At 40.9% G+C, this 288,358-nt stretch overlaps 7 protein-coding genes across 11 annotated transcripts; 4 read left to right on the top strand and 3 right to left on the bottom strand.

The window, feature by feature from the left end:
- Nucleotides 1-2,975: 2,975 nt before the first annotated feature.
- Nucleotides 2,976-48,509, bottom strand: mllt3 (MLLT3 super elongation complex subunit). 2 transcript variants are annotated; one of them, XM_072376589.1, is made up of 14 exons: nucleotides 48,396-48,509; nucleotides 47,430-47,610; nucleotides 29,591-29,673; nucleotides 27,605-27,748; nucleotides 24,322-24,360; nucleotides 23,304-23,432; nucleotides 19,463-20,041; nucleotides 12,025-12,094; nucleotides 11,251-11,304; nucleotides 9,727-9,865; nucleotides 9,203-9,299; nucleotides 9,000-9,068; nucleotides 7,315-7,386; nucleotides 2,976-5,185 (listed from the first exon to the last, which is right to left on the bottom strand). In XM_072376589.1, the coding sequence occupies exons 1-14, from the start codon at nucleotides 48,405-48,407 to the stop codon at nucleotides 5,054-5,056; spliced, it is 1,800 nt and encodes a 599-aa protein (XP_072232690.1). In that variant the 5' UTR covers nucleotides 48,408-48,509; the 3' UTR covers nucleotides 2,976-5,053. The 2 variants fall into 2 exon arrangements, with proteins under 2 accessions (XP_072232690.1, XP_072232691.1); XM_072376590.1 differs by lacking the exon at nucleotides 11,251-11,304.
- A 2,153-nt stretch (nucleotides 48,510-50,662) lies between these two features.
- On the top strand, nucleotides 50,663-121,241 carry focad (focadhesin). 2 transcript variants are annotated; one of them, XM_072375910.1, is made up of 44 exons: nucleotides 50,663-50,749; nucleotides 54,308-54,379; nucleotides 54,700-54,774; nucleotides 54,942-55,096; nucleotides 65,410-65,508; nucleotides 82,138-82,239; nucleotides 82,473-82,698; nucleotides 84,801-85,010; nucleotides 85,136-85,223; nucleotides 87,525-87,718; nucleotides 88,710-88,970; nucleotides 94,014-94,118; nucleotides 94,263-94,364; nucleotides 94,461-94,588; nucleotides 96,577-96,703; nucleotides 96,912-97,046; nucleotides 100,172-100,222; nucleotides 100,552-100,635; nucleotides 102,625-102,766; nucleotides 103,025-103,213; nucleotides 105,536-105,657; nucleotides 105,755-105,847; nucleotides 106,262-106,350; nucleotides 107,457-107,498; nucleotides 107,619-107,727; nucleotides 107,922-108,038; nucleotides 108,287-108,525; nucleotides 108,708-108,797; nucleotides 108,961-109,108; nucleotides 112,287-112,406; nucleotides 112,703-112,825; nucleotides 112,981-113,058; nucleotides 113,604-113,675; nucleotides 113,818-113,920; nucleotides 114,158-114,238; nucleotides 114,338-114,466; nucleotides 114,562-114,677; nucleotides 116,245-116,532; nucleotides 116,616-116,705; nucleotides 116,913-117,090; nucleotides 117,379-117,476; nucleotides 119,729-119,980; nucleotides 120,204-120,279; nucleotides 120,938-121,241. In XM_072375910.1, the coding sequence occupies exons 2-44, from the start codon at nucleotides 54,323-54,325 to the stop codon at nucleotides 121,009-121,011; spliced, it is 5,457 nt and encodes a 1,818-aa protein (XP_072232011.1). In that variant the 5' UTR covers nucleotides 50,663-50,749; nucleotides 54,308-54,322; the 3' UTR covers nucleotides 121,012-121,241. The 2 variants fall into 2 exon arrangements, with proteins under 2 accessions (XP_072232011.1, XP_072232012.1); XM_072375911.1 differs by having other exon boundaries at nucleotides 116,245-116,505.
- Nucleotides 120,779-141,567, bottom strand: hacd4 (3-hydroxyacyl-CoA dehydratase 4). Its single transcript, XM_072375913.1, has 7 exons — nucleotides 141,198-141,567; nucleotides 139,721-139,827; nucleotides 139,474-139,601; nucleotides 139,248-139,357; nucleotides 136,002-136,108; nucleotides 135,502-135,609; nucleotides 120,779-121,455 (listed from the first exon to the last, which is right to left on the bottom strand). The coding sequence occupies exons 1-7, from the start codon at nucleotides 141,254-141,256 to the stop codon at nucleotides 121,373-121,375; spliced, it is 702 nt and encodes a 233-aa protein (XP_072232014.1). The 5' UTR covers nucleotides 141,257-141,567; the 3' UTR covers nucleotides 120,779-121,372.
- A 42,205-nt stretch (nucleotides 141,568-183,772) lies between these two features.
- Nucleotides 183,773-200,616, top strand: cunh4orf54 (chromosome unknown C4orf54 homolog). The gene is made up of 2 exons (XM_072376763.1): nucleotides 183,773-188,577; nucleotides 200,354-200,616. The coding sequence occupies exon 1, from the start codon at nucleotides 183,987-183,989 to the stop codon at nucleotides 188,571-188,573; it is 4,587 nt and encodes a 1,528-aa protein (XP_072232864.1). The 5' UTR covers nucleotides 183,773-183,986; the 3' UTR covers nucleotides 188,574-188,577; nucleotides 200,354-200,616.
- Nucleotides 200,617-206,978: 6,362 nt separating this feature from the next.
- trmt10a (tRNA methyltransferase 10A) lies at nucleotides 206,979-211,999 on the top strand. 2 transcript variants are annotated; one of them, XM_072376100.1, is made up of 7 exons: nucleotides 206,979-207,395; nucleotides 209,048-209,216; nucleotides 209,341-209,412; nucleotides 209,498-209,572; nucleotides 210,697-210,846; nucleotides 210,939-211,044; nucleotides 211,442-211,999. In XM_072376100.1, exons 1-7 carry the CDS (start codon nucleotides 207,208-207,210, stop codon nucleotides 211,657-211,659), a joined length of 978 nt encoding a protein of 325 aa, XP_072232201.1. In that variant the 5' UTR covers nucleotides 206,979-207,207; the 3' UTR covers nucleotides 211,660-211,999. The 2 variants fall into 2 exon arrangements, with proteins under 2 accessions (XP_072232201.1, XP_072232202.1); XM_072376101.1 differs by lacking the exon at nucleotides 209,498-209,572.
- An 832-nt stretch (nucleotides 212,000-212,831) lies between these two features.
- spata6l (spermatogenesis associated 6-like) lies at nucleotides 212,832-263,491 on the top strand. Its single transcript, XM_072375912.1, has 12 exons — nucleotides 212,832-213,039; nucleotides 215,566-215,703; nucleotides 216,012-216,060; nucleotides 219,222-219,263; nucleotides 238,837-238,961; nucleotides 239,276-239,368; nucleotides 239,825-240,082; nucleotides 249,673-249,772; nucleotides 250,004-250,050; nucleotides 260,527-260,648; nucleotides 260,720-260,813; nucleotides 262,922-263,491. Exons 1-12 carry the CDS (start codon nucleotides 212,992-212,994, stop codon nucleotides 262,985-262,987), a joined length of 1,182 nt encoding a protein of 393 aa, XP_072232013.1. The 5' UTR covers nucleotides 212,832-212,991; the 3' UTR covers nucleotides 262,988-263,491.
- A 1,895-nt stretch (nucleotides 263,492-265,386) lies between these two features.
- On the bottom strand, nucleotides 265,387-288,217 carry slc1a1 (solute carrier family 1 member 1). 2 transcript variants are annotated; one of them, XM_072376721.1, is made up of 12 exons: nucleotides 287,969-288,217; nucleotides 281,137-281,277; nucleotides 279,185-279,277; nucleotides 278,595-278,709; nucleotides 277,733-277,775; nucleotides 277,498-277,599; nucleotides 277,150-277,334; nucleotides 275,939-276,046; nucleotides 274,946-275,068; nucleotides 274,655-274,849; nucleotides 272,458-272,592; nucleotides 265,387-270,645 (listed from the first exon to the last, which is right to left on the bottom strand). In XM_072376721.1, the coding sequence occupies exons 1-12, from the start codon at nucleotides 288,066-288,068 to the stop codon at nucleotides 270,405-270,407; spliced, it is 1,581 nt and encodes a 526-aa protein (XP_072232822.1). In that variant the 5' UTR covers nucleotides 288,069-288,217; the 3' UTR covers nucleotides 265,387-270,404. The 2 variants fall into 2 exon arrangements, with proteins under 2 accessions (XP_072232822.1, XP_072232821.1); XM_072376720.1 differs by having other exon boundaries at nucleotides 274,655-275,068.
- Nucleotides 288,218-288,358: the final 141 nt, after the last annotated feature.

A 288,358-nucleotide genomic window follows, 5' to 3' on the forward strand; every position in this document is an offset into this window, starting at 1 on the left:
TGCATGACTGTACTCTAGGAACTTTAATGGCAAACTGTGCTTCAAATTTGCAAACTTATTTTACTCAAGTGGACCTTTTTGTATTGCCATACAGACCTGACTCTAGGAGATAATAAAATATTCAATTAAGATTGAATCAGAACAGCACTGAACTGCACAGATTGGCAAAGACCAAAGAAAGCCTTCTGACACCTCCACACGTACACTTTTGTTGTTTGTCCTCCAGTCAGCAAGCAGGAACTGGTCGTTCAACAGCAATCCTGGTGAGATGCATGATATGGAGGCTGATGAAAGCTGATGAGATTCTTCCTCTGCTTAAAAAAAGAGAAAGAAAAAACACCCACTATACATGGGGAAACTGGATGAATTCCAACTGTCCTTCAATCAGACCACCCACTTAGAGGGGCATAAAAGAGAACATACATGCCAGTTTGGCATCCATGAGAAGAGGGAGAGAGATTGTGATCCTAAAATCCAGTTAAAAACAGTGTTGCTGGCTTTTTAAAGCTTTTACTCGGATTTATTTTCAGAGCGTTTAGATAAGTTATATATATATATATATATATTTTTTTTTTCTTTATTCAAATAGCTCAGTTTATTTGTATGAAGTCAATTTCCAACAAAAGTCATGTCAGGGCACTTTGAAAAGGGAGTAAACAAATTAAATTCAAGTCCAATTAGATACATTATTTTTCAATCAAATGATCACTCCATTAAATCCAGTTCATTCTCATTGTATTCATATCATGCCAATATACATTTTAAGGTGTGTAGTTGAGCAGTAAAGGCAACTCCACTGGTCTTACATCTACGTGTCTTCCAAGACCCTCTGCCATCATATCCTGATGATGCAATTTGCAAGCAGTCTGAGTACGACTGGCAGTGCTTTAATACATACTTTCCCATTTCCAGGAAAGTTGGGAAGAAATATGTTCATTTATTCCACCCTTTATTTCACAGACAGTGTTTAATGTCTTCAGTGGCCAGCTTCATTATAAAGAAAATAAAACAAATCTAGAATTTGATGCCAACAGCACACACAAAAAGTAGGGACTGAGGTATGTTGACCAGTTTGTTCCATAAGCTTCCTTTTAATTGACACTTGTCAATCATTTGAAAACTGACTGCACTAATTGTTGCAATTTTTCAGAGGAAAATATGTGCATTCACGGTGAATATAGGATTTCAGCTGCTCTGTGGTTGTTGTAGTCTGCTTCTACTTTTCATGACGCTCCATACATTTACATTTCTCCATACAGTAGGAGACAGATGTGGACTGCAGGCAGGCCAGTCAAACACACAGTCTGTGTCAATGAAGCCACGAGCGTCGGTGTTTCGGCTTTTCCCTCCAAAAGCAGCTGAAAAGTGGATGCATCTGACCACAGAACCTGTCAGAACCAACGGTCTTTCGGGCCATCTCATGCCGTTGCGTTTCTGCAGAGTTGATATATGGCTTTCTCCAGTTTCAGGCTACATTTCTGGATGTAGCAGGTGGACTGTGCTGAGGGAAAATGTTTCTCCAACATACTCTTGAGCAAATGTGGTTATACTGATAATAGTGGTTCGAAGGTCATCCAACAGTGTTTCCGTCCTTAGCTTTTACACATTGGTAAATGGACTTGTACTTGTACAGCGCTTTTCTAGTCTAACTGACCACTCAAAGCGCTTCACTACATGCCGCATTCACCCCACTCACACACATTCATACAGCATGTCTTAAGATACACATAACTACGTGCTTTTTCTAATCATTCACACACATTCATACCCCAGTGATACACTGGGGGGGGCAACGTGGGGTTCAGTGTCTTGCCCAAGGACTCTTTGACATGTATCCTGGGGAAGCCAGAGTCCAACCACCGACCTTCTGATTGGTGGGCGACTGCTCTTCCTCCTGAGCTACAGCCGCCCAAATCAGAGAGATTGGTTTAAACGAATTTAAGTAAATTAAATGCAGATGTGTGTTCATCCAGTCACAGCTGAGTGCGCTGCAGCGGCTTCCATCAATATTAGGAAGTTTTTCTTTTGGATCATACATTCATTTTGAATTTAAAACAAACAGAAAAAACAACATGTCTTCTGGGAAAAATGGAAGAAAAATAACACATAAAAGCAAATTCAAATGACATCTCATGAAATCTCCATCAATCTTTATGCAAGTTTAAAAAGTTTCCGATTGGTGGGCGACTGCTCTTCCTCCTGAGCTACAGCCGCACCTGTAAATTGAGACTCCCTGAAACCTTTCATAATATTCTGCTCTGTAGATGTTGAAATACCAAGAATCTTTGCAGTAAGAAATATTCTTTTAACTTATAGATGATTCTGAGTTTGGCATAAAGTAGCGCAAAGACCTTTTTTGAGTGTGCTGCTAGCATCAAAGTCCAGATTTGCCTATTAATTCCAAATACAATGAAGTTGGTCAGCGATTACACTAAAAACTTTCTCTTTGCACATGTTAAATGAAAGATTTGAAAAATGACAGTTTTAGGTTTCTGACGCAGTTTAAGGAAACTTGTTCTGTAAATGGCAGGGACTGTGTCCCATCTGCAAACACATAAGGGGGTGAACACTGATCCACTACAAGGGATCGAGCGATTCTGGCTTCCCAACGGGACAGCGGCCATGCTATCCGTCTTTATGTTTAGTCTTTAGTTTGTGAATCTTCCCTTGCATCTGCATGTCATTGTGGGGTTAAAAAAAAGCAGCTTTGTAATAACATGGACAGAGAAGGAATTTCAGAAATGCTTGTTCTAAAAGAAGTTGAAACTTATCATACACCAGAGACACAGGACTGAAATAAAAGAAGTTTTAAAACAGCTCACCTATCTCGCAAAGCTGAAAACGCTGCCACTAGAGGGTGCTTTAATCTGATATTTTCAACACATACACGTTGGTGCTTATAGATATAGATATCTATATTTGAGCAGTAAAAGAAAAAAATCCATTTGTCTGAAAAAAAAAAACATGACAGCACATTCACAAGTAGCTCATCTGTACATCTTACAGAATATTTATTGAATTTTCTCAAAATACACAGGAGACCCTAAGACAGAGCACAGGGAAAGAAAACCATTGAAAATGATTTGTAAAGGACCATCATCCTTGACTTGGGTTTAGCAAACTGTGAGAAACCCAACAAAGGCCTCCCCCTTGGAAAATGAATGCTAAGCTTTGATTTAACAACTCAAACCCTCACAAAATAAATAAAAGATGTGTTTTTTTCCGTCGTACACCCAGAACAGCACCGTTCATCAAAATTCCTACTGCCTTTCTACACCCATTCCTCCCCGACCCAAACAGAATGTTTCCTCATGATCTTCAGAAATGCACCAAACAGAAGCAGTTTACCGACTCCTCACTTCATAAAGGGAGTTCCCTCTCCCTTACTTCCTACAGGGCTTGGATCTGCTCTTCAAACGCACTTCCTCTGATGGAATTGAGATAATTTCCATTAAATCAAATTCTGTAGACAAACAACTGTATCCTTCTAAACTATGTAAGTGTATCATTTATGCTTTTGGCATGATCTATTGGCCCTGCAGCAGAAAACAGAATTTCCGTAAGTTGCAGACAGTGAACAGGAGGGCAGGACTTGTTGCAATGCATCATTTCCTGTAAAAGATTTCATTGTTTACCTGCGATTTGCACGATATTGTGCCGATTAAAAAAAGGGAAAAACTTGGCAAAAAAAGCTGCCAAATGTGGTCACTCTGGTCTCAAAATGTGTGAGCCATGGGGTGAAGGGAGTTAAGCTGATGAACAAATGTGAACTACCACAGGAAAGTTTCACAGTACCGGCATTCAACATTTTATAGGCAGTGGCTTTGACTCGTTTAACCAATTCAATTAAAGACCTGCAAAACTGGAGAGAAAGTGAAAAGTGTGTTTTAAACAGGTGCAGCCATCCTCAGGCCAGGTCAGCTCAACGTTTCAGAGCCCGATGAGTAATGTTAGTCACACAAACTCCATGTACCTGAGCCACTTTAAGTCCCACTGAATGGAAACATGCAAGAGTAAGCCGACCGCCAGCTGTCAACACGTCTGGGTGTCTTAGCCCAGCTTTAAGAAAATGTTTTGGTACCATGTTTACATTCATTTTTAAAAGTCTGGTTTTGGTTGGACTACAAATGATTGGAAAACACCACAGAAGCAAACTGTTGGCAGGCTTTTCAAAAGCCTCCAGACAACATTTCTCTTCTGTGTCTCGTAAAGGAAACGTGCAGAAGCAGCTTTGATCTTTGTGGCTATCCGACTGCAAACTGCTGCGTAAAAGCACAATTTGGGCTTTCAAGAGATGGACATTCAAACCCCAGTTTTCCTTAGAAACAGAGCCCTCTTTGTCATCATCTAACTCACTTTCACTGATTGGCAAGGCCTTCAACTGGCTTCCTATGAACGATTACCAAACATAACTTTTTTTCCCCGTTATTTGTAGTTTCACATTCACTAACAGCATTAAAACCCACTGGAACAGTCACCCTCACAGCTGCAGCTCTTTGTCCAAGTGAAATAATTAATATTATATCGTCTGATATTTGATTTCAGCTCAAATCTACAACAGAGCAGCGGTATCCTACACAATGTTAAGTTGTGTAGTGCTTCCACAAACTCTGATTCTGCCGTTTTTGCCATTTCAAACACACACACAGCTGCAAATTAACTTCAATAAATAAGACTTGTAAGGCAATGCTGACCATGCGTCTGTCACAACGAACAACAAATCCCAGAAACAAATATGGTAACAATATGCACATTCATTTAGAGCAACACAGCCACCAGTCCTCACTATTCCTCTGGTTTTTTTAAATTAAGTGAAGTTTCAAGGCTTCCCGGGTGTTCTCCTGATAGTCAAGGCTCATCCCCACGACACCTGGCTCTGGTTTCTTTAGCAGAACAACCTCTTCATTCAGAGAGCCCGGTCCAACCGACAGGCTGGACACACGGCGACTGGAACCAGCTGCAGTGAGGCTTTTGCATGACATCCAAAAAGGTGGAATTCTCTCAGGAAAAGTCAAAGCTGAGACAAAGATTCAGCAGCCAGCTGCTCAGAGCCTCAGGACAGTCCAGACGTTTCAAGGTAACTCTGGAGCTTCCTAACTGTACTTCTGTCCAGGGAGCAAAGGTCAAAGTCAAAAGTAGTGTTTGTGATGTGGAAATGTCCCGTCTCTTCAATGAGGTTTACAATCTGGAAAACAGCAGAAACAATGAGTCAAGCAAATCTGTCGAAAAAAAAGGGTTTATTAGGATTTAATTGCATTGCTACATTCATTTTTTATCTTCATGATCTGACATTGAGTTATTTCTACAGTATTTTCCGGACTATAAGTCGCATCAGTCAAAAAAATGCGCCACGAAGAGGAAAAAAAACAAGTCGCATTTATTTAGAAATAAATTAATTTCACAAAATTTCTCTGCAACACTTCGGCCCATGGGGGTGTCAGACGTGAGGGGGGCCTCGTCCATGTTGATAATATGATCCGGTGACACGTTGTGTTCAGTTACCCGCTTTTCAATCAGCTCAGGGAAACTGTCAGACTCGGCTTGGAAGTCTGCCGGCAGTTTCTGACACTGCTCTGATAGAGAGGGGGTGCGTCGCATGAAGCGCTAACACCAAGGAGGCCCGCCTGCAAAGCCTGTCCGCTGTTCAGGCACCCACCTGTGGACTGCTTCCTCCAGCTCTGACCGGCTCGCTTTCAGCTTCATTGCAGTCAGATTAAACTCTGCTTTTCACCAGTCCCTCACGCTTCTCACTCACTCCAATCTTTCTTTCTGCTGTTTGATTTCGGCTGCATATTGTACCACCTGCACCTCTTTTTGGCGGTTGTTTGTGTTCAGTCTTTCTTAGTTGTCTTTAAGTTAATTTTTTCAGTGGTTCAGGAGCAGCATGTAGTTGTCACAAGCCCAGAGTGTCCTCTCGCTGCTGTAGATAGCAATGTTTACTCCTTGGTTCATGTCAGTTAGTATGAATTCAAAGTGAAAAATATGTTAAAATTATACAGATTTTGATATACAAGTCACACCTGACTATAAGTCGCAGGACCAGCCAAGCTAGGAAAAAAAGTGCAACTTATAGTCCAGAAAATACGGTTTGTGTTTGCACAGCAGGTTCTTCTACGAGGGAGAATGGCCCTGTTACTGCAATAAAAGACAAGTAGGGGAGCACCGTTTAAATGGGGAATCGGTGACTGTTTCTGTGTACACATTTGAGAGATGGAGATCATACTTAGTAACGGTGCTAGAACACAAGGGATGTGCAAAGGCAGAAAACAAGAAAAACATTGGGGTGCTTTTCCCAGATAGCGAAAGCTGATAAAGAACGTAAGCACAGTATTTTGAGTCATGCTGAAGTTGCTTTTCTTTCATCTTCAACAGGTCAGTTTTGTTAGATGGTGGGTGGACAGCTTTTGAGATTGTTGCCATCTCCAACTTGCCCACTAGATGCCGGTAAATGTTGCACAGTGTTACTTTAGATTGCTCACGTCTCACAGTTTTATGACAGCTACTGGAAAACTAAAATATTTTCCTGTTCAAATTAGCTTTTTATCATGAACACTGACTGAAAAAATGATACTGTTCTCACTCCAAAGCCTCTGTGAAAAGCATCACACCCCACATTAATGGGGTGTGATGGTGGGCGGATCCAAATCAGACAGTCAGACATCACCCTCTTAACCCTTCAAAGGGACTTACCGAAATATTTGGAAATTTGAAGTTTCAACGCACTTTAGAGCTATCACATTTAGGATTAATGTAAACTGGAAACATCTTCCAAACCCACGCTGTGTTCCAGGATCTTAACACGGACCGTCAGCATTAGAACACTGTGGGACCTGATATGTGGAACACATCAGCGTGCGCAGACTTAATCATTTCCATCTTTTGTAACAGGAAGTGGAGCCACTGGGTGAACTTGGCTAGATTAGCTTGACTCTTGTGCAAGTTAAAGCTCTGCAATGGTGATGCTGTTTTGGACAGAATGTTTGTCTCCCCTCTGAGCCAGACACTGTTAGGAGAGCGAGGCAGGACTTGGCAGCTGCTGCTGTCATATAATAGGCCTCGAGAATATAAGCAAGAAACATGGAATCTCCTCAGTGGAGAGAGCTTAACCTAATAATTAGCTGCTTTCAGACGGAGCAGCAGATTACAGAGAAGCTATGATGGAACCCGGCTCCTATTTCAAACAAACGTCAAAATATCCGATCATGAGCTCTGGCATGTGGTGCTATCATGCTGAAATCAGTTAACAATGCAAGTAGTCATGCAGCATTCAGAAAGCCGTTACATACAGTGTAACCTGCAGAGGTAAGAGCTCACCTGCTGCAATATATGGCCTTCTCTCAGTGTCATCAGCCTTTTGTGCAGCTCCACCAGCTCGTCCAGATAAGCCTGCAAAACACACAACCACCATGTAGTTTATCACACAAAACCAAAACCTCAACCTAACCTTATTACATATTATATATGTTATATTAGATTATAAATATTACTTTTTTCCTTAACAATTGGTAGATTTTTTTAACACTTCGCTACCATTTATTCCAGATAAGAACACTTATGAGACTTGTACACTTATAGAACATTCAGATATTACTTGGATATCACTTTCCCATGTTTCATAAGGTTTTATCATTTCAAAGTTACTATCTAAGAACTAGCAGATTATATTGATCATTAACTGACATACAGTCCTCCACAGAGTAGACAAAAAGACTTCTGAAAAACTGTTAGTTAGCCTGGTTATGCTTTTGAACACTTAGCTACCATCTCTTATTAAACGCATACACGTTGAGAACATTTTGACCGTACTTGAACATTACTTTGCCATTTTCAGAATTTTTCCTATTTTTTTCCATTTTCAGAATTAAAAACAGCAGAGGGTTCCTAGTTCACCTCCCAGCTGGGGCCTTTCTCCCGTGTATGCGTGGGTTCTCTCCAGGTACTCCGGCTTCCTCCCACCGTGCAAAAACATGCATGTCAGGTTAGAACTGGTGACTCTAAAACTGTCCTTAGGAATGAGTGGTAGTGTGGTTGTGTGTCTCTGTGTGGCCCTGTGATGGACTGGCGGACCTGTCCAGGTGTACCCCGCCTCTCGCCCGATGACCGCTGGGATAGACTCCAGCCCCCCCGTGACCTGACCGACGGATCGAGCGGGTATAGAAAGTGGATGGATAGATGGATTGTACCAAGCTCACACAACAATCTTTGTACCTTTTCAGGATTTCGGATGCACTCCTTGTTTACCGTCCAGTCCAATTATAAAATATTGGAAATATTTCTTACCCGATATAAAACTACTCACTCTCTTCTTCTATATACTTTCCCCTAAACCTAAGGTCACTGGACCAGAGCCCTAATCCTAAATCCACCTTCCTCATGCCACTTCTTCAAAAATTAAAAATGAATTTTAATAACTTTATACGGGCCTCTTTTAACCTCTCTCTCCCTCCCTTCCTTCCACCATACACACAATACTCCAAACCTAACCCAAAACATTTCACCACACTGAGCTGCAGCTGGTCCCAATAAATGTTACCACATTCAGGGACATGCATTCACTGAGTGACAACAAAGTTGTGGAGTCTTATCCAAACTATTTCATGGCTTTCTGAAATAATTGGAACTCTGGATGTGGGCCCCCACACGGCAGCACAGAGTAAGCTGCCAGCTTGTTCTGCAGACAGGTTAAATTGATTCATTTCTTCTCTTTTTGTCAGTGATTGTAATTGCACAGAGCCACCACATGAGATATTAAGGTCTGTAGTAGTATGTTTCTGTAAAGAAAAACAGTGGTGCCCACTCTTGCAGCCAGAGCACAGTATTCTTTCTGAGAATCAGCGAGTGCACTCCAATGTTGCGTTTCCGTCAATGCTGATCAGAGTCAGAGCCGATAAATACCCATGACTACTAGACTCAATGCAGATTAAACTATTTCCTACTGCACTCAAAAGCCAGATGTTCTATGTTTTTTTCCGTGTAAAAAGAGCTCAAGCACTGCGTACCTTGTCACAATCCACATGTTTGTTCTTGTCCTGCTTGCTCTGTTTGATAGGACTCTTCACCTCCAGAATCTGACAAAGGACAGAGTGAGCAAAAAGCAAGGTCAGTCTGAATGATTTAGAGCACATATGAAAGACACCTGGGCTCTTCTTCTGCCACGTTCAATCACGCTAACAAAATATACATGCATGTAGCATTGCATCACCTGGTTATTAGTAGTCTTTAATAAGGTTGGAGCGTCTTTGCGGGATGGGGGTGAGGGGGAGGAGCTGTCACTCTCACTGCCATCACTTAAACTAACCCTAGGAGGGGTGAGAGAAGAAAATGCTTCAACACATAAAAAAAAGCTTCCACACAATGAGTCTCACTGATGAAACAAGCTGATGCAGAGTTCTGAGACTAAGCCCAAACGGATCAGGTCAAAACATTTTGAAATGACGGGACTACTGGATTGGACCTACTTACAGAGGTGGAACAAAGCATAGATACAGTGAACATCATAATTTAAAGCGGACACTAACTTTTGAAACCATTTGGGGTCATGCTCATCTCCATTTGATGAACAATTCCAAAATGAGCTCATTTGGAGCTGTGCTTTTGTCTCCTGTCCGCAGGGACATATACAGGCTTTTAATAGTTTATGTGCTTCACTTTTTCCCTTCGCTGCCAGTGACAATGTTTACAGTTCCCTGAATTTAATTTGCTTTGCAGAGGTCCGCTGTGACTAACCTGCGCTGGTGGTGTGTGAGATGTGTGTGTGCTGGTCGTTCTGCATCAGAGTCTCCGTCATTGTCGTCATCGTCCTCCGAATCATCGTCATTGTCTTCTGAGTGGAGGTCCTGCATCACCGACTGCAGTGGGCCCAGCACTGGATGTCACATACAATAACACCAAATGAAACGTTCCAGTTTTTTATTGAATCATTTCAAATGAAGTGGAGATAAACAAACGATAAGCAGCGGACCGCACAGAAAAGTGGAGTGACGGGGAGATGTGAAGCGTGTGGATGCAGTAACATAGTGAGGAAATGGTCTTGATTCCTGATTTACTTTAAGCAGACATGTGTACACCAATCAATCAGCCATAACATTATGACCACCTGCCTAATATAGAGCTCACCAAGAGCTCTGACGGCTCATGGCATGGTCAAAGAACATCTGAAGGTGTCCTGGAGTGTCTTGTATCTTTTCTACCCTGTGAGCTGTGGGGAGGGTCTTCGTGTATTGAGCTTGCTTCCCATGGATGCTATCAGATCCCATCAGATTTGTACCTGGAGAGTTTAGAGGGCAGGGGAACACCTCGTGCTCTTTGACAGGCTTTTTAGCCCTTCCTAAGCTGTTTTTGGCAGGCTCAATGCTTTGTGGAAAGCGGCTCATTAGAGCAGTGGTGTTGCCACACTGTATGGCTGGGGGGGGGGGGGGGGGGCGACTGGTCTGCAGAAATGTTTAGGTAGGTGTCAAAGTCAATTCCACGAGAGTCCAAGTTTGCAGTTTTTTTTCATTGCACTGGATCAAGACGGGAAGAGTTGTTCACTTTAACCGTCAGTGGTTTTAATGTTATGGCTGACCGGTGCATTTCCAGCCCTGTTTGGGTAATCTGGGGTCCTACTGGCATCTCCTTGGATTATTCATATTAAGCCTTGGTGTCATGTGAGCTCTGGTCTCTTTATAAGATGCATAATAATTCCACTTATCAATTTCTTACAGTCGACAAAACTTGTGAAAAGCCCCAACCATCAATGGAATATTCCATTTTTCAGTATTTCTTGACCTTTCTTTGCCTCCTGTGGCTTTAAGACCCAAGTCCATTGGATTCAACTGAAAATGTGAAGTTCATGAATATTTGACATTTTTAAAACTAGTTGAACAACCTCCTGAAGCCGCTGCAGTTTTTTTTCCTTCAAATTCATGTTATTCATGTAAGAGGATATAGCTTTTTGCAAAGGACCATTTCAGTTTGTTCATTTATTTCTGTTTTAAGTTTGATACTGTAGTGTTTATCCTGGGCATCGAGTAGGTTAAATAAGGTAGGTAGAAAATAAGCCCCAGTGTGCAGGCTCATGGCAATGATGAAACCTGCTACCCAGTGCAACAGTGTGGCTGACTGACAGTCTTTGAACCATTAAAAAGGAACTGGCTGACTCGAATTCAAGGAGATCCGTGGATGTTCATGCAAACAGATGAGGAGGCAACTGCTGTCCATGCAGGGTTGAGTGGACAGTGGGAGTCTCACAGGTCACAGTTTAACTGTTACCTGTGTGGGTGGTGGCAGGAATCGCCACACTTTTTCTGATGATGAAGTCCACCACTGCATCCAGAGAAAATTACAAACACACAAGTACAAGTCATTCTCACAACAGCCCACATTTTGGACTGAACAGTACATTGTAGACTCATCTGGTCCAAACAGCCATGTGTAACGACAGTCACTTTAATCAGTCCAAAGGGGGACTGATATGAGCACATTTAAACATACGGCTGGCGCGCAACTATTTAAAGTAGTGATGTGGAAGAAAAAAAACCTTTATGGAGACGGTATTGAACAATAGCCTGTGAAACTATTTTTAGGGGTGTTGGGTAGCGCCTCATTACAGAGGCTACAGTTGCAGCTGAGCTGGGTCAGAATCCTGGCTTGAGCTCCTAACTGCATACCACCCCCCCTGCTTCTCCATTACCTGTCCAGAACCTTTGAACAAGCCATTTTGAACACTGGCTGCTTTTTCACTCATTTTCAGTCCAGTTCTTGTACCCAACCATGTTCAGAGGAATGTGTGTTTTTTTGTTATTAAACCACTTAACACTAAACTATGAATCATCCAAGCATTAAAAAAAAGACATCAAAATAAGTACACAGAGGCTCCTAAACAGCAAAGTAATTATATCGACCTCAGAAGAAAAAGTTTTGACAGGAAAGATTGTTCATGTTTGGATGAAGAAAATAAGTCATTTCAGGTGGAAAACTCCAAGAAACACAAGATCAGTTGTGACGCGCGTGTGTGTGTGTGTGTGTGTGTTCCAGGTATATTACCTTGTCGTTTGTGGTGTGTGGGAGCAAAGCCTGAACTTGAGCTGGAACTGGCAGGACTGGCCTGCTCAGACTGAGAGGAGGAAGAGAGAGAAAAAATGAGAAAGATTCCCGTGGTGAAAGCGATGGTTGCTGCTTTCCAACACCTGAAACACACTCGAATCTTACAGCAGTTACCTTTAACTACTACTCAACTGTATTAATAATACTATCAAGCAAATCTGGTCCATCACCAAATGGTTAGCTTGAAATGATCCTCACAATTTTGAGGATGTCCAGTACAAGTTTCAGCCCAATCCTGTGGTAAAAAAAAAAGAGCTGTTGGTGAACCGATTCACTCCAAACTTTCCAAATAAAGCTGAATTTGATTTTGAAGTAGAACTTTTTATCAATTAGAAATGATTCTCACGTGCTGATTGGTCAAACTGAATGTGCTCACAGTTGCAGGAGGCAGAAAAAAACCTGGCTTGTGCTCCATTCAAAGCTTTTTTTGGTTAGATTTGGTAATCCGTTTTCTCAAATGTCATCAGTGTCTGATCATTTCTGTCACTTTTGGAATGGTCATCATCAAACTTATGAACTGAAGGTGTGAAATTACACATTATGAGGGGCTATCTTACTAACTAGTAAATTAATTGGCCCTTAAGCCTGCTTAAGAGTAGCTTTTAAGAAGTTGTGAGGCGACACATCAGTCTTTCTTTGTTAGCATTTGCTTTTTTGATGTCACCTCTACATGGCAGCACCCAAAGCCACCATCCATCCACAGAACATCCCTGCTCCTGGCTTCATCTTAAAGGCAGATTCAGGTACAGAGGTAGCTTATTGAATCACTGAGCCAAAGGACGTACAACACACAAACTAAACATCACACAGTGCTGCTCATTTTATTTCTTCTTAACACTAAAATGTAGCCTTATATCTCTGTGTTTTTCTCTCTGTGTGTGTTGTAAACTGTCATGGAGCTCTTTAGGTTAGAAGTGAAATTCCAAATATTTGTTGGTGTAGATGTGAAGCAGTGGGGTGCACCACAACATGGAGTCACACAAACAAAAGCAGGGTTTTTCCTACCTTTGTTCCTGAAACAAATCACGCCTAAATGTTTAAAAGAAAACATTTTATCCATGAAGAAAAGTTTTGCAGGGTACGAGTGGTAATACTACGCTTATTATTGTCCAAACCACTTTTAATGACCCTTTAAAAGGTGTTCGCCGTCACATTATTTCCCCTCGCCTGTGAAGTAGTTCAGTGTGTAACTTTTCAAATGGTTGTTTTACCCTAAATGTGAAGGCAAAGCAGCTCAAAACAACCAGAGTTCTGCTCGAGTCTCATCAAAAACCAGGCGCGCTGTGTTGGATTAGTAGGAGTGACCTCCGGAGCGCTGCATTCTTTAACAGAGTCACAAAGTAACTGTATATTCATATACCAACATGTCAACAGGCTGACTTCATCTAGTCTCCAGTTGCCATATTCTAACATCTGACCAAGGGGGCCCAACCTGACATCCCAAGCCAAAAGCCCTGGTTTTTTTTTCTTTTACAGTCCACACACAAACATTACAGTCGGAGTCAGTGAAAATCTTCACCCCATTTTCCTGTAGACGACAGGTGCAAACGCACAGGAATTCAGCAGTTAGCAAAATACCTGCGCTCGTATGCTATTTTTGGCAAGGTTGAGCATTTGACCACAACAATCACTTTCTGGACCCGTCTCTTAGGACTTTTTTCCCCACTAACTGCCTACTTCAATTACCACATATACTAAGTACAACTACTGTAAGACTGTCGGCTTCTGAGCAGACACACTGCCTTTATAGTCCCTGCCTGAGGCAGAAGCACATCCTTTTATTCACAACCTCAGCCCATCTCTCAAGACAATTACTCTGAGAACACTTCTGCACCCTTTGTAAGTGATCGTTTATTACAGGGAATATCTGAGAGAGAAAAAAAACTTCTGCATTAGCCAATAAAGATATACATACTGCTGCGGTTCAAGCTGCTGACAGAAGCCAGCTCACTTTTATCCACTTGCATTTTAGACATTTTAGCTTAATCCATACCAATATAAAGCCAGATGTGATCATTTTTCTAAAGTCTTTCTTTCTTTGAAATATTCAACAACATCTGGACAGAACCAGTGGTTTACAATAAAATCAAAAGCTTCAACATCCCAAATGGCTTTCATTTCATATTCATAGTTTTGTGAGAGGCTAAGAATAAAACTTTTAATCAATAGTCTTTAATGGACTATTGATTAGAAGTTATCCCCCAGGTATAAGGAACCAGTTTTCAACCAATACGTAGTTGTATTTCTAAAGCTTAAGAGGTATGAGGAACTCAAACAGATGTGAAACATCCCCTACAGAGGGCTGTGTCATGGATGCATATTGCTTTAATTCCATAAGGTTACACAGCCTTTATTTTCTGTTCTGGATCTGGATCAGTCTGAACTTAAAGTGTTTGGTTTGACCAAATTACAAGTGGAAGTTTCTGTCATGTTTTAGGCTGCTATGACCAAGTGAACTCCTGAGTGATTTCCTCTTTGTTAACAGTGGCTACAGCTGCAGACGTGAGAGTCCCAGAAAGTTCTGATGTGGGCACAGTGCCCTGTTAAAAGAGCATCTTATACAACAGGCTGTACAGGGTTTCCTTTCAGCTGGGCATGCATACAAAAAAAGTACATAAGATGCTCCTGTTTGTCTTGAATAAAGCAAAGTCCCAGGTTTATGTTCTTGTAATGGACATATCAGACATCACACTCAGTGGGTCTACATGCTGAGATGAACTGGATTACAGCTACAGTTGGGTTCTGCTCCTTATCTGAGGGTAATTATCCTTGGATATATGGCGGTGAATGAATGGAATCACTGGCACAAAGCATGTCATACCCCGGTACCATAGGTGGCGCTGTCCCCATTTCAGCTATCGCTAATAGAGCCACTTCCTGTTGACGTCTTCACCGCCAACAACAACAAACTCAGGCATTCAGAAAGATGGCGAACGCAGAGCGAGATGAAGCTGCGTCCCTCTCCATCTGTGATGAGCTGGTTATGGCACAGACGATGCACAACGGAGCATTCTCCATCGCCTTGTTTCTTTCTTTCTGACGGCGGCGACAACAACAGTAATATCGTCTCCTTCCACTTCCGGGTGATGATCCTGGGAAAAAAATCTGGAGCATGCGCAGAACGCTCGATCCGATCCACAACGTGCTTCTGCCGTCAACGTGCATGTTCAGTGTACGTTTGGATCGAGTTATCTCTGGGTCTCAATCCGATCCAGAGTAAACTGATCCGATTTTTGTCAGATTAAGGTGTCTACATGAACTGAATAACTCAGTCCGGTCCGACGGCCCTCATGTAGCCCTCACTGACAAATAGTCCCCATACGATGCATTTGTGTGAAGAAACAAAATGCAAGTATTAGTTCAATTTCATGTCCCCAGTTTTACCATGCACAGGTTTAAAAATCCACAACATTTACAACATTTACAAACTCCCAAGGAACATGTATCCACTGCTTGTGCAGCCTGGCTGGATGATGTGTGCGACACATGGAGACATGGGCTTAAAATACGTCACTGTGTCAGTCTATAGGGGATTTAAAAAGGACTTGGATCTCAGTGTGCAAACACACATTCATATGGGAGTCTGCCACCACAAACCACAGCTGCCAACGAAGACAAAGTGGCGAGGAGCAACCTCCAGAAGAAACATGAGAGAAAAAGAGAGGAGCAAGGACAAAAGGCCTCAATGGTTGTCACCTCCTGCCAACAAACAACACACAGCTGGTCTGTTGGTTTATGGGACAGCTTCTTCAGAGTGCCATAAATCTTACCACCACTCCTTTTTTAGGGCTTTTGTCCTGCTTTACTGCAAACCACCAAAGCAGCTCTCTTTTTAAGACCAAAAATAGTCTAATCTTAGTTTGCAGAGATCAAACTCGATTCTTGGCTCAACTCCAGCCATAATTTGGATAGCCAAAAAGAAATGCTAGCAATTTCTTTGGTTTGCTTTTCTAATGCAGAAGGGGGTGTCAGACCAAAACAGAACAATATTCACGTTAATAAACTATTTCAGTTTGACAGAATAATGTAAAAAAACTTTACTAAACTAACTGACATACTGGGATTTGCAGGATGTGCTAGAAATCTGTAAACTCCAAAAGGTGATCTTTGTATCAAAAAACTAAAAAAAAAAAAAAAATTCAACAGTGGATCAAACAGAATTGAGAAAAGCATCATCTATGACGAAACCCTTCTGGACCATGCAGCTGAGATAAACAACTGAGATAAGTTGGGGTCTGCATTTAATCATAATACCACTTTGTACCACTGGGGTCACCGTACTGGCTCGTCTGACCTGGAGCCAACAGAAGACGACGACGATGCAACAGTAATATACAGGCAAACAGAGCATAGAGATCACAGCAATAACAGTGGCAGAGGCTCCCGGTAAGCACACTACCTCCAACACTACACCCTCCCAACAAACAACCCACGTTCAGCAGAACAGATACAAAATGACAAAAAAAACGAGTAAAAATGGGTGCTGCTTTTCGGCATTAATGGACAGAAATCTGAGCCAGAAGTCGAGCTGGACTGGTAAGTAAAGAGCATGCGTTGATAACATTGTGGATGTAACTTATGTTGTAGTTAGAACTTTTCTCAGCTCATTCCGTGATGCTGTCTTGTTGCTGCAGCTGCTGGTGTGTGCGAAAGAGGAAGAAGGAAATCTTTTTTGCACCCATCTGTAAATAGGGCGACAGCAGTTATATGATCAGCTCAGTTTTTACCAAAAAATACCAGCAATCACGTCATGTGAATTGCACAAATGTAAAGGTAGCTGTGTTGCTGCTACCGGCCTGCACAGCATCAGCAGCAGCTGAAAATGGAGCAGACACTCGCCTTATATACTTTTTTTTTTTTTAAAAGGAGCCATTATTGAAGTGAAACTGAAAATGACTGGCTGTAAAAATGAGAAATATTCTAGAAAGAAATCTCTTGGTTGTAAACTGAAAAGAAATCGGACATTTCGTCATATATGGTGAATCCACAGAAATCCAGCAGTGGCGGTGCATGAAGCCACTATATTGGTCACTGCATGTGCGAATTGTGATGTCAGCACAGCAGCAAAACCCATTAAAATCTCTGCAGTCTTCAACTTAAACAGTGGGCATTGCTACTGAGAAAATAAGCCTGCAGCAAATGCTCTCGAAGTCATACAGGAAGTACATTATACACATACATAACTACATAGTTTGAACTCATCTGCTTTACTTTTACGTGTTATTTAATGCTTTCATAAGATTTAAAATGACTGTGCGTTCGTGAGTTTTGATGGGTCGTTCAGAGGCTTGTAAAGAGGAACCTGCAGCTCCTGAACCACTCATACGGTGCACGACAGGTTCCAAAAAAAAATCCGTATAACTAGCCAAAAAAGACCAAAGCCCTGGGGTGTTCTGGGTGTTGTGATGCCATTTTTGGTGCATGTCCCTGTTCCGTGCTTGAAGGAAAATAATACCAAGCAATATACAGTATACAGATGTTTTGAAGCAACAAATGCTGCCTTTTAGAGTCTCTCTCTCTTTTTTTTTGTTTAATTGTATTTCAGCAAGAAACCATATTCCTCACATATTACAACAGCATTTACTCTGTAGCAGAAGAGTGCAGCTGCTGAACTGGTCTGCATGCAGTCCAGATGGGTCACCTCCTGAAAACACTGGGTGCCCCATAACACCATAAATAACATTGTTTTATCGTAACCAGTTGATCCATAAACAGATGTTCAGATATTTTCCCATCGTTACTTCAGGAGACAAATGTCTGCTGATTGTTCACAGTACATTTTAAACTGCTTAAGAGGTAACTAACAATTTGTGCTTACACAGCAATGCAGTTTCATTGTTAATGTAAAAAGGATATAAGAAAAAAAAATTCAGAAATTAACTGAATTCAGACTGAAACAATTGTTAAATATAATGTTGAGAGCAAAAAAAAAAAAATTTCCTTGTAATTCAAAAGACACTGACATAAACCCAGCTATGACGTACATACCCGTCATTGCTCCACTACAACAAACTGCTGCAGGTGACAAACCACTCACTCTGTGCCCACATCCAGAACTAAAAAAGCTTCTCATGCTTACACGACCGTCTGCTTTCTCTTTGTGCCATCACCAACTCCACAATTCTTCCTCTGTGCAGTTTCTGGCCCAGTGTTCAGTGGAAAACACTGAGATCAAACAAGTGGTCACATGACAAATGAGAGCGGCTCTCTGTTGGCCCAGTGCTCGGCCACCAGGGTTGCTAGCCTGGGGAGAATCAAACACCTGGCATTTGTCACCCCACATCCCTTTTACAACCCTACCCAGTCCCTGCGTGGTAAAACTTAAAAGGCTTTTCCATACAACACTGACAAAAACACAGGTTCTGTTCATGCCCGGTAATAACTCCCCTGCCTAAATAAGCTGCTCCTCCAGAGAAAGATACATAAAAGACCCACACTTTACACAAGCATTTGAGAATAGAAAAGAAAACACCATTATAGAAAAGAGAACTGCTCAAAGCACAGGGATTTAGACCTTTCATCACAAATGCTCAGCCTTTTTCCTCTTTCAAAAGCTAAAAGGATTAAAGAGGAACTCTGCTATTCACAGGCTGAATCTCCCCTTTCTCCTCAGGTGTTGTAAAACCATAAATCTTTCTTGTCTACTATTTGGCTTTAAAACAGCCCTTCTTTATGGGGAGGTTCTCCACCAAATGTGCGTGGACCAGGCAACCCAGTCAAATGTCAGCCTATTCATGAAAAGAGTCACTGTAGAGGAGTCTTTCTCGCCCTGCTCCAGAACTGGAAGCACAGAGGGACACTATAGAAGTGGGCTCGTTCTACAAACAGCTTTTCTATCCAAGCACATTTGGACTGAATAAAATCGGTCATTTGCTTGAGTAAAGCCAGTAAAGTCATCTTTCACAAGCTTTATCTATATCATGTTTGACCCCACAGACACAAGCAGCCGACTCCCACCAGGTTTATTGGTGTCCACCCCTTCATCCAATTCCCCCACCCAGCCCCCCCAAGAGCCTACCAGACCACCATTAAAGAAAATTCCCTTCCTGCCCGTTCTTTCATTTTATAGTGCTTCCACACCAAGAAAGGACTGACCACCAACAAATCCTTACACTTTCAAGTCTTAGAAGAAGTGGATAGTTTTCCGCGAACTGTGCTATTTTCTCACAGGAAGGTGGCCTCGACACTCATTTCAGTTAGTACAACAAGCAAGATTAGTGCAAAAGACAAACAAATGCTTCTAAAGCTTTGTGATGATAAATGGAACATGACTCGTCTTCTTGTTACTGCATGATTAAAATAGTGGCTTTACTCAAAAGGCTGCCAAAAGTACTCTTGGTTTCAATAAGAAAATGGTAAAGCAGTGTGCTCCACTTACATCTGATCTGGTGGAGTGGTCCTCCATATCAGAGTCAATGGGATCCACCAGCTCCTGGAATGGGGGAAGCGCCGACACCTTCCTGTGCTTTGCCTCGTCAACATCTGGTCGTAATTTACTTGTCCCCATCTGCAATCTATCCTTTAAGAGTTTCCTATCCAAATGCTGAGCATCTGAGCCTGACATCTGCTGTCCTGATGAATCCAAAAATCCCTTTTTACGTTTTTTGGTCATAAGATCATCGCTGTCTGAGGTGGACAGACGCTTATTCAGCCCAGATCCATGGGTCAGTCCCTCATTCCGATGCTCCTTGGAGAAAGACTTGGGTTCCTTGAATCCGATCTTAGGATTGTTCTCTCTAAGTGGCTGGTTCTCTTTGGGTTTCCTCGAAGATTCTTTGGAGGCTTTGCTGGGTTCCCAGCCAGAGTCTCTGAAGGCACTTTTGGGCTCTTTCAAGTCTTTTGGAGGCTTGTCTTTGTGGTCCTTGGAGGGTTTGTGGAGTTTGGAGAAGCTGCTGCTGTTGGTGCTGGTGGTTGTGGCAGTGGTGAGGAGGGTAGTTCCACCTCCTTTGGAACCATCCTGTTGATTAAAAACCCCAAATGAATAACATCCTTCATAATGAACACACAAAGAAGAAAAGACAGAATAATAAGCATTGGCTAGGATTTTTTTTGTGTACCTATAGTGTAAATTATGTTGTCTGAATTTCACATATGTATGACTGCATGATAAAATAGCACCAAACCCCAGAAACTAGAGCAAAATTACCCTGAATCACTGAAGCTTCAAAAGAAAAACCTTCAGCTCAAAAGGATTAGGACACAAAGAAGAGGGAAATCCCTCTTTAGGTCAGTGGGCAAACATAATGAAGGACAGGCAAAATAATCTACAGTGAAATACTGCTGGCTGATAGCTGGATGGGCTTCCATAGCAGTGGTAATAACTGACACAACTGAAAGGCCATATCAATATCAAAACTCAATGTTGTGAAAACATTTTTTGTTTAGAAGTCAGAATTTTGTGTTAAAACATGACTGCAGAGACAGGAAAAATGTCCACTGTGATTACATTTTATTGATCGCACTTAAGGTTACATGTAGATGTTCTAAAATACACAGTCCCCAACAACAAAGTGAGCAAAAACCAGCCAGCCAAGTCAACAGAAGATTAATCCTCCGTCTTTGACACAAGGGAAAACATACGTGCCACCCTGCAGTTTGGTATTACCATCTGTGAAAAGAAGCTCTATTCTTGAAAGAAAATCAAAAGGGTCATCTTAGCACCCATCTATGGGCTTAAAGAGCAAACTCAGGACTTCTATTGAGCAGTGCCGTTTAGTGTGGTGAGGGAGCCATTTCAAAAGCTACACATGCACAACGTTAAAAGTGGAGCAAGGGGCAACAAGGAGAAAGGAGGAAATGCATTCATTCTAACGACAGGGGCCATTTGTCCCTGGGTCTCACCTCCAGCCCCGTTGTCAATATTTCACCAATGCAGTAAACCCATTAAGGCAGTCTAGACGACGGCTTGTGTTACAACTCTGCCCAACCACCACTAAAACCTTTCATTCTGTCTATTGGCTGGTGACCCCAGAGGCCCCAGGATGTAAAGTTGCTAGCTCAATCTTAACTTTAGCATACTCCTCCACTGCAGTAAACCCATTTCCCTCCCAGGGCAGCCCTACATGAAAAACAGTTTTAGTGCTCTGGAACAAACACACAGTGCCTCTTGGCCATCAATATTAAATAGATGACTAAAGTGGCACTTTTAACAAACCTTTCAACACCACGACACTGGCAACTTAGCAGGTGACTCAAGTTTATGTAAACCTTTGTAGGGCCAATACAATAAACACAGTCTTGTGAAAACGAGAGTTCACCTTCGTATCAGGACAAAATAAAAATCACCTGGTCCTTGGCAGATCTTGAAGTGTGATAGATTCATCCTGACATGAAAAACAACACATGGCATTCGACCATGTCATTACTGTGAAGACCAACCATGTCAAGACCAACAACAAAAGCAGTGTGTGTATACCCATAATGCTTCCATGGGAATTAAGAGGGTAAGTAGCAGTCAGGTAATGCTAATTAAATGCACTTAAATACCTGATTATCAGTGTGAGCATAAAAGCAGAAGTTTAGTCAGTTTGTTGCTCTGCAGCATTCAGGTGTGTTATAACTCAATGACAAGCAGGAAAGACATCGGGCAATGACCTTAGAGAAGCAACTGTTGCTGCCCATCAATCTGGGAAGGGTTATAAGGCCATTTCCAAACTATCTGGAGTCCATCATTCTACCGTCCATTCAAGATTCTGCAGCCACAGGACCTGGGCACCTTGCAGTCAACTCAGTGAATGAAATATTCTTTTTTTTTTTTTCCTTTTGTCATCAGTTGGTGGCTGTACAAAGTTCAAGGCGCTTTGGTAAAAATGACTGTATGAGCTGTAGTCCTAACAATCTTAGGCTTATCCTCTTTTAAACAATTTTTCTTTTCCACTCTGACATTGTATAAAACAAAAATTAAAAGCTATGCTGAATGGTCCATCTTGAAGTTTATGCCTTTAAGCTATCAGCTTATACTAACTTTGACCTTCACAGACACAAATTTCAACCAGTCCTGAGCAAATCTTGCCAATGTACATTGGTCTTTAACAGTCAAAGACACCGTTATGTACAAAATGTAATGCAATTAGACATTAGTTAATCATTTTTTTCTTTTTGTATTTTGTTTGTATTTGTCTTTTCATCTATCTTTTTTACTCTGACTCAGTCTGGCACGTGTGCTGTTGTAGCATAAAAACCTTAAGTAGACCAGATATCATTACACATGTTTCAGGTGTGGATAAGTAATAATAATGCCTTCAACTTTAAGGAATTAAAAACAAAGGACACCGTCGTATTTAGTTCCTCTTGTCAAAATGTCCAGTGTTCTGATACTTGAGCAGTAAAAATGGACTTGAATGTGAGTGAGACCTCCTGCTCCGTAAGTAATTCATCACATCCACTGTTTAGACTGGAAACCGTTTCCATGTGAAATGGGCCTCTGCTAACCTGGCTCTTAAATGACACCATTTAAAAAGGGACTAAAAATAACGCATAATGGAAACAACATGACACTTTATTCTCATACACTTCACATTCTGTGCTTACCAAGATAATGTTTTAAATCCTACACAAAGTCTTTTTTCCCCTTGTCCTGTCCAGCATTATGGCAGCAGAACTGTAATCTGAATACTGTTTATGCCAGAAACATTTGCTTTGCCAAGGGAAGCTTTATGAATGTAAAGCTCCCCTTGATGCTCAATAACTGCTTATTTATTTATTTTTGTTACAATATTTAACATGTAATGCCGAACCTGACCGGGGGACAGGGAAAGAGGAAGAGAAAAGAAGAAGAAACAGAACAAAAATAGAAACAAAAACCAGACAACCAGCTGCTACACCTGTAAAAAAACAAAACAGACAACAACACTACACAAAGTCTTTAAGAGTGATCAAGATCTTTCCCTTCCACCCATCTCTTAATGTCTCCACTCATCTTGTACTGTAAAATAACTTTCACATATCAAATCTCTAGAAGGACATTAGATCTAAACACACCGTGTCTCAGAGTCAGGGGAGTAAGAGTTTATGGCTGGGTGACAGACAGCTGAAGACATACTGCACGTAAGCCAAAATGGATGTCTTTGGAATATCTCGAACATCTTTGAACCTGCCACATACGTGGGGGATTAAGGCCTGGAGACTTTGAAGGAGTAAAACATTTCAGAGCTGGAGTGGCCAGGAAAATAATGCAGTGGGTCATTTAGCTGTGGGTTGTACCTGGAACTAACACTGACCTTTGATCCGTGGAAACTTTTGCTCTTCTTTGGGTCAGAAAAGGAGGATGTCAGTGAGCTGTTGGGAAGCGAAGGCAGCTTGAGGTGCTGGCTGAACAGGGAGGTCGAACCCTCCTGCATTACCATCACCTACCAGAGGAAAAGCAACAAGCCAACAGGATCATTGTGCAAATTGTGGATATCTCTAGGGAAAGTGCAGCATTAACAGTTATTCGCAGTCCTGCTCGAACTTCATCACCTGTTGTTACATGTGTTACACCTGGAGACTTCACATAGAGTTTGGTGAATTTAGTGCATTAGGAACATTAGCCAAATGCTGTCCTGGCTTGTCAGCTTCCCTCTAATGTCAGTGATCAACGCAGTTGTTGAAGACATAATCGGCATCTTTTATTTTTTATGTAAAAACACCATAAAGGAAACATTGTTCAATTCATTTCTCACTCAAAAGAAAAGATTGAGAGAGGTAGACTCATTTCCAGCAGGAAAAAAATAACAGTAGTGACTCTTTTCTTTCCAAAGGTATAACAAAGAGAACCAAGAAGAATACCAGCCAAGTAGCGGTACCACTGAAATCTCAATGGTTTGTTCTTTTTCTTATTCTTCATGCAGTCAGAAGAAATTTAAGTTTCAAAATCTCTTGTGAGTGTCCAGGTCAACACAGGCAGCTGTTCTACAGGCACTTATTTAAAAGAATAACAGCTGTTTGCTCAGAGCAGTTAAGCATTAAGAGAAGGGTTTTATAAGGAATAAGATACACTAAGGAGAAATAAATTAGTTCGCTGCCATCTTCAGAGCCAAAACCATCAAAAGCCCACATTTTAAAACAACTTATTTCTGTAATATCTTTCAGTACAGGGCTACAACAACGAGCAACTATTCAGCAAAGACAACATAGCTGTTTCTACTGAGGTGATGGGCTACATGATTAATAAGCCAGAAAAAAAACTGACAGCTGTTTTAATGCACGATTCCAAGGTGTCCAGAACTAATCACAAGAAAAGCTTGTACGCAATCTTACTTTTGAGTCTTCTGAACCCCGTTTCTGAGGATCACGTTGCTGTGAACAAACAAAAAAGGAGAACATAATTACAGTCCAACTTCAACCACTTGTTTAAAAGTAATGGGACAGAGATGTTGTTGTTGACGCTTTTATCCAAAGCGACTTACAGGTAGGCAGATAGGGTAAGGGGGTCTTGCCCAAGGACCCTTACTGGAGGTAGTACCTTTCATGCAGGGGATTTGAACCCAGGTCTCCCACATGGAAGGTAGAAATCATACCACTACACTATCCAGCTATCCAGAGATAACATCGAACAGTTCAGCTGAAATATTTAACAATTCAATATCAACATCACAAAGTAAGTAGGCTAAGAATCTGCCTGCTACAGTATTACAGGGTATTGGTGAAAAATGGGTTCTTCTTAAAGGGGAACTCTGGTATTTTTAAACCTGGACCTTATTTCTGGCATGAAATACGTTCATCTATTCACCGTGAACAGTTTGGCGAAAGTCTGCGTCATTCGGAAGATATTTAGATAACTGGAGATCCATATAACGGAGTGAACGGGGCTTAGAGGATGCAGCCTCTAAATAAGGCATTATCTGTCTTTATTTCACCAATACTTTAAGACGAATGAATGAATGAACGTGTGCTATAGCTCTGTTAGCTCATAGCTCTGTTAGCTCATAGCTGCTGTTAGCTCATAGCTGCTGTTAGCTCATAGCTGCTGTTATGTGGCTACTTGCGGCTATAGGAGAGCTAACGGAGGGATTTCTACACAGGCACTCTACTCTACCGTTTGCCATCTATCCCGAGCCAGCGTATGTAAGCGTTTGGTCAAACATCTCTTGCATTGATGGAAAGCCCACTGTGAGCAGAAATGTCGTGAAGCGGGCAGCATGTCACGACCATTCGACAGATCACTTTCTCGGCAGTATGGAGGCAAACATATGACTGTGCAGGACACAAAAACAGCTTCAAGCTGGATTGTGCTGCTCCACAAATGACATGTACCACCAGGCTTTGTACAACCTAAAAAGAGTTTTAAGTAATTGTTGTATTCAGTTTTCATTTATATTTTACACACACAATGACATTCAGCTTAAGCAAACCCAAATGTATTACTTTCTGTGTCTGTGGAATACACTGAAATAACTTATCTGTAGCTATTAGAATGATTACACTCTTGACCTGAACTACGTCTCATGCTATGTCAGACACCTCTTCAGACAAAGACAGGGGTGAGGGGCAAAGTAAATGGAGAGCACTTTGGTCTGGCCATAAAACTCCAGACTACAGAAATCCAGTGGAAGGGGGGCAACTGACCAATTGTACTCCCAACAGAGGAATGGTAAAATAATGCAATTCTGTAACAAAAAAAATAAATACTATTTCAATCAAGATCAGATGATTTTAGTGCTTTGAAACATTCTGAAAGCATCAAAACGTATTTTTGTTAAGACGCATATTATCAAATTAAGTTCACAAACTACAGACAAGACCGATAAAACAAAGAAATAGCCTGTTGGAAACACTGATAACAGGAGGTTGGCACAGTCGTGGTGAACTCCTCACAGAAAAAAAAAATGGAATCATGCCTTTAACATACTGACACTACAGATGCCCCATTAGTAGACACTGTACAACACAAATGGAAATGACCATCATGATGTCACTGTACTCCATTTTGCATTTTGGGGCTGCACATTTGACATTTTGGCCATCGACCCTTGGCTTTGATACTTTCTGCCTGTGAAGGGACTTCTTTTAAATCATTGTCAAAGTACTTAGTAACATCTGGTGTTGTACAAAAAGTTATAACATAAACTGTCATCATCTTCAAAGATGCTTTATCATCACATAATCAGCAGCAGAGATGCTGATTACATTCATGTCTCTTACATAGTTTAGAGTTTTTAAACCATCGGAATATCTGGAACATCCAAATAGGAATCTGAATATTGGCTAAAATGTGGCAGACAAGCAGTATTCCTCAGCACAGGCCACACTTCAGCTCAATCCCTCAATTGAGAGGATTCCTCATGTCCAGAGCCGTCTATATTTCCTCTGCAGTCTTGAGTCCTGCACAGATGACATTCATACGTGGTTGGGGCTGAACTACAATGCATGGAGCAGTGAAGCCACAATATGAATGAGTGAGGAAGTGATCTTCAGCTGTAACTATCCAAAATCTGGCACTGTGGCGCTTTCTTACAGGGCTGTGCTGAAGTGACTCTCTTATGTAATCGCTTCAGAACAGGCCTTTTGGGTATCAAAATATGTCTGCACTATTTTGTTTAGTCTTCGCGGTGGATGCCCTTATGACCCTTTCCAGACGAGGGGCCGTGGCTCAGCGGTTAGAGTGGGTCGTTAGGCAGTTCGATTCCCACTCTCGCCACTCAAAGATTGGTGAAAGATTGCTGGAGGGGTGTCAGTCCTTGCAACGACTGAGGTGCACTTGAGTAAGGGACCACACCCCCATGCTCCCCAGGCGCTCCAGTGTATGAGTGTGAGTCTATGAGTGTGTGACGCTGTGCATGTGCATGTTCAACAGGTGCCAACCTGGATGGGTTAAAAGCGGAGGAGAAACTTTGTGTATTTCATACAGTGTGACATGACAATAAATCTTATCTTAATCTTGTCAGAAAAAAGGGATTTCATTTATATATTTTCTATACCTGTTCAATCCTGTTCAGGGTTGGGGAGGACTTGAGCCATTGGGCGAGATGCAGGGTACACCCTGGACTTTTTGCTAATCTATCACACGCTCACACTCGCTCCTATGGTCACTTAGAAACACAGATTAAGCTGACATGCATGTTTTTGGACTGTGGAGGTAGCCAGATCTCCGAGAGAACCCACACAGGCATAATGAGAACATGCAAACTCCACACAGAAGGCTGCGATTCAATCCAGGAACCTCTGAACTGAGAGGTGAAAGTGCCAGCCTTTAGTAAAATCTTAAACTTATAACAGTGACAACAAATTACTTAGTATTTGTTAAAAACTGTAATGACCAGCTGTTAAAAAAGGAGGTTTAGTCAGTGTGTTTTGTGAGGAGTTGCTAAAGATTGTGTCTTAAATAGGAAACACTGTGCTCAAGCCTAAGGACCACTGCCTAAACTAAGACTTGAAAAAAATATTGTTGGCTTTTGCTGACAGAAATAAAATTCAATATGAATACCTACCAGGTGCTACCAATCTTTTACAATGCTAAGATAATCAATAATGGAGCAGTGACCTCCGTTCCCTGGATTAGTCACAAAAATTCTTCCCGTTTAAGCCCCAGTCTCAATCATACCCCTCCAGCTTTCAGCAGCTTCCTCCGAAACTCCTCCGTTGGATTGTTGAAGGTGAGCTTCTCACAGCGAAGATGATTGACAGGTGGGTGACCCTCCAGGTGGAGGAAGAGGTCGTAATCAAAGCGAACTTTCTTCGGTTCTTCCTGAGGAAAAGTGGTGAGCCAACAAGACAGGAAAGGAGGGAGAACAATGAAATTCAGACAGGCGAGACTTTACCAACTTGAAGTTATTTTAGCGACACGTCATCGCTCAGTGTTGTTTCTTAGACAGTCTTACAGCTATTTAATGAAGACCTAAGCAGAACAAAGCACAGGGCAGGAACAGGCTCTTAAGTTACGGCTGCTTAACGCACCCTTAAAGGCCAGCATTTGTGTCACTAATAACATTATTTGACATGGCATATGTTTATTACCTTCATTCATTTGTTAAAGTAACCGCATTAAGACACTGATCTCACACTATCAACCTCCTCACAGAGAGCGCTATGATATGCTCATGATATTAGCACAAGATATTTGCATATTTTACTGCCCAAGTTCAAAGTACAGATCACGTTACCATCACAGTTCATATTACATGACAAGTGTGTCATTGGTAGGGTTGGCATTATGTTCTCTTTTTAATATGAATCTATATATTTTCAAATGAGATATAAGATGAATACATACTGTTTATAGTCTGATGTTGCATTACATTATCAGTTTCAGAGTTTGCATCCCCTTTCGGTACCCAACCCTACATGTTGCATGCGGTTGAAAACATGGATTTCTGGTTGAAGACTGGAGGCTGCACAAAAGCAGCAGAGCAGAATCAACCTACAGCTGCTGTGAATGTCCATCTGTTAATATGACTGCAGCATCTCTCACTCGGGCTGTGTTCAAAGTGATATGTACAGAATATGTTGGTCACAGATTGCTGTTGCAAAATGTTGGAAAAGCATCGGGGGGGAGGGTACTTCACTTATGACACTGACGCGTTCAGTTGCCACCAGCGTCATGAAAAGAAAGGAAAATGAAAAAGCACCACCAGCGACAACATTTTTGGACACTCACTTGTTTTTGTTAAAAGAAAAGTCATTGCTTATTACGGCTATTTCAGGAGAAGACCTATGACCCAATCCCATAGGGTTCCTCTGAATAGCACATTTGCCTTTGACCATCCGTTTAAGTTCAGACTTTTGCTGTGCTCAAAGAGATATGCAAATCTTACTAGTCAGCTCTGGAGAGACTGTCACTGTACACTCATTCAGATATACGGTGAAGCAGACTTGCTTAGAGTAATGTCAAAGTACTGGAAGCTCTGAAAGGAAAATAAAAATGACTTGCTCCCAGTAAAATACTCTATATGGGTTAAGAGTCCAAAAACATGGAATTCTGAATGCAGCTCAACTTCATATTTCACATTTTTCAAATACTTCCAAAAATATCAAGTTCAGGGGTTTCATATTATTACCCACTGTAACAAAGAAAAGCAACGATTAAAAGCTATCATATGGCAGAAATGCTAAAAAAGACCATGCATGGACCAAAACTAAAGAGAGAACCAATGAGCAGTTACTCCTTTTTCAGCAAACTCCCTTCAGATAATCAAAACTACTGGAAAGGGAAGAATTAGAACATTTGGATACATTTCAAATCAAATTTTGAGCTATTTTTACACGCTCTGCAGTCCTGATATGCTCTAAAGATGTTTCTGGACACAAACGTTTCCTCAGTATTCACTGGTCTTCTGTAACTGTAGAAGCTCACCTTCTGGAGCATTTACTGCCAGTGAGCCGGGGTGTGTGCTTATAAGAGCTTCACACGCTTTTCTGAAAATCTGCATATTGCTTTTAAATCACTTGTTTATATTTTAGATTTGTTCAAATACATGTTGCATTATTATCAGCATTGATATCTTTGATATTTGTCCCTGTGAAACCACAAATCGAACAGAAAAACCTGCTGTAAAGCTCACAGGTCAACATCAACCATGAGTGGTAGTACCTTGTTTTTGAAGTAAACCTCAATAGGCAAGATGAAGCCTGCATATCCAGACTCCTCCACTTTGTATGGGGGATCCTTGCACACTGAAGTGAAAAAGAGAGACATGTTATTAAAAAGAGGTCAATAACCTTCAACACAAGGAGGCTGACAAATGGTAAATGGACTTGTCAGTTAGACTAGCGCTTTTCTAGTCTAACTGACCACTCAAAGCGCTTCACTACATGCCGCATTCACCCCACTCACACACACTCATACAGCACGTCTTACACATAACTACATGCTTTTTCTAATCATTCACACACATTCATACCCCAGTGATACACTGGGGGGGCAACGTGGGGTTCAGTGTCTTGCCCAAGGACTCTTTGACATGTATCCTGGGGAAGCCAGAGTCGAACCACCGACCTTCTGATTGGTGGGCGACTGCTCTTCCTCCTGAGCTACAGCCGCCCAAATCAGAGAGATTGGTTTAAACAGCTGAGTGCGCTGCAGCGGCTTCCATCAATATTAGGAAGTTTTTCTTTTGGATCATACATTCATTTTGAATTTAAAACAAACAGAAAAAACAACATGTCTTCTGGGAAAAATGGAAGAAAAATAACACAAAAGCAAATTCAAATGACATCTCATGAAATCTCCATCAATCTTTATGCAAGTTTAAAAAAGTTCCCAACAGGAACCTGCATTGACTAAAAAATTCCCTCTCAACCACTGCATTTAAGCAGCCTTTCGATCTGGCATTTGTTATCAGCTCGACCAGAAAAACGAAATATTTACCTTTTCAGATATTATTTTTTCGATGTGGTCATTGCTGTCGAGGAATCCCTGAATCATACCAGTGGCTCAGGAGCTTCACAACTTTAAATGGTTTTACTGACATACATCCCATAAACTACAAACTGACACAGTACAGCTCATCTTAGTTTCACTTGATGGAGTTTTGTTGGAGTGTGATAAAATCTGTGCAAACCTATATATATATATATATATATATACACATACATACATATACACATAAAATTATAAAATCATACTTATAAAATACTTAATTTTACAAGTGGAAATCTAGTTGAATTGAAGCTGCTTCGACAGGGAATAACAAGATTATTAGCTAAAAACTACTCTGTTTGCATCCTTGAATTTGCAGATATTTATTAAAAAAAAACTTCAGCTAAATGATTATCTAGTATCCATGTGTCCTGAGTGAGTAACTAAATCTTGATGGCATTAATCTGCCTTTGTAAAACAGATCCATTCATCATAGTCTCTCCATGTAAAATCAGGTGACTGCATATAAAAGCGTGAATTGCTTTTGCTGCATTTAATGTGTCACTGAACCTGGCACTCTTTTCTCCTGAGATCTCATTAACTCACATTTCCATTGCCTGCTCTGACGTATAAACACAAAAAGCTATTGCTTAGATTAGAACCAGAGCTTTTAAATCTGATGACAAGGTCAAGACTTCCCCATTTTACCCCCGATGGGACATAAAAGACAAACAAACTCTGCTAGATCTCAGGTGTTTCTCCCTGGAGGAGTGAGTGTTTGCCAGATACCATCCCTATGGACTCTGCAGAAAAAGCAATAATTAAGTTCATGCACGTGAAAACCCAAGTGTGTTTCCTGATGAACTCGAGTTTCAGCTTTCATTTGATCCTAGATAACATTGGCTCAAAGCGAACTTCCAAACTAAATCCCATTTGGCTCCCACATGAGGCGCTGAGCCTGTGCTGCTTCATTTTCATAATGGACTTGCATCTTACTAGAAGAGGACCAAATCCAAGCTCTCTTTTCAGACAGAAACAATGGCACCACATCAAGCAAACTCATTTTACATAGGTTTCTTTACTTGAGGAGCTCAGAATCTTCCGAATTTGTTGGCAGTCACAACTTAACAGTCTCCAGATCATTACTGCACTGCACCTGTTAAAGTTCCAGAAACAGGGAACATTAGAAAACTAATTCATCTGGTCTTGCATGCATTTCTCAAGTCACCGTTTAGGCAGAACCAAGAGGGGATGTGAAGCAAACTGGCTTTTGGTTTACCAGGAATACAACTTTCAACAACGCCTTGATTTACCCTCCGTACTTTGGCACCAGTCGATTCATTTCTGTGCTCTCGCATTTCATTTTGGAACCACGCACTCATAAGGAAGCAGCGGTGATTGATGGCTCAGCTGACTGCACCGAGGTTGCCCTCACCGCTGGAGCCAAGCCATCCAAGTCCCAACACGACTGAACAAATATTATGGGTTAGCGTTAATTGTGCATGTGGGTCAGGTTCAGTTACACCCTGCTAAAAGAGCCCATTCACCAGGCACCTTCACATAAACTGAGGTGGAGAAGGAGAGGAGATGAATCAGCTTGAGCTGCAAAGAGAAACTGCACTAAAGGACATACTGTCTACATGTTTTTTTGGTTATTTTCAGTGCTTAATTGGATTAATGTCATGTCATGCTGGCAATTTTCAGTTTAGCTACAGAGCAAACTGCACTGTGAATAAAGTCTAATGGACTGTTTTCAGAGTCAGTAAAACACAAGTGCAACATTTTACATTTCAGCAGAACCAGGAGCATGCAGCTCTGTAAGAAACTCCCTCAGTCATGCCAAAAAGCTTTTAGTGACGATTCTGCAATGCTTGGTTCTTTTCAGCAGCCCTCAACACGTGTCAAACTACTCTGCCATGACTTCTATTTTACATACAGAATAATCACGAGGCCCCATACGTTTCATCGGGTCTTACACAGTTTACAAGATCCCTCCCTCAAAATGTTTGGTTTTGGAACGAGCCTGTTCAGAAAGGCTGCTCGGTTCCTGAGCTGCGTTCAGCGAGGTGGTCTGAAAGATTTGCATGGGTGTGTGGACACAGGTGTGGAAATCCATCTCTGGATAGAATGAGCCTTACATGTTTGAAGTATCTGGTGCTTGCAGTGGAAGCATCAGAAAGGGAAGTGTAGCTTGCATGTGCTTTGTTAGCTGGCATCGATAAGCAGCTAGCAGTGGGGGCTCCTTAGAAAATCTTCACTGTGCAAATGCGAACACTCTCCGGACGAACAGGCCTGCTAAAGATTACTTTTGCCAGTGATTGAAAAGCAGGTACCAACAGGCTAAATTTCTGAATATCAACTAGAACAACAACACACCTACAAATAACATTTTCTTTTTACAATATTTAGAAATGATTCACAAAATTGATTTTTAAACCAGTCTTATACAAGACTAGTTGTTGACAAGACCGCAACCAGCCTGGATTCTATGATACAATGCTCCAGAGAAGAAGAAGGCAAAAGAAAAGTTAAGTACAGCAGGCTCACATCATCACCCTCTCCCAGAATTACAACAAGCACTGCAGCACTTTCTAACTTTAGAGGATATCATCTCATTTATTATTACAGAGAAAGCAACATTTCACATGCATTTAGCTCAAAAAGGTGAACCCATTTATTTCTAATCTACATCACATTATTTGTATTATAATCACTGGTTAAACCGTTTCAATATGTCAATTCCAAAGCCTCCATTATTCTTTTAAACTTACCTTCTAAATTTAGAACTCTTTAGTACTGAGTAAAGTATCAATTCTGAATCAAAATGTGACCCCGAGATTTAAAATTGAATAATGTGATATGTAAAAAAAATGGACATCTGCATGTTCTTTTTATTCTACCCCAGCCGTCTCAGGCTGAATATTTGTCTTTCCCATCCTTCTGCACAGTGAGGAAATGATTTAGCAAGTGGTTACATATGTGTGTGAGACTTAAGACTTTCGCACTCATGGATACTAGATAAGCAAATCCTCAGCTGCTCGTGCCACGTGAGTCACCACAAATGTCTCCATCAGAGTGGTGGATGACAAGCAGACTCACTGCCATCCACAGAGCTGAGAAGTCAAAGTGCACCACAAGTGCACGAGTTACATTTAAAACGTTTCAGCCTCGGAAACATGGACTCTGCCAGGGGTCAGAGTAAAAAAGCTTGATGATCGATTCATTTATCTTAATTACCTTTTAATTCATTTGCTTGTTAAAGCTTCTCATTCACAGGAATTCAGAACTCATCTTTTTCCATACGATGACAAACCAGCAATGAGTTTCTCTAGTTTTCTGTAGTGTTCTGAGCCCAAAACCGGAAAAAGAAAAAGAAAGAAACCAGGACAAATGGAGCCATTTCGCTGGATTCTGAGGAACTTTCACTGTTCTTTAAAGTTCAAATGAAGACATGTTGTTAGGAATGGGTACTGTTACAGTTTGATCGGTATAAATACGGATTCTCTTATCAGTAATATTATTCTGAATATGAACACAGATTAATTATTTCACACAATGAAGGATTCAACTCGAGAGCTGAGTGATAGAAACTGGTTGTGCTTTGAAAGATAACATGTGCCCGACGACTTGTGCAGGAGAGGTCTGTGCAGCCTCCTGGCCAGGGTTCAGTAGTTCAGGTTGAAAAGGTTACATCATCTGAAGGAGCGTCTCAGGGCAGACAGACACAATGAAGCCACTGACCTGCAACAAAAACACTGGCCTGTGGTCAAAGAAGCTCTCTGAGATGGACAGGGCCCTGGTGTTTATTAGCGTGGCCTTTGGTTTAAGCTGGCATGCCAATCACAGAACAATGCCAGTCACTATGTATTTGCCCTCTCTACACAGATTGCTTTGTAATGAGGCCAAGCCAAACGACGAAGTGACCATAAAACAAAGGAAAAGACTGGACAGAAGAAATTCTTTAGTGAGGCTTGAGTCACAGATATGAGTCTCCGCTGAACCTTTTTCTTCTTAATCCAACTATTCATTTCAACATCATTTGTCCAATAAATGGCAGCAATTTGACAGCAAACGTCCACATGCAGCAATGAAAAGCACTAACAAATCTCTCTACTAGAGTATTAATCCTCACACATCTTGGCTGTGATTCTTTAATTACGGATAATTATTGGAATTTGTCCCAGAACTTGGTCAAGCAGAGAGTGAGGAGTAAGTTTCAATGAACAAGCTCCAAAAGAAGTGTTGTGCTGTGTGTGAATATACAAGTGTTGTCAAACATTAGACACAAAGATAATATGCAACCGGCTACAATCTATCCATCTAACACAGTTAACTGCCTGGCACATTATTAACTTACTAAGTATATTTTTTCCCAGTAAAAAGTAAGAACACTGTTCTAAATCGTCTCCATCACCAAGGTGATAGGGAATAATTTCACTATGACATCCTAAGACAAGCTTCGACTTCCCATCAAGTCCAGTATCTTTTAGTTTGAGAACATTTGCCTCATCTTAAATAATTTAGATATGTTTTTCTAAAGAATATACATTTAGCAGATATACGCACACACACGACTCCAGATCTGGATCCCAGAGAGGGTAACTCTAAAAAACATCCTTTCTCAAGCTGAGGCAATGACATTCATTCAATATTATTCAGTATTCAAACTTGGAAAGGTAATCAAAATGTTGGTGGTCAAATGTGGAGAAACTAACAAAGCTCAGAGTTTCAGGCCCTGAAATTTTACAAGCTGGGCAGGAGGACTGAAGAAGGACAGGAGAAAAATGCACATGTGTATAGCTCTACAATAAATACTATAATAGATGATAGTATTTATACTTCCTATAATACTGACATCTAAATATTCACAGCCACATATCACCAAGAGCAACTGGCTTGGCTACTGACATGAATCATAGAACAGATAAAATGTTATACTAAAATCATGAATGTTATTCCTATAGCTCAGACAATAAAGCCACCTGAGATGGTCCTCACACCAATGCATCACCCTGACGACAGTCTCCACGCCTGCGGCACAGGCGTGCTCCTTGCAAAAAAAAGAAGAAAAAAAACCTGCGTTTTAACCCCATTTTAGAGAAAGAATGAATGGGAAAAATATGGAAACAATGGAATATCCTTATCAATCCGCCTTCTGTACCGGCACAATCTATGTTCAGTAAGAAAATACACTCATTTACGTCCAACTTTTGCTTTGTTTAAAATGTGTTTTTTTTTTTTTATTTGATACAGATACTCTGTAGACTGCTGAAGTGACTTTATCTTACACTTTAAAAAAGGTTAACCTGACACTGTGTGTTCAATGACGAGACAAATGGTAAAAAGATGGTAAACTGAAATAATCACTACTGTCTATGTAGCAAAAAAGCAACACATTCTCAAATGTGAGAAGGGAGAGCCATGTCAAATCTTTCTGTGTAAATATCTCATATTACAATGTGGACAGCTGCGGCTTATAATCCAGTGCGGCCTGTACAAGTACAAAATGGATTTTCTTTTTAAAATTAGAGGGTGCGGCTTATATTCAGGTGCGTTCTATAGTCCGGAATTTACGGTAAGCTGTCAATTCATTTTCTTTGAATTCACCAATTACTAAATTGTCTACACAGTGCAGCTTTATGACATATGATGTTATGGGCTGCAGACTTTAAAAGCACTGATGCCTTGGACTCAGACATAGTCCTGGAAAACCTGAAGCAAACCTCAAAGTAGGAGCACAGAAAGAAGGAACTGGAGCTGCCTCATGCTTGGTTAAAAGGTGCATCTGAACATTCACACAGCCAGAGGCCAGCATACTAGCATCAATGAAAACAACCGATACGTTTAAAGAACATTAAAAAGAGAAGAACAAAGAGAGTCTAACTTTTCAGTCAGTGCAGGGTGGATAAAAGAGTAAGAATCGCATTTTCTCGTATACAAAATATTGATTAGTCGCGACATGACCCACTGTAACAGAGGTGGGTGATGATTAGCATCCCAGCAGGGATAGAATCTGTCTGACTGAGCAACTCTTAAAACACATACTGTAGTGTCAATAGTTATACAGGAGCTCCCTTAAATGACCTCACACTAATGAGCTAACAGCGAGACCACTGAAACACCCCGAAACAGGGTCAAAATTAATCTGCCGAGATAAAAGACGAAACCACAAGAAACATCCGAGTTAGTGTTCATCCAACTGGATACAAAGGAGGCCCAGCAGGTGGCCAGTCTGGACCAGTAAAAAGGCTCGACACCCCACAGATCTAATCGTGTATTTTCATTCCATCAATGATGGTCGAAAACATGTTAACGTTACAAAGTATCCAGCCCAGCAGCATGACCAGAGAACATGGAAAAACAATGGCAGAAACGCAGAAAAACAGACTCCATGTCACACAAAAACACCATATGCACAGACGAGACTATAAAACACAAAGGTGTGAAGCCACACCTTCCTCAGGGGACACAACACAGATGGAGAAGAGGACTCCAGTGAGATGGGGCAAGGAGATCAAATTCATGGGGATCCTCCTGATCCCAGATCAGCAGCACACAGAGGCGTTGTCAACAAGTAACCTGTGAAGTGAGCTGGATGCTCTATTTTTTGATGGTGTGTCATCTCAAGGGGTTCTTTCTGTAAGTCAAGGTGCTCAGACCTTGTTTAAACTCCCAGAACACAATCTAAATCTGACAAAGGACTAATAGGTTGTGTAAAAAAATCCTGTCTCACAAACAAGTGTCTCCTATTTGCAATCAAACAGAAATACAGAAAGAAAAATACAAAAGCTGTGTGCAAATCCAAATATTCAGAGCAAAAAAAGAGCAGGGGAAAGATTTTAGAAAAGCAAGCACCAGTACAACACAGAAAGGGCTTTGATCGGTAGCTATCCTGAGCTCCAACGTGCTTCAAGCTTGCAGGCACAGGAGCAACTTCAGATCCGGTTTTATTGCTTCCAGTTTCCACCCTTTAGTCGGCCTTCCTGCTGCTCACTGCATGCCCCGTGTCCTGTGACAGGAAAGCTGCGTCCTCATTGGTGACAAACAGAAAGGCAGCAGTACTCAAACTGAAACTACACCGCTGACTTTGATGGCCAGGACGAAGAAGATCAACATTTGTACTGCATTCATATTACAGTTCATAGTGTTACCAAGGAGCACATGTTCTAAACCTCCACTGTTGGAAATAGTCTGAAAACAATGATGACCAATGAGAAACTAAAAAAGAAGATCATTACATAACCATAACTTCTGTATACACCCGGAATGCAGAGAAGGTATTTAGAAACAAACTGCATTTAGCAGAATACTCTAAATGTATTTATCTCACGTGACACTGACCTATGAATAATTCCAGCTTAAAAAAAAGCATCAAACTCACTTAAGACAAACAACTTGTTCCCATTTCTATAGTTCTATTCATGAAAAATGCCAAAGATTACAGTCTGACAGACAAAGAATAATAGTTTTGCAAGTATTTCCAAACAGATATAGCCGAAATGTTGGCAAATCTAGTCATAGTGTGAAGTGTGTCCTTGAAAAGAGTTTTGAGGAAACTGGACCATCGGAATCAGATTTGAAAATCAAAGATATAATCACATCAGCCCCCTTGATAAAATAAAATGTGTCATGGCCTGAATCAACCATTTAAATCCGGTTAAAAGCAGCTTTGGTGCCGATCCCACAGAGCCAAACAAAGAATTCTGCTTTAACGTCAGAATAAAACGTAAGAATGGGACGACAGCATGACTAAGCTGTGAGGAGTCTGCACACCTTCAACCAGCACATCAGCTGGCTCACCACATGTACATTAACTACAGAGTAGTGTAGTGAAACCAGAATATGACCAAATCCATTCTGTATGTGATAGAAAGTACCAAAAATACAGACTCCCTGGTCTATACTCTATATTTGTAGTGAGTTAATCATTTGCCACAAACAGAAAATGACTGATTCTCATTAACAAAGAAAAATTAATATAAACTCTTCAGCTGATCCATCTACTGTTGGCCCAAGCCTCATCAGAAATGGTCTCCATGGAAGGGTGGCTGTCAAGAAGCCATTCTTAAGGAAGGGAAACAGGGAGAAAAGGCTGAGCTGTGCCAAATGACACAAGAAGTGGACTGAAAATCAGTGGCAACAGGTCTTATGGAGGGATGAATCCTCCCCAGAGCCCGGACCTCAACATTATTGAAGCAGTGTGGGATCATCTGACAGAGAACGGAACAAAAGGCAGCCCACATCCAAAGAAGAGCTTTGGGATGTCCTTCAAGAAGCCTGGAGAACTATTCCTGAAGACTCCTTAAAGAAATGACAGAAAGCTTGTCTCAGAGGGTTCAGGCTGTGTTGGGGAGTAAGCATTCACAAAGCAAGTTAGGTAAGCAGGTTACGTGAGACTAGCAAGGTACAGCTGAAGAAGAAGGGGTCAACTTATCAGGAAGCTATGCTATTTTTTAAGATACTCTGCCTGCATGTGTTCTAGAACCCAAAGAAAGTTAAAGGCTATTTCCATTAATCATCTAAGGATTATAATAAGTAACAGAGCGTTAGGTATTTTCTATTTTTATGAGTAAATACTGTATTTGTCTACAGTGTCATTGATTTACTGCCCAATTGTACAGAGACACTATTTTAAAAATATAGTCATTCATTAGTTTTCTTCAACTGAAGAATAAGTTGGTAACATATTAAATGGTTCTATGTAAACCCAATAAGAAACTGAACAATTACTTCTATGAGAGACAAATCAGCAACCTCTGTTCAGATGGAGACGCAGCAACAGCAATTTTTTGGCTCATTTAGACTTCTTTTTTTCTTTTCAGATGTCTAACCTGCTGATTCCAGTTGTCCTTTTAACTAGCAGCACACAAAATGGTTGTTCTGTCTTCTTTAAATCCAACTGTGTGATTAGAAAAGCTTGATGATGGCTATCTTCCCCAGATTACAGGACCTTCTCCCTCCATCACTGGAAACCTTAAAATAAAGTGTTCCAGTTTTCAGAGAATTGATTGGAGTTTTCTTAGTGATTTTTTTCTAATGATTTCCATAATTCCCTAAATCTGCCTTACTTTCAATCTGTGGACAAATTCCACCTTTGGCCTGTTATGATCACACTATTTTAAGTGTGTTCTGACTTGAAACTTGCAGCTTTGGTGTGTGGAGGTGCTGTAAATACGGGACAAATGTTCTATGGTATTGTTAAGCCAACAGCCAGCCTATACATACCGCGCTTCAGTGAACCACTTCCTTCTCCCTCCGTTCATTGACTAAAACAAGGCAAAGCCAGCATTTACAACTCAGTTCCTGTTGTTAGATGGTGGCTACCCCGTCCATCTGCATCTCCTCCCCTTCCCCATCCTTTCATGCCAGCAGCAGCACTTACAGCTCTTGCTAACCTTGGGTTACACCTACATAATTCTGTAGGTTTGATTTCTGTGGAACAGTAAAACAACTGGTACATTTCTGAAGCTCTTCTTTGTTTTCCACTCAACAGAGTGTGCGTGTCGGGGGAGGGGGGTGATTGGTTGGCTCTGCGTGGTACTCGTCCAATGGTATCTCAGCTGTAACGGGTTGAACACTGCTTCAGTTCTTCACCTGTGTTTCGTTTCTTTTTTCTCAGCAGAAAAGGACCCTGAATATTCCGAAGCAGAACAGACTTTGTTCAAGCGATACAGAAGTCAGAGCTCAAAATGACTTGGTTTATATCAAACCATGTAAAATAAGAGGAACCCATGTTTTTTTCCAATACCAAGCCCAATTAACTATCGTTAAGCTATCTGAGTAAAGTTATGAGGCACTGTCTTGTGAGAATGAAAGTACACCTTCTTGAAATTCGAAAGCTCAATGCATCTGGTATCATATACATTAATCTGTACCCTAAGAGTCTTAAAATTAGGTAAAACAATATAGTTTAAACAACAGTGGAGGATATGTTACACTTTGTCATTATTCATTTAACAAAAAAAAAAAGAAAAAAAAAGCCTTGATTTCAGAAGCAGTGAGTGAAAAACTAAGTATGCCCTTTGAGTCAACGGCTTGTAGATCCACCTTTAGCCGATAGAACTGGAAGTGGCTGATTTCTCTCTGACGTTATCAGTCTCTCTCTTTTAGGAAACGTGCTCCAAGCTTCTCTCCAGCGCTGCTTCAGCTCATTGAGGTTTGCAGCTTTGGTTTCTGCACAGCTCTCTTAAGGTCCCACCACAGCATTTCAGTCAGGCTGAGGTCTGGCCTCTGACTGGACCATTGCAACACCTTGATTCTGTTCTTTTTCCCCACATTCTGCTGTAGATCTGCTGCTGTGTTTGGGATCTTTGTCCTGTTGATGAGCCAGTTTCAGCCCAGCTTTAGCTGTGGGACAGATGGCCTCTAGAATACTTTGGTATCCAGAGGAGTTCATGGTGGACTCAATGACTGCAAGGTGTCCAGGTCCTGTGGCTGCAGAACAAGCCCAGATCATCAGCCCTCCACCACTGTGCTTGACAGCTGGTATGAGGTGTTTGTGCTGATATGCTGTGTTTGGTTTCCTCCAAACGTGCTGCTGTGCATTAGGACCAAACATCTCCACTTTGCTCTGGTCTGTCCAAAGGACATTGTTCCAGAAGTCTTGTGCTTTGTTTAGATGCAGCTTTGCAAACCTAAGCTGTGCTGCCATGTTCTTTTTAGAGAGAAGAGGCTTTCTCCTGCAGCCCTTCCAAACAAGCCATCCTTGTTCAGTCTTTTTCTAACTGTGCTGTCATGACCTTTAACCTTTAGCATGCTAACTGAGGCCTGTAGAGTCTGAGATGTAGCTCTTGGGTTTTTTGCAGTTTCTCTGAGCATCGCACCGTCTGACCTTGTGATGAACTTGCTCGAATGTCTACAAATGGGAATCATTCTGTCATGAATGTTTTCTACTTGTGAATAATCTCTCTTCCAGATGAAAGATGGACTCCAATGATGGTGTACTTATTTTTTCTGAGTGTGATTCTGTGAGTCACATTCGTGAAACACGATAGCTGTCCAGAGACAGCTGTACAATGCAGACTTACTCCCTTTCAAACAGGTAAAGCTGTTAGATTTGTCACTACAGGCCTGACCAAGTTTGACAGGAACCACATTGTCAGGGCCATTTAAACCAATGAAATTAAATAGAAGGACTAGTTATATCAAATCTGGTCTGCAGCATCTTCAATAGAGAACTCTCTGGAGTGAAATGATGTTCTGCGAACATGTTGGTGCTGGATATCACAAGGCACCTTCAGAGGTCTCGTCTCTGCAGATAAGGCTAAAAAGTCAGATTTAACGCATCTCCACACAAATATCATCGGTTTAGCTGCCATTTACATCTTTATGCTGCTTAAATTAAATACTACGATATGCACAGCTCTCTTGTCACTTGTGCTGTCCAGGAGTTTTTATATAATAATGTGTAGGGCGCTGTAAAAAGCAGTATTTTATGATAAAAATCAAGACTGAGGATCTTGCTATAGTTTGCCATTGCTCTCTTCATTCAGACAGGCTTCACACTGGAAAAAACACAACCTAATGTACAGGAAAGCATCTTTTATCTCCAGTGAGTTTATCAACCCCTTAGTTCTTAAACAGATCACATTATCAAAGCCACAGCAAAGAGAAAAGGAATGTGCTAAAGCTTCCAGGACATATTTTAGCCTGGGGATCTGTATCTTATGCGTCGGCCAATGCAGTGACTTGACTAATGTAGTATACGCACACAAGCCAGAACTTAAGCCTGTATGGAGTTAAAAGATTGTATGCAAGTGTTTTACAGAGCACAGGAGATGGCTGACATGTTGGCCCAATCATTAAAGAATCAATCTGTGGGTGTGTATATGCTGTCAGGGGCTTGCACTGTCACCAATCTGGCCGACAGAACAGAGGACGCTTTCTTCAAGGAAAGCAGATACTCACCTCAGCTACTGTTGTCTAGTTTGACTTCAGTTTGGGATTTTCAGGGTCTCTCAGGAGGCCCTTTTGAAAAGCCCAGATCGGTGGGGTAACAGGTATAGTTTCAAAAGTTCGATTCAAAAGCAGCAGCAAGGCCATGACTGGCAAGTATGACAAACCACTAGAAAACACAGCTGGACAAGCCTCAGAAGAGAAACCTTTTTCTTCTCGTCTTCAGGATGAAAATATTTCCTGTGAAGGAGGCGTACACATGGGTCACATCTGATGCACAGCTCATGTTGATGACAATGTTTAAACTATGTTAATGTTTCTCTGCTGCCAGGTTTATGAGGCTGCAGGCCAGGGGTCCCGTTCACTGATAATTCCATTGTGAAGCCCCCCTGGCCTTTTACAAAGATGAAAAAAATCTGAAAGTTGGCTTTCTTTTGACAAATTAGAAATGCAGGAAAAGCAACACAACGTTATGTGATTCACAGCAACATTGTTAACAGTGTCTGTTATATATAGCCCCCCACCTCTGTCCAGAAGGGGCAGAGGAAGCATTAGTAATTTGCTGCTGTTGAGGCGCACGTGGACCCTGCTCTCAGTGCATCTTGCTGTCTGGGTGCTGACAGGACTTTAAAGAGCTACGGTAGCGGCTTTGGAACACATCTGTGACCATCACAGGAGGCTGCGGCGCCTTCGGAGCCGTGGGACTGTGTGCTGTGGGATTTCCTCCCAGTGAAGTGAGAGCTTGCAGAAATCAGGAAATGTCATGTTGACTCCTGACAACTTGACAGAGAAATTTACAAACCTGCTGGGGACAATGGGAAGTGCTTCACAGAAACATGGGTGCAAGAACATTTTCCAGTCTGCAATGCTGTTTCAGAAAGCACTCAGACTACCCAGGCAGACAGAACAGCAAGAGAAAAGCAGGACGGCAGAGCTCGTTACCAGCAGAGGGTGTAATCCTGGACATGCTACTGAGAAAAGGAGGCAGGTCATCTGCGTTACCTGCAGCTGACCCTGCATGTGATGTCATCAGCTCAGCTGTTTGCAAACTATAGATCCAACACCTCAGTGTGTTCATGGTGACCACCATCATCAATAACATGGAAGTAAACCAAGTTTGGTGGGTTGAGAAGCTCAACAGAAGCGGTTCATAATTAAACAGTCCCTGATCACAGACAACATCACATCTGTTTTTTCTCTTTTTTTTTTTTCATGGCGACTGAAAGCATCTTAGTCTGTGACAACATAAAAAGAGCCTCAGCTCTTCAGTGTCCACAAATCTTTTCACAGAGCTGTGACATTTCTTTCCCATTACACCACCTTACATCTTCCCACAAGAGTGACAATCCTCTGAAAAAAAAATCACAAACACCTTTGAAGAGATGCCATCTCCAGTGTAGATTAAATGGCAGGCCAGGCTACAAATGAGGTGCTTAAGCAGCATGAGCCGCTGCTGCCTATTGCCAAAATAGCTCCCCCTTCACTGGTTCCAAAGAGCTTCTTTACCTCCATTTGTTCAAACGGCTATGCCATTTGGCTGTCTCCATGGCAACACCTCAACGCCGGCCCGTTAACCGCATGGCAATAATGAAGCGCGGTGGCAGTTTTACTGACTGATTTGTCATTAATCTTAATGTGTGTCTGGCAGCTTCTCCGTGCTGAACAAGAAAACACTCGGTGTGGGTGGAAGTTTCCTTTCACCGTCTCTTATCACTTTCTCAATCTGAATGCTTTCAGCTGCTGCACTTTGTGCTGTAGCTGCTGTGAAATAAATCTGAAAACTGATGATATGTTGAGAAGAAAGAAAAATCTCTGAAGCATGTCAGAAACACGTGACGTGGGAAAGCAGCTTGCTATATGAGCCAACCTGCCCTCAGTGTCTTTACAAGATCACATAAAGCTCAGCCGACAAATCTAAACACTTGCAGGCCTCTCAAATCTGAAAGTGAGAAAAGTGGCTATGTGAGGTTTTGCAGCATTTTTTCAATCTCCACCACAAGGTTTGAAATACGATTACAGCTACCTCTTTTCTTTGAAAATCCTGACAGGCCACTGGGGATCCCTGAGCCACATAAATGCTTTGCCGCTTTCCTCCTGGTTGTAGAATAATGATGCAGGGTTCACACAACTAACCTCCATTTGTCAAACACTGCTGGCAGTTATGCAAAGATAAGATCCAGGTGGACATTTCTGCGCACAAATCATTCAAAATGTGGCAATCTCTGTTTTTAACAGACCAAGGTGAAGTAGGAAGAAGTGAAAATAATGTTCTAGTCCATCTAGCACAAGATGGCCCCTTGCTCCCACAGTCCCCCTCCTCATGATAAATTTCCAGCTTCCAAGGCTACCCACTGTGCAACCAATCAAAAATACTCTAATGCTTCACAAACGTTGCCGCTGTCCATAAAAGCTAAAAACATTATCTGAACACTTCAAAGTGAGCACACACAGCAGATCTTAAAACTAAATGTGAGCAGTCAATTGCCTTCAACAGGTTTACTTTACGCTCACGGTCTGTTTAACTGCTTCCTATTTTATCTCAGAGCTGATGGCGAGTCAGCAGCAAGTGAGTAAAAAGCCTTTTAAAGTATGTGCGAGCTTCATCACCTGTAAAGTAAGCCAAAGCAAACACAGAAAAGTACAAAGACAGAAAGCAAAAACATGCACCTGCAGGAGCATCAGCAGCAGTTCTACCAGCCTTTACTGTCAGATTTGAGCTTTTAGTGTGAACATTTGAGTTGTCAGCTCCTGTAAGAGCTCTTCCACGGTTCACTGCTTCCTGTTTCATGTAGCGGTCATGTGAAAAGCTTTCACCTGAACAAAAACATTGTGAGCATTTTGATAAGTGATCAAAACAACAAAAAAAGAACCACAGCAGATACCAAAACAGCAACCAGGTGGCCCATGGGACGGCAGCTGGGCCCAAGCATCAGGAACTCTTTTCTGAGATGTAATAAGATATAGAACAGGTTAACAGCCTTCAGATGGACTGTCAGAGAACTCTGAGCCACACAGGATGTTTTACTGCGAAGGGTTGTGCTCGATCAGTGGTTCTCAATTCCGGTCCTCATGACCCACTGCCCTGCATGTTTTCCATGTTTCCCTCCTCCACCACACCTGATTCAAATGATCAGCTCGTCAAGCTCTGCAGTGGCCTGATGAGGAGCCATTCATTAGAATTCATGCCAGTAAAGTATAAAAGCAAAGTATGAATTACTGAAGAAAAATAACCACATAAACTAATAACAATGGAAAAAAATCATTCTAAAAGCTGACAAACTGTTGGAAAGGCTAAATGTAGCAGTAAGAAAGGCATGGTAGAAACCTCCAAATAATGCACTGGAGCGCTGTTTGTAGCTTAGCAACAACTGAGCTGATGATGTCACATGAAGCATCAGCAGGTAACACAGGCAAACTTTGTCAGCTGTTCAACATCCAGGCTGCAGAGACCTTCCTTCTCAGTAAAGTGTTCATGATAACACCATCTGTTCTTAACAAGGACTGCAATTCCTTCTCCTTTCATGGTACCACTCTTTCTGCAGTCTCCGTCTGCCTGTACAGTCTCAGAGCTGTGTACAGAGGCACTGGAGCCCATAATTATGTTTCTGTGAAACATTTAATACTGCATTGCCAATATTCTCGCTGTGTCCTTGTCAGTGCTCCGAGCTCGTCCATTTTATTTGATCCCACATTCCCAGTGATGATCATAGGCCTTATTCTTTGTCTCTGTTTTGCTTCTCCTTTACACATCTGCTCTTCAACTTATCTGGATCTAGTCAGTCTGACATCTAGGTAACTTTGTCATTGGCATGGTTACACATCCAAACAGATGTTAAAGAGTCAGACTTAGAAAGAGTCTGTTTGACAGCTAAAGCCTGGCTAAAATTAGGCCATGCAGCCTGACAATGATCCCAAACAATGCCCACAAACCTCAATGAACTGAAGCAACTCTGTAAAGAAGAGTGGGCCAAAATTCCTCCCCAGCCATCCGAGGGATTGATAACATCATATAGAATACAATCAGTTCCAGTTATTGCTGGCTCTACATGCTGTTGAATGTGGACTTAGTTTTTCACACGCTGAATTTTGACGTCCTTTTTCTTCAAGAAATAATGACATGGTGCAATATGTTGCATCTTGTTGTTATTCTGAGGCTAGATTAACAAAATTTTAAGACTGATTTTTATTATTTCCCGATATTTAGAATCTTAGAACTGAAAGAGGGTGTGCCTTCTGTTTCACATGACAAAGTATTCGATGTTAGTGGGTATGAATCATGCAAGTGCAGCTAGAAATATAATCAGTACATCAATACCATTATTCTACCCAACGTGGCTTTTACACAAGACTCCAAGCAGTGTTTGTGCAGCGTGTAAAGTGTAAAGTGACTGTCATAAAAAAGGAAAAACAAGTGAACGGGGCCTCACGTCATGTACACTATCTCTGTGTCTCAGTTGCTTGAAAGGTCGACAGCTGTGAATGATCAAAGCTCCACCGGTTTCACATTTTTTTCCTTTATTATGTGGTCCCCTTTTTTCAGACTGTAGGTAAAGTTTTGGATCATGTTGATCGAACAGGAGACAGCGAACCAAACATTATTTCCCACTTTTGAAACATTTTGTGGACAACTTTCAATCAGAAGACTTTGGCTTTCCCCATTCTGTGCTATTTGTATTTTAAACTCGTACAAAAGTCTAATATAAAGAGCCCAGAGCTGTTCATAACCAAATACAGTTGATGATACATCTGCTTTACACCAACTCATGCAGCTCTTTCACCCCACATCTGCAAATTCTCCAGATAAATTCTGTTCTACTTCTGCTCAGCAAACCAGCCCATATTTATAATGTCATGTATAACCAACAAACATCAATGCTGTAACTTAGGTTCTGCTTCATAATTTCACATAACTGCTTTTCTCTATAGGGGAGGAACGCTCGTGCAGCAGGACATTAAACGCAACAATAACTATGCTTTTCTTCGCAAATTGCGTTTGAGTAACCTGCTTAAAACAACAAAAGCGAAACTTTCTGCCATCCTCAAAAGATGTTTGACGACATGAGCAGCGTGCAGGACTCGCACCCCACCAACATGTCTGCAGGCCTGACCCTCCTCACCCATTCCCTGCCCGAACAAAACCGTGCCTGAGACAGCGGGAATTCCAATGGCTCTTTACCTCGTTTTGGTTTCGGGAAGCTTTCGTGCAGATGAAAGACAACTTTCTCCACAAAGTGCTGGATGTTGCTGTGCTCTGGTCCTCGGACAAAAACCATCCAGTCGTGCGTGAAGCCTTCCGCGGTGGGTTTCTTTCTAACCTGGGCACGATGTCCGAGTTCTAGTTTCACCTGAACAGCGCCCTGAGGGACAAGACCATCCCGAGTTACTTCTTACATTAAAACTAGTTAGTAATAATAACAATAATAGGAAAAAGTCTAAGACATATTTCTAATGAAAGACTTTCAACATCTTAACAGCACAGCGGCGACCCATCTCTGGCTTTGATGCGCTACGTTAACCTCTATAATATCCCATTATTTCCCGTCTTCTACAAGGAGAATTTTGTCCCGACATACATGCAAACATCGGAATGTTAAATGCAACATTTCAATTTCAAACACCTGGAAAAAAAAGCATGTTAGCGTTTCTAAATACTGGTGAAAGCCTTCAAGTACACGGTGAAGCGAGTCCATGCGTCGCGTGCGTCTGCGCACATTTTCTGACTTACGTTTTATCTGTAAGTTACAATGTTCTGCTTTCCCAACAAAAAAGAAATACCACGGTTAAATGACAATGATTACAAGATAAAGAAAGTTGACATTTTCCAAACGGTCGTCATGTCATATATTGCGGCCGAATCCAATGATGGTGTATTCCCATTATTACCGAAAATAGCCTTACAACACTCAGTGAACAAAGCGGTGTTTTGCTGTAACGTCTGAATCTCTAAAGTCCGAGGGTTTTTGGGTGGAATCTTGTCTTCGGATGCTAAGAGGCACTTACGGACTCTAGCTAACCGAGCAGCTTGAAAATCCTCGTAACGGAGTAAAACCACCAACCCTTCGGTGTGACTAAACAGCAAAATGAACGAAAGCAAAATCCGCTTAAACGGACTGATTAGCAAACCCTCCGACTGCTTACTCACCGAGTTGGCCATCCTTGAGGCCCCGCGGTACTGTTATTTCATGGAGAATTAGTTTTAAATGAGATTAAAGGTGAGTACAGTTTGCCTATGACGGCGGACATGGTCTCTCCTGGGCTGAAGTCACACTGAAGACTTTCAAAGGCTCGCCGGCTGTCAATTCCCCACAACATCCCGACCAACTTCCTACTGGTACTTTGAAAATAAAACCGATGTGGTACCATGACCCCTGGACTCTACCTGCAGTACCCAATCTAACATAATACTTACATATACATACATACATATACATATATATATATATATATATATATATATATATATATATATATATTTATATATATTTTATTTAATTTTCTATGTGCCCACTTACTTTTACAGAACGTTTCTTCAGAACTGTAGCCTATGTTTTTTCAGTGATCTATAAATATTTGTGTTGTACAGTTTGGTCTCAAACTTTGGAAAAGGAAAAGGAGCACAAGCTGCTTCTCCACTTTAACACTATCTCTGTGTGGAAGTCCATCAATCTGTCTTACTTGTATGAGAATATCAGGTTTTCCACATACCTGATCCAAAACAACAACAAAAAAAGAAAAAAATCATTTATGCATTCAACAACAATTTATTTTCAATAAACAGTTGAGCTGTGAAGAATTTCTCTCCCCACAAACATTAATAGCTCAATGCCACCTTGCCTACACCACCAGGCATACACATATGGCAATGAAATACTTGCTACAGGTTATTCATTTAAAAGCTCTCATTTTCCCACTTTTCTTGAACTATTGATCAGTAGAAGTGAAGAATGTGTGTTCCCTCACAGATATCTTTGTACCTGTGGTTCCTAACGCTGAATTATCAAGGGCACCAGGGTTTGTGAATACCTGAGAAGGTCTCTAACATTACAACAGCAAAATAACCCCACAACATTTAACTTGTGTAGGGTCTGTGTGAACATTGACTGACGTTGTAGCGGTCAGAAACAACTATGCTCGGACAGCTGATTTATGGATCAGTAAGCTACTCAAAGCTCTCAGGCTTAATTCCGGAATGAACAAAGTTGTTCAATTTGAGCCACTAATTTAAATGCACAGGTGATTTTTTTCTCAAAGTGCTGTCTGTTTTCCATTTCTGGCTGTGACAGTAATGGCTTACGTGTTTGATTAAGTTGTTGCTCCCTGAACTTAGTTCAACTACTCCCTATATACAGGAAAATTCATTTTAATGTCCAGTCTTTTATTTTGAGAGTGGAATCCTCTTATTTCCGTTACCTTTCTTGCTCGATTCAACAACCTTGATGCATGTGAGTGATAAGGCGCACGCGCAGCGTGGTGTACCCACAAGGGCTGCAGACAGAGCACGAGATGCAATCAGCCAATAAAAGAAGAGCAGATACGCTAGGCTCCTATCAGGTGGCCGCAACGTATCTGTAATTATGTTGCCTTCAAGCCCCCAAGGAAAACCCGCAATTAAGCGATATTTGAACAGTTTACACGTGACTCTGAGGGACGTTTAATAGTTTAAATCGCTATTTTGACATTAAAAGTATCCATCACAATTGACAATCAAATCTACAATCAACATTTACGCTCAAATTAATGAGTGTAAGTTTTAGATTACAGTCTAGACCATAATATTGGAGAAACAGTATCAATCAAATGAAAATTATCATTGATTTTTTTGAGAGGGAGCAAATCTCATGGTCTACGTATGTATGTCTTTGAATTTCATAATACCGAGTTACTGTTATGTGGTGATCTGTTAATAAATTATTTATTTTTTCTAATATTTTCAAAAGCACAATCAATGTTTTTCAAAATATAATTAAAATGTAATTCCACTATTCTCCAGTATCTATGTCTCTCTGTTGAAACGGAGACAGATTTAATTTAATTACAACAACAACGACAAAAACAACAACATAATAATGATGATAATAATAATAATAATGATAACTTTAATAACGATAATAATGATAATGATAATAATAATAATAATAATAATAATAATAATAATAATAATAATAAAGAAGAAGAAGAATGATTATGATTGTCATTATAATGATAATAATTCACTTTAAATTACTTTTCCATATCCCACTGTCCTCGTACCTCACCTAATCTAGTAGGAAAGTATTAACTCGGTCCAATTTAAAAGCTGGTGTAGACATCTGTCTATGACTGTTAATGTGTTATTGCACAATAATTGTGTTCTTTTTTACATTTAAATTGTTAAAATGATATTGTCGTCGCGAAGATGCTGGGTAATGTGTTCAGTTGATTTCTGACAATTTTGACCCTCGGTACTCTCCGTACTATCATGTGGGTTTACGGTATGCTGAAGGCTGAATGACGGAGGTAAAGTTTGCCAGCATCATCAATAAGTTGTGTTTTATTTAAACCGAGATGCTTATATGTTAGTCAGACAGCTTCAGCAGGATCTAGACTTCAATCTACCTTAATTATAAGGATTAGCACACGGTGATAACTCCGGTAAAGATACCTGGCCAGATCTGCTCACCGCTAACTTGACGGCGGCTAATTTAACAACTATCATTCATGTAATCAAAATAAGGGAATACGTTTGGATGAAGTTAACCAAATGTATTTGCTTGCGCTCTTTTTAGGTTCTTTAGTAAGTGGGAAACAAAGTCAGCACCAGGACCACGACTAGCTTGATAGAAGAGCCCACAAACAAATCTGTCAACTTTATCTTCAGTTATTTAGTATCAAAATGCAGGTTTGCACAAAACGCTGTAGAAAAGAGTTTTTAAGTAAGAAGAAAGCATTCTATAAATCGGCCCAGTCATAGTCTAGAAATATCCCTTGTTAAAGTTTTAATGATATATGACTATAGGCAGTAGCGCATCGGCAGCCTCCTGAAGGTCTGAGGTGGTTCTAATTCTGAGGAAGCTTTCAGGAGGGGTGCCATATAGATTAGATATAAAAGTTCTGACAGTGACTGTAGTAATACTTGGCTCAACCTAGCAGCATCAAATTGTTAATGTTTCTAACAATAATGCAACTGATTTTATTAGATAGACCTAAAATTAGCATGTCCTGCTAAATCTTCTGAAGGGTCCTGGAGCATAACTTTGTTATGGGGCCTCTGCAGCATCTTCCTTTGCTGTCTGGTGGAGGGTGGGCAGTGTTCCTCTGTGGTTTAGAACGTAACTACTGGGAAAGAATTTGCCAATTAGGTTTGCTTTGTTTAGATGCATTGCTTTGTTGTGTGACTGACCATAGTTACTTCTTTGCTTGTCCAGCCTGAGAGGAATTACCATGCTATATAGCGAAAATAGTGCCTTTGTCTGACCGTAGGTTGCATCAGCTTCATCGAGTGGTGATGAGCATGTTTGACTACTTCAACACAAATGATGAGGAGCCACCATTGGGGGATAATAAGAGATAATATTGTGGATAAAGACAGTTCCTATCATGATAATGATCCTTGCAGATGATGGAGGAAGGTTAGGTAAAAAAACAAGTGGGGCAAATTCCAAATTGTAAAAAAATAATGTACAAGTTTTTCAAATGATTTGTGGTGTTATCAGTTACTATATTGATACAAAATCAATAATACAGTGCAATGATTTTTTTCATTTGATAAACTGCGATCTCACGTGTGTGTTCACAGCTGAATGCATGGTTCCCATAGCAGTTCAACCAGTTTAATTCATAATGTATTCCCTCAGCTGAGAATCATTTCTGATTTTTAAGTTCAAGTAAAAATATAGTAGCCTTTTAGTTAATGTTAAGATAACCAACTATTTAATAGATGAAAGGAAGTAATTATTGACTGTCTGTCAGATATTTGACAGTCCAGATTTTATTCTACATCAATCAAGTGCTTTCAGTGTAGTTAAAATGTGATTTTATGTCGGGCATCAGCCTTGATTCTGTTGACAACGTTAAAGTGTTTTGGGCTAATTTTGCTCTCTGTGATGTTATCAGGAAACTAATCTGTCAAAGTGTGGAGCTTTTTACTGACAGTTTACAGTAATCTTACACCCTGAACTTAACACATCACCATGGTGATCTAACGTTTTTTTTGCATGACAGTCACAACTCAGAATTTGGGCTCAGTGTTATGTTTTTAAGCACACTTAAATCTTCCTGGGAAGGTGTTGCATTGCTGGATTTTATGTGAAAGTTTGCTGAGTCAGACTCATGAACTGAAGCTTTGACACGGAGCAGACAGAGCAGTTAGTTGAACAGTTATTTGCTAGTGGAAACACACCAACAGCTCAAAGGTTGCTGCTCCAAAAAGTCTTGCACAGAATAAAATTCGAGGAAAATGGAGGCACAGAGAGTCTCAGACTTCTTGGTTGTACGCCACTACTGAGGGGGCTTACTTTTCTATTAATCTGTACAATTTTCTTGTAAAATGAATCTGCTCACTTTGCCAATAGAGATCGCAGTCTTCTGGCTGCACTGCACTTCTGTGGGCACAGACTCTCTGCCACAGCTATGAAAGGGTGTTTGCATCTGAAAAAGCCATTAAAAAATCCAGTGTGTCTAGTGTTTGCAGTTTGCAAGCAGCGAGTGTCCCACTGTAAAGCCTCAGTGGTGGTATTTCTAAAGCACTTGTTGGCTCAACACTACTCATGCATTGTCCTCACTTGTATTGCTAATGCAGACCTTGCAGTACAAGCCAGCCTATATTGTTTGGTTGTAAAGTAAATATGCTGTAGAAGCTGCTGGAACTGTTTGGTGTATAAACTTGTGAAGGTTTAGCTGACCACTGACAGTATTTGATGTAGTAAAAAAACAGATACTTCTTACTTGTACTCGTTATCTAAATCATTAGTTATTTAGATGATTTATTTTGTACATTGTAAAATATTTTTATGAGAAGTTACCGCATTTTAATGCTTAAGAATGATAGATATACACAGAGAGGCATGTGTATACTCAACATATTTAATATAAGGCGTCTACAAGCTGCAGTAAATGAGCGCTGATGCAGTTTAGAGTCAGTCTGAAGTACACCTGTGTGTTAGGAGGTGATGATGACTTACCTGTTTATGTGGCCATGAAGCTGAGTGGCAGTGGAGCCAGTGAGAAAACTACAGGAGCAACGTGGTGGACAGCATAGCACAGCAGGCTGGCTAATCAGTTAGATAACAGCTGAGCGGTTGGGTTGGGTATCTGTGTTTGGGGAGGGGGTGGCAGGGGTGAGGCTTAGTCAAAGCTCATCTTCCTTGTGTCTGTAGAATTGTTGAATAGTATTGTTAAATAAACCAGTACATGGAACTAAAAGCGAATCACATTGGGGGAATAGTATATTCTGATATGTAATTATAAAGTGTAAAAAAAAAAAAAAAGCAAAATAAAAGCCAAAGTAAACAAAACTAATACATTTTTGTTTCTTTTTTTCTTAATTCTGCCCAGAACAGTTGAGAACAAATCATTTGAGCACTTCTAGCCCTTAAGGCTCCAGCCAGCCTGTGGTCACCACCATCATTATAGCATATACTCAGGACTACTGACACAGCCCACTCTTCTCCTTAGAAACCTGCAAGTGGGAGTGAGGAGCTGTTCTTTTAACTTCTAAATAATAAATGCAAAATTATGTCATTGCTGCAGGCCAATGATTTGATAACACAAGCTGGAATCAGCTTTCATGGGGCCAGTCCTTGAATGTCTCCAAGCAGTGCCACTCCCTGGAATGTTCAGTCCATTAGTGCCATTAAGCCACAGGTGGCTGCATCACTGAGCTTTTGTTTCAAGGGTTGTCTTCACAACCACTGATATGTGATATTTCTTAGTCAATCATCAAGCTTGGCCATTTTTCTTTCTTACATTGCAGGGAAATTGTAGAATTTTTTGAAGAGAACAAACAATCATTTTAACACTTCATTGTCATTTAGTGTTATTGTCTTTTTTTTTAATGGAGACTCAATCTGCTTTCAGGCATGAGCTGCAGACATGACAGAGAATTTGAAGACACGGTTTGATTTCTCTAGCCTTATCATACAAGCCCAGGTGAGCTGCTGACTCTAATCCGAGTGCTGTGTGTTTTTATTATCCTCAAATGGCACAACATATGTTTCTACAAACAAATGCTCAGATAGGACTGGGTTTCAGAAATCTTATTGGTGCAATATTAGTAATGAACTTATCAATGGACTTAATAGGACTATATTGCTGTGAATTATGGGCCACTGAACAACAACTCTAGAATCCTATGTATCTTAAATTTCATCCAACCACGGCCTATGTGTTCTTTAAACCAGCAAAATGCAAATTGTTTACAGCCCCTTTTGAGCATGTGTCTTCTCCCTAAAACCTGCTTATTTTTCAAGGCGGTGAGAAATCTTGTTGCTGCTGTGCTAAAGGAAAAAGGATCAAATGGGCAAATCCCTCAGTCCTCCAGCCAGGTGAGTTCATTCAAATTTTTTTAACGGCATGCTAATATTGGTGTCTTTACTCATTAAAGAAATCATTGTGCTGAGCAGGATTCCAACACAGCAACAGTTGGGCTTTGGGAATATCTTTGTTGTCTTGTTTGCTATCATGAGTCTTATCGGGGTTATGCTGTATTTAGGGCCCAGCTTTGGAGGCTCTGTGGCAGCAATGCTGCAGTGACTGTGCTATGGTGCGTTCAGCCTGCTGTGATGCTGTGGTGCTGTTGGTGGATCAGGGCCATGCAGACCTTCAGCACATCCTCAACAGTGTTCTCAATATTCTGCCTTCTGCCAGGTACACAACACCCTCTTCAGCTTTTTGCAGACACACAGCACTTTACACTACCTTGACAAAAACTGAACAACTTGGCTTAATATCTGATGGACCTGAAGAAAATTGTAAACTATAATTGATTCTTAGTGTCACTTTCAGCAGGACCCAAAAATTTCTGAGTTTGTCACATCCTAGAAAATAGCATTGTTAACCACCCAGCCAGACATGAATGATTCAACCAATCACCAAAAATTTAGTTCTAAAAATTCATTTAAAAATGAGCAATGTTGTTTGCTCTTAAGACCCTGGAAGCTTGTCCACTGAAGAAGCTGAGATGTGACTGATTTCAGACCAGGTCAAATGAAACGCACTATAGAAGAATAGAAGAAGATTAGGAAAATACTTTATTCATCCCCCAATAGGGTAAATTCAAAATTAGCCAAGTACCGTATTTTCCGCACCATAAGGCTCAACTGATTATAAAGCGCACCCTCAATTATGGGGTCCATTTCTGTACTTAACCCATACATAAGGCGCACCTGATTATAAGGCGCATGCAAAAACATGGTCCGACGGTAATGATGACACGGTTCAGTCGCTAAGTACGAGCTCGATACAATCTTCGCCCCATTCAGAGGGAATGGCTGGGATCCGCCTAATCCTGGATTCACACCGAACGCAAAGCGAGCGACGGAAGTGGCCAGTTGCCATTAATTTCCAATGTACGAGAGCGAAGAGGCGCGTCAAAAGTGAACGTGGCGGTGAGCAGCGCGAAGGGAGAGTGGTGAGTGATGCGGAGGAGGCTAAATGCCCCGATGAATGCTCGGCGCTCCCCGCGGTAAGCTCAAAATGGCGGTATCCATGACAGATTTTGGAATCTGGTGCACACATAAGGCGCACCGGATTATATGGTGCGAGGCCGATTTTTGTGAAAATTTAAGGCTTTTAGGTGTGCCTTATGGTGCGGAAAATACGGTAGCTCAAAATTTTTTCTTTTTAAAAAAATATTTACAATGATTGTGTATTAAAACAACAACAATAATAATAATAAATTAATACATTTGAGAAAAACATCAAAGTCAGCAGTCACTGTTAAAAAGCCTTATGGCTGTGGGGACAAAGGACCTCCTGAACCTCTCAGTCCTGCAGTGCAGTGAGATGAGCCTCTTACTGCAGCTGCTCCTCTGTCCTGCCAGGATGCTGTGGAGAGGATTTTTATTGTTCTCCAAAACAGAATATAATTTCCTCCTCATCCGTTGCTCCACCACAGCACTGAGAGGGTCTAACCTTCTTATTCACGAGTTTGTCCAGGCGCCTACAGTTTTTGTCTGTAGTGCAACTCCCCCCAGCAGACAACAGCATGGAACAATGCACTCTCAATGATAGTGTTATAAAACATGCACATCATGTCACTGCAGACATTGAAGGACCTGAGCCATCTCAGGAAGAAGAGACGGCTCTGGTCCCTCCTGTACACTGCTTCTATGTTGGCAGACCACTCCAGTTTATTATCCAGTATTTGCAGGTCTGAACAGTCTCTATCTCCCCTCCATCAATGCAGACTGACTGGTATGAAGTTTTACAGGGTATCCGTGGGGTATAAAAAGTCTTAAAACGTCTTAAATCCAATAATTTGAATTTAAGGCCTTAAAATGTCTAAAATGATCTTAAAATTTCAGAAAATGTCTTAAATATGATTTTGAAAGGTCTTAAAAATGTATTAACGTTACTTTTATTCAAAACAAATGCAAAAACTACAGTCTTGCTTTGAATATTTCGATTTTGAGGAAGCTATAACATAACAACAAAACGGAACTAAAATACCTTAAATTGTATTCATTATGGTCTTAAAAAGTCTTAAATTTGACTTGTTTAAACCTGCAGAGACTTCTCCTGAAGTCCACCACCAGCTCTTTGGTCTTGGTAGTGTTCAGGAGCAAACAGTTATTTCTGGTCCAGCCATTGAAAGACTACACAAGGTCCCTGTACTCCTTCTCCTGTCCACCGCGCAGAGATGCCACAACAGCCGTATCATCAGAATACTTCTGTATGTGGCAGGACTCCGAGTAGTACCTGAAGTCCGATGTGTACAGGGTGAAAAGAAGAGGAGCTAAAACAGTACCCTGTGGAGCCCCAGTACTGCATTCCAGTGTTCCAGAAACACAGCTCCCCATCATGGCATACTGTGGTCTGGCAGTCAGATAGTCAATAATTCATGATGTCAGGGAGGGGGCCACACCCATCCCAAGAAGCTGATCTTTCAGTATGGGAGGCCGTATGGTGTTGAAGGCACTGGAGAAGTCAAAGAACATGATTCTCACATATGAACCAGGCACATCCAGATAAGCATATGCCCGATGCAGCATGTACAGAATCGCATCTCCCGCTCCTATGTGTTTCTGGTAGGAAAACTGGAGGGGGTCAAGATCCTGAGTAACCTGGAATCTCATGTGACGAACAAGGATTCTCTCCAAGATCTTCATGATATGAGATGTCAAAGCCACCGGTCCATAGTCATTCAGCTCCACCGGTTGCCCTAATTTGGGCACCTGTATGAGACAAGACTTTTTCCATCTGAAGGCTCATATTGAAGAGCCTCTGAAAGGGGACTGCTTGTTGACCAGCACAGTGGAAGCAATTTAGAGGAAGCAGCTGAAGTGGTGGGGGTGGAGGGAGCAGCAGAAGAGGTGGAAAAAGCCATACTATCAAACCTGTTGTAATATTGGTTAAAAGTATTGGCTCTGTCCACATCACCTTCCACAGACTGAGAGTTCTTCAGTTTGTATCCAGTGATGGTCCTCATGCCTCTCCACACCTCCTTGATGTTATTGTTCTCCAGCTGTATCTTTTTCTTGTACTCCACCTTAGCTTGACGTAGTGTCTTTTTAAGCTCCTGTTGTACACTCCTCCACATTTCTCCATCCCGTTTCTGGAATGCCCACTTTTTGTTCTTTGATGTCACTGGTGATCCGTGGTTTATTATTTGGATAGCACCTTACAGTCCTCACTGTATTCACAGTGTCCCTACAGAAGTTAATGTAGTCATTGATGGTGCTGACCCTCCTGTCCATGTCAATGTCCATTTCTTCTTCCTCCAGCAGTACAGCCCAGTCTGTGACATCAAAGCAGTCTCTCAATGCATCACACACCTCAGGTGACCACTTCCTGAAAGATCTGGTAGTAACAGGAAGTCTTTGTACACAAGGTCTGTATGTGGGTTGTATATAGACCATGCTGTGATCAGATCTACCCAGTGGTGGAAGAGACACTGCCCTGTAAGCCTCCTTCAAGTTAGCATAGAACAGATCTAATGTCCTTTCTCCACATGTTGGACAGTCCACATACTGTACAAAGCCAGTCAGGCAGGAGGATAGTTACATCCCCTGTGATTGCAATGAATGCCTCAGGATGCTGGGTCTGTATCCTAGCAATGACTTCATGGATGGCGTCACACGTCGTTGTAGGTGCTGCCCTCGGTGGAATGTAAACAACTATGCGGACTGTACATGGGAACTCTCTGGGTGCATAGAACGCACGGAAATAAACTGACAGCAGTTCAGTGTCTGGACAGCATACCCTCTCCTTAACGGTCACATTGCAAGGGTTAACCCATTTCTGATTAAAAAAACAGGACAATACCCCCACCTTTCCGCTTACCGCTCATACTCAGGTCACGATCTGCTGAAGCCGTACGGAAGTGTATGTATGTATGTCCACACACGAGTCTGGTGTGTTGTCGTTCAGCCAGGACTCAGACAGACAGATCAAACTGCTCTCCTTATACAGCCGTTGGTTCCACACAAGCACCTCTCGCTCATCACACTTGTTTGGTAGCGAGTTAGCATTTACCATAATCACAGAGGGCAGAAAAGGCTTGTACCTCCACCTCTTGTTGTGCCTCTTTGCCTTTAGTTTTGCTCCAGCTCTCCATCCACGGTACAGGTTTCTTAGCTCAGTCGGAATTGGGTGTTTAATTCTGCGTCCAGTCCTTGACAGAGCCAACAGTTCTTCTCTTATGTACACTGCTCTACTGGCAGCAGTGCATATTGTCAAAAAATAAAAATAAAACGGAATGTAAATAAAAAGCAGATCACTAAAAATGTTTAGATTAAAACTAAAATTACATATAATTATATTAACGACAAACTAAATTCAGAGCTACACAGACTTGCTGCCGATAAGGCCAGCACATAGCAATATCCATAGAGTACACAGATCAGAGTTTGTTTTAACCAAACCAAACTGCTTTGATGTCAAATACAGACTCTAGGTAAAAATATTCCTTTAACCATCCAGCTGTGGATTTAAACAACATAGTTAAACTTACTTTGTTATTGCAGGTATGTCCTGCCAATGATTAAGCTGAGATGTTAGAACACCAACAAGCACATTTTGACTGTCACAGTTGTGTATTGTTGTAACTGATAGAATCTGTTTATTCCCAGCTGTGTCTTGTAGAAGTTTGTAAAGCTATCAGGTTAAAAAAAACACAGGCAGGTGTTGGTGATAATCCTCATCTCTGTGTCATTGTGACTCTTTGCGAAACCAATCAACCTTGTGTCTGCTGGCCATAGTTACTCCAGTGGCTTCAGTTCTCAGTTACACAGAGCACATATGGTCGTCTAACTACCTCAGTATGAGAACTTGACCCCTCAGTCCACAGAGCATAAATCAGATTCTCTGAGCAGATATGTTGCCAAAATGTGCCGTGGTACTGCATTTCAGCTTTACTCAAAACAAAATAATTAAGCTTATGTTCACCTGCAATTTCATTTGACTGACTCCAGGAAAGATGTCAGACTGAATAGTCCGAATAATCCTTCAATATGGGCAACTGTACTTTTCACTTCTCATCGAAAAGGCTTCTTAAGTTCTAAACTAGATGTTTGGGAGTGTCAGTTTATAAGCAGAAACGGTCGTTACAGTCACATGTGTAATTGAACCCTCTGACCAATGTGCATGCCGTTTAAGTCATTCTCGCCTATAAATTGTCTTCCTGCCTGAAAGGGTGAGTTTTGGTCACAGCATCCAAGGTGTGAATGGAGACAATGCTGCATTGTAGGTGCTGGGAAGGTGATACCTGAGACCACCTCCTCTACTCAAAGATGTCCTTTCCAGTTTAATATAGATGGCTTCCTTTACTTCTCTATCAAACCATATGTCTTCTTTGTCCAGAATGAAGAGCCGGCTCTTATATGTTGTGCCATGCACTTGTGGAGCTGTTTTTGGGTCTCTCCTATATGGAGGTCCGCACACTCTTCACTGCTCTGCATACACAACACCACTCCGTTTGTGTTTGGGTGTTTTGTCCTTTGGGTGAACCAGTCTCTGTCTCAGGGTGTTCTTGGGTTTGAAGTGCACTGAAATGTCATGTTCGGAGAAGATCCTTTTGAGACTCCTGCCACGTATGCAATTACAATATGTTTGTGCCTGTTCTTCTTAGCTTCCCTAACAGTGTTGTTATGTTCAGATGTCTTTGCTGATCAGTGTTAAGACTTCCATCCTCTTCAATGTGTACGGCACAGCCCAAAAAGGCAGTTTGTGGTCTTTTGCATCCTCCCTTGTGAACTTGATGTTGCTGTCCACCAAGTTGATGTACTTGAACTTGAACATGTACATGAAAGTCTCCATTTCTTGAGTTCTTGACCAATGTGTCATATATCTGAACCAGTGGCTTGGTGCTGTTCTTTTGTATGAGCTCAGTGCTTTGCTTTCCACTTTCTTCGTAAAATGTTAGCCACAATGGGGGACACTAGAGCTCCCATGGCACAGCCATGCTTCTGTCTGAAGAAACGGTCATTGTACTTGAAGTAGGTAGTGGAGAGGCGAAGGTTCATCAGGATACAGATCTTGTAAGGAGTGAAGTTGTATCATTCAGTGAGTCATCTTGCTACAGCCATTTCCTAATAGTCTCCACTGCTGCTGAAATCAGTATACTAGTAAAAAGTGAGGTCACGTCAAAGTACACAGTGATTTCACTTGGAGACAGTTTCAGATGTTGGATCTTCTTTCACAAAATCTGTGGCGTTCTGGATATGATGTAGAGTGTCACAGCCCAGCTCTAAGGCTGCAACAGTGATGGGAGACAGACAAGGGTTTTTCAGTTGTAAGAATAAATTTTATTCTCAAAGTTTAGTAAACTAAAGAAACGTAGAAATCAGTTGTCAATAGTGTATCCATGCATGAGTGTGTGGATGTGTAAGCGATCAAAAACAAGAACAAAACAGCAGCCGCACCCGTAACCTGGTCTAACTAAGTCAATTCAAGAGAGCGGGGCCTGTAACTGGCAGGAGAGGAGCTTTTAAAACACAAGCCCCAGGTGTGGTTCAGTCAGCCTAATGAGCCCTCCGCCTTACTCCCTGCAAAAGGGAAGAAACAACAAAAAAGACAGGGACTAGTGGAGCAGAGGGGTCGTCACACCTAGCAGGGGTACTAATATGGAGGCAAGTTTAGCAATGTCATAGGTGACCCAGTTGATACTGGTGATAATGGGTGTAACTAACTCTTTGTGTATCCTGGGAAGTCCATAGATACACAATGTGGCCTCCCCAGGGTAAAGTACTTTCTTGTGTTAGAAAAAGCAGTCAATAACTTTTTCTAGGTCTTGAAGGTAATCTGTGACTTTCTTTTTATAGTTGTTTGTGGGGTCCCTCTTCAGGGTCTCGTAGGTGGTGTTATCACTCAGCAATGATGTTATTTTTCTGTGGTAATTGGCTGTGTTGAGAACCACAGTGCATCTTCCCTCGTCTGCTGGAAAATGGTGATGTTTTGGTCTCTGCTGAGGGATGTCACTGCCTTCCTTTCCTGTAATGTGAGGTTAGAGGGAGGAGTTTTAGAGCTAGAGAGGGCTGCTGTTACCTTCATATGTAGTGGTTCCTTTTTGTGCCTCAGAGATTTTCATTCCTTTTTGAAGAGTCAGTAGCTGTAATGAGGTCCAACACTGGCAGTGGAATCCTTTGGCTAAAACATCCTTTTCTGATTGGGTGAGGTCCCTTTCTGATAAGCTCCTGGATGTCCATCTTTGTAGTGTCATTATGTCCTTGTCTGACAGATGCAGATGTATTCTGAGAAGCATTGGCTCTTAACTCTAGGGTTTAGGGATGCAGTGATTTTTGATCGGATCGTCTATTAGCAATCGAAGGGAGGATCGTGATCTTTTTTTCAAATGGCGATCTTTAAGGCGATCTTGAATTGATTTAATGCCATAATAAAAATCTCTAGAACCTGCTTTACTGTGTACTTAAAAATGTTTCTCATGGAGCAACATGTCTGTATACAGAACCCTTTGATCTGTGCAACTGAGGAGTGAATATTAAACTCTTAATTACATCCTGTTGCATCTTTTTTTCCTTTCTTTGTATTTGCTCTCTTTGTCTCCTCTGTTCTTCATCTTCTTGCTTGCTTACCAAACACTTTTCTCTATGCCACAAGTGGTGTGCTATATTATCTTTCTTCTTCGTCACAAAATAAATAATTCATGCATATATTTGAACAACAATAACTTTATTAAATCAAAAATAATAACCAAACCAAAATAAAATTTGAGCAACAGACATTTCTGTCTGTGCAAATATGGCACAAAACCTATATTTCTAAATAAGTAATAGGCTAGGATAGGGATGGAGTGATTTTCAATCGGATCATCTATCGGAGATCGATAGTGGCCACGATTGAGTGATCTGAAGACGGGGCTGATTTCACATCCTTAGTAGGGTTTGGAATTTCCACTTTTGAGGTGGTCTCAGGTATCACCTTCCCAGCACCTATAATGCAGCATTGTCTCTCCTCCCATGGCAGTTTCACAACCATTCACACCTTGGATCCTGTGACCAAAACTCACCCTTTTCAGGCTGGTAGACAATTTATAGTTGTGTGTCATTTGAAGGACACAGACATTGGTCAGAGGGTTCAGTGACACATGTGACCGTAACAACCCTCTCTGCTTATAAGCTGATACTCCCCACCATCTAGTTTAGAACTGAAGAAACCTTTCAAATGAGAGGTGAAAGATCTTCAAGATCCAAGAAGTCCACTTGCCCTTTTTCAAGCTCTTAGGATTACCATGACCTGGATGGCTTATAATTTACATCAACATATCAGACTGAACTGTAAATGCAACACTGAAGCTGTCTACAAGATGGGACGGAGCAGGCTGTACTCTTTGAGGAGGCTTAGGTTCTTCAATGTATGCAATAACATTTTGCATATCCTCTATAAGTCTGTGGTGGAGGGTACTATCTGCTCTGCAGCCATCTGCAGGGACAGCAGCATCAGAGCCAGTAACTTAAAGAAACTTAGACTGTTCAAGACAGTTGGCTCTGTGCTTGGGAGTGCTCTGGAGCTGTTTATACAAAGAAGAATGTTGTGAACACTGCTCAACATAATGAACAATGCTGCACAGCCTCAACATAACATGCTACTCAAAAAGCTCTGTCGGCTGCTGGAAAAAAACAACAGTACAGGATAGTGTATCAACATTTTGGTATCGATACCGGTACCAACATGTATTTAGAAACTTTTCAATACTTTTCCAAATAAAAAGAGAACACAAAAAATGTCATTATTGACTTTATCTTAATAGAAAATCTGAGAACTTTAAAAATGCATCAGTAAATAAAATACCACAAAGAAGTGTTTCCACCCTTGGCCAGACATGTTTTGTAACACCGTTTGCACAGTGGTGATTTGGTGTGAATGGCTTCACCGTGCTCATTTGTTTTAAAGCCAAAGTAATTCCATATAGCACTTGCTCGCCTCGGCTCAAATTACAATGCGGTGACGTCACACGGCGACATAATAAAAAAAGGAAAACTATCGGTCTCATCCAAGCACAGTATAGTACCATTTTAAATGCCTCAGTACCCCGGTACCAATTTGGTACCGGTATACCGAACAAGCCTAGTACAGATTTTCATTCATGCCAATTGCAATTATTCTGCACAGTGGGTTTTTTTTTAGTTTTTTTTTTTAAACAATATCAACACCGTATACGGTCTATCGAGACTTAGGTCAGGGTGTCCTGTCGTAGGGTAAACAGGAGAGGACCCAGACGCAGACATGAAGGAACTAACTCAAGGGTGTTTTTTGCCACATATGCGCAGATGGTAAGGGTCCAACAATACACTGTCTTTGGGAATCTTTGTACGCTGCTGTGTGACATGCATCTCTGCCGAATTTGTTAATAAAATTCCCATGAGAGGCTGCACAGATGAGTCTGACTTTTTTTTCTCCCTGACATTTTCACAAGCTGACACAATGAAATGTTTGTGACATGTTTTGATTTACACAAAGACAGAGCAGCAGCACCTTTTTCTTCCATTAATTTTAGGCCGTGGAGTGATCCCCTCGATTCCACTCTGCCCCTCTCTTCCGTCACATATTGGCTCCATAAACTCAGATCTTCCCTGTTGCTCTGTTCCTCTGTGTTTTGTTAGCACCTTAGAACTATTGCCTACATGGACAATATTTTACTGACGTTTATTTTTGCGATGTCTGTCAAAGGTGCTGTATTACTGGTTAATTTCATGACAAATGGGAAATCAGAATTTTCAACTACAGACTAGTAGAAATTCGAAGTCACATTTCCTTTTCAGGATATATTCATTAAACAAAGTACATTAGGGCATTATTTGCTAATTTATTTATTCGATTGAGTGACTTGTATAACTAATGATAAGATTTAATGTGAATAACAATGAAAAGTGAGAGCAAAAAAGTTTTTACCTGCCACTTCCAAGGAACAACAAATGCAGCATCATCTGAAGTTTAGAGATACGGAGATGAAAAGGGAGGAGGCTGGATAACCATGTACAGTCATATATGTTATTTTTTCACTGTATGTTCCCTGCAAAAGTAGAACAAGCTTTGGCCGTTGGTTTGTGTGCTGCAAAAATGACATTTACAAACCTGTTCTATCTCCAACAGGGCTGTAAGCCAGACCTGGGTGTTCATATAAAGGAAAAGAGACTACACTCAGTTTTAGGACAAAACGGAAAATCACAGAAACAATCTTCTAAAATTGCCACAGCAGTTAGCACAAATGAAGACATTTCTTTGATATGCTGCTCATCCAGTAACCTTATCTGGTGAATAGATTTTTATCCTCTGTTTAAATTGATAATGTAAGCCCTTGGATCCACAAATGTTAACTGGAAATGTGTTTCCATTGTATATGAAATTTTTCAAGAAAAAGTTTTTTCAAAGTTTTCCAGAATGCAACATTTTTGTTTGTTTAATCTTCAGCAGTACCATTTTTTAGAACTCTTAGCATGTGTTGAATATTTCTGGGAAGATGACCACCTCTGTGTTATGTTTTTAACTTGCTCTGTGAACAGAAACGTCCAGGGGCTCATAAAAGTCATTGGACGACTACTGCAGATGCAGGCTGATCAGAGACATGAGGAAACACACTTCATTTGTCCATATTCCATCAGGTCAGTCCATCTTCAATATCATTTCTATGTATGTGCATTTAATATCTATTGACTTGTGTCAATAGATAGTTGGAACGGTCGCTGCCATCTGGGGCGCCACCGGAGGCTCGTGGGGGTGATTTTTGTAACAAGATGACTTTTTTCTTTTTCTTATGATTTCCAAACGACCTGATGCATAACCTTGGTAGTCCAGCATGGTTAAATTTCACCAGGTCACACTCACTTTGTCGGTATAGACGCAGTAAAGGTTGTCGTCTGAGACTCTTCGTGAAGGCCATATTTGTTTCTTTTGTAAAGCAGTGCACCACCCCTGCAGTCTCTTAATTCTTCCCGTAGGTCTTTTTCAGTCAAACGGAGGTTTTATTTGTCTCTCCAGCAATCTTACAAGCACTACTCTCTAAAGTTTTTCAACCTGACCTCCACTCTTCTTGTTACCTAACATCTTTTTCAATAAATAAAAAAGTGAGAAAAGCTGGCAGAACTCATTGCAGTCATTCACTGCTTTGTCTGCATTGATCATTTTCATTTTCACGGTGATGGATAACTGCTGTTGATAGTAGTGACAAGGTTCTGAACAGTCTCTTACGTCAGTTGGCGTAAGAGACTGTTCCTGGTGGAGACCTTGGCTCTCGTCTTCTGGATATGTTCTCTGTAACTGAGGGTTCGGTCTAAAGTAACTCCCAGATAGACTGGATGCTGATGGTTCTCAAGTTTTTTTCCATCCCAGGTTACGTCAAGCTCCCGGGTGTGTGACAGGGTGTGGCTGCAGGTGGTTTTGTAGGTAGTAAGCTGACATGCACTATATTACCAAAAGTATTCACTCACCAATTCAAATAATGAAATTCAGGTGTTCCAATCACTTCCATGGCCACAGGTGTATAAATTCAAGTACCTAGACATGAAGACTGCTTCTACGAACATTTGTGAAAGAGTGGGTCGCTCTCAGGAGCTCAGTGAATTCCAGCGTAGTACTTTCAGTGGTATTATAACAAAGTGGAAGCGATTGGGAATGACAGCAACTCAACCACAAAGTGGTGTGGTAGGCCATGTAAAATAAATGGTGAGGCTCATAGTGCGCAGAAATCGCCAACTTTCTGCGGAGTCAATCGCTGCAAACCTCCAAACTTCATGTGGCCTTAACTCAAGAACAGTGCGTAGAGAGCTTCATGGAATGGTTTCCATGACCAAGCAGCTGCATCCAAGCCATACATCACCAAGTGCAATGCAAAGTGTCGGATGCAGTGGTGTACAGCACGCCGCCACTGGAGTCTAGAGCAGTGGAGACGCGTTCTCTGGAGTGATGAATCACGCTCCTTCATCTGAGAATCTGATGGAGGAGTCTGGGTTTGGCGGTTGCCAGGACAACGGTACTTGTCTGACTACATTGTGCCAAGTGTAAAGTTTGGTGGAGGGGGGATTATGGTGTGGGGTTGTTCTTCAGGAGCTGGGCTTGGCTCCTTAGTTCCAGTGAAAGGAACTCTGAATGCTTCAGCATACCAAGAGATTTTGGACAATTTAATGCTCTCAACTTTGTGGAAACTGTTTGGGGATGGCCCCTTCCTGTTCCAACAGCATAAAGACAAAGATGAGCCAGTTTGGTGTGGAAGAACTTGACTGGCCTGCACAGAGTCCTGACCTCAACCTGATAGAACACCTTTGGGATAAATTAGAGCGGAGACTGCGAACCAGGCCTTCTCGTTCAACATCAGTGTCTGATCTCACAAATACGCGTCTGAAAGAATGGTCAAAAATTCCGATAAACACAAAACACTAACCCTTAACCTTGTGGAAAGCTTGCCCAGAAGAGTTGAAGCTGTTATAGCTGCAAAGGGTGGGCTGACGTCATATTAAACCCTATGGATTAAGAATGGGATGTCACTTAAGTTCATATGCGTGTAAAGGCAGATGAGCGAATCATTTTGGCAATGTAGCGTATCTGCTAGAATTTGTTCCAGGGTGCCTCAACTTCCGCGGCTGTAGCTCAGGAGGAAGAGCAGTCGCCTACCAATCGGAAGGTCGGTGGTACTGGGCTGGACATGTCGAAGCGTACTTGGGGCAAGACACTGAACCCCACGTTGCCTCCTGATGTATCCATCAGGGTATGGATGATTAGAAAGCACGTAGTTATGTGTATCTTAAGACGTGCTGTATGTATGAGTGTGTGAGTGGCATGTAGTGTTAGAAGCGCTTTGAGTGGTCAGTTTGACTAGAAAAGCGCTATACAAGTCCATTTACGGGAAGGTGCACTGCTGTGTTGCCGGTAGGGGTTGCTCGTTGGTGTACACATTGAAGAGGAGAGGTGCCAGGACACTGCTCTGTGGTAGCCCATTGATCTGATGACCATCTACTTTTCCTGTTGTTGAGTGTGACGTGGAACATCCTGTTCGCTCAGCAGACTTCTAATGACATTGCATAGTTTGGCATCTCCTGTCACGTCAAAGAGGTTTTTCATCAGTAACGTGTTTGACACTGTCATAAGTTGGTGACAAATTGACGAAGGCAGCGCCTGTTATCAGCTTCTGCTGATACCCGTCTTCGATGTACTGGGTAAGGCTTAGCAGTTGATCTGTGCATTATTTCCCCGCTCAGAATCCAGCTTGATCCTTGATCAGCTCAGCGTCTAACTGAGGTGACATTCGGCTGAGGAGAAGTCTCTCGAACAGCTTGTAGGTGGTGCATAATAGGGAGATGGGCCGGTAGCTTTTGGGGAGGTTGCAATCTTTCCCAGGTTTTAGTAGTGCAATGATGATGGCTTTCCTCCAGATGGTTGGAATATGCTGGATCTGTATGCATACATTATACATGTTTAGGTGCCATTTGTTGGCGACTGGGCCTAGTTGAGTGATTAATTTAGTCAGTATGTCATCCGGCTCTGCTGCTTTCCCAACTTCATGCTGTTAAGTCCTGCTTCAAGCTCTTCTGTAGTGAAGGGCTTGGTTAGGATGGACATGTTCTGCTGATAGCCTGGGATGGTTGTGGCATGATGCTCTCCTTTAGCCCTGCGCCTCTCTACTCGTCTTCCATTGGCTACCAGCTTGCTTCCAACCTGGTTTGGTGTTATATCACATATAGTAGGTGGTGTGGTCTTGTCACCACTCAGTTTCCGAATGGTCGACCAGGCTTTCTTGCTGTTCTGGGACATGTTGATGTTTTCTATCAGATCTTGCCTGGCTTTCCGCCTCTCCTTCTTTAGGGATTGAGGGTATCTCCAAGCTCACAGGTGGTGTCCGAAAACGGGTCGAGTCCTCTGTTAGGCCAGCGATGCTCTTTCCGACATCAATTAGGGATGCAGGTGTGAGCGATCCTCTTAACAGCCTGAACAAACATGCTAAAGTTGTCATTAAGATTGAAGTGGCGTTGGAAGGAAACTTCCGACTTGGTTATGGGAGGCTTAATCGTGATGGAGATTGGCTGATGTTGTGATCGACGGAGTGGGTTCAGGACCACTTTCTCACTTAAGTGCGCTAGTCTCTGGCTGACGAAGCACAGATCAGGTTTGTAGCCTCTTTTCCAGCAGCAGCTGTTGAAGGACTTTGGGAGTTTGGCGTTGTGAATCAGCACCAGCTGCTACCATGTGTTTTCCATCCAGCTTTCGACTAGTTCTCCGTTACTGTTGGTTGATTCATAGCCCCACATTGTGTGATGGGAGTTAAAGTCCCCAATCTCCACGGCAAGCTTCTTATTGCACTTAGGTGGTAGGTCAGGCCATTCGAAGGGACTGACAGGTGGTTTAAACAATGAGGTGATGGAGATCTCTGGCAGGCAGATGATAACGGTCTCTATATTGGTGTCTGAGCTGTCTGTGTTGATTTCCCTGACATCCATTAGTGACTTCACGAACACAGCGGAACTGTACTTCAGATGGCGTATTTCAGCTAACAGTTTCATGCCTGGAAGTGCAGGCTGGTTGCTCGTCAGGCCCAGGTGGGTCTCCTGCATACAGATAATGTCACTTCTGCTGCAGTGGCTTGCTAGCACATCGGCTTTGGTTTTAGTGTAACCTACCACAATGATTGAGGTTACAACCAACACCGACATTGTGGCTCGCTGGGCCGGCGGGAGACACTTGACAATACAGTACAGTAAAAGCAGCTGCAGAACTCTATAAAATCTCCATGTCTTATCTAAGAGCCTTTTGTTGCTGCACATGCATCAGTGAAGTCCCATCTCTTCACCTGCACAAAGTGCATCAAAGTAGAACGTTTACAGTGTTGTAAAAACAGTGTTTGTAATCAGTTGCAATTATCAGTGAACATAACTAACACCAGGGAGCTCAGTTTCTCCCCTGGAGTCAGTCCTCCACTGGTTGTTCTCGCCTCTCACAGCTGTCGTGCTTGAAACTATAAAATGTGGCTCGTTACTTACATACGTGGGTATTTACATTTTTCATCTCTTCACATCGCTATATTAATCCACATTTCATTTTTAGCTTGTGTTAGATAAGCTCATTCCCTAACTGCAGAGCTGTCTCTTTCTTTTAAGTGTGCAAAAATCTATAGCTATACTATAAATTCTTCAAATGTTATTGTAGGGCATATTCAAAAGTATTTTTTAAAAACTAGTTCTTCCTACATGTTTTCATCATTGAAGTATGTCGACCCGCTGGTTGCAGTTTGGGTGCATAACATGACATTTCAGATGCAAAAAGACGATTGGATGACAGGAAGGTAGATGGCACAAGTCAGTGGAGTTTGTTGGATATGTCCAGGCAGACATAGGGGAGTGCTGTACTCCTGCTGGAGCCTTGACTGAACCATACCCTTCCTCCTCCTCCTCCTCCTCCTCCTCCTCCTCCTCCTCCTCCTCCTCCTCCTCCTCCTCCTCCTCCTCCTCCTCCTCCTCCTCCTCCTCCTCCTCCTCCTCCTCCTCCTCCTCCTCCTCCTCCTCCCTCCCCCTGCTCTCAGGTTTTCTCTCTGTAGCTCTAAAATCTTTTCCTCCTTTTTTAAATACCTCTCACTCTAAGCCTCTCCTTCTCCAAATCTCTATTCATGCTTTCTTTCAGTCTACCCATTATCTTTCTTTTTCCTTCCGTCTTCATCGCTGTCTCTTCTGTCTGTCTGTCTGTCTGTCTGGTAGCCTGAACACTCCCAGTGAGAAGATGAATGTGTTAAGGGCAGCAGGGTGGCGCCATTGGCCTGGCAGTCTGGCCTGTCATTGGTTGTCAGGACTGGCACTGCTGGGTAACTGGAAATACTGTGGGATTAATGGAGGAAGCACACTGGTGGCTATTGTTGACTGTCTGCTCACAGCAGCCCTGTGCAATCTGCCACAGAGACTCAGAGCACTTCAGGCCCCAGCAGGATCAGGGGAGGGTTATGGCTATGCCTAACACACCACCACATTTCTTATGGGATGTTAGTCTGGCTGCAGTGGTGTGGTCTGTACTGACTGTGCCCTGCAGGCTTTACTTATAACATATCTGGCCTGCCTACTCAGGTACATTCAAATGGTAATCTTTACATTTAGAGTGAAATAAGTATCTTGTCTTCAAATAGATGAAGCCTTAGTGATTAATCTTACTGCACCTTGTTGGAATAATATTGGTTCCTGTATTTTGTTTGTTTTAATAGATCTGAAGTTAGTGAAAGTAGCAGTGCTAGTTATAGCAAGATAGACAAAGAAGATCGCTCACAGAAAGTTTAATAGAAATTCCAAGATGGAGACATCAAAATAGACTAACTCTCACTGCTTGTGTAGTTATTTAAGAATTCCAGACACAATGCCCAGAACATTTAGTCCCTGGCTTGATTCCCCACTGGCATATCTGTAAATGTTTAAATGTACACTGTGATGTTTGCGTTTTGGTTACTTTCGATGTTTGTGTTGAGAAAAGTATTCTCTTATTTATTTGATTAAGTTTCCTTGATGTGAGCCATCTGGTGCTTTTGGCACCCTATGTATAAAAAGGTAGGCAGGTATAGTAAGTTAATATACATTGTATATATTACAGTGCCGTGTACTGCAGATTAGCAGATAAACTTTTGAGATGCTGTAATATATATCTTTGGTGTGAAAAAAGCCAAAACTGACCAAACATTTTTACCTAAGAATAACTTATTTCCACGTTTGTCTGAAACAAAACTGAAGTGCAACCCAAAGCTTCGTCTGTGAGACAGAGACGTTGATGATAAACTTATAACTTGCTTTTCAACCTCTGATAAATGATATGACACGGATGAACATGCTGCTATTGTAATGTTGTATATTTCCCGTTTGTAAAGTTTGTTAGTTAGTTAGTTTTAGTACAGGAATCAACCACAGCTTCAATCTCCTCTGATTCTCTAGAGGGAGAAATTATCATGATTTCATTCTTTTTATGATTACAGAGCTGCATGTTGGCAACTTCACTAATGGAGCCGAGCAAAACATACGCAAAAGAAAAGCTAATAAGTTATTAATTACAGATCACAACAATACAGTTAACTCTGCATCTGTCTCTTTTTCTCTCTCTTCAGCAGTAAAATCCAATCTGATGGTTTGGATGCGCATTACATAGGTTGGCGTACTTCAGAAGCACATAGTTTTAAGGTTCACATACTTATTTATTGTTGCTTTAAAACATTTCCAGACAGATACTCTGCTTAGATAAAGTCCTGGTTTTATAACTGCAGCATCATCAGTTAAAATCCTAATTTAAGTAACCTAAATACAACATCTGTGCACTAAATTTAGTCATCACCTACACAAAGAGATTCATGCTTCTGTCCATAACCTACAGAGGGAGGTACCATATCAACTCTTAGGTCAACATCAGCAATATCTTATACTGATATATTCTCACGTCTCTAATATTGATATTAATGCTAATCTTGAAAAAGCACTTTTAATAATCTGTAGTAGAAACAATTAGCAGGAAAATTCATTAGATCATAAGTTATCCTTTTCTGCTTTGATGGCTCATTTTGAGATTTTCATTTTTGGATTAAGTCTTATTTGTGTCTGTGTTTACTGTGATCGCCCCATACATATAATTATTTGTTTATTTGCAGTGTTATTTGAATGTTGAGACAATGAGCCAACCTCATGAATTTCGCCCTGAAATATGAAGGACAAAGTTTTTTCTGCATGCTGATTGTCTTTTATGAGGAGTTTGATTGGTTTGCCTTTATCAATACAGACTTTATGTTGGCGGTCTTACTGTATAACATACTTGCCCTTGAGGTAGGTTAGTTGGGAACAGCGTATATTGTGCCAGACCCTTAGTTAGGTTGTGTGCAAAAGGAGTAGGAGTGTGTAGGAGCTGAACTCGAATTTGTTCTATGAACACCTTCCAGGAGAGACTGTCATTATCCTGTTTAACGAGAGCATGTCTTCTATATTTGAGTGTTGGCTGGATTTCTATTCCACCTCTCAATGATGCAGGCCCTTTGTAGGTCAATAATTTCCTTTTTTTTTAACTTTACTTTTAAGATCAAAATAAAGGGTCATACTTACTTATGTTTAGGTGTTCTTATGCTTTCTTGCAGTAAAGAGGTTTGTGGTTGAAGTTACACTGCAACTCCAAAGCAAGGGAAACATGTAGACATCCAGAGGCAGCAACAGATAGATGTTACATGAGCCACTTGTCTGGCAACACTCTTTTCAGCTGTCACACAAAAGAAGGTGGTCTCTGTCTTGACTTCTTCCTTTGTGTGACAACTAAAAAGTAGAGAGCCCTACTATAGCCTGATGGATGGGAGCTATAATGAAGCTGAGGTTCTGGAGGCAGCTGCAGGGAACTTGTGGAAAGGGGACAGAGATGGTCAGACAGATTACACATTATGGGACTGGACAGAAAGAGCATGATTGGGAGCGCTGTGGGCCATTGCAGGCACAGACATGCTCAGTTGGATAGCTTCCTTCCTCTATTTGGATACTTAATGATTGATGTAACACACTGGGTAACCCGATGGTGACACTGGCCTACCACACACATCAACAGTGTTGATATAACCCCAGCCTTCTGTGGTCTGGAAGGTTAATAATACACAGAATCTTCAACTTGGATTTGACCCCAGTGTTCTTAATGCACTTAATGCATTTGTTAATTCCAAGAGTAATGGAAGCTGTCTGTTCTTCACAGGAAGTGAAGACCGATAACTGATATGAATCTGAACCTGAACCTGATTTTCATGTTCAAGATTTATAGTAATTATATTGGTATGCTGATCGCTGGATTGAATAAAATGCATAAAAAACTGGTCGGTTTTACAGTAGATCCCACACCGAGTCAATGCAAGATTCCACACCATTCTAGCAGTGTTTCAGCTGGCCCACAGTTGAAAACTCATTACATTTCTCACTACATTTCCCCCAACCAATGATAAACCAAGTTTAACATCAAATTTAATGTCTGAGAATCATTTGGATTTTATAAGAAGGAAGGAACATTGGTTAAAAGTCTGTAGAGCAGGGGTCGGCAACCTTTGTGACATTGAGTGCCAATTTGAAATTTTCTTGTCAATGAGTGTGCCAAATAGTATAATGTTAAAATATGACACAAAATACAAGAATATTTCCAACACAGCAGGAATTTTATTCTATCCATAGGCCTCATCAAATCACATTTCAAAGATATGTTCCCATTCTTCACAAGAGGGATCTCATTTCAAAACACTGCTTTCAGAACCTTGTTTAAAACATATTTCATTGGTTGGAAATGCAGACACTACGGTGCGTCAAAAAAACAACAACAACTCTATTAGATCAGAAGGAACCAGCCACAACATTTTAAATTCATGGGCAAACAGCAACATGTTTAACTAAAAATAAGTGTAAGCTGTATTATGCCTACCAGTCAGTGTGATCCCTGGCCCTGCTTTGCTTGGCTGAGCTCTGTTATCTGGGGCTCGTAGTTTGTCACTTTCTGTTGTAAACATGCCTCAGAGTGGTCCGTAGTCGTTAAACGACTGCGGGTGGGGCTGAGCACATTTTTCATGTGTGAGAATACCTGCTCACAAAAGTATGTTCACCCGAAAACTGACAAGAGAGCCAGTGCGATGTTCCTAGCTTTTTTAGCTGGCGGCGTTGCCATTTCTAGGCTACTACATCTTACACATGTGACGCGTGTCTCTGGGAATGTAGGCGGGAGGACCGGACAGCGCTACTACAGAAGCGCTGAGGGGAACGTGGGCGGGAGATCTTGCTGTCACTCAAACACAAGGAACCAGCCAAGGCTGGGACCGTCATCGAGAGGTGCCGGCGTGCCAATGGTTATGCGTTGGTGTGCCAGCAGTGGCACGCGTGCCAAAGGTTGCCGATCCCTGCTGTAGAGCATCAGTTTAGTTTAGCAGTAGCACAACAGATCTGAACACTCATTTGTATAGACATTATCCCTGCATGCTGACAGTTGGGATAACAAAAACTACTTCTGTGAGGTCCAAGGTAATTACTGCATCTTTTTCACAACTTATTGTTAAGATAAAAAGTGATAGCTTTGGGGATGATATGACACATAAATTAGAGAAGTGGTAAAAGATAGCAACTAGATACCAATACTTAACTGACAAAACTGCATACTATATCAAAGTAAAGAACAAAGTCAAATAAAGACCTATCAAATGTAATTTTTTTCTTTGCTATGAAATAATGAAAATATTTGTGATTCCCTGACCTTTAATGAAGTTTATCCATCTAAAGGTAGCTGGTAAATGCGAGATTTAAAGAAAAGACGAAGATGAATGAATGAACACGTAGATTTGTTTTGATGACAGTGGTGTTACATCCCACAACTGTAGGGGGAGCCAATAAGTAAAAATTTCCCAAATTCTCTGGTGTTACTTAAAGAGTTTCTTTTTCTTTTTTTGAAGTATTTTTTTGATAGGACAGTGGAGGGAGACAGGAAACAGGGCAGAGAGAATGGGAATGACATGCAGAAAATGGTCGTCCAGTTCAGGACTCGAACAGGGGCCAACTGCATCGAGGACTAGCCTCTGTATATGAGACATCTGCTTAACCCACTAAGCCACCGACCACACCCTTAAAGAGTTTTATGGTGGCACAGTTATCTTCAGAATGTACATTGTATCACTCACAATCACTAAAACGGATTAGGAGATTATTGAGTCATAACTTCAAAAATATGCCAATCTTACTGGACCTTTGAAAAAAAAAAAAAAGAAGTATTAACAATGTTCCTGGATTGGTCGCCTTTTTCTTTAGCACCATTATTCTTAACTTTCTTTTATACACAAAGCAACTGAATCATCTCGGCAACATTAAACACAAAAAAATTGACCTTAGACAGACAAGATTGCGCCAGGCTGCTCGGCTTTGCCGTCTGTCGCTCTGCTCTGTGTTTGCTATGTGTTTGGTGATTTGCCTGTTCTGTCGTGGGGTGTCATCTCACCTCGCCTATGACCGTCAGACTCTGCTTTAGATTGGAGGCTTCTCCGATCAGCTCAAATATGATCCATTGGTGAACTTTTATCCATGCTTCAAGGAAATCCTGGCATTCCTGAGGTGTCCTCCACTCAGTGGTGTATCCAGGACATTTTCACTGGGGTGGCCAAGATGGGACACAAAGCTAGTATGGGGTGACCATGGCATAGCGAAGTTTAATGCCATATACACAGCCGCGGTACATACATACATGTTTGTGTATTTATGTATTATGCACATTAATTAATGTTCTTCTGTTAACTGTGTTAACTAGGTGTGTAGTGATGTTTAAGACCGTTGTAATTGTATAACTGGAGTGACAAACAACTTGAATGTGAGCCAGTGTTGCCAAGTGTACGATGTACGATCAGTAATCCCAAAAAAGGCCACATATACGATAATTTGACCATTCCGTGAATGTGTGGTTGTAATCGGTTATAATCAGCCTGTCGCAATTGTCTGTCGGATTTTTTTGTGAACCCTGAGGGCATTTCCATTTCCATGTGACAAGTTTCAAGCCAATCGTGCTTTTCTATGTGAGCTATAAGTGACGTGCATGTATTTGCCTCAGAACAACAGCCATGATTGGCTGAATAGTCCGCTGCGTGAGGAAAATAAAAGAAGAAGCAGAGCCGGTCGTCATTGTTTATGGGGGACATTTAGCCTAAAGCAACTGTGGGGCTGCTGATGAATCCATTCCGTACTGACGCAAAGCCGTGAGTGCCTGTTAGACGCTATTCAACACTAGAGTGACTATAGCGCATCAATAGACTTGTTATTTTGGTTATGGCGTGTGTATAATGATTTCCCTCAAAATACAATCATTTTATGTCTCTGTTACGATAATACTACATTTTCCACCTGGCAACACTGATGTGATTTACATGGTAAATTCAAAGGGAGAGCTTACTGCTCTTCATCACTAATATTGCTGAAGCTAGACTACTGGCTTGTCTGGGCCTCACTGCTGCTGGTAGTAGCTGGGGCTGGCTCTAACTGTTGTCTTATTTTGAGAAAGAAGCTCTCAATATTTCTGCTTCTCTTCATATTCCCTTAATATCCCGGGGGAAATGTAATTCAATCACTCAATCGATCAATCTATCAATCAACCAGTAAATCAATTCACTTTGAAGTAATAGCCTAAATTAAATAAATCTATTTATAGTATCTACAAATCACTTTTAGTAACACAATTAAAAAAATATTGCATCTCAAACATTTGTGGCATTTGAATGCAATTTACTCTGCCTCTGCCTATTTAAGCGTCTAAAAATATGTGAACTGTGAAGATGAGCTCACTGATACAAACAAAATGTCCTGAAAAAAGTGCTGAAAAAATGCTGAAATGTGCCTTAATTGCATTTTCACAAATAGAATGAAGGTTTCACAAATCAGAGACTGTGTTTTCATGTATCTTCAGGGTCTGTAGATTATTCCAGTCCAGAATTGAGAGATGTAGGTAGACTTGTTTTTAATGTGTCTAATGTGTCCTATATGCTGAAAATAGTGTGAAATGTGTCTTTATTGCATTTTCACAAATAGAATAAAAGTTTCACAAATCTTAGACTGTGTTTTAAAGAATTTTTTGCGTCTGTGTGATAATCTAGTCCAGATTTGAGAAGTCTGGGTACAGATGTGGTCTTTGTATAAAATAAAAACGGTGAAATCTCCCCTTTAGCATTTTCACAAATTGAATAAAAGTTACACAGATACAATAGTAGATGTCAGGCAAAGCTGATGTCTTACCTAAAATGTCTAAAAAGTTTTCACATCAAGAAGTTACACAAAAAAATGTTAACTATGTTAACTGTCGCACTGCACGATAAGTGCAGATAAGACCATCTACCCGTCTCCCCGTTTTATTTTCCCTCTCACTACCTATGCCCCCCACCACAGACACTGCGACCGCTCGCTGTCTCCTTGCTCTTAACTCTTCGACTCCTCTGCAGTTTTCTGCTGCCTGGAAAGACTTGTATTCTCTGGACGACTTTGGCGACCTCAACGTGGATGTTTGTATGAAGTTGTTTGATTCTCTCTGCACTGAGATCCTAGACTCCTTTCCGCCTATGACTTTAATGCGCGTTAAGCCACAGATTTAGCCTTGACTGAATTAGTCCACTCATGCACTCAGATGCATGTAGTCAGGCGGAGAGGAAGTGGGAAAAAAGACAATCTCCAGATTTCTCGGGATCTTCTACGTGATCGCCTTCTTAATTATCAGCAGGCTGCTAAAGCTGAATATTTTTCCTCACTTGTCTCAAAAAACGCTCACAAACCTCAGGTTCTTTTTAATGTATTTGACTCACTAGTGAACCTTTTTGATGCTGTCTCTGTTGAACTGTCTGCTTCTCTGTGTGAGGATTTTTTTGCAATTCTTTGTCAATAAGATTTCTGCCCTGAGATCCTCAATTCCCCAGCATGCCAAGGACCCAACTCCTACAGCAAGCTCAGCTGTTTTTCACCAGTATGAGCCTGTCTCACTTTCTATACTCTCACTTTCTATAGTATATACTATACTGAAATAGTACAACACCCACGGCCTGCTAACTGTCCATCTGACAGCATTCCATCCCACTTGTTTAAGAAGGTTTTCAGCTCAGTTGGGCCTTTTATTTTGTTTCTTATAAACCTGTATCTTAGCTCTGGAGACGTTACAGCCTCCTTCAAACATGCCACAGTGCAGTCTCTTTTAAAAAGGAAACATTTGGATCGCTTGGTTCTTTCTAATTTCGGGCCAATTTCCAAACTCTTGTTTATCTCCAGGGTCTTAGAGAATTCCTAGATCGGCAAACATTAGTGAACGGTTTCAGTCTGGTTTTAAGCCTCTTCACAGCACTGAAACAGCTCTTTTAAAAGCTTTTAATGATCTTTTATTAAACCTCGATTCTGGTAACTGTGCCTTTTTAATGCTATTAGATCTCACAGCAGCATTCGACACAGTGGATCACACTATTCTCCTGTCACGCCTCGAGCACTGTGTGGGCATTAAAGGTTCTGCTCTAGAGTGGTTTAAATTCTACCTTGCAGATAGATCCTTCTGTGTGCAGTTGGGGCAGTTTTCCTCCTCAGTGGCCCCTCTGACCTGCGGGATCCCCCAGGGGTCAGTTGTAGGCCCTCTACTGTTCTCTCTATATATGCCACTCCTGGGATTGATATTTATGAAGTATGGTATTCCCTTTCATTGCTTTGCTGATGATGTGCAGGTGTACTTGCCATTAAACCCCCCCTCCAAGGAATCCCTTCATGCTGTGTTTCATTGCATGACGGTAGGGCTGGGCGATATGGCCTAAAATCAATATCCCGATATATTGATAAATGGACGATAACTACCACCACCCCTTGCGCAAAAAGAATTTGGCCAATAGATGGGGCTGGGGCAGCATAATTTCTCTATAGCCAGTTAAATTGATACTAGTATGATTCCCCTGGACCTATTTATTGCAACTATTTTGTCACTTTAAAAAGGACTGTAAAACCTACAGTATCTGAAAATAAATGAAGATACAAATGAAGTACTTTTAATTCAGATTTATTGAACAACTAAGTACAACTGAACACGTTTAAAAGTACAAAATAACCTGCATATTGAAATACAACCACACGATGAAGACTCGTTTTTCTTAGGAACAAGCTGCTGCTCTTCCTCCTCCTCCTCGACCAGGTCGACCTCTGCCACCGGAGCTGCAGCTGCTGCTTAGATATTTGAACTGTACTCCATTTCGTCACCGTCTCTTCCTCTTCTTGCTACAGACTGGATGGGGTGGAGTCACGTGATAGAGCCCTGCTTCTTCATTCCGCTCCCGCTGAATTTCTCACTATTACCGCCCACACCCGCAACTTCTGTTACACTCCTGCCCGCAAAATTTTGAGAATTTATGTCTGCACAATAATAGAAATGCATTGATTTTGTGTCTTCTCCGTCCAGAAAGGAGATACATTATACATAGGCTATTAATAAAGAGATTCATGGACAATTGAGAAACTTCTCCAAATGTTAGACTTGCCTTGCTTTGTCTTTGTGCTGTAAAAACCTTCTTTGAGCTTCCTTTCCACATCATTCATTGACATCCTGTCGCTTGGCTATATCCCGATCCCGCAGTGTTTTTTTTGTTTTGACCCGGCGGGACCCAATCCCTATGCAGCCCTCTATCACGTGACTACATACGCTGTACTACGTGTGCGCGTCTTAAAGGGCCATGAACACAACCTACCCACACACACAGCCAAAAGACGAACAACACTTTTCTTTTCTTTTTTTTTTTAAACACCGAATATACCGACATAGGCAAAATGAATTTGGTTATAGTCGTAACTTTCGGTATCGGTATATTTTCGGAATATAAATCGCCCAGCCCTACATGACAGACATTAAAACATGGATGGATCTAAACTTCTTAAGATTTAATTAAAACAAAACAGGGATTGTGCTATTTGGTCGCCCTGACCTGCTCCAGCTCCTTGCCAGCTCCCTTAGCCCACTTGCACCTTACATAGGTTCCAAGGCCAGAAATCTTGGTGTAATTATCGATGGGGTGTTTAAATTGGACAAGCAGGTCAACTCTGTGGTTAAGGCTAGTTTCTTTCAGCTTCGGCTTCTAGCCAAAGTCCAACACTATCTAAGAAGGACTGATCTTGGTAACGTATACTTTTATCTCTTCGCATTTAGATTATTGCAACTCCCTGCATGTCGGAATCGGCCAATCAGAACTAAACCGTCTACAGCTTGTGCAGAATGCAGCAGCCCGTCTCCTAACCGGGACAAAGAAACATGGGCACATAACGCCGGTGCCTTCCTCTCTTCACTGGCTTCCGGTTAGGTACAGAATTGATTTTAAGAATCTTTTATTTGTTTTTAAGTCTCTGTATGGACTGGCCCCAGAATAATTATTAATGTGCATCGGCCCTCCAGAGCCCTGAGGTCAGCTGACCAGTTGGTTCTGGATGTTCCTTGATCATTCCTTAAAACTAAAGGAGATCAAACCTTCGCAGTAGTGGCTCCCACACTGTGGAATGCTTTGCCATTTTCTGTGTGGTCTGCGACTAGCCTCTCTTCTTTTAAAACACGCCTTAAGACCCACTTGTTAACCCTGGCCTTTGGTAGAGTTAAGTCACCTGTATTGGATCTTTTATCTGTTTGCCTTTCACTGTTTTTGCGTATTTGTAATTCTACTTTTGCTTATATTGTTTATCGCTGCCTATTATTTTATTCTGTAAAGCACTTTGGCTGGCCATTGGAAGAGTTATATCTTTTCCTTTTCAGATCAGCAGAATAATGATTTGCTCTTGGGAGTTCCTGCTTAAAGACGTGTCATCTCCTGGATTGTTTAGTTAACTACATTCTATCATGTGAAATGACTTAACAAACACTGTGGATATATTTCTTTAACTATACATGTAAATCCATATTGCTGAAAGTCAGACTAATGTTTGTAGAACTTGTGAGCTTAATTTGTGGTGCTGCCTTCTTACAGGAGTCCCATCATGAGACAGGTCTTGTCCTCTTGAGCCTTCTTCTGAGAAGCCATCATTCTATAGTCAACCCGATTGATAGCTATCAAAACTGGATTTACCTGCTCATGAAGCATGATATTGTGGACCCAACCACCAAAATGAAACATTTCCTTTGTTTTGTTCCTGTATCCAATGTGATGACAATGTTTATGGAGGAGGATAATGAGATCTGAATAGAAGTAGTCATTTGGAATACATAGCAGCATCACGGGTGAACAGTGCATCAGTTTTTAAAAATTGGAAGGATATTCAGTTGTATTTGTGTGCAACATTTTTTGGTCAAATTCATGATTGCAAAGATATCTGTAATCGAAAATACTGGTTCATCTCACGGGAACAAAATTGTGTCAGTTAGCTCATATGGTGAACTGATTTTGTTTATCAAAAAGTAAAGATGTATATAATGAGTGTACAGATGATAACCTAGTGAACAATAGCAGGTTATATCACAGAAAGAAGCTGAGCTGCAAGCAGCATTAGTCTCAACACTTGATTTTAGAACACACTGGCGTATTGCTGCTCAGTTTTGAAATGTAAACCATGACTTTGCAAAAGTTTTAGAAATGAAAAATATGCTGAAGATTCTTAAAAATAATTTAGCAATTAAATATTTACACTTAGTTTTTTATATTTGGCGACAAGTTGTTTTTGACATCTTGACAAACTAACTTGACCGTTCTTTGGCTATAGACTGCCTAGATCAAGGATCTGTTAGGCCATCTATAATGAGTACTTGACCTTTGTCCCTATATTGTGCAGAAACGCCCCTCACCCATACATCACAGCCCTGGAGAATCGCGTGGACTGCTGGCCAGCTCTGCTGCTGGAGATTGAAGACTATATTCGTCAGGCTGGTGACAGGCAAGGATGACCCCCACAAAGCCCTAAAACCCACCGACCGAACAAACTCATCACATTACCATGAGCAGTATACATAAATGCACACAATCGTCTAAATGCTACATTTAGTTTTAAGAATGAAGTCTGACAAGGTTTCAGAGTGGAAAGTGCCTAAACTCTAAAAAAAAGATGTTTAATAGATTATTTGAACATGTCAGAGTTTCTCATTTACACACTGTGTTTATGCACTGCAGAAATAAAGCATCTTACATCACCATGCTGGTTCCCTTCCTTCGGTACCTGTACTGTGAACCTCAGAGGCAATCCCAGCACGCCCTTCTGCGACAGGGTCTCCTCAGAGTTTTGCTCTCTACGCAGCCAGGAGATGAAGCAGATCCCTTAAACAAGGACCAGAAGAAGACCTCAGCAGTGTCGAACAGCATGCTGCTCTGCCTCTGCCACCTGGTTCCATATATGCAGGTGAAACTCAGATGTTTGATTGTGCCTATGAGAAAATAATAAGTGAAAGCAGTGAGTGGCCCAAATTCATATTTTTTTCTTCCAAATTTAAAAGTAATTTATTAATTAGTATTTTAGATGTTTTCTGAGAAAATATCATTGTATATATATTAGTCAACCATCTACAATGTCTTTTCCAGTTAGCACGTTACATGATTTTGATTTCAGTGAATCATCTTCTAAATCACTTGCTATTCTTAGTGTAGAGGACATGTAGCTTCTAATGTTCATGCGTGGATGGACAGAGAGCAGTTTTGGTAAAACAGCCAGAGTTTGGAAATGCATTGTTTTGAAAACCACACTCTCACACAGTACACACTGAAATGTTTTGCTGCCCCGACCTTACAGACATTTTCACACATGCATTGTTGCATTACATGTACACTAGGAGCATGTGAGAAATCAAAACTCCCTGCCTATAACTAATAATGATAATACAGTTTGCTTTTGTGCCTGTCCACATTATTGATGTGTGACAGAAAAGCAGAAATCAAAGAGCAGATTTGGGCGGCTGTAGCTCAGGAGGAAGAGCAGTCGCCGACCAATCGGAAGCTGGGTGGTTGGACTCTGGCTTCCCCGGGCTACATGTCGAAGCGTCCTTGGGCAAGACACTGAACCCCACGTTGCTCCCCCAGTGTATCATTGGGGTATGAATGTATGAATGATTAGAAAAGCACGTAGTTAAGTATCTTAAGACGTGCTGTATGAGTGTGAGTCCCATGTAGTGAAGCGCTATACAAGTACAAGTCCATTTACCATTCACACACCCTATATGCTCCAGACATACAGACTGCCGACCGTCTCTTCACAAAATTGGGACAAAATTTTGTGGACATTTGCAATGGTCAAGTGTCAATGTCAATGAGCAAATAATCCTCAAGAGCATTTCTGATGAGCATGGACAGCTGCTGCTTCATACTTTCTGCTGGCCAGTTGTTTCGAAACTTTTTAGCTAGAAGTGGAGACTCAAGACCCTAAGCCTGTTCATCTGCTCAGCTCCACAGACATAGATAGGGTTGTGTATCTTATATGTGCCTAATTTCTGATTAAATCACAGGTCAGATAATTGGTTTTGTTAGTACTGACCAATTGGTTTATTTCTGTATAGCACAGTGTAATGTTATTGATGTCCTCTCAATTTAAAGTCTCATCATTGTGTGTCTTCCACCTGCTGATGGTAGCATCATTAACAAATTTCTCTAGAGTTTCCTTCATGGCTGGGAGTGAAATAGTCTGAGATCCAAGCTGTTTTGGATTAACTCTTATCCCAGCTCTGTTTCTGGGCTGATCACAATGTGTTGGTCCAGCTGCTGTTCCTTTGTGCTCAGAGGTTACCCGGGGCAGAAATGTTCTTAAGGTTGGCTCTACTTAAGATAATCCCTGTGTCTCCGTTTCCAACTCTGAAGAGTGTATGCCAATGTATCCTGTCATTGGCTAAGATACGTCATAGGTAACAAAAAAAGGCAATAAACAGTCAATTTAAGCGATCAGCATGGCACCAGCTGTGTATTCAAACACATCTTTACAATGACTTTAAAGGTCCTGCTTTTCAGACTAAGTAGCATCTAGTAAGATGAATAGCTTGTTGCATCCAGCTGAACACCTGCCTTCTTACCCTCAATTTCTAAGCACAACCTCTTGTTTGATTTATGAAAAGCATAAAATGGCCCGCTCAATAGACGTTTTATGGTTTCTCTGTTTTGGGCTATTGTTGAAAAGTTGTCAGAAGAGAGGGGTCTGGATATAAATTTCTTTCTGTAAGGTACTGAAAATATAAGCGTTCTAAACTCAGTCAATCAATCAATAAAAAAATAGCGTCAATAATTTACATTGTTGCCCTTTCACTGATTTCCTCCCATCCTCATACCAGCTCTCGCTGGTGAGACTAGAGAGTGGCAAACAGTAGTAATAGTAGCTGCTCTGCTTTGATTTACAGATGTCAGACAGTGAAGGTCACACATGAAAACACCTTGTCATTGACCTTATTCTCTGTACTTTATTGGGGGAAATGTGATCTGTTTTAGCTCAACAGACAGTGAGAGTTTGTGTCTCTGCTTCTGCAGCTGGACAACGTGGAGGCGGTGCTGGAGCTCTGTGGGTTTGTGGACGCTCTGCTTCAGACACTCATCAGGGCTTCCGGCGAATGCTGGATGACCGAGAGAGTCGGACTGCTTTTGCAGCTGCTGTGTGCATGTCAGCGATGCCTCAAGTTAAATGGAGACTGCCGACCACTCCTCAACTTAATGCAACAACTGCTGCCTGCCTGCCAACAGGTGACTTAGTAACATCTATGATCAGATGATAGTTGAAGTCACCATTCTCTAATTATACTCAATATTATCTCCTTAGACATAAGAACACTTTGAATGGCACTGTGAAAGCTGTATGTGTTTTGTAGGAAGTGCCACTGGACGAGCTGATGTTGGGTGTGGCCCTGCTCCTGCTGGAGGCCCCTGCAGCTCAACAGAGCAGCTTGCTCAGTCTTGGTAAAACAAGATGTGCAGCACACAACCTGTAAAATCACAAATGATTCTTTTTAGTGCTTTGTAGTCAAGAAGTCCCTGTAATTGAAAATAACCAGCAAGGTGGTGGCTGTAAAAGTGATGCGTTTAACAGCAGGGACTGTATCATTTTTGTAAGACAGATAGGTAAATAGATTATTTTACTGATCCTACATGGGGAATTGTGTTATCATAATAGCAAATAAGAATGAGATGAAGTGACAGTACAAAAATATTCACAATGTACAAACTCTGTTTCCAGAAAAGTTAGGAAGTTTTTTAAAGTACAATAAATTAAAAACGTTATAACATCAACACGGCCAAAAGAAGTTGGGATAGAGGCATTCTCGTTGTTGAGCACATTTACATGAAACCAGAAAAACTAAACAAATTGTTATGTTAGTAAGATAAATACTGGGTGTTTAAAATGCACATAAACACACCGCTCTGATCAAAATCATACAAACGTGTCCTGATAATGAGGTAGGGGATTGAATCATTCATTTAAATGCTCAACTATGCTGAAGTAGGTCTAAGTGCTCTGCATGTGTCATTCCAAAGTTTATTAATACAGTTGAATCCCCCATAAAGCTGCTTTCATTGATGTATTTTCCTGTTTCTTTTGTCAGATGGCTTCTGAAAAGGAGACTATTGCGACTATTTGTTAACTCATGGTCACTTAAAGCATTTTCCGGACTGTCGCTCTGCCCTATTAAAATCCTGATTTTCTAACCACTGACAGAATCACTATTCAAGTAACTTAAAGACAAAGTCTGTGTAGTGAATTCAGCTATTCTTAAATGTGCGATGACATCTGACAGAGAAAGTTAGAGAGACATAATGTCTTTTCTTTTTTTTTTACAGTCCATGTTGGTGCGTCAGACATATTTCAGTCACTAACTTTATTTCCCTCCTGCGCAAGTCGAACTTCAACAAAAGTTTGACTCAACCGTGCATCTAACTGAATCAAATGTTCCATTATCTTCCTTTTAATGACACTTTTTTTAATTGTTTGGGAACCGAGAATACTAATTGTTGCAGTTTTTCCGAGGAATCCGTGTCCATTTTTGCTGAATCCAAGATTTCAGTTGTTCAGTAGTCCGTGGTTGTTGTAAGTCTGATTCTCCTCTTCATGCTCCATACTGTTTCAATAAGAGATACATTGGGACTGCAGGCAGGCAAGTCAGGCAGTGGGGTTACATGAGTGCCATCGGATCGGATTAATGGCTAAATTACAATAAGACTGAGTTATTCAGTTCATGTAGACACCTTCATCTGACAGAAAAAAACCGGATCGGATCGGGTTACTCTGGATTGGATTGAGACCCAGAGATAACTCGATCCAAACGTACACTGAACATGCACGTTGACGGCAGAAGCACGTTGTGGATTGGATCGAACGTTCGTCACCCGGAAGTCGAAGGAGACGATATTACTGTTGTTGTCGCCGCCGTCAGAAAGAAACAAACAACGCGATGGAGAATGTGCCGTTGTGCATCTCTGTGCCATAACCAGCTCATCACAGATGGAGAGGGACGCAGCTTCATCTCGCTCTGCGTTCTCCATCTTTCTGAATGCCTGAGTTTGTTGCTGTTGGTGGTGAAGACGTCAACAGGAAGTGGCTCTATTAGCACTAGTTGAAATGGGTACAGCGCCACCTATCGTACCGGGGTATGACACGCTTTGTGCCAGTGATTCCATTCAGATAAGAAGCATAACCCAACTATAGCTATAATCGAGTTAATCTCATCATGTAACCCCACTGACTGTGTCTATAAAGGAGGTCGTTCAGAATGAGGTCTGGCATCATCCTGCTGATATAACCACTGACTTCCTGGGAAAAGAGGTCTCCTTTATGGTTGCATATGTGTCCAAAATTCCAATATCCACCTCTGCATCAATGGTACCCGCACACATATGACGTCCTCCATGATATGGACACTGATGCTCATTGTAGAGTCTTGTGGAGCTCTGTTACTTTGTATTCTGTTAAACTTGTTTTCCCTTTCGTTCCCTTTTCCCAGCTTTGTTGAAGTGTGTTGCAGGCATCAAATATTTAGATCTTTTCATATTTTCAAATACAAAGACATTGGTCAGTGAAGATACTAAAAGTCATTTCTTTGGACTTCTGATTTTTAAACAAAGGTTTAAAATGTTATGGGTATAAGTTTTTTTCCATTTGGGAAATTTTGCAACTTTTCTGGAAATGAGGTTTGTACTTCCTATGGATTCCTTCATTTCATTTGTTTTTGCCTTCTTTCCTTGCACTCTTTTTGTTTGATACAGCAATACGTTTAGCCCCTGAACGAGCTGAGCTGTCTCCCTGGCTGAGTCCTGTCCTGGTTCTGCCTGTGCTGCAGCTCCTCTCCTGCTCGGGCCTCACTGAGCCGCTCTCTGACCAAAGGACACACAGCCTGAACCACAGCCTGGCCCACAGCCTGCTACGCAGCATCAGCAAACCCACAGATAAGATCAGACAGGTAACGGTTAAGCAACCTACACTGTTCTTGGAGGAAATGAGCTGAATGCAAAAAAAATTAGTAACTTCAAATGAGAAGTAATTCTTGCAGTTTTAGGGATGAAAGTACCACCCTGATTTTTTGATTGTCTCAGGCAGAATCTTAAGTGTCTGAGAAATTAGTTTTCTATTTTTTCCATTACTGGGAACTACAACATACTTTGTTTTATAAGATGAAACCAAAGCAAAAACAGGCTTTACGTTAACATTGTCCAGAGGTGGCGTCGACTCCTGGGACGGACCATCACACAGTGGAAACATGTCGAGGTCGACCAATCAGTTTTCAAGATCGGAGGTCATCAAAGATGTGTGCTTCTGACCAAAATACTATCCAGACTGTTATTAGCAATGAGTCCAAAAGCCAGACTCTGTGGTGGTATGGGGTTATTTCAGTGTTCAAAGGTAATTTACACGTCTGTGCTGGCAGCATTAATACAGAAAAAATCTCTGAGACTTGAGAGCAACATATGCTGCCTTCAAGACCACATCTTCTCCAGGGACATCAATGCAAAACCACATTCTGCACACTGTACAAACACAGGGCTGAGGAAGCAAAGTGTTTTGGTTCTGGACTAAGCTGCTTGCAGTTCAGACCGGTACACAACAGAGAATATTGGAGAATTTGCAAATGCAGCATTGATGACCTTTATATTGTTACACTCCTTAAGACGTGTTTGTCGAAAGAATGGGACAAAATAACATCTGAAGCGCTTCATTGCTTTGAGTCCTCAATGCTGGAGCTTGCTAGAAAATGTTGACAGAAGGAATGGCGACATTCCAGATTAGTATAATCTTTACTGTTCCAATTGTATTTAGGATTTAACTTTTCTTTATTTTCTTATTTGGTATTTGTTCTGTTTCACTCATTATATGTATTCATCCATGTAATTGTTTTTTTAATGAAGTAAAATGATTGGACTTATTTCATTCTTGAACCTGTTTTATTTCCTCAGCCTGGCCCAGCACTGGCTCTTCCTCTCTGTTCCTGGTACAGTGAGCTCATTGTAGCTTTGTCTGTACTGCGCAAAGTGTCCCAGGATCCAGTGGTAGCAGCTGATTGGCTTCTGGCGGTTAATTCTGCCCTGTCATCCAGCCAGCACCTGCCCTCTTCCCTCACTCTCATTGTGACTCATCTTATTATCACAGGCGAGGAGGATGTTTGCCAGCTGGCTTTGAAAGCAGGTCAGGCCATTGCTGCTGCCGACCCTTGCCAGGTAGATATTCCCCACAACTGCTTCTCCCAAGATTTTTGTGTCTGAATCCATGCTCCATGCTGTCATTTAATAAAGTAAGTAGAAATACAATAGATCAGATCATTTGTACAGATGAGTAGAAACAAACATTTACTCTCCTGAATTAATGCGTATAGCTGTAACATGTAACATGTGAAGAAAGCCACAAGAAAAAAAATTCTGAAAAACTGATATTTACGTTTCATTCATTTAGGGAGTCAGTAGTTTTGACACACTCACCCAGCTTTTAGACTAGTACTGGATAGTACTGGATGGTTCTGCACCACTGGCCTCAGAAGATGGTGATACGTTTAGGCACTTATCTCTGATATTGACTTGCTGAAATTATTGACCACACTTCCATAAACAAGTTCTTTGCTTGTAAGATATCTGAGGGGTTGTGCTGCTTGAAATAAGTCCCCTCATGCCATGTCACTGTGGCTTTAGTAATATCCAGTGACCATAGTTAAGTTTTCATATGCTTGTTGCTGGTAATATGGTTGCTTATATGTTTATTTGTCTTTTTCTTCACTAATCTTTTTGAAGGTGCTCCCGATGCTCGTAGCTGTTGTGCGTTTACTTTTTGTTCACAGATCCAGCAGCTAGTTGTCTGATTTATGGTTCTATATTCTTTCTTTTCCCATCACTCTCCCTCTTTCTTTCATTCCTCTTTGTAATAAAAGACAAAATGAAAAAAAACAAAACGGGTATTGAACAACAAAAAAAAAGAAATGTCCATTTATGTCCCCCCCCAATATTGGAGACAGGCGCATTTGTCCCATGCAAAAATTATTTTATATCCGTCAGGTTTCCGATATGTGTCCCCCCCAATGTTAAAATCATTTCTACGCCATTGGACATGCATTGCTCATATCAACACAATAGGGAGCCCCAAGTGTTACGACCCGGCTCTTAAGCTGCAACCAGAAACAAGAGTCAAGAGGGGTAAATGCAAAAATACTACTTCATTTATTTCTAACAATCCAAAAAAATGGACAGAAAGCAAATATTTTGATGTGGTCTCTGTTAGCTCAGATTATTTTTTGAGATTCTGAATGCATGAACAGATCATTTCTTATCGAGCCTATGAGGTATTTGCAGCATAGTGTTTTAGACATAGCACAAACACACCTTTAAAACTCTTCATCTTCCTTAGCTGCTGAATAATCTGCAGTTGTATAAAAAAAGCTTTTAACTGACAGACTGCCCTTCTGGGACTGTAAATGGAGTCGCTAGTGCTAAGGGATGATGTGAAGTATCGCGTGGTGTTATAGACTCCTCATTACACAGGCCTGTAAGAAGCCTGTAAGTATTCCCCTGCTGCTCTAATTGCTCCCAGAGTGCCACTCGTGTCAGTGCTTTGAGGTGTTGTTAGTGTTATTGGCATATTTAAATCTGGATTTCCTTGCTCGCTGTTGCTCACCACCTCATATCTGCCTGCTTGCAGCAGAAAGCACTTTTCAGTAGCTTTTTTATTACAAGAGGTGAGGGTAATTACAAACTGACCACTCTCTGCACATATAGTGGTGGTGCAGAGGAAAGATGATGAATTTATGATTTGTTCTTATGACAATTCATGGTGCTATAATTATTGATTAAAAGGATGTTTTGGTTTTGAAACAGATATTTTAGTGATTCAGCTTGAAGGAAAACCTAAATTTTCTTTTCCTGTGCCCCCCTTTCTTGCTCTCAAACCATGCAGGTGAAGTAGTTGCTATGCAACGGCCAAGTTGCATGGTCGGAGTAAGTGATTTATGTTGATTAAAGGCTGTTGCACTGCAGAGTTATTGTGTGACCAAGGATCCTGACTCTTTCCGACTCCTACAATCACCACTGAAGGGAACAGTGAAGTGTTCACTCTACATTGTCTTTTCTTCCATTCCACTCTTTCTTCATTAATCTATTGAGCTTTTCATTTCCAGCGTACGGTCAGGTGTAAATGCTGTAAGCCTGTGTTAGACGAAGTCTGTCATCTTGGTCTAACACAGGATTTTCCACTGAAGCAGCTCCAGCAGCTTCAGCGCTATAGCCTAATGTAGAACCACCTTATTGTTTTGATTACCTATTCAGTGGCTCCAACCCTGATAAACTGGTACTACAGTTGCAGGGCCTGAGCTAATAACTGCTTATGTCAGGGGCTTGGGTTTAGGTTATGGAGACCAACTAGAACAACACCATGTTTAGAAATCCAGAGCCTCTGCAGAATTTAGTTTGTTTCAACATTTATAGAGCTTCAACATGGATATGGAGTTGAAGCAGTTCAATGGTCCTCCCATTTTCCTGCTGTTTGTGGTTTAATGGTGGCAGTTACATTTGTGATGGCTGTCCAATACACTGCATAGAGCGGCATTCACAACTGCCATTTAGACTGAATTATAAACAGAATTTGCAGCTAAATTAGCTCCAGCACCGCAGCTAAGCATTGTTGGGTGTTTTAGTATGGCAAGCTGCTATTTTCAGATCTTATTTGAAACAGCATTGCTATAAACCTTGCTTGCGGGGCTCTTTGGGTATGTAGGCTGCCCAGAGGGTCGCGCTCCCAGTTCTACAAGTTTGGCTGCCCCTCACTTTTAATCGCTCACTATTAGAAAATATTGAAGAGCCAGAAGGGTGAGGGGAGGGGTCTTCTTCCCACACCCCTGCTTCCTGGTTGCTGCTCGGGGCGGGAGGGGCCAAGAGGATTAATTAATTGTTCTGCTGGTTCGGGGTCTGTGGTGGCTGGGGGGCTGCTGGCCCCCTGGTGTGCCCGCTGCACTACACCCCAGCGGAGTCGAGGGAGGGAGGACGTGTGGATGTATGGGACGTGAAAGTGTGTGTGGTAATGATTGGGCCTGGATCTGGGACTTGCTGTCGCCTGGCCTGCTTGTGCTTCTCCCGATGGGGGGGGCGGCGTTGCCTCTCCCCGCTGCTCGCGACTTCACCCACCTGTGGGCACGTCTTGACTCCCAGGGCACTTGGCCAGGGGCGCTGGGGCAGGCGCTGACCCACTGTGTGGCTGTCTGGGGCGCTTGGCCCTCCTGGGTATTGGGTGGGGCCTCTGCGGGGGGGTTTGGGGGCGCTCGGGCTCCCGGGGCCCGGGTCCAGTGCACGGCCCATGTCTGGGCGGCTGGGGCCTGGCGGGGTCGGTGGGCTGTTGCCCCTGGCTCCCGGAGGGCCTCTGCCCTATGCTTATGGGGGCTCTGTCCGGGGGCTTCCTCTGCAGTCTTCTGGGTGGATGCCTGGTTGTCCCTGCGGTGGGCTTCCTGGGTTCTGTGCTCCGTGGGGGCTGCTGGTGGCCTGGGTCTTGTGGCCCTCTCTGCCTGCTTCTGATTGGGGGGGGGGGGGGGGGGGGGGGGGGGGGCTGTGGATTGTGGCTCTGTACACTTATACACTCATAACTAAGCACGGTTACCATGTAGGTCCTGTGCCATGGGTGTTGCATGTTCTCACACACACACACACACACACACACACACACATTTATTAGCCCAGTAGCATGGTAGCTAAGCAGTTGATGTATTATCATGTCGTCTCAGGTCATCTAATATCCACAGCTGTGTTGTATGCGATTGCCGCTTCTTGTGCTTGTTTTTGTTTGTTTGTGTGTTTGTTTTTTCTCTGCTTGTCTGCTTTCAGGTGCTCCTGGTGGCGCTAAGGCTGGATTCCCCTCAGAGGCCATGGATTGTTGTCTGTTTTGTTTTTTACAGGTGTAGCAGCTGGTTGTCTGGTTTTTGTTTCTGTTTTTGTTCTGTTTCCTCTTCTTTCCTCTTCTTCTTTCCTTGTCCCCCGGTCCGGTTCAGTTCTATTACATGTCATATATTGTCAACAGAAATAAATAAATGGGCATCAAGGGGAGCTTTACATTTATAAAACTTCCCTTGGCAAAGCAAATCTGTTTGGCATCAAAGGTATTCAGACTACAATTATGCTGCCATAATGCTGAACAGGACAAGGGGAAAAAAAAATAAATAAACCTTGCTTGCAGCGCCGTTCAGAAATACAGATCTGTGGTTGGAAACGACGGTCTGTTTCTAAAAGCATTCACAAACACTGACTGTTATTTAAAACAAGATCAACCATCTCCCTGCATTATGGTATTCTACAGGAATGAGGTTCAAACAAAGCAGTTCTTGGCTGTTTTTTTGTGGAACTAACTTTGAAACTGCTCTTGCACAAGCCTTCAACCAGCACTGAAACCACTTTGCCCAATAATCGGTAAATCAGAGAAGGAAAGACTTCCCAATGAAGTTTTGTTAAGTGGGTGAAAAATAATATAGGACAAGTCTTAAAAACAGCTGTGGGGTTTTTCTATTAGTAGTACAATACAGTCCAGTGCAGTTGGACTTTGCATTTGCTTTATTTTCCTCTACATACAGTATAACCTGTTTATCGTTGCAGCATGTGTTAAGCTGCAGTAACAAGAGAACTTTGCTGTGTGTGTATTCATTACATTGCAATGATTCAGCAGATTCTTTTATCCAAACTGACTTAAAGGTAAGGAGTGGTTATTAGACAGAATGAGTTTTAGACAGTCTTATTTCAGAGTGGTTTGAAATGTCTTTTTGGGCGCGATCGTACCTACTGAGCATTACCGAGCTCGACTCCATTCAGCAGAGAGGAAAAATTTGATCAGTAAATCTAAATAAGCAGTTCATAAGCACAACAGGGAGTTCTATGGTTTATTTTGTAAATCGTTTACTGAACTTACAAATGACTTCATAGAATAAGGAAGTGTGTTGATGTGTGCGCTGTGCTGCAGAGACGTTGTTGCGACCCTCAGGTGATAATTCTCCCTGACCGGTCAGCCTTGTTTCCACACCTTCTATTGATTTTGACTGGGCTTGTTTTGAAAATTGGTTGAGATGGTGCCAAAAAAACCCAACCTATTATTATCAGTTACAAGGTACTTTGTACAATCGAATACCAACCAAATAAGACTGTACCAAGTAAATGAAAAAACACTGTTTGACTCATAAGTTGGATTTCATGTATGCAGTAAATCAACCTCATGAGCTCTCATACCTAAACTCCAGTGTGTGTCCTCAGGTCCCCCCCCTCATCTCTGTGCTGTTGTTCAAACTGGCCAAGGAAAAGAATCCAAGGCTGGTTCACGCTGTGCTCAACTGCCTGCCCAACCTTGGGACTCATAAGGTACTGACCACCTCTGGTCTCCACTGTCCTAACTTGCAAGTATCATTTGGCATGTGTAATGTCTTAAAAACTACTGTCACACATTCATTTTTTGTGTATACCTTTGCTATTTCATCGGTTTGACCATGTGCTCAATTATTTCAGCTATGCGTCCCCATGGTGCTGCAGACTCTCCACATGCTGGCAAGTGCTCCCAAGCTGAGAGCTGTATCAGTGCGTCTAATGACTGTTCTATGGAAAAAACAGGTCTGTAGAAATAATGACCATCATTACTGTCACACTCATTAATTTAGACCTCTTCTCAAATTTTTCTTTTGTTGCTTTCTTTGTTCGACGCTGAAGGACCGAGTCTACCCAGAGCTGCAGCGTCTACTGGGCCAGCAGGACACCGGGGGGGTGGTGGGGAGGGAAACCCAGTGGGAGCAGATCCTGGCCAGGGCCGCCTGCCTCAGGGACATCTGCAGAGAGAGGTCATAACCACACACACTGACACACATACACTAGCTTTACTTTTAGGAAATTACATTGACTTCTATTAACTATGTAGAGCCTAACATAAGCCTTGACCTAACCTAAATTCACACCTCAGCCCTAATCCTTGGGCCTTATTAGGACTGTGCTTTGGTCCCAGTAGGAACTACTGGTCCCTTAAATGACCTAATGAGGAAACACAGACAAGAATAATTAGTGTTCCTTCCCCTGACAAAAACAGCTGCTTGATTGCTTGATTTAATAAGAAATAAGACTAAACAAAAAGTCATCTTACCATTGTATCATCTTCGTTTACCTCATATTGATTTGAGATATACTCAACATACATCATTGATAATATTGTGAGGCTTAAAATGAAGTAATTATCATGCTGCCACTATTAACAAATAGATTTTTGTACAGTTTGAAGATGTGAATGTTTTTAATATGAAAATGCAAATATTTAACAAGAAATATAAGATATTAACAAAATTTGGTGGATTATGATATAAAAGTGTTCCTATGATTGATAAATTGACATAATGTGATAGATGTATTTTTACATAACTTATTAATGTTTTCATCATATTGGAACTGGTTCCACACATTGTTTGTCATTTCCAAAAAGCACTGACCAAAGTGCTGCCCCACTGATCCATGTCGAGTTGATTCAAAGGGCTTCACGTGACCATTTGTCATGTTTCCGGACTAAAGGCTCTTTCTCAGTATGCTCTGTCAATGATACATTTTCCCTTCTGAAACTGTTCTGGAGAATCTTACCTCTGAAAATATCATTTCTTTTTGTATACTGACAAATGTTGTACAAACCAAATAACTGACTGAAAATCATTTTTTGCCCCAGCTATTACAGTAATAATTCCTTGTGTCAATATTAAACCACAAATAACAACCTGAACTGAGACAGAAAAGACAGTTTAAAAAATAAGTAGTTAACACCAGCTTTGACATTTCCATTGTACTGATTGCAAAATAAGGGGCTGTGTCCACATAGCCATTTTCTTTTCTGATCACTAACACTTCATTTCAGTTGTCAGTGAGTATAGGGCATTAGTGATTGCATACAGCTACCCGGAGGAAAAGCATTTTACCCAGTTTTTTCAGAGCGCTCTGCCATTTTTTGAGTGGCCGTTTTGAGCATTAAAGTTTAAAACCATCATATAGGCAGAAATAGTGACCCCAGTAACAAGGAAATGGAACGTAAAGCAGTTGGGTCTGTGTCTGATTATATCAATCTGTAAGTTTTAGGCTATGACCTGTTGGACAGAAATGATCGGAGCAAAGACAGGAAAACTCATCTGTGGGAGCAGATCATTGAATGTTAACGGAAACAATGATGAGAAAGCTGAAGCAGTCTGTTGAACGTAAATAGGTAGCAGTTTGTCCTGCAGGTGACAGCAAAGCACACGCAGATGCTTTGTGGAGCTGATTGTCTCCCTGAACACTGTTTTCTGGCACTACTAACCCCATGAAAGAAGTATGGCTTCAAATTGTCTTTTGCTCAAGCTAAAACAGGTGTAGAACCAGGCTCTTTCTAATGGTAGCTCTTGTCTATGATATTAATCGTAGCCTACGGCTGTTTCTGACAAATTGGGTCATACACTGACCTCGCCCTGCTCTACAGCTGTCAGACTGAGTTGTGATAATATCTGTTGACAGTTTGATGCTCATGGTGGAAGAACAATGTTAAACAAAAATATCTGACTGGCAAAAAGATGCCACAAAGCAAAGTGGTAAAGTTGGTTGAACATAAAGCAGCGGTTAAAGTGGAGATGTGTTGTCAAAATATCACTGTGTTAGTTTTGAGTGTTTCTTCGATGAAACACTGCTGGAAGCACACTTTTCTGGCAGAGAAAAGGGCAAAGTTGATGCCATTGTCAAAGAAATGTAGGACCTTTTAATACCTTTCTCATTAGTTATTTTTGAAAGACTTTTCAAGTTTGTCTTTGTGTGTGTGTGTGTGTGTTAGGCCTTACCAGCATGGGGGAGACATGTTGGCTGCCATTTCACTCACTCTGAAGCAGTGCAACAAACCAGACCTGGCAACCCCTGCTGCTCTTGCCCTACAAGGCTTACAGGAGCTTTGCCGAGCAGAGGTACTGCACATGCTCCTAATGTGTTTTTCCTTGTGTGTGTGTGTGTGTTTGCAAAATTCTTTAACAGTCTCAGAATAGAGCTTACTGGGTTATCTAGGTAGTTGTTCTGATTAAATCTGAGATTGTTTAGTCAGTTCTCCAGGTTTCAGGTTTGACTTGGTTCTAAGTTTTAGGTTTGCCAATAATTTTTACTTGGCCTGTTTCACAGGTTGTGGACATAATCTCAACATGGAAAAGTCTTGGTCCAGAGCTGAGCTGCGACTCCCGTCCACTAATGGTTAAAGCCATAGCTGAGCTTTTGTCACTGGTTCCCCAGCTCTCTGTCAAGTCAGAGGAGTATGAGGTACCGAATGTAACTCGTTGCCTTTTTAATTGACCTCTTCTTGCAGCCTCTCCTGTCCAAACCATTCTTTAAAATTCTTACATTTTATGATACAGAAAAATAATTTCTGGAAAAGAATTGTCTAATTTCTGAGGTCATAGCTTTTATAAAACTGTGAGTATAAAACAGAGTAAAAGCTACATTCTTATGTTTTTGTGTCTTTGTGTTGGTGCATTTCCTGGACTGACTAATCTGACTCAGTAGCATTACTTGCTTACCTGCTAATAAAAGACTGTTAACCACACCGTTGGCCAGCTGTAAATCAAAGCTAGCTTTCCAAGCTAGCAGCTGGCTAGCCATAGTCTTAGCCAAACCTAAGACTAAGTTTGGCTATATGTTTAATAGATTAAAGGAATATGAACATCGCTTAGAAACAAAAAAGCTTTTTGTAATTCCATCCATCCACTATCTACCGCTTCTCCGGGGGTCGGGTCGCGGGGGCAGCAGCTTGAGCAGAGAAACCCAGACGTCCCTGTCCCCGGCCACTTCCTCCAGCTCTTCCGTTGGGACCCCGAGGCGCTCCCAGGCCAGCCGAGAGACATAGTCTCTCCAACATGTCCTGGGTCTCCCCCAGGGTCTCCTCCCAGTGGGACGGGCCCAGAACACCTCACCAGGGAGGCGTCCAGGAGGCATCCTAACCAGATGCCACCTCATCTGGCTCCTCTCAATGCGGAGGAGCAGCGGTTCTACTCCGAGCCCCTCCCGGATGACTGAGCTTCTCACCCTATCTCTAAGGGAGGCCCAGAAACCCTGCGGAGGAAGCCCATTTCGGCCGCTTGTATTCGCGATCTTGTTCTTTCGGTCAACGTTTTTTGTAATTCCACATGCTATTAATTTAAAAACTCTATTTAAAAATAAAAATATAAAAAATGTTTGCAGTGACTGAGCACAGCCTCCGTATGCTACCTGAGGTTAGCTGACTTGGTAGAACTATGCACAGAAACCAGACCAGTATTTGTGTTAATCGACCATAAGTGGCAACTCTAGCTGGGAATATTGCACGTATGAATGTAGATAAAATTTGGACAGAAGCTTTCTATCTTCCCTCCTTTCAGTCTTGTATGTACAGAGCTATGCATAAGTCTTGAGGTACAAGTAATTTATTTAAATATTTGGAAAACAGGAATTGGGTGCAGCTCATCACTGAAATGTGCAAACATAAATGGCACATAAGGCAAGAACATCAGAGTTTGTTCTTATAAGCTTGAAGGTCAGTATTTGAGCACCTTTATTCTCCAACACAGCCTGAACCCTCTGAGACAAGCTTTCTGTCATTTCTTTAAGGAGTCTTCAGGAATAGTTCTCCAGGCTTCTTGAAGGACATCCCAAAGCTCTTCTTTGGATGTGGGCTGCCTTTTGTTCCGTTCTCTGTCAGATGATCCCACACTGCTTCAATAATGTTGAGGTCCGGGCTCTGGGGAGGATTCATCCCTCCATAAGACCTGTTGCCACTGATTTTCAGTCCACTTCTTGTGTCATTTGGCACAGCTCAGCCTTTTCTCCCTGTTTCCCTTCCTTAAGAATGGCTTCTTGACAGCCACCCTTCCATGGAGACCATTTCTGATGAGGCTTGGGCCAACAGTAGATGGATCAGCTGAAGGTCCAGATGCATCTCTCAGGTCCTGTGTCAGGTCTTTGCTGGATTTTTTTCCTATTTAGTAAGGACATCAATAGTAGTGGCTCCTGACAAATTTCTAAGGGGCGGCAACAGTAGCGATGATGACTAAAGTGACCTGTTCACATTAAATCACATTTTTCACTTTTAAAAAGAATGCAGGGAAAACAGAAAAGTGCATTCTCTATTCCACAGCCTTCAGCCACGACTTCGCATAAACCAACTCCTGCAAAATTTCCGGTTGTAGACTTTATTTTTCTCCTTGGTCTGCTGGTTGATCATAAAGTCGGGCTTGTCGGGCCCCAGCTCTTTAATCTGGATTTTCTCCTCCATTTCTTTCAAACGGGTAGATAGATAAGGATCTCACCGAATTCGGTGGAAGATGCACCTCGCTCGTGAAGTTCGCCATCATCCCGCTGATTTACCATGCTGCACAAGCCTTTTTTAACCTGAAATCTCCTGCTGGAGACCATAAAATTTGTGACACCGATTGGCCTAATATTTATCAATTTGCCCTGGCAACAGTACACGATTGGCTGTTTGGCTGCACTGCTGACAGAAACGAGACGAGTCTGTCTGTGGAAATTCACTGGTGAATGAATGTCAGCAGGTGGGAAATGTAGTGTATACAATTCATATTGCATGTAGGCACACACTAGTGTGTAAACCGACATTTTTAACTGAATGTGTAAGAATATATTTTACATTTCCCATCATCTTATCAGGGAGGGCGGCGCCCCCTATGGGTCGACCGTCACTGGACATCACTTTCAGATATTGTTCATCTGCTGTAGATAGTTTTTTGAGCCTGACACTTCTTCTTTTGTCCAGTTTTAAGGACACACTGCACACCATGCTGAGATATGCCAACGTTTTAGCTAATAGCTCTTGTTGGTAGAAAAATACAATTTTCTGTCTGTCAAACTGTGTTATCTTTGGCATTTTTCATAGATACAACTAAAGAAATGGGAACAAATGATGTGTCTTTGTAAAAGGCTGCTCGTAACAAAGTGCCTAATTGGTCCATTCCTAAGTTGTGTGTTATGTGTAGACACAACACTGGTCCATCCCTTGAGTTAGTTGTTTTTTTATGTTAGAATAAACATAACTTCTCAAGTACAAAGACTGGACTAAAATGAGGAAAAGTAGCCAATGATCAAAGAAAAACTTCAGAAATCCTTGAGAGCTATTGCTTTAGACTACGTTAAAATATTAAAAGAAAGTCTGGCTGCTTGGAAGCAAAATTTAAAGAGATGAAGGGTGGGTCAACACTTCTGCCTAGTTCTGCATGTGAAGCTTGCTTAACCGAGTTTAACCCAGTGCTGAAGTGGAATTGGCGTTCTTCTTCGTGTGTCGTTGGAGAAAAAATGTCCTCATAGTTACTAAGGCCCAGACTTACTGAATGGGGTTGTTCGCTCTTTCATTAAAACTCTACAATAAAAAAGAAAGTATCTCTTTTTTTTTCTCCTAGAAACTCAAAGATGAGGTGGTCAGCTTCCTCTGGAATTATGCTACAAGCAAGGTCTGTATACTGGTGTGTGTGTGTGTTTGTGTGCATTCTCTCTTACAAATTCTTGACTGAGCATTGTTTGGCTATTATTTTTTGTATTTCAAAGGGTTTGACAGATAATTCCTATGCCCCTCTCAGATTAGACAGAAAAAATCCAACACACAATTAAGCACAGCACATCCAGTGATGCAGCTTTGGGTGCAACACATTTCTGCTCAGAACTCAGTCACAGAGGAAACCATGTGAAGAAGTTTCTAAATCTACAGTGTGCTGGCACTTCATATTCATATCTTCTTGTGTATGAAAGAGTGAACAAGCTGACTTTGCATTTGCTGGAACAGGATCCAGAGGTGTCCAGCTGTGGCTACAAAGCTTTGGCAGGCTTTCCTGAAACAGTTCATACAATATTTCACCTTCCTGAGGCGGTAAGATTCCTGCTCCACTCCCAATAAGCGTACAACTTAACATTTTGTATTGAAATGTTTTCTGCTATATTAGCTGATTTTTTTTCTCTCGACCATCTTCACAGATGTGAACATTTTTCCATTTAGTAGTTGTGATTATGCAGTAAGTGACTTTGTGCACAAAGCTTCAAACTATCATCATAAATTTAGGAGAATTCTAGTGAATACTACTTGGCAGTAAGCCATCCAAAAACAAAACTGCATGATAATATTTCCAAATAGGATCAATGAAGGTCAGGCTTCGCTTTTGGTTTGTTCCTGTGTTTTCTTTAGGCTTTGAGATTCTGACATGAAAAACATTTGCTTGCATGGGCAACCAGTGATTGCAAGTTTGTTTTTGTAATAGTGGGTTCCAGCGTTGCCCTGGTGCTTCCCTATTGATGCTGCAGAGTAAGAAAAGAGAACAATTTCTGAATGGGAAAACTCAAAATAAAAATGCCAGCAAGAAGTCGCATAAGGTTTATCGAACACAATTTAAGTCTTGTAGAAAGATAGCTTACCAAGGAAGCATGAAACATTTAATTTGCTATTACCATTATTGGCAGTTTTTTTTTCTTTAGGGAACTGTATAACTGCTGATGGGAATTTTCTGTTGAAGGGGAACTCCGGTATTTTTAAACCTAGACCTTATTTCTGGCATGAAATACGTTTATCTACTCACCGAGAACAGTTTGGTGAAAGTCGGCGTCCTTCGGAAGCAATTTAGAAAACTTGCAATCGGCATATATCCATATAACGGAGTGAACGGGGCTTAGAGAATGCAGCCTCTAAATAAGGCATTATCTGTCTTTATTTCACCAATACTTTAAGAAGAATGAATGAATGAACGTGTGCTATAGCTCTGTTAGCTCATAGCTGCTGTTATGTGGCTACTTGCAGCTATAGGAGAGTTAACGGAGGTAATTCTACACAGGCACTCTACTGGGACCACTTCATCCACACGCCCCCCTGCAGCACAGTTTATTCACTCCGTGCTCTGTGACAGTCGGCTAACTTCACACAGAGTTTGCTACTGCTAGTTCTGTGCAACATGGCAGGATATTTATCAAATTTTGACGACGTCAGGGGTTAGTGTGTGTAGAATTCCCTCTGTTAGCTCTCCTATAGCTGCAAGTAGCCACATAACAGTAGCTATGCGCTAACAGAGCAATAGCACACTTTCGTTCATTCATTCTTCTTAAAGTATTGGTGAAATAAAGACAGATAATGCCTTATTTAGAGGCTGCATCGTCCCTACCCTGTTCACTCTGTTATATGGATATACGCCAATCACGAATTTTCTAAATGGCTTCCGAAGAACGCAGACTTTCACCAAACTGTTCTCGGTGAGTACATCATGCCAGAAATAAGGTCTAGGTTGAAAAAAAAAAGTTCCCCTTTAATGGTAAAGTAAAAGAGCAAAAACAACTGTTCTGACTTCCCTTCTAAGGTACAGTGAATCAAGTTGTGGGTGGAGATAATAATTCGAAAATTTGTATAATTCTTATAATTCTGATTCTAATCATTCAAAATAATTCCACTTTGAGCACCCTGCTGATAAATGGATTGTACTTGTATAGCACTTTTCTAATTTAGCTGATGTAGTGACACTGCCTGCCATATTCACTTATTCACTCACACAGATGGATGAGGGTGCATGGATGGATGCATTGGTGTATGAATGATTTAGATGGCTCCTTAGTGACACATTTTCAGTGACAGAGTTGCGTTTCAGTTACAGGTTTTGAGTTAGTAGTCATTTCAGAGGCTTAAAGGCTGGGTTTCAAACATCAAAAAAGTTTTTTTTTCATGATGTGTTCTTTTAAATTCTAATGTTTTTGTTTCTTCAGAATGACAACTGGCCTTTTCAGTTCCTTTTTTCATTGATTGCAGGGGGGGCTCTAATGTTTGTCTTAGCTTTAGCATTTAAACAGTCTTGATGATTCAGCTGTTTCTCTGTTCGCTATGTAGACCAGACCAGCCAAGAAGATCCATGAAAATGAGGAGGAGGATGAAAAGAATGAGGAGAAGGAGGACGAGGAGGAGAATCTCACCATTCCAGGCTCATCTTACGTGAAACTGATGGCTCTCACCTCAATATCTGTTCTACCAGGTGCATTAAACTTCATCAAATCTCATCTTATTCTCTGGCATTGGCACATGTGGGTAGCTTGTGGTACAGCAGGTAGCTTCAGTCTATTTCTCTGGGTTCGGTCTCCAGCTGTAATGATTCCAGCAAGACCAGGTAACCCGTTAAAGATTATTGGCAGTCTATATGGTAAGAATACTGAACTAATCCATTCCTCCTGAGGAATTGTAACTTGTAATGTTTTTCTGCATTTGCTCATTTTGAGCCTGTTTTTCTTCTCAGCCTTTGAGCTCTTCCTGACATCACTGGTGAAACAGGAGATGAGTCAGATGCCACGAGGAGTGTACTTCTCTGCCCTGAGAGGGGTCAGCCTGCGGTCAGATCAGGGTAAAACGGTGGCTGGAATCCCATCATTCATGCTCATGACCTATGAGAAAAACAAGCAGCCTGGGCTGAAGCCTGGACTTGCAGGTGATTAAATCTATGTACATTTAGATTGTTTTGGTGATGTTTACTTTCCTCTGTGGTAACATCTACAGTTGTTTTTGGAGATTTTAGCATATGACTTTATGTCCATTATTGTGTCCACCTTCTTGCATGGGAACTGATGTAAAGATGTTACACAATTACAATTGTCTGAATTTATAGCTGACCACCAAAAATTTGTGATGATCTTATTTGTTTAAATGTGTGGATTTACCGTTAGAAACTAGACAGTATCACTAGATACCTATAATCACGGGTGAGTTTTTTCATTTATTTTCTTTACTTTTCCTAATGGTAATGCCTAAGATTTTGTGCTCTGATAGAGCTTCATGCTGTAGCTGATGATGGAGACAGTTAGACACATATCATTTTGTGAGACAATGAACAGGCCAGGGAAATCACTGTGTGCTGACATAAAACTGTACCAAAGTCAAGTAGAGTGTCTTTGTATAGCAAATTTCATGTACAAAACATTTCTAAGTGCTTTACATACAATAAAAGCATTGCAGCGGGAGGTAGAAGAAGCATTAAAAATATATTAAAGAATATTAAGAGAAAGAAATTAAATAATTCAAATGAATTCTAGAGTCTAAATAAGTGAAAAGATATCGTGGCGATTTCATGCATAGACACATGAGAAAACGAATGATTTTAACCTGGATTTAAAAATGTCTACATTTGGTGACAGTTTAATCTCCTCTGGCAGTTTGTTCCACTTGTTTGCAGCATAACAGCTAAATGCTGCTTCTCCAGGTTTAGTCTGGACTCTGGACTGGACCAGCTGACCTGAGACCTTGGATCTAAGAGCTCTGCTGGGTTTATATTCTCTGAACATATCACAGATGTATTTTGGGCCTAAACCGTTCTGGGATTTGTAAACCATCAGCAGGCTTTTAAAATCTATTCTGTGACTGACTGGAAGCCAGTGTAAAGATTTTAAAACTGGTGTGATGTGTTCAGATCTCTTAGTCCTGGTTAAAACTCAAGCAGCAGTGTTCTGGATGAGCTGCAGATGTTTAAAGCTCTTTGTGGGAAGTCCAGTTAAAAGACCATTACAATAATCGAGTCTACTGGAGATGAATGCATGGATGAGTTTCTCCTGGTCTTTTTGGGAAAGAAAACCTTTAATTCTGATGTTTCTGAGTTGGTAAAAAGCTGCCTTGGTGACAGCTTTGATGTGGCTGCTGAAAGTCAGATCTGAGTCTATCAACACTCCAAGGTTACCAACTTGGTCAGTGATTGTAAGGGCCTGAGTCTCAAGATATTTACAAATGCTGACTCTCTTCTCTTTGCTACCAAACAGAATTATCTTAGTTTTGTCTTCATTTAATTGTAGAAAATTCTCTCTCATCCAGGAGTTTATTCCCTCCAGACACTGACACAATATGTCTGCTGGGCTGCAGTCGTCTGGTGACAGAGACACATAATGTTGTGTATCATCTGCATAACTGTGATAATTGATGTTAAAGTTCGGCAATATCTGACCCAACATATACAAGTTAAACAGAAGAGGTCCAAGAATTGACCCCTGGGGGACTCCACAAGTCATGGCCACTCGCTCGGATTCATAGCTGCCAATTGTCACAAAATAACTCCGGCCTTCTAAATAGGACCTGAACCAGTTATGGACCGCTCCAGAAACTCCAAACCAGTTTTCCAGCTGGTGCAACAGGAATCTGCAATCTACAGTATCAAATGCAGCACTGAGATCCAACAGAACCAGGACTGAAACATAACCACAATCAGTATTCAACCTAATGTTGTTTAACACTTTGACCAGAGCTGTTTCAGTGCTGTGATGACGTTGGAAGCCTGATTGAAAGTTATCAAGACTTCCATTTTCATTCAGAAAGTCGTTGAGCTGGTTAAATGCAACTTTCTCAATAATCTTGGATATAAAAGAGAGGTTAGAGACAGGTCTGTAGTTGTTCATCACAGAGGCGTCTAGAGTTCTCTTCTTTAGGAGTGGCTTAATGGCAGCTGTCTTTAGTGACTTGGGAAAATGCCTGATGCCAGTGAGCTGTTAACTATTTGTAGGAGATCACTTTCTACTGAAGTAAAAACAGTTTTTAAAAAGTCAGATGGTATTATGTCCAGAGTGCAGGTTGTTGATTTCAGATGCCTAACTGTTTCCTCCAGGACTTTTAAATAAACAATATTAAATTGTGACATAACGCATTAAAAGATTAACAAATAACAAATAGACGTTTTTGGACTTTGGAAATGAGCAGTGTAGTTTGGGTTTTAGTTGGTGTAGCAGGAGAGTTTAAGCTTTTATTTTTTTTTAAAGTTTTTGTTGTGTTTTAGCTGGACTCTTGCTGTGTTACGAGCTTCCTGTGCAAACAGACCGTGACGGCAAACCAATCGATCGCTTCCTAGTCAGCCGAAGCCGCAGCTACCAGCAGACCCTGAAAGCCCTCATCCATGAAGTACAACTTCCCCAATACTTCTCTTTAGTGTGGTTACCATATGAAAAATGAACTGTATCATAACTATAACTTTGATTCTGCTTCGTTTGGCGTGTAGGTGAACATTCAGCCCTCGGAGTGGCACCGTGCTCTTCTCCTGCCCCAGGCGTGGAGAGGTTATATGAGCCGAGCTTTCCACGCCGTCCTGCAGGTTTGTGCTCATGGAAGTATGAGATTATACTGATTAAAATAAAATGAAAAGAAAAAAAACAATTCAATGAGAAAGCTGTATTTCTCAACTACAATACCAACCAAACCTTTGGACCCGTCTCTAAATTCAAAATCAGTGTTTTGATCACATGGTAATATTTGCATGTATAACAGCACATGTTCTTTCAATTTAGTTAAGCCAAAATGCTTGTGCAGTTACAAGTTAAAGTCGAGACAAGACACATTATTTGCAAACTCAGCCATCAGTGCAGTCTGAGGACTTCTGCTTTCAAGCACAACTCTAACACACACAGTGTGGAGTGTTTCTTTGTGTTTGATGAAAGGAATTCAGTGTTTTATATGATGAACTACTGTTAACTCTTATTTGATCTGAGTTTAATTTGTTTTTGTTCAGGGTCGACGTGCTGATTTGGAAATGCAACAGAAACAGGGCAAAGAGAACCCACAGGAGCTGCAGTACAAGCAGCACTGTGCCTGGCTGTGGTGAGAATCTCTTATTTAGACATGTATAACATTTACTACTCAGTGGCCTTCAAACCTTGTAGGTTGTAGTCTATTTCTTTTCTATTTATTTAACTTCAACAAAAGAAATGAGAATAACAAAACAAAAAAAGGAAGCTTGTTATTATCCCTTTTTCTTCATTCTATTTCTTGATTATTTGTGTGTAAAGTTGACAACCATTTCTTAGCAGCCTATTTGCTAAAGTATTGCATCAGTTTCTGTCCTTTAATGTCAGAACAATAATGATATGTACTGAATGTAGGCAGATAATGCAAAATGATTACTCTACATGTCATTTTTTAAATATTTCAACCTCAGTTTAAGTACCTATTTTTTGAAAATGTGAAAAAGTTACATTTGGTTGCAAAAACTGCCCCAACAATGCTTCAAACAAGCAGCTGCAATGCTCTGATCTTGCTGTTCCAACAATGCTTCAAACAAGCAGCTGCAATGCTCTGATCTTGCTGTTCCAACAATGCTTCAAACAAGCAGCTGCAATGCTCTGATCTTGCTGTTCCAACAATGCTTCAAACAAGCAGCTGCAATGCTCTGATCTTGCTGTTCCAACAATGCTTCAAACAAGCAGCTGCAATGCTCTGATCATTCTGTTGTGAGTATCAATAAGAAAATAAAGAAAGTTGCCTTCCTTTATTACTTTCTTTTTTGCAGCAAACAAGTCAGCTCTGTGTAGGAAGAGGTGTCCAAAAGGTTGAGAAAAGAAAAGTTTCAAAATCCATAGTGAAATGTATGAAAATCCAACAATAAATAGATTAAAATAGAGTCGGGTAGAAAATACAGCGGATGATGCAACAGATGATGACTACCAAGGTTTCAGTATCTGCACAAAGGATGAACCATTAACAGGAAAATATGATACAAGTTCTTCTTAAAGCCTCACATTTATACAACACATGCAAAGCGAAAGGGAATGAAGCAGGTCACACAGCAAACATCTGCTATGTGAGCCAGGGGAGTGATGCTCTCATCTGACATGAAAGGGTTTGTTCATAGATCGCTGCCTCTTTCATTTCCTTTCATCTGCTCCCCCTCATCTTTTTTGTTGTCTTATTTTTGTCATCCATCTCAGGGCCAGAAATCAGCTGACAGACGTCATTAAAGCTGCTACAAAGTAAGTCCTTTGCTTATGTTAAAGGTGTTTTAGATCCACAGTAATCATTTAGGGACTGTGTAAAGTTGAACCTGAAGAACTGACACATGTCTTACTGCTGGATGGTTCTGTGGTCCTCAGGGACAGTCCTGTTGTTCAGGGAAACTCCATCCTGGCTCTGAGCGGCCTGGCCGTTGTCCTCGCTAAGTATGAGAGCAACCTGCCTACTGATAGCAGCGGCAGCCTTGGGGTAAGACTCTGTGTGACTTATCATGCAATATTTTTGTCAGTGCATAACATACATAACTCCAGTTCGGTTTTAGTTCCAGTTTGTTAAACCTAAGATCACAGCCATTATTAAAACCTTTGAGTTGAACTTGTACACTCTTTACGCTGGGATTAGAACACAGAAAAAGCTTTCAAAATGTGGTTTTGTCATCGTAGGCTGGACCAGAGTTTGTGCCCACTACCAGCTGGTTGGCCATGGTGTTCGACACCTTGCTGAGCATCATCAGCAGCAGCTACAAGGCCAAAGGACAAGTATTTCCATGGTTCCTGCATGTAAGTTTCATCGGAACATCTTACACTGAGGCTGTCACAGCCTCCAACCCCCTTATTTTGGCAGACCTGACCTAACAATATATACTAACTGAAGTCTACACAGTCAGTTCTTTGCTTCATGGGAACTGACGTTCAAAATTCATATTGGATGGGAGTCAGAATGAAAAAATAATCCGAGCTGAACAGAATTTGTCATTAGCTTGTATCTGAAGGTGGACAATTCCAGTTAAGACTTTCCTCCTTCTTAGCGCTCCTACTCAGGTGAGAACACAGCGAGTGCCATAGCTCGCTCCTGTGCCAGCCTGGCCTTGTCCCTGCTTGTTCCGGTGCTGGTGGTGTGGCAGAGGGATGGTCTGGTCCAGGTCCTGTCAGCGCTGCAAGCTGGTTTGCCGGGCTCTTCCACTGCTGATGACTCCCAGGCTGTCCAGTTCCACTCTGGCCTTGCGCTCGGCATGGTGCTGTCCAGTCTGCACCACCAACGCCTCAGGTACACAGTCTGCATGAGGAAAGTACTCCCTCAGAAATCAAAACAATTTTGTTCTCTGTTTAAAGTGCGTTGACATGACCTGTTGTGAGTGGGGAACTCTATACTGTAAATAAAGTGACTTAAACCGAATTGTTTAACTCGGTTAATTTGACACTAACTGTCAATCTGTTTGTGTCATTCAGTGACGTCTCTGCTCAGAAGGACACTGATCTTATCATCGGCTCACTAGAAGCTCTGGAAAGTTGCTCATTCAACCCCACCCTGGAATACAAGTCGGTTCTCTGTACTGTACAGTAGCTTAAAACCTGTTTTGAATTACATCCTACATTTGGGGGTGACAGTAAACTTGGAATTTGTGAATCTAATTAAGAATTGTTGGAATCAGTTTAGATTTTGTTTTTAAATGCTGAAGAGGTTCTTCTTCCCTTTCCCCAGCACTGGCTGCCTGTTGGGTCTGGGTCTGGTGCTCTCATCCCTCTGCAGTAGTGCACAGATGGACCAACACATTCACGTGAGCCAAACCCTTGACAAACTACTGGCCAACCTGCAGGACAGCAGTGGGCAAGGCCGCATGCTGCAGGAGGTACAGCAGTCCAACACCACACCCTAATGCTTCTTGACTGAAACCATATATAGCACGTACAGCTCATTTCTTTCTGTAGGTCTTTAAGACTCTAAAGTTTTAGTAACAAAGTCAGTCCACTCAAAGTCAACTTCCTTGCAACCATTAAAGTTACAGTTCTTAGTATTCATAATAATGGAACCCAACTCTGTTTTATTTCTGCCAGTGAAGCTGCTAAAGGCAAGTGTGCTGTTGTGCAATATTAGTTAACTTTTCTACCAGTTAATGCTGGATTAATTAGTAGGCAGGCATCATGGGTTAACCTTTCTCAATCCTGCTCCTGCTAACATGAGATTTGCTTTGGGTTACAAATCCCATTACAACCTTTGGTGTTATCCACCAATCATCCGAAGGTTCATCTTTGGTCCTGATGACACGTGTCTTACAGGTTTGACTGTTTTTGTGCCAATGCTAATCTAAAAATGACATCATCAGCCTCGTGAAGTTTGGCAGCATCTTTTAAAAGCATGTTGAACTGTTAGAAAAGTTTGAAGCAAACCATTTTAAATTTTCTGATCAATAGATATCAGGATGAATGTATCAAAGAAAAAGCAAACAAGCTTAGAAATCTTATGAAAAATCCGATACTAACTTTGTCTGATCTTACTAGAATAATCTACCAAACATGCTCTTATTTATAGCAACAAAATAACACAGCAATAAAGAAAGGCCCAGAGCTATCAGCATTACCATGACTAAGTGCTGACTCTGTACCGTAGTACCAGCATGAAGCCAATTCAATTCAATTCAGTTTCAACTCAGTTTATTTATATAGCACCAAATTACAACAATTGTCATCTCACGGCACTTATAATATAAAATAATAAAGTCCAATTCAAGCCAATTGGAATTCTATTCATTGTAATCATAATCCAATTCATTCATATAAAGCCAATTCAAAAAACAATATCCGAGCTAAGGAAACCAACAGATTGCACCGAAACTTGTCTTCAGTCCAATCTCCCGTCCTGAGCCTGAGGGACTGTGGAAAGGAACGACTCCCTTTAACAGGAAGAAACCTCTGGCAGAACCAGAACCAGGAAGAAACCTCTGGCAGAACCAGGAAGAAACCTCTGGCAGAACCAGGAAGAAACCTCTGGCAGAACCAGAACCAGGAAGAAACCTCTGGCAGAACCAGAACCAGGAAGAAACCTCTGGCAGAACCAGAACCAGGAAGAAACCTCTGGCAGAACCAGAACCAGGAGGAAACCTCTGGCAGAACCAGACCCAGGAAGAAACCTCTGGCAGAACCATAACCGGGAAGAAACCTCTGGCAGAACCAGAACCAGGAGGAAACCTCTGGCAGAACCAGACCCAGGAAGAAACCTCTGGCAGAACCATAACCGGGAAGAAACCTCTGGCAGAACCAGAACCAGGAAGAAACCTCTGGCAGAACCAGACTCAGGAAGAAACCTCTGGCAGAACCAGACTCAGGAAGAAACCTCTGGCAGAACCAGAACCGGGAAGAAACCTCTGGCAGAACCAGAACCAGGAAGAAACCTCTGGCAGAACCAGACTCAGGAAGAAACCTCTGGCAGAACCAGGAAGAAACCTCTGGCAGAACCAGAACCAGGAAGAAACCTCTGACAGAACCAGAACCAGGAAGAAACCTCTGGCAGAACCAGACTCAGGAAGAAACCTCTGACAGAACCAGACTCAGGAAGAAACCTCTGGCAGAACCAGAACCAGGAAGAAACCTCTGACAGAACCAGAACCAGGAAGAAACCTCTGGCAGAACCAGGAAGAAACCTCTGGCAGAACCAGAACCAGGAAGAAACCTCTGGCAGAACCAGACTCAGGAAGAAACCTCTGGCAGAACCAGAACCAGGAAGAAACCTCTGGCACAACCAGAACCAGGAAGAAACCTCTGGCACAACCAGAACCAGGAAGAAACCTCTGGCAGAACCAGAACCAGGAAGAAACCTCTGGCAGAACCAGACTCAGGAAGAAACCTCTGGCAGAACCAGACTCAGGAAGAAACCTCTGGCAGAACCAGAACCAGGAAGGGTGTCCATCCGCCTCGACCAGCTGGGGTTTGAGAAGACAGAAAAGAGGGAAAAGAGGGGGAAAAACACCATAACGCCATTCAAAGGATATCTGTTGGAACAGGGAAACACAAGTTAATAACCACAATAATGTCACATGTACATAATATCATTTGAGAAATTAAACAGGGGGAAAAAAGAGAGCAAAGTGAGGAAAGGTGTGACAGATGAGGTCCCCCAGCAGTCTAAGCCTATAGCAGCTTAACTATGGGATGTTTCAGGATCACCTGAGCCATCCCTAACTATAAGCTTTATCAAAAAGGAAAGTTTTAAGCCTAATCTTAAAAGTGGAAAGGGTGTCTGCTTCCCGGACATTTACTGGCAGCTTATTCCACAAGAGAGGGGCCTGATAACTGAAGGCTCTGCCTCCCATTCTACTTTTAGAAACTCTGGGACCAACAAGTAAACCTGCAGTTTGGGAGCGAAGTGCTCTGTTAGGAAAATATCTTTCAATGAGATCTTTAAGATATGATGGAGCTCGTCATTAAGAGCTTTATATGTGAGGAGAAGAATCTTAAATTCTATTCTGAATTTAACAGGGAGCCAATGAAGAGAAGCTAAAACTGGAGAAACATGATCTCTCCTGTTAGTTCTCATCAGAACTCAGCCACAGTTAGAAGACAAAATAAGTTCAGTTAGCTGACTACATGACATGTAAGTAACAGCCCGACAGGACTTGCAGGATCCAAAATTCAATGCAGCTCTCTGTGTTGAAGTTCCAGGTTTACTGCATGTCACTGGGCTTTGGAAATGTCGGGGTTTTGGATTTGGAGTTCTTTATATATTGTTATTGGCAGTGACTGTATTCTTTCCTGTATTCTTATAACTTGTTTAATTCCATTTACTCATCTGTTTTTACTGTTTCAGTTTTGACTTGGTCATGACAACATGATCAGCAGCTAATTAAATGATTTTATTCCAGTGTGTCTCTTTTTCTTGCTTCTTAATGAAAATGTTGTATTTTGTATGACTGTAAAAGTGACGCAGGAATGCTTACTGACTTACTGACAGGAAGAGCAATTGAGAACAGAATGTCTCCTGCACCCTGACATGTTGTGATGTGTCACTGGTTCTTTTTTTGTCTACCTGGTCAGGTCTTGTCTTACTCGGTGGCATGTGTGAGCGTCTCTGCCTTCAGTGGAGGTCTTATTGATTCTGCCAAGGCTGAGGAGGTCATGAACACTCTGCGCACCCTGACTGAGGAGAGCCAGCAGGTCAGGAGGAGGGGACAGTGTGCATGTGATTGTTTTGCAGGAATTGGTCGGGACTGGTTAGTCCAACCTTCTACATTGAACATACAAGCTGGTTGACCTGGCCTTTTGGGACTGTAGGTTGTGCAGAAATCCCCAGTCATGGTCTTAACTAATTTTTGCTCATGAAATGAAATAATTTTCACAAGGTTTAAAACATTATTTTTAGCAGAGGAGGACTTTAACTTGCCAATTACAGAAGTTCCATACTGATTTTTGAGTAATTTTGGGGCATTCTAAAGTTTACCCAATGTCTTCAGACCCCAGGCTTCTCACTGGCTCTTGGATTGGTTGTCCACGGCCTGTCAGTGTCTGGCCATGGTAAAGCAGAGGACATCCACCCTCGTCTACTGGCTGCTTGGATCAAGATCTTGCTGGCTGAGGTACAAAAACAAATCAATTATTATTTTTGCAGTCATTGCAGACATGCATCTTCTTAGCTTCATCAGAATGTGGGTTGCTGACAGCAATGAACGTAGTCCTATTTTCTGGACTTTTTACATACAGCAGTGTGCAGAGAAGCTGTCTTGTGTTTCAGGGTTGTCCCACTATGCAGCGACTGGCTGCTGCCAACGGCCTGGTAGCTTTAGTGGGATCAGAAAGTTACCTCATTCAGGTAAGAAATTTTCCTGAGTGTTTGAGACATGCGGATGACATTAGAGCAGTTTCTGGTCCTTTGGCTTCCTGCCCTGCACATTTTTTGTTTCCTGCTCCAACACAGTTGATTTAAATATGGGTCAGCTTGTAAGCTCTTCATTAAGCTCTGCAGAGAACTGATGATTTCTATTTATATTTAGTCATTTAGCAGTCTGATAAAAGCCTGTTCATTTGAATATGATGTGTTTAAATGGGAAGCATATAAATCATGAAGAGAGGGGGGCCTGAAATCAAGGACTGGAAGGTGCTGCATTAAAGGATCCCAGAGACCAGGACCTGCATTTATCAGGCTGCTAAAGTCTGCTGTTAATAAAAATGTCAGCTCACTGTATAAGAAATGGCAACATTCTTCCCCTCTAAATGACATTTTGAAATATGCAAAGTGAATGTCTCAGCTTTGGAGTTCGGGCACTGTTGGTGTTAGAGCACTGTCGGGTTTTTCTAGAACAGCCGTCAGTCTCAGACATCAGTTTCTGTTCATCTGTATGTTTTGTGTTGTTACAGCTGAAGAGTGAGTTGGAGCTTTCCTCCCAGCAGCAGAGCAGACTGAATGAGGTCATTCGTGCCATCACGCAGGTTAGTTGTTCTACTCATCATTGTCTTGCCTATAATTTGCAAAACCTGGGGACTATTTTTGGTTGCTGTTAATTGCTGCCTTTCTTTTTGCGCGTTCATGCAGCTAAAGCATGACAACAGTTTTTTTGGCTTTCTGTTGCAGATAATAACCTTTTCTGGAGCCATTGGTTTGCAGTCCAACAGCGCCTGTTTGGTGGGCCACTTGCATTTGGCGCATGTGTCCACAAGTCACAGTCACACAGCAGGTAACATGAATGCACATCTGGGCTCATTGTTCAGGAATGAATGTGGACCAGTCAAATTCTTCCACAGTTGTTAATGATGGATAAAACTGTCATGACATTGTGTGTAAGTGTAATGTTTCTTGTGGTCATTTGACATTGAGAAAGTCAATTCAGTCAATTTCTAGAATGTGTTTATATGTTCAAGTTTAGCTTGATATACCCCCCCCTCTCTTTTTTTTCTTGCTTCTATGCTCTCAGTTCCTCAGAATTTCAGTTATCTCTCAGAGAAAAGTGTCATCAGATCCATCACAGACTTTGTTACAGAAGCGGGAAAGAAAGGTTTGTGCACTTAAATGTACATTCGGGACAGAACAGTTTGCAGCTCCATCTTTTAAACACCGCACACTATTAGAACATCCTGTCTCCCTGTGGACCCAGGTCCAGAGTTTTCCCATCCAGTTCTGGTTAAGACTGCTCTGGCCCCCTTGGCATCAGTTGGAGCCAGCTTCCAGTATCCCCCCATAAACTGGAGTGCTGTCCTGTCTCCTCTGATGAGACTGAGTTTTGGTAGGAGCTTTCACACTTTGCAAGTAAAGATTAACAGATTAAAAATCCTGTTTTAATATGTTGGGTTTTTTTGTTGTTTTTTTAATATCTGACAGGAGAGGATGTCCAGCATCAGAGTGTGGTGCTGGCAGCATCTCAAGCTCAGTCTTCTCAAAATGCCTCTCTCTTCCTGGGCTCTTGGTTGTCTCCACCTCTTGTGCACAGTCTCAGTGTAAGTTCTTTGTCTAAAGGCTTATTAATTATTCAAATTCAGTTATAGATTATTAAACTGTGTCATTACAGTGCACTGCCATTAACCCAGAAGCAATAATGGCAATATTATAAAGAAATACATAGATATCTTTAAGAAACACACACTCAATACAAATATACAATATAAGAAATATTTAAACTCCTCATAGTAAAATATATCACAGTGTTGGACCTGAGATGAGTGGTTGTTGTACATGTGAGCTTCTCCAGGTTTCTGTCAATAGAATGTTTGACTGTCAGAGGGAGGAGTTGTACAGTCTGATAGCCACTGGCAGGAAGGATTTCCTGCGGCATTCAGTTGTGCATCTTGGGAGATGAGTCCTTGGCTGACCATCCCCCTGGGACTGACCAGCTCATCTTGTCTTTAACTTGGACAACATTGTTCTCTCTGTCTCATAGCTGATGGTTTTTAATGCACTGGAGAAATAAAAAAAGATTATCTGCACAGTGTTCGCAGACTGGTCAAGGTGTGTCTAGATGTGGTTGATCAAGAAGTTGTGTCCTCGACTCCTTTTGGGGGCTGGAAAGAGAACTAGAGGTTGTGCCTTGACTTGGAGCTGGTCCGAGATAAGTCTTTCCAAGTTCTTGTGAAGCCAGTGCTTTGGGCCTGTGATCCTTGGAGCCAGTGAGATTCGACGTGTTCGGGACAGGAACGAGGCACGTCTCCTACAGCACAGGGACCCTCTGCGAGTCAGCAGCAGTTTTATGTTACAGTGAACAGTCTTGCCTGTAACATTGGAGTCAGTAGAGAAGTTGATGCTTGTGATATTAGAAAAAAAACTGTCTTCTCTGGCAGATAACTAGTGTCACATTTTTCACAAGATTTCTAAGTTTGTTTACTTTTTCTTTGAATTTTCTGGTATTTATTCATTTTAATTCTCTAAAAATGCTGTCAAACTCGGTGAGTCATACATTATACGGCATTTTCAGACTTCTAAGCATTGGCACAAACCTGAACGACATACCATCAAGAGCAGTTTTTTTGTTTTTCTTTTTAAACTTTCTCTCGTGTTCCATAAGTTGTCTGCTGGGAGTGTTGTTTTCTTTCTTTTTTTTCAGATTCAGAATGATTCACTACATTGAAATTGGATTTCTAAGCCAAAGTTTGCTTGTTTGACTAAGCTGACCTCCCATGGGCCTCTTCTGGATTCCATAATAGATTAGATATTCATTGTCATGGCAGCAACACATCAGTTAGTCACTGTTTAAAGTAGTTCTCAGGGTCAATGGTTTAATTAACTCAGAGCATCTAAAATTCAGTAGATAACAGCAACAGTCTTGTCATCGTTAAAGGCGAGCATTTTGGTGTGTGATGCCCTGGAGTGGAAGAACTTTAATTTGACTCATTTAAAATCTGGGGTTTTGGTTTTGCTAAATGAAAGTTGAGTATCATCCACCATCACATTCACCTGCTTTCCAACACACAGAGCACTACTGCTGAACTCGCTGCAGATTGAGAAGTAGAAACAAAGAAAAAAATGGCTCTAAGAAAGTCCAGCATGCCTTTACCAGCATCTTCTCTCCAGCACCAGACTCGAGCCCACCTCTATGAGACCCTTGGCTTATGGATGAAGTATGTAGCTGAGGACAAGCTGCAGGTCTATGTGGAGAGTCTGGGCTTGCAGCATTTCCAGAGGGACCTCCGACCCCAGCGACTGTTCCTGTGCCACTCTCTACTGCAGGGCCTTGCTCAGGCCATGGTCCTCCCAAACCCCCCCAACAACTGCTGGACCATCCTCTGCTCCACTACTGAGAAGATCTTCACCCTCCTGCCCGACCGCATCCAGGTGCAGCATGCACACCTTCAGAAAAATGTACATTTCAACATGTTGTGGTCTGACATTTGAACCATTTTACAGCTATGGTCACAAGCTCATTTTAAATATATTTGTTTTAGAATGATGAAGTGGAGTTGTATGTGGGCGTCGCCAAGTGTCTGTCTGAGATGTCTGATACAGAGATCGACAGGATTGTTCAAGTTTCAGAGGTACAGCACTGTGCAACAGACACCACAAGAACAAAGAACTGTATCTGCTGCTAACATGTGCTAAAGTGTGTCGGATTACTGCATCGTCACGACTTAATGCAAATTACAAGAAATATCTTGTGTAGTTTTTTTCAGATTTGTTTTGTATTTGAAAGAATGAAGACGGTTTGGAAAAAACTAATCGAAGCTTTGCTCTGTACTATTTAGACTCAGATGGAAAAGACGTGCTTCATCCTGTCCTACCTGACATCTCAGGGCAGAGTTCCCCTTCTTGGTCTCAATGATGTTATCGGCGGGGTGCTTCATGGCTGGCCGAGCCGCAGAGTGGGCTGGCTCCTCCTGCATTCTTTTTACCAGTGTCGCCTGGCCGCCAGCTCCAATACAGGTCAAACCAGAAACCACTGAGCTTCTGAAGCCACAAAATTCTGTTGCTGCCTTTATAAAATGAAATAAGCGAACATACTTCTCTCCTAATCCTACAAGTGATGAATGAAATATCTGCAAGAGAGTCTTACAAGAGAGTCCCTAAGCCGTTCCCTTCTATCTCTCAATTTTAAAATGGTTCTTTCGTGGTTTTTTTTGGTTTTTTTAATGCAGTACCTAAAATTATTGTTGCTGATATCTTACTACTGAATCACAGCCTATATTTGTGCCTGTTTTCTTTCCTTTCCAGGTGTTTCCAAACGAATGGAGTGGCTCCTGGAGCTGATGGGACATATCCGAAATGTTGCTTATGGTGCCACCTCTGTCACCTGTGGAGACACCAGACTGGTATGTTTCTGAGCCATGCTGGTGATCTGTGCTGTGGTATTTTCCACCTGTCAATTGTTGTTGCCACAAGCCACTGTTGATGCAACATATGTCAGTGTTTCCCAGTCCTGGTCCTGCATGTTTTGCATTTTACCCTGCTCCAAGACACCTGATTTAAAAAAGCCCTGCAGAAGCCTGATAATGACCCATATATCTGAATCAAGCGTGTTGAAGCAGGGAATATCAATGTGAAACACGGAGACCAGGAGGGGTTGAGTAAACTAACATGTCAAGAACTGTGTGCGTTCCAGCAAATACATTAAAGTGCAACAGTCTTGATGAATGAAAAACTGCTCAACAGTCCAGCTCCACAATTCAATAAAACTGCTGTCAGCCTTTTAATATGTTTTATGCAACTGTGGCTAACACATGTAAGATGTTTTCATAGAAATCTTTAGTTGCTTTACTCTGATTTTAAGCATTTATACCCTGATGCCAGGATGACAATGCCTTCATTTATAAGGTAGGAGGTGTCTTTGAGAGTAAAAATAATGTGCATTATATCTCACAGTGACCAAATCTCAGCCCAGTTGAACACCTATGGCAGATAGTCGAACAGTGTTTAAGACCACGCTCTGTATGATTACAATATGAAGGCACAGTGAAACTGGCCCCACATGTTGAGTATTTTTGTTTTTCCTTCGGTTTGTTACAGCTCTTCACATTAATAGCAATGAGTAATTGGGGGAATGCAGTTTATGTATGTGTGCAACATGTAGTGCTGGCTTTTTGTGTGGTTCCAAAACTTTTGGCACCAAGAAGTTAGCAGTTGGTCCTGTAAGCCCTGGGAGCTTGTTGCAGCACATCACCATGTCCAGTGCTCACTTTGACCTAGCTAAATCAGTGCAGATTGGAAGGTTTTGGAGGTGCTCTGATTCAGTCATTAGGGTCATAAAGATTTGGGCCTTGTCTCTCATGTTTTTTGGTGAGAAAGTGTTTGCTCATAACTGTGTTCTAAAGAACAACAGAACAGATCATATTGATTTGATAATGGTTAATCAAAGTGTTTCTTTTGCTCATGCTTGTTCATGTCTTTTTGCTTTTCCTTCTACATTAAACTCACACAGTGTTGTAAACATTTATTAAACAGACACTATAAACATTTTGATAGAAACTGTAATACCCTCGTTCCCTCACAGGTTAAGAGTTGTATGTGTCAGTGACAGTGAAGATGACCCGCTGCGCACTTGCTCGCCTGATTGGGTCTTAGAAAGAACACGGTATGGCCAATAGCTTATGTGAAGTAATCTTGGGAAATTGCATTTATAATAACAATAATAATACCGTAATAATCGACAGTTTTCTGAATTACGAAATTATATGTAGCCTCATCCTATAATAATGGCATAAAAATGAATAGAAATACATGATTAATCCTCATTTTGTGTATGACAGTGGTCAACTGAAACATTATAATCATGAGTCTTTTGGAAAGATATTGCAATCTAACTGGAGATTCAAAGACAGTCTCATCAAGACACATGCGTTTTGCCTTTCTAGCCTCTTCTTACTCATTTACCTAATAGAGTCTTAAAAGCTGCACTTATTTTACCAGCATAAAGAACTGTATGGAATCAAGTTATCTGACTTTTAACTTCTTGTTTTGGTTTTAGAACCTGCAGATTAACATTATTTTTCACTCTGTGCTCTATTTAAATTGCTAACCCATTAGTAGTTTAATAGTTGATAGTTCAAAGTTAATTTAATCAGCCATAACAAAACATAAACTGACTGTTGACCACAATGGAGCTTAACAGACCTAGAAGGTGAAAGACTGCTGAACTGGACTTCAAGCGAATGCTGGATGTGTAACTGAAATGCTTCATGTACTGCTTGTTGTTGTGTTACCAAATGACCCAAATTGTGTTAAAGTAGCTTTAACATGCAGGTGCACCTTAATACTCAAGTCATTACACGAGTGACATACTATTTCATACCAAGAAGTGTCACTTACTTGTTGGATTGCATTACGGGTTATCATACAGCTATGGTTGTAGCCTAATTTTGTCACCTACGAGGACAACGGGACAAATCTGTTAGTTTATACAAAGTATTCTTGCAACTGTAAAAAAAACTTTTAAATTTGCATTTGTGCCCACTGTTTACACTGTTACTTCAGTAAATGTCTCACATGCAGTCCCCTGATGCCTGGATGATCAGTATTGTGTGGCTAAATTGGACTGATCAAATCAAATTTCCTGTTTTGACTGTAGGCCACAGACTTCCTGTTCCAGCTTTTTGCTGCTGCTGTAGTTTCCTGGGCCGACCTCTTCATGCCCCTCCTCTTTGGCATCAGGGCCCAATGGTTTCCATGGCAGCCTGACTCCAAGCCTCTGACATTAACACACAGTTTATACGCTGAGGAGTCGCTCCCTGACACTGCCCTGCCGCAATGCTTGCTGGGAATGTCCCACAGCCTGCCACTGTTGCTGGACAAAGAGCCTTGGAGCAGCCAGACCCACAAGGTTAGTGTTTGTACAACTCCAACATACACATAAGTATTTATCTATCATTCTATCTGTCTATCTATTTATAGATATACCCATATATACTATATATATATATATATATATATATATATATAGTATATATAATAAATATAAAATAAATATATGAATATATGAATGATTTCATTTAAGTCTATATTAGATTTTGGGTCTCACATGATGACTGTGTTGTATGTCTCAGGTTATAGACTGGCTCCTCAGCATAACAGAAGGTCCTGAACAGAATCTGTCAGCCACGACCATCAGCACAGCCAAAGGTGAACAACACAAATGCAACAGGTCACTCACATTTATAGTATCAGTGTGTAACAATTACTGACATCAAAAGGTCAAGTTGGTGATGGCAACTGGCTTAAACCAAGCAACAAAAATGTGATAGTAACCTGATGTATAAGAATATAAGCAAATTGATAAAGGTGGTTGATATTAAAGTAATGAAAGAATATAGAAATTGATTTAGCAAAGAATGTAGAAACTCAAAGTGTCTGATATAATTGTGTTATTGTTACACTGAAACTTTAAGTAATTTACATTTTTTTGTGTATTACAACCTAACATCAGACATTACGGAAATGTAGATGGAGTGCTAAATTGCACTGTTGTTATTTAGCATCTAACCTAATTACATCTACAGAATGCCACATCATGACTTTGGATTTGGATTTTTCTCGTATCACTATTCCATATATTTGTAATGAGTTTTGCTCAGGTAGACTGACAATAAAGTTAGATTAAAATCCCAACCCAAGAGAATAAAGTACAAATTGTGTCTGTATCTTGCAGACATTCATACAGGAAGAAGCTGACACACTCATGCATATCCTTACATTTAACTTTTACATCATTCATCCACTAGTTTCATTTCTTTTTGCTTAACGTTTCCATCATTAAAGTATCTGTGCATCATTGTTTCAGCTGCTCTCTTGGCTCTGAAGTCCTCTGCTGAGTTCAAGAAGAAAGCTGTGTGGACCAGAGCTTATGGCTGGTAGCTAAGAGAAACAACAACATGCTGTTACCATCGTAACGTGCACAGAGAGTCCTCACGCATTTTTCCCGCTTGGGCTTGTTGTACACAAGTGGTGGCTGTTGGGAAACTGCTTAAGAGAAACTGGACTGTCGTTTTAGCTCATATTCAGCCATTGAAAGTATTAAGGATGAATGTTTGTGATCTGTCCTAGCAGTGTTTTCATTAAAAGTGCAACTGATGAATACTTGATAAGACTTGATTTTGTCTCTTTCCTTAAAAAATCTGAATGCATCAAAACATACACACAAAGGAACATATTTTAGAGTCCTTGTTTGAAAGTTTGAAAGACTCAAACTGTCCAGTCAATTCTTTGACGATTTGAGTCATTTCCTCTTCTTCTTCTTGCTCCATTTCTCCAGATGGTGTTGCCTCTCCTTCAGCAGCTGCCAGACTGTTATAGATGCTCCTGAAAAGACAGTTATACTCTGAGAAAGTAGTAAAAGCAAATTAGTGCACTCTCTGTTCTCTCTACTAATTCAAATATTGTCACAAAAAGATGGCTGTCTTTGAACAGACAATGTTTTGCATATTTGATATTCATCCACTCACTGTCAACCAAAATTTTTGATACCTACGCATCCAAAGTTTTCTTTTTAGTTATTTTGTGCTATGTACTATGGAACATGGATTATATGAAAACAATGAAATAACGTGCAGTTGCAAGTAAAAAAGTGTACACATTGATAAAATCAATCTGACTTGTGTCGTCTGGGGCACTTTACTTTGTGAGGTCTGTACAATATTATGGAAAAATTCAACAAGCGCCCTTCGAGCAAGCACTTGGCTGCAGTGCATCACTCGTCCACCCTTTCTAATGAGAACACATACAAAAAGGCACAACAATGACTGTGTTTTGTTTAAAAGAAAACTCATGGAAAACATAAACTGGTCCATGGCTCTCAACTACTAAAGGGTCTCCCTTCTCAATTAATACATTTGAAGTCACTTAACATCTTCCTGACCCTGGGTCACCCCCTTGTGAATTTACTGGTGCATATGTGCGGTATATTTCTTTCTGTACATGCCAGTCTACTTGACACCACACACAAACAATTGGACTGTTAGCATTAATGAATGAACTCCCTCTGACTATTTAAATGTTCATGTTCCTCGAACCACAGGCAGAGGAGGAGGAGTGGCAGCTATCTTCAGATCAGGGTTACTAATCAGTCCTAGACCCAATATTAGTTTTAGCTCTTTTGAATATCACCCCAACCAAGGTGGAAATCACAAAAACCTCTTGTGTTTGTTGTTGTGTATCGTCCACCTGGCCCTTATTCTGAGTTTCTGTCTGAATTCTCAGAGTTTTTATCCCAGTTAGTGCTGAGTACAGATAAAGTCATTGTAGTGGGTGACTTTAATATTCATGTAGATGTTGAAAATGACAGCCTAAATATTAACTTTAATTCTATATTAGACTATTGGATTTTCTCAAAGTGTTCACAGACCTACTCACTGCCTTAATCATACCCTTGACCTTGTGCTGACTTATGGCATTGAGAGTGAACAGTTAACAGTGTTCCCTCATAACCCTGTCTTGTCTGACCATTTTTAATAACTTTTGAATTTACATTACTTGACTATACAGCTTCTGAGAAGAATTTTTCATATAGAAGGAGTCTATCAGAGAATGCTGTAACCAGATTTAAAGAGTTGATTTCATCATCCTTTTCTTCACTGCCATGTGCAGATATGACAGAGGACGGCTACCTACATTTTACTCCAGTAGAACTTGACTCTCTTGTTGACAGCACTATAGCTTCAATGCGTACAACACTGGACAATGTTGCCCCTCTGAAAAGGAAGGTAATCAGTCAGAAGAGGTTGGCTCCTTGGAATAATTCACAGCTGCTTTAAAGCAGACTGCAAGAAAGCTAGAGAGACAGTGGCGTTCCTCTAATTTAGAAGAGTCTCAATTAGTCTGGAAAGATAGTTTAATAACGTATAAGAAAGTCCTTAAAGTTAGAACTGATTATTATTCATCATTTACTGAAGAGAATAAGAGCAATCCCAGGTTACTTTTCAGCACTTTAGCCAGACTGATCTGGCTCTGTTGAGCCATGTATTCCTTTAACTCTCAGTTATGATGATTTCTTGAGCTTCTTCACCAGTAAAATTGTTTCTATCAGAGAGAAGAGCCCCACTCCTTCAAAGTAAACACAAGAAACTTGTGCTACAAAAATGGACCAGACTCGGTGAGTAACTCCCTAAATTCAACAATTAACCTTCTAATACTGTCTCGGTACCTAATGAAGAACCTCGTGATCCCTATAATCCCTATAAAGACCAGTGAGCAGTGCTGACCAACATGTCATTGGGGTCATCAGGTGGGAACCTCCTTTCATCAGTGTTTCCTCTAGTTGCGCCCACGACACCTCCAGGAGGGTAAACCGTGCACACCAGTCATAGCGGGGTGGGGATACAAACCCTGGTTTGGTTAGGGGGTAGAAATAGAAAAGGTCAATATAATTGGAATGGGATTCAAACCCTGGTTTGGGTAGGGGGTAATGAAAGTAAAGAGGGTAACAGAGGCAGGACAAGACACACTAGCAGGTTCAGCAGACAAACTCACCTGGTTTCAAAAGGCTCACATGGGCCGCAACCTCTGCTTAAATACATCCTGGATTTTTTCCTTGCTTCTCCAAAGAGTCTGTTTACCCCATGTACTTCCCCTGCTGGGCCCCCAGCTACTATTACTTCTTCTAATTCAAATCCATTGATTGGACCTTACTGCCTCATCTGACATTTCCTTCACTATTTTTTGCTCATACTCTGTCCAGTTACTCTCAACAGACTTTGCAACAAATCCTCTACATCCTACTTCCACTGGACAGATCCTAACTTTCCATCCTCGCTACTCTGGTCCTGCCCCTAATTCTACATACCTAAGCTTTCTCCTTTCGTATGCTTCTGCTGCTAAGTCCTCCCAAGGAACAGTCAGCTCCATGAAATAGACTCTCATTCTACTCCTAGACCAGGAGACTATATCAGGCCTTAGATTTGTAGAGGCTATTTCCTTGGGAACAACAAGCTTTCCTCCTAAATCTACCTGCATCTCCCAATCACAAGCATCCTCTAAGCTGCCTTGCCTTCTCATTGTCTCATTAACTTTCTCCCCCTCTTGAACATACTGAATTGCCACTCTCTTCGCTTTAGACCCTCCTAAATTTACCTGCCTTCGTTTATCTTCAATACCTGCAGCTATATACTGGCCTTGTGACAGACTAACCTTACAGCCTGACAAAATATGCCTAAGAGTTGCAGTACTTGAACATAATGAACATAGAGGGTATCCGTTTACCCAGATTTTTAGGTTCTGGGGAGTTGGCAATACATCATATGTTGCCCCTATCAAAAATCTAATACTCCTTTCCCCCATAGTCCACAGATATTTCCAACTAAGCTTTTTCTTCTCTACACCTTCCAATTCAACCACTGTCCCTGTTTAGCCTGAGCCACTGCCTTTGCACCCCTTAAATATTTCCTCCTGTCTACAAACCTCCTCAACAACTAGCTTTCACTTCTCCTTGGGACCTGCTCTACTCCACACCGGTTTGCCTGGGCCAAGCCCCAAGCCTCCCCGGCCTATTTGAACATTACCCACAGTCTCTGTTTGTCGAAGAGTTGCTTCTGCCTCCTGAGCTGCCATTCTTAGATTCCATTTCATCCCCTTGGTTGGGTTTGGACCCACCTTACTAACTACAACATCTTTACTCCCAGCTAACAGGAGCTCTGTCCTAACTTTAGTAAATTTAAACTCCTCTACTAGACTAGATACTGGGAGCTGAAGTATGCCTTTTTCATACAGTGCCACAGTACTTCAACATCTAGGAACACCTAGCCACTTCCTAATGTAAAAGCTAACTAATATTTCCATTTTTTCTGCAACAGATAATGGAATCTCATACACAGATAGTGGCCACATTAATCGAGGAAACAATCCAAACTGCAGACACCACAGCTTCAACTTTCCTAGAAGCCCTGATTTATCTATTCTATCCAATCCCTCAGCAATATCTTTCCGAAACTGCACTACCTGCTCTCCATCATTCAAGACTGCCTGGTACCACCTACCTAAACTCTTTACTGACTTTTACCTAATCACTGGAATTTTTTCTTAATCTATTACAAACTTTCTATCACTTACTTGTGTTTCTTATTACTTATTGAGATATTTCTACTTAGAGGTTTGATTTTCATACCAGTCCACTTTAGATTTTTATTAAGTCTCTTAAGTATTCTCTTCATACATGGTACTGTTGTAGTCACCACTGTCATATCATCCATGTAGGCCCTAATTGGTGTAAGGTGTATGCCATCCTGACATCTCTCTTTACCTACAACCCACTTGGAAGCTATAATAATTATCTCCATCGCCATTGTAAATGCTAATGGAGAAATCATACACCCTGCCATAATGCCTGTTTCTAGCCAACCTGTTGGGAAACCAGCTGTACTTAGGCAGTCTAATATCCTGGAAATATGCTCTTACTAAGTTAACAACTACTACAGGCACTCTAAAATAATCAAACACTTTACAAATAAGACTATGTGGCACTGAACCAAATGCATTTGCTAGATCCAGAAATATAACATGCAAGTCTTTTTTCTAAATCTTGGCTGTCTGAATCTGATGCCAAATCATGGCGTCATCATAACCCTAACACTCTGCAAACCTGGTGCCTTCTGCACAGTAGTGTCTATTAAGCTATTCCTTTCTAAATAACTAGCTAATCTCTGTGCAACTACACTAAAAATAATCTTCATGTCTACATTTAGGAGAGAGATAATCCGGAACTGACTCAGGTCCGAGGACTCTTTCTCCTTTGGAATAAGAACGCCTGTACCATGCTCTAGGAATAACCTGTTTCTCCCAAACTATTCTTAATTGTCTCCACAGAAAATTCAGGATATCAGGTGCACTTTTATAAACCCAGTAGGGGACTCCACTTGGCCCTTGGGCCAACGAAGCCTTTGCACGCCTGACTACCTCCCCAATCTCCTTCCACCTCGGTGATCTAACATCCATCTTATGAGCTATCTCTCCTAATGGTGGCATGTCAGTTGGAAGGCCTACTGGTCAAGATCCAAATATGTATTTCTTAGATATTCTTCCACCTCTGGCTTTGTTGCCCCCCCCCCCCATGTATTATTATGGTAGGATCTACCATCCCCCAGGACCTGAAGCCTGAAGTGGGCAACCAACATCGACTCTATAGTCAAAAAGGCCCAGCAGAGGATGTACTTGCTGCGTCAGCTCAAGAAGTTGAACCTGCCCCAGGAGCTGCTGATCCATTTCTACACTGCAATAGTCCAGTCTATGCTCTGCACCTGCATAATCGTTTGGTTTGGATCAGCCACCAAACAGGGCAGGAACAGACTGTAATGGACAATCAGGACTGCAGAGAGAATCATTGATGTTAACCTGCCCTCCATCCAGGACTTATACACAACCAGAGTCAGGAAAAGGGAACATCTCTGCAGACCCATCACACCCCGGACACAATCCGTTTGAACTTCTTCTCTCTGGCAGGCGTTACAGAACACCAAAACATACAGATACAAAAACAGTTTCTTCCCCTAGGCTGTCAACTGATGAACACTTGATCAGCCACCCATTGTCAGTAACCCCCTGACTCCAAAATCAATCATTCACTTTGCACTTTATATGTCTCATAATGTCATATGATGCTCAGTATGCTCAATATACTACCTGTACATAAATGAACAGCATAATCCTCACTGTAAATAATATAACATGTATATACTGGAATATATAGGCCAGACCTCTGAACACTTCTCTCATTTGTTTTTATTCCTTTCTTTAACTTATTGATTTTTCTTGTTGTCCTTTCTGGTTGAATGTTTGTTATGTTATGTTTACGTTTATGTGCATTGTCAGCTAAGAAAAAATCTCCTTGTCAAATTCCTTGTGAATTATCTTCCTCTGTAGCTCTTTTCCACTGCTTTCTTTAGTTTCTTCTTTCCTTAACCAATTTCTGTTTCTCTCTGTGTTGTCTGGATTTAACTAAATGTACTCTTTCAACCCTATGTCTATCTTGCACTCCAAATCTTTCTACACCATATGAGTCTATTATGCCTACCTAATATTATTGACAAATCTCTATTCACTGCCTCCCATTCTTTGTTGCTTTTTGCCCGAGACCACTTAACTCTAGCTTTCTGCTCCATATTTCTCTCTCTAACTGGCCCATTCACCTCAGTATCAGCTGCATCCCTTCTTAGAACCTACTCCTCCACCTCCGTAGCTGTGTTATTGATATCATTCGGACTGTGGTTTTTGTCGCTGGACTTCATCCGACTTACTCTATTAACTTCTTAAAAAGTACTGATCGATGCGGCCACACTGCCCTTATTTTACAACATATCTCCTTCTTCCCTGATGCATTTTAAGGCCTCTAACTGACATTACTTTCTGCCAGCCACAAGGACATACCCGGAGCTTATTTCCCTCTAGCCTACCACTTTTATTCTTTCTAGCTATGCTCACTTTGTCCTGAGAACTATTCTGCCCAGTTCTAGCCTTAGAGAATAGGCCCGTGCCCCTATCCTTCACTGAGTCACATCTCCAACTCATAGTCATGTTTGTTCCAGTGTCAGTTGCCATGTAGTCTGCCTGTGAGTCATCTTCAGCCCCTGCTCTCGCTGACCCTAAGGGTATTTTCCGTAGTTTAGTTATAGCTTATGCTGGTTGTAACAAAGCTGCCAGGCCTCGCTACTGCTACCATGGATTGCTAGCCCATGACAGCACCTTTATTATCACCAATGTATCATCAAGTACAGCAGCTTTAGAACTTTCTTTAGAACCTGATTTGTATTCGGGCGGCTGTAGCTCAGGAGGAAGAGCAGTCGCTCACCAATCGGAAGGTCGGTGGTTCGACTCTGGCTTCCCCAGGATACATGTTGAAGCGTCCTTGGGCAAGACACTGAACCCCATGTTGCCTCCCAGTGTATGAATGTGTGTGAATGATTAGAAAGCACGTAGTTAAGTAGTTAAGACGTGCTGTATGAATGTGTGTGAGTGGGGTGAATGTAGTGAAACGCTTTGAGTGGTCAGTTAGACTAGAAAAGCGCTATACAAGTCCATTTACCATTTATTTAGACGGCTTCTGTTCAGTTGATCTCTCTGAGCTAACAACAGCAAGTCCCTTCTAAACCCAATCCCAAGTAGGTTTTTCCCTTCATGAACACTTTCATATTGGATTTGATCAATCTGTCTTTGTTGACAGGATATATACCTCTGACTTTTAAGGTTGCTGTAATCAAGGGTGTAAGTTAGCCATGCTAGCCTTCTGGCCTAACGTAAACACTCATTAGCATTTTTTTATCAGGAGATATTTTTTTCTCTTTATGTGTGCAAACCCCCCCCCATAAAAATACCCTAAATTATTCAAAATTTAAGAAATATGTTTTCATACTTCACATTCTTCAGATTTTAGATTCACATCTAAAAAGAAATGATTGAATGGTGGAACAAATAATGTTTGAAAAATATATTTCTGACTCTACATTCCATCTCTTGTCTCCTTCACTACAATGCAGATGAATTTGTAGTTTGTTACACAGACGCCGATGATCAGCAGGCTACTACCTAATCAGAGTGTTTAATGCTTGTGAAGCAACTTCGCTACAAGCTAGTTTGGCAGTACTAGCTAACTAGATAAAGTTAGTTACATGTTAGCACTAGCCCTCATACTTCTATATGCACCAGCTAGATGGCTTGCCTGCTTGCTAGTGAACATTGATCAGGTGTTTATATTAGCTAGCTATATTTCTGTGAAGTCAAGACATATTTGAATCATTCCATAATTAACCATTGTCTGTCCTATTTGTACGTGTGGCCAAAGCATGGCAGAAAAAAGGAGAGATAAGATAAGATATTTCTTTCTTGGGCCAAGGAAAGTTAGGAAGACAGCTGAAGAGGTGGTGAGCAACTTAAATAACATTACCAGACAAGATAATGGGGAAAGGGAGTGTCAGGTAAGGTTTCATAGCATGATGATAATTTCTTTCGGATTGAGAGGCAGGGGTAGCAACACCCATTCCGAAATCCCGCCATTCCGACATCCCGCTATTCCGACATACCACCATTCCGACATCCCACCATTCCGACATCCCACTATTCCGACATTCAAACGTCCCACCATTCCGACAAGGCTTTCCGTATAAGGAAATGTGCGTTACTCAACAGGTGAGTCCCTTCTTTCTGTTCATGCAATTTATATGTTTAACACATGTTTACAGACAAGCGTTATTAAAAACACAAAGTATCGGCAACTGGAGGAGGAGAAGCAGACCGCGGTGGTTTTCAATCACACACTCCAATGCCACTTGTTTCAACTTCCGAAAATTTAATCCAGGAAAAAAAGGCTTACAAACATGGACCAAAACGGCTCCATAACACGCACAAGAATCCAAAAGAAACGAAAGTTAACTAAAAGAAAGCAAATAAACAGCATGAAGTGGTCAAAATTGGTTTTACTCATGCCTATGTGCGTCTGGCACATGCGTCTTCGGGCTCTCCCACGTTGGTTTGTGGATGAAAGCTATATGTTCAGCTGTAATGTCATGTAAAAACAATCTCTACATGACATTTACTCCCAGGTGTGACCAGTTAGGTCACACCTGGATATCAACAGGCTGTATAAAGCCTTGCGCAACGGCTGTGTGTTTGTGCCAAATGCGCAAAGCCCATCCGCGCTTCCTAAAATTGGAGCGAGAACTCATAAATCACATGAATAACATGAATAAACGTTTTTACTGCAATTTGTTGTGTTTTATACGTTCTATGCTGTCATTTCTCTCTTCTCCTATTGGCAAGGCAAGGCAGAGTGCTCGCAACTGTGTCCTGTGCAGTAGCCGTGATATCTGTAATTGCAATTATTACTTTTGCATATGATGACAGCGTGCAAAAGACGCATGGGCTCTGTGGAGAGCTCCGCTCCAGCTGGCTGCTGTGACAGCTCACTGACACTGTATTTCTGCTTAATCAGTTTCAGTCTCGCCAGAGTTACATTAATATCTGTATCTTTATATTTGAAATTCAGGGGATTTTGATAATAGATTATTAAAGTTTGTTTGCGAGGCCTCTGTGGCCTCTGCATGTGCAGAGTTTGTGCGCCAAACTTTAGGGCGTATTTGCGCCGGCATATCATTAGTGCAAAATGTTTTGGGTCAAAAATAGGCTATTAAAAGGAACTGTCGGAATGGCGGTATGTTAAAAAAAAAAAACATACCGCCATTCCGACCATAGGAGGAAAAAAGTGTCGGAATGGCGGGACGTTTAGTAAAAAATTAAGTGTCGCCATTCCGACAATTGGAGGCCAATGTCGGAATGGCGAGATGTCGGAATGGCAGCATGTAACCGAGAGGCAGAAGAGGACATCGGGGAGAACAGTGTGGTGGAGTGTCAGAGTTAAGGTTCAAGCTGCAGCAGTCGAGAGGATGTAGAGATGGAGACTCCGGTAAGCTTTCACAGTTATAGTGAGAGAAGCCCTGTCATTTTGAGTAAAAAAAAATGTGAAGAGGGAAAAGGAAAGTAGATGTCCTCTAGAAATGAAGTTGGTATTTATTTTATTTCTTTAGGCAGAATGTTCTCAGTCAGGGGGAGAGGCAGAAGAGAACATCAGGGAGAGCATCGTGGTGGAGTGTCAGGCTCAGAATTCAGGGTCAAGCTGCAGACCCAGAGAGAGACCAGTGCCAGGGAACAACCAGACCAGGCCAGAGCCCAGATGCAGTACAGGGGTAGAAAGTGGAACAAAACCTTATCAGCCACACCCAAAACACATAGAAACAAAAAAGTGGTCAAAGAGGGTTTTATCTTTTCAAGAAAAATGGTTTCAAGAGTACACCTGGCCCCATTACAATCCGCAGGTCAAAGGGATCTTGTGCTTTTATTGTAACAAAGTGTTTACTGACAACAGGTCCTCTTTTGGCAATAAAGTGGACGCTGCTTTTGTAACTGAAGGCTTCCGCAACTGGAAGAAGGCTTTAGAGAAATTTGCAGCTCACCAAAAAACCCACTCTCATTGTCATGCAGTAACAGTGACTGCACATGACTCTAACCCTGTCAGTGTCCAGCTATCCAGCTCATGGGCTAAACAACAGGACGACGCCATGCATAGTCACCTGAGAATCGTCAGCTCTGTTCAGTACCTGGCAAGACAGGGTCAAGCCTTGAGAGGTAAAGCTGGCAGTGGGAATCTCAACCAACTGTTGAAGTTGAGGTCAGAAGATGATCCTGTGCTGAAAAAGTGGCTGACCCCCACCTCTAATTTCACCAGCCACTAGCCCTGGCTGTCCACTGTGGGGCACACTGTTCCAATCTTATTGCACAGGCTGCCTGCTCAGCCTCCCCACTGATCCAGGACTTTTTTGGATCCACCAGCTAGGTGTGCTCTTTGGTCAGTCAGGGAAATTCAAGGCCATGTTTGCAGACATCGCAACAAGAGACAACCAACCTGAGTCAATGACAAACTTGAAACTGCTGTGCCCAAACAGGTGGACTGTCTGGCACACGTCCGTTAAGGCTGTGCTTACTCAGTATGACAGAGTTCTCTGCAGCTTGGATAAAATGGCTGGTAGTACATCCAAATCTGCAGCCATTACCTTAGCAGAACATTTTAGCAAGGGCAAAACAATCTTGGGTCTTACACTCACTTCTGCTGTGGTATGTCTCTGGTATGCTGGCAGCGGTTGACTGCGTCCGCTCCTTTTTCCAGGAGACACTAAATGACCAACACTATGTGATCCTTTATGAAAAGGCAAATGCTGCACTGGTTTAGTCTGCACAGATACAACCCACTGAGGTGCCAAATGCTAGATGCTTTCCTGATGAAGCAGTTGACTATTACCGTGTGGAGTTCTTCAAGGTCTTAGATACTGTGGATGCTCAATTTGCTGAACGCTTTGATCAGGAGAGTTTTAAGGATCTGCAGAAACTGGAGACTATTCTCCTCATTGGGCAGGTGGATGATGTGGTATGAGCTGAAAAGAGTTGCTCTTGCTGTTGAGTTGCCTTTATTTAAGAGTAAATATGAGTTCAGCTGCAGTAAGGAGGCAGCAGAGGTACTGAGGGAACTGCCTGTGGAGGTGCGGGGACTGTTCGAACAAGTGGAGGCTCTGGTTAGACTTTTATTGTTGTTTAGTTCCAGCAGCTTCCTTTTTTTTTTTTTCTTTTTTTTTCCTGTGAAGCACCTTAGCGCCTTGAGAAGGCTTAAAACCTGGCTTAGAGCCACCATGTCTCAGGAACGACTGATCAGTGTTGTTGTGTGTCATGTGCACAGAGACAAGGTTGATGGGCTGGACAGACCAAATCTCTGTCAGTAATTTATTGCTGGTAGTGAAACTCGCAAACACACCTTTGGCTCATTTGCCTAGTTATGATAGTTTGTGAGTATAGTGATCAGACTCACATACTCAGTGGTCAATACTCACAGGATTGTATAATGAATGGATATGAATTCATGATATCGTTTAGTCTACTTATTGATGATGTTGATGAAATTTGTGACGACTGGGGTTGGAAATAGATCAGCTCTGCTTCTTCCATCCCCATTTCAAACCAAGGTGGTTGTTCTGTTTGGTGTTTTTCATTGTTTTTGGTTGGTATTTGTTTAGTCTGATTGGTTTGAAATATTTGAATTGAATTGAATGATTTTCGTGATTTTGTTAAGTCTACTGGTCAGATTGATGATAAAAAAAGGGCAACATAGATACATTTTGTTAATGATTTTCATGATTTTGTTGAGTCTACTGGTGAGAGATATGATAAAAGATAGGTACATTTTGTTATAAAGACTTTTTTACTATATAAATGAATAGATATGAATTAATTGTCAAGTTGTTAAAATTATTTCTCCTTTATTGTATCCAGGAGTTGTCCAGATACAGTTATATAGACAAGAAGAGGTAAACATATGAGAAGAGTTCTACAGATACAGGATCTCTTCTTCCAGGGAGTCCTGGAAAATGACAGAATCAATCAGAATAAATGAGATTTTGTTGGGTCAACTTGTGTTTATTGTACTCTTAGAACTGTCTTAGTTTACACAACTTGGTTGGGGCTTCATATTTTGTTATCCATCCATATCAGTTAATAATGCATTAAGTAGTCCCATACACTGGGAGGAAAGGAAGCTGGTGAGAAGAATTGGGGAATTGGGAAGATAAGAACATGAGTAGAGATTACACACCCTTCAAATGATGATTTACTAATATAACAGTAAGCAGTGATATGTGCTGTTGGCTGTTTAGGACAAATAAACAAGAAAGGTAAGCACAATAAATGATTCACTGTGCAGTACTTTTTGAATGATATGGTGAGCCTCTACGTAGTTTTGATTTATGGTGGCATGGTATGAGTTGCATACGGGCAAAAAAAAACTTTTGTGTCCCCCCAATCCTGACATCGGATCTGCACTCCTGAAACAATATTATAAACAAATACTTGATAAAGTTAAATCTTGGCTATTCCTGTAATATTCTAAAGTTTTTCTCATAAGTTTGAAAAGTGTAATGCATATTGTCATCATATAAGGTCTAGATTTTATTCATTGATACATTATTTTGAAATACATTCAGGAATTTCAGAGATCCAGTACAGATGTGGTTTGCTGGCAAGTGCCCCTACCAAAACTGAGACCAAACTTATGCCCTTGGCTGTACTTAAACCTTAGCTAATTATCACCAATGATCTCCTCTTAGTCTCTGATAGCGGAATTGTTTCTGTGCTTGTCCTATTGGATCTCAGTGCTGCATTTGATACGATCGATCATAGCATTCTGTTACAGAGACTTGAACATGTTATTGAGATTAAAGGAACTGCATTAGGCTGGTTTAAGTCATATTTGTCTGTACAATTTCAGTTTGCTCTTGTAGGTGAGGAATCTTCCTAATGCACCAGAGTAAGTCATGGAGTTCCTCAGGGTTCTGTGCTTGGACCGATTCTTTTTACTTTATACATGCTTCCATTAGGTAACATTATTAGACAGCATGGCATAAATTTCTATTGCTATGCTGATGATACTCAGCTGTACTTATCTATAAAACCAGATTAACCCATTTGGTTGGTCAGACTACAAGCCTGTCTTAAAGACATAAAGACCTGGATGACTCAGAACTGTCTGCTTCTAAATTCAGACAAAACTGAAGTTGTTCTCTTTGGACCTGAGTGCTTCAGGGCGAAATTGTCTAGTTATATAGTTACTCTAGATGGTATTTCCTTGGCTCCTAGTTCTACAGTGAGGAACCTTGGCGTTATATAAATAAAACTGAATTTAATTGAATTGAATCGAAACAGCTACAGTCAACCTTGATTCACTGGTGTTACTGTTATTGTTAACTCCGGGTCTTTACAGAATATTGTCATATAAACTTGAGAGTCATTTAAACACAATCACTCTGGCAGTCTGACTGAAAGGATGTAAATCCATTCTCTCTAGTTATTTAATTTTTATATACTGATGTTTGTTATTTCTTTCATAGTTTTTTTTATTCCAAGAGCTCATCTCATTTGTCCAATTTTAGCCTTCTCGTCTCCTCTGTCCCCTGTCCTCCTGCCTGTGACCCAGTAATTATTCACAGCCACATATTTCGAAGGATTCAAATTCCTAGATTGCACCTGGTAGACAGAGAGGAGAATTACCAAGGAGCTTTAAGTGAGCATGCAGCAGTGTGCCCTAAAGGGGGTGTGAAATATTAGCTCTGCATTTTAAACTGAATTTAAAGTAAGTATATGTGTTGATTCGTGCAAGAGAAAAAATTAAATTCAGTGACAGGCTGGAGTGAGACAGTGACGTTGGTTTGAAATTACTCTGAAGCAAGGACTTCTTATTTTGTGAGAAGCCTCTGTCACCTCAGTTGTTGAAGGGAGGAAGTGAGTGTGTGCAATTGGAAAATGAGATAAAGGACAGGAATCCTCTCTCACAACCAGGCTCATGATGAGCATCAGGATGTGAGATTAAAAATGGGCCTTTGGGATGAGAGGTTAAGGTCAAGAAATTCAAGAAAGTCCATTTATCTTTTGGTTTACATTTATGCTTGGGCACAAACTCAAAAGCCAATTAGGTTTGCAGTGGCAGATTTAAAATAAAAAAATTTAAAAAAGAAGAAAGCTGTAAAGAACTACTGAGCTTGGTCTATTTTGATATTAAGAGATATTAAGAATAATTATGAGAATTATTACAGATAAGACTACACATAGTAGCACATTACTCTAAACTGTTGTTTACCAAGAAATGGTCCGAGTATCAAGAGGCGCTACTTCTACAGAAGTTGATTACTGAAGTTGCTTTGTGATGTTGTGACGCTTAACTGCATTCACGTTTTGCTTATATTGGACCTTCTAGATCACACTTTGGCATCGTGTCAGTAACTGAAGCAACAAACCCTACTATGTGTGTGCTGTTTATGTTGTGCTTATTCTTCTTACCAAGAGCAAGAACAGGCAGATAAAGCATCAGGGCGAAGGGGAGGTGGATATACGTAGAGTAGGAGGCTGTTGACTCAATGTAAGGCAGGGCCTGGTAAATAGTGACAACTAAAGAAGACAGAGAAACAGTAGAATTGACTGAAATGGAACACTTGGAATGGCAATATTTAAATCAGCAGTAGTGAGGTTTTGAATGGGCCCATATTTTTCCTTGTGGTAAGTAATTATATAACTGTGTGTCACTGATACACTGGAGTTTCATTAAAGGGTGTCGGCTTGCAGCGATCAGAAGTACTCACACACTCAAGTGGAAAGTGTTTTCTTAACTCATTTCCTGTATCGTTACCATATCATGTTCTTTGCCAATTCATTTCCTGTTCTAACTACCACTTCCCTTAGACAACACCAGCCTATGAGACATGATCACAAAGTCAATTTCTTATTGTTGTGACTATTGTTCATGACTCACAATCTGATGGCAGTTTATAATGTTGACTTACCCTCATTAGTGGCTGACAGGATGTATAAGGGTATCCAGAGAGAGTAGCGAATCCACAACATGGGTAAGGAGGGTGTATCCATAACACACAGGAGTTCATGAGGGTACCTGTCATCACACAAAACACATCAAAATGTTAGCCTAGGTTTTCAGGGCATGTTATTATAGTCTATGCTAAATGAGTTGGTGAGTTAAATCGCTGGAGCATGTAAAAGATGTGCTTGAGTTAAGGTTTTACAGCTGTTTTTACAGTTTGCAATTTACTCTTTAGGTGGGTTTCCACTTAAACTCACTTCACCTGAGGAACCAGGGTTTGAATTAGGCTGCAGGGAGATGGCTCCAGACCGATATAGAATATCATTATCAAAAATATCAAAATAGTTCTTCACAACCTTATGTTTTGTTTTTTTTAACTCTGCCACTGACCACACCAGTTTGTGGTCAAGATAAACAGAGTAGATCTGCACAAAAGATTCAATGATAAGGCGACTGGCACCACGTTCGTTGTAATTTTGTTTTTGCATCAGTAAATGCAATGTCATGCAATGCAAGACATTGTAAAAAAATGTGTCACAAAATTGTTATCTAAGATTTAAGTGTCAGCTTGTATCTTTGACCCGGTCTTTGGCCTGACTCCAGAAATCTGTATGGCAATGCACTAGCTGAACTGTCACCCAGCAAAAATGCCGGTTATAACATTGTAAAAATCAAATTGCAGACCTGGAGGTTTTTTAGTGGGCATTAAACTATTTGAAACTTAATTTAAAGTTCCTGAGAATGACGATAAAGTACCTGAGAATTGTCTTGGCCCTCGTGGTGGAGACATCAATGTTCTTACAAAGTTCATTGAATTTTCACCTCACCTCACTTTCTCCAGATCCCCACTGTAAAAAGTTGTAACATATTCAACTCAAATGTAATAAATTTTACTGCTGTAGCTCCATATACAGCCATGTTGGTTGACAGCATTATGTGTGGCCGGTTTAAATGGATATGTTTTGGGATTTTCTGCAATGGACTTTAAAAAAGTAGTCATCGCTGGTAAGTCTCAAAGGGTATTTCTGAGAATACTGTCCTCCTCAAAACGCAGCCATGTGCCATTTGTTTATGCAGTCATATACAGCCAATAAATAGCAACAGATAATATTTGACTGCTCGTGGTCATGACAGCAATTGCATGTGATGGGTAAGAATAGTATCCATGACAAAGGTTGCATGATAAAATCAATGTTTCTTGGTCCTAACCATGCCTGTTTTCTAACACGACCCCAGTAGATTTTGATTTCTGACTGTAGCCAGGTGATGTTATTTTTTCAAGCTGATAACCTTTTGCCTTACGCTGTTGTGTTTAGATGTTGCAAAATAGCATCCATGAGTGTGGCAGTCAGGTTGTAAAAATGGTGCTCTTTGGCAGTAACTGTGATATCTTTCTAATTCTAACCAAGTAATGTGACCCAATCAGGAAATTACTAAACATTTTCAGGAAAGTATTGACAGAAGTGTCGGTCTTGGACTTGAAAGCCATTATGAGTCATATTGAAAGGTAAAAATAAACAACCTGTATGACTACTTTAAGTTGAAGGACCGGCTCGTATAAATCTACGATTGGCACATCTAGCCATCGGGACTTTTGCTCATTACTTTGTGCTGAACTGCTTTAGCTCCTGTCACAGCTTTATATACAGTTTTGTTAACTCTTGTTTTCAGGTCATTTGATATGTTTTCAGGTTTTTGTCAGGTTCTTAGATTGAGTTCTTGTCATGTTTCTCCCCTGCCATCGTTTCATTGTCATCAGCTGCACGTCATTCACTCATCACTCCCTCCACAGCATTTAGTCTCCTGGTTTCCTTTCACTCATCGCAGATTCCTCACCAACTCTTCATGTCATGTTCACAGAAGCTAAGTCTGGTTTCCTGCCTCATAGTCATCGTCTTGTTTCTAAGTTATCTATTCATAGTCTTGTCTCGTTTTTCATAGTCTTGATAATTTCACAGTTTAAGCATTTTTTAATCCGGCTCTGCCGTGCCCTCTGTTTTTGTGTTTTTTGGAAATAAACCTTTTTTTTTTAAATTGGTAAATGGACTTGTATAGCGTTTTTCTAGTCTAACTGACCACTCAAAGCGCTTCACTACATGCCACATTCACCCCACTCACACACACTCATACAGCACGTCTTAACTACTTAACTACGTGCTTTTTTTTTTTCTAATCATTCACACACATACCCCAGTGATACACTGGGAGGCAACGTGGGGTTCAGTGTCTTGCCCAAGGACTCTTCGACATGTAGCCCGGGGAAGCCAGAGTCGAACCACCGACCTTCCGATTGGTGAGCGACTGCTCTTACTCCAGAGCTACAGAACGACATCTGCATCCTACCTAACCATCGTTCCTGACAGCTCCTTCAAGCGGAATGGGTTCTGCTGGTGTACAGAAATCAGAAGTCATACATGCCACAGATTAAGGTCTGGGCTTTGACAAGGTCATCTCAAGACAACTAATGTTCCCCCCTAAACTATGTTAGTCTTACTTTAGCAGTATGCTTAAGGTAACCGACATAATAAAAAGGTGGAACGATCCTCAATTTTCTGGAATTTCCTCAAGAATTTGCTGGTATTCAGCACCGTCCATCATTTATTCAGTTCTTACCATTTTCCTAGGCCCTGCTTATGATAAACATCCCCACAACAAAGATAATGGGTTTGAGTGACATGTGTTTGTTTAGTTTTGATTCTACTCTCATTAGTTTCATTTGCCCAGAGTACCTTATTCCACTCTTTGAGGAATTGTCTTTTGATGAACCAAACATGTTTTTCTGTTTTCTGAAGCAATAGCCACTATACCATGATGTTCGTCTTTGTGACTTAAAATGGTTCCCATGGACACTCATATCTCTGCTGGAGTGCTCTGCAGCTCCATCATGGTTACACTTGAACTCATTGTTCCCGTTCTGATGAATACCTTCCTTGCCTGGTCTGTGAGTTTGGTGGTCTACCCTCTCCTGGCTTCGTCTGTACTTCTCCAGAACTTTATCCCTGATGTGTTTGGAGAACTTCTTTTGCTTCACTGGGCTGCTTGTTTGGTGGTACCCCTCACTTAGTTGTGTGCAAAACCAGGGGCCTTTCACAGTTATAATTATTACAATATATTGTGTCTTGTAGTCATATATAGAAAGTGTATTGCAATAAAAAAAGTTTAATTGGTTTCCCTCCATTCTAATAAGACATGTCATGGACTTTTTGCATACCGTAACAGGTCCAGAATATTCCACAAGAAGAACTGCAAACACACTACTGGTTTACTTTGTATCTCCTCCAATGTGATGACTATGATGAGCAGAACATTCTTCTCCATGACCTGGAAAAAAAAGAAACAAATGTCATGCACTGTTTATTAACAAATGCGTGAAAAGGTTAGATAACATCTATGTAATGAATAAGGATTTTTTCTTTGACATGAGCTGAGGCACAAACTTGAACAAAGCGAGGAAGGAGTCTGGCTTTCTCAATCCCATCAGCGATGTGGAAAAGCTCCAGGATGGAGAGCAGCAGGCACAGACTCATCACAAAGCCAACAGAGTAAAATGTGTCTGCTAAAGCATCTGGAAAGACAAAGTCTTATTTTATCTTCACTAATAAATGCCACCTGATGGAGACATCTTTTTCTTTTAAAGCAAAAGTGATTGAAAGAGTTGATCTTATTAATCCTTATTCTTCAAACCTCGACCAAATGTGAAAAACCTGGCAATGGTGTTGGCCAGGATCCATGTGTGACCACAGAACTGGAACAGGTTATATGAGAAAATGTAGGCGAGCCTGAGGCTGAACCTGCAAAAGAAGAAAAGGACATATATCTCCTTATGCTAAAGAAGCAGTAATAAGCTGTTATACTGTCATCATTTTCCTAAATTTTCTTTTTGGGGTCTACTAAAATAAGGTTCCATTTTCTCACACTGTACTTTACAGCATCACTTGTCCCCCTCCATGGGAACCCTCCTCTTGAGAGCCTCCGTCTGTTCTCATTGGATCTTAATATGAATGTAACACTTAATTATCTAAATATAGTTTTTTAATCCCCAATAAGAAAAATCACCTGGAATTAAGGAAAGGCAGAGGAATCTGTAGTTTTTCTTTTCCGTTTTTCCTGTCCTTTGAGCTTCCAGTGTTTTTGTGGTTGAATAATTTAGTCTTTTGGTTCTATATCTTTAGTTTGCTTATTTTAATTTATTCTGCTTTCAGTACGGTGTTTAGATCTGGTTTTGCTCTTAGTATTCCTCAGTTTCCCCGTTTGGTTCTCAGCTCCATTCCACACCTCGTTGTCAGATCCTTGCCATTACTGCCGTCACCACTGTGTCTTCATCCATGTTCTCTGGTTTCGTTGTTGCTCAGGTTTTTCTCCTCTCATCCTGACTTAGTTTTTTGTACCTCAGGTTTAGTTCTTGGTGTTCTGTCCCAGCCACACTTTTTGTCAGTTCTTTAAATAAATACTTTAGGACCCAGCAGGACAGCTGGTCACACAAAAACTGATCAGGAAAGACTCAAAAACAACCCCAAACGTTGAAGATATCTATCTGATGTCATCTCTTGGAACCAAGCCTAAGCCACAAGGACCCCACCCCACTACCCAGAAGATCTATTGCCAACATCCTGATACCAGGCACTCTGGAATATCCTCAGATGTTCTTTGTCCACTCACTGACTGGTCAGAGTTCTTTTGGCAACATGAGGCGGATCAACTCCATATCGAGCAGATGGTCATAATGTTAACATAGAAATATTTACTTATGCAGATTTTAACTAAATATTTTGATGCTACAAGCTGGATTTTTTACATTGAACTGAATGCTTACTTTTACTTTTACAGTAGATCTAAATATTTTCTCCATCACTTCAGGAAATGTAAATGGCTTCAGAGTGGATGAGGGGCCTCTTCACAAGACCCTCATCAGGACAATAAACCCTGTCATATATCTTGGAACAAGTAGTTCAGAAAATTCTTTGCTCCCCTTACTGAGGTACGGCAGCACAACAATACATTAAATCTCCTCACTAATTTTAGAATGAATTCTATCTTCCCGATGAAGACTGAATTAAGCACAGGGTTTGAAACAAAAATATCTGTGAGCCTGGATATGTTTGAGCTCAACATTCCTTTCATGACGAGAACTTCGTCTTCTGTAACACTGCAGTACACTTACATTCTCCTCCTGAGGTTTTTCTGAGGTCCTTTTGTTTCCGGTAAGAGAAGTTTACTCATAATCCAAGTCTGACTTTGAGGACACTCATGTTTCCAGGTGCAGTTTGATTCTTTGGAGCTTCCGATTTGTCCCTTTAAAAAGACACACACCTCTTACTTCATCATCCTTTACAAGTAGCAGACAAAAATGCTGCAATGAGTAGTGTGCTTCCTCGAGCTGATTGCAGCAGTTGTGTCCTCACTGCGAGTAGGAAGTGAAAAATTCCATGTGTGAGCCAGACGGTGAATAGTCCCAACCCCCATGAAGAAAAATAAGAAATGACTGTCTGCCAACAACCGAGCAGTGGGAGGAAAGAAGGAGCAGCAGGAGGACAATGAGACACACACCACACATAAAAAATGTCAGCATTTTCTCTCGGGATGAGTCAGACACCTCTGGGGCCCTGAGCAAAATTCCTCGACCAACAATGAACAGGTCTTAACTCATAAACTCTAAACTGTGTTCTTGTAAGTTCAAAACAGTGAGAAGAAAGTACACAAATTTTTGAAGTGCTACAGTTGCATTTGAGTAGTTGACACACAGAAATAAGACCAGTGGCCTACTTAATAGACAAATCACACACAGTCAACACTTCAAAGTGTCACACTTAAACTGCTGTTTAGCTGTGGCAGGCATGTAGTATCCTCCAGGTCTGCACCAACCACATAATCGCTCCTTTGTGGCACCAGCTGTCTAAAAGTTGCTTCTTCACCTGTTTAAGTGGATCCAGATAGGAAAACCAAAACTAAATATAAAATGTTTTTTATTGTGCCATAGAGATTGTGCTTAATGTATGAACATAATCTGTCATACATTATACACTTTATCATAAATTCTGCTTCATACACACATAGCACCTCTGACCACGCAGAGGAGGAGGTGTTTGACTCGTGTTTCTGATCGTTGAACTGGCACAAGTCTGTACACGGACTGGGAGCGGTACAGATTGCACAACTTTTGTTTTACAGAAGCACTATGTCTCATGTCATGTACCTACATAAATATTCCTAATTGATTAAATTAAATGGGGGGGCGCATTTAAAAAAATTCTGAAGAAAAGTGGTGTATGTTTTACTTTGCAAACCGCTGTACATAGAAGATTTATGTTATGCAAAGTGGCTCAGAAATTAGTATCATATTTTGAGAAGCTCAAAATAAGCTAACAACAGATTTTCAATTTGTGTAATCCCTCAAAGAAGAACTTGGTGTTTAAGAAGGACTCTTGGACAAAATTTGCACAAATAAAATCTGTTAGTATCTTCTCCTCCCTCTCTCCTGTGCTTTAGCTTTGCTCCCTCTGTCCAGAGGAGGCTATCATGCACATTGGCACTGTGGCTAGTTACCACGGTAACTGCAAAAATGGATTCAATTGAATGTATTTTGCTCTAAAACCAGTACATATCTTTCAGCAACAATGTTTTATCAAATATGCTAGTTGCACCCATATACCATCGGCAATGCAAGCTTTTAAACTGAACACTGACAAAAAGCTGCCTGTCTTTTTTAGTCTAGAAGTTGCAGTATTTATTATTTCAGAGAATAATTTCAAATTTCCATTTGTCTGCACACTGATATGTTGCAATTAAACCTAAGTAGCAACATGTTCCTCTGACGATTTTGTTTTAGTGCCACTTACTTTTACAGCCTTTTGTTTCTCCCTTTCCTAAATTTTTCGAGACATGTTGCTGCCATCAAATTCAAGATGAGCAAAGAGATTTTGTGAAATAGTAAAATCCATCCATCCATTTTCTATACCGTCAATCGGGTAGCGGGTGGGCTGGAGCCTATCCCAGCAGTCATCGGGCGAAAGGCGGGGTGCACCATGGACAGGTCGCCAGTCCATCACAGGGTCACACATAGAGACAAACAACCATGCACACTCACACTCACTCCTAAGGACAATTTAGAGTCACCAATTAACCTAACATTCATGTTTATTTTTTTGGACAGTGGGAGGAAGCCAGAGAACCCAGAGAGAACCCATGCATACACAGGGAGAACATGCAAACTCCACACAGAAAGGCCCCAGGCGGGGACCAAACCTGGAACCCTCTTGCTGTGAGGCGACAGTGCTAACCACCACACCACCGTGCAGGCGAAATAGTAAAATATCTTTGAAATATGACATATTTTCCATTTTTCATTATGAATAACTAAATATTTGTTTTGTGGAGATTTACAAGTCAAAACTTTTGGAATTGGGATTGAAGATAAGATTACCAATGATGACATAGTGAAAATAGAATTTTATTGGCAATTTAACAGGAATTTAAATTAGACTAAAATCTCTCATTTACTGCCAATATTCCTAATTCTCTGCTGAAAATTATGTTAGGAATAATAGAAAATTACATGATTTCTTCATTTAAAGAACAAAGAAGAAGCAACTCAGTCTGCATGAAATAGCAACAGCATGGAAATATTAAATGAAAAAAAAATGAAGGATTTGTTGACCAAAGCAACACAATTTAGAAATTTGCTCATTCACATGTCAAAACACATGTCACATTTATTCTGTCAAAAGTCTATTTGGTTCAGCACAGTCATTCATATCTTTCACATAAAATGTACTAGTTTTTTTCCCCTTTCATTTATACAACAGCACCTGTAAAACACTGGTTGTAGCATTTTCCCTAACTACTAAAGCTTTTTCTAAACTTTTTAAAACATATTCTGACCAAAATGAAGGAAGATTTTGTCTTCCATTATAGCAAGTTGTGGTTATTCTGTTTTTAGTGTCATTCGCAGACAGAAAGTAGGTAAGAATATCACAGACTTGAACTATTTACAATTTTTTTTCATTTCTACTCATTTCAGATACGGATGTACAACAAGCAGAGTGTAGCAGTTATCAGTCTAATGTGTGTCACTTCTGTTCAGTTTGAGTGAGTACAGGATGTCAGATGATTGAAAAGGGCCACATTGACCTCTGCAGTGCTGAGTTGTGGAAATGTACAATAATAAAAGCATGTTGGTGACACAAGTGAACACTCATAATCACTCATTCTTAGTTAGTTCTGATTTTTTAAAAAAAGAATATTATCCTGTAATGGAAGTCTAAACCTTAATAGGTGGAGCTGGCCACACTTAACAGTTTTACTAACACCAGCATTAATAGCCATCTTTTTTCAGTTGTCACGATACTGTACTTATGATGAGTGCATTGTTTATAAGAAGATTATAAGGGCGGCTGTAGCTCAGGAGGAAGAGCAGTCGCCCACCAATCGGAAGGTCGGTGGTTCGACTCTGGCTTCCCCAGGATACATGTCGAAGCGTCCTTGGGCAAGACACTGAACCCCACGTTGCTCCCCCAGTGTATCATTGGGGGTATGAATGTGTGTGAATGCTTAGAAAGCACGTAGTTATGTCCTAAGACGTGCTGTATGAATGTGTGTGAGTGGGGTGAATGCAGCATGTAGTGAAGCGCTTTGAGTGGTCAGCTAGACTAGAAAAGCGCTGTACAAGTACAAGTCCATTTACCATTTACATTTATGTTTATTACCTATTGACTTATTCCCTGCTGACCTTTTAAAATGGCTGATATTCTGTTTTCACTGTAAAAATGAGACTTATAGCTTCAGCATTTCTGCACCAGTATTTATTTATGGACTGACAATCACACACTAGTCACAGGCTTCCCGCTCTATAAAATGGTGTTTGTTGCTCTCTAGTGGTGAATGAATTCACAATCAGTTCGGCAGTTCTGCAGCAGCATAAAAAGCTTGCCTTATACGGATCATTCACAAATGTTAGTGAAGGTGATACAGCTGGTTGCCAAAAGCAGGAAACACAAGACTCTTCTCATAGTGTGTAGTCATACAGTTTGACCTGGTAACATTTGGACACAAAAATGACCAGGCTGCTCTCACCCACAGTTCGTATGAAAACGTACGAAAAGTTATGCTCAGATTTTCATGCATAATCCTACGAATATCCATCAACACTACGACCAGTGCGCCTGCGCAAAGCCTGAAGTCAGGGTTTATTTTTGTTTCCAACGTTGCTATGGTGGTTACTAAGGATGCTACTATCACTGTAGCTTCTGTAAACGTCACGTTAATCACCATAGGCTACTTTTTTGTTTGTTTTTTCATTTTCGCTGCTGAAACACTCTATAAAGGAAATACACACAGGCAGCGGAGAAATAAGTTTGTTTTGGATGAACAACAACGCACCCTGAAAGATCACTGCCCACTGACATCTTCTGCATCGAATCAGAGCGCTGAGGCGAATGGAGAGAGCCAGAATAATTAAATTTACAGGAGAATGTATTCACGGACAGCTAATATATAAAGAAATAAATAAGACAGGTTCTATTTGTCATTCTTATGCGTCACATAAAAACTAAATTGTGTCTCACACATCCACCGTTTTGGGATCAGTGCAGTTAATTTCAACAATAAATAAGTAAACATGGATAAATAAATCAAAACAGATAAAAATGGTCAGGGATAAAAGAGAATAAAAATGATCATTAGATAGGTGCTCTAACAAATAAACAGCTACAGAAACCACACACTCGTAGCAGTTCTGTTTTGAGCTAAACTAACACAGTTTGGACAGGGTGGAGCCAATAAAATGGAGCGAATAAAATTAGACCCAGGCTGGCTGAATTTACTGCAAGATCGAAATGTTAAGAAACACTGTAAGTGTCCGGAAATCCCTTCATCATCTTCACATCATCGCTGATAAACAACATTTGTAACATTTGTAATAAACAAAAGCTATGTATGGAAAAGTTAAAACTATAGAGCCAGATACGTATTGGCACTACAATATACTGAAGTCTTGGTCACCCAGGACCATCCTGTCAGCCTGGGGAAATAGGTATAATTGGCCATATTAGGCCATTAGAAAATATAATATGAAACTCACTGTAAATTATCCAGGTCTAAACTGGTCCAAATTTAAAAGTCTGACAGACATCAATATTGTGAACACATGTGGCCACTAACTACCCCTGAAAACATATTTGAATTATTTCATCCAGCTTGGTCTTAATAAGGGTCTGAGAACGTACACAAAGGGTACGTCAAAGGGTCTTGCCTTGGAGCGAGATGAAAATTAAACTTTGGTGTAGGACAAAAGAGAAGACATCATTGAAAAGGTGAAAATTGTGGGCAGCTCCTGCTCCTTAGAGGTGACCTTTGAACCTTGAACCTGAGAAACTTTTGAAGGCTTACAAAGCAGCAACAAAATGGGCTACAAAACAGTTATAAAGAATTGTGGAAAGCTCTTGACCTATACTACCATCACCTGTAGGGGGCGCCACTAAGTAGGATCAAAACCCAGAAAAAACGTAATTTCACCGCTTTAACTATAAGCGAGATCAAATCTGACCAAACAGATGTGCTTCCTAACCCCAAAACCTATGATACGTCTGAACGTTTCCTGGCCACAATTTCACATATTAGAGGAAACACATTCAAACTACAAAACATAAGGTTCTGCCCGCCACTGTGTACAGCAATTTAGTACAAATTGTAGTTTTTATATCATGCTTCCGGGTTAGAGTCAGGGTTGCAAAATTAGGGTTTAAAAAACATATATCTGTGCATTCTTCAACTGAAAAAGTATGACCCTAACATGTACATTTATGTCGTGAGAAAAACTATGTTATGAAAACATAAAAACATGCTAATTTAGACATGATTCGTGCCAGGGAATTGTGCATGCGCACTTATCCCTCATGTCATTGGATATTTGTAGGATAAGGCACAACAATCTTTTCATAACTTTTCAAAAGTTTCCATACAACCCTTTCATGAGAATACATTGAAACTGCACAGTTGAATTCACTAAAGTAAATCCATTTCAGTTGATTCCAACTGTTAGTGACACTTGGGTCTCACAGTTCTGAAACACTGAGAGACCAGTTGTGTTATAATAATGAATGTTCCATAATTTTAAGAGAAGTTTGCTTAATTATGCTTGAAGTTCTTTTTGTGTAAAAAAATTACCAGACTTTTTCCATAGTATTGTCATGTCACCATTAACAGGTTACCTATTTTTCATCTGTAATTTCAAACAGTTGGTATACTGTATCTCCTGCTACCAGTACACTCTTGAATTATATCAAAAGGTAGAGACAACAATCCATACAGCTGTTTCTACCTTCCAATATTTGTTATTTGGCTGAAGGACTTGAAAATGACCGCCAAAGGCTTTGGTCTTTATGAACACATCTAACCTTTTATCATCTCTTCCCCAGCCTTGTGCTGATGGAGAGCCAGTGATGGACGGAAAACACATGTCACTGGCAGTCTGGTTATAAGGTCTCAGGACCTTGGCCAGAGGTTAGAGATATCATATCCTCCCAGTCATTACAGTTCATTTTCTGTATCAAATGCTGTACTGCCCTCAAGAACCCTGCAGTATGGTATGACCTTTCTGCTGGGGCTGTTATTACAGACCATTCCGATCAACTGTGTAGAGAAATAAAGTTAATTAAATAAATAAATTGAATGTGTAGCAGCACCGATGTTGCTAATCACATACACAAGACAAATTTATGATCAGCATATGTGAGCCCCTCTATTTGCACCTCTACGAAGTTTTGTCAGTTTGCTGCTCTGCAGCATTCAGGTGTGTGTTAACACGATACCAAGGAGAAAAGACATCAGCAATGATCTTAGAGAAGCAACTGTTAGTACCCATCAATCTGGGAAGGGTTATAAGGTAATTTCCAAACTATTTGGAGTCCATCATTCTACAGAGAGAAAGATTATTCACAAGCGGAAAACATTCTTCCCAGGAGCAGACGTCCCAGGAAATTCACCCCAAGGTCAGACCGAGCAATTCTCAGAGAAACCGCAAAAAAACATGAGATACAGCTCACACTCTACAGGCCTCAGTTAACATGTTAAAGGTTAAAGTTCATGACAGCACAATTAGAAAAAGACTGAACAAGTATGGTTTGTTTGGAAGGGCTGCAGGAGAAAGCCTCTTCTCTCTAAAAATGAGACCTAGGTGATGATATTTGGTCAAAATGCACAGCACAGCGTCAGCACAAACACCTCATGCCAACCATAAAGCATTATGGTGGTGGAGGGCTGATGATTTGGGCTTGTTCTGCAGCCACAGGACCTGGGCACCTTGCAGTCATTGAGTCTGCATTTTGTTTTTGTTGAATAAATAATGACACAGTGTAATATGTCTTGTCCTGTTGTTCTTCGAGACGGCTCAGGTCCTTCAATGTCTGCAGTTACATGATGTGCATGTTTTATAACACTATCATTGAGAGTGCACTGTTCCATGCTGTTGTCTGCTGGGGGGAGTTGCACTACAGACAAAAACTGTAGGCGCCTTCACAAACTGGTGAAAAAGGCCAGTTCTGTTGTAGGCAGAAGGCTAGACCCTCTCAGTGCTGTGGTGGAGCAACGGATGAGGAGGAAATTATATTCTGTTTTGGAGAACAATAAACATCCTCTCCACAGCATCCTGGCAGGACAGAGAGGTTCAGGAGGTCCTTTGTCCCCACAGCCATAAGGCTTTTTAACAGTGACTGCTGACTTTGATGTTTTTCTCAAATGTATTTATCTATGTATTCATTTATTAATATTATCATTATTATTATTGTTCTAGTATACAATCATTGTTGTTTTTTTTAAAGAAAAAATTTTGAGCTACTGGACTAATTTTGAATTTCCCCCACTGGAGGATGAATAAAGTATTTTTCTATTCTATTCTATTCTATTCTATTCTATTCTGTTCTATTCTATTCTATTCTATTCTATTCTTAATGTATCCCGTAAATGAAAGTGTGTCACGTCTTTAGCTTTCGATTCATATCTTGTCTCGTCATTTTCTGTTTTATTTTGAAATATTAACTTCCCTTTTGTTTCAAGTACCTTGCCCTTCCTCCTGTGTCAAGTGTCTGATTGTCTTCCCTGATTCCCAAAGTGTTTCCACTTGTTCCCCATGGCTCCTCATGTGCTTATATTGTCTGTGTCTCCCTTGTCTTGTGCCAGTGTGATGTAACTCGTCACGTTCCTCACTCTAGCGTCCTTGTCCCACTGTCTTGTATCCTTGAGCCTGCAGTTGAGCGATTCTCCTGCAGAGCGATCCATAGTCTTGTTTCCTCAAGCCTGTAGTCGAGCATTCCTCCTACAGAGCTATCTTTATTTTGTCATTTATTCCTTAGATCTAGTTTAGCCACGGTAAGTTTTCAAAGTCTGTTTTGTTCCTCCGTTTTTGGAGTGGTTTTCACTGTTTCATAGTACCTCCAATAAAGGAGAGTTGCGTTTTTGAGTTATCATTAAAGTTTCATAGTTCCTCCGCTAGTAGAGAGTTTTGTGTTTGGTTTATAGAGATCTTTGCGCCTCCGTTAAAGGAGAGCCTAGTTGTTAAGTTTCATAGTGTCTCCCTTTGTGGAGAGTTTTGTGTTTATTCGTGATTGTGCCTCCGTTAATTGAGAGAGCGTCCTTTGTATGTTCCGCCTCTTTAGAAGAGAGCGCAGAGTTTAAAGATAATCTTTTATAGTTTTTCCTTTTCCGCCTGAGGTGGAGTGAGTTTGATTTTGACTAAGTTTTATAGCTACACTAGCCTCAAACCTAATTATTGAGGATAGTGTATTAGAATTTCATAGCCCCTTGTTTTGCTCTGTCTGGAGATCCTTGACTTGTTTATTATAAATAAACACTCTTGCTCTGAAACGACCCTGCATCTGTGTCCTGTGTCCTGCCGGTCGCTGACAGTGCACACTGGCCAGAAAGGACGCAGCAGGGTCCGAACGTCTCGCTCACTGAGAGAAGGATTTTGCCAATAATGGACCCAGCGGACTTACTGGCTCTCCAGAGCCGACTCGTGGCATTGGCCGAGTGCTTGGCCGAGGGGGTGGGCTATTTCCGGAGATCCCCGCACTCCAGGAGGCCTGGGTGGCGGCAATAGAAGTCCATTACAAGGCCGCGGTGGTCGTTTTCGGCATGGACTCGGCCGAGGTATCGGCCATGCTCCACTGGACTCTCACCTCTCCTTTTGCCTCCCCAGTGTCTTCTCCTGTCTTGCTGTTCCCACAGCCCGCCGCCATGCCCAAGCCGGCTGCCGCCGAGGTCCTGCACCAGCACGCTGCTGACGAGGTCCTGCACCTGCACTCCGCTGACACTGGCGAGGTCCTGCACCAGCACTCCGCTGACACTGGTGAGGTCCTGCACCAGCACACTGCTGACGAGGTCCTGCACCGGCACTCCGCTGATGCTGATGAGGTCCTGCACGAGCACTCCGCTGACGCTGATGAGGTCCTGCACCGGCACTCCGCTGACGCTGGCGAGGTCCTGCACCGGCACTCCACTGACGCTGCCACAACCCCTGTTGTTCCAGCCACGACCCCGACTGTTACTACTAAGACCAAGATTATTACTACCAAGACCAAGACTGTTACTACCAAGACCAAGACTGTTACTACCAAGACCAAGACTGTTACGACCAAGACCAAGACTACTACCAAGACCAAGACTGTTACGACCAAGACCAAGACTGTTACGACCAAGACTGTTACGACCAAGACTGTTACGACCAAGACCAAGACTGTTACGACCAAGACTGTTATGACCAAGACTGTTACGACCAAGACCAAGATTGTGATTACCAAGACCAAGAATGTTTCGACCAAGATTATTATTACCAAGACTAAGATTGTTACGTCCAAGACCTTTGTTCCTGCCACGACCAAGACCATAGTTCCTGCTACGACCAAGACCATTGTTCCTGTCACGACCATTGTTTCTGCCAAGACCAAGTCTGCCATTCCACCTATGATCCAGCCTGCTCCGGCGTTTAGAGCCCCTCCCTTTTCCTCCCGGGGTGGAGAGAGTTTTTGTTTTGGTAAGTTTCATAGTTTCACCCTCCTCCACGATAGTTAGTTAGGAGAGTGCTCCAGGTTTTTCATAGCCTCTTGCTTTGCTCTGTCTGGAGATCCTTGACTTGTTTATTTCAATAAACACTCTAGCCTTGAAAAGACCCTGCATCTGTGTCCTGTGTCCTGTGGTCCATGACAAAGTGTCTGGATAAGTCTCTATTCGCTGCTAAGAAAGACATCTTGCTGTGCAGGGAGACATGGATAGCTTTTACAAGTAGTTTCTTGACTTCTCAGTGCTTGAAAGAGTATATTGCATGTGTGACCTAAGTGTTAATGATGTGCATTTATTTATGTTTGCTGCTGCTATGCAGATGTACCATAGACTGTGACAGGGTCTGTTATAGCTGCAGTAGTGGATGCTGCAGGAACGGAGGGGTATATTTATTAGTGCCCTCTCCTCATTAACCACTTATGTCGCCTTCTTAATCCTTTTTGACTAATGGCCCGACATGATTGACTGCCTGCTGTTTTAATGTGGACTCTCTAAGTAACTGTATCTTCTCAAGACCTGCAGTCACCAGGCTATCTCACAAAAATAGCAGGCTATATATATATTCTGTTTGTGTGGCTGGGTTTACAGTAACCTAATTCAACTTCAGTTAACTATTGGAGCAACTACTAAAGTTCTCATAATCTCCAGGTAAGATAATTATAGGAATTCCACTTGAGCAATAACCAAAAAATTATCTACAGGGGAAAAGTGGTTGTCACGCCTTTACAGAAGTCTAATATTTGAGACAGAATGAAATTTTAAGACTCAGTTCAATCACATTAAATTAGATTTGAATTGTTTGGTGCCTTAGCTCCAATACGTTTTATGAAACAGCATAGCATGAGTTATAATGAACTGGATTGTATGTTATTGGACTTGTGTTGAATTTGTCAACATTTTCTTTCCAGTGTTCCAGAATTGAATAGCATTGAAATGAACTGAACTGAACCGAAAGCCTGGTTTCATCACTGCTACATTACTAGATCAGACTTTTTTTTTTCATAGGAAATTAATAAGAGAAATGCTGTTATGTTTTCATCCTGCAAAAACACAGGAGCTACATTCACATTTACTATGTTTAGAAAACTGATGATACTTTGCAGACAATACAAATTATGCCTTTGGGGTATTGACCTTTATGAATTCCGACAAAATAGTGACTTGTCTTGGTTTCAGGAAAAATTGCGTAAGTTACATAGTTTTGTTTCATATACAACCCAGATTCCAAAAAAAGTAGAGATGTAGTGTTATATTGAATCAAAAACAGAATGCAATGATTTGGAAATCTCATAAACCAATATTTAATTCACAACAGAACATATAGATGCATTAAAAACATATCAACTGTTGAACGCAAGACATTTTAATATTCTATCAAAAATATTCACTTATCTTGAATTTAATGGCAGCAACACATCTCAAAAAGTAAAGGACGATCTCTCTCGTTGGAAGTCCTTACCTATATCACTTATGGGGAGAGTTACAACCATTAAAATGATGATACTACCAAAAGTTAACTATTTGTTCTCAATGATCCCCATAAAACCATCTTCTACTTGGTTTAAGTCACTTGATTCATGCATCTCCAAATTTCTGTGGAAAACCAAACCACCACGTATTAGTTTAAAAACGCTACAGAAGACCAAGGAAAGTGGTGGATTAGATTTACCTAATTTTCAGCACTATTCCTTAGCCAATAGGTTACAGTATATATCAAAATGGTTTAAACCTAGCCCAATAGATGAACCATGGATAAATATAGAACAAGCATTGTGTGATAATCTGGAAATCTCTGACCTGCCACTTATTAGTCAAAACGTAAAAAATCACAAATGTTTTAAAAGCATTAACATCAGCACCTCTCTGACAGCCTGGTGGGAATTTCTTAAAATAACAAAGTCTTCACTTGTCCCGTGTAAGCTTACACCCATCTGGAACAATCCTGACATCCTGCAAAACAAAAAAATGCTAAACTTTACTCTGTGGAAGATCAAAGGAATCAAACATCTGGAACATATAATCCAAAATGTAAATTTAATTTAATTTGATGAGCTCATATCACAACATGAGATAGGCAGCAATAAATTCCTAGAATATCAACAACTTAAGTCTATAATAACAAAGAAATATATCCTCCAACAACCAGACTTACAACTCCCGATTAGGGTAGCAGAATTTCTAAGCATCTGCACCCCAAAACTACTATCAAAAATATATAAATTATTGTCTAAGATAGATGACACAATGTCTCTTCCATCCTCAAAATGGGAGGCAGATTTATCCATCAGTTCTAGTCATAGCTTCTGGCCACAAATATGTTTGAACACCTTCAGAATGACTCAGAATTCTAGTTTACAGCTCATACAATACAAAATTCTTCATAGAACACACTATACAGGACAAAGGATGTTCAGGATGGGTCTGACACACTCAAACATCTGCTCACATTGCACAGACAACACACCTGATGATTATGCACACGCTTTGTGGTTCTGTGCGCCTGTCCAGAAGTCTGTGCGGACCTATCAACATGGCTAAAGTGTAGCATCCCTGCATGCCCCACACTGTGCCTACTGGGTGACTTAGACAACATCAACATGGAAATTAACTCAGCACACATGGTTCTCACAGTGTTATGTATCGTAAAGAAAACTATTCTCATGAACTGGAAAGCGAAGAACAATCTGTGTATTAACCAGTTTAGAAATTTTCTTTTAGACTATATTAGCATGGAAACAATGTCTGCCTCCTCAAAACATCAATTGGCTGAATTTAATTCTCTCTGGTCCCCTCTGATTAGCTTTATCACATAGTGGTGGTGGTGGGTTGCTGTCCCGTCGCTCTGGGCGGTTGGGTGTGTGCTGGGGGGGGCTGTGTGGCTTCGGGCGTCTGGTGGTCTCTCGGGCGGTTGGGTGTGTGCTGGGGGGGGCTGTGTGGCTTCGGGCGTCTGGTGGTCTCTCGGGTCGTGGAGACCGGGTTGTTCATTGCTGGGGGGGACTGTGTGTCGGGCTTGGAGGGCAGTTTTGGGGGCTTGCGGGTGGGGCTGTCTTGCGGTGTGGGGCGGGGTCCCTTAGGGGCCTTGGGGTGGTGGCTGCTGGCTCTGTACCGGGTGGACGGGCCGCTCTGGCATGTGTGGTGGTGCTGGGCCTGGGCCCTGGTGGGGCTGGGTTGCCCTGGACACGCCACAGTATGGGTGGGTTGGTGCAGGTCCTGGTGCCGGGCTTGTTGCTCTGGGACCTCCAGGGTGTCCGCAGGTGGTTGTTTTTTTTAGGGTGTTGGGGCGTGCGGTGGGGGGGGCCTGGGTGATGGTGGGTCTCAGGCCCGGGCTGCTGCGACTGGTGTGACCGGGTGATTTGTTTGTTTGTTTTTTGTTGTTTGTTTTTTGTAGAGGTCCTCCGGGGTGGGGTGGGGCGGGGTGGGTGCCTTCTGTCCTCACTAAGACCAAAAAAGTGGAGCACATCAGTCCAGCTCTGAAGTCTTTACACTGGCTGCCTGTCCATCAGAGGATAGACTTCTGATGCTGGTCTATAAAGCTCTGAATGGTCAAGGACCAAAATACATCAGTGACCTCCTGACCCACTATGAACCTTCCAGACCCCTCAGGTCATCTGGATCCGTTTTTTTATCAGTTCCCAGAGTCAAAACCAGACCTGGAGAAGCTGCATTCAGCTTCTATGCTCCACATGTCTGGAACAAACTCCCAGAAAGCCTCAGATCAGCTGAAACACTCAGTGTATTTAAGTCCAGGTTGAAGACACATCTATTTTCAGCTGCATTTGAATAAGCTTGAGTTTCAAAACGGAATCATGTTTTAACTATTGATTTTATCTTTCATATATATAATTTTTCTTGTTCTTATTTCCTTCTTTTGTTTAAATTTTAAATCATGCTTTTTATTTCTTCTGTTTTAATGTCTCTGTGAAGCACTTTGAATCACCTTGTTGTTGAATTGTGCTATACAAATAAACTTGCCTTGCCTTGCCTTGCCTTGCCTTCTGGGGGTACAGTAGCTCCCGGAATATGGTCGCTGCAGGCCCCGAGCCTGGTGGACATCAGGCCCTCCTGCCCTGTGTTGGGTCACAGGTAGCGGGGGTGCCTATTGCAGCCAGTCCCTGGCTGCCCTCTCCGGGGGAGAGTAGCTCCCCCCGGTGTATATCCCCATACCCCTCTCCCTTTTGGCTCCTGTACACAGCACACACTCACACATGAAGGGCTTTGGGGGCGTGTGTGTTCGGTGGGGTGTAGTGGATGGGGCCACGTAGGTGGTCCCCTTTGGTTGCACTCTGCAGTTCCCCGCCCCTGTTTTAATTACACCTTAGACATCACTACTTATCAAACACACACACACACATTAGGTCTTGGGGGGTGGTAGCACTGAGTGGCATCTGGTGGGCGGGGCTCTTTGGGTATGTAGGCTGCCCAGAGGGCCAGTTCTACAAGGTTGGCTGCCCCTCAATTTTAATTGCTCACTATTAGAAAATATTGAAGAGCCAGAAGGGAGAGGGGAGGGGTCTTCTCACACCCCTGCTTCCTGGTTGCTGCTCGGGCAGGAAGGGCCAGGAATTATTCTGCTGGTTCGGGGTCTGAGGTGGCTGGGGGGCTGCTGGCCCTCCCTGGTGTGCCCGCTGCGCTACACCCCAGCGGAGTTGAGAGAGGGAGGACGTGTGGATGTATGGGACGTGAAAGTGTGTGTGGTGATGATTGGGCCTGGATCTGGGACTTGCTGTCGCCTGGCCCACCTGTGCTTCTCCCGATGGGGGGGCGGCGTTGCCTCTCCCCGCTGCTTGTGACTTCACCCACCTGTGGGCACGTCTTGACTCCCAGGGCACTTGGCCAGGGGCGCTGGGGCAGGCGCTGACCCACTGTGTGGCTGTCTGGGGCGCTTGGCCCTCCCGGGTATTGGGTGGAGCCTCTGTCGGGGGGTTTGGGGGCGCTCGGGCTCCTGGGGCCCAGGTCCGGTGCACGGCCTGGCGGGGTCGTGGGCTGTTGCCCCTGGCTCCCGGAGGGCCTCTGCCCTATGCTTATGGGGGCTCTTTCCGGGGGCTTCCTCTGCAGTCTTCTGGGTGGATGCCTGGTTGTCCCTGCGGTGGGCTTCCTGGGTTCTGTGCTCTGTGGGGGCTGCTGGTGGCCTGGGTCTTGTGGCCCTCTCTGCCTGCTTCTGATTGCTTGGGGGGGCTGTGGATTGTGGCCCTGTACGCTTATACACTCATAACTAAGCACGGTTATCATGTAGGTCCTGTGCCAGGGGTGTTGCATGTTCACACACACACACACACACACACACACATTCATTAGTCCAGTAGCATGCACGCTAAGCAGATGTATTATCATGTCGTCTCAGGTCATTTATATCCACAGCTGTGTTGTATGCGATTGCTGCTTCTTGTGCTTGTTTTTGTTTGTTTGTGTGTTTGTTTTTTCTCTGCTTGTCTGCTTTCAGGTGCTCCTGGTGGCGCTAAGGCTGGATTCCCCTCAGGGGCCATGGATTGTTGTCTGTTTTGTTTTTTACAGGTGTAGCAGCTGGTTGTCTGGTTTTTGTTTCTATTTTTGTTCTGTTTCCTCTTCTTTCCTCTTCTTCTTTCCTTGTCCCCCGGTCCGGTTCAGCTCTATTACATGTTATATATTGTAAACAGAAATAAATAAATGGGCATCAAGGGGAGCTTTACATTTATAAAACTTCCCTTGGCAAAGCAAATCTGTTTGGCATCAAAGGTATTCAGACTACAATTCTGCTGCCATAATGCTGGACAGGACAAGGAAAAAAAAAAAAAAAAAACACATCTCAAAAATGACGGGGGCAACAAAAAGCTGGAAGACTCTCAGAAGTAAAGAGATGCAGTAATGTGTAAAGAATTGCATTAACAAATTCAATTTCAGTTCAGTTGTATTCCTACAGCGCCAAATCATTACAAATGTCATCTTAAGATACTTTAATGATACAGCCCAATTCAAGCCAATTAGCCAAATTATTGTAATAATAATCTAATCAAATCCATTTAATTACATTCAAAATGTGTCCAATTCATACATAGAAAACCACTTCAAAAAACAATTTTCTAGCAAAGGAAACCAACAGATTGCACCGAAGCTTGTTTGAAGTCCGAAGTCTGTTCTGTCAGACTTAGGAAGGATGGCCATCCGCCTCGACAAGCTGGGGGTTGAGAGGACAGAAAAGAGGGGATAACAAACACCGTAACACCATTCAAAAGGATACCTGTTGAGACAGGGAAACACAAGTTAATGACAACAATAATGACAAATGTACATAATGTCATTTGAGGAACTAAAAGGGAGAACAAAGGAGAGCAAAGTCAGGAACAGTGCTAATAGGAGGCCGCCCCAGCAATCTGGGCTTATAACAAATAGAGTCATAGAGTCATTTCAGAAAATTGAAAATAATCTGATTTTGAGATTTGCAAACTTTTTGGGAAATATGTTTGTGTATCTATTACTGATGGAACTGTTTTAAGGTAAATATTGTAGTTTACATTTCAAGCATCCAGTCATAAATTCTAGATGCCCATATAAATGTTCTGTGTTTGTTTGTGAGCCATCGGTGACAGTGAGTGCTCCAGCAATAAATGCGCTTGGATCAAACTCTAATCCTAAAGGTGATGCAAAAACAAACCAAAGAAGAGGATGAGCAAAAGAAGAGAATGCGCAAGGCAATTTGCCAGTATCCATCTATCGGACTGGAGTGTGAAACAGAAGACTGATTAATGGGCATGCATCAAACCCCTGAGTGCATCTGATCCAAATTCTAGTATGAATAGAGCAGAGTGTGTTTGCAAGATTCCAATTGATTTGCCCAAGCTGACGCAGAAAGCATGAAGCTGACTTTTATAAGTTAGTGCCTTTTTTGGTTAACTGAACACTGACACTGCAGGGATTTAGCTGTGCATGCCAGGAGACCTAAAAGAAGACTTTTGGAGCAGTTGAGGCAAGAAGGCATGTATCAGGAGTTTGTTGTGGTATAAAATTACATGGCTGAGAAACAGACTGAAGGTGTGTCACACAGCTGTGCCTGTGTTTTAAATTTTGAATTGTTACGGTTTTAAATTTTGAACTTTTAATTTGTTACCGGAACAGTAAATTCTGTACTTTATTTGTCAAACAGTTTGCACTTTATATTTTTTAATGTTTGTGTGTGTAATTGTTGTCTATCTGTCTTGTCCACCATGATGTGTGCTGCTACCTTTCTTAGCCAGGTCACCCTAAATGAGTCGATTATCTGGTTAAATAAAGTTTTTTTTTAAAAAGAAAAAGTGGTCAGCAGAGGCAGCAAAAACACAATCTTTACTCAAGTAGAAGTACAAATATCTTTGTTAAAGCGAAGTAGTGATGGAGCTTATTTCCTTGAGTAAAAAGAACAGGTTCTATATACCAGAAAACATTACTTACTGCAATAAGTACATATTTTTACTTAGTTACTTCCAACCTCTGATGGTCAGAGCAAGATAATTGTTCATCTGTTATGACTCCCAGGTTTCTCTCATTCAAGGGAGATGAAGAAGAGATTTTTATCTTGACATTGTGTTGGGTAGATGGATTGTCTGGAATAGGCAAAAGGCTAGCTTTGGAGCATTTGAGCTGAAGCTATCATTCCTTTATTGATACCAGAGATCTGGGTTAATCTGGTGGGAATGACATGTACAGATGGGGATAGTTTATGTAGCACTGATATGAGAATCCATGCAAACAGATAACCGGACCCAAGGGAGACTTGTATATTACAAAGGGAAACGGCCTCCATGCTTCGGCACTCTTCTGGGGAGGTAATGAGATTTGTCCTTGTAATGACATTAAAAGAACACCTACCTGGGTGTTCTTTCAGTGTGTAAAGACAAGGATTTAATGGAGCCTTTGCTTCACCTGTACATGTACATTTTCACAAATTTGATTATTATATTTAAGTATGTGTTGGATCACACAGTGCAAGTAAAAACTACAAAATCACCAAGAAGTCCAACTATGTTGGAACTTTTAATTGATGATCAAACATTACCACCTATGTAGACTATGTAGATAGGCAATGAAAAGAGTATAGGCTACAAATGTATCACATTATTATTCTACAGTGCCATAAATAATTATTCAACTATCTGATTCAGTGTAATCTGGAATGCTCTTTGAATGTACCTAATTTAAAACTTGAATAAAATCTTGTAAAACAGATAATTCAACCCATAGCTGTATTCAGCACAATATAGCAGAAATCTAGGGATGACTGCTCTTTCTCTGCTAAATTCTTTTCAGCACTGACACCAGCTCATCTTACTACATTATGGGATGTCAGTGGTATTTACTTGTGCCCAGTCTTTGACACAAGTAGAGGAGAATTTCTTCCAGTAAAGCTCAGGGTCATCTCTGGTTTCCCACGCGGCGTCTACTATATTACACTCCTGGCAAGGGGTGACAGGAGGATTTTGTTGCCTCACAACAGCAGCCATCATAGACCACCTCACCGCGTGGTGGAGAGTTGACGATCCTTGCCAGGCAACTGTCAGCATGCTCAGTTATTCATTCCAATCAGTGTACTCCCTGACTTTGGCTAACATATGCAGTACTTCAAATTGCATTGATGATACTTATAACTCAAAATGCTTAAATGTCTCCTGCTATGACGACGTTGATAATAATGCTATCTGTCTTTATACTTCATATAAACAATTATTGCTAAAACATACAAATTGTTTTACTGGATTATATTAATAAAATGGCTTGTTCTCAGATGGTTTGGTGAAAAGAGACATTTCATATGTTAGGTGATAGGAATATGGTCTCTTTCAAAATTTTAAAGGGAGTGATCAGGAACTGCATCAGTATTGAATGAGTTCTTCCTCTGCCCATGATCTACTTCTCTAACCTGATGGAAGTCTTGCTCAGTAACTTTTTGAGAAAGTGCAGGAGTATAGATGTATGGTCTGAACTATTGTGCTTTGGATACATATGGATAGCTTGAATCCAGGCAAGAAGTATTTCTCACGACTGTGATCTTATAGATCTTGGGAGAACGCAAAGACCCAAGTCTGTCTCGAATCCTGGATTGTACTATAAACTTTTTACTCTCATTTCCACTAATTGTTTCTATGTTACTGACAATAAACATTGTTTGGTTGGGTCTAAACATTAAAAACTACTTGATCAATGTTAGGAAAACATTTTGTGAAAAATGGACCTGTTCACAATATTGGTTTACCAAGTTAAAAATCAGAATAATGTTTGGCTGTGAGAGACGCTCCGTTTGAGAAATGTGAGCACAAAACCTGGTGCAGGTATGAAAGAAACGTCTCTTTGAATTTCATGCTGGATGTCACCAAAAGACTAAGCTAATGTTTGCCCTAAATAATTAAAATAGTTTTGTTTTGTAATGATACTTTCCCAATATTTGCATTGCTGGACATGGAAATAGGCAAGAGAATGTCTTGTCTTCAATTTCTTAGTTTTTGTGGAATGGCTGACAATGTTCATATACCACTGTCAATAAGGCCTTCAACTTACATGGACAGAATAGATCACAAAGGGGGGGCATTCTTTCACACCACATCATCGGTTCTGCTTGATTGAAGCTTTGTGTTTTGAAATGAACTATGCATGTCTTCTCCTGTCCTGCCAGTGGTAAAAGGAGGAAGTCAAAGTGCATATTTAGCAGTAGGATACGAAAAAAAATGGCTACCATCCGTCAAGACTTTGCAAATGAACTGAGACACATTGCTGTCTTATGTGAAACTAATGCTGTCAGTGATGACTACTTACTTTTCGTGTAGATGTGTCAACTGAGAGAATTCTCCAGTTCACTGCACAGACTGACACCGAGGTTGACCCTATGGTCATGGGGAATTTGGAGCAAGTAACTTTTCAGCTTCACAAGTCTGTGTACCGTACCGGGACGGTAGGAAGGCCTTCGAAATTAGCCTGAATATTTATGTTTTCTGCTCGCGGGTGTCATGGTTCCTCACATTGCGGGGCTTCTGGGGGTTGGTGAAAAACCGGTCCATCCAGGCTTTATGTCTTTAAGACAGGCTTGTAGTCTGACCAACCTATTGGTTTCATCTGGTTTCATAGATAAGTACAGCTGAGTATCATCAGCATAGCAATGGAACTTTATGCCATGCTGTCTAATAATGTTACCTAATGGAAGCATGTATAAAGTAAAAAGAATCGGTCCAAGCATAGAACCCTGAGGAACTCCATGACTTACTCTGATGTGTGAGGAAGATTCTTCATTTACAAAAAAAGTCTGATGCAGTTCCTTTAATCCCAATAACATGTTCAAGCCTGTAACAGAATGCTGTGATTGATCGTATCAAATGCAGCACTGAGACCCAACAGGACAAGCACAGACACAAGTCCGCTATCAGAGGCTAAGAGGAGATCATTGGTAACTTTCACTAGTGCTGTTTCTGTGCTATGATGCACTAAGAATCCTGACTGAAAATCTTCAAACAGATTATTTCTATATAAATGATCACAAAGTTGAACTGCAACAATTTTTTGAAGAACTTTAGACAAAAAAGTTTAAAAGTCTAAGGTACATATCCTGTCAACAAAGACAGATTGATCAAATCCAATATGGAAATGTCAATTAAGGGGAAAACCTCCTTGAACAGTCTGGTTGGGATTGGGTCTAAAATACAAGTTGATGGTTTAGAAGAGACTATTGCTGTTGTTAGCTCAGAGAGATCAACTGGGCAGAAGCCGTCTAAATACAAATCAGGTTCTAAGGATACTTCTAAAGCTGCTGTATTTGATGATACATCAGTGATAATAGTGGGAAGGATTCCATTAATCTTCTCTCTGACAGAAACAATTTTATTGATAGAGTATCTCATGAAATCATCACTGCTGAGAGTTAAAGGAATACATGGCTCAACAGAGCTCAGACTCTGTGTCAGCCTGGCAACAGTGCTGAAAAGAAACCTGGGATTATTCTTATTCCCTTCTATCAATGATGAATAATAAGCAGTTCTAGCTTTACGAAGGGTTTTCTTATACGTTATTAAACTATCTTTCCAGACTAATTGAGACTCTTCTAATTTAGAGGAACGCCACTGTCTCTCCAGCTTTCTTGCAGTCTGCTTTAAAGCAACTGTGAATTATACCAAGGAGCCAACCTCTTCTGACTGATTACCTTCCTTTTCAGAGGGGCAACATTGTCCAGTGTTGTACGCATTGAAGCTATAGTGCTGTCAACAAGAGAGTCTAGTATGGCTGGAGTAAAATTTAGGTAGCTGTCCTCTGTCATATCTGCACATGGCAGTGAAGAAAAGGATGATAGAAATAACTCTTTAAATCTGGTTACAGCATTCTCTGATAGATACCTTTTATATGTAAAATTCTTCTCAGAAGCCCTATAGTCAAGTAATGTAAACTCGAAAGTTATCAAAAAATGGTCAGACAAGACAGGATTTTGAGGGAACACTGTTAAAGGGGAACTCCGGTATTTTTAAACCTCGACCTTATTTCTGGCATGAAATACGTTTATCTCCTCACCGAGAACAGTTTGGTGAAAGTCGGCGTCCTTCGGAAGATATTTAGATCACTCGCGATCGGCGTACATCCATATAACGGAGTGAACGGGCAGGGACGATGCAGCCTCTAAATAAGGCATTATCTGTCTTTATTTCACCAATACTTTAAGACGAATGAATGAACGAACGCGTACTATTGTTCTGTTAGCACATAGCTACTGTTATGTGGCTACTTGCAGCTATAGGAAAGCTAACGGAGGGAATTCTACACACACCTCTACTGGGACCACTTCATCAACATGCATGGTTGCATGCTAACTTCACACACACTCACAGCCAAGACTACTGGCAGTTCACACAAAATAAATAAGTTAACACACCACATACCATTTACCGTGGCCGCTATCCTTTTTGCCGCCTCTGATTGTTGTTGTTGACGCTGCTGCGTCTGTACGTCATACGACATCTTCTCTGGCGATGCGTTAAATGGCTACCGTAATAACTGGTGTTTGAGTCTGCGCGCATTTCCCTCTATTCAGTGTCAAAATCGGGGACATTTTCGGGGAGAGCTTTGACCGGGGACAGGTCACTCAAATCAGGGACTGTCCCCGGAAATCGGGGACGTCTGGTCACTTTATTCTACACTGCCCGCTCTGGCCCCTGGTATACATTTGACTATGGTTGCTGGTGTCTCTAATGCCACGTTTCTGAGCATAGAGCTGCCAATTACCAGTGTTTTTTCCACAGCGGGTGTGTCACTGAGTGGGAAAAATCTATTTGAAACGTGGACAGGTTGATGGTGAGTGGGGAAAATCTATTTGAAACATGGACAGGTTGATGATGAACCACGGACTTGACTTTAGGACTATGACTCCTCTTCCTGACAGTCACCCAGCCACTCTGGGGTCTGGCTGCTCGGGTTCTGCTCCGGGTCAGCTAATGAAGCTAGCTATGCTAGCTATGCTCCACACTGACTAAAGGGGCCTTGCTCGCTATCGTGTTCGATCTGATGAAGGGACAGAGAAAGATCAAGTGGGACACTTCATGGGGTCTACCAGAGGGCCAAACAGGAATTCTCATCTCACTGGAAGAAGCACACATAACCAGAGGTAATCACCTTTTTGCACGTTTAAATGCTCTTTCGCAATTGCCTATAACAAATATGTATAACTGCTTCTGCACATTTACTGATAAATGTCTTGATTTGTTTATCAAGTCTCATATGTCTTTACTATATGCCCATTTGACATAAAAGTGAAATGTCAATATCAGTGTCAAATGTATTTTATAGCACATTGAAAAACTATCAAAGTTGACCTCTTTCCTTCACGATAAAAGTGAAATGTTAGTAAATTCTTGTTTGCATGTTTTCTCTTCTATCCGGAATCGAGAGATTGTGGAGGGATGTTTTTGGAGGAGTGTTGGATCTCTTCTACCCTACTTTCTGCAACTTGGAAGCACAGGACCTGCTTACAACAATGAGAATGACCTCCAACTGTATGCTCTATACTGGACCTTTCTTCCTCAAATAAACATGCATTTTCAGTTTTTCATGGAAGACTGAAACAGCCATCGCCTACGCACTGAAGGGAATCAGCCACCACAAAATTTATGGTCTCAAAACCAATGTGAGGGTCAGGAACCCATACAGGTATGTTTTTGTAATAAATGATTTACAGTTTACATTTAGTGCCAATGACAATGTATAGACAGTACCTCCTGCTGTAAAGTGTACAGTCATGGCAAAATCTTTTGACACTTTTTTTCACTAACTTTACCGCTTCAATTTTGTTAGATTTTTCTCTCAATTGTTTCTATAATATACTTAAATAATAAGCATACATCCATTTTCTAGATCTGCCTTTTCCACAAAGGGTCACAGATGGGAGGGGGACTACTGCCTATCTCCAGCACTCATTGGGCGAGAGGTGGGGTACACCCTGGACAGGTCGCTAGTCCATCACACGGCTATACAGAACAACAATCATGCACGGTCACACTCACTCCCAGAGTCAATTTAGAGTCACTGATGTTTATGTTTATGCATTTGGCAGAAGCTTTTATCCAAAGCGACTTACAGGTAGGCAGATAGGGTAAGGGCATCTTGCCTAAGGACCCAAACTGGAGGTAGTACCTTTCATGCAGAGGGTTTGAACCCAGGTCTCCCACATGAAAGGCAGCAATAACAACACTACACTATCCAGTCCTGTTAAACCTGCATGCGTGTTTTTGGATGATGAGAGGAAGCCCGCAGAGAACCTACGCATACATGAGGAGAACATGCATTCTCCACATCGATTTGAACCCAGGACCTTCTTGCTGCAAGGCAACAGTGCTACCAACTGTGCCACTGTACAGCCCCAATGATAAACAATTCCTAAGTTTCAAAAGCTTTTATTGCTAAATATATCAAGCTTATGCAAAACGTCAACTTTTACAGTGTCAACCTATCACTGTTTCAAGACTTCTGCAATTTGCCCTGGCATACTGGATATCAGCTTCTGGGACAAATTCTTTTATTGTTTTGTCCCCTCGCCGTTTGAGAACTCCCTTTTGTTTCTTGATGGGTTAAAGATCTGGAGATCCTGGTCATGGACCCTAGATTTTAGTGTCCCTGAGATACTTTGATATAACTTTTGGCTTGTCACATCGTCCTCCATCATGCTGGAAAAAAAAAAATTTTTCAGCACTAAATTTCTCACTGTCAGCACGACACAGAACGTGTTGACACAAGGACAGCATCAAAAAGTGTCCACCGCACTGTGCGTGCAGAAACATGTGTTATAGGCTTTCCAGGGACACCTAGCAAAGTATTGGTTTATGTAACTCTTTTTCATAACCATTTTTGTAGCACAATATGTGTATTTTCCCCTCATAATGTTTGTTTGAAATTAAATACAAAAGGCTAATTCATTGTCTTTTGAAGTATTTTCCTTTTATATATTTATTGTTACTGATTTATGCCCTGTGATTTTCTGTTGGTTTGCACCGTCTCTCACAGCAAGAGGGTTCCTGGTTCGAATCCCAGCTGAGGCCTTCCTGTGTGGAGTTTGCATGTTCTCCCCGTGTATCCATGGGTTCTCTCCAGGTACTCTGGCTTCCTCCCACTGCCCAAAAACATGCATGTTGGGTTTATTGGTGACTCTAAATTGTCCTAGGACCTCTTTGAGCTGCAGTCTGCTGATGGCTTTTTCCACCTCTGCCTGTGCCCTCCATTTGCTTCCTGTCTGCACCTCTGCCTCTGTTCCTCTTACAAGCTGATCCCTTGACTACCCCAGCACTAATGCGAGACATAATTATACCAATTTGGTTGAGTAGTCAATCAGACTAGAAAAGTGCAGTATTGTATATGTACAGTACATTTACCATTTAGATGCTGTTGTTACAGCAAATCCTAATGATGGGTGATAATATGCTGCCTGCATCAAAGAATGGCTTTAATCAAATGTTGTCATTGTCTTTGATAATATACAGAGAAATCAACTGATTATTTTTCTGCTGATATATATCAAATCTTATATGACCATGATTGCGTTTTGCGTACAACTTTTCCTCCCTGGAAGAAAATCACATTAAGTGTGACTTACATATGCTTTTGAACCCCTGGCATCCTTCAAAGGTCCCTGGTGGTCCCTGGACTCCCGACTGGTCCCTGCTGACACAGACTGTCCTGCTGGGAGCTGCAGTTTGCAGAGTGATTCTCTCCTTAACAGCTGGTATGTTGTTTTTCTGCTATGCTGCCTACATGTGTGGAGTCCCCTCATAGCACTGCATATATTCCATCCTGTCTAACATAGCTGCACTTTTCCAATTTTGTCACAGTGTATTTTTAAAAACAGCCAGCAAGTTGTCTGTCTCCGGAGAAATGTTGTCTGTGGTTCAGGTTGTGTTGGGAAAGTAATTTAGGGGTACAGGTAGAATTTTTTTTTTCTTTTTAATTTTGATGTTGATCCAACTCTCGTTCTGGACCCGGGACAATTTTCAAGCCTAAATTCCTAAAGTTGTTTACATGGAATAGCTTTCTAAATGTATCTTTGAAAATAATTTCTCAACACCCCGATGATAAGGAAATTGTAGTTCAGTCTAGTAACAAATGCATGTGTAAAGGGTTAAAAACTAAGCTCATTAAGTGTAAAAAAAATACTGAGTGCATTAAAATTTGTGTTTGAAATGGTTTAAAACAAACAAAAAGAAAACAAGACACCCCTATAAATATGTTTTTTTATTTCATGTTATTGTATCAGAAATGGGATTTCAGTGCTCAATTTACTGTTGTTGTTTTCGGTAGTAGCGCGATAGTCTTTCGTGTCAATAGGGGGCGCCTTACGCCTGAGAAACCCAAAACCCCTATGCAGATTCTGCAGAATAAACCCTGCAGTCCTGCTGTATAAAGGCCGATATCGCTCTGCCTTTTTGTATTCACATACAGGTGGGGTTAACTTATCCAAATGTACATGTCTGTTTTAAAACAAGTTTCAAGAGTATCGACGTTATGAGTGGAAAGTGGAGAGAGTTACAACCGAGTAATTTTAAGCTTTAACCGTTTTAATGTCATGCTAACGTAGCTTACAGGGTATAATGTAAAATGTAAGCAAGAAAGAAAGGGGTTTGTTTTGTGTTGTTTTGTTGTGGTGACGGACAGAAGCGTCACATTTATGCATGGTTTGTAATAATTACTAATGTGCATTGTTGGTTTATGAGAATAAATCCTGCAGTCCTGCTATATAAAGACCGATATCGTTATGCCTTTTTGTATTCACATACAGCCTTACAGACGTCACGGCAAAGGCCATCGAGACCCTCCCTGACACCCCTAGGTCAGGAGGGTAATAATCTTGGGGGCTCGTCCGGAATTAGCTCTACAACCCGATGACAGCTAATCCATTAAAGAAATTGACTTCAAGTTCCTGAATCAACGTGCTACAATGACTGACGGCGCCAAAGGTGAAAAGATGTCCGCTCTTGGAGAACTGCGAAGAGGGATCCAGCGGCAGCTCCACCAGTTTATGATCTCCTCCAATTCAGAGATGCTCTACAAGCTGGCCGAGTCCATCCAAGATGAGATAGACGGAGGTGTGCCAGGAAAGGACGCTTCAGATGTGGAATTCTATGACTATGAAGTGATGAATTGGCAAGTCGAAAGGACCAAGGAATGTCCAGCCTGTTAATCTTCAAAGATCTCATGACTGGACTACAAACATCTCCAGTGGCTACAGAGGAGCAACAGGAGCTTACGGAAGGGACTGAATTTATCCTGGCCCCTTCAGCAGTAGATGGTAGGACAAACAGATCACCAGTTGTTAACAAGGTAACTGATGTAATAAAGCTTACTGATGTTGCTGCCTTATTGCCTCGAAGAGAGTTCAAGATACACAGTGGACAGATTTCGGACTCAGAGTCTGATGTTAGTTACAGTTCACTATGCAGGCAGATCGATGAGGGGTTATCTGAAAATTTCACAGAGGCAGAAGTAATTCGTACTGTCTTAAAGATAATCAGGCCTGGTACCTTTAAAGACATGTTGATGACAAAAGATGGGTTAAGTGTAGCTGAACTCAAACGTTTTCTCAGAGCACACTTATGAGACAAGAGTAGTGCAGAGTTATTTCAGGAGCTTAGCAATGCAAAGCAACAGGAAAAAGAAAACCCACGGCAGTTCATGTACCGGTTAATGGGTCTAAAACAGACAGTACTGTTTGCTTCACAGCAATGTAGCTCAAAGTTTCAATAAGATAGCAAACTTGTCCATGGAGTATTTCTTCACTCTTTGTATCAGGGAATAAGTGAGAAATATGCTTATGTCAGACGAGACCTTAAACCTGTCATTAGCAACCTAAGTGTAACTGATGATTTTATCTTAGAAATAATGACAAAGTCAGTCAGTGAAGAGGTGGGGAGACAGGCACGCCTTGGTCAGACTCACAAAACCAAAACAGTCACAGTAAATGCTAGCCAACAAGGAGAGAGACAATATGCAGCTCAGCCTTCAATGCAGGTTCAAGCCAGTGTTCTTCAGACTAAAGCTGAAGTCCAGGCGAACCGCACAGCTATTCATGAGCTCACAGCACACATCTCAGCTCTGGAAAAGACTATTGAGAAGGTTCTCACCACTGCAACCCGCACTCCTGAGACATCACAACCCAACTCAGTAAATACTGTGCAACCACCCAAGTCTGCCACGAAGGGAAAGTGTCAGCCATGTTTAGCCCAAGGAACCGCAATGAGCAACCACTGTTTCAGATGTGGCCAGGAAGGACATAGAGCTGTTGGATGTCTGTCAAAGTCCAAGCCTGTGGGAAACGTGAGGAGGTCACTGGGGAGGGACCACCAGTGACCAAACAACGAGCAGCGTCCCCTGTCACAGTAACCAACCATTACTACAACACATTAGCTAACAGCCAGTCACCAGTTAAACACGGAGTAATAAAAGGAAATTGTGTCATAAAGTTAATAGGCAAAAGATGCATGCTTACCTGTTATCTCAATGGTGTAGAGACTGATATGTTGTTGGATAGTGGAGCTCAGGTTACCATTGTAGGGAAGGACTGGCTAGAAAAACACTTACCTGAGATCAAAGTTCAGTCACTTGAGGACCTCCTGCCAGATGTTCCCTTAAGAATCACAGCAGCTAATGGGACTGATGTACCTTTTGAGGGGTGGGCTGAAATACTAATGGAAATCAAAAGTGCAAAACATGGCCAAGTAGCTATGCATGTACCCATGCTTGTGAGTCAGAACTGTGTTACTAGGCTTCAATGTAATAGAAGAGATCATCTTAGAGAGTCTTAAGAATCCAGGTAGTGTCAGTCTCAGTGATTTGCTAGCAGAGGTATTAAAGTTACATTGAGACACAGCTGAAACCATCGTCTCAGTAATTAGTGGAACTTCAGCTCAGGAAACACCTAGAACTGACACCATCAGAGTATGAAAAAGAGGTCTCACAGTTCCAAGTGGCCAGATATGTGAAATCAAGTGTCGTGGCAGGTCGTGGCAAAAAAGGGGGGACAATGTTATTCGAACCCACCTTAGAGAATGTGTTACCAGAGGGGCTAGAGCTGTTCCCTGCACTAGTTGATGTACCAGATGGTGCCTCTAAAGTCATAAAAATCCCAGTTTGCAACTCAACAAAACATGACAAATTTCTGTCACCAAGAACAGCTTCAGGCTGCATTGAAGAAATAATTGACAGCAGACCAGTGAATCTCTGTTCATCTTCCCAGCAGCCAGTCACGCCAAACAGGAACACACATTTGTGCACCGCACAAGTTGGTCTAACAAACAACGCCAGTGAGGAAACCACAAGCTCAGCTGAGTCACACACACAGGAAAAATGGCACCCTCCGGTTAATCTAGACCATCTTGATCAGCAACAACAGGAGGTTGTGTGCAAGATGCTTTATGAGGAATCCGATGTGTTTGCAAGAGAAGAAGGAGACATAGGCTGCATACCCAACTTACAGCTGAAAATCAATGTTGTGGATGACAACCCTGTTCAAAAGTGCTACAACTCCATACCAAAGCCACTGTACAAGGAGGTGAAGGACTATGTACAAAATCTTCCTATTCCTCCCTGGTGGTTTGTGTCCGAAAAAAAGACCAGAGTCTGAGACTGTGTGTGGATTTCAGAGGAGTGAGCCGAAAGACTGTCCCAGATCAGACCTCGTTGACAGTTTGCAGGGCAATACCTGGTTCTCCATCCTTGATCAAGGCAGCGCTAATCACCAAGGATTTGTCAGTGAGGAATCAAGACATCTCACAGCTTTCAGCACACCATGGGGGTTGTACGAATGGATTCGTATTCCATTTGGCCTGACAAACGCCCCTGCGGCTTTCCAGAGGTGTATGGAGGGTGTGTTGGAAAGTGTCCTGGACAAATGTTGTGCTCCATACCTTGATGATGTCTCGTGTTACTCAGTGTCATTTGGGGATCACATACAACACCTGAGACAGCTGCATGAGAGAACATGGGATCAAATTGAGACCAAATAAATGTGAGCTGTTTAAAAGTGAAGTCCACTACCTTGGTCGTCTGGTGTCTGGGGAAGGAGTGAAGGTTGATGCACAGGATTTGGCAGCAGTGATGGCACTTTAAGAGAAAGAACCACGCACAGTTGGAGACATCAAATCGTTGCTGGGGTTTCTGGGATTTTATCGCTGCTTCATCCAAGACTTTTCTCGCCTGGTAAAGCCGCTGTTTGAGCTGATGCAAAAACCCACTGAGACTAGTGAAAGTAACAATCAGAACCAGACGAGTAAAAATAAAGACAGAGCAAGGAAGGGAGATAAAGGACAGCTACCCTCAAAAACACCCATCACATGGAGAGCAGAGCATAGGGATGTTGTCACCAAGCTAGTGGACATGCTGACTAATCCACCCATCCTAGCTTACCCGAACTTTGACCTCCCATTCATACTGCACACTGACCCCTCCAATGAAGGGTTAGGAGCAGTGTTATATCAATGTCAGGACAACAAGTTGAGGTTCATAGGCTACGGCTCAAGCACTCTAACTCCCGCCGAGAGAAATTACCACCTCCACTCCGGTAAACTTGAGTCTGTGCTCTCAAGTGGTCTATCTATGATAAGTTCCGAGATTACCTGTATTATGCCCCAACATTTACAGTGTACACAGATAATAACCCTTTAACTCATGTCCTCAGCACTGCCAGACTCAATGCCATTGGACACAGATGGGTTGGGGAGCTAGCTGATTTTCATTTCAATATCAAATATAGGCGCGGAAAGATGAACACAGATGTTGATACTCTCTCCAGGTACCCTGTGGACTTTTGCGACAACATTAAAGAGCACACGGAGACCATGTCACCAGAGGTTGTATCTGCAGTCTGGCAAGGCAGCAAAGCAGTTCAAGAGAGCGATGTACCATGGGCTGCAGCTTTGCAACTTGAAGGTGAGGACACAGATGTTTTGTCACCTGAAAGTACTTCCAGTGTTAAACCAGACAATATCGGTGCTGCACAACAGGAAGACTCAGCCATCAAGGAGGTGATCTCTTTAAAACTTCAGCACTGGACTCCCAATGAAAGAGACAAAAGAAACATGGGGAAGGAGACAAAGAGACTGCTGTATGAGTGGAATAAGCTGGTGGTGGATAATGGGATTCTTTACCGACAGACTGGACAACATCAGCAACTCGTCCTCCCTGAAAAGTTGAAACTGAAAGTGCTGAAGACTCTGCATAATGACATGGGCCATGTTGGCGCAGAGAAGGTTACCCATCTTGCCAGTAGGAGGTTTTATTGGCCCAAAATGCAGCATGACATAGAAAACTATGTTAACAAGAGATGTACATGCATTAAACAGAAACGTCCCAATCTTCCACAGAGAGCGCCCATGGGACACATCTCCACCAGCACTCCATTTGAGTTAGTGTGTATTGACTACCTTCACTTGGAGCAAAGCCAAGGTTATGAGTACATACTGGTACTTATTGACCACTTCACACGCTTTGCCCAAGCATATCCAACTAGGAATAAATCAGGGAAAACAGATGCTGATAAGATATTCCAAGACTTCATCCCTCGCTTTGGATATCCTGAGAAATTCCACCACAATCAAGGGAGGGAGTTTGAGAATAGTCTATTCAGCAGGTTACAGCAGCTGGCGGGTATCTGTCACTCACGCACAACACCATACCACCCACAGAGCAACCCAGTGGAGAGGCTGAACCTTACACTCCTTCAGATGATGCGTACGCTGGAAGAAGAGAAAAAAAGATCATCATCTTCCCCATGTTGTGCACGCTTATAATTGCACAAGGCACGAGGCCACCGGCTTTTCACCATTCTTCCACCATTCTTCCTCTTGTATGGTCGACCCCCACGCTTGCCTATGGACTTACTGCTCCCACCCAAGAGAGAGTCTGAGTCACTTGATCAGTGGACTTACGCAGAGAAATGGGCGAACAGAATGCATTCTGCATATGACATTGCAGCAAATAACAGTGAGAAATCATCAGCCAAGGGCAAAAGACAATATGACAGACCAGTCAGAGATGTTGTTCTTCGGCCAGGAGACAGAGTGCTGGTTAAAAACCTGTCAGAGAGAGGTGGGCCTGGCAAGTTGCGGGCTTACTGGGAGCAGGTGGTGCACCGTGTTGTGGAGAGAGTTGATGATGGACCAGTGTATAAGGTGCAACCTGAAAAAGGATCAAGGGCACTACGTGTGCTCCACCGTAACCTCCTTCTGCCAGTGAATGAACTGCCCCTGGAAGAAACACTTCCTGCTCCTTGTCAGAAAGAAAAAACAAAGACAAAAACACAGAAAAAGACAGTTGTCATAACACATGACAGCAGCACAGACAATTCTGATGAAGAATATACCTACCAGCTGGTCTCCTGTTACAGACTGTAGCGATCTCAAGTGTGGAATTTAATACAAACTTAAGATTTTAAATGACTGCAACATTCTTTTGTGGGAATGGTCAGTGTGGAAATACCAGATGGGGGATTTCTACATCAAAGAAGAGAAATTTACAACAACCCTTGCCCACGAAAGCATTTTGGGGGAGTTTTCTCAGCCCCTCTTTCCACAGACCTGTACCATAAATTTAGGTAAATGCATTAATAGCTTAGTGCTAATGAAGCGGAACAAACAACAGACCCTTTCAGGAGAGTATTGGGGAAAACCAGAACAGGACCCTTCCAACCCTATATGGTTCAAAGTAAACAATGGTGACAGTTTGTCCTGACTCTGACTCAAGCCAGAGACAGTCGCAGCATGGACCTCTCAAAGGATCTCACCCTGATTCACTTTCAGCTGAATCTTGAAACTGTATTAAATATGCTTTATATCGTTGTACAAATTCTTTTTGTTCTCAGTGATATCACAAGCTGCATTTGAATACCTTTTTCATGATCGTAAGTGGAACGATACGGAAGATATTATTATTTTGGAAAATTAATAATCAGCTTATTGAGCCACATTGCCCCCGAGTGGTTCGTAGTACTGAATAGTTAAACCAAAAACTAAGTCAACAACTTGCATATGACATGTGACATTTATATGAAATAATGCAACTGTTAACCAATGTTTTCCTGCTGTTTCTTATTGTATTCCATGTTTATCACAGGAAAATAACATTGGTTGGTTCGTTATTCATACTTCATAACTCTACAGATATCCATCTGAATTTTGAGACTCATAACCATCATGTTATGTTATGTTGTTTTCTTTGTCTTTATATCCTAAGTTTATGCTATATCTTTACCCTTTATATCTTAAGGGTAAGGCAAGGCAAGGCAAGTTTATTTGTATAGCACAATTAAACAACAAGGTGATTCAAAGTGCTTCACAGAGACATTAAAACAGAAGAAATAAAAAGCATGATTTAAAATTTAAACAAAAGAAGGAAATAAGAACAATAGATAAAATCATAAAAAAAATTATATATATGAAAGATAAAATCAATAGTTAAAACATGATTCCGTTTTGAAACTCAAGCTTATTCAAATGCAGCTGAAAATAGATGTGTCTTCAACCTGGACTTAAATACACTGACTGCTGATCTGAGGCTTTCTGGGAGTTTGTTCCAGACATGTGGAGCATAGAAGCTGAATGCAGCTTCTCCATGTCTGGTTTTGACTCTGGGAACTGATAAAAAACCGGATCCAGATGACCTGAGGGGTCTGGGAGGTTCATAGTGGGTCAGGAGGTCACTGATGTATTTTGGTCCTTGACCATTCAGAGCTTTATAGACCAGCATCAGAACTTTAAAGTCTATCCTCTGATGGACAGGCAGCCAGTGTAAAGACTTCAGAGCTGGACTGATGTGCTCCACTTTTTTGGTCTTAGTGAGGACTCGAGCAGCTGAGTTCTGGATGAGCTGCAGTTGTCTAACTGACTTTTTAGGCAGACCTGTAAAGATGCTATTACAATAATCAAGCCTACTAAAGATGAATGCATGGACTGGTTTTTCCAGGTCCTGCTGAGACATCAGATCTTTTAGCCTTGATATATTCTTAAGGTGGTAGTAGGCTGACTTTGTTATTGCCTTAATGTGTTTGTCCAAATTTAGGCCATCACTACACCCAGATTTCTGGCCTGGTTGGTAGTTTTTAGATTTATAGATTGAAGCTCTGTGGTGACTTTCAATCGTTTATCTTTGGCTCCAAAGACAATTACCTCAGTTTTGTTTTTGTTTAGCTGGAGGAAGTTGTGGCACATCCAGTCATTAATCTCCTCAATGCATTTTCCAAGGGCCTGTACAGGCCCTCTGTCTCCTGGTGACATTGTTATATACATCTTATGGCTGAGAGCTTAGCTATACAACTCGGACTTAAGAAGATTCCACTTGACACCCAAATTCCTGCCAAAGCCCTTGATGGCCATCTTCTGGAGACTCACCAGACTTCTCCTGTCCACATGCTACTTTTCGGTAACCACCATGAGACCATCCAGTTTCACCTCCTGTCATCTTCCAACATTCCACTGATCTTAGGCTACCCTTGGCTACGTCGACACAGCCCCCACATCGACTGGGCCACAGGGGGCATCCTCGGTTGGAAGAACTCCTGCCACCAGGTCTGCCTTAAAGAGGCCTCTGTACCCCAGCAGACAACGCACTCCAGTTCCTGCCCTGACTTGTCCAGGGGACTTAATGACATCACTATAAAGAACCGGTACCCTCTTCCCCTCATCTCCTCAGCCTTTGAGTTACTTCAAGGAGCCATGATCTTCACCAAGCTCGACCTCCGTAATGCCTACCACCTTGTCCGCATCCGAGAGGGGGATGAATGGAAGACTGCTTTTAACACGCCCACCGGACATTATGAATATTTGGTGATGCCATTTGGCCTCACCAATGCCCCAGCAGTTTTCCAGGCCTTGGTCAACGACCTCCTCAGAGACATGATCGACAAATATGTTTTCGTCTATTTGGACGACATCCTCATTTTTTCTAAGTCCCGCGAAGAACATATCCACCATGTCCAGACGGTCCTCCAACGCTTGCTGGAGAACTCCCTTTTCGTGAAGGCCGAAAAGTGTGAGTTTCACTCACAGACTGTGTCATTCCTGGGTTACATTGTGACTCAAGGTCACCTGGAGATGGATCCTGCCAAAGTGGACGCAGTTAGGTGCTGGCCAGTCCCTGAAACCCGTAAGAAGCTGCAGCAGTTCCTGGGCTTTGCCAATTTTTACAGAAGCTTAATCCGGAACTATAGCTCCATCGCTGCCCCTCTCACAGCCCTGACATCCGCCAAGACTTCCTTCCTATGGTCCCATTCTGCAGATACAGCCTTTCAGACCCTGAGGGACCGCTTCAGTTCTGCACCCAAGTTCCTGATGCCGAACGGCAGTTCATCGTAGAGGTGGATGCATCTGACATGGGTGTAGGGGCTGTGCTGTCCCAGCGAGCAGCCAGTGACCAGAAGATCCACCCATGTGCCTTTTTCTCTCGGCGTCTTTCCCCAGCCGAGAGAAATTATGACATTGGTAACCGGGAACTCCTTGCTGTTAAACTGGCCCTGGAGGAGTGGCGGCACTGGCTGGAGGGAACCAAGCAGCCCTTCCTGGTGTGGACGGACCACAAGAACCTGGAGTACATTCGAACCACAAAGAGACTCAATTCTCGACAGGCACGATGGGCCCTCTTCTTCACTAGGTTCAATTTCACCCTCTCCTACAGACCCGGCTCCCGCAACGTCAAACCTGACGTTCTGTCACGTCAGTTCCAGAGGGAGGATGATGGCACCAGTGCTCCTGACACCATCCTTCCGTCCCCGTGTGTTGTGGCATCCCTGACTTGGGAAATTGAGGAGAAAGTAAGAGCTGCCACAGAGGGTCAGCCTGGTCCTAGTGCCTACCCTACTGGATGTTTATTCGTGCCTGCAGCTCTGAGGTCTGATGTACTCCAGTTTGCCCATGGTTCTAAGTTGACCTGCCATCCTGGGATCCAGAGAACCCGGGAGGTCCTTCTACAACGTTTCTGGTGGGCCACATTACAGGAGGACACCCGGGAGTATGTCAAAGCCTGCCAGATCTGCAATCGGAATAAAACATCGTGTCAAGCACCATCCGGCCTCCTGCAGCCTCTCCCAGTGCCACATCGCCCCTGGTCCCACATTTCAGTGGACTTTGTGACAGGCCTGCCACCATCGAATGAGAAGATGGCTATTCTTACCATTGTGGACCGCTTCTCTAAGATGGCACACTTTGTGTCCTTGCCTAAGCTCCCGTCAGCTAAAGAGACAGCCCAGCTGCTCCTCAACCACGTCTTCCGCCTTCATGGGATTCCTGTTGATGTGGTCTCGGACAGAGGGCCCCAGTTTTCATCAGTGTTCTGGCAGGAGTTCTGCAGCCTCTTGGGAGCCACGGCCAGTTTGTCATCCGGGTACCACCCGCAATCTAATGGCCAGACGGAGAGGAAGAACCAAGAAATGGAGACGGCCCTCCGGTGTATGGTGTCACAGAACCCATCCTCTTGGTCCCAGCATCTGTTGTGGGTGGAATATGCCCACAACACCCTTACCAGCTCCGCCACCGGTTTGTCTCCTTTCCAGTGTGCCTACGGTTACCAGCCTCCTCTCTTCCCAGCCCTGGAAGGGGAGGCCTCTTGTCCTTCAGTTCAAGCCTTCATCCGTCGCTGTCGTCGGACCTGGAGCCATGCTAGGGCCTCCCTCCTGAAGGCGGCAGACCGGTACTCCTCAGCAGCCAACCGTCATCGCTCTCAAACTCCACAATACCAGGTGGGCCAGAAGGTTTGGCTCTCCACCCGTGACCTTCCTCTGCGTGTAGAATCCAACAAGCTGGCTCCCAAGTTTGTTGGGCCCTTCACTATCGAGAAGGTCATCAATCCTGTGGCAGTTCGGCTCAACCTCCCTCGGTCTATGCGGGTGCACCCGGCATTCCATGTGTCCAAGGTCAAGCCGGTCAACGAGAGCCCGCTGGTGCCTGCTGCTCCACCCCCACCCCCCCCCCCCTCGTCTCATTGAAGGGGGACTCACATATGAAGTGCGCCGCATCATTCGCTCTCGCCGACGTGGAAGGGGCTGTCAGTACCTCGTCGACTGGGAGGGCTACGGTCCGGAGGAAAGATCCTGGGTTCCTGCTCAACACATTTTGGACCGGGGTCTCATCCAAGTCTTTCACCAGCAACATCCGGACCAGCCCTCCCCCAGCAACATCGGCAGGGGCCCTCGCCATAGGACGCCTGCTGCTGGCCCTTCCACTGCCCCGGACCAGTGGGAGGACTCCCTGTCGGAGGAGGAGGCAGTGGACCCACCGGCAAACTCGCCTTCCTCACAACCTGAGGATGGGGAGTTCTCGGGTTCTCCCGAGTTTTAGCCCGCCTTCCTGTTCCCCCTCCTCCCACCCTGGTTCCTTGGACTTGTTTTGGGGATGTCAGGGGCCGTCCCTTGAAGGGGGGGGGGGGGGTTCTGTCACAGTTTAGTCATCCAACCATCAGTAATTTTTTGACCAGAATTTATCATTTGACGCACATATAAAACTGGTTTCTAGGACTGCCTTCTTTCACCTTCGTAATATTGCTAAAATCAGGAACATCCTGTCTCAGGGTGATGCAGAGAAACTAGTTCATGCATTTGTTACTTCAAGATTGGACTACTGTAATTCCTTATTATTGGGCCGTCCCACATATTCTCTGAAAAGCCTCCAGCTGATCCAAAATGCTGCAGCCAGAGTTCTGATGAGAACTAACAGGAGAGATCATGTTTCTCCAGTTTTAGCTTCTCTTCATTGGCTCCCTGTTAAATTCAGAATAGAATTTAAGATTCTTCTTCTCACATATAAAGTTCTTAATGACCGAGCTCCATCATATCTTAAAGATTTAATTGTAAGGTATTTTCCTAACAGAGCACTTCGCTCCCAAACTGCAGGTTTACTTGTTGTTCCCAGAGTTTCTAAAAGTAGAATGGGAGGTAGAGCCTTCAGTTATCAGGCCCCTCTCTTGTGGAATAAGCTGCCAGTAAATGTCCGGGAAGCAGACACCCTTTCCACTTTTAAGATTAGGCTTAAAACTTTCCTTTTCGATAAAGCTTATAGTTAGGGATGGCTCAGGTGATCCTGAAACATCCCATAGTTAAGCTGCTATAGGCTTAGACTGCTGGGGGACCTCATCTGTCACACCTTTCCTCACTTTGCTCTCTTTTTCCCCCTGTTTAATTTCTCAAATGATATTATGTACATGTGACATTATTGTGGTTATTAACTTGTGTTTCCCTGTTCCAACAGATATCCTTTGAATGGCGTTATGGTGTTTTTCCCCCCTCTTTTCCCTCTTTTCTGTCTTCTCAAACCCCAGCTGGTTGAGGCGGATGGCCACCCTTCCTGAGTCTGGTTCTGCCAGAGGTTTCTTCCTGTTAAAAGGGAGTCGTTCCTTTCCACAGTTGCCACAGGCACGCTCAGGACGGGAGATTGGACTGAAGTGCAATCTGTTGGTTTCCTTAGCTAGGATATTAATTTTTTGAATTGGCTCTATATGAATTAATTGGATTATGATTACAATGAATTGAATTCCAATTGGCTTGAATTGGACTATATTACTTAAGTGCCTTGAGATGACAATTGTTGTAATCTGGCGCTATATAAATAAAATTGAATTGAATTGAATTTTCCATTGATCCTCTTTCTGCCCCACTCAGCCTGTCAGCCACACCCACCTCATCAGTTCACTCCACTCACCTGTGCACACAGCTGCCTGTCATCACATGCAATCAGCCCAGCATATAGTCACCAGCTCCACACTCTATCCTTTGCCAGATTGTTCTTTGCCATGCAAGTCTTTCCAGCGTTCTCCTGCCAGCTTTACCGGTGCCGACCTCGCCTGTCCCTGATTCCCTGATTCCCTGCTTCGTCTGCCTCCTGGTAATTCGACCCAGCCTTCTGTCCCTGACCAAGAACTTTGCCTCTCCTCTCCTGATTCCTGTTTGCCGGTTTCTAAACCGTTTGTCTGTCTGCCAGAGTTTCAGTAAAGCCTTGAACTTTTTACCACTGTCTTCTGACTCCTTTGTACTGCAATTGGGTCCATACACCACCCGTTACAACACCCCTATAAATATGTTTTTTATTTCATGTTACTGTAGCAGAAAATGGGATTTCAGTCCTCATTTCTGCCTTTTTGTATTCACATACAGGTGGGGTTAACTTATCCAAATGTACATGTCTGTGTTTTAAAACAAGTTTCAAGAGTATTGACGTTATGAGTGGAAAGTATAGAGAGTTACAACCGAGTAATTTTGAGTTTTAACTGTTTTAATGTCATGCTTTGGGGTGACGGTTGCTAACTGCTAACGTAGCTAACAGGGTACAATGTAAAATGTAAGCAAGAAAGAAAGGGGTTTGTTTTGTTGTGGTGACGGACAGAAGCGTCACATTTATGCATGGTTTGTAATAATTACTAATGTGCATTGTTGGTTTATGAGAATAAATCCTGCAGTCCTGCTATATAAAGACCGATATCGCTCTGCCTTTTTGTATTCACATACAGCCTTACAGACGTCACGGCAAAGGCCATCGAGACCCTCCCTGACACTCCTAGGTCAGGAGGGTAATACATGGACTAGATTTTCTACAGGATTCTGACAGGATGAGCATAACTTTGACCATATTATGCAGGTGAAATAAGATGGTCCTGCAAACTTTTATGTGTGACAAAAAGGAAATATCCTGATCAAAAATAGCTTTACGTTTCCTCACAGTATGTGATGGAAGCCAGGGTAATGCTGTCAAGAGTAATTATATAGTTAATTTCAATTCAATTCAATTTATTTATATCGCACCAAATTACAAATGTCATATCAAGGCACTTCTATAATATAGCACAATTCAAGCCAATTGGCGTTCAATTGATTCATAATCCAATGAAATCCAATTAATTAAATTAAAAATTAATCCAATTCATACATACAGAGCCAATTCAAAAACAATTTCCACATGTTTGAGGAACCCAACAGATTGAACTGAAGCTTCTCTTTGATCCAATCTCCCGTCCTGAGCGTGCATGATGCAACTGTGGAGAGAAACTACTCCCTTTTAACAGGAAAAAACCTCTGGCAGAACTAGACTCAGGAAGGGTGGCCATCCGCCTCGACCAGCTGGGGTTTGAGAAGACAAGAAGGCATGGATGGCTTTCTCAAGATCGTGACGGCTTAAAAACATTTTAACTTTGGCCAGGAGACGCAACTGGAAAAAACTAGTCCTGACAATATTGTTAATTTGTTTGTGACCTCAGATGACTGTCAAAGGTCACTCCCAGATTTCTGACGGTTGAACTGAGCTTTGAAGACAAGGTGCTAAAGTCAGCCGTCACAGTATCCCCAAACACAATACATTCAGTTTTGTCATCATTTAAATGTTGAAAATTTTGGGCCAACCACTGCTTAATGTCAGCAATACAATCAAACAAAGAACATTGTGCACTGTTACTATTTGGCTTCACTGGCAGATAGATTTGTAAATCGTCTGCATAACAGTGAAAAGAAAGGTTGTGCCTGGCTATAATTGACCCAAGTGGTAACATGTATAATGAGAAGAGGATAGGGTCAAGAATAGATCCTTGTGGGACTCCACAGGAGAGAGGAGCAATGGAAGAGGACAGGTCACCAAACATAACGGAGAAGGTTCTACTGGATAAGTAAGATGTAAACCACTTCAATGCAGTGCCATGGATGCCAACATAATTACTTAGATGTAATAGGAGGACTGCATGGTCCACTGTGTCAACGGCTGCTGTGAGATCAAGCAGCACGAAGGCAACAGGGCACTTGGCATCCACAGTAACTAAACATCCGACACAAGGAGCAAGTGAAAGCAGGAGATGGAGGAAGAGAAGTGGTAGCCATGCTAAGCTAGAGAACCAGACACACCGCTTCAAAAGTGAAAATAAACACCAAAGATCAGTAGGAGTGAGTGTTAGAATCAAACAAGTATGTGATAGTTAACTATGCAAAAATGTGTAACTTATAAGGAGAAAGAATATTATTAATTAGTATAAGAAGATCAAGAAATTCCACAGAACACAATCAAGGTAAAAGGAAGTGATGCAATACGTCTTACCACAATGTGCCGGTGTCACCCACCGTGCTGTCTAGAGTAATGATATAGTTATATATATAATATAATATAGACAGTGTGTTTCTGATTTGTCAGACTTTCTTGATGTCTTTTAAAGTGGTCTTGAGCGATACTTCTCCAGGCTTTCTGAGGGTCTTCAAAAGTTAGTTTCAGAGGAATGTGCTAATTTGTTTGTGAAGCCATTTAACACTGACCTATGACTCATTCAAGGATGAAAAAAAGAATCACTTTGCTCAAGGGAGACGCCAGTATTGTGTCGACACATATTAGGCAAAGAGGCAATTTTAGTGTGTCTTTAGGCCCTTTGTTACTAACAGCCTGTCAAAAAGACTTAATTCTAAGACAAAATTTGTTCTCATTTCTTTAGCTGCATCTATGAAAAACACTAAATATAACATACTTTAACATGCATAAAATAGTATTGTTGCACTACAAAGTAATTCCCAAAGAACTATTAGCTGAAATCTGCATGGTTTTGTCACGGTTTGGAGTGGATGCGAGGAAGGAGGACCCAGGTGCCGATACGGGACAGGAGCCAGGAGGTAACTTAAAACTTGGTTTATTATTGAAAATAAATGAAAATCACAGCCAAACTGGAAATACCAGAAAGCTAAACTAGTATAAACAACAAACACATACGGAAAATGACTAAACCAGATTGTACATTACTCAGAGGAGGACCAAGACAGACTGGTGAAAAAATGGGTATATCGACGGAGGATCTTAGAAAGAATGAAGAAAACTGAGAGGCTAAATACTGTGGGGAGTGATAAGTGAGAAGGTACAGCTGAGGATAATGAGAACAGGTGATGGAATTTGAGCTGATGACTGGCAGGAGGGAACTGAGGAAAGGTGAGGAAATGGCGAGGCTAAACTAAGAGACTAAATATAGACTAACCAGAAAAAATTAAAAATACATGGCTCATGACAGGTGTGCAGAGTGTCTTTAAAAAATTATGAAACTAGACAAAAGAAGAAGTGCTATCTACAGATGAACAGCATCTGAAAGTGATGCCCTTAAAAAAAATCCAAGATCTGAAACAGGACCTGAGAGATGCATCTGGATCATTCAATTGATCCATCTACTGTTGGCCTCATCAGAAATGGTCTCCATGGAAGGGCGGCTGTCAAGAAGCTATGATTAAGGAAGGGAAGGGAAACAGGGAGAAAAGGCTGAGCTATGCCAAATGTACTCAAGAACAATGGCACAAGAACTAGACTGAAAAGAACTGGCAACAGGTCTTATAGAATGATGAATCCTCCCAAGAGCCTGGACCTCAACATAATCATCTTGACAGAGAACAAAACTAAAGGTAGCCAAAGAATAGTTTTGGAATGTCCTTTAAAAAGCCTGGAGAACTTAAAGAAATGACAAAAAAGTTCAAGCTTTTCAGAAAATAAAGATGGTCATACATTGACATGGTCAAATGTTGACTTTCAAACTAGTTAGAATTGTACAAACTGTTTTTGTCTTGTACACTCTGTTTACATTTATCTTTGAACATGCTTCAGTAAATGACTGCACCTATTTCCTTTTTCGTTTTCCTGCCAATATATGAAGAAATGAGGAGCAGCTCAACACTTTTGCATAGTACTGTATGGTAAACATTATTTATTAGGATTTTTTTGTAAACAGATGTAAATAAATTGAATGACAGCTACATCATAAACAAAAACTGCACACAGTTACAAGTCGAGTCTTGATGGAAAATTCTGGCAGTTTAATCAACACAAAAGTTCAGTTACATTTTCACTGATTATCTAATTCTTTTTCTTCATTAGAAAATAAAGAATCTGTGAATAGTCTGTAAATAGAGATCTGTTGTTGATTAACAGCACATAGAATCATGACTGACTCCCAGTTTCTTGCAGACCTCACAAAATCTTTAAAATGCAACTGATGTCTGAGATTCCATAATTTGCCAAGAGAAAATTCCTTTCACATCTTGATATCAATATTTTTAAGCAATAATAAAAATGATTGATTAATTTCAACAGAAAGATGTTAAAAAACATATAGTCTTTAATGGAAGTCATGTTTGTATCGTAAAACCGTTTACATCTGGGAGAAAATAAAAGTTACATTTTGAAGGAGAGTTTTAGCGACCCTTGTTGGTCTGTGAACCTCAGTTTGAGAGTCATGTGTCCTAGACAGTACTTCGTAATGACCCTGCTCCTTTTTAGATACTCGACTTGAGACCTCACGTGCGGTGAGCTGGAATGTCTCAAGCGCCTCGGTGTCTTCGGAGTCCGTCTCACCGGACACGGAGCTTTGCGCGCAGCACCATCTCTGAGACGGAGTAATCGTGGGTGGCTCCATATCTAACTGTTCTTTTGTGTCAGACTCCAAATGTAAGCTGAAAGTCGACACTTATAACATGAAGACTAAGCGAAGCTGCGTGGAAAAAGACGCAGCGCGCCAACGGGTGATACATCCACTCCAACAAGCGGGAGAGGATTTGCTGGTAAAGGGAGACGAAACCAAATACGTCGATTTGGAGTTAATGGACATGGAGATAAATCGAGTAAAGTCGGAGAAAGATTGTCATTTTGATGAGAGAAACCAAACGTCTATCGTTGTTAACAACAGTGACGCCGGAGCTATTTGCGCAACGGACGCGAACTATGAGGTGGGGATCGAAACGGAGATGCAAAAGAAAGAGGATGCAAGAGTTGCGGAATGTGGAGAAGACGCAAGGGACGGCACTCCTGATCCATCCTCATCATTTAATCATTGTGTCAAAAAGTCAGAAGATTGCCTGAAACTGGGAGACAGAAATGGGCGCGTCATGACGCAGTCGGACGTCTCCAAAAGAGAAAATAACAAGACACAACTCGAGGAATCACACAATACTGATAATTATCTGAGCGGGAGAAGTGAATCAGATGACTTTGAGGAGGGGGAGGATGTTAGCCTGGTGCTTTCTGATGACTCCGGCCCGTGCGTTACGGAGGACGAGTCCCATTACATTACCACGCACGAGATTCAGCTGTCGGAGCTCTCTGACCATGAGAGGGACTTCGACCTCGGAGTGGGGTCCTCCGCCAGCTGGGAGATTGAGGATGATAACCAGGTGTACTCATTTGTTGATTACTCTTTTGAGAGTGATAAAGTGGCGGGGGAGAGGGGGGAGAGCTCGCGGGGCGCAGCAGCGACAGTCAGCACTCTGCTTGAAAGTGATCTGTGCGACGCAGCCAAGTTCACCAGCTCAGATGAGAGTATGTCAAAGCCGCAGCAGCACTGCAGTGGCAACAGTGGGGGACAGATCCACCTGTCAGTTAGAACCACTTCTCGAGCTATAAATGACCCTGGCAACATTCAAGAACAGGAAAATATTCTTTATCATGCCAGGCGCTCCGGAGACATGAGTCGCTATGTGTTTAGGGGAGTGGATGGGAAGGCAGAGACGTTGTGTGACAGGGCGAAGTGTTTCATAGCCGCGCCCGGACGCGTACACTTTGGTGGCAAATTAAGGGGAAAGGAGGTCACAGAGTATTCCAGCGGTACGTCCAGCGCTGTCAGCGAGCTGGACGATGCTGACAAGGAGGTGCGCAACCTGACAGCCAGAGCCTTCAAGAGTCTGGCCTATCCTTACTTTGATGCCATTAATTTCAGCACCTCCAGTGAGTCCTCAGCATCAGAGCATGGAATAGGGATAAACAGGTGGTCCACGTTTGTTGACCTAAAATATGGTAACATGAATATGTCACAGGGACTAGACCAAAGTGTCGTCTCCTGTCAAAACTCAACAGCCTCATTTGAAATAGCCAAAAACATAGACAATAGAGGTTATAAGGGCGTTGCACTGGCAAGCATCAAACCGCCCACCAGCAAAATCTTCACCCTGAATGGCAACCCCAAGAAAATACAGTTGATGGGGAAGTTTGGTCAGGGCCACAGTGGGGTGATAAGGCTCACGGAGACTCTGAATTTTCGTTGCAATGTCAAATCAGGAATGTCTCCGGAAGAAAGACGAACTAACTTTGCACAAAGCGCAGCAGGATCACGTTCCACAGATGAAGTTACCAACAGTTTGCTAAGCAGCCAGAGGAGCGGGATCAGTAAGTCGCCCTTTAAAACCATGGAAGACACGCAGAAGAAGGCCATATTCGCCTCGAGTCTGATCAAAAATGTGATTTCTAAGAAGATGCAGTTCGAGCAGGAGCGTAAGATGGAAAGAGGGGAGATAAGTGAGCCGCATCAGACGCCGTCCCCGTGCTTTGGGCACCAGGAAAGCGACAGTCAGAAGGGAAAGGGGAGCAGCGAGCTGCAGAGACAGAGCTCCAAGTTTTCTGAGAGCAGCTCTGACTACGCTATTATGTGCCTGGATGAATTAGGGGACATTGTGGACAGTGGCTCATGTGATACCAAGAGCGACTCTCGGAGACAAGACACGACCGCTCCCGTACTAGAAACTTATTTAGAGCCGGCGAATGAAGGTGGAATCGATACTAAAAAAGGCGCATTGGAAGCATCCAAAAGCACGCTGCTTCGCAGCCAAAATAGCGCATTCAGATGTTGGAAGGACGAGGAGCTAGGGTTTCAAAAGGATCATAAAAACGATAAAACTGTGGAGGACAAGCTGCCTTCAGCTAATGATAAAGAGGGTAAGGGGGATCGGTACTCAGTGGCCAGCAGCAAACTGACTAAAATGTCTCATTTGTTTGTGCCAAGTATCCAACTGCTGCCTAATGACGGAGAAATCGGACAGCAGCTGCAGAGCAGAGATTATTCTCAATGTGGAGACGGAAGCGGGATAAAACTGCGCTCTGACAACACTTTATACATCGCAGACTCCAGGACTTTAGCAACATCAAAATCTCCGGAAATAAAAATTAACCTAAGGAGCATAAGAGACAATAAAACGGAACCTTTTGGTGTCTCCAAGCTACGCGCTCCTAATATAGGCTCGAACGCTGCCAGCCTTATCAGAACAGATGACTTCAAATGCCAAGCACTGGCAGCAGCTTTGAAGGGTGAGTCTTCAGATAAAGTCCCGCATTTCATGGTAAGAGACATAAGAGATAATAAGGGGAAGTTGCAAACACCTATTCACCAAGTTAGAGATGTGCGTAAATTAGTTAAAAGTTCATATCACTTTGTTTCTTTGGATAACCACGAAAGCAAATCCAACTTTGCCCCTGCTGACATCCACCCGGAGCAAAATAAGCAAATGTATTACCGAAATCTTAACTCTGTGTCCCCCATAGTGATAAAATGTCAGTCTGTAAATACTAATAATACTGTGAAAGAGTTTGGAAATCCTGAGTTAATTAAACAGGAGTCGTTTGACACTGGCAAATCGTCTCCAGAGGGCGCAAAAAGTGCTCTGTCCCAGAAGGCAGCAGGGGGAGCACCATTAGTTATGTCAAACAATTCCTTAGAGGGATGCATTGGGCTAAGAATTGAGGGCGAAATAGCCCCAAAGAAACAGGAAAAAATATCAGATAATACAGAAAAGAAACCTGAGTCAAAGATGGCCAATCAAGGGGCTTTAGAAAAACTCCAGGCAGCTGTGAAAACCATGGAACAACTTTACGTTTTTGAGAGAAATGAGTGGAAAAGGAGGAGTAAGCCCCAGCCCCTGACAGATAGCCATGTGCTGTCACTGATAGCCAGTGAAGAACAGGGAGGATCTGAGGAGGAAGGGGCACGAGGGTCCAGCATGGATAAGGCAGTCAGAAGAGACTCCTATCCCAACATAGACAAGACCCCACCAGCAATAGCAGGGTCTCCCGGCTGTGACAGCATGCTGAGACAGGAGGACAGAAACCTACTTAAGGCCCTTCAGACATCCAGCAGTCGTGATGACAGGCTGGCTGCTAAGTCAGTACAAACCCTCAGCACCACAGGATACAAAAACATGTCTAGTCTCAGCTCTAACTTCAAAGCCTCCACAGCTGCAAGTATTCGCCATCCAAACACCATCACACAAATGCCTTTTAGCAACAAAAGCTTTGTCCCTCAATCTCCGAAACTGCCTGGTTCATTAAAAGTCAGTCAGACCAGGGTAAGTGGAAATGAAGGAGTTGAATCAAAGCATTTGGAAAGTTTTGAGCATCAGTTTTTGGATACATCAGCTGATAACGAGAACTATCTAACCATTCCAGTTAAATCTCACCCCAGCAACAGTAAACAACCCCCATCTGCCGATAACACATCTGTTTATACATTTGCAACCCAGTCATACCCGACCTCTCCTCCAGGACACGAAGGATCTGGCATCAGGGGCCAGGAGGACTATAATCAGATGACAAAACGCTCCAGCATTGTAATGGAGACCCGTTCACCAGAGATTCCTTCTGCTACCATCTATCACTCCTTACCACTGGGGATGTCCACCAATCAATCGCAGGTGTACTGCTTTTCCCCAGCAATGACCCCAGCAATGACCCCAGCTCCCACTATGGACCCCTTTCAGGTCACCCAGAGGAAGATGCTGCTGGATCCCACCACTGGAAACTACTACTTGGTGGATACTCCAGTGCAGCCAGCCACAAAGCGCCTCTTTGACCCAGAAACAGGCCAATATGTTGATGTGCCCATGCCACAGCCTCCCATGACACCTGTACCCATGCCCATGTCACCACTGGCCCTCAGTCCTTCAGCATACGGTCACACTTACATGATCTACCCAGGCTTCATGCCGGCACCTTCAGCGATACCCGCCCGAACACTGGTACAATCACAGATGTCAGTGCCGTCGGAAGCAGAAAGCTTGGAGAAGGTCTCTTCGCAGCAGGCCGAGGGAATGTACCTGGAGAGTCCCTTTTACATGGTGACTAGAAAGTCTCCTCAGGCATCCTCAGGGACTCAGCAGCAGGCCAGAACCAACAAGCCGCCCCATGGTTTCTCCAGTGTCAAGCAACCAGTCATCAGTATCACCTCCCAGCAGGGGCCCCGCATCATTGCCCCCCCTTCATTTGACGGGACCACCATGAGCTTCGTGGTGGAGCACAGATGAACAGGTGAGTATATCAGACTTTTTCCCTTCCCCATGTACAGCATCATGTTTGACTGCAGCTGGGCGAAAACTGGGATAATTTTAATTTCCCATCATACTAACTCTAAGAAGCATTTTCTTTTACTTTTATTTTGATAATGATTTTCTTTTCTTTTTATTATGATCATTTCTACTTTTGACAAACAAGATATATATTGTAGTACACAGTAATAGTGTAACTATTAGTGCAGCTCTTTTTCTCTTTCAGTATATAATCTTGATAAGAATTTGAATAAGGTATTTGGGAGCACATGAAAAATATATTCAGCACAGGGTGTGCTCAGTAGTTGTCCAGGACTTTTCAGCTCTATCTCTTCTACAAGCCATGTTTATTTCAACCTCCTGGGCCACTTTTATTATTCAGTCACAAGCTCTAGAACACCTACTTTGTATTGCTGCTGCAGTACAGGTGTGTAGCCGGTAAAAAAACATTTTGAAATGTTCAGTTTTAGCATGTTGAGGAAGCACTCATTTCAACTACTTTTCATAAAATCACATTTCACTTTTAATCAGGAACATTATGCAATACCCAATGATAACCAAAATCAAATGTTTTTATATAAAATTGTTTTCTGCATCAGCAACTATTTTTGTTTATTTTGTTTTCATTCAGATAAATAATACAGTACAATAATTGCCTGAGGTGTAGTAGAAATATTCAATCAAATTTCAGCAAAATTCTGTCTCCATTGTGATGAAGCACATACACTTAATTACTTTTATTGTCAGTTACACTGTTGGTGGTGTTGGTCAAGTCTCAGGGATGTCCATCAAAGGTTATATTTGAGGGCTGAAAAGTAAACAAGAGTTAAGAATGAGTCCGATTACGTTTGCGGTTGGAGTCTTTTGCATTTCTTGTTTTTTGTACAAAATCGTTCAAAATCAAATCAAGCAGTATGGTATAATTCAACAGAAATTACAAACAGTCTATGGTTTTGAAGGGAGAAAATATAGTAATGGAGTCACGTTGAACTTTAAGACTATTTTCAGTTTTAACAATCACCAATCCATCCATCCATTCATACATTCTTACATACATCTTTCCATCATGGCAAGACTTAAAATGATGTAATTACCCTGGATGACTGGCATTGCAGAGGGCTTTCTCTGACTGCAGACTGACTGGTGTACATTGAAAATGGGAAAATCAAAAATGAAATTATTCCCTTTTCTATTTTTGATTTTTTTCTTCAAATAGTTTATTTGTTTTATCCCTGGTTTATCTACATTTAATTAGTATTTTTCCATATATATTTTTCCTTATTTTCCTCCTTTTACTTACCCTATTTATTTCCTTTGGATATTTATTTATTTGGATATTATTTGCTGTGGATATTTTTCAGTTGTCATTGTTTTTCCTGTCTGGTATGCTCAGCTACTAGTACAATTACTCTAAAAGATATTGACAGATTTGTATAAATGTTTTTGTTCAGCTTTGTTGGAGGCATACAATTTTGAAGCTCTCTTTTGTGACACTCATGTCATTCCTGTAGATAATGGTAATGATAATAACAAAAATATCTTTGTGTTGAATAAAGAAGAAAAAGTATTAACAGAGAGAGGAGTGATGGTGATTGAAAACTGTAATTTTTAGACCTACTTTCAAAGCTACAGGAAACTGTGCAGTGTTTGTTTGGTTGTTGTTTCTCTCTTTCTATCTCTTTCTGTCCCCTTCCCTCTTCTGTTTTCATCAACCCATCTGGTTGGGACGGAGGCTCTTCCTGTTTAAAGGAAATTTTGCCGGGCCACTGTCACCAAGTGCTTGCTTGGATAGAATTGTTGGTTAGTTGGCAAAAATAGAGTACACCTACTAAATTTTATTGAGCTATGAAGCAAGATTTAGTTTGCTTCATGTCACTTAACATGTCTCTTTAATTTTGGCCACAGATTATATGGCTTACTTTGTCAGTTTGTTCAGTATATAACAACACAGGCAAGTAATCGGTTGGTGATTGTAACAGACACAAGCAATTTGAGGAGTGCATTATAGTGTGTATTTTTGACTTTTGGTAACTTTTTATTAAATACTTCAAGTAGTTTAGCCAACCCTGACGTATGGTTTATGTTGGTGTTTGTGTTTATGTTATTGATCATTTATTTTGAATGTATTTGTACTTTTCAGAACATTTTACAAGATATTCTATTTGTGCACAGTGTGTACCTCCAATCCACTGTGCACAAATTCCTGGATTCTTTAAGATTTTTCTTTAAGATTAATGGTTCCTTTACCCCTTGTTTTACCTGTAAAAAAACAAACAAAAACTGCCATCACTGGCTAACATCTGGCTTGAGTGCATTGACATTTATCTAATCGGCATTGAATCCCACATCAAATGCATTTATTTATCTAGTCTGGCCCCAGTCAGCATTGGTGCAAATATAACAGGAAGTACGTGCTCATTTTTGATAAGTGTATGGCACTCTGGTCAAGTAATGGGAAAAGTTCTAACATGTACTGACAATTACATTTTTCATGGAATCAATAACTTTAAAAAAAAAATAGACAAGACTGATTGATTTTACATGTCTGCAAGACAGCTGGCAGCTCGTTCTAATTCCTTCTGTTTGGGCTGACTTCTCAGGTCCAGTTAAAATGTATAACAGAAACACCACCTGTAGGATACAGTATAATGTCATCCTTTATGGTATTGCAGTTTACAGGCTTGTCCCCAGACAATAACAGTACTCACAGGATATAACCTTAATTGGGTGTTTGTTCTAGCGCCCAGAACTTTGAGAGTAAACGGTACTACTGGCAATTGGAAAACATTTAATTGTCCTGTTTTGGTAAGTGTGAATGTGTTTTAAAGAACCGTTTAAGCATGCTATATTTGTTTAAATAAGGGTATAAGTCACATTGTTTGTATGAATTTCAATTATTGTATCAATTAAATGATGTTACAAGTAACTAATGGTTTACTAGGATATACCATACATAGCTGGAGGAAAACACATGAATTCAAAGTTTGCAGCTAAACCTCAACAGAGGCTAGCACTTAGAAGTTAACTTGTTAATTTTGTCCTTGCTAGATGTTTAGAAGAGGATACTGACATAAGATTATTCATAAGCAAGTTGTTCAAATGTGTGTGTTAGCATGTTGATGCAAGAGAGAAAGGTCAAGTGTTGGTAGGCGTCTGTTATCTGTGTGAGCAGAAAAGCTTCAGCTGCTCTTGGACATCAAGATTCTGGATGGCAGGTCAGAGTCACTGCAGCATCAGCCGGCTTTTTATAGGAGCAGTAATTTAAAGACAGAGAGGGTGAGAAGTCAGGTTCATTACATAAACACAGCATGCAGTATAGCAGTAAATAGCCTCAGTTGCACTGTGGGTGAACATTTGGAGTTCCCCTTCTCATTTGACAATGAGACCCACATACTGGAGGGCTCAATTATGTTTCTAAAGTAAACAGATAGTCTGCTGTCCGAGAGGCTGGGGAAATTTGCTTTTGAGTGGGAGCATGCTGGTTTAAATCCTACAGAGTAGACAAAATTATGTAAGGGTAAAGTAGATGAAAAATGCTCATGTAGCCTACGTAAGCAGCTGTGTTTTAATAGTGCCTTTTAGCATGTGCATTCAAAAGATGTACAAGTGTTAGCAGGACCCAGGTGGGACTAAGGGACAAACACTGATCTTTTAGATGTGCCAGACTTTCCAAAACACAATTAGGCTGTGTTTAATTTTCTTTCCTTAGAGCATTGATTATTTGTAGAGAAACACAACTTGTAACAAGAGGACAACATTTTTAAACTAAATTTAGATGTGAGACGGAAATGTGGCCTGATCTGGAAATGGTAGACTTCAGTGGTTAAGCAGGTCTTTTTGTGTGGAAGTTTATTGATGTCAAAACAAAGTGTTCAATACTTTGGTTGCAAGTTCAAATCAATTCAATTTATTTATATAGCGCCAGATTACAACAATTGTCATCTCAAGGCACTTAAGTAATATAGTCCAAGCCAATTGGAATTCAATTCATTGTAATCATAATCCAATTAATTCATATAGAGCCAATTCAAAAAATAATATCCTAGCTAAGGAAACCAACAGATTGCACCGAAACTTGTCTTCAGTCCAATCTCCCGTCCTGAGCCTGAGGGACTGTGGAAAGGAACGACTCCCTTTTAACAGGAAGAAACCTCTGGCAGAACCAGACTCAGGAAGGGTGGCCATCCGCCTCGACCAGCTGGGGTTTGAGAAGACAGAAAAGAGGGAAAAGAGGGGGGAAAAACACCATAACGCCATTCAAAGGATATCTGTTGGAACAGGGAAACAATAGTTAATAACCACAGTAATGTCACATGTACATAAAATCAATTGTGAAATTAAACAGGGGGAAAAAAGAGAGCAAAGTGAGGAAAGGTGTGACAGATGAGGTCCCCCAGCAGTCTAAGCCTATAGCAGCTTAACTATGGGATGTTTCAGGATTACCTGAGCCTTCCCTAACTATAAGCTTTATCAAAAAGGAAAGTTTTAAGCCTAATCTTAAAAGTGGAAAGGGTGTCTGCTTCCCGGACATTTACTGGCAGCTTATTCCACAAGAGAGGGGCCTGATAACTGAAGGCTCTACCTCCCATTCTACTTTTAGAAACTCTGGGAACAACAAGTAAACCTGCAGTTTGGGAGCAAAGTGCTCTGTTAGGAAAATATCTTACAATGAGATCTTTAAGATATGATGGAGCTCGGTCATTAAGAGCTTTATATGTGAGGAGAAGAATCTTAAATTCTATTCTGAATTTAACAGGGAGCCAATGAAGAGAAGCTAAAACTGGAGAAACATGATCTCTCCTGTTAGTTCTCATCAGAACTCTGGCTGCAGCATTTTGGATCAGCTGGAGGCTTTTCAGAGAATATGTGGGACAGCCCAATAATAAAGAATTACAGTAGTCCAATCTAGAAGTAACAAATGCATGAACTAGTGTTAGAAAAATTCTCTCAAAATTAGGCTCAGAGTCGCTGGATACGATTAACACAAAACATTTATTTCTTGCAAGAAAGAGACAAGTCCGCACAAATCCACACAACCTGTCGGGAAGATCGCTCAGAGTTGTCTCCCCGACCAAATGGTGCTCCCGCTATTTATGTTGTTTATGCTTGCTGATCACACAATGTTATGAGAAAAGGCACTTTTCTCACCATTCATTATTATGGGAAAAGGTGCTTCTCTCCCCATTCCTTGTTATGAGAAGGAACATTCAATGTTATGGGAAAAAGGCATTTCTCACCAGTTAATATTATGGGAAAGACTAGTACCAGAGTCAAAACACTTTTGCTTGAATCATAGAAGAGGAAAAGATGGAGGGACTCTTCTGTCATAGTATAACTATATAATTTTTCCAACATTCCCTCCTGTTTATGCTATGAAGTATTAAAACTCCAAAAACCCTGCACCCCGTACAATTAACATTGAATGTATTTCTACCGTTCGCAGTGCATAGGAGCGAAAAACCCATTTGCTTTATTTACGGGAAAATTCTCCTATGGCCCCATTCTCTCCTTGGCGACCGACCGCTTAGTCACTCACTCAGTATCAAAGGTCGCACTCCGAACCGTTGATGGACCTAGGTGTGACCAGCAAACACAAAACGGATACACAACCAAAAATACATGGCAAAAAGGACAAAAATCAATAAAAATGGAAATCAATAAAACTGACTAAATGATTAATGAACAAAATTAATACAATGGAATAATAAAAATGGAAATATGACACAAACAAAAAATTAATGAAATGAAAATAAGAATAATGAATAATAAATGAAAATATGATTATATGCAATTAATAAATAATATGAAATTGATATTAAATGGAAAAATAATAATAAAAGAAAATCAAGAATAGTCAAACAATAATAATAATAATACAATGCAGTTTATTCAGTCCACTCTGCAATCGTCTGCTTCTGGCCGAATATCAGTCCGGCTTGGTCTGGAACTGCTAAGCTATCTTGGAAGGAGAGGTTACTAGCACTTCACTTCCAGGAAGAGGTCTTTACCACCTCTTATTCCCTAACTAATCCTCTTTTAGGACACTTCAGGATATAATTCAGCCATACAGTGGTTGGAGGCTGTAGATTGTTAGACGTTACTTGGTGGAATGAACTCTTCAAATCAGCTTTTCATTCAGTTGGGGTGGAGCGCTTAGCTTCGCCGTCCACCCTTTTGTACATATGTGGATAAAAATTTGTGATTGTTCCGCCATCATCTTGGCATGATGGGAATTCCAGAATTCCAGAAACCTGGTCAGTTACCTGACTTTGAGTCAGTGGTTCTGCTGCTGATGCAGTTCATCAAACTGTGGACAAATGTTAGCAGGAAGAAGCAACATATCATCTTTACAATGCTCTACATTCAGGAATTGTCTTTTAATAGGTCCAATTCCCATGTTCATTGGTCTTTCATGTGAACACAAAAATAATCATTAAAGAAATCATTGAGAATTCACTCGGGGTCATTCAAAGTACTTTAAATGTTATCTGTATCATCGTCTCCATCATCCATGTGTCGCTCATTGTCATCATCTCCCTCTACCTGTTGATACATTATGCGGGTACGGATGGTTTCAATCAGTCTTTGGGACAGTCCTCTCAAGCATGTGATACAACATCAAGCACAGGTGGCTACTATGGCTGTGACAACAGACAGAGACCAAACCACTTCTCCATCATGTCAGTGAAGGGGTCGTTGATTTTCTATCAGCTCTGCAGAGAGTGATGCGAGTCCCTCTTTGTGATTCTGCCATCTGCGGAAGTATTGTTAGGAATACTTTCATATGAACACAAAAATAATCATTAAAGAAATCATTCTGCGGTGAGACAAAGTATTTAAGATTGTTTTATCTCCCTTTTTAAATGACACATGCTCAAATTAAGGACAAAAATAAATGTTTTATCTTGTGAGTGGGTATATTGGCCCTGAATATGGCACAAAGACCCTCCCCACTCTCGGTCTTGTTGTTTCATCTCTCAGTTAAACACATAAAATCAAGACTATGAGAGGAAAGTATCAAAAGCATTGTTAGACAGGAAACAGTCAGAAAGCTGTTGGTGTTACAACTTTTCCTAGGACTTTGCCTAAGAATGGCAGGTTTGATATGGAAATGATAAAAATCTCAGGTTGTAAAACATCTTTTGCTCAGACAGTTTTTCCTGTGAAAGGAGTAAAGATTTGAAATGATCTGTTTGTTTGTCTGAGATCTTCTGAACTTTAACTCTTTAAGAGAGCTGCTAAATCTTAATACACAAACTTGTACAAATGTCTAGCTCTAATCCTTGTTGTTCTTTTTTTTGTTTGTTTGTTTTATTAAACTAGATTTACTTTGTACATTACTTTTGTCTTCCCCTTCTCTAGGATTGGGCAATTTTACCATGTTCAATTCTCCCTCAAACCCAAATTTATTTTCTCATCTCTCTAAGTATTCAATATTATCGGGTTTTTAGCACTCCCACTTAACTCCCGGTTAGCTTTAAAACAGGTATTTCCCATACTGTCCTCTTGCAACTAATCAATTTTCAGTGGAGTTATTTTGAGTACTACTGAATGAAACACTACTTCTGTCGTTATGTCACGAGCAACAACCAGATTCCAATGTTCACTTCAACTCAATTAGTCAGTAACACATTTTTCTGTCGTCACCATCAGCAACAATACACACACACACACACAGCTGTTTTACTCCCATACATACATAGCAAATAAAACAACACTGCAGCAAAGACTTTAACACCCTTCGGAGGTTGGCAAAGACTTTAACAAACAATTCGACAAACAAACAATTTAACAACCAGCCCCTTTTTACAAACAAACAAATTAATTTCACAAACTAACGATTCAACAATCAGGTCATTTAACAAACAAACGATCAGACATATAACACTAACAAAAACTAACATGGATTTAAAACTTGCGATCTTTCATCGCAAACTCTCTTAAGAAAGATTCCGTTTCTAACGCGCGGTGCGGAGTTATTTATTCCTGTAGTCTTCTCACACAGACTATGGACTAACCTTTTCTGACTGCATTTTTGTTGTCCTTGGTTAATCCCACCACTACACACGGTTACCAGTTAAAAGGCTGACCTTTTCTGACCGTTTCATTTGTGGGTTAATCCAACACAACATACAGTTACCAGTTAAAAGGCTTCTTTCCTTTGCCTCACCTTTTCTGACTGCTATTATGTTTTCATGGGTTAATCCTATACACAGTTACCAGTTAAAAGGCTGACCTTTTCTGACTGCTATTATGTTTTCATGGGTTAATCCTATACACAGTTACCAGTTAAAAAGCTGACCTTTTCTGACTGCTTCTTTTATGGGCTAATCCAACACAACCTACACACAGTTACCAGTTAAAAGGCTGACCTTTTCTGACTGCTATTAGGTTTTCATGGGTTAATCCTATACACAGTTACCAGTTAAAAAGCTGACCTTTTCTGACTGCTTCTTTTATGGGTTAATCCAGCACAATTTACACACAGTTACCAGTTAAAAAGATGACCTTTTCTGACCGCTAATTAGGTTTTTATGGGTTAATCCTATACACAGTTACCAGTTAAAAGGATGACCTTTTCTGACTGCTTCTTTTATGGGTTAATCCAACACAACCTACACACGGTTACCAGTTAAAAGGCTTACTTTTTCTGACTGCTTCATTTGTGAGTGATCCAACATAACTTTTACACAGTTACCAGTTAAAAGGCTTCTTTACTAGGTTGCATTCGAAATAGTAATATTCTTAGGAAAATAGCAACGACTCAATCTATTTAAAGGCCTCCAGTTTCCATCAATTGCTAGTTAATTAATCAAAATTTTCCCTAATAATCACACTATTTCCAACCAACAATAGTAATACAAAGGGTTCCTTACCATAAATCCACTGGTAAGTTAAACAACGAAGAATCCAGCGAGTCTGTCCACTGATTCAAAAATAGATTCTGTCACCTTTCCTCCAGCCAGTGGCAGCCGGCCTCTGTCAGAAACTCTGCTGAGAGGACTTCAGTTAGGAGTCCTGGACTCCCCCGTGCACGGTTTCAGCTCCGATTCTGGAAGGTGGAAAGGACTTAGAATCCGGCTCGAAGGACCATTATGTTAGAAAAATTCTCTCAAAATTAGGCTCAGAGTCGCTGGATACGATTAACACAAAACATTTATTTCTTGCAAGAAAGAGACAAGTCCGCACAAATCCACACAACCTGTCGGAATAATCCTATACACAGTTACCAGTTAAAAAGCTGACCTTTTCTGACTGCTTCTTTTATGGGTTAATCCAGCACAATTTACACACAGTTAGTCCGCACAAATCCACACAACCTGTCGGGAAGATCGCTCAGAGTTGTCCCCTGACAAAATGGTGCTCCAGCTATTTATGTTGTTTATGCTTGCTGATCACACAATGTTATGAGAAAAGGCACTTTTCTCACCATTCATTATTATGGGAAGGAACATTCAATGTTATGGGAAAAGGTGCTTCTCTCCCCATTCCTTGTTATGGGAAGGAACATTCAATGTTATGGGAAAAAGGCATTTCTCACCAGTTAATATTATGGGAAAGACTAGTACCAGAGTCAAAACACTTTTGCTTGAATCATAGAAGAGGAAAAGATGGAGGGACTCTTCTGTCATAGTATAACTATATAATTTTTCCAACAACTAGTTTCTCTGCATCACCCTGAGACAGGATGTTCCTGATTTTAGCAATATTACGAAGGTGAAAGAAGGCAGTCCTAGAAACCAGTTTTATATTTGCGTCAAATGATAAATTCTGGTAAAAAATAACTCCAAGGTTCCTCACTGTAGAACTAGAAGCCAAGGAAATACCATCTAGAGTAACTATATAACTAGACAATTTCTCCCTGAAGCGCTCAGGTCCAAAGAGAACAACTTCAGTTTTTTCTGAATTTAAAAGCAGACAGTTCTGAGTCATCCAGGTCTTTATGTCTTTAAGACAGGCTTGTAGTCTGATCAACCTATTGGTTTCATCTGGTTTCATAGATAAGTACAGCTGAGTATCATCAGCATAGCAATGGAAATTTATGCCCTGCTGTCTAATAATGTTACCTAATGGAAGCATGTACAAAGTAAGAATAATCGGTCCAAGCACAGAACCCTGAGGAACTCCATGACTTACTCCAACGTGTGAGAAAGATTCTTCATTTACAAGAACAAATTGGAATCTATCAGATAAATATGACCTAAACCAGCCTAATGCAGTTCCTTTAATCCCAATAACATGCAAGTAAAACATCTGACAGCTTTTGTTAACAGATTTGTAAGCATAGAATACATATACACAATCATACAATGAGGAATGTAATATTTCTTGGTCTAATGAAATATAAAAAACAACAATTGACTTCTGACTAACATCAAGTTAATAACATGACAACACTTTACTAAAACTCTTGGTAGGGTTTAGATTAAGGTGACTGGATTTCTGAAATGAAAATCGGGGACATTTTCATTGCAGTGGTGAAAAATCATCAAATATTATCATTATAAAATAAAAAACAGGGACAACTACTTTTCATGTATCTTAACCAGCTGTTATTACACAAAAGGTGGCAATAAAAAAATGAGTGACATTACAGTTATCTCCACATTCATCCACCTCCACCTCAGGAGCCTGGGTAGAATAAGAGAAGAAGAGAACATGAGAAAAACATGTCATCACCTGGTAACGTCATGCTAATGTTAACGTCACAACTTCAGTGATGACAGATATGAAAACAGTGCCATAATGTTAACGTTCACTGACTTTTATAACATTACATTAGGTCTTCAATTCAGAAAAACAATCATACTTACTTTAATGTTACATCACTTCACACACACTCATAGCCACGTCTACTGCCAGTTCACACAAAATAAATAAGGTAATACACAACAAAGCATTTATCTCGGCCGCTGGTCTCCTTTTCTTTCCTGTTTGCCGCCTCTGATTGTTGTTGTTGACGCTGCTGCGTCTGTACATCATATGACGTCGTCTCTGGCAATGCGTTAAATAATAACTGGTGTTACTTTGAGTCTGCGTGCATTTTCCCCCATTCAGAGTCAAAATCGGGGTCATTTTGGGGGACAGCTTTCACCGGGGACAGGTTACTCAAAACGGGGAATGTGCCCTGAAATCGGGGACGACTGGTCACCTTAGTTTAGATGTTAAAATTACCTGGTTAGGGTCATCTATAAGCCATCTATCTGGATTTGCAGGTTCATATATTTGTTACAACATGTAACTTGTTGTAGTATGCTTATATCAGTGCATTTCATTTTTACTGTTGTGCTGATGTCAGTCTAACAGTCTCACATCCCTCATGGCAGACCATACTTTGAGTTTTGTAACAGATTGAGTTACTACTTTGAAAAAGATGAACAAGCATCACATATTATGGCACCTTCAGATAAGCATGGAATATGTTGTTTTTCAACTTTTCTAAATATCCAAGTTTATGAAAATCCTAATTCAGCATTCTGGTTGTATACATTTTCATACCAACTTTTTCAAAATATCATTTAAACTTTTGGAATTGTAGATATGCTCAGTTACAGACAGTATGTAATCAACACGAGCATCACATGTTATTCTTGACCATCCTAACCCCACAAATGATCCCAGTGTGCTTATTGGTGAATTGCTGGGATTAACACACTATCAAGACAAAGTTTTAATCGATGAAAGTCATGAGCTGTATTTGTCTTTTTTTCTGTTGATTTACATAAGAACTGTCTTTTTGTTTTCTTGGTTTCCAACAGGATGGAGTTTTGAGGGGATGCTGGATTGCTCTGGGTTTTCACTTCATCTTCACTGTTTTCACATATTTGTTAATTTTGATGGTGGATTTAATTGGTCAAGTATTTGCATAAAAGGGCTACTTAACCTTTTTGAGTTTGTACAAGAAAGACTTACTATATATCTACATTTGGTCTATTTTGTGTTTACTTTGCTAGCACCAACAGATCATTACAATTGTAGCACAAATATCTCTTACCTTTTCTGATTTCATTGTTTTGTCATAATGTTCCATGGTATACAGGATGTAACCTATTAGTAAAGGAGTTTCGGTTGTCTTGTCTCTATGAAATACAAAAAAACATATTATTAACTTTTTTTTTATGTCTGCTCTATGTGCATGAAAATATCCAAACTATACAATCAACCATTTTTATTTCAATGACATGATACTGCTATGTAATGGTCATCAAGACGTTTCATACTGCAGTTACCCTAGAGGTCACTCATCTTGAATTCTCCTGCATGAACAGTGCAACAGAATATTTTGTTTGTTTGTTTACTGTACAGAGGACTGTTGAGGACATCATTTATGATATTAATCATTTTTATGATGTGACCAAATATTAATTCCTCTATTACACAAAAAGAACCACCTGAACTATGTTCTTTCTCACTGAAGTATAAACAAAAGTATAAACTCTTTTCTCTTTTCCAACCACCTCTACAGGTGTTGAGTGAAAATAGAGAGAATTTAAGGGATATTTGGAGTAAAATGTAAACATTTTTTAATCATGAACCAAGAATTATTAGTTTGTATTAATTAGTTATGAAGAAAAGTGCTCTGATTGGCTTATCCATGTACAGATTTTTTATTCTGACACAAGAGACAGTAGTGCAAAAAAAGATTTGTGCACAATTTGTATTTGCAGAATGAGAATGAAATTAGGCCAGATGACAATCCATGACTATATAGCTGAATCTTTATATGCACAACACCAGATGTGTACTTAAGCCTCAGTGTGTAAAAGTGCATAAATATGAATTAACCTTTTTGTTAGATAAGAGAGTAAAGTGTGACCTGATTTCCATTTCTAAATCTTTTAAATAATATTTAGATTATTTATTTACTACTTTCACTCAATATAAAAAGCTTTGAAGAACAGCACAGCTCCAACATGCTCTCATCTGGCAGGGTAAGGAGAGACCTCTAGGAAAAAAACTGTGTGACTTGCAGATCCATGTAATTTTACTTTCTATTCTTTTTAACTAAGTGACAATATTGACACTTTTGAGGGTTTTTTTGTACACAATTTTTATCAGAATGTGGATCTGCTGGACAGTCCATCCTCCCTTTATTTTTAAACAGGCTTTGGAAATGTTATTGTGTTGACATTTTGTCACAAAATTATTTTTCTATGGCAAATGCCGTCGCTGTTTGACAATGGTTGATGCATTTGTTGTGAAACAGTACTACCTTTCTTATAGAATTATACTGGACAAGCCGTTATAGTCCTACTGAAAGAATTTTGCTTAGTTTTTTGTTTTGTTTTTGGTAGTCTTGAAATGTTTTACTGTGAAAAATGCTGCCGTGCCGTCACTGTGCTAATTTTAATAGTAGAGTTTGGAGTATGTTCTAAATCCACAATGGAAAAAGTTTAAAAAGTGTTCAAAGTCAGCTTAACTTTTTAAAGAAAGAGAGTATGGGCTTGTATGGAAATAAAAACAACGGCATAGTTGAATGGAAATTGCATAGTTTTGCAAGTGACAATGTCCTCTATTGAGTGTGGAAATTATGATGGGATCAAAGAAGGAAGTCCAGTGATGATGTTAAAGAACCACAAATTTAATACTTGTAATATTTAATTATCACATAGTATTTAGCATGGATGGCATAATAGCAAAAACAACTTCAGAGTTATTGACAATGACACCTGTATGATGTGCTTTTTCAAAAAATAGGCATATTTGACAGAGACTCCCTAAATAATCCCTTTTATTCAGGGAACCTGCTGTTAACTCTGTTGTACCTCTGTTGGATTGATAATTAGTACACAATTCCATTACCTTGTTTTGTGGTTAAGTCATATTGCAGCAGTGTTTGAATGTGAGTGAGGATTTGCTATTTGTTTTACTTCTGAAATGTTGAATATTTGTCATAATCATTTTTCCGTAGTAAGACCTGATGCTTGAGGGGTTTGCTAAGTTATTTTGGGACTACATTTTGGAGTCTTATTAGGAGACGTGTGCATGTACTTTCTGGACTGACTACATAGATTGGGAGGGTAAAAGGAAGTAGGGTTGCCATAGAAAGGAATGTGAATGTTTGATACTTTAGGAAGATAGTAGTGGATGCACAGTGGAGGGGGAATTGTGATTTTATGGATAAAGAGAAAAAAGCCACTGAAAACTGTATTATGTATTGCTCAAAGCAAAAAGACTCACTGCTGAATATCACTTTTTTTCATATTTTCTTTTTCTGTTTGCTCTAGATTTGTAATTTTTCTCAGTAGGAACTAATGGGGTTTCTCTCTACAACTTTAGAATGTTTTAATCCTACAATGTAATGCTGGCAGATGTTGTGGTTTGTGCTCTATAAATAAAATTGACTGTTAGACTTGAAACATGTTGTGCAAATATACATTATCTTATCAAAACGGTGTCTCCATAGCGTGTTACATCACATTTTGTTTTGAATATGATTGTTCATTTTGAATCTTAGATAAACATGGAAACATTTTGCAAAGCTGTTTTGTCACTTCCAGACATGGATAAACCCTTGATCTGTTCTAATTTGCTTTTGTCTCACCCCTCTTCTCACTTCAAAAAGTAGATTTAATGGTTCACTTAATGGATTATTATTATTATTATTTTTCTATGTCTACATTTCAGTCATAGATCGCCTATAACAAATGGATGAAGTGCCTAAAAGTGCAATAGCAGTGATGGCCATGTGGCGCTGGCTCCAATAATCTCTGCCTGAAATCCATCCATCCATTTTGTATACCCGCTTAATCCGTTGGTTGGGTTGCGGGGGGGCTGGAGCCTATCCCAGTGGTCATTGGACGAGAGGCGGGGTACACCCTGGACAGGTTGCCAGTCCATCACAGAGCCACACAGAGACAAAGGAGACAAACAACCACACACACACTCACACTCACTCCTAAGGACAATTTTAGAGTCATCAATTAACCTAACATGCATGTTTTAGGACAGTGGGAGGAAGCCAGAGTACCCAGAGAGAACCTCTATCTGAAATAATGATTTAATTATTGCCCACACGTCATTATGGTGGTGTTGTGGTTCCTGGTCCCAAGACGGTTCCTGGTTCAAATCCCAGCTGTCTGTGTGGAGTTTGCATGTTCTCCTTGCATATGCGTGGGTTTTCTCCAGGTACTCCAGCTTCTTCCCAAAAACATGCATGTCAGGTTGATTGGTGTGCAAGTGTATCTAAAAGAAATTGCTGTTTTGAAGGCAAAGGGTGGTCACACCAAATATTGATTTGATTTAGATTTGTCTTCTGTTAATTTGCTGCATTTTGTTAATTGATTAAAATAAACTATTAACACTTAAACCCTTAAAACTTTTGCACAGTACTGTAGGTGCTCAACTAGACTTAAATGAGGGTTCCCTGCACATGCTCAAAAGTTCGATGTTTTTACATTTTTTTGTGAAAGATGTAGCCAAATTCTCAACGAAGCTGCTCTCATTCACATAGTTTTCTATTTCTTTTATCACAAGTACATGCATTAGAAATTGTGACAGAAAATCAGTCCAAAGCATTTCCAGACTGTCGCTCTGCTCTAACCAAATTCAGACTTTTATATCTAGACCATCAATTGACAAATTCACCATTAAAGTAACTTAAAGACAACGTCTGTGCTGTGAATGTGGCCATAATTACATGTACGATGATCTTCCTCGGAAAAAGCTAAGGCATCAGAATATCTTACTCATTTTCTCTCACAGTGCAAAGTGTTGCAGACATAGTACAGTCTGTAACTTGCTTCCATTAAAGGATGTATACTGTAAAAAGACAGTGGTCTGTGGTAAATAGCAGTGTACTGTAATCACAATCGTAACATAGGCAAATATCCACTCTGGACTCAAATAAGGGTTAGGTGCGAGAATACAGGTTAACACAAGTACTTCTTCTTTGTTTTCTGTTTTTTTTTTAACAAAAAACTTTATCTGAGATGCTAAACCTAAAATGTATTGTAACATTTCAGTATAATCTGCTGGACAAACGGTTGAAGAAACAGAACTTGTGAGTGTGAGTATAACTTAATTAGTTATCCATTGATTTGTCATCATTGTTTGACAACATATGTTAATTTTCACAGCAGTTTCATTGTAAGAAAATTACATTTTAGTGTTTTAGTATTATATACACACTGAAAAGCCAATTTTATTAAACCATTAAAAAACAAAGTAAAGTAAAACGTCTTGTTAATGTAGCAGTGCTGTTTTGGAGTGTATAGCTGAAGTTCATACTACACAAGCCAACAGCTCTACAGCTGGTTGTAACCGTGTCTTGGCAAATGACTGTGCTTGTGCACATCGTCCTAAAGTCAGGTCATCCTAGTGACTTCATCATATCACATAGAATGAGTGCCGAAGTCATGAGTTCTGAAAGATGAAAAATCAATCATTCATTAGATTTAAGGATTCTGATATAATTGTTTTTCAAAACTAGAACTGGAAGAGAGCCACATGCTTCCACTTTCTCTGATGAGCAAAGTTAACTACAGCTTGATTCCAGCTCCAATTTTTAAAACTCTCATGTTTCCAGTTGGTTCTTTCAGCAAGCTCAACATGTATGTTCAGTTTAGAGTGTTTAGTGTAAATTACTCCCACTAAACTTAACTTGATCTTTCCATCCTCGAATGCAAATGCTGCACTGACAACTTACAGGCAGCAGAAAACTGGCTTAGCACTGCTCATGCTGGAATGCATGCTAAATAAGCAGTCAGTGAGTGTTAAAGGTTTCTCTGCTGGCTGTGAGCCCACACAGTAACTGGGTTAAGAAGGGGTGGAGGGGTCCGGGTGCAGGGTCATGTTGCAGAGCTCCAACTGTATATCCTCAGAGGCATTTAATCCATGTGTGTTGATGACGCATTCCATCACACCAAGGGCCATACCATGCAAACACATATCCCTGACTAATTTGCAATGCATTCAGTAATTAACACCTTCTATACAGGTTCACATGAAATACCAGGAGTATTTATTGACAGATCACTTATTAAGTACTTAATATTCAGTTACAATTGAGGATTTAATCATATAGTCTATTTTTGCACCAACAGCGTGATTTACAGCAATGTGAAATGAACACCAGGGGCAACAGGTCTTATGGAGGGATGAATCCTCCCCAGAGCCCGGACCTCAACATTATTGAAGCAGTGTGGGATCATCTGACAGAGAACGGAACAAAAGGCAGCCCACATCCAAAGAAGAGCTTTGGGATGTCCTTCAAGAAGCCTGGAGAACTATTCCTGAAGACTCCTTAAAGAAATGACAGAAAGCTTGTCTCAGAGGGTTCAGGCTGTGTTGGAGAATAAAGGTGCTCAAATACTGACCTTCAAGCTTATAAGAACAAACTCTGATGTTCTTGCCTTATGTGCCATTTATGTTTGCACATTTCAGTGATGAGCTGCACCCAATTCCTGTTTTCCAAATATTTAAATAAATTACTTGTACCTCAAGACTTATGCATAGCTCTGTACATACAAGACTGAAAGGAGGGAAGATAGAAAGCTTCTGTCCAAATTTTATCTACATTCATACGTGCAATATTCCCAGCTAGAGTTGCCACTTATGGTCGATTAACACAAATACTGGTCTGGTTTCTGTGCGTAGTTCTACCAAGTCAGCTAACCTCAGGTAGCATACGGAGGCTGTGCTCAGTCACTGCAAACATTTTTTATATTTTTATTTAATATTTTTATTAATTCTTAAATGAATAGCAATATATGGAATGACAGAAATTTTCTTTTTTTTTCTTTGCCATGTTCATATTCCTTTAATTTACTAAATATATAGCCAAACTTAATTTTAGTTTTAGTTTTAGCTAAAGCTATGGCCAGCCAGTTTGGACTAACTAGCTTTGACTTGCAGGTTAGCAGTCTTTTATTGGCAAGTAATGCAGTAATGCAACTGAGTCAGATTACTAAGTCAGTCCAGGAAATGCACCAACACAAAGACACAAAGACATAAGAATGTAGCTTTTACTTTTACTCTGAAGCTATGATCTCAGAAATAAAATTATTTTGCAGAAATAATTTTTTCTGTGTCATAAAACGTGAGAATTAAAATATCCTTCTGGATCTATTCTTTTTTATGATAACCACAGTCAACGTTTGCAATTCAAGTATATTTTCTCAAGATAAACTGAGACTGTCAGAAAGTGCAAAAATGCTCATATAATAATAGCAATTAAGTATCCCATCAACGCATGGCAACACCAGAACGATGTTCTTATTTGTAATGTATTTGTAATACTTTATATAGACATTTATTTTTAGTCACATTTTTTTATTCAAGCTTTATACAAAATATATGTTTAATTACGTTCTTAGGAGATTTGAATTGTAAATCCCTAATACTATTTGTTTCATATTAAGGCATCACGCGCTCTTACATGACGTCACATATGCGCCAAGCTTCAACATGTGGCATTGTGTAGCTACATAAAACAGCTTGTCAGTTTAGTTTTCTTATGATGTTTGTCAAGTCGTCTGTGGGTTCTCTGTGAAATTAAAAGAGTAAGAAAGCTGACTGGTGAGTAAATGTCGTGGATTAGCTCTATGCGGATCAAGCTAACATCAAGAGTTAGCTGACGCAGCGACATCAGCACAGCAGCCACTGTTCACAGATGGCTGAAGACAGCGTGAAAAAGGAGGCTTCTGCCCAGCAGGAGAACGAAAAAGCAGATAATAATACTAGTCAGAAGAGTGTAAGCAGTGAAGGAGAAGCTGTAGCTCAAATCCAATCTGTGTCCAAGAGGCAAATGAAGAAGCTTCTGAAGCAGAAGAAGTGGGAAGAAGAAAGGGAGCTGCGGAAGTAAGTACGCTTAATTAACAGTGTTTAACTAGGTTAACCGTGCACTGCGTGATTAACGATACAGGTTAGATACAGTCAGGTGATAAAGAAAGATCCTCCTTCAATAGTAAGATTTTACTAATCAGGAAATGGTGTAAAGTCATCTGGGCCTTGCCTCAGTGCAGTAAATAAAACCCGATGAACAACAACACATGACTTTTTGCTCTGTACTCATTATTTAACTAAAACTGAGACAAAATGCAGAAGCAGTGTGTGAAAAAAGTCCACCCTGAGTGCTATCTATGGTAATTAAGAGGGTAAGTAGCAGCCAGGTGCTGCTAATCAAATACACTTGATTAACAGATAATATTCCAGTGGGAACTGCTCTTTAAAACCAAAAGTTTTAACAGTTTGTTCCTGAGCATTCAGGTGTGTGTTCACAAAATGCCAAGGAAGATCTCCGCAATGATCTTACCGAAGCAATCGTTGCTGTCCATCAGTCTGGAAAGGGTTATAAGGCCATTTCCAAACTATCTGGAGTCCATCATTCTACAGAGAGAAAGATTATTCACAAGTGGAAAACACTCAGGACAGCTGTCAATCTTCCCAGGAGTGGAAGTCCCAGCAAGTTCACCCCAAGGTGAAAAAGCCCAGAGCTACATCTCAGACTCTACAGGCCTCAGTTAGCATGCTAAAGGTTAAAGTTCATGACAGCACAGTTAGAAAAAGACTGAACAAGGATGGCTTGTTTGGAAGGGATGCAGGAGAAAGCCTCTTCTCTCTAAAAAGAACATGGCAGCACAGCTTAGGTTTGCAAAGCTGCATCTGAACAAACCACAAAACTTCTGGAACAATGGTCTTGGGACAGCAACACCAAAGTCTATATGAATAAACACCTGCAAACTTCAATAAAGTGAAGTTACGTTGCAAAGCAGAGTGAACCACATGATCATTGAAAGTGCACTACAGACACTCTGCTCAAAGCTTCCAGCTCTAATTCAGTAAAGACGGTGGCTTTGGTGTTTTCTTCAGCTGTTTTCACATATGACCACTGGAGATTTTCAAGAGAAATGGTGGACAATGGTCTTTTTTTCGGCAGTTGCCGTTCATGCATGTGGTTCACAGCAGGAAACTCTCTGCTGGTGATGCTCTGTCAAGGCTGGCAATGCGAGGGAGGGTATGCAGGGGAACGCGACCTGGCGTGCACGCAAAGCAGAAATTTCTGTGAAATTTGCTGAATTTTCTTTGACACATTGAGAATATCAGATGAGGTTCCTTGTTATGTTAACATCAATCTTGTGTGTAAATGTCTACAACAAGGAAGCGGAAAGCAGCATATAGGCCAGTATAACAGACAGATGCACACGTTCACTCACACAGCAGCAGCAAATGTTCAGGAATATTGACTCATTTTTTTTATTTAGATTGTCTTACATGTTGATTTTTATTTATTTATTATTTTTTTGTGGGGTTTCGCCAGGGGATTCTTTATAAATCTTCAAGAAGTCAGGAGTGAATGTTGCAGACATTTGTGTTGTTGCATAACACCGCTCCAGAACATTTCAGGGCTCTGTAGCTGGTGTGAAATTGGCTTTATACTTGCACTCAGTTCCTCAAACTAACAAGTTATCTACAACACAAAACGCGTGATGGCTGCCTTGTCTCCACAACAGACAGAGAAGAAAGGAGAGGAAACAGCAGCGTCGACAGCAGAGGCAGAATCACCAGGAGGAAGAGGGACAAGATGGCCAGAGTGCCAGGAAACGTCTACGCCGAGAGGTGATGCCCAGCTCTCTGAGGCTGGTGGTGGACTGCAGCTTCAACAATCTCATGCTTATCAAGGTAAATGGGTTTGGAGTTGTCCCCAACATGTAAGAGGAGACTAAGAAACTGGGAGCTTTCTTTCTTGCATCCTGGGGCAAATATTACCCCAACCTCCTTTCCAATTGTCTTGTTGCTTTTTCAGGATGTTCGTAAGCTTCACAAACAGATCCAGCGGTGCTATGCTGAGAACAGACGAGCCTCGCATCCAGTTCAGGTCAGTGTTTACTTGAATTATATCAGCGTTGGACTCTAAAACCCAGTGAATGTGTGGTAGACATCCTTTTCTCTCCCTTCCTCAGTTTTATTTAACAAGCCTGGGAGGACAGTTGAAACAGAGCATGGATGAAAAGGACAAAGGATGGGTGAACTGGAAGGTAAACAGACAGATCTCTACAAATAATCCAGAGTAACATGCTGCACCAAATATACCATCTGCTTTTTTTAATCTCATATTGCCTTTTCTGGAAGCTTGTGAAAAACAGATTTAGCGTGTGGTGCCACATTTAGCACTGCAGCTAACCACTATTTTTCTTTTGATTAACCAGTCAATTATTTATTTGATTAGTTGATAAATCCATTTTTTTTCAGGATTATTAGTTTATTTTCTGTTTAGTTTATTCAAATAAATGATAGCTTCCATTAATTTTTCAACCTGTATTGGGCCTGTTGATTATAGCCAAAATCATATTTATATTTATTTGTTATGATGTTGGTGATTATTGAACATAGTCACTCTTGACTTTCAAACCATTAATTATACAGCTGTAGAGCACCATCAAAAACCAATGATAAAAAAGACAGTACAGCCAAGGTGCGTCTGCTGAGTTGGTGGAAAACTAACTACTAATGTAAATGTTTTATTTTTTATTTGTAATAATTTTGCAAAAGTGAGTTTTGAGGTAAAAGATGAATTTAATCTATGAGGGAATAAGGCTGTAACATAGGATATTGTGGTAAAAGTGGAGCTCTGAATTCTTCCCAGATGCACTTTATCTGACTGTGAAACAAACAGTCTTCTAAACCTCTGATCTCTGGTAATTGAACTCTTTGTTCCAGGTTTTAAAGTAAACAAATTACAGGATTTTATATTTAAGATGCTCATCTGAATCAGAAAGCAAATAAACACAAATTGATGGCTATTTAGAAATCGTAGAAAAAAAAGTCATTGTAGAAGAAGTCTGAAGTCACAGAATGAATCATGTCTCTTTACATGCAGACAAACATACGTAAAGTGTCTATTTCTTTTTTTTTTTTTTGGAGATGGTGACTAACCCATGTCTTTTTTTCTTTCAAGTTGTGTTGTTATCTCGTGGTGGGGTTTATCTGCTGGGGTTGCCTCAAGCACAGTGGATGTACTTTTTCTGTTTTTTGTTGTACCACATGCTCTGACATATACTACACCACATGAAATTTATTTATTTTTTAAAATGTAATATTAGTTTGTCTAATATCACTTTAAATTGTGTGTAACTCTTCCTTCTTGTGTGTATGTGTGCAGGACATTAGCATTAAAACAGAGCACTACGGTGAAGTCTTTGCCAAGGAAGAGCTGGTGTACCTGACTTCAGACTCTCCCAATGTGCTGCAGGAGCTGGACCGAAAGAAGGCTTACGTGATTGGGGGCCTCGTGGACCATAACCACCACAAGGTCCGGCAGGCTGTACAGCTGCTGTAACATGCAGGATGCATTCCTCTCCCACTGATTTGATTTCAGTTAACCTGCAGGGATTTGGTTTGCAGGGAATTACCTTTCAGAGGGCGAAGGAGCTGGGGATCGAGCATGCGCAGCTCCCTCTGAGCAGTTTTGTTCAAATGAATAGTCGGAAGGTTTTGGCAGTCAACCACGGTAAGGACTGTTGTCAGTAGATTGCCTGTAAATGTCTCTAAGTCTTCCACATTGGCATTATTCCTCCTGTTTGTGTGGCTGCTGTCTTTTCTGTGTAATATTCCATTTCTTTTTCACCATTTATCCCCATTACAGAGATTCAGTTTAACAAATCCACCTTTAAAAAAAGAAAAGGGGGGGGGGGACAAACTGGGACATCTTCCTGAGCATCTCAAGGTGCAGTCTTTGTAGTGCTCACACATACAGACTTATTTTTGAGCCAGGATTTGCCTCGACTCTCGATAATTGGCCTGCAATATGAAAATAATGTCTGGAATCTTATGATTTTTCTTCTTTGCCTCTATTGCTCTCCTTGCTTTGCCCTTGTTTTGAAAGCATGTTCTCGTCTATCTGGCAGTGTTTGAGATTATCCTGGCGTATCTTGAGAAAGGCAGCTGGCAGGAGGCCTTCTTCACAGTCCTGCCTCAGAGAAAAGGAGCTATGGTCCTCAATCAGGGGGAAACAAATGTTCAGAAAAAAGAGGAGGAAGAGTCCAGTTCTGACTCTGACACATCTGAGCAAACGGATCCGAGCATACCACAAAAGGACAACACCCAACACAGTTCCAACATCTGATGCCATGACAACGAAGAATAGGGAAGATGGAAAAGTTGAATTTCTTTTTCTTTTTTCTTTTTTTAATGAAACAGCTGTATCCATGAGTGAAATTTCTGTTTGACAGATGCAAATATTTTGTGTTTTATTCAATATTTATAGAAAGGTTTTACTTTCCTTCAGTGGTTCAGTTGGAGTTCTATTGCGTTTTACTACTAGTTATTGCATTCAGGCAAATATCTTCACTTGAATTTTTAGTTTTAGTTTGGACCTGAAAGCTAAAGCTGTCAGACCTGTGCCAAATGGATCCATTTGAATGAAAAATTTACAAGCAGTATAAAGATGACATTTGAGCATGTTTGATCCTGAGTCTGTGTGGTATTTTTGATTGTTTTAAAACCAACAGATTTACAGAGAAGTTTGAGAGGCATCAAGCAATTTGAGCTAGATTTTTTTTTAATCCCTTCCAGAAGAAAAAGTTAAAGAGAACTTGTTAAAATGGAGATTTTGGGGAAAGAAATTCAGATCCCAACTGATCATCAAAAAATGCTAAATGAAATGGATCTAGTTCTAATCTATACTCTTGCTTTATCACGCAGAGTACTTAACTGTTCAAGCCACATACACCCATTTGCATTCAGACCAGCTACACAGGTTTATAATTCATAGTTATACCTCCATCTCAAAATGAAAAAGTATAAACTAACTTGCGTTCAGCACTTCTATATGGAATACAAATGTGTTATGTAAAAGGATAAAAAATAAGACTGCTGCACCATACCTGTAGGAAGTGCAGATTAGCATGATTTGAAGAAAAAAAAAAACTTACAGCACAGATATTTGAGACACTTGCTATGTTAAAGAGCAGTCAAATGCTTGTGCAAGTTATTTCAGACAACTGACACATCAGAGTGACTTTTAATACTAAGCATATGACAGTTTTACAGAACTTAGTGGGACACTGGCGGGGCATCTTGTCACTTGCACAAATGGACAACGTGGCATGGTCAAGCTGTGTTCTTTTTTTACTCGGCCTAAAAAAATTCCATACATAAGCAGGTTGGTGTGAGAAACAATGATGGATGATATCGTCAAACTTACTGTTGATGTAGCTTATTTGTAAAAATACTACATTTATTATTTTATATATATATATATATATATGTTTTTTTTTTTTACTTTAATGGTATTGAGTCAGTGATACGTGAACGGTAGCCTCGATTGCTCCTGCAACTAAGCCCGGAAGTTGTAGTATCCATGGTAACGGAGAGACCTCAAACAGAAGAAAGTGGGCTACGCTACACCACCTACATGATAGCTGTGCGTTGTTATCACCTCTAAAAAGGGATTTTAATGTCGCGAAAAGCGCTTAAAGTGGTGGTTGAAATAAAGTTCACAGCGGTAAGAACTGCTTTTTCTGAACTTTATATTCTTACTCATAACTGCATAATTTTTAAAGCACCAAATAAGTGATTAATCATTTAAATGATTTCACCTTCGCTACATTTTTACAACACATTGATGTGTATAGTGACTGGGCAGGTAATGATGCGTGTCGTTTGGTAACCTGCAAGATGTATTTTTTTTAACTTCCGGTATGACGAATCAATAAAGCTAAACATAGTCGCATTTGTACCGTTTTGCATCAATTCTACACAGGCGTTAGCCACGTGTGCTCTCTACATCTCACATGCTGTGGACATGGTCAGACATTCGTTGTTTCACTTATAAAGAACCGTTTTAATAATAGCTCATTTTCTATATATCCTTGAAATGAGTTTTCATTCATTTAAGAGCTGTTAACCTATCTTTTATCTTCATTTGGAGAAAGGGGTTTAGAATTACAGCTCATATAATAGCTTAGATTTTGCTCTTTCAGTCAATAATTATGATATATCTTAATTAAATAGGTTTTGATACACAGTACCAATAACCAAAAATTAGTCCAAATATTTCTGTACCAGACTGTATTGGACAAGCAAATTAATTAAATAACTAGTGTTTGATGAGAAATTTGTGTTCCACTAATCATTAAGTAGTCTACTACTGTGATGCACCACTTAACTTAAAGGTAGCTGAGTTACTGCTGGACAGGTAATGATTCTGTAATCAGTAAGTAATCTTAAAATGATGTGACATGATGTAATGCAGACCTGTGTGGTAGACACTCAGTGTTATGCATCATCATTGAGGGTGAAATAAAATACAGTAGACAGTGTTTACTTGAGTTAATCCAGAACTCTTATGAAGAGACTAATTAGTGTGATCACTTTATATAAATATACAAATATATTCTTTGACTAATCATGATCTAATTATTCATTAAAATAGGATCTCCAGCTCACCAGAACGCATGTAACACAAAGCAACATTTGTCTACTTGTCCAACATGTAGTAGTTTCACATTCTTGTGAAAGTTGTGAGATGATAATGGGTCCCTACTATACTGTTGTTTTCTGTAGGGCACTATTGACCAATGTATTTCCCGATCTGCCACGAGATTGACCTGGATCTCTAAGTCTGTCCCCTGTTAACTGCTCCATATCTATTGTATAGTCCCCTTTTAGGAATTATTAGGAAAGTACTTATGATTAATGAGCTATCAAGTTACTCCTCGATGGTTGCGATTTTTTTTATTAACTGTCCATTAACTAATCACTAGTTTGCCTATAAAAGTTGTAAAAAGAATTAGTGAGCCTCAGCCCTAATTTATTATTTGATAGTTTGATGTCCTTCAGCTGAGTAGGTCAGCCAGACAAACTTAACTTTTCTGAGGAAGATTAGTAATATGCTTACCTAAACTGCATATCCAAAGCTATCAATAAATCCCAGTTGAACAATAAAACAAAATAGGTACTGTCAAAATAGTGAAACCCTACAAACCTGTGTGAGTTGTTCTTTACTTCAGAACTGTATCTTTTAGACTTTTTCTCTATAAGATACAACTGTAGGACAAAGATAATCACATTACATTGATACTATAAAGTAATGTATCTGTGAAAATGTGTGTGAATATAGCTCTGTAGTTTTACTTAAGTCCTGTGCTTAATGTGTGCACTGTGCCTCAGTTACATATTGGCAATATTTTTCTTCTTCACAATACGGGAAATATTGCACTTTTTATGTTAATACATTTATTCAACCGTTTTTATGGTCATTTGTGTTAACTTGATCACAAAAGTCTCACCAGAAAATGCATATTAAGTCTATTTGTTCACTTTTCCAAGACATAGTAGTTTAATTATTCTTGATTTTAATTTATGAGACAGAAACATATCCCTCGGTTGTTGTTTTCTTTAGGGCAGCACTCATGTAACATAACAAGTATTGCAACATGTATAGTAAAAAGTATATAAGTCCTAACCTCTTAGCATCTTATTACTATCAGCCTTGTATTTTGTAACCTGTAGACTTAATCATGTCCACGAATTCAAACACCCAGCTGTTCACAGACGAGAGCTCCATGGAGAAGTAAAGAGTGATGAGCGGGCTTAAACATTTTCGCACCGAAAATTAGGGCCTCTCGTCATTCCTTTCTTTCTCCGTATAAACGTTTGTGGCCAAAAGAACACTGCTAAGATAGATTTTCATAAAGAAAGTCAGCACTGTGCTCTGTGTTTGAAGAATCAGAAATCATCGTGGCAGGTCAGGTCCAGTTAAGAATATGAGAAATGAGCTTAAGGCCAACAGTGACTCTCACAAGTTTTTCATTTCTAATGTCACAACATTATTAATTTAAAGACAAAATCATTTTACATATAGCATATATCATTAAAGGTAAAACAGGAAGTAGAGGATGTTATTTCTTTTGAAAGTGAGTGTTTACACCCTCTGCTGGTAACCGGGGTAATACAGCTCTGCCACAGAGCCGATTTGATCTCAAACCTTCTTTGACTGAGCTATAATTTGTTCCTCCTTTGTTACCAGGTTTCTTGCCCTGGAGTTCACCTGCCAGCCAAAAATGATATCTACCTCAGCATGTGCTTCATGGGCCAACACTGCCAGTCTGAAAGTCTCCCTGCTGTCTTTCCTCTGCTGCTCCATGAGAAGTTGACCTTTGAAAAGGCATATGTTTACCTATTATTCATGAGGAAGACACATAGCTAGTGGTCAGATGTTATCAGTGGTCTTGGTAATTGCGCAGTGAAAGAAGTGTGTAGACACTGTATGTACAGATACATACTGTATATGAAAACGTATTAAAATTGTATAAAAAATAGTTTGCTTATCATCAATTAAGTTCACCACAATGAATGACTATGTTTAACATTTTCAATCTACTCTTTACCATCAAACCTATTATTACCAACAGAAACAGGATGTCATTTTGTGCAATGATTAGCCTAAATTAAGCTGTGTTCTTTTTTCTGTAGATTTTCAGGCATGCAGTTGACCCCAGAGACATCGCTGTAATGCTCGAGTGTAAGTGAAAGTATTTTGTTCCAACAAAAATAATCAAAGCTGAAGAGCCACTTGCAAGACTGTACAATTGCTTTTAATCAATGTGATGTGATGGACTTCTGCTAATAGATTTTGAACATTGTGTAATAGGGATGACATTGTTGTGATCTCATATCACATTGAGATGATAGTTAAGCTCAGATTCAGATTTTCTTTATTGTCATTGCAACGAGTGCAATGAAAAGTAAGGTGCAGGCTTTTCAGTGCAGACATATAACAGTTCTTAAACAATATAACTATAAAGGACAGTAAAGGACAATAAAGGACTGTATGACTATATAAAAACAGTATAAAAACTGAATAAAAAACAATATCGAACGATATGACTATGTATTAAAAACAATATATTGCACTTGTCACCTGAAAACCAGTATATTGCACTTCACTGTGAGGAAGCATTTATGGCTCTGACAGCAGTTGGAAAGAAACTGTCTTTTAATCTATTTGTCCTGGTTTTGATGGCCCTGTGCCGTCTACCCGACGGCAGTGGCTCAAACAGGAAATGTCCTAGGTGGAATGAGTCCTTCAGGATGGTGTTGGCTCTCCTGAAGCAGTAAGAGACATGAAGGTCCTTCAGTGTGGGTAGAGGACACCCAATGACCTTTTCAACCATTTTGGTGACCCTCTGGAGTTCTTTCCTGTTTGCCACTGTGCAGCTGGCAAACCATGTATGAGAGGATGCTCTCCATGGTGGAGCGGTAAAAAGACACAAGCAATCTCTGGCTGATATTGTTCTTCCTAAGGATTCTCAGGAAGTGGAGTCTTTGCTGTGCCTTCTTGACCACCTGTGGGGTGTTCTTGTCCCAGGTCAGTTTCTCTTCTACGTGGACTCTCAGGAAGCAGAAGTTACTGACCCTCCCCACACAGGTCCCACCGATGAAAATAGGCTGAATGTCCGTTTTATTTCTTCGGAAGTCAATGATTAGCTCCTTTGTCTTGGATGTGTTCAGGAGCAGTTTATTGTCTCTACATCACACTGTCAGCTGTTGCACCTCATCTCAGTAAGCATACTCATCACCTCCAGTGATGCAACCTACCACTGTGGTGTCGTCCGCATACTTAACAAAGGTGTTGCTGGTGTGGATGGGGGTGCAATCTGAGGTGTAGAGGGTGAAAAGCAGGGGGCTTAGCACGCAGCCTTGAGGGGAACTGGTGCTGAGTGTGAGGGGTGCAGAGGTGTGGGGGCCAATCCTGACCCTCTGTGGACGCTCTGACAGAAAGTCCTTAATCCAGAGGCATGTGAAATGAGGCAGTCTGAGGTTCAGCAATTTCCTCACGTGACCGTGGGGAAGGATGGTGTTGAGTGCTGAACTGCAATCCACAAAGAGAAGACGGGCGTAATTTCCTTGTTTCTGTAGGTGGGTCAGCGCTGTGTGTAGTGTTGTGTTCACGGCATCCTCTGTCGATCTATTTGCCCAATAGGCAAACTGGTCTGGGTCCGAACCAGGGGTTATGAAGGTCTTGATGTCAAAGTAAAAGTCAAAGTCAAATTTATTTGTATAGCACATTTCATGTACAAAACAATTCAAAGTACTTTAGAAAAAATAAAAGCATTGCAGCAGGGAGTGGAAGAAGCATTAGAAATATGTAAAAGTATAAGAAATAAAATGATTAAAATGAATTAAAACAAGCAACAGTTGGATAAGTTAAAAGATACTGTGCAGATTTCATGCATAGACACATGAGAAAAGAAATGTTTTTAACCTGGATTTAAAAATGTCTACATTTGGTGACAGTTTAATCTCCACTGGCAGTTTGTTCCACTTGTTTGCAGCATAACTGCTAAATGCTGCTTCTCCATGTTTAGTCTGGACTCTGGACTGGACCAGCTGACCTGAGTCCTTGGATCTAAGAGCTCTGCTGGGTTTATATTCTCTGAACATAAAACTGGTGTGATGTGTTCAGATCTCTTAGACCTGGTTAAAAAACCAGGTTAAAAAATGTTTAAAGCTCTTTTTGGGAAGTCCAGTTAAAAGACCATTACAATAATCGAGTCTACTGGAGATGAATGCATGGATGAGTTTCTCCTGGTCTTTTTGGGAGAGAAAACCTTTAATTCTGTTAATGTTTCTGAGTTGGTAAAAAGCTGCCTTGGTGACAGCTTTGATGCTGTTGCTGAAAGTCAGATCTGAGTCTATCAACACTCCAAGGTTACGAACTTGGTCAGTGATTGTAAGGGCACGAGTCTCAAGATATTTACCAATGATGACCCTCTTCTCTTTGCTACCAAATGGAACGATCTCAGTTTTGTCTTGATTTAATTGTAGAAAATTCTCTCTCATCCAGGTGTTTATTTCCTCCAGACACTGACACAATACGTCAGCTGGGCTGCAGTCGTCTGGTGACAGAGACACATAAAGTTGTGTATCATCTGCATAACTGTGATAATTGATGTTAAAGTTCTGCAATATCTGACCCAAAGGGAGCATATACAAGTTAAACAGAAGAGGTCCAAGAATTGACCCCTGGGGGACTCCACAAGTCATGGCCACTCGCTCGGAGTCATAGCTGCCAATTGTAACAAAATAACTTGAGCCTTCTAAATAGGACCTGAACCAGTTAAGGACTGCTCCAGAAAGTCCAACCCAGTTTTCCAACCTGTGCAACAGAATTCTGTGATTTACAGTATCAAACGTAGCATTGAGATCCAACAGAACCAGGACTGAAACATAACCAGAATCAGTATTCAACCTAATGTTGTTTAACACTTTGACCAGAGCTGTTTCAGTGCCGTGATGACGTCGGAAACCTGATTGAAAGTTATCAAGACCATTTTCATTCAGAAAGTCATTGAGCTGGTTAAATGCAACTTTCTCAACAATCTTTTATATAAAAGAGAGGTTAGAAACAGGTTTGTAGTTGTTCATCATAGAGGCATCTGGAGTTCTCTTTTTTAGGAGTGGCTTAATGGTAGCTGTCTTTAGTGACTTGGGAAAAATGTAAAAACAGTTTTTAAAAAGTCAGATGGTATTATGTTATCAACACTATTTCTTTGTCTTCATCAGATTTTACATTACAGCCTATATATTGTTAACTATTAACTGTTAACTGCATCTAGACTTCATTAGAGTACTAGACAGTGTAATGCATCTTACAGTCTTAACTTGTTCCTTTTTCCACAGATGAGACTGTCAGAATAGAACTGGTGCAGCTGATTCCTCCAGGTATGATTATTTATTTTTTATCATTCAGTTTGTATTGTCAACTCAAATAATGCAATCACATTATATGTTATATAATATTTTAACATACAAACCCCCACAGAACTCGCAAGTTTGGAGTTACATAAGCCCTGTGACAGACTTTATCTATGATTTGAATTTTTTGAGGCACCACAAATGTTGTTCTGAATGGTTTCCCAATCTAATTCTAGTCCAAAAGTCTGTTATATCTCTATCCCAGGCTTTCATTCCTGCTGTAGGTGAATATCTATGGGAGTACAATTTATCATAAAGATGAGACACTATTTGTTTTGGTGAGTGGTGTATCCACTCCAGAATGGGACGATCCTTTAACTCTGACCCCCATGGCACCCCGTAGTCTTTACAGGCTAAAAGAAAAAGAAATGTTTCTCAATATTATAACAATGTCTCCACTCTTGAAAATTGAGGATAGTGTCTGCCCCATTAATGTCCAGTAAGGTGTGAATACATTTAGCTTGCCATTGTAAAAAGGAAGTATTTTAATTTAATAGTTGCAATTAGCTCTTGTTCTATATTTTTCCATGAGGAAACAGTGTTCTCATCCATCCAGTACTTCAGGTTTCTCAAAACAAATGTCCAATGGTATAACTTAAAATTCAGACAGGTCATTCCTCCATCTAACTTACTAACCTGAAGAGATGGCCATTTTAACTGTGGTCTTTTGCCATTCCACACATAATCTCTTATTACGGCATCTATTTTTTTCCAATAATCTGCTGGAGGTGCAAGTGGAATCATAGGGCTTAGTTGATACGGGGTAAAATATTCATTTTGATAACTGATATGCGGGCTGGGACTGAGCTCGGCAAGTGTTTCCATCTATTCATATCCTCCTGTATTCTTTTCAGAATTTCTGAATAATTCATTTTTGCAACAGATGATGGGGATATCTTTATTTTTTACCCCCATATACAAAACTTCCTTTAACACATTAATCTGAGAAGAAAGGGATATCTCACTTTGTTCTGTATTAAGAAGCATAAATGCTGATTTTGAGATGTTGACTTTATAACCTGAGAGGTATCCAAACTTATCCAATGCTGTTAGGGCATGTGGAAGCGTTTGCTGAATGTTTGCCAAATAGACCAAAGTATCATCCACATAAAGAGATATTGAAAGTGATGTCGAATTGACTGTAATTGGGGAGATTGCAGGAGAATTTCTTATCAATTGTGCTAGTGGTATAGTATATGAAGCCACTATATACTATACAGTATATGAAGCAGCTGACAGATAACAATTTTCCCTATCACTTTCTCACGCCTTCAGGCCAGGACTTCAGAAAATATCTTGAGATCTGCGTTTATTAAAGATACTGGGCGGTGGTTGGCCCATTCTAGAGGGTCCTTACCAGGTTTAGGAATAGCTGTGTTTAGGTCCCTGTGAAAAGCCCCCTCCTCAATAGCATAATTTAAAGTGTCCAACCACACTGGTCCCAGTATACCCAGAGTTCAAGATATAATTCAGCTGGAATCCCATCCATTCTTGGGGTACGTCCTCAATTTGTTGTTTTTACTGCTTTAAGTAACTCTTTCAGCGTAATGACAGAATCCAGCTCTCTGGTATCCTCTTCTGACAGTGATGGGAGTTTTAGCTCATTGAAAAAATTGGAGAGGTCCTTTTCTGAGGGTGGTGGCCCTCCTGTATATAGATCTTTATAAAAATCTTTAACAACCTTAATTATTTCCTCTGTTGATGTCACCACCCTCTCTTAGAGCATCTGATAGCTGGTATATGTCTTTTAGCTTCTTGCTGCTTAAGTGTCAGTGCCAATAAATGGCTTGGCCTGCAACCATCAGCATAATATTTATGCTTAGTTACGTGTATCATATATTCTGCCCTGCACATTAATAAATCCTTCAGCTCTGCCTGTTTAATTTTAAGCTGGTTTTCTGTTGTTATGTTATAATTCCCCTTAAGATCATTCTCCAAAATCTTGCATTGTTCCTCTAGAGTGGATATTGTTAGTAACCTGCATTTATGGAGGTGAGAACTGAACCTAATAGCATTTATTCGCATGGATCCTTTAATAGAAGCCCAAATAATGGTTTTATCTGCAATACTATTCTTATTGATCTTAATAAATTCTTCAACGCCCGATTTTAATTGTTTTCAAATTCTACATTCTACATTTTTTTAAAAGGGAAGTATTGAACCTTCATCGACTAAATTTATTGTTGATGCCTAATTATGATGCCATAATTAAAGGTAGACATAATTGGGTTGTGATCTGATATACATCTAGGTATGATTTCTACACCTACAAGATGAGATAAATGAGATGAAACAAGAACATAGTCTATTCATGAGAAGGTTTTATGTCTTGTGGAAAAAAAGTCTTTAACTGTGGGGTTGCGCACTCTCCAGGTATGATTATTTATGAATTCTACTGGGCAAAACTAAATATGCTTCTATTTGGCATTTGTTTAAAATTTAATGCAACATTTCTTAATCAAACCTATTCCTAATAACTCATCAATCTTATGGACACATACAATATGTTTGGCATTAAATAAAGGTTCTCTTGAGGTCAGGTGACTGTGGGAAAAGTAATTTTGTTTTCACAACGATGCAAACAATGTCCGGAACATGTCCTTGAAGAATGTATTACTCTCTCATGTATTTCTTCCCATGAAATTTTTCATTTTTAGCATACCAAAGGATATGATTTTGTCAACAGTCATACCAACATTTTCATGCTCCTGATTCAGTGAGTCCTTCATTCAAAACAAACAAATAGGTTGTTTTTTCATACCCCAACATATGACCAACAGGGTGTCTCATAAACTCACGATTTCCATAACAGAGCAAATATTTCTTTTGACATGCAGCAATGTCTTCTTAAGATGGATAGAGGAGGTCGGTGGGTAGCACAATTATGTGCAGTGCTTTCAACAGATAGGTTACTTTCTGCAATGGAACATTCATGCATGAAAATCTCTCACCTTTCTGACGTTTGAGCCACAGGCTCAAAAGCTCAAGAAAATGGGTTGAACCTGACATCGTCTGCTGACACTAAGGACCAATAATTGAAGGGTCTGCTCTGCCGGAAATATCGCAAAAAAAAAAATTGTGGCCATTTCACTATATGCACCCTTTATTTTTCGACAGGAAACTGTAAAAAATTTCTTCAGATCCTCAGTGAGTTGGGTAGGCTGTCAGTGAATGCATTTCAGATACACAGAACACATGTGGTGATGACATACACTGAAAAAATAACTCTTAAAACACATTTCTACATGATTTTGTATCAATTTTATGAAAAATAATTAGACGTTTTTTCACTTTTTTAAAAATATTTTTGTCTTTACTTCATTGGCAATCAACTACGGGCCCAAGTTATGACATCAGTCAATATGTCATCATTTTCAGCAAACAGTATACTCATTCCAGAGAAAAAATGATAAAAATCCAGCCAAAATCACTCGCTCTGTGATAATTTCACTTCTAGTTGGCGATCAACAGGCTTAGAACCTCAGTACAATTTTATGCTAGGCCTACTCTAAAATTCCGAAAGACACACTGAATGTTTAGCATCATGGTACACTCACACACACGAACGCAAGCTTGGTATTTGAATGCATTTGAAACAAACAACCAAGCAAACAACCAACGAACGGTTATCAGTGGACTTCGAAGCTGTTCATCATAGTCTTTGGTAAGTGACAGTGAGTTAAGTGAATTGGTAGCCCCAGTGTTTTAGGAAGAGAACGGTGACATGGATATTGTAATGGTAATTAGCTGAAGTGTTGTTGATGTATGTCTCCTAGGAACAGCAAACAAGATCATCAGTGGAAAAGACTACTATGCAATGCTGCATGCCCACACTATGGTGTATGCAGCCATGTTAGCTATGGCTAATGTACATGGATATGGTGATGATTCTGAAACGGTTCATCCATGCAGAGCATGCAGGTCTGTGGGAGGAACACGTGGCTGGAGTAGGGAAGATGTTGCCAAACCTTGTAGCTGTTGGCCTCTACAAGTACGTATCCTGCCTGCCCCACTACCAAGAAGCAATGAGAAGTCTGCCTACGCTAGCTCCAAACATTGATAGGGAATTCAAGGATGGGATGTTCACTGTACATCAAACAGAAGGACGGTTCAATGGTATCTGGACAGACATGGCACTTGAGAAAACCTACAACCATGATGCCAAGACGAAACTCTTCACTGGCAGTCATTAGTCAGTAGTCAGCAGCCATGGAGAAATACCTAAAAGCTCTTCCAGTTTTGACAGCCGTGTCAGAACAGACAAAGGAAATGCCACACCTGGATGTGGATAATACCAAATACCATGAGGACAACAGCCAAGGTGCAAATGATGCAGAAGGTGTAAGGGAAATAATAAATGTCATCAACAATCAGATGATCAACCCATTTATGTGTGAAGAGCAGGAGCTGATGAACATATCATGCACAATGATATTGCCTTGTCTGTGGATGCTGGGAATCCTGCTGTGGTGGTGCTGCTGGACCTCAGCGGCCTTCGATACAGTCGACCATGCAGTCCTTGTATCTCGCCTTGAGCAGTATGTAGGCATCCGTGGCACCACTCTCCAGTAGTTTAGGTCATACCTGGCAAACAGGAGTTTCTCTGTAATAATTGGCAACCTCTGCTCTGCAACTGCATCCCTGCCCTGTGGCATGCCACAAGGATTTATACTCGACCCTATTATGTTTTCACTGTATTTGCTACCTCTGGGATCAATTATAAAAAGTCACAACCTGTCTTCTCACTTTTATGCTGACGATTTGCAGATATATTTGCCTGTGAGATCGAACAATGGGATGTTTCAGGGTCACCTGAGCCTCCCCTAACCAGAAAGGTAGAGAGGGTGTCTGCTTCCCAGACATTTACTGGCAGCTTATTCCACAAGAGAGGGGCCTGATAACTGAAGGCTCTGCCTCCCATTCTAATTTTAGAAACTCTGGGAACCACAAGTACACCTGCAGTTTGGGAGCAAAGTGCTATGTTTGGGAAAATATCTTACAATGAGATCTTTAAGATACGATGGAGCTTAGTCATTAAGAGCTTTATATATGAGGAGAAGAATCTTAAATTATATTCTGAATTTAACAGGGAGCCAATGAAGAGAAGCTAAAACTGGGGAAATATAAACTATCTTTTAGTTCTCATCAGAACTCTGGCTGCAGCATTTTCAGAGAATTTGTGGGGCAGCCGAATGATAATAAAGTAATACAGTAGTCCAATTTTGGTGCAACAAATGCATGGAGCAGTTTTTCTGCATCACTCAGTGGGGTTACATGAGGGCCATCGGATCGGATTAATGGCTAAATTACAATAAGTTATTCAGTTCATATAGACACCTTAATCTGACAAAAAAACAGGATCAAATCGGGTTACTTGCAATCGGATTAAGACCCAGAGATAACAAACGTACACCAAACGTGCATGTAGATGGCAGAAGCATGTTGTGGATTGGATTGAGCATTCTGCGCACGCTCGAGATTTTTCCCGGGATCATCACCCGGAAGTTGAAGGAGACAATATTACTGTTGCTGTCGCCACGGTCGGAAAGAAATAAACAACACAGTGGAGAATACGCCATTGTGCATCACGTTTGGGCCATAACCATGCTTATTACAAACTAAATGTAGAGGGATGTAGTTTCATCTTGCTCTTCATTCGCCATCTTTCTCGAATATCTGAGTTTGTTGTTGTTCATGGTGAAGAGGTCAACCGGAAGTGTCTTTATTAGCAATAGTTGAAATGGGTACAGCACCACCTATTGTACCGGGGTATGATATGCTTTGTGCCAGAGATTTGATTCATTCACCACCATATATTCAAGGATAATTACCCTTGTTCAGATAAGGAGCATAACCCAACTATAGCTATAATCCAGTTAATCTCATCTTGTAGGCCCACTGACTGATATAAAGCAGTGGCTCGCACAAAACCTTTTGCACCTAAATGATAGCAAAATGGAATGCATTTTGTTTGGTACACCACCTATGGTAAATGTTCTCACCACAAACTCTGGCACTCTGGCCCCCATTCTTAAATCAGATGTCAAAAATCTTGGGGTAGCATTTGACAACGGGCTCAAATTTGACAAAAAGATTAGTTCTGTTGTCAGCACAAGTTTTTTCAGCTCCATCTCTTTACCAAAGTGAAGTCTTTGCTTAGTCGGCAGGATCTCGAGAAGGCAATCCATGCTTTTATTAGCTCCAGACTGGACTACTGCAATGCCCTTTACATTGGCCTCAGCCAGTCCTCAATCTCACATCTCCAATTTATGCAGAACGCCGCTGCCCGATTTTTAACAAGCACAGCCTGACGCGGACACATTACTCCTGTGCTGTCATCACTCCACTGGCTTCCACTCCGTTTTAGAATTGATTTTGATTTGTTGTTTGTGTTTTTTTAACACTATGAATAGCTTGGCCCCCTCTTACCTGTCAGAGATTTTAACTTTTTTCAATTGTGGCAGAGCTTGCGCTCCTCAGGTCAGCTTCTGTTAGAGGTCCCTAGGTCAAGATACAAACAGTGGGGTGATTGTTCTTTTGCCGTTACTGCTTCCAGACTGTGAAACAAACTGCCCTTGGACATTCGCACCACCACTGATCTCAGTCTTTTTAAATTGAAACTCAAGACCCACTTTTGTAGGCTGGTGTTCGTGCCTGACTAGGGTGATCCGACTTTTTTTAGATGTACTCTTTCTGTCAGGTCCTTTCTATGTACTTCAGGAAGGCTTTTAATTCCCTTCAGCATTGCAGCACTTTTTGAAATTGTGTTTTTATGTATTGTTTTTGTGTTTTAAGGATTTAATGTAAAGCACTTTGGGTACCTTTGGGCTATTGTCAAGGGCTATATAAATAAATTTGATTTGATTTGATCTGAACATCTCAACGGGCCACCAAGCTGCATCTTCAGACTTGGTGAGCGCTCGGGAAGAAGGAATTGAGGTACTGGCTACTGCAAGGAAAACTGACAATGAGAAAGTAGCCCAAATAAAACTTGCCACATTTTCAGCGAAGCCAAAGAAGTCACTCTCCATGGCATCCAAAGCCATGGTCTACGAGGAAGAGAGTGCAGTTGTCCAGAACCTGCATTTTGTGCAGGACTTAGACGAAGACAGGAAGGTGGACGTCTTTAGTCATGAATGGACAAGTTGCCCAGTGTCAGGGACCACGGACTCAGGACATAGACGCAGGGTCTTTTCGGATTCAAAGGGGTTCTATTTTCAACAAAGCACAGCAAGGCAGGGTGATCTCCAGGCAGAGCAAAGTAATGGGCTGTGAAAACCTAAGCGCTCTCCTCAGTATCTATGGCAGAGGACAAGCGCGGCTATAAAAGTTACAAAACATAAAAACTCTCCACACCAGGAGGAAAACAGAAAAGCTATGAACAAATTACAAAACAAAGACACGCTCTCCTAACGAGGCGGAATTAAACAAAGGACGCACTCGAAAAACAGAGGCACTATAAAACTTTAACTATAAACTTAAAGCTCTCCTTTAACGGAGGCGACTATGAAAAGTTGCAACGAAAAATCTCTCCTTGAAAACGGAGGAACAAACAAGGGTATGAAACTTACCGTATTGAAATAAATAAACTAAGGCTATGAATAAGAATAAATTACAAAACAAGATAGCACTGCAGGAGGATCGCTCACTGCAGGCTCGTGGAGCTATGACTGTGGAACTATGGGTTAACGTGAGGCTGGTAATGTAGCTCATGGGAAGAGACACAACACACTCGCATGGGACAAAGGGAGATACTATTTAACACATGAGGATCCCAGGGGAACAGCAAGTAAAAAAGTATGTAAAATTTATTTATATAGCACTTTTCGTAGAGGAAAAAACTCACAAAGTGCTTCACATAGCACCGTCAAGGTATCTAGTTAAAATCATGAAACAGGCACACACACAAATAAAAAAAAAAAATACAAAGACAAAACCAACAGACAGAAACAGTCAAAGTAACACTATGACTCCTTAAAAGCCAGCCTGAACAGGTATGTTTTAAGATGTTTTTTAAAAATGTCCACGGTAGCTAAGTCTCTCAGGTCCTGAGGAAGACTATTCCACAGCCTGGGTGCGACAGACTGGAAGGCTCTGTCTCCTCTGGTTATGCACCTGGTTCGAGGCACAACCAGAAGACCCAGGTTGGCAGACCTGAGAGACCTGCTAGGGACATGAGGGCGAAGAAGTTCAGACACGTAATCTGGTGCCTGGCCACGAAGCACTCTAATAGTTAAAATCAAGACTTTAAAATGAATCCTAAAACTAACCGGAAGCCAGTGCAGTGAGGCCAGGACAGGCGTTATATGGCAACTCCGCCTAGATTTAGTCAGCAGCCTGGCCGCAGCGTTCTGCACTAACTGCAAACGGTTAATAGCTGCCTTGCTGAGATATGTGAATATGGCGTTGCAGTAGTCCAGCCGAGATGACACAAATGCATGAATTATCAATTCTAGCTCAGCCTGCGACACCGTGGTTCTCAGTTTGGCAGTGTTTCTGAGTTGGAAGAAACAAATGCGAGACAAAGAATGAATGTGTTTGTCAAAGGTCATATGCTAGTCAAAGATAATGCCCAAATTTCTCAGGGAGGAACATACATTGGTGCATATAGACCCAACGTAGTCTTTCACAGCAGAAATACAACTGTCTGGCCCAATAATGAGAACCTCAGTTTTTCTGGTATTTAACTGAAGGAAATTGTTGGACAGCCAGACCTTAATAGCTGACAAACAATCATGAAGCACATTCAGACCATTTGTTGGGGTTATAAGAAAACTGTAGCTGAATGTCATCAGCGTACATGTGATAAGAAATGCCCTGGAACTGACTTATGATTTCACCAAGAGGCAACATGTACAAAACAAATAAAATAGGACCTAAAACCGAGCCCTGGGGCACTCCACATGATAGGACGAAGAGATAAACAGGCCAACAGCTACTGAAAAGGTTCTGCCAGAGAGGTACGAGGCAAACCAGTCAAGGGCCCTGCCTGAGATACCATCATGGTCCCTAAGCCTGTCAGTAAGGATGCCATGATCCACAGTGTCAAATGCTGCACTGAAGTCGAGCAGCATAAGAACAGTACATTTACTGGTGTCAGACCCCATCATGATGTCGTTAGATACTCTATTCAATTCAATTCAATTCAATTTTATTTATATAGCGCCAGATTACAACAATTGTCATCTCAAGGCACTTAAGTAATATAGTCCAATTCAAGCCAATTGGAAGTCAATTCATTGTAATCATAATCCAATTAATTCATATAGAGCCAATTCAAAAAATTAATATCCTAGCTAAGGAAACCAACAGATTGCACCGAAACTTGTCTTCAGTCCAATCTCCCGTCCTGAGCATGCCTGTGGCGACTGTGGAAAGGAACGACTCCCTTTTAACAGGAAGAAACCTCTGGCAGAACCAGACTCAGGAAGGGTGGCCATCCGCCTCGACCAGCTGGGGTTTGAGAAGACAGAAAAGAGGGAAAAGAGGGGGGAAAAACACCATAACGCCATTCAAAGGATATCTGTTGGAACAGGGAAACATACGTTAATAACCACAATAATGTCACATGTACATAAAATCAATTGTGAAATTAAACAGGGGGAAAAAGAGAGCAAAGTGAGGAAAGGTGTGACAGATTAGGTCCCCCAGCTGTCTAAGCCTATAGCAGCTTAACTATGGGATGTTTCAGGATTACCTGAGCCATCCCTAACTATAAGCTTTACCAAAAAGGAAAGTTTTAAGCCTAATCTTAAAAGTGGAAAGGGTGTCTGCTTCCCGGACATTTACTGGCAGCTTATTCCACAAGAGAGGGGCCTGATAACTGAAGGCTCTACCTCCCATTCTACTTTGAGAAACTCTGGAAACAACAAGTAAACCTGCAGTTTGGGAGCGAAGTGCTCTGTTAGGAAAATACCTTACAATTAAATCTTTAAGATATGATGGAGCTCGGTCATTAAGAACTTTATATGTGAGAAGAAGAATCTTAAATTCTATTCTAAATTTAACAGGGAGCCAATGAATCCATCCATCCATCATCTGCCGCTTATCCGGGGGTCGGGTCGCGGGGGCAGCAGCTTGAGTAGAGAAACCCAGACGTCTCTGTCCCCGGCCACTTCCTCCAGCTCTTCCGGGGGGACCCCGAGGCGTTCCCAGGCCAGCCGAGAGACATAGTCTCTCCAGCGTGTCCTGGGTCTTCCCCGGGGTCTCCTCCCAGTGGGACGTGCCCGGAACACCTCCCCAGGGAGGCGCCCAGGGGGCATCCTAACCACATGCCCGAGCCACCTCATCTGACTCCTCTCAATGCGGAGGAGCAGCGGTTCTACTCCGAGCCCCTCCCGGATGACTGAGCTTCTCACCCTATCTCTAAGGGAGAGCCCAGACACCCTGCGGAGGAAACCCATTTCGGCCGCTTGTATTCGCGATCTTGTTCTTTCGGTCACTACCCACAACTCGTGACCATAGGTGAGAATGGGAACGTAGATTGACCAGTAAGTAGAGAGCTTCGCCTTCTGGCTCAGCTCCCTCTTCACAACGACGGGTCGGTGCAGAGCCCGCAACACTGCAGACGCCGCACCGATCCGCCCGTCAATCTCCCGCTCCATTCGTCCCCCACTCGTGAACAAGACCCCGAGATACTTGAACTCCTCCACTTGGGGAAGGATCTCATTCCCGACCCGGAGAGAGCATTCCACCCTTTTCCGGCTGAGAACCATAGTCTCGGATTTGGAGGTGCTGATTCTCATCCCAGCCGCTTCACACTCGGCTGCGAATCGGAGCCAATGAAGAGAAGCTAAAACTGGAGAAACATGATCTCTCCTGTTAGTTCTCATCAGAACTCTGGCTGCAGCATTTTGGATCAGCTGGAGGCTTTTCAGAGAATATGTGGGACAGCCCAATAATAAGGAATTACAGTAGTCCAATCTTGAAGTAACAAATGCATGAACTAGTTTCTCTGCATCACCCTGAGACAGGATGTTCCTGATTTTAGCAATATTACGAAGGTGAAAGAAGGCAGTCCTAGAAACCAGTTTTATATGTGCGTCAAATGATAAATTCTGGTCAAAAATAACTCCAAGGTTCCTCACTGTAGAACTAGAAGCCAAGGAAATACCATCTAGAGTAACTATATAACTAGACAATTTCTCCCTGAAGCGCTCAGGTCCAAAGAGAACAACTTCAGTTTTGTCTGAATTTAAAAGCAGACAGTTCTGAGTCATCCAGGTCTTTATGTCTTTAAGACAGGCTTGTAGTCTGACCAACCTGTTGGTTTCATCTGGTTTCATAGATAAGTACAGCTGAGTATCATCAGCATAACAATGGAAATTTATGCCATGCTGTCTGATAATGTTACCTAATGGAAGCATGTATAAAGTAAAAAGAATCGGTCCAAGCACAGAACCCTGAGGAACTCCATGACTTACTCCAACGTGTGAGGAAGATTCTTCATTTACAAGAACAAACTGGAATCTATCAGATAAATATGACTTAAACCAGCCTAATGCAGTTCCTTTAATCCCAATAACATGTTCAAGTCTCTGTAACAGAATGCTGTGATCGATCGTATCAAATGCAGCACTGAGATCCAACAGGACAAGCACAGAAACAAGTCCGCTATCAGAAGCTAACAGGAGATCATTGGTAACTTTCACCAGTGCTGTTTCTGTGCTATGATGCACTCTGAATCCTGACTGAAACTCTTCAAACAGATTATTTCTATGTAAATGATCACAAAGTTGAACTGCAACTATTTTTTCAAGAAATTTAGACAAAAAAGGGAGATTGGATATAGGTCGATAATTAGCCAACACTTCTGAATCAAGAGTAGGTTTTTTAAGTAAAGGTTTAATTACAGCAACCTTAAAAGTCTGAGGTACATATCCTATCAACAAAGACCGATTGATCAAATTCAATATGGAAGTGTCAATTAAGGGGAAAACCTCCTTGAACAGTCTGGTTGGGATTGGGTCTAACATACAAGTTGATGGTTTAGAAGAGACTATTGCTGTTGTTAGCTCAGAAAGATCAACTGGACAGAAGCTGTCTAAATACAATTCAGGTTCGAAATATACTTCTAAAGCTGCTCTACTGGATGATACATCAGTGATAATAATGGGAAGGATTCCATTAATCTTCTCTCTGATAGAAACAATTTTATTGATGAATAATCTCATGAAATCATCACTGCTGAGAGTTAAAGGAACACATGGCTCAACAGAGCTCGGACTCTTTGTCAGCCTGGCAACAGTGCTGAAAAGAAACCTGGGATTATTCTTATTCTCTTCTATCAATGATGAATGATAAGCAGTTCTAGCTTTACGAAGTGCTTTCTTATACGTTATTAAACTATCTTTCCAGACTAATTGAGACTCTTCTAAATTAGAGGAACGCCACTGTCTCTCCAGCTTTCTTGTCGTCTGCTTTAACGCACGCAGCTGTGAATTATACCAAGGAGCCAACCTCTTCTGACTGATTACCTTCCTTTTCAGAGGGGCAACATTGTCCAGTGTTGTACGCATTGAAGCTATAGTGCTGTCAACAAGAGAGTAAAGTTCTACTGGAGTAAAATGTAGGTAGCCGTCCTCTGTCATATCTGCACATGGCAGTGAAGAAAAGGATGATGAAATCAACTCTTTAAATCTGGTTACAGCATTCTCTGACAGACACCTTCTATATGTAGAATTCTTCTCAGAAAACGTGTAGTCAAGTAATGTAAATTCAAAAGTTATTAAAAAATGGTCAGACAAGACAGGGTAATGAGGGAACACTGTTAACTGTTCACTCTCAATTCCATAAGTCAGCACAAGGTCAAGGGTTTGATTAAGGCAGCGAGTAGGTCTGTGAACACTTTGAGAAAATCCAATAGAGTCTAATATAGAATTAAAGTTAATATTTAGGCTGTCATTTTCAACATCTACATGAATATTAAAGTCACCCACTACAATGACTTTATCTGTACTCAGCACTAACTGGGATAAAAACTCTGAGAATTCAGATAGAAACTCAGAATAAGGGCCAGGTGGACAATACACAACAACAAACACAAGAGGTTTTTGTGATTTCCACCTTGGGTGGGAGAAACTGAGAATCAGAGATTCAAAAGAGCTAAAACTAATCTTGGGTCTAGGACTGATTAGTAACCCTGATCCGAAGATAGCTGCCACTCCTCCTCCTCTACCTGTGGTTGGAGGAACGTGAACATTTAAATAGTCAGAGGGAGTTGATTCATTAATGCTAACACGATCCTCCTGCTGCAGCCAGGTTTCTGTAAGACAAAATATATCAATATGATGATCACAAATCAAATCATTCACTAACAGAGACTTCGAAGGGAGAGATCTAATATTCAGCAAACCACATTTAATAGTTTGATGTTTTTGTTCAGTTTTTTTTGCACAAGAGGATTTGCTCCTTTTGTGTTTTTTGATTGAGGGGGGGGCAGCATCAGGTGGGAAGCCGCAGAGAAGTGTGTAAGACTACAACTCTGCATCCTGGTCTCAACCCTGGGTTGTCATGTTTTTGGATGACTAATAAATTCGTCCATATTTCTAGAAATGAGAGCCGCTCCTTCCAAAGTGGGATGGATGCCGTCTCTCCTCATCAGACCAGGTTTTCTCCAGAAAGATTGCCAGTTATCTATGTAGCCCACGTTGTTTGCTGGACACCATCTGGACAACCAGCGATTGAATGAGGACATGCGGCTAAACATGTCATCACTGGTCAGATTTGGCAGGGGTCCAGAGAAAACTACGGAGTCCGACATTGTTTTGGCAAAATTACACACCGATGCAACATTAATTTTAGTGACCTCCGATTGGCGTAACCGGGTGTCATTACCGCCGACGTGAATAACTATTTTACCGTATTTACGTTTATCCTTAGCCAGCAGTTTTAAATAGGATTCTATGTCGCCCGCTCTGGCCCCTGGAATGCATTTGACTATGGTCGCTAGTGTCGCTAATGCCACGTTTCTGACTATAGAGCTGCCAATTACCAGGGTTTTGTCCTCAGCGGGTGTGTCGCTGAGTGAGGGAAATCTATTTGAAACGTGGACAGGTTGATGGTGAACCACGGGCTTGACTTTAGGACTATGACTCCTCTTCCTGACAGTCACCCAGCCACTCTTAAGTCCCGGCTGCTCGGGATCTGCTCGGGGACGACTAACAGAGCTAGCTACGCTAGGTGGCTCCGCACTGATTAAAGGGGCCTGGCTCGCTATCAGGTGGTTTTCAACAGTGCAGAGCCGAGCTTCCAATTCAGATAACCTTGCCTCCAAAACTACAAAAAGACTACATTTGTTACATGTACCATTACCACTAAAGGAGGCAGAGGAGTAACTAAACATCTGACACACGGAGCAGGTGAAAGCAGGAGATAGAGGAAGAGAACTGGTAGCCATGCTAAGCTAGAGAACCAGACACACCGCTAAAAAGTGAAAAATAAAAACTAAAGATCTGTAAGAGTGAGCGTTAGAATATAACAAGTATGGGATAGAGTTAACTATGCAAGATGTGTAAATTATAGGGAGAAATAAGGTGATTATTAGTAGTTCAAGAGGAGCGAGAACTGTCACAGTGCACACACAAAGCAACAGGAAGTGATGCAATACGTCTTACCGCAAAGCAAAGTCGTCAGCCAATCATGTCTAAGAAGAGCTGTTTCAGTTGAATGCCTCTGACGATAATCGGACTGGAATTTGTCAAAGATCCTGTTCTCATTCAGAGCAGAGATGAGCTGATTAGCCACAGCTTTCTCCAGGATCTTTGACACAAAAGTCAACTTAGAAATGGGCCTAAAGTTTTGTGGATCCAGGTTGGGCTTTTTAAGAATTGGTTGAACAATGGCCTGTTTACAATAAGAGGGGAAACAACCAGAGACCAGTGAGCAGTTAACAATATTGAGCAGAGCAGGACCAATGGATTCTAAGACTTTTTTCAGTAATGATGTGGATAATACATCTAATGGGCGGGAGGAGGTCTACATACCATTCACTAGCTCAGTTAACTGTAACGGGGAGATGGGCACAAAATGATCAAGTATTGGCTGCCACTTATATGGGGTGGGGAGAAGGGCAGTAGAAGGGCTGACGCTTGACCTGATGCTGGCGACTTTGTCAACAAAAAATGACAAAAAGTTATTACAGTCGTCATCAGAGAACACAGGAGCAACTGGGAGGAGACAAGGTTGTGGATAGTGTCAAAGACAACTTTAGGATTCCTCTTATTGGAGGAAGGTCTCTAAAATAAGAAGCCCTGGCAGCCTTAACCCTTGAGTTAAATTCAGTTAAAAGTTCTTTAAAATAAATTCGGTGGACTAGGAGATCCTTGGATTTCCACAGGCGCTCTGCACGCCGACAACTACGTTTCAAACAACGGATGTCCTCGTTCATCCAAGGATTCGGGTTTACGGTGGCGACAGAGCGAGATTTTACAGGAGCAATATAATCTAAAATAGATGAACAGTGCAGGTTGAAAATGTCAACTAATGAATTGACATCAGAATCATCAAGAGATGGTCGCACTGCCCGGTTGATAAAACGAGAAGAAAATTTGTCAGCGGAGAGGTCATTTAACATTCGTGAACGCTTGACACGCTTGTTGGCTGGGCAGTCAGAATTAAAAGACATAAAAAAGAATACAATCATGATCAGTGACAGGCAGCTCCTCAGAAATCCCACTGTCAATCATGAGACCGAGTGTAAAAACCAAGTCAAGAGTATTTCCCCTTACATGTGTGGGTCCACTAACATGCTGACAAAAGTTAAAAGATTCAGTTACCTCCAGAAAATTAGCAGCAATGCGGCTAGTAGAGTCATTTATAGCCATGTTAAAATCACCAAGGAGGAGGATTTTCTCAAATTTAATGATGGAGGCTAAAAAGTCACTGAATTCTGACAAAAACTGGCCATTGGCACCAGGAGGGCGGTAGATTAAAACACAATAAAATTGATTTGATCATCCAATTTTCATCACCAACAGTCCAAAAGAAATAAAAGATCCGCAACACACCCTTCGGCAGGAGAAACTGTCCTTGTGAAACACAGCGAGTCCCCCTCCACGGCCAGTAGTCCTGGGAGCACAGGTGAAAGAGCAACCAGGTGGACACAATTCATTCATAAAAACTTACTCCTCACTCTTTTGCCACGTCTCTGTGATAAACATGAAATTCAGATTTCTGGTTGTAATTAGATCATTTAAAATGAACGATTTGTTGGCGACAGAGCGGGTGTTCAATATTGCCATTTTAACGGGCCTAGGACCAACTGAGGCTTTCATTTCAAATAATTTCAGGCGATCGTAGATGATAATTGACTGTACACTATCCAAACAAAGTAATAACAAAAACAGAGACAAACACCACAGGACAGACGACGCGTGAAGATGACAAGCAGCCGGAAACACAGGCGGCATCAGCATCTGATCACACTGATGACTGAGTGTATGAGTACTTTTGAGAACAGGTGGAAACACTTAGGGAATCAGGGAAGACAACCAGACACTGGACACGGGAGGAAGAGCAAGTTATCTGAAACGAGAGGAGAAGTCAATATTTCAAAATAAAACAGGAAGTGACAAGACACTACATGAAACAAAAACTAAATTCTGACACCCAGCCTCCCTGTTTGAGCCAGATCCATCCCTTAACCAAGGTTATGCCATACATAAAAGAAACAAGACAGACTACCTGGCTGCAATAAAGACAGCCCTTGGCCGCTCATGGGGGGAATCTGACAAACTACCTCCATCTGACATGCCTGTTGTAATGGTAGTAGATGCCATGGCATTCATTCAACGTTACAAACATCTTGGGAGCAGCACCTTCCACAATCTGCAAGGAACCTGAAGCAGCTCTTTAGAATCATCCCAGACAAGTGTGATTGCATCCACTTTGTTGGTGATCAATATGCTGAAAGTCTGAAAGGTGAGGATTGAGAGAAGAGGATGAATACCTGCCCTAGCAAAATGAAGGAGTACAAGCATACTCTCCCTATACCTGAATGGATAGGCTGCAATCCATTGAATAAAGCTAATTTGTTGAACTACATGGGAGAAACATTGGCAGCTCAGCACAAGTCACTTCCTGCAGGATGCATACTTATCTTTGGTGGAATCTTTCGTAATCCTGGTCGCACTGTCCTTTTGTTAGCAGATATTCAGGTTGAGCTTCCAGAACTTTCCTGTGAGAAACATGAGGAGGCAGATACCAGGATGTTTGCTCACATTTCATATTCAGTATAAATCCTGCAACACAAATGGGCTGTAGTGGTTGCGACTGACACAGATGTGATCATGATGTGCAGGTACTACATCACACACATGAATGGCCTGCAGGAGCTATGGGTGAAAACGATGGATATCTTCCTACCTGTTCATGCCATCATGGAAACTCTTGCAAGGAAGTATGATATTGCAGCTGCAGACCTTACATCCCTACTTCTCAGCACCAACATACTTACTGGTTGTGATACAGAGATCTATCTCTACAGAAGAGGAAAAAGGTGGGCCTATACAACTGCCATTAAACACCTGACAAACCTGCTACTGTGCAGATACGGTGACCCTGAGGAAAGCCTTGGTTCAGGAAGGAGTTATAACACAATTCAAACAGCAACTACTGACTTGCCACAGCATAAACTAATCCAAGCAGTGGATACTAGATGGAACTCAGTGTTGTACATGCTTGACAAACTGTATGAGCAACAACAAGCCGTCACAACAGCACTTTGTCTACTTGGGAGGAACAACATATGCGTAAATGATGGAGAATGGTGCCACATCAGCCAGGCCATTGTAGTCCTCAGGCCTTTTGAAGAGGCCACAAAGGAGGTTTCAGCAGAGCAGTATGTAACTATTTCCATAGTTATATCTCTGGTCTCTCTTCTCCAACAAGCAACCTCATCTGCTGGTCAGAGGAGTAACACTCTGGCTTCACAGCTTGCAGCACAATGCAAGCGATGCTTTCAAAACATTGAGCACAACCACACTCTTGCAGCCAGCACCTTTTTGGACATGAGGTTAAAAAATATTGCTTTCTGTGATCCTGGAAATGTGGAAACAATCAAATCACAGATGATCACTGAGATGCAAGCCCTGGCCTATGCTGAAAGACCGTCAACCAGCCATGATGCCTCTGCGACTGCAGCAACCGACTTTATGAGAACAGCCTTGTCAGTGACACAAGGGTCACCTGCTGCAAACATTGACAGGAGTGACACAGTGTTCAACGTCCAAGGGATTGTGGCAGGAGTTTGACAATCATGTTGTGGCTTTTCAGGGCAATCGCACAGCAAACACAGATGCACATATTGAAATGCGAAGATACATGGAAGAAAAGGTGATCCCAAGGAGTGAGGGTCCTTTGATTTGGTGGAAAAAAAAATGAAAGCACATTTCCACTGCTGAGCAAAGTGGCAAAAATATACTTTGGAACTGTTGCAACCTCTTTTCCAGCAGAGAGACTGTTTTCCTTGGCAGGAGAAACAATCAGCCAGTAAATGGCTCAAAGCAGAAAATGTGAATATGATACTTTTCCTGAACAGCAATCTGAAACTAATAGAAAACTAATAGAACTAATTAAATGAACTAATGAAACTAATAGAACTAATCAGTTGTTATTTACTAATTTTAACAAGGCTAAATGTGTAACCATCTATCTCATTCCCTCTCTAAGGTCTCTTCAACAGTACATAACAATGTCAAATGTAATGGCCAAAAGATCAGTTTATTTCTTAACTTCATTTATTATGGTGAAAGGGGTTTTGATCTAGTTGTTGGTGTGTGAAATGATAATGAAAGCACAACAGTGTGGTGCCAGACCGGAAACCAAAGTTGTGAAGTACAGTATCTCAACTAGGGCTGTAAAGTCCTTGTCGACTGGTCGACTTATTGGTCGATATGTTCTGGGTCGAACAAAATTCAGATTTGTTGATTTTGTTAATTTCATACAGTCGATGGTTAATTTCATCAGGAGGAAAGTACCAAGTGCTAATGGGGGTGTTTTCAGAGCACCCCTGTTCCATAGGTAACAGCCGGTCTTCAGAGTTAGTCGACCAAGAATTTATTTGGTTGCTTACAGCCCTAATCTTAACCCCCAGATGCTACAGGGCAATAGCATCAAAGCCAGGAAGGTGCCTAAGGTCGGAGTACTTCAAAACGAGTCAGAAGCACATTGTAAGGTTCACGCGGTTAGTGCTGCTTCAATAGATGCAAATTTGCTGACTGCCTTATTAACATGTTACAATGTTACACAAATGTTACAATGACATATTTCACTTGTTCAGGCAATAACATCTCTTACTGAGGGTCAGAAATCAAAACTACTTGGTTTGGGTTAAAAAAAGCATGGCTCCGGCTAAGATACTGTATTTCCTTTGTACTAGGTTACTGTCACTTTAGTGATTGCCAGTTTCACATTTTACATGCAGCTGCTCTCACAAACACAAGACACTGCTTTTTCTTTGACCGTAATTATAGTACTAATTTGATATATCATTATATTGATAATATTACTATTATTACTATCAAATTATTTTCTTTTGCAGTGGGGGACACTCTGGCCTGCTTTGAAGAAGACGCTCGAAGGTTTTTGTTCCCAGAGCCCAAACTTGTTCCCCCCTTCTCTGGAGTGGACCGAGAGGTTCTGATGATCAGAGCGCGTCACTTTCCTGTAGGTTCAACCCCCTTGATACAGGCATACAGTAAAGTTTATTTATTCTTTACAAATGTTAAAAAACACATACATACATATATAGTATTTACCCTAAATTCATGGCAATAATCAAAATAATTTCATCTTTATTAGTCAGCACGAGAATTGTTGTCTTCCTGCTTGATCATTGTTTTTATGACTTTCCTTTGCTTTCTGTTTACCTTTTCCATTTATTTGTTTCTTTTTTCAGTACTTTGACAAATAGGAATTTTAGTTAGTTTTATTAACATTTAGGAACATTAGTTTTATGAAAACTACTGTGTCCTCTGCAGGGTATCGCTCCAAGGTTGGAGTTCTCCACCAAAACATCCATAACTGAGTGCTCACCTGATGCAGAGGTCAACATTTACTCTAATACACCCATGGTAAAAAATATTTTATGTAGCTCAAAATCTATGTAAATATGTAATAAACTGTGCTCTTTAGATTTATTCAGGGTTATCATGGATGTTTAATCACAATGCACATCAGAGAAGTGAGAGTCTCTTTGGATCTAAAATGGATGTATCATATCTGTATTTTCATCAGTAACTAGTGTGTTACAGTCTCTGCTGCTGCTTGAGTTTCTATTGTTCCAATTTCACCTGTGACTTTGATAGCACACAGTATCTTTACCTCACCTGTTAGACCCCATTCAAACTCAAGTTGTTGTTATAAGATCTGGTTTTTTTTTTGCAGAAGCAGTCAGAGCACTACCGTGAAGGGTATTGATAATACTACAGTCTGTCAGCTGTAGTAGAATCTAACAATTAAAGAGCCCTGCTGCTTATGTTATATTTGCTCTGCAGGTAGTTTTGAGGCATCCGTCCCTTTGTTCACAGAGGCCAATGATAAAGAGAAACAGTAGGCACTCCAGCAGATTGAGGGCCACTTCTCCTAAAATGAGACATCCTCAATCCCATGGAGGAGGGCGAGGTGACAGGGTTCACAGCGAAAGACAGAACACTGTCTGGCCGCTGTCATACAGTCCCAGATCCCAATCCCTGTCTCCACTGACAGATGAGAACACCAAGCATCTGGCACAGCTAAGACCCAGATCTCCCTGGCCAATTGAATGGGACACTCGGACCTCTCAGCCAGTCAGAAGACACAATACAGCTTCATCTGATTTTTATTTTCTTTTTATGATGAATTGACCATCACTTCCAGTCAGCAGGTGGTAGAGTAGAGCTGTGTGAGCCATCTTTATGCAGCATTTATCTCCATAGGACAGGGGTTTTACAAAGTGTAGGCCCTACCCTGCAGATTTTAAAACAAAAATTATATGACTTTTCTCACTTCATAGCTGCCCTCCTGTATTATAGAACAGAACTAGTTTACAATACTTTTAATCTAATAGTAAATTCCTATTATAACAACTTTACTAAAGATGGTAAATGGTCCATACTTATTTAGTGCATTTTATCCTTATCTAAGCACAACAAAATGCTTTACAGCATGTGTCTTATTCCCTCAAACACGACCGTGCATACAACGCTTACTGTAATAGAAAACCCCAGCTGTGGTAAATGCAGATGAAAACAAACTGTAACATCATGTCTCAAAAAGTTGGGATAGGGCTATGTTTACTACTGTGTTTTAGCAAAAATACCTAAACATCTGGAACTAAGGAGATCAACTCCTAATCTGTCATTTCCTAATCTCCTAATCTTATCTGGACTGCAGGCAGGCCCGTCACCAGGACCAGGACTCCTCTGCTGCAAAAGGCAGAGCTGGGTATCAAACTAATTATTTTCCAATTTGAAGACAACCACTTAAACACTAGAGCCATGGTAGCCCATTTTTTTTTAATTTTATTTAATTTTATTTTATTTTAATTTATTTTTTTCTCCCCCTTGTCCTGTTCAGCATTATGGCAGCAGAATTGTAGTCTGAATACCTTTGATGCCAAACAGATTTGCTTTGCCAAGGGAAGTTTTATAAATGTAAAGCTCCCCTTGATGCCCATTTATTTATTTCTGTTGACAATATATGACATGTAATAGAACTGAACCGGACCGGGGGACAAGGAAAGAAGAAGAGGAAAGAAGGGGAAACAGAACAAAAATAGAAACAAAAACCAGACAACCAGCTGCTACACCTGTAAAAAACAAAACAGACAACAATCCATGGCCTCTGAGGGGAATCCAGCCTTAGCGCCACCAGGAGCACCTGAAAGCAGACAAGCAGAGAAAAAACAAACACACAAACAAACAAAAACAAGCACAAGAAGGGGCAATCGCATACAACACAGCTGTGGATATAAATGACCTGAGACGACATGATAATACATCTGCTTAGCGAACATGCTACTGGGCTAATAAATGTGTGTGTGTGTGTGTGAGAACATGCAACACCCCTGGCACAGGACCTACATGGTAACCGTGCTTAGTTATGAGTGTATAAGTGTACAGAGCCACAATCCACAGCCCCCCCCCAGCAATCAGAAGCAGGCAGAGAGGGCCACAAGACCCAGGCCACCAGCAGCCCCCACGGAGCACAGAACCCAGGAAGCCCACCGCAGGGACAACCACGCATCCACCCAGAAGACTGCAGAGGAAGCCCCCGGACAGAGCCCCCATAAGCATAGGGCAGAGGCCCTCCGGGAGCCAGGGGCAACAGCCCACCGACCCCGCCAGGCCCCAGCCGCCCAGACATGGGCCGTGCACTGGACCCGGGCCCCGGGAGCCCGAGCGCCCCCAAACCCCCCGGCAGAGGCCCCACCCAATACCCAGGAGGGCCAAGCGCCCCAGACAGCCACACAGTGGGTCAGCGCCTGCCCCAGCGCCCCTGGCCAAGTGCCCTGGGAGTCAAGACGTGCCCACAGGTGGGTGAAGTCGCAAGCAGCGGGGAGAGGCAACGCCGCCCCCCCCATCGGGAGAAGCACAGGTAGGCCAGGCGACAGCAAGTCCCAGATCCAGGCCCAATCATTACCACACACACTTTCACGTCCCACACATCCACACGTCCTCCCTCCCTCGACTCCGCTGGGGTGTAGTGCAGCGGGCACACCAGGGGGCCAGCAGCCCCCCAGCCACCACAGACCCCGAACCAGCAGAACAATTAATTAATCCTCTTGGCCCCTCCCGCCCCGAGCAGCAACCAGGAAGCAGGGGTGTGGGAAGAAGACCCCTCCCCTCTCCCTTCTGGCTCTTCAATATTTACTAATTGTGAGCGATTAAAATTGAGGGGCAGCCAAACTTGTAGAACTGAGAGCGCGGCCCCCTGGGCAGCCTACATACCCAAAGAGCCCCGCCCACCAGATGCCACTCAGTGTAACCACCCCCCAAGACCTAATGTGTGTGTGTGAGTGTGTTTGATAAGTAGTAATGTCTAAGGTGTAATTAAAACAGGGGCGGGGAACTGCAGAGTGCAACCAAAGGGGACCACCTACGTGGCCCCATCCACTACACCCCACCGAACACACATGCCCCCAAAACCCTTCATGTGTGACAACAACAGGGCCCAGGCCCAGCACCACCACCCACGCCAGAGCGGCCCGGCCACCCAGCATAGAGCCAGCAGCCACCACCCCAAGGCCCCTAAGGGACCCCGCCCCACACCGCAAGACAGTCCCACCCGCAAGCCCCCAAAACTGCCCTCCAAGCCCGACACACAGTCCCCCCCAGCAATGACCAACCCGGTCCCCACGACCCGAGAGACCACCAGACGCCCGAAGCCACACAGCCCCCCCCAGCACACACCCAACCGCCCAGAGCGACGGGACAGCAACCCACCACCACCACTATGTGATAAAGCTAATCAGAGGGGACCAGAGAGAATTAAATTCAGCCAATTGATGTTTTGAGGAGGCAGACATTGTTTCCATGCTAATATAGTCTAAAAGAAAATTTCTAAACTGGTTAATACACAGATTGTTCTTCGCTTTCCAGTTCATGAGAATAGTTTTCTTTACGATACATAACACTGTGAGAACCATGTGTGCTGAGTTAATTTCCATGTTGATGTTGTCTAAGTCACCCAGTATGCACAGTGTGGGGCATGCAGGGATGCTACACTTTAGCCATGTTGATAGGTCCTCACAGACTTCAAGCCAGAACTTCTGGACAGGCGCACAGAACCACAAAGCGTGTGCATAATCATCAGGTGTGTTGTCTGTGCAATGTGAGCAGATGTTTGAGTGTGTTAGACCCATCCTGAACATCCTTTGTCCTGTATAGTATGTTCTATGAAGAATTTTGTATTGTATGAGCTATAAATTAGAATTCTGAGTCATTCTGAAGGTGTTCAAACATATTTGTGGCCAGAAGCTATGACTAGAACTGATGGATAAATCTGCCTCCCATTTTGAGGATGGAAGAGACATTGTGTCATCTATCTTAGACAATAATTTATATATTTTTGATAGTAGTTTTGGGGTGCAGATGCTTAGAAATTCTGCTACCCTAGTCGGGAGTTGTAAGTCTGGTTGTTGGAGGATATATTTCTTTGTTATTATAGACTTAAGTTGTTGATATTCTAGGAATTTATTGCTGCCTATCTCGTGTTGTGATATGAGCTCATCAAATGAAATAAAATGTCCATTTTGGATTATATGTTCCAGATGTTTGATTCTTTTGATCTCCCACAGAGTAAAGTTTAGCATTTTTTTGTTTTGCAGTATGTCAGGATTGTTCCAGATGGGTGTAAGCTTACATGGGACAATTGAAGACTTTGTTATTTTAAGAAATTCCCACCAGGCTGTCAGAGAGGTGATGTTAATGCTTTTGAAACATTTGTGATTTTTTACGTTTTGACTAATAAGTGGCAGGTCAGAGATTTCCAGATTATCACACAATGCTTGTTCTATATTTATCCATGGTTCATCTATTGGGCTAGGTTTAAACCATTTTGATATATACTGTAACCTATTGGCTAAGGAATAGTGCTGAAAATTAGGTAAATCTAATCCACCACAGTCCTTGGTCTTCTGTAGGGTTTTTAAACTAATACGTGGTGGTTTGTTTTTCCACAGAAATTTGGAGATGCATGAATCTAGTGACTTAAACCAAGTAGCAGATGGTTTTATGGGGATCATTGAGAACAAATAATTAACTTTTGGTAGTATCATCATTTTAATGGTTGTAACTCTCCCCATAAGTGATATAGGTAAGGACTTCCAACGAGAGAGATCGTCCTCTACTGTCTTTAATAATTGCACATAATTTAGCTTTGTTAGCTCTGAGAGCCTGGAGGAAATGTTTATGCCTAAATATCTAATATTTCCTGACTGTAAAGTGATCGCAGGTATATTCAGGACTCTGCAGTTAATGGGCAGAACTGTGGTCTTAGACCAATTGATAGAGTAGTCAGAAAGTGCTGAGAATTTATTTATGAGTGTGATCGTGTGAGTGAGAGACGTTTGAGAGTTCTGAAGGAAAAGTAAAACATCATCAGCATAAAGACTTATTTTATGCTCAATATTTGGGGGTTGGATGCCTTTAATATTTCTTTCTTGTCTGATAGCAGCTGCTAAAGGTTCGATGAAAATAGCAAAAAGTGAGGGAGAAAGTGGGCAACCCTGTCTTGTACCTCTCTGCAGACTGAAGCTTGGAGAGGTTTGATCATTTGTCCTGACACACGCATTTGGGGAGCTATATAATATCCTTATCCAGTTGATGAAGTGTGACCCAAACCCAAATTTGTTTAATGCTGCGAATAAAAATTTCCAGTTCACTCGATCGAATGCTTTTTCTGCATCTAGAGAGACTATTGTGGTTTCCAGGTTGTTGATGTTAGAATAGTCTATGAGATTAATTAGCCTGCGAGTGTTAGTGGATGAGTGTCTACCCTTTATAAAACCTGTCTGGTCAGGATGTATTATAAGTGGAGTTATTTTTTCTATTCTTTTGGCGAGGGCTTTATAAATTATTTTGAGGTCTGCATTTATTAGAGATATTGGGCGGTAGCTGGATGGAAGTATGGGGTCTTTTCCTGGTTTCTGTAGCAAGATAATGTTAGCAGAGGTCATGTGTGGGGATAATCTGCCATTCTGCTTAACTTGTAATACCATTTTGTGAAATGCAGGTGCCAAAACAGTCCAAAATTCTTTGTAGAACTCTGCTGGAAAACCATCTGGTCCCGGGGCTTTGTTACTAGGCATAGGCTAGGCTTCATGGAGTTCTCCTATTGAAAGAGGTGAATCCAGAGCCATTGCCTGTTCGGTTTGTAATTTTGGAAGGTTGATATTACTAAGAAACTGATCTATGTTACTGTCTGATGGATCATTTTGTGATGAATATAAGGTTTTATAGAAGTCCCTAAAAGCATTGTTGATTACATCAGGGACATGGGTGACATTTCCTTTTGAGTCTTTAACAGAAGTGATTGTTGTTTTCTCTTTGTTTCCAGATTTATTGCCGTGCTCAAAGTTCTCCAAGCGAAGTCTTTGTATCAGAAACTGTGTTTGTTTATCAATAATTTTGTTTAATTCAAGTTTAGCTTTTCTTAGTTCATTCAGTGTGTGTTCCTCTTTGGAGGTACTGTAGACAATTTCTAATGATTTAATCCTGAGTTCTAAATCTGATATCCTTGAAGTTTCCCTCTTTTTCTTATTTGATGAAAAAGAGATTATTTTGCCTCTCATAACTGCTTTTCCGGCTTCCCAGAGAGTACAAGCTGACATTCCTGGCAGGTCATTATTTTCTAAATATACAGACCATTCCCTTTTGAAATAATTAATAAAATCAGGGTCTTTTAGTAATGATGTATTAAATCTCCAATTCCTAGCTGGTGGTGTAACTCTGTTATTCTTCAGTGTGATAGAAACTGAAGCGTGATCACTGATAGTGATGGGGTGGATTTTGGTGTCTGAAATATCCCTCATCAAGGAACTGCTAACTAAGAAATAATCTATTCTTGAATATGAGTGGTGTACCGGTGAGAAGAAGGTGTATTCTCTAAGAGTGGGGTGGTGGGAGCGCCAAGCATCACAAAGACCAAAATCTTTCATATACTGTTTAACAATATTCGTGGACTGCCAGTTCCGCTGACTTCCTGAAGTACTGAGTCTGTCTACTCCTGAGTCTAATACCACGTTAAAGTCCCCTCCTATGATGAGTGTGTTATCTGAGTGATCAGAGAGTGAAGTGAAAAAGGAGTGAAAAAATGAGGGGTCATCCACATTTGGACCATATATATTTGCAATGCATAAATTCATATTTTGAATAGATAAATTAACTATTAGAAATCTACCTTCTGGATCTATAACTGTGCTGTTTACGGTGAAATTTACTCTTCTATTTATCAGAATGGCTACACCTCTTTGTCTGGAGTTGTAACAGGCTGAGTACACATGAGGAAACTGTGCTGTGGTGAGAACATCAGCTACAGTCTTTGATAAATGAATCTCCTGTAATAAAACAATATCCGCCTGTAAATCCTTCAATTTATTGGAGATTTTTAATCTCTTCTCTCTGGACCCAGCTCCATGCACATTCCATGAGATAAACCTCAGCGTGGACATGCTCAGACTAACGCAGTGAGTGCTGGATGCTTGCTAAAAGCATCCCGTGCGTGTGTGTGCATATATGCTTCCATGAACATGCCATTGTTGGTGTTTCAGTTGTCAGTATGAGATTGCTACAATATGTACTTGCGCTGTCAATGCTGTGTGGAACTTGATTATGTGCTCTGCTCAAAACTCTATGTGCGCCGTGCTTGTTAACATTACTTATTAAGGTGGAAACGCAGCGGGTTGGGGAAGAAAGACAAAATAGAAAAACAGTGCAAAAGAGTGGAAGTGTGAGATAGAAAAAACAAAAACAAAAACAAATAATCAAATATGAACTGCATATATCCTGTGCAGGTGAGACTTGCAGTGAGCTATATATTTAGCCTTGATAGATAACTGTGAATTGGATAGATTATTTCATCTTACTTATGTCATCTACAGTGAAATGATTCATACAAGTTAACGAATACAGATCACCTGGAGTTTAGAAGAGCCAAGGAGTGGTTTCCTGGTCGCGGTACAGCTGCCCGTTGATGAATAACTTATCCACCACGATGACAGCTCGGGAGCCTCCTTCCATGAACTTTTTCCGGATGGGGAACAGAACCCTGCGTCTTTCCAGGATTTCTTTGGGAAACTGGTCGTTGATGCTGAAGTCCGTTCCTCTCAGCTCCCTGCCACGTCCCCTCACCTGAACTTTCTGTTGATAATGCTCGAACTTGGCCACAATCGGTCTCGGTCGGCGGGCATCAGGTCTCTTCCCTCCCAGGTGGTGGACTCGGTGAAAAGTAATGTTTTTCACTACATCTACTGGAAGTTTCAATTGATTTTGAATGAAGTTTTTCACTGCGAGTTCAGGATCCTCGTCTGCCTGCTCCGGGATTCCAGAAAACACCAGATTGTCCCTCATACTACGAGCCTGGAGATCAATAATTGATTCTTTTATCCTCTTGTTCTCATCAGAGATCCGGCTCATTCCTTCGGTGAGTGTTTTCACCGATCCTCTGAGGGCTGCGTTTTCTGCAGCCAGCGTCTGCACCTGTTGCTGGCTGAACTCCAACGACTCCCGTAATGCCTGGAACTCTCTGTGTAGAATCTCCAACAGAGACATACGGGCGTCGAAGCTGGATAATTTGTTATCGATCGATGTTAAAATGTCCGTCGAATCATTACCAGCTGGAGACGTCGCTCCGGGTGACTCTTCATTACGACTTCTCTTTGAAGTTGAAGCCTTGCTGCTAGCAGATGGGGTTTGGTTAGTTTTGCCCATGACGATCCTGTCAAAACACTCGTCGATGAAATCTGTGAGGCTCTCCAGGCTTTCTTCACTGTACTCCAGTGTTTTGTTTTTGTTTCACCCGATAATATATTTATTTAAACAGTAGTTATTGGCGTAATTATAATCTTACTATATTGTTTGCTCTATTTGAGGCACGCCTTGTTTGAATCTGCCGATAGTCTCACACAATCTCGCGACACTACAGCATCACACTCCTCCTACCCATGACTATCATTTTTAAAGCAATTAAAAAAACAAACTCCCAGACCAAAAATGTTGTGACATATTCACAAAATTAATGCCATGAATGAAGATATCACCATATAATGCTTTTCACGTACACATGGAAGTGAGCAATGGTGTAACAGAGATGATGAAAGCAGGTGACTATAATCAGAACTGCATACAGAATCAGTCACGAAGGCTGCGCGTTTGATGAGAGAAGATGGCCAGCGGATTCCCAGTTTGACGACAAAAGTGTTGGAAAATCATCAACTGCTTTAAAAACAATCATCCTCAAAAATAGATTGAAAGCAGTTTGCAAATTTTATCATAAAGCCATTCAAAGAATCTGAAGGAATTGTGTAAAGGGAAAGGGTGCAAGCCTAGGGCGGACACGTGCACTGCATCGAGTCATTCATCAACAACTGATAGAACCATATGGGCAAAGGATTACTTCAGGAAACCTTTATGAAGCACTATGCATGCATGCATTTTCAACAAGACAATGCAAAACCAAATCCTGAAAAGATTTCAAAGAAATGGATGATTAGGAATCGAGTATTGGACTGGCCTGCCTCCTGTCCTGACCTGTCCACAACAGAGAATTTTTAAAAGGAAAAATGCAACCTGATACTGAAGCACACCTCAGAATCAGAATCAGAATCAGAAGCATTTATTGTCAATCAAGCATTACAACATTACATTGCACGCAGATTGAAATGGCGTTTATCCAACTCCAGTGTGTGAAGAAACATACAAGAGTTAGAACGGTCGCAGCCATGGAGGGCGCCACCGGGAAGAGTTCGCAAAAAGGTGGACAAATTAACACTATAAATGCTTCATTGCTGTGTATATTCAAAGGTAGAAGGTCTTTTGAGTGTTGTGAGTAGGAATGGTAACATTAGAAAGTGATAAAAGCTTTACTGTCCCAACTTTTTAATACGTGTTTTTATACGTGTTTTTAATTATACGTGTTCCAGGCCTTAAATGCGATGTATGTTAAAAAATGAAAAAATGTTTGGAAGTAAAACTATAAGAATCTTGGACTAGATTCATACTATTTCCAATTAGATAAAAGCCAAATTCAATGTACAGTTTCTAACGCCCCAACTTTTTGCCAATTTATTGTTATATACCCATAGATTGCGTTTCTTGACATTTCCACAAATTATGAAACTATGAACACTTTTAAGCCCAAAAATTCCAAAATCTCAAAATTGATCTGAGCTTCAAAAAATTGTACTGACTGAGAAATATGATAAAAGATTAAATGAAAATGCACAAATATGAAGTAAATGATTTTTGCAGGTTTTCAACATTTGTATTTTAGTGAGACAACTATAATGATATAATATTTAAAGTTACAGTTTCTCATTATGTCATTGCATTGGTAATTTATTTTCTGAAAAAAAAAATAATAATTTGGCAAACAAAACACCTGCAGAGAAATAATCGAGTTGAAATAGTTTCTGACCTGACAAGCAATGCCAAAACCAGAGAGTACATCGTTCACCTTATCATCCACAACTTTTTAAAAAGAAAATACCTTTTTGTCCTGACCTGAATTACCAGTTGACATTATACAATAGTCCGTTTTGAAATGTTTTTATGCTTTTATTCATATGTATGTTTTTTTCCTGATAACAAGCTCAATTAATGAAAAAGACACAGTCCGAGTTACAGTGATAATGAGTGCACTCTGTAGCAGTTGGTTCACTGTGTCCTCATTCTCCCAGATGTTGGCTTCCTGGCCTGGAGCCAGACAGTGTGCCTCGCCCGGCCACTCTGCAGTATTTACCAGCCCCTCTTCCCCTCTGACCAAGTTTTCCTCCACAGGTAGAAATCCCCATATAAAGCTGTGTTTGCTGATGTTAATCACACTTTACAACCAAAAAACTTCACAACTTGCTTAAAGTTGGAGTTATACTGCTCTGTTGTCACATGACCCAATTGTACCAAATTGCAACAAGCTGCTAGTGTAATGATGTAAACCTTCTTGCTGTTAGTGCTCTATAGCCTGTCACCAAATAATTGCAATTATTTTTCTTTTTTCTTTTATTGTTTTAGTGAGACGCTATCCAACTGCCAGGAGAAAATCTTTTTCCAGTGGTTTGGTAGGAACTGTTTATTTCTATTTTCTTTTATTAAAAAGTTGTGGGGTGTCATTTTGCTTATTTTTATTATGAGGAATTTTATGAAGAGTTCAATACCAAACTTGCATACTTATCCTTTTGTTGGAAAGCTAGTTGAATTTGTTCTCTGACCAGGCCAGCTAATATTAGCAATATAAGTTGATAAAAATGCACTACTCCACCATTGCAATATGTTTACTGACAGAATGTGTGGGACTTATTGAATGGGACACAAAGTGACAGAAGTTCAATTCAAATCAATTCAGTTTTATTTAAATAGCGCCAAATCACAACAAATACAACCTCAAGGTACTTCAAAAATACAATACAATTCAAGCCAATTAGAGTCTGATTCTTTGTAATATAATCCAATTAAATTTATAATCATTAAAATCCAAACTAGTCCAATTTCTATTTATACATACAAAGCCAATTAAAAAAAGTTTCCTAGCTAAGGAAACCAACAGATTGTACCAAAACTTCACTTTGATCCAATCTCCCATCCTGAGAATGTACGAGGCGACTATGGAGAGAATCAACTCCCTTTTAACAGGAAGAAACCTCTGGCAGAACCAGACTCATGAAGGGTGGCCATCCGCCTCGACCAGCTGGGGTTTGAGAAGACAGAAAAGAGGGGACAACAAACACCATAACATTAGACCAGGGATACCTGTTTATGTTTATGAAAACAATAATGTTATATGTACACAGAGAAAAATATAGCAGAGTGAGGAAAGGTGTATCATGGGAGGCCCCCCAGCAGTGTAGGCCTATAGCAGCTTAACTATGGGATGTTTCAGGGTCACCTGAGCCATCCCTAAGCAGAAAGGTAGAGGGGGTGTCTGTTTCCCGGACATTTACTGGCAGCTTATTCCACAAGAGAGGGGTCTGATAACTGAAGGCTCTGCCTCCCATTCTACTTTTAGAAACTCTGGGAACCACAAGTAAACCTGCAGTTTGGGAGCGAAGTGCTCTGTTAGGAAAATACCTAACAATGAGATCTTTAAGATATGATGGAGCTCGGTCATTAAGAGCTTTATATGTGAGGAGAAGAATCTATTCTGAATTTAACAGGGAGCCAATGAAGAGAAGCTAAAACTGGGGAAATATAGTTCATTTAGTTCTCATCAGAACTCTGGCTGCAGCATTTTCAGAGAATTTGTGGGGCAGCCGAATGATAACAAAGTAATACAGTAGTCCAATTTTGGCGAAACAAATACATGGGTCAGTGGGGTTACATGAGTGCCATCGGATTGGATTAATGGCTAAATAACAATAAGTTATTCAGTTCATGTAGACACCTTAATCTGACAAAAAAACGGATTGGATCGGGTTACTCACGATTGGATTAAGACCCCGAGATAACTCGATCCAAATGTACACTGAACATGCATGTAGACGGCAGTGGATTGGATTAAGCGTTCTGCGCATGCTCAAGATTTTTTCCAGGAATCGTCACCCGTAAGTCGAAGGAGACGCAACGCAATGAAGAATGCGCCGTTGTGCATCGCATTTGTGCCAAAACCATGCTCATCATAAACTAAATGTAGAGGGACGTAGCTTCATCTTACTCTTCGTTCGCCATCTTTCTCGAATGCCTGAGTGTGTTGTTGTTGTTGGTGGTGAAGAGGTCAACAGGAAGTGGCTCTATTAGCGATAGTTGAAATGGGCACAGCGCCACCTATCGTACCGGGGTATGACATGCTTTGTGCCAGTGATTCGATTCATTCACCACCATATATCCAAGGATAATTACCCTCAGATAAGGAGCAGAACCCAACTGTAGCTATAATCCAGTTAATCTCATCATGTAGACCCACTGACTCTGAGAGAGGATGTTCCTGATTTTAACAATATTACGAAGGTGAAAGAAGGCAGTCCTAGAAACTTGCAACTTCTAGACTTGCATATAGAAGTTTAATATGCAAGTCAAAGTATAGATTCTGGTAAAAAATAACTCCAAGGTTCCTCACTGTGAGAGGGTTCCAGGTTCAACTCCCGGCTGGGGCCTTTCTGTGTTAAATCAATATTTCAGGCAGAGGTTCTCTCCGGGTACTCTGGCTTCCTCCCTCCGTCCTAAAACATGCATGTTAGGTTAACCGGTGTCTCTGAAATTGTCCTCAGAAGTGAGTGTGAGCGTGTGTGTGGTTGTTTGTCTTGTTTATCTCTGTGTGGCCTTGTAATGGACAGGCGACCTGTCCAGGGTGTACCCCGCCTCTCGCCCGATGACCTCTGGGATACGCTCCAGCCCCCAGACAACAGATAAAGCGGATATAGAAAATGAATTGATGAATGTATGGCTTCTCACTGTAGTACTAGAACCCAATGCAATCTCATCTAGAGTAATTATATAGCTAGACAATTTCTCCCTGAAGTGTTCAGGTCCAAAGATAACGAGCACAGAACCCTGAGGAACATCATGACTTACTCTGGTGTGTGAAGAAGATTCTTTATTTACAAGAACAAACTGGAATCTATCAGGTAAATATGATTACAGCAACCTAAAGCAGTTCCTTTAATCCAATAACATATTGAAGCCTTTGTAATAGTGTCATTGACAAGCACAGACACAAGTCTGCTGTCAGAGGCTGAGAGGAGATCATTTGTAACTTTCACCAGTGCTGTTTCTGTGCTATGATATGCTTCCTGTCTGAAACTCTTCAAACTGATCCTTTATGTGCAAATGATCACAAAGTTGAGCAGCAACAATTTTCTCAAGAACTCAAAGGGAGATTGGATATAGGTTGATAATTAGCTAACCCTGGATCAAGAGTAGGTTTTACAAAGTTAAGGTTTAATTTTAGCTACCATAAAAGTCTGTGATAAGCCTGTTAAGAAGAAGTGCTCATAAACTGTGTTTTACTGCAGCTATCTCAACTTTTAAGCCGCAGGGCAGTCATGTTGGATTTTGAGGTCACGGTAGGTGAGATTCCTCGGACCATCTGTGTCAGAAGTCTAATTTTAGGTGCCTTTTTTTTCTTACAGGGATCTCTGAAATTCCAACATCTGTCTTCAGACAGAATTAACCTTATCTCTGTTCTCAGAGCCTAAAGTTTCTTCTTTTTACCAATGGATTTATTCCTAATTTAGAAACCAACCCTTTTTTAATTGGACTAAAAAAAAAAAGAAAAAAAAGAAAACATGAAAAAAACCCACAGGCTCTGCCAGGCCCTTGCCACCTAGATATAAATCAAGTGCAGGACCGGGGCCCCAATACCAAGAGCGCCACCCAACCCCTCCCCAATACCCGAGAGGGCCAGGCACCCCAGACAGCCAAACAAAGTGGGCCAGCACAAGCCCCAATGACCCCGGCCAAGTGCCCGGGAAGCCAAGATGCACCAGCAGGTGGGTGCAGCAGTGAGCAGTGGGAAAGGGCAAGGCCCTAGCAGCACAAGCAAGCCAGAGGACAACAAGTCCCAGACCCAACCCCAACCAAGTACACCCGCATGCACAAATCAGAGAAAGACAGAGAAAAAACAACACACACAGTTGCACAGTTCACACATCCACTCATGGTCCCCTGGAAGCTCCCAGCCCCCCCATCTCCCCAGAGGTATAGCATGTGTCATTTTCCCTCTTATGTGTGTTTGTATTGTCTCCCCTGCTGTGTGTATTGGTGAGTGTCAGTACAGAGTGGGTGTGGCTGCCTCGGTTCTTCAGTAGGTTATCCTGGCACAGCTATTTTCCATCAAGCTCATCAGGTCCAACTGCATTTATGCTCCGATATCACCTCCACTCAGCACCATATTGTTGTGGTACCTCCGTGGTACTTATTGTCCTAAGTCTTCTGATTTATCTATCTCAAACTTTGTCTTAACCGAGTCTCTCTATTTCCTTGAAGAATCTACCACTTGAAAGCTGTCAGCTGCCAATCTGGGAATTCCTGCTTCCAGCGTCTGGAGAATCTAACCTTCTGTCAAGCCACACTCGCACTTACCTGCCTGGTAGACCAACCCCTGGACATACCTGCCTGACACTATTCAGCCCCAAGGACCTGGAAATACCCATTCACTAACACTCATCCTAGGTTTCATTTTCAGCCCAGCGCTCCACCAGCTTGACTCCTCTTGACAGTTTGTGGTTGAAGCCGATGCTTCTGATGTCAGAGTTGGAGCCGTTCTCTCCCAAAGGTCACCTCTGACCAGCCAGCTTCACCCTTCTGCTTTCTTTTCTCAACGCCTATCACCTGCTGAGAGGAACTATGATGTAGGTGATTGGGAATTATTGGCGATAAAGCTGGCCTTAAAAGAGTGGAGACACTTGTTGATGGGAACCGACCTGCCTTTTATAGTGTGGACAGATCACAAGAACTTGGTGTACATTCAGTCAGCCAAAAGCTTCAACCTCAGGCAGGAAAGATAGGTGCTTTTCTTTGGCCATTTTTAATTTCACATCACCTATCGACCAGGTTCTAAAAAGGTGAAGCCCCTTACTTTGGCCACTGGACGGTCCCCATTTGAAGCCTCTGTGGGTTATCAGCCACTACTGTTCCCTGTTCAGGTGAACAAGGTCACTGTCCCATCTGTGCAACACCATTTATGCTTCTGTTGCAGACTATGGCATGAGCTCAAGGCTGCTCTTCTCAGGATTGCTGAGAGGAACCGACAGCTGGTGGATCACGGTAGGATCATGGACCCTGTCTACACTACATGTAAGAATCTGGGAATTTCTGCTGTCAGTGTCTGAGAATCTAACCGTATGTCAAGCCACACCCGCATTTACCAGCCTGGAAGACCACCCCCCAAGTACCTGCTTGACACTCTTCAGCCCCACGGACCTGGAAATGCTCGCTCGCCGAAGCTCATCCCAGGTTTTCCGTCCCCCAGAAACATCTAACAAAGAACTCATTCATTTAACATTCATTTGTAGTTTCCGGAAACCTATATATTTTTAAATAAACCTATTTGAATTTTATCTCCAGTGTTTTAAGTCTGCTTTGTGGGTCCAACACACTGCCTTGTGACACTGAGATGACTCAAGACTATAGAGACTATTCTATCCAGTCCCTCAGCAACATCTTTCCGAAACTGCACCGCCTGCTCGCCATAATTCATGTCTGCCTGGTACCACCTATTCAATTCAATTCAATTCAATTTTATTTATATAGCACCAGATTACAACAATTGTCATCTCAAGGCACTTAAGTAATATAGTCCAATTCTAGCAAATTGGAATTCAATTCATTGTCATCATAATCCAATTCATTCATATAGAGCCAATTCAAAAAATTAATATCCTAGCTAAGGTAACCAACAGATTGCACTGAAACTTGTCTTCAGTCCAATCTCCCGTCCTGAGCGTGCCTGAGGCGACTGTGGAAAGGAACAACTCCCTTTTAACAGGAAGAAACCTCTGGCAGAACCAGACTCAGGAAGGGTGGCCATCCGCCTCGACCAGCTGGGGTTTGAGAAGACAGAAAAGAGGGAAAAGATGGGGGAAAAACACCATAACGCCATTGAAATGATATCTGTTGGAACAGGGAAACACATGTTCATAACCACAATAATGTCACATGTACATAAAATCAGTTGTGAAATTAAACAGGGGGAAAAAAGAGAGCAAAGTGAGGAAAGGTGTGACAGATGAGGTCCCCCAGCAGTCTAAGCCTATAGCAGCTTAACTATGGGATGTTTCAGGATTACCTGAGCCATCCCTAACTATAAGCTTTATCAAAAAGGAAAGTTTTAAGCCTAATCTTAAAAGTGGAAAGGGTGTCTGCTTCCCGGACATTTACTGGCAGCTTATTCCACAAGAGAGGGGCCTGATAACTGAAGGCTCTACCTCCCATTCTACTTTTAGAAACTCTGGGAACAACAACTAAAACTGCAGTTTGGGAGCGAAGTGCTCTGTTAGGAAAATACCTTACAATTAGATCTTTAAGATATGATGGAGCTCGGTCATTAAGAACTTTATATGTGAGAAGAAGAATCTTAAATTCTATTCTGAATTTAACAGGGAGCCAAAGAAGAGGAGCTAAAACTGGAGAAACATGATCTCTCCTGTTAGTTCTCATCAGAACTCTGGCTGCAGCATTTTGGATCAGCTGGAGGCTTTTCAGAGAATATGTGGGACAGCCCAATAATAAGGAATTACAGTAGTCCAATCTTGAAGTAACAAATGCATGAACTAGTTTATCTGCATCACCCTGAGACAGGATGTTCCTGATTTTAGCAATATTCCGAAGGTGAAAGAAGGCAGTCCTAGAAACCAGTTTATATGTGCGTCAATGATAAATTCTGGTCAAAAATAACTCCAAGGTTCCTCACTGTAGAACTAGAAGCCAAGGAAATACCATCTAGAGTAACTATATAACTAGACAATTTCTCCCTGAAGCGCTCAGGTCCAAAGAGAACAACTTCAGTTTTGTCTGAATTTAAAAGCAGACAGTTCTGAGTCATCCAGGTCTTTATGTCTTTAAGACAGGCTTGTAGTCTGACCAACCCATTGGTTTCATCTGGTTTCATAGATAAGTACAGCTGAGTATCATCAGCAGAACAATGGAAATTTATGCCATGCTGTCTGATAATGTTACCTAATGGAAGCATGTATAAAGTAAAAAGAATTGGTCCAAGCACAGAACCCTGAGGAACTCCATGACTTACTCCAACGTGTGAGGAAGATTCTTCATTTACAAGAACAAATTGGAATCTATCAGATAAATATGACTTAAACCAGCCTAATGCAGTTCCTTTAATCCCAATAACACGTTCAAGTCTCTGTAACAGAATGCTGTGATCGATCGTATCAAATGCAGCACTGAGATCCAACAGGACAAGCACAGAAACAAGTCAGACTACTATCAGAAGCTAACAGGAGATCATTGGTAACTTTCACCAGTGCTGTTTATGTGCTATGATGCACTCTGAATCCTGAATGAAACTCTTCAAACAGATTATTTCGATGTAAATGATCACAAAGTTGAACTGCAACTATTTTTTCAAGAACTTTAGACAAAAAAGGGAGATTGGATATAGGTCGATAATTAGCCAACACTTCTGAATCAAGAGTAGGTTTTTTAAGTAAAGGTTTAATTACAGCAACCTTAAAAGTCTGAGGTACATATCCTATCAACAAAGACAGATTGATCAAATCCAATATGGAAGTGTCAGTTAAGGGAAAACCTCCTTGAACAGTCTGGTTGGGATTGGGTCTAACATACAAGTTGATGGTTTAGAAGAGACTATTGCTGTTGTTAGCTCAGAAAGATCAACTGGGCAGAAGCTGTCTAAATACAATTCAGGTTTGAAAGATACTTCTAAAGCTGCTCTACTTGATGATACATCAGTGATAATAATGGGAAGGATTCCATTAATCTTCTCTCTGATAGAAACAATTTTATTGATGAAGAATCTCATGAAATCATCACTGCTGAGAGTTAATGGAATACATGGCTCAACAGAGCTCGGACTCTTTGTCAGCCTGGCAACAGTGCTGAAAAGAAACCTGGGATTATTCTTATTCTCTTCTATCAATAATGAATAATAAGCAGTTCTAGCTTTACGAAGTGCTTTCTTATACGTTATTAAACTATCTTTCCAGACTAATTGAGACTCTTCTAAATTAGAGGAACGCCACTGTCTCTCCAGCTTTCTTGCAGTCTGCTTTAACGCACGCAGCTGTGAATTATACCAAGGAGCCAACCTCTTCTGACTGATTACCTTCCTTTTCAGAGGGGCAACATTGTCCAGTGTTGTACGCATTGAAGCTATAGTGCTGTCATCAAGAGAGTCAAGTTCTACTGGAGTAAAATTTAGGTAGCCGTCCTCTGTCATATCAGCACATGGCAGTGAAGAAAAGGATGATGAAATCAACTCTTTAAATCTGGTTACAGCATTCTCTGACAGACACCTTCTATATGTAGAATTCTTCTCAGAAAACGTGTAGTCAAGTAATGTAAATTCAAAAGTTATTAAAAATGGTCAGACAAGACAGGGTTATGAGGGAACACTGTTAACTGTTCACTCTCAATGCCATAAGTCAGCACAAGGTCAAGGATTTGATTAAGGCAGCGAGTAGGTCTGTGAACACTTTGAGAAAATCCAATAGAGTCTAATATAGAATTAAAGTTAATATTCAGGCCGTCATTTTCAACATCTACATGAATATTAAAGTCACCCACTACAATGACTTTATCTGTACTCAGCACTAACTGGGATAAAAACTCTGAGAATTCAGAGAGAAACTCAGAATAAGGGCCAGGTGGACGATACACAACAACAAACACAAGAGGTTTTTGTGATTTCCACCTTGGGTGGGAGAAACTGAGAATCAGAGATTCAAAAGAGCTAAAACTAATCTTGGGTCTAGGACTGATTAGTAACCCTGATCTGAAGATAGCTGCCACTCCTCCTCCTCTGCCTGTGGTTCTAGGAACATGAACATTTAAATAGTCAGAGGGAGTTGATTCATTAATGCTAACATGATCCTCCTGCTGCAGCCAGGTTTCTGTAAAACAAAATATATCAATATGATGATCACAAATCAAATCATTCACTAACAGAGACTTCGAAGGGAGAGATCTAATATTCAGCAAACCACATTTAATAGTTTGAAGTTTTGTTCAGTTAAAGTTTTTGTTTTAAATTTTTTTGCACAAGAGGATTTGCTCCTTTTGTGTTTTTTGATTGAGGGGGGGGCAGCATCAGGTGGGAAGCCGCAGAGAAGTGTGTAAGACTACAACTCTGCATCCTGGTCTCAACCCTGGGTTGTCATGTTTTTGGATGACTAATAAATTCGTCCATATTTCTAGAAATGAGAGCCGCTCCTTCCAAAGTGGGATGGATGCCGTCTCTCCTCATCAGACCAGGTTTTCTCCAGAAAGATTGCCAGTTATCTATGTAGCCCACGTTGTTTGCTGGACACCATCTGGACAACCAGCGATTGAATGAGGACATGCGGCTAAACATGTCATCACTGGTCAGATTTGGCAGGGGTCCAGAGAAAACTACGGAGTCCGACATTGTTTTGGCAAAATTACACACCGATGCAACATTAATTTTAGTGACCTCCGATTGGCGTAACCGGGTGTCATTACCGCCGACGTGAATAACTATTTTACCGTATTTACGTTTATCCTTAGCCAGCAGTTTTAAATAGGATTCTATGTCGCCCGCTCTGGCCCCTGGAATGCATTTGACTATGGTCGCTGGTGTCTCTAATGCCACGTTTCTGACTATAGAGCTGCCAATTACCAGGGATTTGTCCTCAGCGGGTGTGTCGCTGAGTGGGGAAAATCTATTAGAAACGTGGACAGGTTGATGGTGAACCACGGGCTTGACTTTAGGACTATGACTCCTCTTCCTGACAGTCACCCAGCCACTCTTAAGTCCCGGCTGCTCGGGATCTGCTCGGGGACGACTAACAGAGCTAGCTACGCTAGGTGGCTCCGCACTGACTAAAGGGGCCTGGCTCGCTATCAGGTGGTTTTCAACAGTGCAGAGCCGAGCTTCCAATTCAGATAACCTTGCCTCCAAAACTACAAAAAGACTACATTTGTTACATGTACCATTACCACTAAAGGAGGCAGAGGAGTAACTAAACATCTGACACACGGAGCAGGTGAAAGCAGGAGATAGAGGAAGAGAACTGGTAGCCATGCTAAGCTAGAGAACCAGACACACCGCTAAAAAGTGAAAAATAAAAACTAAAGATCTGTAAGAGTGAGCGTTAGAATATAACAAGTATGGGATAGAGTTAACTATGCAAGATGTGTAAATTATAGGGAGAAATAAGGTGATTATTAGTAGTTCAAGAGGAGCGAGAACTGTCACAGTGCACACACAAAGCAACAGGAAGTGATGCAATACGTCTTACCGCAAAGCAAAGCCGTACCTACCTAAACTCTTTACTGCCTTTTCCCTAATTATTGGAATTTTTGTCTTCATCTATTACAAACTGTCTATCACTTAATTTCCCTCTACTTATTGAGATACTTCTAGACTTAGTAGGTTTGATTTTCATATAAGTCTCTCAAGTATTATCTTCATACATGGCACTGTTGGCGCATGCCATCCTGACCTCTCTCTCCACCTACAACCCACTTGGAAGCTCTAATAATGATCTCCATCGCCATTGTAAATGCTAATGGAGAAATCGTACACTCTGCCATAACGCCTGATTCTAGCCTCTGCCAACCTGTTATGAAACCTGCTGTAATTAGGCAGAGTCTAATGTCCTGAAAATATTCTCTTACTAAGTTAACAACTACTACAGGCACTCTAAAATAATCAAACGCTAAATGAACAATGGTATTCTAGCAAATGTTATAAACCCATAACAAACATAAATAAAACAAACAATAACATATGTGACAAACTCTTCATTACAGTTTGTCCAAATGTAACTTGAATCTTACTTAGCTTTTTTTTTAACCTATGTGGAGACTTACTGAAAACTTGTTGCAGAAGTGCAGGTGCATGAATGTGATGGACATCATTTATTCCCCACTTTCTGTGGTAGGTTGGAGAAATATCTGAAGGTGATTCCAGTTCCTCAGAAGCACATGAGTTCTCTGACAGTCATGACGGTCCTTCCCCTTCAGACCTATGGCATTCCTACAGAGAACGTGCCAGGCACAGCAGGTTTGTTTTATGACTGGTTTGGTCCTCAGAATTTCTCCCATTTTTAGCTGAGTGTCAGTTTGATTGCTCAGACCTAAATCTAGTTCTCACAGAGCATGGGAAGAGGTCCATGATCGTGTTCGGGGACTCCTAACAACACCGAAAGCTGTGCGCCGACTTGCTTATGTAAGTAATACATTAAAGTCTGTTATGTCAAAGTGTGCACAAGGACAAGTCATCTTTTGAAGTTATTGCTTCTCTGTATGTATGAAAACTGTGAATATGTAACTTATAAATTTCACCCCTAGTTTGTGTTAATCAGAGAAATTTAAGTCAGTTTTTTTCCACAAACTGAATGCAGTTTTAGAAATTTAATGTCAGTGGGTATGTGTATTCTTTTGTGAAGTACTAACACTAAATACATCCCTTGATCCCTGATTTATTATGGTGTTATAAATTATTTGAAAGTAAAAGAAGTGTGTAGAAGAATCAAGTGAGGCCTATATGATATGGTGTTTACATGATGCTCTGTACTGCGTACCTGACAATTATTTGTGATAGTGTGGAATGCTCTGCTAACATGCTTCACAGTATACATGCATAAAATACTTTTTTATGTGCTATTCTGCTGAATTGCAGTCCTTGAGATTGTTTTCCACTAGAAAACAAACTTTTTGCAGACAATTTATTCTCAAGTTGCTGTAGTGATAGTTTAGATATAAAGAAATCCACCTTTGTGACAATTCATCGCTTGCTAAGCCTATATTCCTGTTTCACAGTACACCCTTCTAGTCTGTGGTGAGAGCAGGAAGCCAAACTAACTGACAAGACTGAAGGGACAGGCTCTTCGAAGTGAAACAGTAAACACTTACTAAACATGGAACAAGAATAAACAAAAATGTTGAACACTGATCTAGGCTAGAAGGACACATTAACAGAACATGCCATGAAAAAAAAGTCAACTAAACTGAAAGTGCTAAAATGCAACAAATTGTAATTTGTTTGAACATTTGATAATGGAAAATAAAGACTTCACGGATTCAGATTCTTCACTGAAGACTTAGATTTACTTTGCACTCTCATTGTATAATTGATTTATACTTTCTATGGCTTCTCCAGTCAATGAACAATTTTCACTTGGTTATCTCCTGTTTTTAAGTTACAATGCAATGACTAGCCTCATTCTGTTGCTGTCTGCATTTTTAGTGTTTCCATTAAAAGCAGAAGCTAAGGAGGCAACCCCCTCCAAAAGAGCCCAGTTCTGATTGTCCAACTCCACTTGCCTTCAAAACAAGTACCAACCCCCACATGCAGTTTGAGTCTTCCTGCGCTAAATTTTAAGAATACTAATAAAAAGACTTTTTCTGCCATTCTTGGTCCAGATAATGATGGATAAATGTACCTACAATGCAAAACATGAGACACTTACGCATCCAATTTGATTTCAGGGGGACTTTTTAAAGCAACAGTCGCTGTGATATTTCCGCGACTGTTGGTTGAATTGACCAAATACACGCAAAAATGATGACGATTTTCTTTTAGTTAGTTCTAGCACACAAACACGTGACCAAATTAATCTGACATTGTGAACATGTTAAAAGATGTTTGTGAACATGAAGATGTTGACATTAGCCTTTTGGTGAAAGCACCACTGTGTCACGGTTCGGAGAGGTAGGACCCAGATGCAGTTCTTCCAAACGTAACAAGGTTTATTAACAAAAACAGGGAGCAAGAACTAAAACAAGACAAGGCCAAAAAAACCATAAAGCGCGGCAGAGCCGGATCAAAAATACTTAACTATGAAACAAAACGTGACTATGAATCAACAAAGGAACACAAAACAAGACTGAGAACGGCAAACCGAGACTTATCTGTGTGGCAAGGCATGGAGTGTTAGTAAGGATTCTGCAGTGACTGAAAGGAAACGAGAAGACTAAATACTGTGGAGGGAGTGATCAGTGAATGAGGTGCAGCTGTGAACAATGAGCCAGGTGACTTGAGTGAACCGAGGTGGCAGGGGAAAAACATGACTAGAACATAACTGAAACCATGATTAAACATAAACTGTGACAGAACCTGACTGTGACACACTGTATAAGAGCTGTCTTATAGAGCTGCTCACTAAAGACTAAGAGAAAATTGTGTTGCACCAATCATCTTTCTTTTTTACCATTTGTTTTAACCTGTTCATTCGTGCATGAAATAGCCGTAAGAACACTATCAACATTACAGAGACATGATATACAATCTAAGGTGACAGAAGGCTTTCCTCTTACATGTTTCTTGTGTTTCAGGGGGCCACAGTCTCTGAGGTTGATGAGGTCTTAGCCAGGAGGTCCAATTCTCCAGGTCCACAGTGATGACCTGGCCTTGGTCTGGAGAGATGTCATGGAACTCCTGTCTTTCTGAGTTTCACTTACAGAAATATGCAGCATAATTTGGATGCGTTGTATGTAAATTATGCTGCTAAACTGATTTGGCAGTGACTTAATGTAAAGCTACATAAATTAATATTTACATGAACTCATCAGTACTCCTGTCCTTTCACTCACTGTACTATAGATGCCAAGTTAGGACAATCTTGGAAATGACCAGGACATTGAAAACAAAGCATTGCTGTGATGTAAATGTCAGTTAAACTGTCAATCTGTCTTTTAACTCTCCTTCAGGGAAAAAATAAATGTCCTCATCTTTTAAGTCTTCAGACTGCAGCTGTGTATGTGTTACAGTGGTTTGATAGATGTCCACGCACTCTGTATTAGTTATTAAAAAAAATCATGTAAATCATATTCAAATAAACCTTTTTGAGCTGAACAGAGCTTTGAGGCAGTATTATGGGTTTACTGTCATAATCTATCAAGCTGACATTGTCGAGTCCTCGGGCAGATCGCCCAAAGGCCATTAAAAGCAAATTGGCTCTATGGCAATGTAGCTCTATGTGAGCTACTGCGATATGTTTAAGAAATAGCTGATCGTGACTGTGAAGCATTAACACTAGCTACAAGGAACATTGTGATCTGTTGGCCAACAGATGCTGAAACCAAGTTCTATTTTGGTATATTGCACTGTATATAAAGACGGATGAAGTCCTCACCTCTTTCTCACACTGAATAAAAGCCAAACCAAAACATGGTGGAATCAGATGCTGCTATCTTGCACCATTAAAGAGACTTGCACCCAAAGTATGCACAGTAGTATATCCAAAAGTCAAGTCAAGATGTCAGCATTCACCTCCTAAATACCATTTAGTCCCATCCTTAAATGTCTTGGAATGTAGTGGATGTAAGTTGAAGAAAGCTGCTGGTTTAAACAGTTTAACTACAAAGACATATAGTGCAGAAGTCTTGAGCCATCCCTAATTTCTTGATACAATTTAAATACAGAATATAAGGCTAACAAGCATGAAAATCAATATTTGGTAAGAGCACCTTATTCTTCTTTTGTAATTTTAAGCTGATTTTCAATCATACCATTGACATGAAATGAATCCTAATAGAGATTGGGTCATGCAACAGGATAACGACAGGAATGGTCATGACATCTGTGCTATGTCATGATTTCTGTTTTTAGTCTTGCTCTTGGTTTCTTTTAGTTTTGCCCTTGTTTTTCGTTTTTTATTCTCTTTATATTTTTCGCCTGTTCATTACTCCAGATGTCCTCAGTTATTTGTTCGTCTCTTCAGACTGCCATTGACCAGCTGTTTTTTTATTAGCAGTTAGCTGCACCCACTAACGGCACTATCTGTCACAGTTCAGTCATCCAACCATCAGTAATTTTCCATTGACCCTGCCTCTGCCCCACTCAGCCTGTCAGCCACACCCACCTCGTCAGTTCACTCCACTCACCTGTGCACTTTGCCATGCAAGTCTTTCCAGCGTTCTCCTGCCAGCTTTACTGGTACTGACCTCGCCTGTCCCTGATTCCCTGCTTCGTCTGCCTCCTGGTAATTCGACCCAGCCTTCCGTCCTTGACCAAGAACTTCGCCTCTCCTCTCCTGATTCCTGTTTGCCGGTTTCTAAACTGTTTGCCTGTCTGCCAGAGTCTAAGTAAAACGCTGAACTTTTTACCACTGCCTTCTAAGTCCTTTGTACTGCAATTGGGTCCATACACCACCCAGTACACTATCTTCTATAGATTTAACATCTCCAGTTTTCTTCCAAATGCTGCCATCACTTTCCATTTAGCTTGTGTTTTTTATTTCATTGGATACCCTGATTATAAACACTTTTTTTATGTTAATTTCTTCTATTAAATTCTTCGCTTATGGCCAGAAATTGATTCCTAGAGTTTCTAAAAGTAAAATGGGAGGCAGAGCCTTCAGTTATCAGGCCCCTCTTACAAGCTGCCAGTATAAGTCTGAGAAGCAGACATCCTCTCCACCTTTAACATTAGGCTTAAAAGCTTATAGTTAAGGATGGCTCAGGTAATCCTGAAACATCCCATAGTTATGCTGCTATAGGCCCAGACTGATGGGGGACCTCCCATGATGCACCTCTGCTCTCTTTACTCTCCATGTACATATGACATCATTGTCATTAACTTGTGTTTCTTTTTCTCAGCAGGTATCTCTGGTTTGTTGTTATGGTGCTTGTTGTCCTCTCCTCCTGTCCTCTCAACCACAAGCCAATTGAGGCAGATGGCTGATTTTGAGTTGGAATTCTTTTTTGAAATGCGCAAAGAGGTTCTAAAATTTTAAACCTTTTTAAAATATAAATATAAAAATCAGAAAGGAAAAAAAAAGGACAAAGAATGAGCAGCTGTCTTTTATTTGCTTCCTTGCACATAACGTAGTACATGTTATTTCATATACCATAGGTGCTAAAGTGTTACCTGTACAGGAGAAGAGTTTGTGGATGCCATCATTGTGTGCTTTTCAGATGTGGGATAGAACATTTTAAAGAAAGTTTATCTGCAAGTTATCTTAGATTTATATAGAAAACTAAACAAGCACTTTCTTTCATCCATATTTCATCTCAAATAAGTCCCTTTTGTTAGTGTACATGGTAATTATAAAGTTGTCATGATTAAGACCTAATTTCAGATGCAATGGATTCTAAAATGTTGGCCTTGGGAAAAAGTGATGGCCTTCAGCATAAAAACGCTCAATATATAATTCCCAAAGAAATAATGCTAAACCTAACAGCACTCTGTAAACTACATGTAAATAAAACTAGAACATAAAAAAGATTTTCAGTTGCTGTATTTACAGTTGTTGTTAAATTCACTGTATTTCTTCACTTAACTGTATTGTATTAAATATTGACACTCTTGCTGGTGTTTGGGAGCAGGACAGAAGTCTAAAAAAATCTTATATGTATTGTTTTGCATGGCAAACAACACAAAATAGTCACAAAACAGAAAACTTTGAATTTGTGCTGATGACCTCAAATTCAGTTTCTTTTTGTGCCACCCAGCACAACTTTCAAAGTAATTCATTTCAGTGGGTCACGTGGTTCATGTGTCCAATGTGTTTTGTATTCTTAGCAAACCATCACAGTCTTTTGACCCAAGCACATGAAGCTTTCCTAACCATAACCAAGTAGCTTGTAATATGAAAAAGAGCACCTGAAACAGCAACTGAAATCAAAATTGACATTTTAAGAAGTTATTGCAAAAATTCATAGTTAAAACAGGAGTGAAACACAGTTTTTTCTTTAACTTAAAATACGGACTTTGTTGCCTGATATTTTCAAAGCAACTGTCCATTCATGAAAACTTCACAAAATGCGGTCTTTTCCTCTATGCAGTTATTTTTGTGTCCATTAGCACAAAAAACAGCAAAAAGTGTGTCTTTATACTCATGATTAGATTATGTTTTTGCGACTGTTTCATGTTTTGCTGTGAGACTGGGTTGAAACACTTTCCCCAATGTGAATTCAAAGAACTGTTTGGTCAGAAGCTTTTTTTCCATCTCCTCAGCAGACGGTAAAATCAGTGTAGGCTACATCATCACTTACTCACAAAGTTAACATTTAGCTTTATGCCAATTTCACCTCAGCAGCACATAAAATCTTTGCGATATTTAAGATTAGTTTAGATTTTCTTTGCTTTCACCCTTTGCTTTCACCCTGTTATTACGGGCAAACTGAAAATGCACATAAAACAGGTATATTTTGGGTCGGCTATGCACAAATCACATAGATCTCCTAGCTAACTTTAGCATGTGATGGCTAACTAGAGTCTTGTGTTTTGCATTCTAGAAATTTTAGAGATGCTTCACTCAGACTTTAAAGAAGACTTTGTGATATTGTTATTAATCCCATGTCATGTATAGGAGTTTCAAGTTGAGTCCACCACGTAAACAACTTAAACTTGTTCCAAGCTAAAGTACACATATGCACAGGCTTTATAGTACGCAGCTTCTTTACAGTTACAGGCAGACATACATTTATAAAAGAGCGCAAGACCACATTTCTGTTGTGACCATCCTAAATAACAACAGAGATACAGAGCATTAGCATACTGACTGCAGACATTTATGGCAAAGCATCTACTGTCTTTGACACTGTGGCACTTTATGGCACCTAACTGTCATCATTAGGCCAACATTCGTACTGTCAAAAGGTAATGGCTAACTTAGCAAAACATACATTAAACACATCCCTGGTTCCAGAAGATTCTTATTCTCTTCTGTCAGAAAATAGTTGAGCTTTGATTTTACAGCTTCCTCTGGCCATAGTGTCAACTCAGAACTAAGACGAGCAGATATAATCTTCTCCTTTTAGCTATCCCAAATCAGTATTTCTGTAGTCATCTAATCTATTAAATGTCCATATTTTTTGTTTTGTCTGTCACTCCAATGATACTGAATTTAAACTTTTATGGTTTTAAGAATATAGTTCTATTTCTCATTATAGAAATGATCGTTCAGTGTTTTATTTCTGATTAAAACTCATTGATTGAATTTTCCTGATTATTGTTGTCAAGTGAGTACTTGATTTAACACATTCAAAATTAATAAATCGCTTTGATTTTGATAAATGTGTTTGTTTCATGTTGTGGCAATCTTTACCAACACTATACTATGACAATCTTTGGTTAAGAATTTGATTCTTTTTTAAGCGACCTTTTTCCATTCACTGAAAGTGATTTTTCTCCCGTCTCTTTCGACAGTTCCATGTTGCTTATCAGCACATCCATGATCCCGATCATCCCCTGTAGAATTTATAACACCAGTTTTGCACATATAATTCAAAGATCCACTATTTAACTATACAGTTCTGATTCCTAGCCCTGCCTGTTTAATTTTTGAATAACCTTAACCAGGTTTGACGTGTGCAGTAGATCAGTACCCACAAAAAGAGGCATTCTACGATTAAACATTATTAATCAAATCTACAGACAAGTCTGTGAACCTTAGTGTCCCTCTAGACTCTCCAAAATACTAACAAACAAGTTACAGTAAAACACCTTAATAAGGTTGCAAGAAAACCAAAATCGTACATACAGGTCAGTGACAATTTAAAGGCAAAAACTGAACTTATGAATCTGACCTACAGTGAGGAGATCCAAAGCCTCTGCTATTCTGTGGGGGCATTTTTCTCTCCATAACAGAGAAGGGTCACTGCAAATCAAATCCATCAGTCTGAATGGTAATTTATATGTTATGCTAAAACATCTGTCAGATTGGAGTGGTCTCTTCCAGGTATTGAAATTGTATCAATCTTATGCAGCTGCCTTTGCAGTCAATAAATCTGAAACCAGTTAAATAGAGAATTGAGATTTTTGGACCAGCAATCTCCACTGCAATAATCAAAATACAAAATGACCATATATCTTTTAGGAAAAAGGTGCTTCATTTCTTGAAGTTCTAGAGATTTCTGGAGTTGATGCATATGTGTATTAAAATGGTTCTGGCAGAAGATAGTGGCAAAAAACCTCACTATGACGCCTTCAATTTTTTCCCTTAGATTTGTCACAATTCAACCAGGTAAAAAAATGAATTAGTGACTTAAAAAAACCATGATTAGGTTGATATTTCAACTTGCTGCCTGAAATGTCTTGTTTACACAGTATCCGGCAACTATGTTAGGTTTCTGAGATGGTGACAGGGAATTCATGCTTTACACAGAAATCATAATAAGGGGCACAGAAAAAAAAGAAAAAAAAAAGCAGATCTAACTGGTGAACTATTACATCAGTTTCTCAGATCATTACTGTGTAAAGTGCCAAGATGTTTCTTTAGGGATTATATTTTGCAGAACCAAACCAAAAACGAAACTGAAAACTGATAGTTGCTGCTTTTTTGCAGTTCACTATAAAGCCTGGAAGTCTTTAGCACTGTATAGATTAAAGACTCATATTATTTCAAGTTAAATGTGAAAAGAAAGTGAAAACATATATTTTTTTAATTCAGCCAAGTTTCCTATAATATAAGTACACATTTGGCATTTTTAATAAACGAACATCTTAAAAAATCAGTTGAAAAGTTAGCAAGGTATGATGATTTTTGTGGGTTAACATCCTGCCTCCATAGATGCGTTGTAAACGCTGCTGATAAAAAATGGAATGGAATGAACACACAATATTGTTTAGTTAGAGATTAAATGGTTATTTCAATTCAGTGAGAGGAAACATGTCTAATCCATCCTTTGTTTAAGATTAACCTTTGCATAGAAGCAACTTAATGATGCTCAGATGCTAATGTACTATCGTTCCCATTGAGAGTAAAAGACAAAACTGCTGTGGTGCTTTGGAGATCTCTCAACCTGAAAAAGCTGATTTCCACTGATCATTCGATCATAATTGTATCCTTTTTGAACAAACATGTTAATGACAAGAGTTTTAGTGATTGGTGAGCCAACAGTGCTTTACGAGCATTTGAACACATTTTGATTTCTGACCACATTAAAAAATATGATTGTTAAATTGGGGAAAAAAGCACTTGGAAAGACACATTGATGCTCCAACAACAATTACAGAAAAAAATTACATAGGGCTTGAATACGTGCATTTTGGAGTTTTCTGTAAGCTTTCCCCACATTTCCTAAGAAAAGACACAATTTTTTATCTTTTGATATTTCGAAATACATCAATAAATGTTATTGAGCTGGCTCTAAAAAGCATGTTTTTAAATTTCACAGTGTTCAATGAACTAGTCTTCGTCTCAGAGGTTCCCATCAAAAATGAGTTTGCAACCAGCGATTAGTATTTCTTTAACATATTGCCTCATGCAGCTTGGCTGAAAAAACAGAAAGAAAAAAAATCTTTACGTTTGGCACAATTTAAATATACATGTAGATATACAATCATATCAATATACAAGCAGTGCATCATGGTACATAGATGTTCAACAGCCACCCAAAAGGTTCAAAACATTTATATACTATCGTCTAATCATCGGATTTTCAGTTTACACTAATATATTCTCTTTTGGGAAAAAAAAAAAACACTCACACACACTAGATACATCCAAAAATAACATTCTCATGCACACATACACACACGCGCGGAAACAGCTCTTACTTTGAGTGAGTCTTATCAAGAAAGAACTTGCTATTATTCAAAAGAAAACAGACTTTTCTTAATCCTGGCACAGTTTCAGTGTAGTAAGGAAGCACTTGAACCATATCTAGTGTTTGTTATAAATGTCCAAAATGAAGGGAGGTTATGTTGACTTAGCTTAATGAAGGCTGCTATTGCTGATGACAGAGCTTGGATGGGCTTGTTGGATAGTTTTTCTTGCTCTCCTTATGGAGCTGATACATGATGAAAGGTTTTCCACGTTACAGCCATAGCAGTGTGGCACTTTTACTGCTCCTCTGAGCCAGCTGGAAGCTAAAACTGGGAGGTCTCTGTAAAGGAGATTGCATCCGTCTTGTCAACAGTGAAGCCTCCATTGACGTAAGATTTCTTCTCGCACTCCTCGTCGTCCATAGTTGCTTCCAGAGCAAACGGGTTGGCGACGTCCACATCTGATATCAGATCAATCCTCTCTAGTTCCCTCTTGGATAGTTTCTGAACAATACCGGCTCCGTAAGCATCGCCCAGAACGTTGACCATTGTACGGAACCGATCCCTGAAACACCAGTTACAGTAAATCAGCATTGCTCTTAAACATTTACAATGAGAAAGGAAGGTCAAACAGACCACATTTGGAGCTGCACAATATATTGTTTTAATGTTGTGATGTATGCATGTGCAATAATCCCATCACAGGATGTGCCATGTTAACAAAATTCATTAAAAATGGCAATGCTGCAACTTCACTGCCATATAATTTATCATTTTTAAAAAAGGAAAACTGACAAGGTTATTTTATAAAACTAATCAATAAAAGATGTCTGATAAGGCATAAATGACTCAGATGTTTCATCTTTGATTTCTTTCTTTTCTTTTTAAACTATATTCACTAAACTCAATTTGTTACTGGTGAGTGACGTGCAGGTTCACAGTGTCAACATGTACGTGTACATGTTCTGAATAACACAAATTAAATTGTTGTATATATAAATTGTAGATATGGCAAAGAAGTCACATTCCTATCTACATGTTACACAGCATAGTCCAATTAATGACTCGTGCCTACATTATGACCCTCGACACCAGAGATGTCAAACTCCAGTTCTCGCAGGCTGCTGTCCTGCAGGTTTTAGATGTTTACCTGCTTCAACACACCTGATTCAGATTAGATGGATCTCTTCAAAAGATTGTTAAGTTCTGCACAAACCAGCGAATGAGGCATTGATCTGAATCAGGTGTGTTGTATATAATATGTATAATATGTATGTATATATAATATAATACTATATTCTTAAAGAAAAAGAAAAAAAGCAGACCTGGTGTCTTTGGGTGGGTAGTAAAGCAGCAGCATCTGTCAGAAGATGCAGTGAAAACTCTGGTAGGGTGTAATATTGCAAATAAGATGTAAACATTTCAATACTCTGCATAGCTTAATTTGACTGTTATCATAGAATACTGCTCTGCATGTAAAGTTTATTAGTGAAGTATGAGATGGGAAAAATGGAAAAAAGCTGGATTTATTTCTTTTTAAATGGACAATTAGGGTGGATAATCAATTTATTCATTTGCTTCACTGAGCTGCACAATGTTTGACAAAAATGATCAAATAATACTGAATTTGATTTAATTAGACTGGATAAATAATGATATGGTTTAATTGGGACTGTAATAATTGGAGTGCAAGTAAACTTGTTTATTTGCTCTTTAAAGTACCTTCAGATGACATTTGCTGTGAATTGGCACAATATAAAAAATATTGAATCTAATATGTACGAAAGCAGAGATTTCAGTTACATCACAGATATTCAAGTCTGACCAGGAGAAACGAAGTTTCTGCGTAGATGCTCACGCAGGGACAATCACCGCCCTTTCTAAAGGTCCACATTTGCCTTCCTCACTGAGGCAAATGCTATTGGATGGTTAGGCCCATTCCCACTCATGCACCAGTTTTTCTGGTTTCATCTGGTTTAATCTCTCTGGTTAAATAGCGTGTTGAGGAAAGGCTACAGTTCTGCTGTGAGCAGCTGTAGCTCAGGAGGAAGAGCAGTCGCCCACCAATCGGAAGGTCGGTGGTTTGACTCTGGCTACATGTCGAAGAGTCCTTGGGCAAGACACTGAACCCCACCTCCCAGTGTATCACTGGGGTATGAATGTGTATGAAGTATCTTAAGATGTGCTGTATGAATGTGTGTGAGTGGGGTGAATGTGACATGTAGTGAAGCGCTTTGAGTGGTCAGTTAGACTAGAAAGTACAAGTCCTATTTTTTTTATTATATTATACCATTCACCTCTCACTGCAATTTCAGCTGGTTTCTGATATTGTGCAGCCCTGGTTTTGTCATAAAAAAAAATATAAACAAGCACTTACAGCAGCCAATCAACAGCCACTATCAGAGTGACATCACTTGCAGGTAATCCAACAGCTGTCAAGACTATCACCATGGTGACAAGCCCAGCATTAGGGACTCCTGCTGCTCCAATACTGGCAACTGTTGCTGTAATACTGAAATAAAAAGGCACAGTTTTAGAAATAGGTCTCATAATAAAGCAACTCAATTGTGTAGCAACGTTAGAGAAGTTGGTTCTTCCTTGAATAAAGAGTAATTGTACACAACATAAAAAAAACAAGTTTATGTAATGTAAGTAATTCAACTTGTGACCACTGTTTCCCTGTTAAAAGTACAGCTGTGCTTCAAGTTTTCACCAAAACATTGCTAAAATACGGTAGCATTGTGATTGTGGGAAACCTGACATCAGAACTAAGTGACAGTGTCAAAAATCAGGTTATTATTTAATGAAAAAACAGGTTTTATTGTTGACAAATCATGGCTGGATTTAAGCTTCTAAAGGAGCTGTGTATGGCACTCTGGAAACAAAAATGATATGTATCCAAAACCGGATCAGACGTATCAAAAGTGAGCACACTGTCAGATTCATTAAGCATTATTCAGTGAGAATCTACTTCATTAGAGAATTTGATAAATAAAGAAGGTCTTTAGTCACCTAAGGTTTTGTCAAAAGAAGACTGTGTAGTTGTCTCAGGATGAGTAGTGTCTCTAATTTTACATCTCAGCAGGGGAAACAAGGACAAGTAAGATAGACCATGAATTTCTTAGTGGATGATAAAAAAAAGTAATATTTTCTGATGAATTCTAGTGAAGAGATTTATAGCAGTAACAGTATGGTGAATTAACTCCAATCTGATAAAGGAGCTGGAGCACACCACTCTTCAAAGACATGCTCCACCTTTTTTTCTTTCTTTCAAGCTGCTGCAATGTTAAATGTTGCAAGAAAAGCTTCAAGGATTGCGTGGTGATGCTCATCTCTACACAAGAACACATCTTATGCTTCCCTTTGTAATAAGCCGACATTTGAGGTATCATTACGTTTGTCATGGTGTTGATGTTTGATATGTCGCTTTGGCAAAAGTTCAATATGGGAGATAAGATCCATTTAATTCACTCTTTCTTGCCATTTAGGATTAAACTAAACTATGATCCATCACGTCACGTTCTGCCTTGATACAGCGAGTCTAAAACCCAAAATCTTTGTACATCAAACTTTTCTGACTATTTAACACCAATAAATTGATTTAAACCTTTCATTTGATCTCTACTCATTGAAATGTGGCTACATGAAGATGTACAGGTTTTGGTTCGAGAAGTGACTGTCTAGCCATGTTGGACAGCCGAGTGTAAGACCATCCCATAGAAAGTTTTCCACTGTCCTATCAATTTTGTACTTAACCATGTGGGGGGTTAGGGTTCTGAGTTAAAACCACAAAGTTAGGTTTAGGCCTCAAATGTAGGATTAACCTGCTAATAATCTTATATCCAAAACAGGTGAATTAAGACAGTTATGCCAATTAAGCAGACATAATCATGACCATCTCCAACAAACATAGTTATATGATTAACTGATAACTGTGACATGCCTAACGCTAGCTTTCCTCTACTGTCATTCAACCCCAATTTCAAGAACATTTATGGGGGCACTTGAGGACTGAAAAAGCAAAACAATAATGACATCACAAGTATTTCCTTAAAACATTGTCAGATCATGTTGAGGTAACATATTTTTTTAAGCTTTTAACAAATGTGTGGGGTGATTGTTAGTCAAGTACTGCTGTCATTACAAATTCTATTAGAGGTATGCTCACTTGTGCACTTGTTTAGACTCCACTCAATAATTATGTGAAATAAAAGGGGACAAATGTCTGCTTAATCCTGCCTGAGGCCCAGAGGTTTCATCTGTTGTCATGGAAACAGGGCTCAGTGTCAGAGCTCCCTTTTTCTTTTGCACAAACAAAAATGTGTCTTCAGTCTTTTTAGTAGTTAAACTCCTTGGTCTGAAACAAATCATCTTTATGTACCAGGACAGCACAGTCAAAAACCAAATGTCTTGAGTAATATGGAATGTTGAGTAACATGCAGATTAAATTTGCAGTCAGAAATCTCCTGTTCCCTTTTGCCTCTACAATAAGAGAAAAAGTGTCTGTCTTAGTCAATGGTATAGATGAAGTTTATTGTTTTATATCCTAATGTCCTTGAGTGTCAGTGATGTACCTGATGGTAACAATCTGGCCCACATCCAGAGCATAGTCATTCAGCTGAGCGATGAAGATGGCGGCCACCGCCTCATACAGGGCTGTGCCGTCCATGTTAATGGTGGCACCCACCGGGAGCACGAAGCGGGTGATCCTCTTGTCAATGCGATTGTTCTCCTCAGCACATCGGAAAGTGACAGGCAGGGTAGCCGAGCTGAAAGACATTATGAGGGGAAGACAATAAACCCCACAGCAGACCTTGTGGTCTTTGATTGATAGAAGGGGGAAATACAATGACTTTGTTGCTGACCTGGAGGAGATCATGAGGGCTGTCACCAGGGCCTGAGCCATTCCCAGTGTGAATGTATACGGATTCTTCCTCACAATAATGAAAAAGATGAGTGGCAGACAGATGGTGGCGTGGATAGCTAGACTGAGACAAAAAACAGTTTTGAGCATTACAGAGCATGTTAATAGTTGTACAAGATAAAAGCAAAAGCAAAATAAATTAATGTTCTCTCTGTTTTAGGGTTTGTCCCTTTTTTTTCTCTCCATTTTTTTCTTAATACGGGTATTGTACAGAGTACGCTCCTGTCTGGTTGACTGAGATGTGCCTCTGGTTACAGATAGGTTATTGTGTTATTGTGTTTTGAGATTGTAAGGCTGGATTTACAGATAAAATTTAGATTTCAAAATACTTAACTAAATGCTTAATGCCCCTCTTTCAACAATTTCAGCACAGTTCTTTGAAAAAGTACAATGTTCACTAGTGTGATGACAGCCTGAAGCTCTTTAATGGCTGAATGACATCACTTCTTGAGGGTTTACGGCCAAGGCACATAAACTGATAAAAGGTTTTGAATTAAAAGGTAACGGTTTAAATGTCATTTAACTTCTCATTAGATTTAAGCTACACTGATTCTACAAAAAAAGCTTCATAGAGGTTTATCTGGAGTTCTTACAGTGATTGCATGCTGCATGAAGAACATTAGTAGAAAGGGTGAGCATTGTTTAAAAAAGCCTGAACGTGTCAAATAAACTGTTCGGAGACTTCAGCTCAACTTTGACCCAAGAGGAGGGGATTTACGGTAAAGTCTTTAATGATGTCGCTTAGATTTAAAGGCATGAGCAAAGCTTTCATTACTGCGTCTGCAGGTTGAGCAGTTTCAAATGTCCTTGGCCCTTATCAGTGCTCACCCAGAGCTCAGCTTTTACTGTATCACTGGAGGGAGAATCGGCCCAAATGCCAACTATAAATCCCAGTGTCTGAAACAGGCAGATACAAAGTAATGGAGCAGCTTACCCACTCAGCACAGTAACCATATAAAGACCCATCTTCCTGAAGATCTCCCAGTCTTCCACCTCAATAATCTTTGCAGCAATAAGGAACAGGATCCCAACAGGCATGTAGCTGAAAAATCATGTCAAGTTAGAGGTGCATTTCAGCTCAACAAATAAAACCATTTTAAAAGTCAAAATTTGACAGTTGTGTGAATATTTGCACATTAAAATTCTCATATAGTTTTTCACAATGACAGTGTTAAAATGTATTTGAATATTATGCCCACCAAAGGTCCACAGAGTTCTGCTATGCAGCCTGTTTTAAATTGATCAAAAGCTTTCTTTGACTAAGTGACTGTCTGTGTCCATGGAAGGTCATGAATGGATAATAAATCTGTTAGAATAGGAATGCAAATTGTGTTGTTTTAGCCTGCCAAGATAATGGGCAACTGGTTTGGACAATGCAATGCTACAATAAGGAAAAAACTTCTTTCTGGGAATACGACATGATTTTAAAGAGTAGAAATTCTACTCTTACATGCTTCTCTGATATGGAAAGAAAACCAGCATACTCGTGTAGCTCATGTACACCACCACAACACGTGTAGCACTACTGTGCACCATTGAAACGTGTATGTAAGACATATCTATTCTACGACATATCCTTGGAATAGGAGCTTATTGGTTAATGATCATGAGCTATAAATCTTTTTGCTATGCTGTATTTATTATATGTTGGTCTTGGTTAAACTTTGCTCAAGGTCCATTTATAAATAGCTGTTTCTCAGCACAATGAGTTTTGATATAGTCTGGTAAGATCCTTTGTGATGCAAGAGAAAACCCTGACAAAAGCTAATAAATTTTCCTTGAGGAAATATTTTTCTATAGATGATCCTGCTCAAGGGCTGCACGGCCGTGTGGTAGTTAGCACCATCGCCTCACAGCAAGAGGGTTCCAAGTTCTATTCCTGGCTGGCGCCTTTCTGTGTTTGCATGTTCTCCCTGTGTATGTGTGGGTTCTCTCCTCCCACTGGTCAAAAACATGCATGTTAGGTTGATTGGTGACTCTAAACTGTCCCTAGGAGTGAGTATGTGTGGCTCTGGTGACCTGTCTGGGGTGTACCTGGACTCTCACCCAATGGCAGCTGGGATAAGTTTAATTTAAAAGATTTAATTTAAAAAAAATCCAAAGTGTGTGCAAAGCTTTAGCTGTAAGTCTGTCTTTTCTACGTACCACATAATTATCTGGACCAGTTTCATGGTCGCTTCATTCAGTGCATCAAAAAATTCCAGGAGGATTCGACCCTTTTCTCCCATCTTTCCAATGACGAGGCCAAAAGCAACACAGAACACGATAAGGCCCAACACATTGATTCCATCTGAATATGTTCCGATGATTTTATAGTCCTTCGTAATGTTCTGCCAAGGGAAGAAACAAACTAGTGATTTAATCAGTTCACAAACACAAAAACTTACATGGATCAAAACCCTCGTGATGACACTGGTAAACTTCTGTGTAAATGTGGCTTACATCATCATTAAGGCACTGACTGTTGATGAACAGAATAGTGTGCACACTCACCTCCACTGCTGCCGCGATGGTGGTTGTGAGAGTTGCGGTTGTGGTGGTGGTTGTGTTGACTAAAACTTTCACAGGCTCCAGCTCTTTGCGCTTAGTTTTGTACTGGAGTAAAATTGGGCACATTACATAATGTCAGATATACATTCACATGGCTACATGTTCCTTTCTCACCAGAGCCTGATGTAGATTTAAATGGTTTATTAATGGGGTAGAAAGTAGAATGAATGTCTCTTACCTGCTGAAAGCAAGCCTGGACCAGATTTTCAGGGAACATGTTTCTGTTAATGAGAAGAGACTAAATCAGGGTCCAATCAAGGATAATGATGTATGCCACAATCATTTCCTGATAGGTTGGTCATTGTGACAATTCCTTAATCAAGTCAAAATGTCTAGAGGGAAACCATTTTCATATCCATAAAGAAGTTGTGATAAAAGAGATTTTTAAATTGAGCACAACTCTAAAAATCTGATTTTTTTTTTGCAGCTGTCCTCTCCTGAAATGGCAATAGGAAAGTTGAGGAGAATTAGGATTTCAGTACATGCTGTACAACCTATACTGCAAAATATATCGAATCATCTAAAAGCATATGTCTCTTCCTGTTTACTCCAATAAGTTTCAATATTGCAAATTCTAATTAACAGGTTTTATTTTAGATGTAACAATATCTAATTCACAAACATTTTATTTGATCAGTTGTCACACAACAAGAGTCACTTTCTATTTGTGTAATACAGATGACACTGTTGGCTCCATTTGTACATTACATCAAGACGTTCCTGTCCCTGTGCAGGGAGCTATGGCCTCTTTCAGACTTGTGAACCTTTACATTAACCTGATAGAATGTGACACTGGCTTCAGTAACCAACAGTCTAAGGAGTGATGCGGTCAAAGCAGAGATCTAACTCTGAATAAAGTGAGTTTGTATGGCAGAATTCTGTCACTCCTACAGAGTGTTACCTATACAATGTTTAAGATTAGTACTAATGACAACTGACTGAACACCACAAGAATGTTAACTACCTGTGAGATGCATACCACAGCAGTCTCTTTTAATTCAAACACAATCATTTTCAGTTTCTCATGGTGAGAGGTTTACCTGATGAGGTCTAAGAGTGTGTCAACTGTAGTAACATTGGGAGTGGTCCCAGTTCTGTCAATGTGCTCAGGTTCCTGAGAAACTCCTGGTTTGATAGTCATCACCAAAATAATTCCTGTTAAGAATGACATCACTTAGTACACTTCAATGATGATTTACAGTCATTTTATTTTAGATTGTCAGGGCTGACAGACAGGTTGCTTCAGAATCCAAAATAAAAAAAACATCACTGACTACGTTCAGACAAAACACTTTTTGACTGACTCCAAACTAACAAAAGTGAAGAAATTTCTTTAACCCTTTAAAGGGCACTTACTCAAATACTTGGAAATATAAAGCTTCAACCAAATCAACTGTGATTTGGGGGCTATTAAAGACAGTTTTTTTTTTACTTACTTTGATCAGAGTCACTATAAAAGTCTGTGAAATCACCTATTTGGAAGTAGCCTGGCCCTTTGCTGATTGGCTGGAGAAAGTCCCATGACTTTATTCAAGGCATTTGAGACTTCCGTTTTTAAAGCATGCACAAGGGACCAAATATTGTAACTTGCATTATAAAAGGTTAAATAGATTTAAAAAAATAAACTCACCAAGAATAACTGCAATGATGGTTGTTGAGAAGTAATAGATAACAGCTCTCAGACCTATCTTTCCTGACACTTCGGAGTCCAGGGCTGCAACACCTGCCAACAAGAAGCATAACTGTACCTAAAATAAAGCTTTGTATCATGATTGAAAATTCATTCAGTCTGACTGGAAAAAAACACAATCACAATAATTTGCCACATTAAAGAATAGACAGTTAATGAGAACATCAGCACAACACTTGAAGCCTGAAAACTTCACTGTGTCGTCCCATTTGCTGTCACAACAGCTTTCAACCATCAGAGAATGAACAGAGGACCTCACGGTGTGTTTTGTGGTGTCTGACAACAAGCGCAGGCAACATATCCTTTGGGTCCTGTGGGCTGGGCCTCTGTGGACCGAGCTTGTTCAGACAAATTCCTGTCTGGATCAAACTGGGATCTGGGGATTTTGAAGGCCAATGCCTCAGGCTTTTTGTTGTGTTCCAAAACAGTTTTTCTAGTGGCACTTTGCTCTGCTGAGGCCAACGATTGCTATTGCTATGTCAAGTGTGCAACCTACCAGTATGTTTAAGTGGGTGGGTGGTATATGTTTAATTAACATCCACATTAATTTGAAGGATTTCCCAGAAGAACATTGTGCATTATGATCAGTGTTACTTACTCCACTTGTTTGTACTCCTTAGCACACTGGACCTAAATGTCAACTTCCCCTGAGTCTGGATCGCAGTGAGCTGTGACTGTCACGTAAGCATTCGTGGCCAGCAAAGTCCATCCGCCTATGATTAGAGGCAGTGTCTTATCCATTAATACTGTCTTTATGTTATAATGTGTAGTATTGTACAGCTGTACAATGTGTGATGAGAGTGCAGTGCGACTTGAACCAGTCATGTGACTGAACCCCTCTTTAAAAGATGCACATGCTCAGATAACCTTACAATGCACATTGCCACCATGAATCTGGTCTCCAAAATTAACTGTAACTAACACATTTATTTACAAATATTAATCAAATTTTCAGTTCCTCCAGATATGTATAATTCTGTATGACCTGCTTGAAAATGTATTAAAAGACTAATTAAATATTGGTAAAGAGAAAGATACTCTGTAACTAAATCTGAACGCCCTGAAACATATAATAAGCCCACTTCTACAGGCTGGGTAGATGCCATTACACAAACATTGTTTAATTCAACTATCTTTTTTACAGATGTCATTAACAACCAAACTTAAAGACTTGGTAGAAAGCTAGCCAGTGATTCCACAGATTTTTAGTTGTCATGAGGATGTGTGTTGTTGTTGTCATCTTTTTACGTTGTGAGTTCTTCCTGTGTTCCCGGTGCTGTGTCATGGACCTCCTGGGGGTGGCTGTGACGGCTGGCTGATTGCTCACTCGACTCACCTGTGGTGCTGCTGTGCACTGAGGACTTAAGTACTTCAGCTATTCTGTCACCAGATCGCTGGTTATCCACACGTGATACAACTCCAGCCCTTTACTGTGTTTTTTGAGCTTTTCAATCTCAAGAATTTTTGAGTAACCAAGTCTAAATGTTATCTCTTATTGTATTGTGAAGCCACTACTGCAAACAGAAGTTTAACTTATTTACCAGGGATTAGGTCAAGTTGACACAAGAGCACTCTCTGCTGACTAACTATTTCTAGCAGTGTCATCCATCCATCTCTGCACCCTATGATTTATACACTGTAACTGTTTTAATTGGAGTGGGTTCGTGATTCAGTTAAAATCCACAACAGAAAAGGAAAACAGAGAGAGAAAGGAAAGAAGAAAATTGCTGTTTTCAAAGCATATGGTATTCAAATAATATTAAAAACCCCACATTCTTCTCACTGAAATACACAGAGCATGTTAGATGTGATCTTTTTGTGACACGCTCTTATTTGATTGTGTGTGTGCTTCTTCTTTGTGGTTGCTTTGTCATGTCTGTTCTTAGCCTTACCTGTTATCATGCTTGAAATGATTAGTGGGAGGATGACCAGCTTCAGCATTCGCATCAGGAGCTCTCCTGGGAAGCCAAAATACTGTTTGTGCAGATGGGAGAGGGATGCGTACTCTCTGACCACAACGCCCAGACTGACCCCTGAAACGTCAAAAGACAGTCAAATTAAATGAGTTCCTCAGTCTAACTAACAGAATAAAGATTCATCAAAGTGCCCAGATATTGGCTGACTGTTAGCATGCAGCTGGAAGCAGCAGTAACAAGCTCATTTTGTCACTAAATGAATCCAGAATTGCAACTGCTTGGGTAACTCTCGCCATCACATTATTTCAAAGGTCAGTGACATAATGTCATGTTGAATTCAGGGGGCACAGTTTATATAGGTTTATTTAGTATTTTTTATCACTTCCATTTGTAAATACTACACATCTCCTCTTTCAGACAATTAGTGATGTGTTTGAAACCTCCAGCTGTACTGTCACACAAAACAGACCATCATTAAAAACATGATGTTATTAAACCTTTACTTAAAAAACCTACTCTTGATTCAGAAGTGTTGGCTAATTATGGACCTATATCCAATCTCCCTTTTTTGTCTAAAGTTCTTGAAAAAATAGTTGCAGTTCAACTTTGTGATCATTTACATAGAAATAATCTGTTTGAAGAGTTTCAGTCAGGATTCAGAGTGCATCATAGCACAGAAACAGCACTGGTGAAAGTTACCAATGATCTCCTGTTAGCTTCTGATAGTAGTCTGACTTGTTTCTGTGCTTGTCCTGTTGGATCTCAGTGCTGCATTTGATACGATCGATCACAGCATCTTGTTCCAGAGACTTGAACATGTTATTGGGATTAAAGGAACTGCATTAGGCTGGTTTAAGTCATATTTATCTGATAGATTCCAGTTTGTTCTTGTAAATGAAAAATCTTCCTCACACATTGGAGTAAGTCATGGAGTTCCTCAGGGTTCTGTGCTTGGACCAATTCTTTTTACTTTGTACATGCTTCCATTAGGTAACATTATTAGACAGCATGGCATAAATTTCCATTGTTATGCTGATGATACTCAGCTGTACTTATCTATGAAACCAGATGAAACCAACAGGTTGGTCAGACTACAAGCCTGTCTTAAAGACATAAAGACCTGGATGACTCAGAACTGTCTGCTTTTAAATTCAGACAAAACTGAAGTTGTTCTCTTTGGACCTGAGCGCTTCAGGGAGAAATTGTCTTGTTATATAGTTACTCTAGATGGTATTTCCTTGGCTTCTAGTTCTACAGTGAGGAACCTTGGAGTTATTTTTGACCAGAATTTATCATTTGACGCACATATAAAACTGGTTTCTAGGACTGCCTTCTTTCACCTTCGTAATATTGCTAAAATCAGGAACATCCTGTCTCAGGGTGATGCAGAGAAACTAGTTCATGCATTTGTTACTTCAAGATTGGACTACTGTAATTCCTTATTATTGGGCTGTCCCACATATTCTCTGAAAAGCCTCCAGCTGATCCAAAATGCTGCAGCCAGAGTTCTGATGAGAACTAACAGGAGAGATCATGTTTCTCCAGTTTTAGCTTCTCTTCTTTGGCTCCCTGTTAAATTCAGAATAGAATTTAAGATTCTTCTCCTCACATATAAAGTTCTTAATGACCGAGCTCCATCATATCTTAAAGATCTCATTGTAAGATATTTTCCTAACAGAGCACTTTGCTCCCAAACTTCAGGTTTACTTGTTGTTCCCAGAGTTTCTAAAAGTAGAATGGGAGGCAGAGCCTTCAGTTATCAGGCCCCTCTCTTGTGGAATAAGCTGCCAGTAAATGTCCAGGAAGCAGACACCCTTTCCACTTTTAAGATTAGGCTTAAAACTTTTCTTTTTGATAAAGCTTATAGTTAGGGATGGCTCAGGTAATCCTGAAACATCCCATAGTTAAGCTGCTATAGGCTTAGACTGCTGGGGGACCTCATCTGTCACACCTTTCCTCACTTTGCTCTCTTTTTCCCTCTGTTTAATTTCTAAAATTATATTTTGTACATGTGACATTATTATGGTTATTAACATATGTTTCCCTGTTCCAACAGGTATCCTTTGAATGGCGTTATGGTGTTTTTCCCCCTCTTTTCCCTCTTTTCTGTCTTCTCAAACCCCAGCTGGTCGAGGCGGATGGCCACCCTTCCTGAGTCTGGTTCTGCCAGAGGTTTCTTCCTGTTAAAGGGAGTCGTTCCTTTCCACAGTCCCTCAGGCTCAGGACGGGAAATTGGACTGAAGACAAGTTTCGGTGCAATCTGTTGGTTTTCTTAGCTAGGATATTATTTTTTGAATTGGCTCTATATGAATTTCATTGGATTATGATTACAATGAATTGAATTCCAATTGGCTTGAATTGGACTATATTATTTAAGTGCCTTGAGATGATAAATGTTGTAATTTGGCACTATATAAATAGAATTGAATTTAATTGAATTAAAAAAAATCTAAAAAATGTCTTAGAAATTGGCAGTTCAAAAATATTGTAAAACAATACATGAATGATTTTGGTCTTTGTGATGCATAGCGCTCCCACTACCCCACTCCCAGAGTTTACATCTTTTTCTATCCAGTACACCACTCATATTCTAGATCAGATTATTTCCCAGCTTGCTTATAAGTAATATGCCAGAAACAGAAATCCACCCCATTACCATGGGCGCAGATGGCACTGGGGACGAAGGGGACATATTCCCCCCATATTCATAATGATCCTGATCCGTCCCCCCACATCCCGTCCGCAAACATCACAGATACATCAACATCGTCCCCCCAGTTCAAAAATCCCATCTGCGCCACAGCCCATCACTATGAGTGATCACGCACCAGTTTCTATCACTCTGGTGTATAAGAGAACCACACCACCTAGACATTGGAGATTTAATACATCATGACTTAAAGATCTTGATTTTATTGATTACTTAAAAAAAAAGATTGGACTAGATATTTGGAAAATAATGACCAAACAGGAATATCAAATCTCTTTTTCATTGCAAAAGAAATATAAAGAAAATTCAAAGGTATCAGAATTAGAAATTAAAATTTAATTATTTGAGGATGCCTACAGTGCTTCCCCAAATTAACACATTCTAAACAGAATTCTAAACTTAAAATCTTTTAGATTCTAAGTTGCCAAAAAATACATACTAAGAGCTCTACAGAAAAATTAACAGTAAAAGAATAAATTTATATATGTTAATAATTTAATATTTGTAATGCCATCAACTCTTTTTACATATAGAAAGTATTTGTGTTATGACTGACAATATTTCCCTACTTAATATTCTACTGTTTTTAAAGAATGATTTGATGTAAGGTGAGTTAGCTGTGTTTTGATATTATAAAATACAGAGAAAATTATTTTTGTATATTGAAATGTTGGTTTAGTTTTGAATAAACAAAAAGAGGTTTTGTGCACAAATGTTTGACACTACTTAAATAGTTTTAATTAAGAGTGAACCACCTATTGTCTTTTTTCTCAAACAATAATCTCCAAGGATGCATGGAGTCATCCAATACTGCAATTCTTTTCTCTGTTGTTTTCTACAACTCTTTTTACACTGGTAAAAAAACTGATAATATTTTATAATCATTTGATTGCAATGAGAAAGTGTTTAATCTGCATTCAATTGTGCACCATATGGCTCAGTAGTAGTCACATTTAATTATTGGCTTTAGTTCCAAGGGCCATTAATAGGAACGCAGTACATGGGTGCTGTCACGACGGGGTGAGCTGTGGTGTAGCTTGGCAAAGATTTTAGGACCCGGATGCACATATTTGGTAAAGAAAAACTTGATTTATTTAAATATAAACAAACAAAAGACGCAACTGAGCTGGAAAATACCAAAACACTTAACAAAAACAACAAGACTTGACATGAATTATGATAACAAAATGAACAATGACTTGACTTGACGTGACGTGACCAACCTGACAACTTTTGTTTTCTTTACAGAAACGCATGTTTACCGACAGTAAGAACTATGTGCAAGACAGTGGTCAGCCCACTTTCAGTACCGATATATGGTGATGACGTCCATCCCAAAAATCATAAATTAGCCTGATGACTTCAGCAAGTCATGCTTATCAGACATGGTTGTAGCATATCATCTCTTTATGTTATAGTAGCTTACAGTCTTATCTCCGAGGTAATGGAAAATACTGAACGGAACTCCACCTATGTATTTGTTGTAGCCCTCGGATCACTGAGGGTTAACTCACTGCTACTGGAAAATGATTTAATGTTCAATGTTTAAAATGCTACTTTTGGCATGAAAAATGATATGATTGACTCTTTGATATCGTTCTCTCTCCAATTAAACTGTAAGCACAGTCCTACAACTCTAACCGTGTATAGTGGTAATCGGTTCAAGCATAAAACCTAAAAGCAAACAGGACACAAATCTTTTCCAGGTCACTATTGTTTTGAATAAATTTGTCACAGTTCATGAGAGCCCATGCAAGTTGGACTCTAAAGCAGAACACCAAAAACAGTTAGTGAGCAAAAGTGGTTTATTTTGTAAGAGGAGTGATGGTCACGGAAGTGATCAAGGTATGTGGTCTGAACCGCTGACAAAGAAGAGAGGTGGGTTGATCCAAGCTTGGTTATATCCCTAAAAAATTCCAGGTATGTCCACTGAGATAAGTAAATTAGTTTCTCCTTATGTATCAGGTCAGAAGTTTCCTTCGTGGGGGAAGGCACTGGCTGTGGTGAGGAGGAACTGAGCCGTCAGAGGGTGAGCAGGCAGGTAAGTTGTGAATGTGAGTTCTCCAAGATATCTCCGCAGGTATAGACACGAGGAAAACGGGTAGGACTGAACCACTGATAAGAATCAGCATAGGGTTTCAGGCAGTAGACGGTGAAGGCCAGATCATCTTGACTTAACAACTCACCCTGATGTTTTACAATGTAACAGCCCTACATACAAATTCAGCTGAAATTTCCTCTCAGTTCAATGATAATGTTTTTGTCAGCCACAAAACTTAAGTGGAGACTATTGCACAACAATAACCTGTAAAAAGTTTGTTGTCGAAATGACCAGTACATGTGACAGATCAAATCAGTGTTTGCAATGTGTGCCTATCTGGGATTTAATAAAAAATACCATTAAAATACAAAATGAGAGAAGCTGATTGAATATGAGGCAATCAAGGTTAAAAATCTCAAATAGATGACAGACTTTATTGCTGTAGCATATAACCTCTGCCCTATACTTGCAGGACATTAAAACCCCTGTAAACACAGTATCACTGGGAACTTCCCTATTATAAAACACCTGATATGGACTCAAATTATAAACTCCACTTTTAAAACTACTGCAAAATAAGAGGAAATGTATTTTCCAAAAACACAGAACCAGCTGAATCTCTACAGCAGGATTGGCTAAAATTGAGATTATTTCAATCTTTGGGGCCCAAAGATGACTAAAAACAACTGAAGGTCAGATAATGTAGTCTGATTCAGTGACTTTGCCACAGTGAAAAATAGTTAAACATCCACTTAACAAGAGTAAGTAGAGTATCTAAGCTGCCTGCTGCAGTCCCCATGAGAAATCACTCTCCTTCTCTCACTCCTAAAACTAAATTTTTAGTTACAATATGACCAACTTTTTTCTTGTATACCACTGTCTTTGATCCCTGTTGTGAATAACCATCCATAAATCAGTTTAGAAGTTGCAGTAAAAAGATGCAGACAAATCCAGCATACTGTCAACTGAACTCAAAGCCTAAGATTAGCCTCTCAAATAGAAGTAAAACAAAGAAGCGGTTGGGAAATAAATGAGAAGTTTGGGCCCTACTGCCACTCCTTTAAAACACAGCCACATTATACAGTGGTTAAAAGCAACAAACTGCAGAGAATTAAGATAACAAAATCTATTGATTATTGAACCTGTAATTTGAGGGTCAAGTGGGGGTGGTCAGTAATTCAGCCTTTGGCACAACAGATGTATACAGATTTTTTTTTTATTCGGATAATCTCTCATACATGAACATGGATATGCCTGACTCATACAGTTATGTAACTGTCTATTTGTGGGCTTTTAATAGTTCTGGTAGGGGGTATTTTGGTATTAAAAAGGTCTTGTGCTAATATGGGCTAACCATGACCTGACTCCAGCTCTGCCCTGAACACAGATGTGATCATCTACAGTACCTTTTGAAAAAAAAAAAGAAAGAAAAAAATCACAGATAAGCATATCTCTAAAATTGTTGAATTATAATCTTTAAATAAAATCTAAAACGCAAGAAGCAAATATCAACACTGGATTCATCCAGCAGGGCCCTGCCAAAACATGAAAAAGCATGTAGCATCTATCAGTCTTTCAAGCACCTGTGTGTATACACTGGAAGCACTGTGCTGTGCTGCCTCTGTACTGGGACTCCTCACACACACACTCACACACAGTCATCACCTTAGTCTGGTCACGTTTTACTGAGACATATCCAGACACAGGACAGAGGCTGTGTCTCCCACAACACCACACTAAAGACCCATCCAATGTTCACTGCTGGGACATGTAATTCATACAATACACCCCACCTTCTGCTCGACAAGAATCACATATAGTGTTGCTGTTTAGCCCAGCCAGCTGATGCAAAACAGACCAATTCTTTTTTTCTAACCCTGACAGAAGAGAGCAAGAACGGTGGAAAAAAAGATGAGATAACATAAATAACACAGTAAGGAAGATTAGTAAAAAATTAAATAATATCTTAATAATAATAACATTTTAAGAAATAACATGAATGAAAGTATGTATTTTTCTTTAAATACATAAACTGATATTAAGGAGCTTCCACATACCGAGCAGCACCGAAACAACCGTGGCAATCAGAAGCCAATTCTTCCTCAGCAAGCCTTTACAATTCACCCCTCGTCGCTCCTTGTTGCCTATCATTTCCATAGTGGTGCGTTTTTTTTAAATTGTTTTTATCCAAAATAAAGAAATAAAGAGAAACAACAATTGCCCCAGTGGAGACACAAAAGACTCCTGCGGACTCGATGTCACTAGCAGAAGAGGGAGAGGAGGAGGATGGAGAAGCAGCCGCGTTGCTACAGCCAAGGAGTCAGCGGTCTGCTGGGTGGGAGGAGGGAGAGGGCGCGCGCAGACGCGTGCGAGCCGCTTTCCTTTCTCCGTCCGCCACCCTTCCCCCATACAAGTTTGCTCTGACGTTTCTACCTTTTTAATGAGTG

This window comes from Leuresthes tenuis, unplaced genomic scaffold (genome assembly GCF_036924035.1).
Source record: "Leuresthes tenuis unplaced genomic scaffold, fLeuTen1.0.hap1 SCAF_22, whole genome shotgun sequence".
Lineage (NCBI taxonomy): Eukaryota > Metazoa > Chordata > Actinopteri > Atheriniformes > Atherinopsidae > Leuresthes > Leuresthes tenuis.

Bases quoted from the DNA above. Each gene is read 5' to 3' on its own strand.
- slc1a1 (XM_072376720.1), bottom strand. From the start codon at position 288,068: ATGGAAATGATAGGCAACAAGGAGCGACGAGGGGTGAATTGTAAAGGC. The intron at 278,710-279,184 runs GTGAGTTTATTT...CATTCTTAACAG, and splicing joins CATCATTGCAGTTATTCTTG to GAATTATTTTGGTGATGACT. The intron at 270,646-272,457 runs GTAAGTGCTTGT...CTGGTGTTTCAG, and splicing joins GTGGCTGTTGATTGGCTGCT to GGATCGGTTCCGTACAATGG.
- hacd4 (XM_072375913.1), bottom strand. From the start codon at position 141,256: ATGAGTAAACTTCTCTTACCGGAAACAAAAGGACCTCAGAAAAACCTC. The intron at 139,602-139,720 runs GTTTGAAGAATA...TTGTCTTTCCAG, and splicing joins GTTTTTCACATTTGGTCGAG to ATGCTTTAGCAGACACATTT. The intron at 139,358-139,473 runs GTTTGTGCCTCA...TTTTTTTTCCAG, and splicing joins TCCTTCCTCGCTTTGTTCAA to GTCATGGAGAAGAATGTTCT.
- cunh4orf54 (XM_072376763.1), top strand. From the start codon at position 183,987: ATGAAGACTAAGCGAAGCTGCGTGGAAAAAGACGCAGCGCGCCAACGG.
- focad (XM_072375910.1), top strand. From the start codon at position 54,323: ATGACAGAGAATTTGAAGACACGGTTTGATTTCTCTAGCCTTATCATA. The intron at 94,119-94,262 runs GTACTGACCACC...CAATTATTTCAG, and splicing joins CCAACCTTGGGACTCATAAG to CTATGCGTCCCCATGGTGCT. The intron at 108,039-108,286 runs GTAAGTTTCATC...CCTCCTTCTTAG, and splicing joins TATTTCCATGGTTCCTGCAT to CGCTCCTACTCAGGTGAGAA.
- spata6l (XM_072375912.1), top strand. From the start codon at position 212,992: ATGTCGCGAAAAGCGCTTAAAGTGGTGGTTGAAATAAAGTTCACAGCG. The intron at 240,083-249,672 runs GTCAGAAGACAC...TCATTCTCCCAG, and splicing joins ACACTCGGACCTCTCAGCCA to ATGTTGGCTTCCTGGCCTGG. The intron at 260,814-262,921 runs GTAAGTAATACA...CTTGTGTTTCAG, and splicing joins CTGTGCGCCGACTTGCTTAT to GGGGCCACAGTCTCTGAGGT.
- mllt3 (XM_072376589.1), bottom strand. The intron at 29,674-47,429 runs GTAAAGAGCCAT...TTTTCACTTCAG, and splicing joins CTTCCCGAAACCAAAACGAG to TGTGCAAGGATCCCCCATAC. The intron at 20,042-23,303 runs GTCAGTGTTAGT...TTTAATCAACAG, and splicing joins AAAGTTTCCACGGATCAAAG to GATGGTTCCAAAGGAGGTGG.
- trmt10a (XM_072376100.1), top strand. From the start codon at position 207,208: ATGGCTGAAGACAGCGTGAAAAAGGAGGCTTCTGCCCAGCAGGAGAAC. The intron at 207,396-209,047 runs GTAAGTACGCTT...TCTCCACAACAG, and splicing joins GAAGAAAGGGAGCTGCGGAA to ACAGAGAAGAAAGGAGAGGA. The intron at 211,045-211,441 runs GTAAGGACTGTT...TCTATCTGGCAG, and splicing joins GGTTTTGGCAGTCAACCACG to TGTTTGAGATTATCCTGGCG.